A 243,793-nucleotide genomic window follows, 5' to 3' on the forward strand; every position below is an offset into this window, starting at 1 on the left:
AGCATCTTATAGTAGCAAAAAGTAAGGAAGTGCCAAAAAAAAAAAGAAAAAACCAGATTGATGAGGGCATGTCAAAGGATCACAGCAGACAACTGAAAGGGCTACCAAAAGCCAATGCTGGAGTAATTTGGGCAATAAAATTAAGTAGTATTGGGTTATAACCAAAAGCATAAAATAAATATCCATGTGTCTATACTGATATAAATAAATGATTGAGCACACAAATAAGTGGGGGAGAAGACAGAAGTCTCCTCTTTAGAAGAATTCTAAATGATTTATGTAGGCACTCTGCCTTCAAAAAGATAGAGCATAACTCCCCTCTTGTTAACTGTGGGTGGTGCATAATAACTTTCTTCCAAGAGTGCAGTAAGGAAGGGAAAAAAGGAATAACTTTACAGTGATGAAATCTGACCAATACTACCTTAGCCTGCTGATTAAGGACAACATCAATAATGATAAGTCATGTTCATAGTATGTACCCTTGCTACTATATGGTGAAGATGTGGTCTTCCTTCACAAAACCCATAACCCCACCCTAATGAGAAAAACAACAGACAAATTCCAGTAGAGGCACATCCTGTAAAATGCTCAAACAATACTCATCAAAATTGTCCAGGTCATCTAACATCAAAAAACTCTGAGAAAGTATCACAGCCTAAAGAAACAAGACAACTAAATATCACATGATATTCTATAGGAAATGCTGGAATAGAGAAAGGACATAAGGTAAAACTAAGAAAATCTAAATACAGTATGAATTTTACTTAATAATAATGTGTCAACATTGGTTCATTAATTATAACAAATGTATCATACTGATAAAATGTTAATAATAAGGAAAATGCGCCAGGTGTGGTGGCTCATGCCTGTAATCCCAGCACTTTGGGAGGCCAAGGCAGGCAGATCACAAGGTCAAGAGATGGAGGCCATCCTGGCCAACATGGTGAAAACCCATCTCTACTAAACATACAAAAAAAAAAAAAAAAAAAATTAGCTCGGCGTGGTGGCACATGCCTGTAGTCCCAGTTACTTGGGAGGCTAAGGCAGGAGACTAGCTTGAACCTCGGAGGTGGAGGTTGCAGTGAGCTGAGATGGCACCACTGCACTCCAGCCTGGCAACAGAGCGAGACTCTGTCTCAAAAATAAAATAAAATAAAATAAAATAAGGAAAATGGGTTTGGCTATATGGAAACTCTCTGTACTATCGTCTCAATTTTTCTGTATTTCTAAAACTGTTCTAAAAAATAAAGTCAGTTAAAAAAAGGTGCATAAATGGGGAAACGATTCACTATTCAATAAATGGTGCTAGGATAAATGGCTAGCCATATCCAGAAAATGGAAACTGGACCCCTTCCCTTACATCGTATAAAAATTAACTCAAGATGGATTAAAGACTTAAAAATAAAACCCACAACTATAAAAACCCTGGAAGACAACTTAGGCGATACCATTCAGGACATACCATGAGCAAAGATTTCATGATGAAGATGCCAGAAGCAACTGCACCACAAGCAAAAATTCACAAATTATATCTAATTAAAGAGCTTTTGCACAGCAAAATAAACTATCAACAGAGTAAACAGACAACCTACAGAATGGGAGATAATTTTTGCAAACTATACATCTAGTTTGTGATGGTCTAATATCCAGCATCTATAAGGAACTTAAACAAATTTATCAGAAAAAAACAAACAACCTCATTAGAAAGTGGGCAAAGCACATTAACAGACAGTTTTCTAAAGAAGACATACATGCAGCCAACAATCATATGAAAAAAAGCTCAATATCACTGATCATTAGAGAAATGCAAATCAAAACCACAATAAGATACCATCTTACATCAGTCAGAATGGCTATTAATAAAAAGCCAAAAAAATGCTGCTGAGGTTGTAGAGAAAAATTAATGCTTATACACTGTTGGTGGGAGTGCAAATTAGTTCAACCATTGTGGAAGACAGTGTGGCGATTCCTCAAAAATCTAAAGATAAAAATACCATTTGACCCAGCAATCCCATTACTGGGTATATACCCAAAGGAATCAGTCTATTATAAAGACACGTGCACACATATGTTCATTGAACCATTATTCACAATAGCAAAGACATGGAATCAAACTAAATGCCCATCAACAATAGACTGGATAAAGAAAATGTGGTATATATACACCAAGGAATACTATGCAGCCATAAAAAGAATGAGATCATGTCCTGTTTAGGGACATGGATGCAGCTGGAGGCTATCATCCTTAGCAAACTAACAGCAGGAACAGAAAACCAAATAGCATATGTTCTCACTTATAAAAAGGGAGCTAAATGATGGAACACATGGACACATAGAGGGGAACAACATACACTGGCTTCCATCAGGGAGTGGAGGGTGGGGGGAGGGAGAGGATCAGCAAAAATAACTAATGGGTACTAGGCTTAATACCTGAGTGATGAACTAATCGTACAACAAACCCCCATGACACAAGTTTACCTATACTGCAAACCTGCATATGCACCCCTGAACTTAAAATAAGTGTTTTTTTTAATGGTGCATAGATAGATGTGTGAGTAATAAGATTTAGTACTTATTTAGGTGAACACTCTCAAAATGTAGAGTAGAAACAAATCTAGTCTTCCCAGTCTTTTTAGTGCCTGCATGGCATCTTTGAAAGTTAATCCAATGGCCATGCAATCAATAAAGAAAATGGCTCTAGTTAATAATAGCCCATTCTGTAGACCCAATCCCATCCCAGTTCCTGAGCATGAAAGCAATTTAAAAAGGTGAGGGTACTTTGCCAAGAATGCCTTGCCTCATGGTGTACAGCAAGTGGATGAACAATGGACCTGGATCTCACACTGCAAATTTCTACTACTGAGCAAACCTATTTATTTATTATTGATTTCTCCAATAGGTGCATTTCCTACACAAATAATTATGACATCTTTGTGTTGCAGGAACAATTCTAGACACTGAGGATATAGCTGGGAACAAGACGGACAATGTCTCATGAATATATCATTCTGGGGGTGGGGCGGGAAGTAGGCAACAAGCAAATCAATTAATTTTCAGCCACTCCTACCAGTCACTGACCACCAACCCTTCACCGTCCATCAACTTTCAAACTTCTTTGATTTCTGATTCCTCTGTATCTGTAGGCAATTTTGTATGTTCTGTGATCCCATTTCTTGGATGTCATGTATGAGATCTTTCGCTGGCTCTGTAGGCAACTTGAGGAGATAGAATATCTTCTCAAAGCAAACTGAAGCAAGAAGGGGCTCTTGAATTCATAATTCAGCTTCCTTATTTTTAGAGATGAAGAAACTGAAGTCTGGTAGAGTTAAATCACTGACATAGCCAGGAAATAGGTCCCTAAAACCAACAGTCTCTGATTTAGAGTTCCTTCTCTATCTCTACAGCACCCACTATAATGTTGGAAAACCTATAAATTCATGACCTCACTCTAATATTCCATACAAATATCTATATAGATATTCCATATCTAAAGACCTCCAGGGAAATATACCAGCTTCTGCTCTACCCAGACATTCAAATATTTCTCAGTTCACACCCCAGAGAAATCTGACTCCTTTCTGCCTGTTAGGAAAGCGGAGATGAGTTAGAGAGTGAACAAAGGATAACAATAAGAAGGAGAATTTTCAGACTATGAAAGAAGCATCTTGAATATTTTCCCTTTGAAATACTGGGGCATTGTCTCCCTGGTAGAAGATATTTTCCCTGTGATCACCAGTAATTCAATTATTTCACCATGTTTTACAGCAGCAACCAAAGGTAACACCTAACGAGAAGAAACTCTGTGACACTCTTAGAAAAATATTACCTTGCCATGCCTTAATCAATTACAGCATTGATGGCTAGTATAGTTGGCAGGGCCCTGGCTCCTTTGACCTCCTGGCCTTGGTTAAAATCTGATGTTATTTTATCTGAGAGTCTAATTTGGGTGTGTCAGTAATTAACATGTATGAAGCTCAATCTACTATTAACCTCCAGTCTCACCTTCTGGATCCCAAATCTTCCTTATGAAAACCCCTACACCGTGACAAAATGCCAATGACTTTTTTTTTTGAATATTTAGATGTGTATCAGCTCCACATTAGAAAGAAAAAGGGAGGTTATGCTTCATAATCCCATTTTAGAGATGGAGATGCAGAAAAAATTGGTCAGTTAATAATTATTTGATGAGCATTTACAAACCATCATTATCTCTTTCCTACAAGAATGGATGTTGTGAAGAAAATGAATAATTAACTTAAGGTCTATTTAAATTACATTTAAATTAAAAGTGATATTTGAGAAGGTTCTGATATTATGAAGTGAAATTGAAGATCCTGTACAAATTTTATGTACAGTTGGCCCCCTTTCTCTGAGGTTCCTTTTTTTCTTTTTCTTTCTTTTTCTTTTATTATTATTATACTTTAAGTTCTAGGGTACATGTGCACAACATGCAGGTTTGTTACATATGTATATATGTGCCATGTTGGTGTGCTGCACCCATTAACTCGTCATTTAGCATTAGGTATATCTCCTAATGCTATCCCTCCCCCATCCCCCCACCCCACAACAGTCCCCGGTGTGTGATGTTCCCCTTCCTGTGTCCATGTGTTCTCATTGTTCAATTCCCATCTATGAGAACACACAGTGTTTGGTTTTTTGTCCTTGCGATAGTTTGCTGAGAATGATGGTTTCCAGCTTCATCCATGTCCCTACAAAGGACATGAACTCATCATTTTTTATGGCTGCACAGTATTCCATGGTGTATATGTGCCACTTTTCTTAATCTAGTCTATCATTGTTGGACATTTGGGTTGGTTCCAAGTCTTTTCTGTTGTGAATAGTGCCGCAATAAACATATGTGTGCATGTGTCTTTATAGCAGCATGATTTATATTCCTACGGGTATATACCCAGTAATGGGATGGCTGGGTCAAGTGGCATTTCTAGTTCTAGATCCCTGAGGAATCGCCACACAGACTTCCACAATGGATGAACTAGTTTCCAGTCCCACCAGCAGTGTAAAAGTGTTCCTATTTCTCCACATCCTCTCCAGCACCTGTTGTTTCCTGACTTTTTAATGACCGCCATTCTAACTGGTGTGAGATGGTATCTCATTGTGGCTTTGATTTGCATTTCTCTGATGGCCAGTGATGATGAGCATTTTTCCATGTGTCTTTTGGCTGCATAAATGTCTTCTTTTGAGAAGTGTCTGTTCATATCCTTTGCTCACTTTTTGATGGTGTTGTTTGTTTTTTTCTTGTAAATTTGTTGGAGTTCATTGTAGCTTCTGGTTATTAGCCCTTTGTCAGATGAGTAGGTTGCAAAAATTTTCTCCCATTCTGTAGGTTGCCTGTTCACTCTGATGGTGGTTTCTTCTGCTGTGCAGAAGCTCTTTAGTTTAATGAGATCCCATTTGTCAATTTTGGCTTTTGTTGCCATTGCTTTTGGTGTTTTAGACATGAAGTCCTTGCCCATGCCTATGTCCTGAATGGTATTGCCTAGGTTTTCTTCTAGGGTTTTTATGGTATTAGGTCTTATTTGTGGTTTCAACCAACAGGTGTGGAACCCTTGGATACAGAGAGCCAACTGTACTATGCCATGTTTTATAAGGGAGTTGAGCATCCCTGGCTTTTTATATCTGCAGAAGTCCTGGAATAACCCCCCTTCAAATAGAGAGAGACAATATACATGATTATCAACCATGTTAAAAGTAAAAGAAAAAAAAGACTGGAGGGAAATTACATAACACAATAGTGATTATCTCAGGATGTTAGATTTTTTTCTGCATTTTAAACTATTCTCCAATTGTCAAGTTTTCCACCATGAGAAAAAAATATCTTAAAAGGTATTTTTTAAAACTTTAAAAGATAGATAACTAAAATCTTAAGAGATTTTTTTTCTCCCTCGGTGCACTAGAAGAATCCAGTCTCAACCCTGCCTACCCTCCTTCATTCCACTGGTTAAGGGGACCCTTCATAAATCTGATAACACTTGAGATGATCTACATCTATTCTCTGTGTTCCACCCAGGGCCTTACATTGAAAATAAGGCTGTTGCCTTGCTTCCTGTTTGCTACCAGATTGCTGAGTGGCTTTGTTTAGCATAATTTCCCGAGGCACTTATTGCATGAGTGATATCCATGATGGAACCTATAAATTTATATGACAAATCAAGGAAATGTTTCCTCACAAAGCTTTAAGAGGCAATATTATTTAAATCCGTCTTTTCACATGAGATCATGTAATATATATTGCTGGAGTAATTAAGAATGAAGACATAAACTCATTTGATGTGTACTGTAAAGATGAAAACACTCAGAAATTATTGACTGTCCATAGTTTACCACCTCCAGCCATTTAGAGAAAATGCAATCAGTTTAGATGTAATGTGGCAGAGGTTTGAGTGAGAATAAAACTAAGTTTATGTCCCTTAACCCTATGTGAAATTCATTAACTAGCCGGCTCAGGAAGTTCTCTAATTTAAGAAAGCTACTTCATTTCTTAAATGAAGTGACTGTGTCTGACTTTTCTGCTTCTCTTTCAGTTTTCACAAATTTTCCCAACCCATTTTGTCTTCATCATCACTTTTTGTTTCAAGGACTAAGGGAGCTAGCTGTCAAGGCACTCATACTTTAGGCAGAGCTATGACGTATAGCACAATGCCTCACTAAGGGTAACTCACTTAGAAAGACATTCAGAAACCAAGATAGGGCCTCCATCTGGTTGTCAACTCAGAAACTCCCTTTCCTCTTGTGTATTTCCTTACTACATCCTGAGCTTTGGAACATTTTCTTCAGACTGTACTACTAAGTTTACTTTGATTCTAGGTTTCTGAGTGTTGTTACTTCGCCTTCAACTGACCTAGGGCTCCAAATATTTGGGTAATGAGAGTAAAATTTCTTGAGAGTCACACCTACCATGTTTTAAATTCCTCTTTGCACACATTGAAAGGGGACTGTTGCTTCTTTTAGAGTGATAATAACTATGGATTATTAAAAGGACCTACAGAGTGTCCAAAACCATTAATTTAAAATTTTAAAAAGACCAGGTCAGGAGAGTGTTACTTTTCATTATGAACCTCATAAAACTATTAAGTCTTGAAACTACATTGTTGAATTATTTGATTAAACAGAAGCCAAGATAAGACAGAAAGAGAAAGACAGAAGGAAAGAAAGAAAGTTAGGCATCTAAGTATTGTATTATAAATTTAAGGGTAATCACCGAAAGGCCTGACATACAAACGGTAAATCATAGTTTCCAAACCAGCAGAGAAAACCAAAATGAATAAACAGAATTCTGTCAATCTACAGGAGTCATGAGAAATAAAAAAAGAAAATTCTAAGAAAGACCGTAAGAAACTGAAAACCAAAGACAGCAGAAATATGGAAAAAATCAGTATATTGATTCAAGGAAATATCAAATTGAACAAACAAAATCCAATTGTTTTCTGCTTAGAGAGACAGAAGTAAAGGAAAATGATACAGAAAAGTTGAGAATGAAGAGCTGATAAAAGAAAAAGTTATATACAACATTAAAACTGGTATAGTGATAGTATTATCAAAATAAAATAGCATTTAAAGCAAGAGATTCTAATAATAATAAAATGGGGCATTGCATAGTGAAAGAGAAATAACCACCAAGAAGATATGGAAATCATATGCATCTAATATATGCATCTTAAAAATAGAAAACAAAACATGGCTTAAAGTTATAGGGTGTGAGATATTAACAAACTTCCTTTAGAAACTAATCAACAAAATAGCCAAAAACAAAACAAAAACAAAAATATGAAAGATACAATAACACAATCAATAAGCTTTATTATTAGTGACATAGTTCATACTTGAAGTGACTCTCTGTAGAAGGCCACTTTGATTTATAAATTCATAGACATATCTATCTTTCTATTCATCTGGAGATAGAAAGAAATTTTACCCAACAAATAGGAATATGCATTTTTAAGTACATTTGGAACATTTAACTTTTAAAAATATATTTATTTATATATATAAATATATATATGTACATAATTATGTTTATTCATTTTGGTTTCCTCTGCTGGTTTGGATGCTATGACTTAGAGTTTGCATAGCAGGCCTTTTGGTGATTACCCTTAAATTTATAATACAATACTTAGATACCTAACTTTATTTCTTTCCCTATCTTTAAATAAACATATATGTATATATACTTTATATGCATATAAATATATATTTGTATATATTTTTATATGCAGATAAATATGTATTTGTATATATTTAAAGGTATTGATATATTAATACATATATACATATTAAATATATGTTAAACACACACAAATATATATTAAGCATACATACATGCAACTAAAATGCACACCCTAAGTAAGCCATTGATTAAAGAAATTGCATTGTAATTATAGAATATTTAAAAAAAGACATAAACCTTATATATAAAAAATACTTATGGGATGTATAATACATATGTCCAGCAATAAAAAGAACATATAACTAGCTCCTACAAATCCAAAAGAAAAAGACAAACAAAACAATAGAAAAGGAAGCAAAATATTTGACTAGGCATTTCACAAAATAGAATAAATATCTAAATATTCAATAAACTTATGAAAGCATGAGTTCTACTTCATTAGTCATCAGAGAAATGCAAATTAAAACCACAAATAGATACCACCACACATCCAGAATGCCTAAAAGAAAAAAGGAAGTACTAACTGTTGGCAAGAATTGACTTGAACTTTTATAAATCGCCAGTGGGAAAGTTAAATGATGCAATGATTTTGGAAAACTCTATGACAGTATTGACTGAAGATGAACATTTGCATACTCTGTGACCAAGTAATTCTCCCAAGTCATATGCAACAGAAATGCACACATATGATCATTAAAAGACATGTACAAGAATATTCATGGCAACTATTTTTTTTTTTTTTTTTTTTTTTTTTTTTTTTTGAGACGGAGTCTCGTTCTGTCGCCCAGGCGGGAGTGCTGTGGCGCGATCTCCGCTCACTGCAAGCTCCGCCTTCTGGGTTCACGCCATTCTCCTGCCTCAGCCTCCCGAGTAGCTGGGACTACAGGCGCCCGCCACTGCGCCCGGCTAATTTTTTGTATTTTTAGTAGAGACGGGGTTTCACCGTGGTCTCGATCTCCTATTATACCAAAACTGGAAACTAACCAAACGCTTGTCAACAGGAGAATGGATTAACAATAGAATCCTAGATTGCAATAAGAATGAATAATTTACAACACCATGCAACAATATGAATGAGTCTCACAAAATGTTTAACAAGAGAAGCCAGATAGAAAAAGATACATGATCTATGATCCCATTTATCTAAAGTTAAAAGAATGAGCCAAATAAATTAATAATTTTAGAAGTCAATACAGTATACTTGGGTGGCTAGTGACTGGAAGGGTGTTGAAAGGGGGGCTGCAATCAGGGTACTTGCTACACAGGTATGTTCAATTACTGAAAATGCATAGAGCATTATATTTGTATACATTTGTCTTTATTTATATTACATATTTGTGAAAGTTTATTTTAAAATTATGGGGTGCAGCTAAATACTTAGAAACAAAAGTATAGCCTTTAAATGCGTGTATTAAAAAATAAGAAAAACAAAAGCAAGTAATTGAATCCCATCTCCCAAGAAGATATGTTCAAGTCCTAATTCCTGGTACCTGTGAATGTGACCTCATTTGGAATTAGAGCCTTTGCTGATGTAATCAAGTTAAGATGAGGTCGTACTGGAGTAGGGTGGGCCCTAAATCCAATATGATTGCTGTCCTTATAAGAAAATAAGAGACACAGACAGAAGCATAAGAAGAAGGCCATGTGAAAATAAAACTAGAAATTATAGTTATACTGCCAAAAGCCAGGGAACATCTAGGTCTACTAGAAGCTGGAAGAAGCAAGGAAGGATCCTTCTCTAAAAGTTTCAGAGGGAGTGTGGCCCTGCCAATTCCTTGATTTTGGACTTCTAGCTCCTAGAACCAGGAGAGAATGCATTTCTGTTTTTTAAGCAACCCAGTTTGTGGTTCTTTATTATGGCAACCCTAGAAAATTAATATGGTAATTAATTTACTAAGCAAAGCTACAAAAGGAACTAAAAGTAAATCCAAAGGAAATAGTTTAAAAATAATAAAACAATAAAGATAAAGTAAATAAATAATAGTTAATAATAAAGTTAATAAGTAATAAGAACTGTAATTAATGAAAGAATAACAGTCAAAAGTAATAGAAACAATAACAAGAATAAAAGGTGAACCTGTTGGGGAGAATGCTTAAATTAAAAACAAACGAAAAAACTCGGCCAGGCATAGTGGCTCATGCCTGTAATCCTAATACTGTGGGAGGATCACTTGAGCCCAGGAGGTCGAGACCAGCCTGGGCAAAATGGCAAGACCCTACCTCTCCAAAATTTAAAAATTATCTGGGCATGTGCCTGTAATCCCAGCTACTTGGGAGACTGAGGCGGGAGCATCCTGTGAGTCCAGGAATTCTAGGCGGCAGTGAGCTATATCAAGCCACTGCATTCCAGCCTGGACAACAAAGAGAGATCCAGTTTCTAAGTAAGTAAATAAATAAAGAAATAATAATAAGATTGAGTAAATGAAAGAGAAAGGCTACTTACAGTAATATTAGAAATAAAAAACTACCAAACAACAGATACAATAGATTTTTAAATTTTAAAACATGTTTTAACTTTTCATTTTATAAGAACTTCAGAATTAAAAAAAATTAAAAATTTTTGCAGGATTCTGGTATAACCCTCATCCAAATTTCCTTAACTGTTAAAATTTTGTCAAATGTTAACATAGTACAAAGATCAAAAACAAAACTTTCGTGCAATATCATTAACTAATCTATAGACTTAACCTGAATTTTACCAATTGTTTCACAATTGGCCTTTATCATGCTCAGGATCTAATCCAAGTTCACACATTGCATTTAGTTGCCATGTCTCCTTAGTTTCTTCCATTCTGAAACAGTTACACAGTCCTTTGTCTTTTATGACTGATACTTTAGAAGAGTACTGGCAAGTCACTTTGTAGAATATTTCTTAATTAGAGTTTACCTAATATTTCCTCATGATCAAATTCAAGTTATGCATTTTTGGCAACAATACTGCAGAAGTGATGTCATAAATTCAATATGCCTCATTACTGATGATGTTAACTATCATCATTTGGTTCAGATGGTTTCCCTACTATAAAATTATCTTTTTTCCTTTATAATTAATGAATATCTTGAGGAGGAAACACACTGAGATGATGCAAATATTCTGATTATCATCATAATTTCTCCCAATAATTTTAACATCTATTACTTCTCTCTGCAATAATTATTGCTGTGGTATTTGTCAAATGGCGATTTTCTGTTGCATCATTCATTTTTATCTATTAGTTTATTAATTGAAAGGCACTAGTTTAACAATTGAAGTATTCCTTCAGGAAAACCTGTCCGTTCTTCTCCACTTATTTATTTAATCAATCAATCATTTGTTGACATCTATATAGACTCATGGATATTTGTTTTATTCAGTGAATTATCATAAAATACTATCATTATTTAGTTGCCTTAATTACTCCAGATATGGCTATTGGGAACTCCTGGATGAGTTTCTGTGTATTTTAAACATGCTTCTATCAGCGTTTTAGCACTTTTTAACTTTCTGGTACCACAAGATGCTTTAAGTTTTGTTATACTTTGCTGACCTCAACTGGGTAATCAGCCATTTCTTCATGAAGCCCTGGATACTTTTATTGGAAGATGGATTTAGTAACAAGATCTTAAAATAAATAAATAAACATAACCCACTTTATGTCAATTTTTTAAACGTATGTGAAATAGATAATATTTTAGGAGGGAAAAAAATAATCAGAATAAACTCAAGAAGACTGTCAACTCCTGCAACTAGTCTCAGAAACCAGCAATAAGTAGGTAAAGCTATCCAGATAATTTTTTTCTTTACATTTATTTATTTATTTTTGGTAACAGCTTTATTAAAATATAATTCATATACCAAACATGTCCTGTACATATCCTGTATCACGTATAAGATTTTAAGTATTTCTCCCCATTTTGTGGGTTGTGTTTTTTCTTTCTTGACAGTGTCCTTTAAATCACAGTTTTGATTGAAGTTCATTTATCTGTTTTTTCTTTTGCTGCTTGTGCTATTGGTGTCATAACTAAGAAACCATTGCCCAATTCAAGCTGAGAAGATTTAGCCCTATAGTTTTTGAGTGTTTTAAAGTTTTAGTTTTTACATTTAGGTCTTTGATTCACTTTCTTTTTTTTTATTTTTTTAATTATATATATTTTTCATTATACTGTAAGTTCTAGGGTATATACGCACAACGTGCAGGTTTGTTACATATGTATACATGTGCCATGTTGGTGTGCTGTACCCATTAACTCGTCATTTACATTAGGTATATCTACTAATGCTATCCCTCCCCCTCTCCCTCCCCACCCCACAACAGGCCCCAGTGTGTGATGTCCCCTTCCTGTGTCCAAGTGTTCTCATTGTTCAATTCCCACCTATGAGTGAGAACATGCAGTGTTTGGTGTTTTGTCCTTGTGATAGTTTGCTAAGAATGATGGTTTCCAGCTTCATCCATGTCCCTACAAAGGACATGAACTCATCATTTTTTATGGCTGCATAGTACTCCATGGTATATATGTGCCACATTTTCTTAATCCAGTCTATCATTGTTGGACACTTGGGTTGGTTCCAAGTCTTTGCTATTGTGAGTAGTACCGCAATAAACTTACGTGTGCATGTGTCTTTATAGCAGCATGATTTATATTCCTTTGGGTATATACCCAGTAATGGGATGGCTGGGTCAAATGGTATTTCTAGTTCCAGATCCCTGAGGAATCGCCACACTGACTTCCACAATGGTTGAACTAGTTTCCAGTCCCACCAACAGTGGAAAAGTGTTCCTATTTCTCCACATCCTCTCCAGCACCTGTTGTTTCCTGACTTTTTAATGATCACCATTCTAACTGGTGTGAGATGGTATCTCATTGTGGTTTTGATTTGCATTTCTCTGATGGCCAGTGATGATGAACATTTTTTCATGTGTCTTTTGGCTGCATAAATGTCTTCTTGGTTCACTTTCATAAATTTTTGTATGTGATGTGAAGGGATCCAAATTCATCCTTTTGCATGTGGATATCCAGCTATCTCAGCAACATTTGTTTAGAAGACTATTTCCCCCTCCCCCAAACCCCCACCAGTGGAATGGTTTCATATCCCTTAGAAGAATCAATTGACTGTAAATGTGAAGATTTATTTCTGGACTCTCAATTTTATTCCATTGATCTATGTATCTATCCTTATGCAAATATCATAGGATATTGATTACTATGATTTTGTAGCAAGTTGTAAAATCAGGAAGTGTGAGTCCTACAACATTGGTCTTTTTCAAGATTATTTTGGCTATTCAGGGTCACTTTCACCTTCATATGAATTTTAGAATCAGAGTGTCCATTTCTGAAGAGAAAGCAGCTGGGGTTTTGATAGGGATTGCACTGAATCCGGAAACAATTTGGAAAGTATTGCCATCTTAACAATATTGTTTTCTGATCCATGAACATGAGATGTCTTTCCCTTTATTTATTTAGTTTCTGCAACGTTTTATGGTTTTCAAAATATAAGTTTTGCACTTGTTTCTCTTCAGTTTATTCCTAAGTATTTTATTCTTTGACACTATTATACATGGATTTTTTCCTTAATTTTATTTTTTGATTGTTTATTATAAATATGTAGAAACTGAATTTATTTTTGTACATTGATCTCATTTCCTATCACCTTGCTGAGCTCATGTATTAGTCCTAATAGTTTCTTAGTGGATTCCTTAAATGTGACATTATGTCATCTGTGAATAGATATAGTTTTACTTATTTCTTCACAATTTGAACACCCTTTGTTATGGATTGAACATTTGTGGGCCCCTTCCTGATGCCCTCATTTAACTTTAGTTACTTCCTTACTGCAAATACAGCCACAGTAAGAGTTAGGGCTTCAACATATTTTTGAGAAGTGTCTGTTCATATCCTTCACCCACTTTTTGATTTTTTTTTTAATTGTAAATTTGTTTGAGTTCTTTGTAGATTCTGGATATTAGCCCTTTGTCAGATGAGTAGATTGCAAAAATTTTCTCCCATTCTGTAGGTTGCCTGTTCACTCTGATGGTAGTTTCTTTTGCCATGCAGTAGCTCTTTAGTTTAATTAGATCCCATTTGTCTATTTTGGCTTTTGTTGCCATTGCTTTGAGTGTTGTAGTCACGAAGTCCTTGCCCATGCCTATGTCCTGAATGGTATTGCCTAGGTTTTCTTCTAGGGTTTTTATGGTTTTCGGTCTAACATGTAAGTCTTTAATCCATCTTGAATTAATTTTTGTAAAAGTTGTAAGGAACGGATCCAGTTTCAGTGTTCTACATATGGCTAGCCAGTTTTCCCAACACCATTTATTAAATAGGGAATCCTTTCCCCATTGCTTGTTTTTGTCAGGTTTGTCAAAGATCAGATGACTGTAGATGTGTGGTGTTATTTCTGTGGGCTCTGTTCTGTTCCATTGGTCTATATCTCTGTTTTGGTACCAGTACCATGCTGTTTTGGTTACTGTATCTTTGTAGTATAGTTTGAAGTCAGGTAGCATGATGCCTCCAGCTTTGTTCTTTTGGCTTAGGATTGTCTTGGCAATGCAGGCTCTTTTTTGGTTCCATATGAACTTTAGTTTTTTTCCAATTCTGTGAAGAAAGTCATTAGTAGCTTGATGGGGATGGCATTGAATCTGTAAATTACTGTGGGCAGTATGGCCATTTTCACGATATTGATTCTTCCTATCCATGAGCATGGAATATTCTTCCATTTGTTTGTGTCTTCCTTTATTTCCTTGAACAGTGTTTTGTAGTTCTCCTTGAAGAGATCCTTCACATCCCTTGTAAGTTGGATTCCTAGCTATTTTATTCTCTTTGTAGCAATTGTGAATGGAACTTCACTCATGATTTGGCTTTCTGTTTGTCTGTTAATGTTGTATAGGAATGCTTGTGATTTTTGCACATTGATTTTGTATCCTGAGACTTTGCTGAAGTTCCATATCACCTTAAGGAGATTTGGGGCTGAGATGATGGGATTTTCTAGATATACAATCATGTCATCTGCAAACAGGGACAATTTGACTTCTTCATTTCCTAATTGAATACCCTTTATTTCTTTCTCTTGCCTGACTGCCCTGGCCAGAACTTCCAACACTATGTTGAATAGGAGTGGTGAGAGAGGGCATCCCTGTCTTGTGCCAGTTTTCAAAGGGAATGCTTCCAGTTTTTGTCCATTCAGTATGATATTGGCTTGGGTTAGTCATAAATAGCTCTTATTATTTTGAGATATGTCTCATCAATACCTAGTTTATTGAGAATTTTTAGCATGAAGGGCAGTTGAATTTTGTCGAAGGCCTTTTCTGCATCTATTGAGATAATCATGTGGTTTTTGTCATTGGTTCTGTTTATGTGATGGATTACGTTTATTGATTTGCATATGTTGAACCAGCCTTGCATCACAGGGATGAAGCTGACTTGATCATGGTGGATAAGCTTTTTGATGTGCTGCTGGATTCGGTTTGCCAGTATTTTATTGAGGATTTTGGCATTGATGTTCATCAGGCATATTGGTCTAAAATTCTCTTTTTTTATTGTGTCTCTGCTAGGCTATGGTATCAAGATGATGTTGGCCTCATAAAATGAGTTAGGGAGGATTCCCTCTTTTTCTATTGATTGGAATAGTTTCAGAAGGTATGGTACCAGCTCCTCTTTGTACCTCTGGTAGAATTTGGCTGTGAATCCGTCTGGTCCTGGACTTTATTTGGTTGCTAGGCTCTTGATTGTTGCCTCAATTTCAGAGCCTGTTATTGGTCTATTCAGAGATTCAACTTCTTCCTGGTTTAGTCTTGGGAGGGTGTGTGTGTCCAGGAATTTATCCATTTCTTCTAGATTTTCTAGTTTATTTGAGTAGAGGTGTTTATAGTATTCTCTGATGGTAGTTTGTATTTCTGTGGGATCGGTGGTGATAACCCCTTTATCATTTTTTATTGCGTATATTTGATTTCTCTCTCTTTTCTTCTTTATTAGTCTTGCTAGTGGTCTATCAATTTTGTTGATCTTTTCAAAAACCAGCTCCTAGATTCATTGATTTTTTGAAGGGTTTTTTGTGTCTCTATCTCTGTTGGTTCTGCTCTTAGTTATATCTTGCCTTCTGCTAGCTTTTGAATGTGTTTGCTCTTGCTTCTCTAGTTCTTTTAATTGTGATGTTAGGGTGTCGATTTTAGATCTTTTCTCCTTCTCTTGTGGGCATTTAGTGCTATAAATTTCCCTCTACACACTGCTTTAAATGTGTCCCAGAGATTCTAGTACATTGTGTCTTTGTTCTCACTGGTTTCAAAGAACACCTTTATTTCTGCCTTCATTTCGTTATCTACCCAGTAGTCATTCAGGAGCAAGTTGTTCAGTTTCCATGTAGTTGTGCGGTTTTGAGTGAGTTTCTTAATCCTGAATTCTAATTTGATTGCACTGTGGTCTGATACACAGTTTGTTGTGATTTCTGTTCTTTTGCATTTGCTGAGGAGTGCTTTACTTCCAATTACGTGGTCAATTTTAGAATAAGTGCAATGCAGTGCTGAGAAGAATGTATATTCTGTTGATTTGGGGTGGAGAGTTCTGTAGATGTCTATTAGGTCTGCTTGTTGCAGAGCTGAGTCCAGGTCCTGGATATCCTTGTTAACCTTCTGTCTCATTGAGCTGTCTAATGTTGACAGTGGGGTGTTAAAGTCTCCCATTATTATTATGTGAGAGTCTAAGTCTCTTTGCAGGTATCTAAGGACTTGCTTTATGAATCTGGGTGCTCCTGTATTGGGTGCATATACATTTAAGACAGTTAGCTCTTCTTGTTGAATTGATCCCTTTACCATTATGTAATGGCCTTCGTTTTCTCTTTTGATCTTTGTTGGTTTAAAGTCTGTTTTATCAGAGACTAGGATTGCAACCCCTGCCTTTTTTTTTTTTTTTTTTTTTTTTTTTTTTTTGCTTTCCATTTGCTTGATAGATCTTCCTCCATCCCTTTATTTTGAGCCTATGTGCATCTTTGCACCTGAGATGGGTCTCCTGAATACCACACACTCATGGGTCTTGACTCTTTATCCAATTTGCCAGTCTGTGTCTTTTAATTGGAGCATTTAGCCCATTTACATTTAAGGTTCCTATTGTTATGTGTGAATTTGATCATGTCATTTTGATGTTTGTTGGTTATTTTGCCCATTAATTGATGTGGTTTCTTCATGGCATTGATGGTCTTTACAATTTGGCCTCTTATTGCAGTGGCTGGTAACAGTTGTTTCTTTCCATGTTTAGTGCTTCCTTCAGGAGCTCTTGTAAGGCAGCCCTGGTGGTGACAAAATCTGTCAGCATTTTATTTCTCTGACAGATTTTATTTCTCCTTCACTTATGTAGCTTAGTTTGGCTGGATATGAAATTCTGGGTTGAACATTCTTTTCTTTAAGAATGATAAATATTGGCCCCCAATCTCTTCTGGCTTGTAGGGTTTCTGTTGAGGGACCCACTGTTAATCTGACAGGCTTCCCTTTGTGGGTAACTCGACCTTTCTCTCTGGCTGCCCTTAACACTTTTTCCTTCATTTCAACCTTGGTGAATCTGATGATTATGTGTCTTGGGGTTGCTCTTCTTGAAGAGTATCTTTGTGGTGTTCTCTGTATTTCCTGAATTTGAATGTTGGACTGCCTTGCAATGTTGGGGATGTTCTCCTGGATAATATCCTGAAGAGTGTTTTCCAACTTGGTTCCATACTCCCCATCACTTTCAGGTACACCAATCAAATGTAGATTTGGTCTTTTCACATAGTCCCATATTTCTTGGAGGCTTTGTTTGTTTCTTTTTACTCTTTTTTCTCTAACCTTGTTTTCTCACTTTATTTCATTAATTTGATCTTCAATCACTGATACCCTTTCTTCCACTTGATTGCATCAGCTATTGAAGCTTGTGCATGTGTCACAAAGTTCTCGTGCCATGGTTTTCAGCTCCATCAGGTCATTTAAGGTCTTCTCTACTCTGTTTATTCCAGTTAGCCATTCATCTAATCTTTTTTCAAGGTTTTTAGCTTCCTTGCAGTGGGTTCGAACATCCTCCTTTAGCTTGGAGAAGTTTATTATTACCGACCTTCTGAAGCCTAGCTTCTCAAAGCCATTCTCTGTCCAGCTTTGTTCCATTGCTTGTGAGGAGCTGTGATCCTTTGGAGGAGAATAGGTGCTTTCGTGTTTAGAATTTTCAGCTTTTCTGCTCTGGTTTCTCCCCATCTTTGTGCTTTTATGTTGGTGACCTACAGATGGGGTTTGGTGTAGATGACCTTTTTGTTGATGTTGATGCTATTTGTTTCTGTTTGTTAGTTTTCTTTCTAACAGTCAGGTCCCTCAGCTGCAGGTGTGTTGGAGTTTGCTGGAGTTCCACTCCAGACCCTGTTTGCCTGGGTATAACCAGCGGAGGCTGCAGAACAGCAAATATTGCTGCCTGATCTTTCCTCTGGAAGCTTCATCCCAGAGGGGCAGCCGCCTATATAAGGTGTCTGTTGGCCCTCCCTGGGAGGTGTCTCCCTGTTAGGCTACATGGGGGTCAGGGACCCACTTGAGGAGGCAGTCTGCCCGTTCTCAGAGCTTAAACGCTGTGCTGGGAGAACCACTGCTCTCTTCAGAGCTGTCAGACAGGGATTCTTAAGTCTGCAGAAGTTGTCTGCTGCCTTTTGTTCAGCTATGCCCTGCCCACAGAGATGGAGTCTAGAGGCAGTAGGCCTTGCTGAGCTGTGGTGTGCTCCACCCAGTTCGAGCTTCCCAGCCACTTTTTTTACCTACTCAAGCCTCAGCAATGGCAGATGCCCCTCCCCCAGCCAGGCTGCTGTCTAGCAGGTCGATCTCAGACTGCTGTGCTAGCAGTAAGCAAGTCTCTGTGGATGTGGGAGTCCCCAAGCCAGGTATGGGAGAGAATCACCTTGTCTGACGCTTGCTAAGACCTTGGGAACAGCACAGTATTTGAGTGGGAGTGTCCCGTTTTTCCAGGTAGTCTGTCACAGCTTCCCTTGGCTAGGAAAGGGAATTCCCCTGAACCCTTGCACTTCCTGGGTGAGGTGATGCCCTGCCCTGCTTTGGCTCACACTCCGTGGGCTGCATCCACTGTCCAACCAGTCCCAATGAGATGAACCAGGTACCTCAGTTGGAAATGCAGAAATCACCTGTCTTCTGTGTCGATCCCGCTGGGAGCTGCAGACCAGAGCTGTTCCTATTCAGCAATCTTGGAATGCCCTCTATACTTTCTTATTTCTTTAACCATGGTTTCCTTTAGTTCTTTGACTATATTTAGCATGGCTACTTTGAGGTGTTTCTGTTAAATTTGACATCGGGTTCCTTTTACTGACAGTTTCTGTTCACTGCTTTTTTCCTAGTTTATGCATCATATTTTTCTATTTCTTTGCATGTCTCATAATATGTTTTGAAAATGGGACATTTTAGATATATATTTTTTTGCAATTCTGGGTACTGGTGCCCCACTTTTGGGGATTGTTTTTGTTGTTTGCTTGTTCATTTTGCTAGTGAATGACTCAACTATTTTAGTGAAGTCCATTCCTCACCATCACCCCTGTAGTGTACAGGCTCTGAAGTTGTTCCTCAGGGAGCACAGCTTTGAGTATGTCCACAGTCACCTGGGAATGACAATGGTTTGGGAAAGGTTCTTTTTTACTATCTTTCTCTGTGATCATATTCAGAAGTTAGGCTTCATGATCATACCCAGAACTAATGGCCAGATTATTGTTCTACTATTTTCAACAATGCCCTGGGGCATAAATTGTTCTAGGGCATAATTGAATCCACAATTAAATATGGGTCCCTTAGCATGGGTAGTTTTTGAGACCAGTGTTTGAAGTTTGAAATTGATCCAAAGAAAGTCTCCTTAACTGTCTCTTTCTTTAATTCTCTGGTAAAGTAACTGGCCTAGTATTTAGCTTGTTGTGTTCACCTCCCAACCTCTGTAGATTTTGAGAGCAACACATTTAGGCTTGAACTTCTCCCCAACTCCATTTCAAAGTCTGTTCCACTGGGGAGGCTTTGAAGCTCTTAAGTTCTGCCTCTCTCCCTGGGTAAAATCTCTGAGCCACTAACTCCAGAGTTAGGAGCAAGGTTAGTGGCCTGCTTCTCTCTGAATAACAGCTCTGCTTTCAGATCAGGACACTGAGTGAGGCCTGTAGCCTAGGGTCGTCTTGGCTTGACTTTGCTGGTGTGGAGCCTCCAACCTATGAATGAGTGGAGTCACAGTGATGGCGACCCGGTATTCTCAGCATACCATGCCTGACATAGAGCCTCCGCCCTGTGAGTCGGGGCTTGGTGGAATAAAGAAGCTCTCAAGCCTCTGCTGCACTCACCTGAAAGTTAGCTGCTGCAGCGTATAGCTGGGGAGGATAAGAAATGCCAGAGATCTGCTCCTCCCGGGAAAACCTACCTTTCAACTTGAAGCTCTGGGAATAGGGAGTCCTGTGTTCTTGAATGCACCTGGCTTTAGTGAAGTTTTGATCATGCTGAGCTGAAAGGGAAGGGAGGAACTGGGTCATGGTTCAAATGCCACAGATTCTCACTATTCTGACTGAATTTTACTAGGTATTCCTGAATAAATGTTTTTTATTTGCTATATGCACCTAGAAAAATTTTCAGACTTTAAAATGTTCCTTTTTTAAAAAATAAAGTCAGTTTATACTTGTTTTGCTGGGAAGCAGTTTCACAGAGCTCATAGTGTTTTCATTTCAGAGGTAAAATTCCCCTAATTCACTTTTATAATCCAGTAACACCATAATGCATGAGCAAGCAAAGTCCATCAGAGAAAGTAAATTATAAACCAATCTTAATTTAAACTCCCAATAAGATGCTAACAAAATGAATTGCACAGTTAGTTTTTTAAATAATAATCCTACTTGAACATAATGCATTATGCTAGAATTCAAGGATGGTCTAATATCAGATCTATTCATCTTAAAAGATAAAAGCAAGCCACAGAATAATACATGCTGTATGGTTCCATTTTTATACGTTTAGAAAGAAATAAAATTATATGTGTTTTCACAAATATGTTATGTATGTAATAAGTGTAGTACAAGTAGAAAAATAGACTATACATATAAAATTTCATCATAATGTTTACCTCTATGGAGGAAAGAAAGGAGAATGAAATAGTAGAAGTGGGTATAGGAGACTTCAACTTGATCCGACAAATGTTTGTTAAAATGTAAAAAACATTTTTCTCTATATTTATATTTATATGCTAAAATGATAGATAGATGATAGAGATAGATAGATAGACACAAAATACACCAAAAGTGAGTGTAAGCATTTCAACATATTCTTATATAATAGAATCTAGTTATAGTATTCAAATATGAGGCATACATGATGAAAAATTTAGGAAGGATTTTTCTACCCTTCATATAAAACAAACTAGAATTAAAATCTCTGTTCTGATTGTTCAGCCATACGATTTTGGGCAATATTTTCTGTTTCTGAACTTCAATTTCCACATATGCAAAAGAGGAATAAGAAAACCTATCTTCCAGACTTTTTTCTACATGTGTAGAAAATACTACTGATGAGTCCTACCCATTGGACAAAGTTAGAGCCCTAAATCAGATGTACACCACAGCGCCTGTTGGAACTGGATTATCACCTCTGACATTTCAAACACTTCCTGGGATCATTTTCCCCTTGAACTATTTGCCTCCTAAGTGAGAGGTGTTTTGAACCACATGGTCTTGAGTTAAATTCCCAGCTCTGCAGCTTATCAGCTAAGGAACCTTGTACAATTCATTAAAACTTATTTGTGTCTCAGTTTCCTCATCCATAAAATGGAGTTAATAATCCCTACTTCAATCAACAGATGAATAAAGAAAATGTGGTATGTACACTCAATGGAGTACTATTCAGCCACAAAAAAAGAATGAGATCCAGTCATTTGCAACAACATGGATAGAACTGGAGATTATTATGTTAAGTGAAATAAGCCAGGCACAGAAAGACAAACATTGCATGTTCTCACATATGTGTGGGATCTAAAAATCAAATCAATTGAACTCATGAGCATAGGAAGTAGATTGATGGTACTAGAGGCTGGGAAAGGTAGTGAGGGGTCTGGAGGGAAAGTAGGGATGGTTAACGGGTACAAAAAATTGGAAAGAATGAATAAGACCTGCTATTTAATAGCACAATAGAGCAACTATAGTCAATAACCACTTCATTGTATATTTTTAAGTAACTTAAAGAATATAATTAAATTGTTAAAAAAGAACCCTACCTTTATGAGTCATTCTGAGATTAGAGATAACATAGGCAAAATACTTAGCACATAGGAGGTACACAATACCTAAGAATCACTATTAATATTATCATGGTTATTGTTCCTATTACTATTAGTGGACAAGAGCATCTTCTTCATACATATCAAAAAATCACTACTGATGTATATGTTCTATTCAGCACTATATCATCTCCATTAAAAGACCATTTATAAAATGTGCCCACAACATTGGTTACCATCACATAGATACATACTGACTTTTCAAATAGACATGCAACATTAATCTCTCCTTAATGGATGTCTCCTTCTTCTAGCTTAGGTTCTACTCTAGATTGGTGAAGAATTTAATGTCCTATGGCCGGTGAATTCTAATAAACACATAGCTTTTACTAGGTCCAGCTGCCTAAACTCAGCTCCAAAAGAGGAACACTACCCAAGCCAGAGTTATTGATCTAAGAGAGATTTATTTCAGATTGTTTCACAAAACAGCAACAGGCCTTGGATCTAAACCTGTCTCAGTGTTGCTCCAATCACCCTCTGAATTATTGACAGGACTAATTAACCCAGCAATTGCTTAGTGATAATTGCAATCTTTTCTTAAGCAACACATCTGATCCTCAAACCTAGATTTGCTGAGAAACCTAAAGAGGTAGGAAAATAGTCACATCTAAGCCAAAAACTCCCATCTACAGCAAGCATCCTGTCAATTAAACTCCTCTATCCCTCAGAAAGGACACATGTCAATTTTAATAAGAATTAATCTTTTAATTTCAATTTTCCTTTTTGAATCTTGAGGCTAGAAATGTACCAGAAGCTGATGAATGAGTCACTCGGTAACCACTGCTTTTGGGTCATGGAAAGCTTTTAAACACCCCCAGAAATGCACAGATAAATCTTTTGATGAAATACTTCCAATTCTTTAGAGACATTTTTAGCAAACACAAATGTTTATCCCAAAGTGCTTTCAGTGCTGTCAGCACAAGTTTGGCATGTTTATAATGCAGTTTGCATCAAGCTCAAGTCCAAAATCTGGGCAGTTTTCAGAGAAGGCACCCAGAAACCGTATTGTCTGCATTATTCACAACACTGGAAGATCAATAGCTGCACTTCACCAACGAAGCTCCAAAGCCCAGCGAGGAGTCATTTTTGACACAGTGAATTTAGCGATAATGATGTGTTCCTTTGCGGAACCCAAAGGGCGGTATTCTCAGGTTAACAAAGACGATAATGAAGTAGCAGCCTTCAGGCCAGAGAATACCACCTGGGAACCATTCTTCTTGGGAAGGAGCTGCGTGGAAACACAATATTCAAGAGCAGAAAAATCACAGTGAAGTTACTGCATATACCAGGGTTGCAGTGAAGGAAAAGTGTTTATAACAGAGCATCAAGCCTCAGGAGGGGATCCACCAACCTCCTCCCCTTCTCATCTAGCAGCCCATCTGTAGCTTGCACACCCTGAAGTCCTGGGGGCTACTACAGTGCTGCCACAAAGAAAGCACAGCCTGCAGCATTCTTTTTTCCAAAGTGACGAGTTTATCAGACATGACCAGGTAGATGGTGTACAAGCAGGCACTAGTGTAACCACTGGGTGTGTATACAGGTGGGCTGGGAAACTCAAACAAGGCTAGTCACAAGTAGATTGTTGTGTCCAGACTACAAGTTAAAACCTCCTGAGGGCAGATGGTACCACTTTAGCCACCCTTGAAAGTGATTCTTCAAGTAAGAAATTTAGAAACAAAGGTGTTAGGTGAAAATAGCCTGGCCAAAATTATGGGTAAACCATTTAAGATTAGCTAACCCATTAACTTCAGCAAAGACATAACACTAGTATTAGCAATAATAGAAACAAACCACCATTTCTTGATTGTCTACCATGTGCTGAACATCATTCTAAGTATTTTATTTCATTGATCCTCCAATGGGACATGAAAGATGTATAATACTTACACCCACTTTCATGATAAGAACTCAAGTCCTGTGAACAATGGTTCTCAAAGTGAGGTCCCTGGACCAGCAACATTAACACCTGCAAACTTGTTAAAAACTTTAATTTTCAGGCCCAACACCAGACCTATTGAATCACAAACTCTGGTGCTGTGACCTAGCAATTTGTGCTTTAACAAGTCTTTTAGGCAATTCTAATGGATGCTAAAGTTTGAGAACAGCTGTGCTGAGACAAAGGTTCTCAGAATCTTGGATACACATTGAAATCTCCTAGATAGCGATTAAAACTACTAATAATTTGATCCTACTTCTAGATATTCTGATTTAATTAATCTGGGGTGCAACTAGGGTATCAGATCTTTAAAAGTATCCCAGGTGCAGCCCAGGATTGGAGCCACTGCCCTGGAAGCTAATTTTCCTAAGGTTCCCCGAGAATAATGGAAACAATGAAGCTAAGATTCAAAGGCAAGTCTGAGCCAATGTGCACTCTGCCCATGCACACTTGCTGCTCAAAATGTGTCCAGGACCAGCAGCATGTGCATCAGCCAGGAACCTGCTAAAAATGTGGAATCTCAGCTCATACCTCAGATGTATAGTAACGCAATCTACATGTTAACAAGATCCCTGGATGATAAGCATATGTAATAAAATTTGAGAGGCAGGACATTAGCATGGTAAATGCTAATTATACCATGTAGTCATCAGTGTTGATTTGTTTAACTATCCTTGTCAGTATGGCAGATAGTATTTTAAGATATTGACTAAGACTTTCCCCCCAACCCAATTCCTTTCCCCCACTTCTTTATACCCATGACTCTTCTGATTCCATTTATAACAGAAATAGCTGCTTGGTGGAGGCAGAAGGAGGCTTACACAGCCTGAAACAAAGAAGTAAACTGAACATTTTAACATATGTTTTAAATGTAAAGTAGAGGCAAAAAGAAAGAGAAACAAAAAGATAAAAAACAAATATCGAAAACCATCACTTTTCAACTACATAAGCTAGAAGACAAAATGTCTTTGAAATCCAGAACCAAGGCTGAAAGACCCCACTACAAAATTAATGCTATAAATGATAGATCGAGAAAGAATGCAAGATGAGGAAACAGCCATTCACCACCCCAAAGACGTTAAGAATATGTCAAGCAGGAGAATGAGAAATAAACTGGGTTATATCCATACAATAAAACACTCTATAGCAGTGAAAATGAATAATGGAGCCACAGATAGCTGCATGAATGAATTTCACAAGTATAATGTAGAGAGGAGAGAAAAGTAAATTGCAGAAGGATATATGGTTAAAATTTTTAAACGTACCAAATAATACTTTACATTGTTTAGGAGTATATACATTTACAGTTAAAGAATAACCCAAACATGTGAAAATGATAAGCACTAAATTCTGAATAATGGTCACCTCTGAAAAAAAGGGAATATAATTGGATCAGGACATACAAGGAGCTTTCAAGAACTACTAATATTCTATCACTTAAGCTGGAAGGTAGTTACATGAATCATTGTTATAGTACTTTTGCTATATGTTTGTATGCAAAAATATTTAGTTGCTTGCTTGTTTGTTTCATAAGAAGAGGGAAACAACTCTTTCTTCTCCCCGGGTTCTGGAATGGGGACAGAAACCCCCATGTTTAAGAGAAAACCACAACTACAGGCAGTCAAATTGTTGTGCTCCTAGAAGAGCCCTTTTCCACATTCTGAGAGCTTTATTAATTTCTGTCTATACAAAGTAAAATTAGGCCGATCAGATTGCACAGATGTGTATCAACACACAACCACCAGGGGTGTGAAATTTGCAAAAGTTGGTAGGGTGCTTGAAAGAGTAAATTCTTACTTCCGCCTTCGAGATGTTTTATGAGTTGCTACATGGTCTATTAGTGCCTCAGACTGGGAAATGAAACAGAAATGATGTCAAAATGACTCTACCACTGAACCAATAACAAAATGCTTTTAAGTGTTTATTCGGTGTCAAACACTGTTCTAATCTTATTGGATTAGAGCATGGATTAATGCTGTTAAGAACTCACAGTAATCCTATGAGATAGGCACTATTATTGCCCTAACTTATAGACATAGGAAGGCCATGTATTTGCTTAAAGTCACAAAGCTAACAAAAGTCATAGCCGAGATCCAAACCAGGTCACCTGTCTCCAGAGCTCACTCTTAACCACTTCACAACAGTGCCTTCCAGAAATTATCAACATAGAGATCTTGGCTCAATAAAAGAAAGATCTTGCTAATAATTAAAAACTATCTCAAATGATAGAAAATACATTACATGACTGAGAGCTCTATATATCTAGAAGAATTCAAACCTAGATTGAAAAGCAACCTCACTGGTTAGAAGGTCGTTTTAATTCCTTTAAACTAGAAGAGTGATCCCTGTATTAAGAGCATCACCTGTACCTTATTAGAGATGCAGACTCTAGGGCCCCACCCCAGATCTGGGGGAAGCAGAGCCTATAGTTTAACAACATTCTCCAGAGGAGAAGCATTATTCTGAATTATCAGATTGTAAATTCCTGTCCCCATCCTACATAAGCCTCCTAAATCCAAATTGTTGGATTTCAAGATATTTATACACATATATGTATATATATATGAAATGCTCAGACAGTGGATAAAACATTATTTCCAGGTGTGTCTGTAGGGTGTGTCTGGAAGAGATTGGCATTTGAGTCAGTAGCCTAAGTAAAGAAGATCCACCCACGCCCTATGTGGATGGGCACCATTCAATCCATTGAAAGCTAGGATAGAACAAAAAGAAGGGAGAATTCTATCTCTCTTTCTCTTTAAGCTGGAACATCCATCTTCACTTGCCCTTGGATATTGGAGCTCCTGGTTGTCAGGCCTTTGGACTCAGACTGAATTACACCACCAGCTTTCTTGGATCTCTAGCTTCTTGGCCTTCATAATTACGTGAGCCAATTGCCATAATAAAAATCTCTTCTTATAACTACCTATCTGTATATCTGGATGTGTAGATATAGTTACAGATATCCTGTTTGTTCTGTTTCTCTGGAGAACCCTGACTAATACAGAGCATATATATGCTTTCAAGTGCTTTGGATAAGCAGTCAGATTTGGAAGTCCATGGTTGGGTTGCCCCCTAAGAGGATCCCGCCATTCCTGAGACTGAGTGATTCTGGGTTGCCCCTTTTCATCTTCCATGGGGTCCCAGATCTGACCGGGTAAGAGAAAGATTTCCCCAGTCACCTACTGGTAACACTGCACACAGAAAAGGCCCTGACAAGGGCTGCATGTCCTACTGCTTGCAGGGTCCCTGGATCATAAAACCAAGACCTTTTCTTTATCAAACACCACAACTGACAAAGTAACACACATCCCTCAGATGCTCACTCTTCTGAGAAGAAAAGAAAATGAAGCCTTGATACAGTGAACTTGCTGTGACTTCTTCTGGATTTGGAAGCTGCCTCTTCTACCTGCTCCCTGAGCTGGAAAGATACCACCCACAAACCAAAGACACAAAGGGACCTGCTGTGTCACCTTCAGAACATTCCCCAACTTAGGCTGAAGATAAGGGACTGGTTGTCTTTAGCCAGACTAGAGGGTCAGTCCAGATATTTTGCTCCATGACAGATTAGACCCTTGAGCTAGAACCTCCACCCCACTTTCAAGAAACAAATAATTCCAAAATTCTCTGTTCTTCTATATTTTTTTCCTCCCTACCCAGTTCTTTCCCCTCTTTCATACATTCTCTGTGCATCTGTTCACATCCTTTTATTTCAAAGCAGTAAGTAAATGCAATGGTACTAAATGCAAGTAGAAATTAAAAACAACCAGTTAATCATAAAATTACTTGTTCATCTGGCTCCCCTGCTAGACTCTATGCTCCTTGAGGGCAAGGCCTGTGGCCACTCTGGTCATCATTGCAGTCCAGTACAGAGTCAGAACATACTAGTTAACAAGTAAATATTTTTGAGTGTGTAAATAATGAAATGAACAAGTTAATGAATGGATGAACAACTTAAGTGAAATTAGAAAGATAAATCCCATTGGAAGAAGAACCACATGATAGTTCAAAAGTCAGGAATCATGGGGATAAAACAGGTCCAGATTCTAAAACCAGACTGCCTGAGTTTGAATCTGGGCTCTTCCTCTTACCAACCATGTGTTCGGGGCAAGTTTCTTAAATTTGGGATAAAAATGGGATGATAATAGTATTTTCCTCAAAGGGCTGCTATGAGAATTAAATGAGATTTTATACATAAAGACTAAGAATGGTGCCGTATACATAGCATGTACTATATATGTGTTTACCGTGTCATTTTATTATCTCTACATCAATTTTGCTCTAATTTGTGAAGATAAAGAACACTGAGCCCATAGCAAACTCTTCCAAATCAGTATTGCCTTTGAGGAATCATAGCTAGAATGTCAACGGTCAAACTCAACCTAGACTTAAGGATAGGGCGGAAACTTGGCAAATGCATACAACTCTTGTGCTTTGGCAGTTGGAAAAAGAAGAAGAAATGTTAGAGGAGAAATGTAAGCTCATAATTATAACATAAAATAATATCTGTGAATGAAAAGGAAATTGGCTCACAGGCAATAACAAGATCAAGAACCAAGAAGTCCCATTTTGTTGTTGTTTTGCTTTCAGCTTTGTTAATGTTGTTTTAAAGCCCATTATGAGCTCCTCAAGATTCCAGAAATTCACCAAGTCCTGATCCAGGTCTTTTGAAATGGAGGAAAGGGGAACAAAGAATTCCAACCCTAAAATTCTACTATGGGCTACCTGGAGGGGGCAGAGCTCCCCTGCTTCTTTGCAGGCCTTCATCTCTACAGAAAAGGTCAGGCAAATGGGTCCCACATCATTCAATCCTAACTGCTCCTTCATAGACTTCAGTTTCTGCCTAATGTGCTTGTCTGGGTCTAATTTCATGATGAATGTGAAGAAAGAGTGAGTGAGAAAGAGGTGTTTATAAGGAAAACCTAACTAGAGAATAAGCCAGTTGTCAAGGGTCAGCTTTTACCTAGTTAAAATGAACTAGGGTCAGTTCTTTAACTGGACTCAGATAAATTAGCAAAAATACCTCCATAGACACAGTGTCTCCCATCAGGATATAATCTTATGCAATGAAAATAAAAGAGATTAATTTTATTGTCAAGGGAAATATCCTCAGATTCCAGCATGACGACTATATTTTCACCATGGGACACATTTTTTTTTCTATTAGCTGAAGCTCTTCCAATGCAATATTCTACTGTTGTCTTTGAAGGGAAATTAATATATTCTCACCAAGTTTCTGTTTATTTGGGACATAAGACGTGGGCAGAGAGGAAGGATTTTCATGCAGGTGTTCACCATAAGAAAATTTCACTCATTCCCTAATGGCCATTGCAAGCTCTTGTGGCCAACAGTGCCTTTAGTTAAACACATCACCCTTCTCAGAAAAAGAGTCTTGAAAGTCTTTCTAGCAGAGGCAGTGGTTGGTTGCCTTTCCACCATCTTAAGGGAACCATATGGAATCATGATTGTCTTCCTAAATTGTTCCTTTTCTTCTTCATTCAATGATATCGAGTGAGCTCCTACTGGGTATTTCAAATAATAGAATTTATCTGCAAATAAAAGTTGCATCTACTGAAGGCATAGAAGCTTTAGTGCCACTGTTGGATCTGGGCACCCTGCCAAGGCTATGTTTTAGTTATGTTGAGCTGTTTTCCTGGGTGAAGCCATCAGAAGTAGCTTCTGTCCCTGCTCCTGCCATAAGGGATTAGAACAAGGTCATCGCCAAAGGGAAGTGCATAAGGAAACTCAGCAGATTCTGATGCAGTTGAAAGGGAATTTGTCCAGTAGAAGCTCCCCATTACTGAGAGGAAGAAGACGACCCAAGATAATTCTCACTGGGGAAAGTGGGAATGTCAGGCAAACATAGAAAATGGCAGGGAATTCAGCTCATGTTCCTACCCTTAAAGAAGATGAAGACTCTTTTTTTTGAGTGGGGGGTGCTTCTATAGGCACCCATGAGAGAGGAGAGACACCCAAGAGAGGACAGGCTCCCATAAGAGAGGAGAGACAGAGTCTAGAGTGTTACTGTGGCTGTTGGGACAGATTCTAGTTCCACCCAGGGTCTTCACAGATCTTTCAATAAGTTTTAGTCACCCAAAGCAATTGAAAATGGTTTGGTTCTTACACCCTCAGCTACTTAGCTGAAACTGTTAGAGCTATCCAGGACTAAAGAATTCTCCTAACTTCAAACTCAAGAAAACCCCAGAAAAAGTGTGTGTCAGGCACTGAGGCCCAATGCTTTAGGTGCATTATTTCAAGAGGTTTCCCAGCATGACTTTGAGAAGAGTGGCAGTATGCATATTTTACAGGCGAGAAGCTTGAGGCCTTGAGAGATTCAGTATTTTGCCTAAGGTCATCCAAGCAGCAAGTGAAAACACAAACCCAGACTGTGGGACTCCAGAGTCCATGCTTTCAACATCGTGGGTTAATCCACCTCATCATGTGTGTGATTTTATTTAATCCCATAACAAAGCTGTGATGGGATTTATAACCTCTCCTTTAGATATAAAGAGAAGTTGATAAACTTGAGTCAGTGACATTGCTAGAATGGGGACCCCAGGTTTACCTCCCTTGGGAGCCCAAACATTTAACCACTCTGCTTAAAGAAGGAAGGAGGGAGCGGTTTTCCTGAGTGGAGTACAACCCAGTTCTTCAAGGACACATCTTTACCAAGAATACTGGTGGTGGAGGTTGGTTATTTGCATCTTTTATTTTAAGCAACACAGAGGAGGCTGTGGCACTGGGTTTTGCATTTCCTACCCATCATCACTGGATATTTTCCATGGGAGCCTACTGATCCCTGGCTTCTGGAATTATTTCATGCAAAACACGTCCAGCCAGAGGGTGGCTTAATTGTCAGAAGCTCAATCCCTCTGATATTTTAAGTTTCGTTTCTTTTTTTACTATTATTTTAACAGTTCGTCTCGGTTATTCCTCATTTAACACTGGTTCAGTTAATGGAAAAGAAAGCACTTAAGAGAAGGAATGACCTAGCTAGTGAGCTGGCCATTGTATCTGAAATAAAAATCAATTGCCCACTATGCAGATTGCAGAAGAAGCTGCAAATAAAATTACTGTAAATTTAATTAAAACATTCCAGCCAAGTCCATACATTTGGTATTGATTACCTGGCCTGCAATTTCAGGGAGTTAATTAACACAGCCTCCGCCTGGACAACAAGGGAAAGCCAGTGCGGGTGCTGGTTGTCCTAGCAACAGGTAGGCGGAAGCAGCTCACAGATTAAATTGAAAGGAGATACAGAATCTTATTGAATTAGACTTAAATGCAATGATTTAAAAATATGAAGAGGCAACTTAAAGTTCAAAACACACTTCATGAGCATGAGTCATTGTGTGTTTCTAATTGGGCCAGAATGGAGTGTTTCTACTGAAGAATGGGAAGATGGAGTGGGGAGGGTGAAGGTGGGGTTGCTTCAGATAATCCATTACCATGAGAGTGCTCCCTCAGCACTGCAGGCTCAGGGTACCGACTCCTGCAAGAACTCGTTTGGAAAAAGAAAATAGGCCTCATGAATAATCTCCTAGAACCATAAGTAGAATGAGTAAATTTATTTTCCCTTCCCTAGAGCAGAGGCAATGGGAAGGAAGTACATTCTGGTGAATTGGTTCCTAGAATCACCACCATAGAAACTGTGTCTATACCCTGTGTTAATACACATGCCCCAGGCCGCTGCCTGGGTGTGCACCCAAGGCTCTGTTTCTGGCTTCGTTTATGTTAGAGGTCTTGATTTTTTCAGCCAAAAGTAGATTTCTGAATTTTGTGCTTAGGTGTGGGATGATTGATGATGGTAGTCCCAAAGAAAAATTGGCCATGTACTCACAAAGAAGTGACATCATTTTTGCATATAAGGAACTGAACCCCACCTTCACCAGCACCACCACCCATAACACACACCACCTGTTCATGGATACTTGGAAATTCCTCATTGAGTGTGATATTCTAGCTTAGAGCTTTGCACCCTCTTAATTAGAATGGCAATCATTAAAAAGTCAGGAAACAACAGGTGCTGGAGAGGATGTGGAGAAATAGGAACACTTTTACACTGTTGGTGGGACTGTAAACTAGTTCAACCATTGTGGAAGTCAGTGTGGCGATTCCTCAGGGATCTAGAACTAGAAATACCATTTGACCCAGCCATCCCATTACTGGGTATATACCCAAATGACTATAAATCATGCTGCTATAAAGACACATGCACACGTATGTTTATTGTGGCATTATTCACAATAGCAAAGACTTGGAACCAACCCAAATGTCCAACAATGATAGACTGGATTAAGAAAATGTGGCACATATACACCATGGAATACTATGCAGCCATAAAAAATGATGAGTTCATGTCCTTTGTAGGGACATGGATGAAATTGGAAACCATCATTCTCAGTAAACTATTGCAAGAACAAAAAACCAAACACCGCATATTCTCACTCATAGGTGGGAATTGAACAATGAGATCACATGGACACAGGAAGGGGAATATCACACTCTGGGGACTGTGGTGGGGAGGTGGGAGGGGGGAGGGATAGCATTGGGAGATATACCTAATGCTAGATGATGAGTTAGTGGGTGCAGCGCACCAGCATGGCACATGTATACATATGTAACTAACCTGCACAATGTGCACATGTACCCTAAAACTTAAAGTATAATTAAAAAATAAATAAATAAATAAATAAAAGAGGGGCGACATGATAATAATGATGATGATGAAGAATAAAAATTCCTAATTACCTAGTGTCTACTACATGCCAAGAACTATGCTGCGTCGTTTCCTATATGTTATTTTATTTAATATTCACAATAGACTCTGAGAAACAGGGGGTTTCTCATGTTGAGGAAACTCAGATTCACAAAAGGAAGTTAACTCACCCCAAGTAGCCCCACTGGTGTATGGCAAAGCTAGGATTTATAGTCAGACCTGTCTTTCTCCAAAGTGCCCTTTCCACCATACAGCAACTTTCCAGGTTTTGCTATGAAACACCTCCTCTCCCTTATTTCTTATTAAAGTGGAATTTTACGTGGAACTCTGATTTATAAATTCTGTAAACTCAGAGAGGGCCCAGGGACAGAGCCTACCTACTCGGCTGCCCACACACATATCCCAGCCATACAGAGGGCCCTGAGATGCAGCAGCCTTTGGCTCATATACACAGGGGTGTGCTGGCACTGGCCAGCATCCTAAGTCCTTACTCAGCGGAGAGATCAGCCTCAATGGGCAAATCCACTGCCTGCCTCTCCATCCCTAGCACTACCGTTGCAGAATTCCAGATGGTGCTGTCATTGGTTTTTGTCTCACTAAGGATCACCAACAAACAAACACATAATCCAATGAAAAAGATGGAGGAATAGTACTCCAAAATGTGTTTTAGCTGACTTTAGAGAGGACATTTTAGGAGCTCAGTTACTTACCTAACACATTTGACTAAAGGTCCAGAGTTGACATTCACTGAGCTGATGAGCACAGCCCTGGAAGAGAAGCCCCGGACCCAATATTAGCCCTAGCTCTGCACATGGTCTGCGCATCTCTGGATGAATCACTTCCCTCTTTGGGCCCCAACTACTTCCTTTGTGAAAAAAAAAAAAAGAGAGAGAGAGAGAGAATTAAGCTGTATTATACATCGCAATGGCATACAATCTCCATCACAATGTTTGCATGTAACTTCTGTACTGATTGTTTTTTAACAAACTTATTTAAAAGGAAATTTGATATCCTTACTATAAATAAAGAACTAAAGTACTTTTCTAACATGTCTTCAAACAACTACATCATCAGTAAAATGAAAAATGGAGTATTTGTTTTTTAGCACCGAAACAAATTGCAAGTGCCACCAGTGGTTTGTGCCCCAGGCTTTGAGAAATGCTGGGAAAATTAGGAACTTTTAGTTCTAGGTTATTTTAAGAGCCTCTTCTAGCTCTGCCCTTCGGAGATCTACACTTCTGCTTCAGGATGGTAAGGGAGATGGGTTAGCAGTGTGCAAGGAAAAAGAAGAATATCCAAGACAGGTGAGGAGAGCAGATAGTCTACAGATAACCATGGTGGGGATGGCTGGATGCATAAAGTTTGCCAGTTGGAAACAGCCACTAAGATTGCATTAACACTTACTGACACACCACCACCTGCCCTTGGGATTTCTTCTACCCTAGAGAGCTGAAGGGCAAGCGAACACATAGATCATGAGATTAATCCCTACACACAGTCTCCCAGGGCAGTTCTAACATCTCTACAAATTCCATTCAAGATCCTCCTCTATGCTGACGCTCAATACAAACTTCTGCACAGAGCTGTTCTTCAATTCACAAACTGAATTTCACCCATTATCATATCTATGAGATAAGTGGATGCCTGATGCTCATTTTGCAGATGAAGAAACTGAGTCTTGTGGAAAGAAATGAGTCATATTGCACACAGTGACTTTTAAATCCAGCCCCTATTTCCCCAAGTCACAGCTGCCTCCAAATGCGTACTACTGTATGCATCTCAAAATGCTGATGGCAGAACTTGACTACTACCTTGCACAAACTTGGGAGAGCATGAGAATTTTCTGGGGTGCTTGTTGAAGACGTATGCGTCTGATGTCTGAGAACAGAGGGGCTGTGCATTTTTCCCAATCTCTGAAGCTCAATTTCTTTCACTGTAAAATAGAAACAATACTCAAATGACTGATTTGAGGATTGAATGAACTCTTAACTCTAAAGGAACTAATATAATCTCTGGCATGTCATGAATGTGCAAAAAATATTAACCTATTATAAGGATTAACCTACTAAATTTTTGCTCTCTGCTCCAACCTTACCTAATCCTCTCTGCAGTTTAGAAACAAAACAAAACAAAACAAAAAGGCAAAAAGGCTCTCATGCTAGAGACATAGGCCATATGTTTAGGCAGCTCCCTACACACAGGTGTTCATTTCCATCTTTCCTGATAAGACAGCGATTAGAATTGAGATCCTATGGAGTTGTATTTCAGAAGAAATACAAGGAGAGATGGGAGGAGTCCACAGACCCTCAGCTTTAATTCTCCAGCCCAAGGTCACTATTCAGCCACCACTTGGCCCTCCCTACCTGTGTATTGCATCAGCCTATAAAATGACATGAAGTTTCTTGGGCTGCAATTAGGAGAGTGCATACAGACCTGTATCTCGTTGTGGAACCTCATTAAAGGGAGTGATAAAGTGAAGGTCGGCTATCTTTATAAGGACAAGAAGGGAGGAACCAAATACCCAGAAGGCAGGGAGGTTAATGAGAAATAGAATGCACTTTCAGCACTAAGCGATAAAAAGAGGAAATCTTACTGGGGCAGAATAAGCAGAAGCCCCCCAAAATTTACCCAAAAAATTCTGAAAATGCACTTTTATAAAGATCTTAAGATCAGAGGCTTCCAAAGAAAATAAGACAAATGCAACAAAACTGAATATAATGTTAAGCCAAAACAGAGACCTTCTCTCTCATTATACAAATTTTTGCTGAACGTTTACTATGTTCCAAGACTGTAATAGAATGGGAGAACACATTATTGAATTACAAATAATCCCACATCCAGGTACCATTTATTTTCTACATCTCATTGTTTCATTTATCCAGCAGCTATTTACTGAGTGCCTGCAATCTCCTCAATGCTCCTGAGACTTGTGGAACTCAAGGGGATGTTGTTTTGATCACCCACTGTGTATCCCCCTTCTGGTAACAGAGTAGGTACCAGGGCCATGATCTTGGGTAGTGGGTTATTGCAGTGAATCCCCTCCTGTGCTCACAGGGATGGCCTGGGATGGACATGAGCACAGCATGGTCAGAGCCCTGCTCTGAGACTTTCTCTCTGGAGACCATGATCAAATTTCTCTTCATGCTGTGGTCAAGTAGACATGGGACTGTGACCTCATGGCTATCACAAGGCCAAATCCCCCGGCAGGTGGAGGAGAATAACTGCAGGGGGAGCAAAGGAAGTGACACAGGAAGAGAGGAGGAAGAGTATGTGTGTGTACATGTGTGTATGTATATGTGTACGTGCACATGTGAAAGTGTGCATGAGAGACAGAGACAGAGATGAGGCTACAGTAACGTCAGGGTGTTTGATTTGCAGGATCTGCGTACCTAAAGCCAACCTCACTCTTGCCCTTTCCTTATCTGGTTATAAAATCCAAGCATTGTCTGATTAGATTTGGCTTCCTAACATAGAAGGGAAAACAAAAAAGGAAAGAAAATAGGCCATAATTTCAACTTTCAAGGACCTTAAAACCTAAAGAGGCAAGTATAGCTATCTGAACCCCTAACTATAACAAGTATACATTTATAATATCCCACAAGATATAAAAAGCCATAGAACAGAAGGCTCTTTTTTCTAATAGTTATGTTCTGTGGCACTAAACAATATCTGCTATTCTCTCTTTCAAACTGCGTCACTTCAGTTCATAAATCAGTTCTTCGGAACAAGAAGATTAAGGCAGAAACCTATTATTCCAAGGCAAATATAATGGGCTATGACCACATTTCCCTGAGAGGGTTCCCTGAAATGTCAGCCCTGGGATATGTGGGGCTGAGTCTGCTCATGTCAAAATGGTGTAACCTGTGCCCGACAGAGATCCTCGTGTGTGGTGAGCACCAAATAAATATCTGGTAAATGAGCGAATGAAGTTGTCATGCAGAACTAGTCTGTTGTCAAATAAGTTAGGAAAATGTTACGTGTTTGTTCTTCCTACGGATCCACAGTGTAGATGAGCAAAAATAAAGGTTCTGAGAAGTTCTGCGGGAAGAAACATGTTTCCTTTTGTTTAGTGGACTGTTCCGCAGACCTTTTATCACTTACGAGCTCCTTCCATTGCAAGACACCAATTAGCTCACCCCACACCATGGATCTACTATGTGGACCACACCTGGGGAACACCGGATAACTGTCACTGGGAGACAACCCTTTCCCACAGCCCAGCCCAGACGCACCTAGAGCACGTTAATCAGGAAGCCTTGAGCCTCCCAGAAGCACCTTCTCCATATTCCCATCCCGTTTTCATTTCAACATGCTTCCAAAGCTCCTGCCAGGAGCAAGGGGTGCTGCTTCTTAACGTAGCTGGAAGACTACCCATGCGCCCCGCCACACACACACATCCACACCAGCACAAACACACATGCTGGGGGGCGATCTTAACCAGAGAGCATTTAAATACCAAGGCAAGGAGAAAATCCTTGAATTCAAACGTAACAGGCTGGCACAAATTAGGAAAGATTAATAGAGTCAGACGCACGCTCCTTGAGTCATTTTTAGATAATCAGTAGGTTCTCACTGGCATTATCCTAATCCCGCACCACAGTGGAAAGAAATTCACTGATGGCTCTTGTGGTCAACTCCACAGGAACCCAATAAGCTACATTAATGTGCAGAAAAGATCGGGGCCAGGGCAAAAGGAGCTGAGAGCTAATTCTAGGTATGAAATGCTGCCAGAAATCAGGAGCTCTGCTTCTTCAGGGAAGTCTGACATTCTCCATAAGAAAATTAAATAGTTACAATGATGAATTACATGCATTCGAGTTCGTCTTTGCAAAGCGGGCCCTAAGAGCTTTGCCCAGGAGTTGATTCTTGGAAGTTCTTAGCCCAAAATATAATAGGATCAGTGGCAAAATGGAGAGCCAAGATAGCTCTAACCTTTTCAGCAATCACTTTTTATTTTTTTTTTTATTTTTTTTTAGATGTGGAGACAGAAATTGGGATGCAGCCATTCCTTTAATGAAAAAAAACAGGCCCCTGGCGCGGTGGCTCACGCCTGTAATCCCAGCACTTTGGAAGGCGGAGGCGGGTGGATCACCTGAGGTCAGGAGTTCGAGACCAGCCTGGCCAACCTGGTGAAACCCCGTCTCTACTAAAAATACAAAAATTAGCTGGGCTTCATGGCAGGCGCCTGTAATACCAGCTACTCGGGAGGCTGAGGCAGGAGAATCACTTGAACCTGGGAGTCGGAGGCTGCAGTGAGCTGAGTTCGTGCCACTGCACTCCAGCCTGGATGACAGAGTGAGACTCTGTCTCAATAAATAAATAAATAAATAAATAAATAAATAAATAAATAAATAGAAAGAAAGAAAGAAAAAGAAAAAAAATAGGCAAGGAGGTGGAGGCGTGATCATGGTGGACTTCTTTAGACATTCATTTAACACTTTTGTTATAATCACTGTGCAAAACCTTTCCTGACTTTGATGGTCATATCAGAAGTTGATCTATCCTGCATGTTTTTCTTCATTCCTCTGGAAAGAAAGCCCACAACTTCATTTGAATAATTACTCATCTTGTACTTCATATGGTTCTCAGGGGACAGCCATTAACCAATCATACTACATGATTCCCTTTGTCCCAGTGATTGGGCCAGGGATAAACATGTGACCCAAGTCAGCCAACCAGAACACTTCTAACATTTGGCCTGTAAATTCTGGATGAAGAAATCATTTTGCCACTCAATGAACTGTACTTACTTTTTTCTAGAGTTGCTGGCAGCCGTCTTTTCTTTGTGAGGTAAGAGGGAACAAGGCTGAGGCAGGGAAAGTCGGAACTGACAGTTGCAGTGGCTGAAGCCTGTAGTCCCAGCTACTTGGGAGGCTGAGAGGGGAGGATCCTTTGAGGCCAGAAGTTCAAGACTAATCTGGGCAACATAGTGAGACCCATTTCTAAAAAGCAACAACAAAAAAACCCGCAAAACATAAAATAAAAAGAATCAGGACAAAGAGAATTAGAATTTGCGAAGCAGGAATAATGAGGGGGAGGGGAGATTTGATGACACTATCTGAACTCCGTGATGGCATACCAGGAGCTAGTTTGTGCTGGATTTTCTGTCACAACTAGAAGAATCCTGGCCTATATCATAGCCACATCCAAACTGTATTCGTTTATTATTCTATAACAAGTGCATTATCTTACAGTTTTGCAAGTCAGAAATCCACAATAATTCTCATCAGGCTAAAGTCAAGGTGTTGGCAGGGCTAGGTCCCTGCTGGAGGCTTTGAGGGGAGAATACGTTTTCTTGTCTTTTTCAAGTTCTAGAGGCCACCTGCATCCTTGACTCACATCATTCCAACCTTTTGCTTCTATTGTCACACCTAACTCTGATCCTCCTACTTCCCTTTTGTAAAAACTCTGTGATTACATTCAACCCATCTAAGTAATCTAGGGTAATTTCCCCATCTCAGATCTTTAACATAATCACATCTGCAAAGTCCCCTTTACCATAAAAAGTAACATATTCACAAGTTCCAGGGATTAGGGCCTGGGCATCATTGAGGGGCTATTTTTCAGCCTACCATAGTTGGTGTGCAACAAATATTCATAGAAGGAAAGTATGTGAAATGTTTACAGTTTTTCCAAAGCTCAAATGTTGTAAGCATCTTCAACATTAGGGAAGGCATAGGATTATGGCAGAGAACAGAAAAAGAATACAGCCACTAAATCCTCCCTGTGGGACTTGGGGTCTGTCTCCATAATCATTTTATCAGTCTAAACTCCTACTGGGTTAAGCGCTGCCTTTGTTCAATGCACATTATTCAAATGCAGTTCCCCACAGAAATATGAATTACTAGCACTGATAAGAAGAAGTTTTGGAACCCAAGGCCTTCCCAGAGTCCTCTTAAACCACACTTTTTCCTTGGATTTAGACACTACCCTTACCAGAGAGGGAGATTATCACAGATTCTACTTACAGGTGGGCAAGATCTATGCTATGGGAGGAGTCAAGTCTGCTAGCTGTTGAGATGCTTCGTGGGGCTCACAAGATTGCTCCTGAATGTCTGACACAAGCTGATACTGACTCATCTATCAAATGTCACAACTTGTTTAAAAACACATCATAATATGTGTCAATCAGTTCAACTCCCATTTCTTCCTCTTGCTGATCTCCAATCATCTTTAAGGTAAGAATACCATGATGGGATTCACCTGTTACTAGCAATAATAGTATTATCTAACATCTATTGATGTGTATTATGTACCATAGATAGTTATATACATTGTAGAGTAGCAGTTAGGATCATGCTAGCTGCTGTAACAAATAAATTCTTACATTTCAGGGGTTTAACATTTAAAAAGCTTATTTTATGCTCGCAAAATGCCTAGTCAGCAGGGAAAGGAAGGGAGTGCAGTTATGCTCCATGCAGCTAAACGGAGACACAGATTGCTTCCATCTTGTGGATCTCACATGCCCTGCAGTCTCAGAGACTTTGCCAATAGCTGGCAGGCAGGGAGAGATCATGGAGGTTCACCTATAGGAGGCTTTTATGGACCTAGCTCACATGATTTTCATTCATATTCCATTAGCTAGAACCATTAGCTAGAACCCAGAGACATGACCTCACCTGGCTGCAAGGGAGGCTGGGAGGTATAGAGTGACTTTGTGTCCAGGAATACGAAGGACAAGTTTCAGGGAACTCATAGCAATCTCCACCATTGCGTATTTCTCACATGATCTCAGCTAATCCTTCCAACAACTCTATGAGGTGGGTACTGCTGTCATTTCCATTGCACACTTGAGTGTCCAAGGAGTCAGCTACGCTTCAAGTTCACACAACCAGAGCAGTGCTCAGAATGCAAGTCTTTATGGCTCCCAATTTCATACTTGTATCCTATGGTTCTCAAACAGGAGTAATTTTGCCCACCCTACCCCCTACCACTGGAGGATATCTGACCATGTCTGTACACATTTATGTTTGTCACGACTGGAGAACCAGGACTGGCATTTAGTGGGAAGAAGCCAAGGACGATGCCACACATCTTACAATGCACAGAACAATCCCAACAACTAAAAATTACCTGGCCCAAAAATGTCAGCAGTGCCTGAAAAGCCTTAGCATGATACATTTCTTAACAGGTATAAGGATGTGGGGCTGGACCTCCAGGGGTTACTCACCTGGAAAAGCTCCTGAGACTGGCATGAAGCAGTCAAATCTAAGTAATACAGGGCTTCTTTCCTGCAATGCAAAAGGCAAATTGCCAAATTATTTAACTTATGATGGAAATTATTGCTCCAATAAAAATATATCCTTTGGAAATATGACTGCAAATAAGCAGAGGCATGAGCCAAAGCAAGAATCGGCTTCAACCGGAACAGCAAGGGGCAGCAGGGGATGGGCGCTAAAGAAAATCTGGCGTAGGATGGTTCTTTTTTCCTATCAACTGCTCTTGGCCATGTGCTGACATGAACACTTATCCAGCGTGGATTTGACAAAATGGTAAGTCTTGACCACAATTCTGAACTTGTTTTCACAGATGAAAATGAGATGCTTTCTGCAGTAAGAAAAGTGTTTTTCTGTGCCATCCCCCAAATCCCTTCCTCTGATTATGAAGGAAAGACAGAGGTTTGCTAAGGTCAAGAGCAATTTCAAATGGCTTTGGATTGGGGGAGCTGATTTAAACCTTGGCTCTGCCATTTTCTCGCTGTGTGATCTTGGGAAAATTACTCTTCGTGTCACTTTTCCCACCTGTGAAATGGGGATAATAATTGCACATACTTCACAAAGTAGTAAAGATTAACTGAGATAGCCATGTAAAGCAATTAGGTCAGAGCCTGGCACCTAGTTAGCCCTGGAATGCCAGCCCTCACTTCTCATCATCATCATCATCATCATCATCATTGGGAGCACTACAGGGAAGGCAGGATAATAATGTGCTGAGCGTTGGAGTCAGAATGTAGCCTAAAAAGATTTCACTGTGGCTGGCATGGGGGTGACAGAGCTTCAGCTTTGCTTCTTACTATTCCTATGAGCCTGACCACATCATCTAATAGGCTCTGAGCCTCAATTTATCCATCAGTGAAATGGAGATAAGGTCCTACTCAGGGCAAACATGAGGGAGTGGAAGTGTTGCCAAGTGATAGAGAGCACAGGCTCTGCAGCCGACTGCCAGGGTTCAAATACGCCAGTCACTGGCCCAATGACCTTGAGTGACTGATGCAACCTTCCCATGCCTCAAGTTCCTCCCCTGTCAAATGAGAATAATAATAGTTACTGTTAGGATATAAAAGACATAAGGGGAAGGATCCTTGTCTACTTAGTTTATGGCTAGAACATCAGCACTTAGGACTGGGTCTACTACATAGTGGGCATTCAACAATATTTGTTGAATAAATGAATGAAAGCTGGTCCCTGTGGAACAGGATTGCAGTGTGGCTTAAATGGAATTATATCTGTGAAGGGCATAGAAGGACCTGGCCCATGCTATGCATACAAGAAACATTGGCTATAATAACACTGTAAATAAGCATTGTCCAAATGAAGGGTCATGAAATCTAAACACACACAGTGACAGTCTTAGATTGGGTCACCAGACCCAGGAGCAGCCATGGGTGTGTAGTCAAGGCAGCCTGGCGTTCTTCCTTCTTGGCCTGCTCTCTACTCCATGGTTTGCTGCTCTCTGTCCAGCCAGGCATCATATGAACTTCATGTTCCCCCCACGTTGATATGTTTGGGTTTCTTCTCCAGCTAGGTGCATACAGCAGACCCCTCACTGAGCTTCCATGGTGGCCTATGAGTGACTCTCTCCTATGCAGCATATCTGTTCCTCCATGGGTCTGGGCAGCTTTGCCTTAGCAAAATGGTTTCCTCCAGGAGAAGTGTTTAGCATAGAGAATATCCATGAGAGGCCTTGTGTGCAATTTAAATCTTACCTATGGTAGACATTCCTAACTGGCCCTCCATGGTGGCCATGACGATGACCATTTAACTTCCATTTCACCCTCCTTCTAGTGGCTACAGATGCTGTAAAGCTAAATGCTGTTTTTCTTAGACCCCCCCAAGTTTCAAGATATCATTTAGGTTTGGCCAATGGGATGCACAAGACCTAGAAGATGGCAGTGAGAGAGAAGCCATGCTTCCACTGCTTCTGCTGGCTAGAGTTGACACAACAATATTTGATTTTTCTATGTCGGGCTAGTAGAGTTCCACAGAAGGGACTTAGCATTGTGGGTATCATGAGGCAGGATGGAGGGTGCCATTTTGCTGGTATGGATTCAGCACATGTGTCATGGCTCTGGAACCAATGTTTCTGATGGTGGCTTCTTGATTCCTGGATCACACGAAGAGAGTATGAACAGAAGCCAGCACTTTGTAGGACAGTGTGTCAATTCTCCAGTTTCCTGGGTAGAAAGAGAGGCCATTCCCTATGTGAGCTAAGTCTGTTTACTCTTTTCAAAGTCATTCCTGGAGCCTGATCTCAGCCTTTCCAACCGTCTTCTAAGCATTGAATATCATGTGATTGATTACTCTCAGCTTAAAATAGAAATTTTTGTGTTCTAACACCAAGCCATGACTGAAAGAAGGCTTTTATGCCATCAGCTCTGATTTTCAGTGACTCTCCCACCTGCTCCATCTCAGTCCTCCTAAGCCCTTCTGGGTGGAATATACAACCCATGCTTATGCCAGTGAGAGGACTGAGTCCTCCTCACATGGTCTTTGCATCAGGAGTGAGCATGTGGCCCTAGCCACCCAAATCAGAGTGAATTTTAGGAATTTTTCTGAGAATGCTTGGCATAGAGTCTCCAACACTTTTCTGCCAGAATTGAAACTAGTAAGATGTGACTTTGGGAACCAGAAGCAGGCATTTTGCTTCTATGAGAAGAAACCTGTCTGCGAGTGAGTCCTCCAAAGATAAAACTAAGTCGAGAAATGCAGACTAAAAAAATCACATCAGTGGCAGCATGCGCTCTTATATCCAGCTGCACCAAATGTAAAATTTACCCTTAGATGATTAAGGTATGTAAGCCAAGAGGGTTTCATTTATTTTTTTTCCCCATAAGCTAGTTTGGGAGATATTATCCATTATTTACAATTAAAAAGTCCTGATTGCCATACTATCCAACATAGTAGTTTATTTTTGTGGGCTTGTCTCTGCTTCTAGAAACCAAAGATTGATGCAAATGTTTCCTGGGAAATAGTCAGTTACGTGCAATAGAATGTGCAGAACCTGTGGCGAGAGGCTACCACTTTACTTTTCTCTCTACCCTTGGTCTTCCCCAGGCCTGCTTCCTCCTAATGTCTGTGGACATCCATCCTGAAGCCGATTCTCCAGAAACCACTAGCCCAGAAGGCTCTTGTCTCTGTAATTCACTCCACAAGCTTTGGCTTCTGAGAAAAAGGAGTTTGTTTGTTTGTCACTTATTGTAATTGATTTGTTTCTTCCTAACAGTGTACTGATTTCCTTAGCTTCAGACAGCAAATCTGGAGCTGAGAGCTCCAGGAAGTCATTATTAGCTGCACATCACTTGCCATGCTGGAAGCATGGATTTAGATGGCCCTAGAAATGAAAAGCGTTTGGGAAGAGTGAGGACCAGAGCTAAGGTAGTTTTGTGTGGAGAAGAGAAGTTTGAAAAGGTCTCAAAAGGGTCGAGAAGGAATGTACAAAAACACACAGACCTCCCTATCCTTGCCGTAATTCTGGACACGGGGTTCCATTGAAAAAACCATAGCCACCCAAACTTGGCCACCATAGAGCTTTTGTAGTGACCACTGTCCCTGTGCATAGTTTGGGGTCCAAAGTGTCTCAGATATGAGATGATTCTTCCTTGGTAAGGGAATGAATGACAGCAAAATTTTGGAAACTAAAATGTTAGGCCTTGGTGTGGCCTTTTATCTCCCTTAGACATACAGGCAATCGGTTCCACCTGCCGGCTGCCCTCTGCTACCTGCTCTTCAAGGGCAGGATTCTAAGTGTCAGGTCTTAACTATTCCTGCATCAGACCTATCTATCTCTGTTTCTAATGATGATCATTGAGGAAACCAATGTGGTGTATACATGCACTTCCCCACAGAAACCTTTATCAACACATTTTATATGTGGTCTTTCTCCTTCACATGCCACACTCCAAAGATCACCTGAGAGCAGGTTTTCAGGCCATATGCAAGGGAAATATTGAAGAGATTTGCAGCAAGTTCTCAAACTTCATCACCACTCTTCCATTGGCTTATACCACAGAGATGAACGTAGTGCCTCCTCTAAGATAGTGAAATTAAAAGTAGCATTTCTGAAACAATATCCAATGCAGGCTTTTATATATCTAACACTTGACAATCACCCTAAACTTTGGCTTATAAAGTCCTCCCCTTTGACATCTCCAGGAGCTTAGAAAGTCTGCAGGGTAAATGGTTCTCTTAGCGCCATTGTGCAGGTGAGGAGATGTCCTGGCAAGGCAATGTCCAGTGACTTCTCAAGGTCAAATAGCTATTATGACGTGGAGTCAGGACTTGAATTCAAATTGCTCAATATTTAAGCCAATGAGCATTTCTTCTCTGCAGTTCAAGGAGATGTCTAATTCCCTACAGGATACATTGGCATCTGCAAATTGTCCACAGGGGATCCACATAACTTGAACTAATGGCCTTAGCCTATGACTTTCTTGTTTTGAAGTACTTAAAAAAACAGCAATTTAGCATGTCAGAGGCTGTCAGGAGATTCAGTATTTTCTCTTCTTCTTATCATCCTTCACCAAGAATTAGGAAGAAGCAAAGCAGAAAACAAACATCTCAAGCTTGAGATCACCCACCATAGCTTCCTCTTGAGCAGAAACAGTAAGATGCTCTTACAGCATCTCTGGAAAACATTAGTGACCATTCTTTGCTTTAGTGACATGATAATTAGAATGAAGTTATGGTGGAATCAGAAGACACTGGAATCTAGATGCCATCCTCCTGAATTTGCAATTAGGGACATTTGTGAACGGTGATACAAGCTACCAGAACTAACCGCAATAAGAAGTCTTGAAGGTAAAGACAGAAAGGCTGTGATGAACAAATAAGGCCAAACAGAAAGGTATGAACAACACTGTGTGATTTCATCAGTTATAATACCCTTACTTTCACTGTGGCTTGCACTACCCAGGGAAGACTTCAGATAAGCTGGATTTAGTTAAAATGCACAGGGACATCTGATCAATGTGCTAAATGAACAGGCTCTGACACCACTTTTACTTTCCCTCTTCACTTGCTTTCAATATTAAGATTGAGGCATTGCCTGTTAGGTATTCTTCCTGCAAGATGGAGCGGAATAGTACAAAATGCATTTGCAAGCAGGCCAAATCATGATTGACAAAACGAAATTTGTTAATACAATGGTTTGAGGCACTTGACAGAAATTTTTGTCAACAGTGTAGATTAAGGGATTCAAAAATATGAAATTTGCAGATGAAATGGCTTTGATGTTTCTCATGAAAAGCATTTTATTGACAGACTGGATCAGAGTGAAAAAATGTGCATCTTCTCAATGCATGCATTTTAAGTCTTTGATAAAACACGTATTAGTCCTGCTGTTTTTGCTCATTTGTCGTATATTCCATTGGCTTTGCCTTTAGCCACAAAAAGGGATCAGGTGTGAGTAGAAACAGAATGGAAAACCCCCTAAAGAAAGTGTCAGATTGGTCCCCATGAATTGTGGCCATGTCATTTTTTCAAGTGCTTATTGACTAGGTCCCATACACTCTTTTTGATCTTATTCTATTAATTCTTCAAAGAATGAGATTCTTTCTCATTTAGAAAGATCTTCTGGTATCAGTCAGGACATTTTGGTTACAAGTAGCAGAAACCAAAAAAAAGGATTATAAGCCACTGGTTCTCAAAGTGTGGTTCCCAGACCAGTAGCACCAGCATCTCCTGGAAAATCATTTGAAATGCAAGTTCACAGGCAGCTCCCTCGACCAACATGGAGGTGGGGCACAGCAATAGGTATTTTAACAAATCCTTCAAGTGATTCAGTGCACACAAAGGAGACAAAAGATTGGCTCACTTAACTGAAAAGTTCATGGCTAGATATATGAGGCTGCAAATATGACTGTATCCAGGAACTCAAACAGTGTCATTAGGACCATCACATCAAGTTTGTTTTTTTCTTCTAGTGTGGTCTCACTCTTAGATAACTTATCTCTTCGTGACGGAAAGATATCAACAGCTCCATGCTTATGTCCCATCTTTTTTATTTACACCATGATATGGTTTGAATCTGTGTCCCCACCAAATCTCATGTCGAATTGTAATCCCCAGTGTTGGAGGTAGAGCCTGGAGGGAGGTGATAAGATCATGGAGGTGTCTCTGATGAATGGCTTAGCACCATCCTTTTGGTATTGTTCTTATGATGGTGAATGAGTTCTCACAAGATCTGGTTATTTAAAAAGCATGTAGCACCTCCCCCATCAGTGTTTCTCTCACTCCTGCCCCCACCATGTGAGACGCCTGCTTCCCCTTCTCTTCCACCGTGATTGTAACTTTCCTGAGGCCTCACCACAAGCCAAGCAGATGCCAGCACCATACTTCTTGTACAGCCTGTGGAACTGTGAGCCAGTTCAACCTTTTTTCTTTATAAATTACCCAGTCTCAGGTATTTCTTTATAGCAATACAAGAAATGACTAAGAAACCCCAGAATAAACACAGTGCTTTGCCCCAAGATCTTCCATAAACACCCCCAAATGGAGTCTCTCAACCTCCCTGATTGGTCCAGTCCAGGTTTTGTGCCCTTCCCTGAACTTATCACGCTGCCAGAGGTTGTCACACTCTGAGTGGCCAGTTATGGTTTACCTGTCAGAGGTGGCATGAACTCTAAAGCCATAAGGACAGAGGGTAAGAAGGACTGATTGCCCCTAAAAAGTCCAATGTGAATGCAAGAAGGCAGGGGAATGGATGCTAAAGAGATTTAGTCCTTGGTCTTCTAATAAATTCCAGATTAAGGTACAAGTAGCTTCCCTAAATACAAACACACACACACACACACACACACACACACTTACATTAGTGTTTCTCTGGATACTGAAAAAGAACCCTCACCTTTAATCTAACTCTTCCTCATGCTCTCTCTTGCTTCTTGGTTAATGCAAAGAGTGGAAGATCAATTCTTACTAAATGCAATCCAGAACTGATAGCAAAAGAACTGAAAGAGAGAATTCCTTAGCAAAGCCCATGTCCCTAAATAAAGAGGGTTCCTAAGGTTGATGATGGGGAGGAGCCTACAAAAGATTCCTTCAGGAGCATCAGGCACAGCTCTGCACAGATGGGGGGCAGGTGGCCATCTTTGACTCTGCTGCAATTCAGTGTGACAATCCCCCTCAGTAGAGCCTTTTATTTCCCTGTAGTTCACAGAGGAATTTATTTTGCAGAGGAATAAAGAACTCGTGTACATGATTTGGCTTTCATCTTCAAACCAAGACTAAAACTTTGAGCTGTCATAGTTGTGCCATCTCAGCAGCCCAAATTCAGTGTTTTACAAAAGAGAGAGAAGAAAGAAAACTTTATCCATTCCCTGAGCTGTCACCTCTACCCAGATCAAGGCAATGTTTTCCTATTTTAGAACAAATGAAAATGCTCCATGAGTAATCTCATTTTGACTGAGGAATTACTATCAAGAGCAAACGTCTTGTCAAATGCCTCTTATACGGCTATTTGCAATCTCACTTGTTCTTTTGTGCCCACCCTCTACATTTGGATCAGCCCAAACCCAGGAGACATGTTGAATTCTTCCCTGCATTTCCAGTGCTGGGCACAGAATCTGGCACAGGGTCTTTGCTGAATATATGTATGTTGCACTGAATTAGGTGGAAAGGGTGTCCTGTTTCCCATAATTTTTCTTTTCTACTATTAGATAGCTTCATTGCAGCATACGCTCCACTGTTTTATGGTTTCTATGAGACAATATTTGTTCCCTCATCATTAGACAGGCTATTTGACAAGATGGGCCACTTTAAGGGATATACCTTATGCCGCCTTTCGCTCTTCTACAATTCAGCTCCATAAGGATGACCTTCAGACATTTTTACACCCAATTCCCCCGCAGCACCACTAGAGGGCAGCAGAGAACACAATGATGGCAAGATGGCCATTTTGTCCAGTCTTTGTCTTCAGCTCTCCTAGTCCCTCAATTTTCCCAGCTTTCATCCTTTTGTTAACTTTGGCTTTATGGGTGCAAGTTTCAGTACAGAAAAGCCTGATTTGCTTTAGAGCAAAGAAAACCATACCTTTTTTCTTCCTGCCTTTTCATGTGGTTTCTTAGAGAAATAATTTCATCAACGAGCCAAAACACTCAAAGTTTACAAAATGCACCTGTTTTGTTTTGTTTTTAAATATGGCCTCTCCTTTAGAAAAGAAAAAAAGAAAATAAAATCTTATCTACTACATTAGGCGAGAGTTTCCCTTCTGAGCGCCTTTTCTATAAGATCTTTAACTGAGCTCTGCTATCAGTCTCTTCAGCCTCCATTCTTCTTGTGATCCAAAATCCAGCCTGGAAAAAAGCTCTCATTGGCAGGATAATTAAAGTAGATGAACAAGTCCTTCAGTCCCAGTTAATCCCAGTAAGCCTAATTCAGCTTCTATAGATGGAAGGATAAAAGTGTTCTCCCATCAGGGTCATTCATAGTTGGACTGCAGCCTACACCAAGAAATCACTCCCCAGATAATCACAAGGTCATGGCGACCAAGTTTATACATAAGTAAGATTGAATTTGGTCTAGGTTTGATCCAACTGCACAGATCAAGGAATCACTGCCAAAAAGAAAAGAAAAAAAAAAGATTACTTAGAGCTAAATTTCAGGACAAACCAACACCTTGACTCCTTGCTTTCATGCAAAATTTCTCTTCAAGTTCCAGGAACACACCCCCAATTTGGCATGCAAATCAAAAGAGCCTTTTAAAATAACAATTTAGCAATAACTATTAAGATGAAATTTTCTGTTTCTAGAATGTATGCTACATGAATATACATATGTATGTGCATGTATAGCAGACAATTGGAAACAAACTAAATCTCTATCAGTAGATTATTTCAATATATTTTGATATACCCACACTCTGATATACCACACAGCTAAAAAAAGAAAAAGATTGCGATGTATCTGTCTTCAGTGAAAGAGAAGGATGGCTGAAAATTATTAATAGCAATGTACTAAAAATGTTAAGTACATATTTTTCATTTAAAAAACTATATGTCTATGTATGTAAATGAATGCAAATACAGATTTGTATTTCAAAATCTGGAAGGATTTACATAAACCTGGTTTAGGGGAGCATCATAGATAAGAGAGGAGTAAAAAGGTAGAAATTTAATTATATTCTGGTATCACTTACACAATTTTGTTAAATCTAAAATGTTGCTTACATAACTGGGCTCACATTAGCCAATGTTATGTTTGGTCACTTGCGATTCTTTATTCACTGAAACTCTAGTTGTTTCAGGTACTACCTAGCATTTGGTCTCCATATCCCAAGGACAAAGCAAAAATTTTAAGTTTTCTCTCTTGAAAGATTTTTGGAAACTAATATAACCCTGCTAGCATGAACAGACACAGCGTATATGAAAATTGAAATCACATCATTTTCAAACTGAAAGTAAACAAATGCCCTCTTACCATTAGCTGTGCCCAGAGACATCCACAAAATTAGAGTCTCAAAGCTGGGAAGGGAGCTCAGAGTTTTTCCCAATGCCCCATCACTCACAAATAAAGAAAGGGAGGCTCAGTGAGGTCATGTGGCACCCCCAGTTTATAAAAAGTCCAGCCCAGTTCTCAGAGTTTATTGGCCACATCATGAAATGGTCACATCCTTTATCACTGAAAACCAGAAGAATATTTTTGAGAGTGAAAGGTGGCACTGTTCATGATCACTGTGGGACAACAGTTAGGACTGTAAGTTAGGACTGTCCTGGGGCAACTGAACACACAGGCACTGTGCCAACCTCCTTCAACCACACTGAATTCCAAAAGAGCCGATATATGGACTTTGCACCCCACCCTTCCCAATGTGAAACCCTTATGAGAGGCCTTCTCCTACAGCAGTCATCGAAAGTATGGTTGTTTCTCTTTATTCTATTTTATTTCATTTGTTTATTTATTTTATTTTATTATTATTTTTAAGATGGAGTCCCTCTCTGTTGCCCAGGCTGGAGAGCAGTGGCACCATCTTGGCTCACTGCAACCTCTGGCTCCCAGGTTTAAGTGATTCTCCTGCTTCAGCCTCCCAAGTAGCTGAGATTACAGGCACCAACCACCACACCTGGCTAATTTTTGTATTTTTAGGAGAGAGGGGGTTTCACCATGTTGGCCACGGGGGTCTTGAACTCCTAACCTCAACTGATCCACCTGCCTCAGCCTTCCAAAATGCTGGAATTACAGGCATAAGCCATCCTGCCTGTCCCCTCTTTATTCTAGTTAAATATTCATTAACAATCATCTTCCTGGATCCCCAGAAGAAAGAAACTATTTAACAAATAATTTTATTAGTCCTGGGAGGAATAAAACCAAAACAGGACTACTGTTTTTCTCCAATGTTCTCTCAGTTAATCTCAGAGTCCTTGCAAAATGACACAGGCATCTGGGTCTGGTATTCCCAGCTCCTTAATAGAGTTTACCAGATTTAGGGAAGTGAAAATGTGAAACACTCAGTTAAACTGGACTTTCAAATTCAAATGCAATTTTTGAGACATACTTACACTAAAAGAAATTATTGCAAGTTTATCTGAAAGTCCAGCTTAAGTGGATATCCAACATTTTGCCTGGCAACCTTGTCACTGAACTCACATCTACCTCGCTTTTCAGAAGGTCCAAAACTTGCCGATGATTGGCTGGGCTTTTAGACCTGCAGATTGATGCTGGAGGAGGGAACATACAGAATAACTATGTAAAGTGCTTCCTCATACCTGCCTCATTCAAAACCCCATCAGAGGTACCTTGGGCCAGTGATCAAATCAGGTTTCCCTTTGGGCTCCAGATGCTCTCTGCTCTGCCATGCCTTCCACAGTTTTTTTTGGAGCACACCAGCCACCTGTGACTTCACTCAGGCTCTTATTCCTCCCCCAGATGCTTTTCTTATCTCAGCCTGACAAACTTTGCTGCTCTCGGAAGTCAGGTGGAAGAAACTTCACCCTAACGCAGTGTCTGCCTTTCACTTCACACGACTGTTATTACCTGACATTGCCTGCTACTGTTGCTGTTTCCTGGCTTGTTGTCTGTCTTCTCTGTCTAGAATAGAAGCTCCATGAGATCAAGGGCTCTGTCGGCCTTGACCATCACCATGTATCCAGAAGACTGTCCAGGGCTTATAAATAGCTAGAGAATTAATGAAGGGCAAGCCACTTTTACTGGAAAGCCACCGCCTCTGGGAAGCTTCTCCTGACCACCCTCAGGAAAAATTAATGACTTCCTCCTTGGCAATCCCACTGCCCACTGCTCCCCTTCAACAAGGCATGCATTCAATAAATAGTCATTGAGCACTAATGATATACCAAGAGTTTGGCACATCACAGAACTTAGTTCCATATTCATCTATCTCCACTCTAATGGATGAAATTCTTGAGGGTAGGGAATTACTTACTCATCTATTTTTTTATTTTTATTTATTATTATTATTATTATAATACTTTAAGTTTTAGGGTACATGTGCACAACGTGCAGGTTTGTTACATATGCACACATGTGCCATGTTGGTGTGCTGCACCCATCAACTCATCATTTAGCATTAGGTATATCTCCCAATACTATCCCTCCCCCATTCCCCCACCCCACAACAGTCCCCGGTGTGTGATGTTCCCCTTCCTGTGTCCATGTGTTTTCATTGTTCAATTCCCACCTATGAGTGAGAACATGCGGTGTTTGTTTTTTGTCCTTGTGATAGTTTGCTGAGAATGATGGTTTCCAGCTTCATCCATGTCCCTACAAAGGACATGAACTCATCATTTTTTATGGCTGCATAGTATTGCATGGTGTATATGTGCCACATTTTCTTAATCCAGTCTATCATTGTTGAACATTTGGGTTGGTTCCAAGTCTTTGCTATTGTGAATAGTGCTGCAATAAACATACGTGTGCACGTGTCTTTATAGCAGCATGATTTATAATCCTTTGGGTATATACCCAGTAATGGGATGGCTGGGTCAAATGGTATTTCTAGTTCTAGATCCCTGAGGAATTGCCACACTGACTTCCACAATGGTTGAACTAGTTTACAGTCCCAACAACAGTGGAGAAGTGTTCCTATTTCTCCACATCCTCTCCAGCACCTGTTGTTTCCTGACTTTTTAACGATCGCCATTCTAAATGGTGTGAGATGGTATCTCATTGTGGTTTTGATTTGCATTTCTCTGATGGCCAGTGATGATGAGCATTTTTTCATGTGTCTTTTGGCTGCATAAATGTCTTCTTTTGAGAAGTGTCTGTTCATATCCTTTACCCACTTTTTGATGGGGTTCTTTGTATTTTTTTCTTGTAAATTTGTTTGAGTTCATTGTAGATTCTGGATACTAGCCCTTTGTCAGGTGAGTAGGTTGCAAAAATTTTCTCCCATTCTGTAGGTTGCCCGTTCACTCTGATGGTAGTTTCTTTTGCTGTGCAGAAGCTCTTTAGTTTAATGAGATCCCATTTGTCAGTTTTGGCTTTTGCTGCCATTGCTTTTGGTGTTTTAGACATGAGTCCTTGCCCATGCTTATGTCCTGAATGATATTGCCTAGGTTTTCTTCCAGGGTTTTTATGGTTTTAGGTCTAACATGTAAGTCTTTAATCCATCTCGAATTAATTTTTGTATAAGGTGTAAGGAAGAGATCAAGTTTCAGCTTTCTACATATGGCTAGCCAGTTTTCCCGACACCATTTATTAAATAGGGAATCCTTTCCCCATTTCTTGTTTTTGTCAGGTTTGTCAAAGATCAGATAGTTGTAGATATGCGGCATTATTTCTGAGGGCTCTGTTCTGTTCCATTGGTCTATATCTCTGTTTTGGTACAAGTACCATGCTGTTTTGGTTACTGTATCCTTGTAGTATAGTTTGCAGTCAGGTAGCATGATGCCTCCAGCTTTGTTCTTTTGGCTTAGGATTGTCTTGGCAATGCAGGCTTTTTTTTGGTTCCATATGAACTTTAAAGTAATTTTTTCCAATTCTGTGAAGAAAGTCATTGGTAGCTTGATGGGGATGGCATTGAATCTATAAATTACTATGGGCAGTATGGCCATCTTCACAATATTGATTCTTCCTACCCATGAGCATGGAATGTTCTTCCGTTTGTTTGTATCCTCTTTTATTTCATTGAGCAGTGGTTTGTAGTTCTCCTTGAAGAGGTCCTTCATATCCCTTGTAAGTTGGATTCCTACGTATTTTATTCTCTTTGAAACAATTGTGAATGGGAGTTCATTCATGATTTGGCTCTCTGTTTGTCTGTTATTGGTGTATAAGAATGCTTATGATTTTTGCACATTGATTTTGTATCCTGAGACTTTGCTGAAGTTGCTTATCAGCTTAAGGAGATTTTGGGCTGAGACGATGGGGTTTTCTAGATATACAATCATGTCATCTGCAAACAGGGACAATTTGACTTCCTCTTTTCCTAATTGAATGCCCTTTATTTCCTTTTCCTGCCTGATTGCCCTGGCCAGAACTTCCAACACTATGTTGAATAGGAGTGGTGAGAGAGGGCATCCCTGTCTTGTGCCAGTTTTCAAAAGGAATGCTTCCAGTTTTTGTCCATTCAATATGATATTGGCTGTGGGTTTGTCATAAATAGCTCTTATTATTTTGAGATATGTCCCATCAATACCTAATTTATTAAGAGTTTTTAGCATGAAGGTTGTTGAATTTTGTCAAAGGCCTTTTCTGCATCTATTGAGATAATCATGTAGTTTTTGTCTTTGGTTCTGTTTATATGCTGGATTACGTTTATTGATTTTCGTATGTTGAACCAGCCTTGCATCCCAGGGATGAAGCCCACTTGATCATGGTGGATAAGCTTTTTGATGTGTTGCTGTATTCGGTTTTCCAGTATTTTATTGAGGATTTTTGCATCAATGTTCATCAGGGATATTGGTCTCAAATTCTCTTTTTTTGTTGTGTCTCTGCCAGGCTTTGGTATCAGGATGATGCTGGCCTCATAAAATGAGTTAGGGAGGATTCCCTCTTTTTCTATTGATTGGAATAGTTTCAGAAGGAATGGTAACACCTCCTCCTTGTACCCCTGGTAGAATTCAGTTGTGAATCCATCTGGTCCTGGACTTTTTTTAGTTGGTAAGCTATTAATTATTGCCTCAATTTCAGAACCTGTTTTTGGTCTATTCAGAGATTCAACTTCTTCCTGGTTTAGTCTTGGGAGGGTGTATGTGTCGAGGAATTTATCCATTTCTTCTAGATTTTCTAGTTTATTTGTGTAGAGGTGTTTATAGTATTCTCTGATGGTAGTTTGTATTTCTGTGGGATAGGTGGTGATATCCCCTTTGTCATTTTTTATTGTGTCTATTTGATTCTTCTCTCTTTTCTTCTTTATTAGTCTTGCTTGCAGTCTATCAGTTTTGTTGATCCCCAACTATTAGGAGAGGATTAGAAGGTTCTTATTAAATGGATTTATTTTTAACACTAGATATTTGGATCCATGTAGTTAGAGAGTTTGTTTTCTTGATTATTAAAATTGAGACACCAGATTTTTTAATTGCTTTTAAAATTTATGTTTTTTAGGTTCAAAGATCTAGTTTGGTAAGTTTACAGATAAAAGAGTACTTTCTTTCTCTGCATATAGGTGGATCTTCCTGAGGACTGGTTGGCTCCTTATAAAGAGAGTCTGACGGTAGAGTGCCCTTTAACATGGGAATCCCGCCTCTAAAGGAGGAAAAAGGGCACAGAGGAGGTTCATTTCATCAGAGTTTATAATAATTTTTGGGTAGAAATAACATGATCAAATATTCAATGTAGACCTATGCAGTCATGAAAATCATTTGTTAGAATATTTAAGAATGTCAAAAAATACCCAAGATCTAATGTTAATTGAAAATAATAATAAAGTGGTATTCCCAATATGATCTTGTTTTGATAAGAAAAAAGAACACACACACATACACACACAGATGAGTGAATTATAAAACCAAAATATTACCATTAGTTAAATCTAGGTGTAGGATTACAGATGCCTTTAATTTTCTTTAGTTTTTAAATGTTTCAAAGCTCTTATAATAAAAATAATGAAAATGTATTATTTTCTACACCAAGAAAATGTATTATTTTCTACACCAAGTATTTTCCACACTCTTGGTGACTCCTAATGTCACCTGTGGACTCTGGATGACAAGGATGTATCAATGTAGGTCATAGATTTTAACGAACAGGCCACTCTGTTGTGGGGTGTGGGTGACAGGGGAGGCTGTCCATGTGTTCAGGGAAAGGTGTGTTGGGAACTCTTTGTACCTTTTGCTCAATTTTTCTGGAAACCTAAAACTGCTCTAAAAATACATTCTATGTTAGAAACTATATTACGTTGTTAATAAGCAAAATATAACTAACGTAAAGGAGAAAAATGCCTTGGGAATTGGAGAAGATCAAGTAAACTGAGAATGAGTTGCTGGAGGACATTAGAAATCCAAAGTGAGAAAAGTAGCCTAACTCCCAGAACTTTGAAATGCTGGGAGGATCTGATGGCTTGATCTCCCGCTGGGAAGAGTTTTCTCCTGTGTTCCTATAAGAGGGGAAGAACTTTGAGAAGGTTCAATTGTGCCTGTGCACACACATGACACATGCACACATAGAGCCATGTTATCTTCTTTACATACGCACACACACACACACACACCTCCTCACATTCACGAAAGCAACGCTGTCCCCAAACCTTCCTCCTCCAAATACCCTGTTAAAAAATCCAGTTCAGGGAATCCCGTGTCTCCCAGAAGCCTGATCAGGAAAATACCTTGGAGACTTTCAGGTTCCATTCTTATGAGTCCATAGCCCATCTCCCTATTAAGTGCTGAGAATTTTGAGGAAGGGAAGGAGTTGCTTTGATTGGGTCTGGAAATTATTTTATCACTGAGAATGAATTTACTCCCTTGAGAGTAACCAAGAAAGTTTCAGCTTCTGATGAAAACAAAGTCGCAATGATCAATTCTGGGAGCCCCAAAACAAACATTTATAAACAACCCTTAGCTTAAGGTCTTTTAAAAATGCCTTTTTCCCTCCCATTTTAATATATCTGTTATCTTTTTGTTTCAAATCATGAACATTGCAACCCTCCAGGTCAGTTTCCTGGTTGAAAGGATGAACAGCTTCCTGGCTCAGTCGTTCACACTCTCATCTGGAAACACGTAGAAATGTCATTAAAGGAACTTGGTTATGTAAGAAGGTACTGTGAGGCCTAGTTATTCTGGGAAGCAGAGAAGGCATATCTCATCAGTGCTCTCTGGAGGATGAAAGAAGATCATGCATATGAGCCATCCAGGGCAGGACAAAAGAAGTACATAGTAGATGCACCTGTGGAGCAGTAGTTGCAGGCAAGTTGTTACTGATTATGATATTGTCATCATAATTAAAGAATGTTGATGAAGTCAGGATGAAAAACTGGGGACATATGTGCTCAGTCATTAGCTAGCTGTGTATCTGCCATTTGTGGATTACAGTTTACTGTCTATAAAATCAGAGTGTTGAGAAAGAGGCAATCTATTCCCAAATACTGTACATCATATTTTTAAAAATACAGATTCCAGGACAATATCCCATTCTTTCTATTTTTTATTCTTTGTTTTGTTTATTGGTGTTTTCTGTGTTTTGTTTTATTTTGTTTTGGAGACTCATTCTATCACCCAGATTGGAGAGCTGCAATGTAATCATAGTTCACCGCAGCCTCGAACTCCTGAGCTCAAGAAATCCTCCTGCCTCAGCCTCCCAAGTAATTGGAACTACAGACATGCACCACCATGCCAGGCTAATTTTTTTTTTGTAGAGATGGAGTCTTGCTATGTTGCCCAAACTGGTCTCAAACTCCTGGCCTTAAGTGATCTTCCTGCCTCAGACTCTCTAAGTGCTGAGGTTACCACACCTGGCACCCACCCTTCTAAATAAGAACTGTGACGAGTAAGAATCTTAGTATCTGTATGTTTTTAAAGATCCTCAGGTGTTTTGACTTGGACACCAGTCAATAAAAAAGAGTTTAGGCCCTGTTGGATTATACGTATCTCTGGACTTCTAAAATCTCCTGATTCAAAAGAAATCAAAGTGATGCCAAAAGGACCGCTGTGTGCAGAGATGTGATCGTCCAAACCTTTATGGATTTTAACTGAGGAAATACTGAATATGGCCTGAGGTGATAGACAAGCTAGACATTGAGGATGCACCATTACAAAGCTTAGATCTAAGGTTCAGAGAAAATAAATCTGTAGCAGGATGGCTAAGCTAGAATGTTGCCCATTCTGTAATATTCACAACATATTTCAGTCTTTCCACTAGTGAAAAATACCTACTTGCATTGGAACTTTGTTTTGTGCATTAAAAAATATAGTCACCAGATTCTCAAAATTACCCAGCTATGTTAATGTCAAATACATGAGAGAAAGGGCTTGCCCGTAATTTACATAAAAATACAAAACTTCAGTCCATAATCAGTACCTCTGAACAAAGTTATTCACATCAGCCATTGTCATTCAAGATGATACTGCAATAAAGATTCAGAGAGAAATCTTTGAATGCTACCCTGAATTATTCTATTCAAGGAAGAATTTTGCGTGAATATAGAAGTTACCTCCATAACTAACTGCATGCTGAAAATTAACTTAATAGTACTGAACACAGATCTTCAAGAAAGACTTCATTGGTCACAAGGGTTATCTGCCATGCTGCCTATTAGGAGCGTGAAGGTGAAGGTCCTAGCCTATAAGGCCCTCATCTCTGTGATGCTTAATCACTGCACATTCCAGCTCACAGCCTTAAAAACCCTGGCGGCAGAGAACTTGGCATGCATCATGCAGTTTGTCCTCAGTGAGGAAACAGTTAACTCCTTCACAAGCTATTATACTATAGAGCAGACATGTTCTACTGAAAAGACAAGTACAAAAATACAGTTAAACAGGAGGAATAAGTTCTAGTATTCAGTAGTACAGTAGGGCAATTACAGTTAGCAACAATTTATTGTATATTTCCAAATAGCTAGAAGAAAAAAATTATATTTCCCAACACAAAGAAAAATGTTTGAGCTGATGAATATCCAAGTTATCCAGATTTGATCATAACACATTAAATATATGTATCAAAATATCTCATGTACCCAAAAATATGCGCAACTATTATCTATTAATTTAAAAAAGTAGTACAAAAATAAATACATACATTTTTAAAACTATTTAAATAATTGTATAGAGAACCAGCAAATGAAGATTGTTACAACTGACCACATCCCAAAGGAGAAGGTAGGCTAAATCCATTTTCATGATTTCAGAGTTTGGGATACCATCTTGAGTCATTGAGATTGCTCTTCTGACTGGGTCTCTTTATATGTAGGTGATACTGATTGACATTCTACTTCATCCATGCTGGTTGACTATTCCCAGACAAATGAACATGAAACGTTCAAGTGTGTTTACATTTGCATCCAGGGAAAGTCATCCTTGAAATAAAAGAAGAGCTGGACGATCGGATTATTTTTTTCAGTTTCTGTAATAGTTCATTGGGTGTATTTACTCATTAATGAATTAATTTAAAATGTTTCTTGATTACCGTCTTTTGCCAGGAATTATTCTGGGTCTCAGATTAAAAAAATAATAATAATAATGAAGAAAAGCCCTGCTCCTGTTGACCTTACATTCTAGTAGAGAAGAGAACTGGACAAGTAAACAAATAAGCTAATTTTACATAGTTGTAAGTGCTATGGAAGAAATGAGCAGGATGGTATTGTGGAGGATAATCAGAAGAAGAATACTTTAGATAGATGGTCAAAAAACTGCTCTCTAAAAACATTGCAAAATTTCAGTGATTCGGGCCAGCAGCTTTGTCATCTAATAAGCATCTAATTGTTGTGGCCAATTCTGGAAATTAATATTTCTCTCAAGGTCCAGTGTTGAAGATGCCCACAATCCACTGATCCTTATTTTTATATACAAACCAGATAACTCTCACCAAACAAATAAACAACATTGTTCAAATTTGGACTTTGGCAGATATGTGGTAAATATTCATTTGGAGACTAGCTGAAGACTAATCAACAACTATACTTACTGAGTCATCTAACCAGATACTGTATGGAAGATGAAATGCACACCAGAAAAATTAAATACTATAGATTCTGCCTTTGAGGAATTTTTCATATATTAGGAAGCATATCATCTATTGCTTGGAATATTTCTACAGCACATAGGCTATTCAGAATAGAGCTTTACATTTTACAATACAATGCTCACTACAATATTATGAAGTCAGTGGTACATCCTTATTTTACATAGAAGAAAAATGAGGTTTTAAGGGCTTATGCTACTTGTCTAAGGCCACTTAAGTACTGTAATAAGAAGCATAGTCTAGACATGAACTCAAATTTTCTAACCTAAGTTATGATGCTTCTTTCATTTTCCCACATTGTACTAAGTGGAGTACAAAGAAAGGAAGACTCATCTCTCAGATTTTCCTTAAGGTGTAAAGCATGATAGGAATGTAGAGTAGACCTATTATCCTAGAGTGAGTCATAGTTGGTTCTGAAAGCACTGAAACCTGTTATTGGATTGTTGTAAAGATTTCATTGCATTTATACCATCTTAGTCTCACAATCACCCAGTGAAGTTCTTCAAGAGTCCATTTGAACCTCTCTTCCAGAACATTCTAAGCCATTACAGCCTCCAATGATAAACGGTACCCAATTCTGGACTCAGATTGCTCTACTCCAACCTTACTTTGTTGATGGAATCTTGTTGTTCTCAGTAACCCCTGTTCATGGTACAGGTCCCCAACTAGATCCTACAGAACCTGTGGGCAGAGCTGTGCCTCCCATTTTGATTCACAGCCGGTAGTAAGCTAGAGTCTGCTCATAAGAAGGAGAAAAAAAATGGTCTTATAATCTCCATTTTACAGATCAGAAAACAGAGACCAAGATACATAATGTGGTTTCCTCAGTGACTCAACTAGTTAGAGCCAAAACCACATCTAGACACAACATCTCCAGAAGGCCGGTATATACTCACTTCCCAAAATGCTCAATTCCCATAAATCCCATCTCCCCTAAACCACCCCACAGGGATCCTTGGCATTGAGAATTACCGAAGATGTAACAAGCCCTAAACTGGGAATCAGGAGGGCCTGTGTTGCAGATCTGTCTCAGCAATTGAATAATCCAAGAAACTTATTTTGTTCAATCAACTATAGTTATTCAGTGTCAACCGTGTGCACTTATGAGCACACTCACATAAGCATTGTTTTAGGCCTTTTGGGAAAAACATATTCTAATTGTGCAACATGTTCTATGAATCTGGCACTGTGATAAGCATTATGTATGTGTGTGTGTGTGTGTGTGTGTGTGTGTGTATATATATATATATATAAAATTCATCTTTGTAAAAGTACATTTTGTAACCTACTTTAACATACAAATAAAGTGGCTTCCCCAGGGTCATACAGGTGGCAAGTGGAAAAGCCAAGAATGCTTCATTCCTTCAGTGAATATTTACCAGGCACTGGCCCAGCCCTGGGGATCCTGAAAGGAGTGGCCAGGCTATAATCCTTGTTTTCTTGGAGCTCATGTTTCAGGTAAAGAAACAGATAATAAATCTATAGACTAATAAATTAACACGACAATTGCCATTGGTTATACCTGTTATATGATCACATAAAATGGGATAGGCAGGGATACCTCTCTATGTGACTACTCAGACCTGAGATTGGATTGACCAGGAGACAGCCATGCCAAAATTTGTCAGAACTTTCCAGGAAAAGAGGACTACAGGTATAAAGGCCCTAAAAAGAGAACAAAGTTGGCATATTGAAGGGGCAGAAAAAAAGACACATCTGTCTGGGGAAGCGTGAATAAGAGGAGACCGAGAAGATGAGGTCAGAGAGGTTGGCTGCAATCAGGTTATGAAGAACATACTGGCATGGTAAGAAATTTGGATTTTATTCCCTATGATAGGAAATCACTGCAGGCATCATCTTTACGTATGATTGTTTTTAAAAATGGCTCTTGTTCTGTTTGTTTTTCCCTTTCAATAAGCAAGTTCTCTAAAACTAGAGGTAATATTCAAAAAGTAAAATAGAAGAAACAAGTTTCTAAGAGACCAAGATGCTACATTCTACAATTAGGCTAATTTGTTTTAGACTTGTCCTGGAATGAGGCATTTGTTAAAGGAAAATATGTCTTACCCTTACATACCTTTCAACCTACAATAACATGGTGCCTGAATCACTTCTAGGAACAGAAGTCTAGCATTACAGTTGAAACCCATACACACAATTAGAACTTCTAATATTTTTAGTACACTAATATTTCTTATTTTCTTTGTAGGCAGATCAAGAACCTGATAGGAAGGTTGTAAGCCAGGGGGTGATGTGACCCGAATTACATTTGAAGAGTTTCCCTGGTTGCGTCTGGTGAATGGTCTGTAGGGTCAACAGTGAGAACAGGATTGTTGCCCCTGAATCCTGGGCTCTCTGCCTCAGAAGGCAGATGTTCCTTCTTACCTTGAAGAGACCTCAGTTCAGGAAGGATAAGGGCTGACATGAATATCAGGTGGACAGTGACAGTGGGAGAGAGAGGATACCCAAGGCCCACCTGTTTTTCTATCTCTAGGTTAAAGAATTGGATTTAGTACCTTCCTGCTCTCCAATGCCTGTGTTTCATCCAAGACACCCGTGGGCACCAGGGCCCCACCCTGAGCACTGAAGTCAATCCCACCTTTCTTTGTGATATGTTCCATGTTTATGTCCCTTCACTCTTGCTCTGTAGTCATCTCATCCCCCTGCCGCCCTGGCCTGTTACGTAGTTCTCATGGCCCACTCTGTTCATCCCCTCTCCTCATGCTCATACATGCATGGAGAAGAATTTAGTCCTTCCTCCTTCCTAAGCATCTGTTCTCAGACACCAGGAAACCTTGACAAAACCCTACTTCAGAGTCTGGGTAGGCAGGACTTGGCCAGCTGAGCCTCCCACAGCCTCCTGAAGATGGGAGGCTGTGATATTCACTGATGGCCTGCATTCTAAGAAGGACCCTCTGACAATCTGAATGGATGCCCATAAGAGGTGGAGCAGTAAATGAGGTAAACTCCACAGAGCCACTTCCCTGCTTTGCCACACAAAGCCAAGTTTCCCAACCTTAGAGGAACCAGGGCAAAAAAAATAAATAAAAATAAAAGCAAAATCCCAAAAGACACCAAAGCAATAAACAAGTAAGCAAAACTTTCCTGTACAGACTCTCAAAAACCCTAGCAGAAGCCCTGCAATCTTCATATCAAATTATTTAACCTTCTTAGGGTCAGTAAGACTAAGTCACAGTGGTAAAACAGCTGGTAATTGCCTACTGGATTTATGCAGAAACTATGGGGACTTTTGAGCATTCCCCTCAACTTGACCCAGCCAGAGCTACTCAGCTACACAAATGACCCTGCTGCTGCTTCTCCAGTGTTACCTGAGTAGACTTTTCCATGTACAGAAGAGTAAACTGAGGTTAAGTCATTTACTCAAGAGGTCACACCCTAGCTGAACATGGTGTTGTATACCTGTAGTTTCAGCTACTTGGGAGTCTGAGACAGAAGGGTTGCTTGAACCCAGGAGCTCGAGGCTACAGTGAGCTATGATTGAGCTACTGCACTCCAGCCTGGGCAATAGAGTGAAACCCTGTCTCTTTAAAAAAAAAAAAAAGAAAGAAAGAAAAAAAGACATCTGCAAAGAGGTCACTCACATCCTGCTCAAATGTAGGTAGCCAGGGGCAACAGAAGGATCTGAGATTGGAATCAGATGGAACTGGATCCACAACTCCTCACTGCTACGTATGTCCTGTGACCTGAGACCGTAACCTTTAGTGAGGATCTTGGATGGGAGATGGGTTGGGATGGGTATAAAGAGAGGAGAGAAAGTACAGAGGGATAATTGTAAGCATTTAATGATATGACACATGTAGAAACCCTGGCACATAATAGGTACTCAATAAATACTAGTCTTCATCTTCCTTCAAAAAACAAGCCTAACCCGGGCATCTTAGCTTCTAACCCAAGTTCTTCTCTGTAAGATTCAGCACGGTGTGTCCTATAGAACTTGTCCAGATTAAAGACAATTTCTTCTATTTTCATTTATACCTATATAAGACAAAATGAGTTAGAGAAAGATAATAGAAATTGTCTGATACAACCCTTTTATTTTACAGATGAGGAAAACAGGCTGAGAAAGAGAAGAGCTTGCTCAATGTCACACAGGAAGTTGGTAGGACAAGAATCCAAGTCAGTGGAGATATATATATAAAATGTATATATCACATATATATGTTATATAACATATAACTTCATATAACTTTGATATATATGATGTATCTATGTTATATATAACATATATATAAAATACAAAGAATGGCCTAGGGACATGTGAAAAAACTATAAACAGCAACAATACAGTGATAATACCTACAATTTGTGTATCCTTTCCTATGTTCTTAACATGCATTAACCCATGAAATCTTCACAATAGGCTTGTGCACTACATTCTAATAGTGGCCCCTGTGTAATAGCTTTCTAAGGTTTTACAATGATGAAGTCAGAATTGGAACTAGGACTCTTGGACTCTAAAGCCCTGCTCTCATTCACCATGCTGGACAGCCTCCCTTCTTGATTTACTGAGCACCAGTAATTTGCCTAAAATGGAATCACCTCTAGAGCACATAAAGTTTGAGACAATTAACATTTTACTGGGGAGAAATGAAATATATACATGAAATAGTGATTTACAGCAATCAAAGACAACATACTCAAAGTGATGAGATGCTAAGTTATCCAGGTTTGAGAGAAGAAAAAAAAGAATATGGTTAGAGAAGTGAAGGAGGTCTTTCCAGAGAACATGTCACTTGAGCAGGCCTGGAGAACAGTTCTGCCCTGGGAGCCCATGCTGGTGTGCCCTGTTTGGGTGGTGTGGTGGTTTTAAAATTCTTTGATATTCCTCCCGTCAAGAGGCATAGTTGAGATTTCCCCTTCAATATGAGTAGGACTCAGTAACTCACTTTTAACGAATACAATATGGGAGAAGTAACAATGTTTGACTTTTCAGACTAGGTCATTGTATTACTCCATTCTCACACTGCTATAAAGAACTTCCTGAGACTGGGTAATTTATAAAGGAAACAGGTTTAATTAACTCATATTTCTGCATGGCTAAGGAGGCCTCAGGAAACATAATCATGGCAGAAGAGGAAGCAAACATGTCCTTATTCACATGATGGCAGGAAGGAGAAGTGCCTGGCAGAAAAGAAAAAGCCCCTTATAAAACCATGAGATCTCGTGAGAACTCACTCACTGTCATGAGAACTGCATGGAAGTAACTGCCTCCATGATTCAATTGCCTCCCACCAGGTCCCTCCCATGACACCTGGGGATTATGGGAACTATAATTCAAGATGAGATTTAGGTGGGGACACAGCCAAACCATACAAGTCTTAGAAGGACCTGTGGCTGCTTTCCTCTTTCTTAGATCAATTGCCCTCTGGAATGCCAGATGTCATGATATGGGCATACTCAACAGCCCTGTAGAGAGACCCACAAGGTAATAAACAGAAGCCTCCTGTCCATCACCTATAAGAAATTGAGATCTCTTGCTAACAGCTATCCTTTTTGAAGAGGATTCTCCATCTCCAGATTGACATCAAGTCTTTAGTTAACTGCAGCCCTGACTGACATCCTGCCTGTAACCTCATGAAAGACCCCAAGCCAGAACCACACATCTAAGCTGCTCCCAAAGTCTCTGACCCATAGAAATTGTGAGATAATAAACATTAGTTGCTTTCAGCTACTAAGTTTGGGGGTAATTAGTTACACAGTAATACATTATTAATCCAGATGACAACGTATATATATATTGAATGGCTGTGAAAAATAAAGAGGATGAAGAGAAGAAAGTCAATTACAGATTCCACATTTTCAAACTCTAGTTCAAACGTTCTGAAATCCCTATGAGGCAGGTTAAGCTGGAGTTAAGTGCAGGAAAACTGTTTCTCCAAGTTAATAGCCAGGGACCAATTTTCTGAAAACTCAGTTAGTAAATTTACCAAACAACTATCCAGGGTTACTATGTGTCATCAAGAATGGTGAATACTAACTAATCTTTCTCTCAAGGGGAGTCAAGTGGCTCCAAACTAGAAATATTCCTCTCCAATGTACCTAAGGACAGTGGAAAAAACCAAGGCTTCTCATGTGTGATCTGACTTTGTAATTACAATTTCAGGTAGCAATCATTAAGCACACACCCCACCCCTCAATTTACAGATAAGCATCTACCTACATGCACACACATCAGCCAGCAAAACAGGATTCATTACCAGTGCCGTGTCCTTCATCTGGGTCACCCATCACAGAAACATCCACCACACCATAATCTTAAAGAAATTATTACCATTTGTGGTTCTAAATAGGACCACATTATTTTCTACAAGTGTCAATTTTCCCCTGCAATATTACATTTTCCAACATTTAGTTTTTTAGCATTTTGCCATGACTATCTGTGTAGATTAGAAAGGTTCTTAACTGTTATCTGTAATAGATTTTGCCTGTAGCAAAATTCATGCAGGCATAATAGAAGAACAAAGTGTACTCTGATGAAATTGCAACCATAATTTCCAGATGCCTGACATTTATTGCTTATTGCTATTAGAATTCAAGTGCCTATTTGTTTTGTACTTTGCTTTTATTCTTGCATCACAACATATAATGGAAAAAAGATATTTTAAATGTTGGGTTAAGTATCACAGATCAACATGAGGAACCAACATAATCAACACTACTTAAACATACTCCTAGGCAATTAATTTTTAAAGAATCAAATTGGTGTACCACATCAAAATTTATAACGATACTGTAAAGGGTGTTACATTCTTTATTGTTTAATTAAAAGCAACATTTAGCACTCATGCAGCTAACCGTTAAGACATCACAACATAAAAGGTTTTGCTTATCATTATGGTGAGGGAGGTACAACTCACTCTTTACATTACACCTTTGATTACTAAATGTTAATTGTACTTTACTAGGCAGTATTAATTTATCAAATTATCAGAAAAAAACATGTAAAGGGCTGTAAGAAGCACAGCCCATCCTACAGTGACCAGTGCATCGATGATACTTGATAAATGGATAAACATTAGCATCTTAAAAGAAGAAAACAAATGGGTTTGATGTCTACTGTGTTGATGAAGTTGAATCTGGAAAATAACATAAAGCAAAACATGCATAGCTTCAGGGAAAGACACAAGAAAATGAATATATAGAACAGAAAGAAGAGACCCAGGAAATAAAAGCAAACGCAGAAAATTCTGCTGACAGATTCCAGCTTAAAAAAAGAACAGAAAAGAAAAGCATTTTCTAACCATGTGGGTTTAGACAGATACAGAGGCCTGAAGATTTGAGATGGGAGATGATGCCGTCAAAATCAAATTAGGATATTTGCCCAATACACAGGGCACTGCCCAAATGATAAAACTGTATTTAGGCTCTGAAGAAACAAAATGGCAGATGGAATGAGGGTATCTTGCCTCGACTGTCAAGTTCATGCACCAGCTAGACTGAATTAAAGAATGTCAAGGGAGCCTGGAAAGAATGTAGAGACCAACTAGGCTCTAACACAGGCCCTTTTTGTTAATTTCCCATCAGCAACTCCACATTAGGAAAAATGTTTTCTAATAAATTGCATACTCCAGAATGGCCAATATGATGCTATTGCAGCCATTACACAACTTCTATTGATCTTTTGTAATACTGAAAGTAGCTTTTGGACTCCAAGGCTGCTGTTCAGACCCCAACCCAATGTGTGCTATGATTGAAAACTGATGCCTTCCTAATACTGATGACAGTTAAGATTGACTCCAAAGATGGGAGTCACACCCAGGAAGCATCGAGACACTGGCTTGCTCTATAAAGGCAGCCCCACATATGAGTACTTTCTATAGAGGAAGGACCACAGCCTCATGAGCTACCAAAAAGTCTGCCTGGCCAGAGATCGTGCAAGTTTACATCCTCCTTGGAATTAGCTGAATGACCATGTAACAGGACACACACCTTCGAGCCTGGGTTCTGACATGACTTCTGGGTAACTGTTCTCAGAGGTTTATATGGCACTGGAGGATTCCAAAGAAACAAGGCACTACCACTCCCCTCAAGGAGCCTATAGAGAGCATGCCTGCGTGGCAAGACAGCAGAGTTACACAGAAGCCTGCAGATAGGTGAATACATCACAACTACTTTAATTTCTGTAGCTGACCTCATCTTCTTGATAGCACCTCATCCCTAGTCAAAAAAGGAAGGGAAGTGGAGAGACTCATGTCATCTATTGGTATTTCAGTTTCCTCTGATTCAAGTAGTGTCTTTGAGGTAATTGAGTCTCTTTCTGTAAACAGATTTTGGAAATGTCTTTGTGTACCGTGTGCGTGTGTGTGTGTGTGTGTGTGTGTGTGTGTGTGTGTGTATGCAGCAGATGGGAGTGCTGGATTCAATTCAATCAAACAATTCCATCAAAAAACATTTCTTGGACCTTTGATGAGTTTGAATACAGGCTTAGGATGGTGGATCTAACCACATAGGCAGCCTCTATTGATACAGGAAAAGAGGCACCCGGATAAAATAGCATTTTAGGAAAATGATTCTAGTAGGATTAATATGAAAGAGCAAAAATTCCAGTTCTGTAATCCAGGCATAGGTTACTACAGCAACGCCATGGTAGTGGTAGCAAGAGTGGACATGAGACATGGGTCTGAGAAACACTTATGTGGAGGTCAAGATGTAGGAAGGAAGAGGACGAAGAAGGGAGAAGGGGAAGGGAACAAGGTTGGCATTAGAAATGAACAGCCTGGTTGGGGTATTTCTTTGACATATTACATTTCAAGAGTCAACAGGACTTGCAAATAAATTTTTTTTCTAGGTATTGGATTTTTATGACACATATTGCAATTAAAACTATGAGAATCACTAATGCTAAACCACTCTATTTGATAGTTCCCTGAAACTTACAATATATCAAGGCAGGAGAATAAAGGATCAGAGAGAAGACTCTGTCCACCCATCCTAACTTCCATTTCTCAAATTACTGAATGACTGAACACAATAGGATGGTAACTTTTTTTTGGAAGGTAACTTTTTTTAGTGAAATGTCTTAGACATTAAAAAATAAAGATATGGAGAGCAATATAATCAATATTTACATAAACACAAGAGGATCATTTTTGAAACGTGCTTTGAAGAACAATTAATTCAAGGGGAACACTGCTAGAGACCGCTTAACATCAAATATGGCATTCTTCTTCATCAATCCCTCAAAAATTTTATGTAAAGAATTTTCTGTGACTGCTTTACTCCTTTTTTCTATGAAGTGAGTCACCAGATCCCAAAATTGCCTTAATTTCTTAGGAGAAATAATACATAAATGTGGTTTTAAGATCCAAAAGGCACACAATATTATAAAATTTTAAAGTACAAGTCTCCCTTCTTGCCCAACTCTTTGCATTTCAAAGATAAATATCATTAAAATTTTCTCATATGCCCTTCCAGATATAATGATCATAAAAATGTAAAACCATACTTATATTTTCATTTTTAAATTTACACAAATGAAATCATGAAGACCATTTTATAGCTTGGTTATTTTGTTCAATAACACATCCTAGGATTATTTTATGTTTGCACACACCACTCTAACACGTTGTTTTCAACAACTGGTTGAAAGTACCTTATTTATCTAGCTGGTCCCCCTTGATGAATGTGTAGGTTGTTACCAATGTTTCATTGTTACACTCAATGCTCAAATGAACAATGTCTTGCATGTGCCTTGGTATATGTTTATAAGAATATCCATAATGTAAATTCTTAAATATGGAGTATCTAGGTCAATGGAAACGTTCATTTTTAATTTTAGTCAATATTGCCAGATTACTCTTGAAAATGGCTTTAACAACTTACATTTTCACCGAAAGGTGTGAGAGTACCTTTATTAATCTGGCTGGTAAAACTAGATGTCATTGTCAATTTGACTTGTTTCTTTAATTACAGAGTATGACTGAATATCATTTTGTAGGGAGATCAGTTCTTTGTATTCTCTTTCAAATTAACTTACGAAGACCTGGGAACATGCCATTGGAAAGCCTTTTTATGAAGTGCCTTCCCTCGTTTCACATTGAGAGTTGTTACTTAAGAGGTTTCCCACGCTTGTGAAATTCCAAGAGTCACGTCTCTGGTTCAGTGAGCCCCATTAAGAGGCCACATTTCCAACAAACATGAACAGTGCTGAAGTTGTCTTATGAAAGCAACAAAATAGAACCAATGATATTTACATCACACTCAACTTAGGAAACACAACAGTTGGTGAAATCACCTGAAAAGAGATATTTAGTGTCTTGAGGGAGAGATCTGATTAAAGAGAAATGATGGATGGCTTAGCAGTAAAACTAATGTTAGGATACTGTCTACAGCATAACTGAGACAGAAAAGTTAATACCAAGAATATAATTTACCTGTGCTTCTAGATACTGCCAATTTTTTGAAAGTTCTTTTTATATTCATAAACAGGGGAATGACTGAATGGTAGTACTGAGATGACACCTTTAGCAGATGTAAAGATACAGATATAATGAATTCAGGTAATCTCACCTGTAATTAAAGGAATTCAATCCATTAATGTCTTCAACGCAGACTGCATATTAGAGTCATTTGGAGAGCCTTTAAAATCATTTTAATGCCTATGTCCTACCCCAAACCCAGTGAGTAAAGACTCAACCATTGGTATTATTTTTAAAAGTTTCCCTGGAGATTCTAATGTGCAGCCACATTTTAGAACCTCTTTATTCAGAGTATCTATGAACAAAAGTTATCTGAAAAGGAATTCGGTGGAAAGAGACTTTATTCCAGTGAACAGTTTGCAAACCAGGGAGACACAGCCTTGGGCATAATATAAAGATGCCATGCTTTCCAGAAAACAAAGAGGGTTTGAGTTTTGTACCAAAAGTTTCTGCCTAGGCTCCCAATCAGATCTGTTTATACAAATGAAGGGCTAAAACGATTTGATATAGTTTGGATGTTGTCCCCTCTAAATCTTATGTTGAATTGTAATAACCAGCACTGGAGGCAGGGCCTGGTGTAGGGAGGGGTTTCAGTCACGAGGCTGGATACCTCATGGCTTGATGCTGTCCTCAGGATAGTGACTTCTTGCAAAATCTGGTTATTTGAAAGTGTGCAGCACTTCCCAAAGCTTGCTCCTGCTCTGGCCATGTGAGATCCCTTCTCCTCCTTCCCCTTCCACCATGATTGCAAGCTTTCCGAGCCCTCCTCAGAAGCTGAGCAGATGCCAGCATCATGCTTCGTATAAAGCCTGCAGAATCATGAGTCAATTGAACCTCTTTTCTTTGTAAATTACCAAGTCTCAGGTATTTCTTTGTAGCAATGCAAGACCAGCCTAACACACAGGCTTATTTCTGATTGGTTGGTGCAGTTGAGTTCTGATGGTCAATACAGTGGATCCCTGATTGTTTGATACAGCTGAGCCCCCAATTCACCACCTGAGGTGAGCTCTGATTGGTTGGCTTCCAAACCTCAAACCAGAAGTCTCTGTTAAATGTTTCTTCCAAACTGCAGGTGGTGGTGCAGGGGGCTCTGACTGTGGTTTATCTTGGCACTGTCAACAGGAACTGGTTTGATTTGATTATAGAAAGAGACATCCTGTAATACTTTTACAACATCTTTCTGAGAATACAGTGTATAAGATTGCTCCCTCACCCAGCCATGACCACCTAGTTCTGTTTTAACTTTGAACAATTCAGTTAGCCATGGGGCATCCATTTTGTCTGTTGGCTTGGGTATCCTTTAACAAATCCTATAGGATCTAGCTGTATTCTCAAGAACTTCCTGAGGTCTGTAGCTAATTTAGAGACCTCTTTCTGGAGACCTCATGACTAAGCATTGCTATGACAATCTAAAAATCAGTATTTATCATGGTATCTACTAGGAAACCATGCATACAGAAGAGTTAGCCACATCAGACATATAGGATATGATGAAGGTAAAGTTCCTGTCGGTCCTTGAAGTAATTAACGTAAACAAGCAAACAAAACAGCTTACTCTACTGATGGGAATATAATCTGGAAGTCAATTTAGCAATTTAGCAACAGATAGGCAAATGTGCCTATAAACCCTGTTTCTAGAAATCATAGATAGGCAGAAAGATACAGCATGGACTACAATGTTGACTGCTGCATTGTTTATACCACAAGATTGGAAATAATCCATTCAATGGAACATCAAATAAGTTCAAATTCAGCTACACAATGGAACATTATACAGTAATTTAAAACAATATACTTAAAAGTATAATATGGTGAGCAAGTTAAGCATGTATTGACATAAAATAAATGGCATGAAGTTTTCAAAATATATTTTCAGTGGAAACGCAAGTTGTAAACTTGGATATGTAGCATGATCTCTTTTCTTTATAGATTGTGTAACAGTACATTTATCAAAGACTCCCTTCATCCAGGTATAGTTCTATCACTCATCCTTACAACCCCTGTGATGTTACTATTTTTAACCTCATTTTAAAGCTGAAACCATTGGGACACAGAGAGGTTACTAATGTTTCTGAAGTCATACAGCCAGTAAGTGTCAGGACAGGCCTTTCAAATCCACACAGTCTGGTCCAGAGCTCATGCTCTTAACTGTGACACTATACTGCTGATATTGCGTTTATGTGCCCAAAATTTCTAGAAGGATAAAGCGAAGTTTTATTTTCTACCTTTTGCTAATAAATATCTTATTTTCCCCATCATGCTCATATGTGACATAGTTTTTAAATGTTAATTTTTGTAACTTTTATTTTAAGTTCAGGGGTACAAGTGCAGGCTTGTTACATAGGTAAGCTTGTGTCCTGGGGGTTTACTCTACAGATTATGTCATCTCCCAGGTACTAAACCTAGTACCCATTAGTTGTTTTTCCTGATTTTCTCCCTCCTCCCACCCTCCACCCTCCAAAAGACCCCGGTGTGTGTTGTTCCCATGTCCATGTATTCTCATCACTTAGCTTCCCCTTATAAGTGAGAACATGCAGTATTTAGTTTTCTGTTCCTGTATTAGTTTGCTAAGGATAATGGCCTCCAGTTCTATCCATGTCCCTGCAAAAGATGTGATCATGTTAAAAGTTAATGTATTTTTAAAGAAATGGAAAATCCTTTGACAACACTAAATAAAAATTAAAATGAAAATAAAAGCTCTTTTTAAGTTGGAGGCTGAGCTTGGTGAGGTGTGTTTTTAAAAGACCATTAGTTCACTGAGTACCAAGAGCCTGAGAAACTGCTTGGGTGATTTGACTAATAAAGGCTGGTCTGTTATCAGACTGTATAGAGGTGGGAAGGCCAAACCGAGGAATTATGTCTGACAGAAGGGAAGAAATGACCATGGTGGCCTTCTCAGACTCTGTGGAAAAGGCCTCTACCCATCCAGTGAAAGTGTCTACCCAGACCAAGAGGTATTTTAGTTTCCTGACTCGAGGCCTGTGAGTAAAGTCAATTTGCCAGTCCTGGGTGGGGGCAAATCCCTGAGCTTGATGTGTAAGGAAGGCAGGGGGCCTGAACAATCCCTGAGGAGTAGTAGAATAGCAGATGGAACACTGAGAAGTGATTTCCTTAAGAATAGATTTCCACGATGGAAAGGAAATGAGAGGTTCTAAGAGGCGGGCTAGCAGCTTGTAACTTACATGGAAGAGGTTATGAAATGATGACAGGATAGAATGGGCCTGTGAGGCTGGAAGGAGATATTTTCCTTGGTCCAAGAACCATTTGCCTTGTGTGGGAAGAGATTGATAGGTGGGAATTTCAGTGGGGGAGTAGGTGGGAGTAGCCAGATAAGAAGGAGAAAAACTGCCATGAGGGATAGAAGTTGGAATGCTAGCTGCTTTTCTGGCTAACTTATCAGCATAAGCACTGTCCTAAGCGATGGGATCTGATGCCTTTTGATGGCCTTTGCAGTGAATGACTCCAGCTTCCTTTGGAAGTAAAGTGGCTTTGAGAAGTGTTTTTATTAAAGAGGTATTAATGATGGAGGACTTTTGCATAGTAAGGAAATCTCTTTCAGCCCATATAACAGCATGGTGGTGCAGGATATGGAAGGCATATTTAGAGTCAGTGTAAATATTGACACGTAGTCCTTTTGCAAGAGTGAGGGCTCGAGTTAAGGCAATGAGTTCGGCTAGCTGACAGGTAGTGGAGGGGGGCAGAAGGTATATGCAGAAGGTATATGTGAGGAAGAAAATAGATTTTGGAAGTTATGAGAACTGTAGAGAGTGAGTTGAGCATAGCTTGTGATTTTGAGGGCCTCTAAAAGTATTAAGGCAGCGGCAGCTGCTGCACACAGACATGAGGGCTAGACTAAAACAGTAAGGTCAAGTTGTTTGGACAGAAAGGCTATAGGGCGCAGTCCCGGCTCTTGTGTAGGAATTCTGACCGCACTAACCATGCCTAGGAAGGAAAGGAGTTGTTGTTTTGTAGAAGGGATTGGGGTTTGGATGATTAGCCAGACATGATCAGCTTACAGGGGGCAGAGAATGCCCTTAATAGAGAGCAGCTAAGCATCTTCCCAGTAGGAAAAGTTGAGGAGATGACTCGAGATTTCTGAAACTGCCACAGGTCTTAGACTGGTGGGTATTTTCCCTGCCTGTTGTAATACAAAACAGAAGATGCAAATGTACAGAATGAGAAAGACAACAACAGTGAGAAGGTGAACTTCTGCAAGGTAAGACTTCTCTCAGGTCAGGAAGAAATTCTGAGCAGAGCTGCTTGGGACAATGGGGCCAGTGACGAGCTATGGAAAATAAAGAAACCAGGTAAGTGGGAAGGTTAGGTAATCTTCGAAGGAAAGAAGGAGAGACAAGACACCACTTATGTAATACCTTAAGGAGAGGGTCTATGAAGGTGCTTCCTTTTGGCCCTACCCCGTCCTCTGTAAATTTTGATGAGCATCTTGGGCTGGGCAGAGGCCAAAGGTGAAAAGTCTGGAGCAGTCAACTTATTGACGAAGGAATGGAGTTAATCAGAGACAAGTGAAATTTCAGAGCAGTGGCTTGGAGCTCAACAGAAGCTAGACACCAAAGGTCTCCAGTGGTGCTGAACAGCCCAGTTATTCTCCTGAAAAGGTCATTGATAGGATTAGAACAAAGCATTCAAGGCTCTGCCCCCACACCTTTCCTACTGGCCCAGTGGCCGGATCTTCTGACTCCCTGAGGTCATTAGTGTCTGCCAGCCAATGATTCTATCTAGGTAGGAATTCTCCCGCTTCCACAAAACTTCAGTAGGTGGAACTGCTTGGAAAAGTAGGGCATTCATTCTGGGTTAGAGAAAACTTCTAGAATATATTTAAAGAAGTGCATCTGGCTATGTTCCTTTCAGGAACATACAGTCATCAAACTATGATAACAAGTTCAAACTATTGCCTAATAAAAATACTTTCGGAGTAAGTGACTGATTTATGACTGATATGTAAATTTGTGCTTCTAAAATACTTGAAGGTGCTAGAAAACAGAAATTAAAACAGATTCTATTCAGTATTTTAAGTACATTACCCCATTTTATTCCCACTTCAGCTTCTATTTTAAGAAAGACTCTTTCTTCATAGATTCCCCATCCTTATTACTGACAAGATAAGGTTAAATAAATAAAGTTTCTGTCTACATTTTGCTTATCTTAGCAGATGCACTCAACATTTTCACAAGTTCACACTTCGAATTATAGCACAAGACCACATTCAAGCCAAGAAATGATTGTCTTTCACAATCGTTCAACAACCAGAACTCTGAAATTAATGAGTTTAATAGTAGATTTCTCCTCCTCTGGACACTAGCCCCTTTCTGTCATTAGATACAACATATGATATCTGAGAAGCATATGGAAATTATGCACAGACATGCACCCAGATTGTAAAAACCTCATTGTAGAAATAGCTATTCCTACACTAAGTACTCATATAACTTTTTTGTTTCCTTATTATTGCAGTACATAATTCACTCCTCTGTAAGTTCAAATTGCATATTACAGCACATTAATGTTGGTCTTCCTTTATAGCAACCTATCATATGGTTAGCATTCTCATTTATAATCTAAATTACTTTTATTTCTCCAGCCATTTCACCTAACTACTTTGAATCAAACAGGAAAATGATCACATATCACAAGTTGCTGAAATATACAGCAGTAAGAGTGGGCTGGATTACATTACCCATTTGCATGGGCATACCCATCTCTGAGTAAGGCGGCCCTTCTGCATCAATAAGGCCAACAGGGATGTAGTGTCAGAGCTTCCTGACTTCAGCAACAGCCCCAACAGTGGCAGAATTGAGGATCAGCCATGCCTTTAATAAATACTCCAGACAAACATATTTTAAAAGGGCTGGAGAAAAGGAAGGAACCCTTTAACATTGTCTTCTTTATGCAAGGAAAAGATTGAAAATCTTGGCCTTAACAAGTCTGGCTGCTGCCTGTCTCTCTGGTCTTATCGTGGTTCCCTCTATTTTCCTCATCACACAGCAGCTCCACTGGCCTCCTTGCAGTCCTTTGAATGAACCATGCTCCCCTTCACCACAGGGCCTTTGCACATGCAGTTCTACTTCCTGACATATTCCTCCCTCATCTCCTGCCTTCCCTACCTAATTCCATCTCTTTTTCCAAAACTCTAATTCAGTCATCAGTTCCTCAGGGACCCCTTTCCTGGCCTTTCTCATCAAACCACTTTGTTTTAATATATAATCCTGGACAGGATAATTTATTAAAATATTGTTATTATATGTACTTTATTATATGTATATGTATTATATGCATTGTATATTTATTATGTGTTTCTTTCCTTCCCACATTTCAGGGCTGCAGCATGGCCTTTCTGTTCTTCCCTGTCTTGCCAACTTTTTCAGAGCAGAAAGCAAAAGCATTTTGCCTTAGCAAGCAGTTTAAGGTCATTGAAGAGATAATGCTAGGTATCCAGGGAGGAGAGTAAGGGAGGAGCAGACAGCAAGAAACTATCAGCAGTGGAGACTTTCTCTTTGCTCATATATAGTCCCCTGAAGAGATGGCAAGACCTCTAAAGAATCCTCTAGAGAATTGTACATATGAGGCCAAAATAGCATGGCTCTGGCCTTCAAGGACACTTCTGCATTGGACAAAAGAGACATGACCATGAGATCCTGGAATCTGGGGGCCACTATTGCACTGTCCAGGTGCCACTAGAGCACCCTGGGCCTTGAGTGACCTGGAAGGGAGAAGCAGCCCCAACGCAGATGGAGACGGAACTCCCTACCTGCACCTGGATGGGGGAGAATGAAGATGATTTAGAAGAAAAGATGTGATACTCTTTGCAAATCTGAGTTTACCTACTATACCCATCTTCCTGCTTAAAACTTTGACTCATCTATATTTTTCAAATTTCCAAGTGTACGATTTTTTCATTGATTTTTTTTCCTCCTCTTGTCTCTAACCTCCATAAGGGTAGGGATCATGTCTGTGTTTGCTCATCATCCTACCCCCACACTGGCACAGAGCCTAACACAGAATGGATATCCCTATATTACTTCCTTAGATGTACTTGCATGCAGTAAAATGCACAGATCCTAAGTGAACATTTTGGTGAATTTTGGCACAAGTGTATAATCATGTAAGCAACACCTCCATCAAGGAATAGAGCATCAATTCATCACCCTAGAAACTTCCCTGTGTGTCTCTATCCAATTTTATCCCTTTTCCTATCAGAGGCAAACACCGTTCTCATTTCTATCCTCAAAAATGAATCCTGCCTGCCCTTTAACTACATATAAATGTATTCGTACAGTATAAAATATTTTGCATCTTGATTGATTCATTCATTGTAATGTTTTTGAGATTTACTCCTGTTGTGTGAGTTAGCAATTTGTTCCTTTTTGCTGCATAATATTTCACTGCATGGATTTACCGCAATATGTTTATCTATTTTCTTTTTCTTTTCTTTTCTTTCTTTCTTTCTTTTTTTTTTTTTGTTTTTTTTTAAGGTAGCATCTCTCTCCAACCCAGGCTGGAGTGCACTGGTGCAAACCTCGCTCAATGCAGCCTCTACCTCCTAGGCTTAAGTGATACTCCCACCTCAGCCTCCCAATTAGCTGACACTACAGGCATGTACAACCATGCCTGGCTCATATTTGTATTTCTTTTTCTTTACAGATGGGGTCCTGCTGTGTTGTTCAGGCTGGTATCCATTTTCTTGTCAATGGAATTCAAATTGTTTTGGATTTTTAACTATTATGAATAAAGCTGCAATGAGCATCTCACACAAGTCATTTTGTAGAAATATGCTTCCATTTCTTTTGGGTAAGTAGGTAGAAGTTGAATTGCTGAATCATAGGAATCAACTTTGTAAGATGCCTGTTTCCCAAAGTGGTTGTATAATTTTATACTTCCACCAACAATACACAAGCAATCCAGTTGCTCTGCATCCACTAGCATTAGACGTTTTTTTAATTTTATATATTTTAGTGAGTATATAGTAGTTTCTTATTGCGGTTCTAATTTTCATTTCCCAGCAAACTTACAATGTTGAGTATCTATTTATGTACTTAGTCATCATTAATGTATTCTCTTTTGTGTATTATCTACGTCACTCACCCATTTTATATTGGGTTGTTTCTCTTTTGTTATTTACTTATAGAAGTGTTTTTGTATATTCCTCATATGAGTTCTTGTGGATATATATGGAGCACTTTGTATAAAGTATTGCGAATGTTTCCCCCATTCTGTGGCTTAACTTTTCCTTTCCATAATGGTGACTATAGAGGATCATAAATTTTAAATTTTGATGAAGTCAAGTTTATTCTTTTTCTTTTATGGTTTTGCATTTTGCATTCCATCTAAACATTTTTCACTATGCCCAGGTCATATATTTACCAAGTTTTTTACATCTAAGAGCTTTATAGTTTCAGCTTGTACATTTTGAATTGTAATCTATTCCCAGTTAATTTTTTTGTGTGGTATAAGGTAAGAGTTAAAGTTCACAGTTTTTCCCCATACAGGTAAACAGTTATCTGGCATCATTTGCAGAAGACATTTTCCTTTTCCCATTGAATTGTATTAGTATTTCCTTCAAAAATCAATTGACTATATGCATGCCTGCAGTCTTAGCTACTTGGGAGCCTGAGGCAGGAGGATGGTTTGAGCCCAGGCTGTAATGCACTATGATTGCACGTGTGAATAGCCACTGCACTCTAGCCTGGGCAACATAGGGAGACCCCATCTCTTACAAAAAATAAAAGCCTAAAAAATTTTTTTAAAATCAATTGATTGTGTAAGTGTGGATGTTTTATTAAACTTTCTTTTTTTGTTTCATTGATCTATATGTCTATCCTTACATCAGTACTACATTATCATGATTACTGGAGCTTTATAGTAAGTCTGAAAATCACGTTGTGTAAGTCTTCCAATTTGTTCTTTTTCAATATTGTTTTGGCTATTTTAGGTTCTTTACATTTCTATGTAAATTTTAGTAGGAGCTTCTCTGTTTCTACCCAAAATCTGATGAGATTTGTACTGAAAATACATTAACTCTAAAGAACGATTTCTGTAAAATTTGACATCTTTACAATAAGGAGTCTTCCAATACATTAGTATGATAAAATTCCATTTAATTAGGTCTGCTTTATCCTCAAAAGTGTTTTACAGATTGCAGCGGAGCGGTTTTTTTTTTTTTTTTTACATCTTTTGTTAAATTTATTTCTAGATAGTTGTTTATTTTTATGTTATTATGAGTGACATTTTATAATTTTTCTTTCTTTTTTTTTTTTTTGAGACGGAGTTCGGCTCTGCCACCCAGGCTGGAGTGCAATGGTGCGATCTCGGCTCACTGCAACCTCTGCCCCCGGGGTTCAAGTAATTCTCTGCCTCAGCCTCCTGAGTAGCTGGGATTACAGGTGCCCACCACCACATCTGGCTAATTTTTTGTATTTTTAGTAGAGACGGGGTTTCACCACCTTGGCCAGGCTGATAATTGAACTCCTGACCTCATGATCCACCCGCCTCAGCATCCCAAAGTGCTGGGATTACAGGCGTGAGCCACCGTGCCCTGCCTATAATTTTTCAATTGTTTGTTGCTAATATATAACTATACAACTATTTTTGTACATTGGCTTTTTATACTAAAACCTTGCTAAATTTACATATCAGATCTAGTTTTTTTTAGATTATTTTATACACAATCATGTCACTATGTATAGTAGCATTTTGTCATAAAACTCCAGTACAATATTTAAGAGAAATGGCTCAGAATTGAAATATTTGCCTGTTATCGATCTTAGGATCAATGTTTTCAATATTTCACCATTAAAAATTATGTTAACAAATGATGCAGTTTTCAATATTTCACCATTAAGAATGATAATCTCTTTTTCAGAGATCCCTATACAGTATTAGATAAGGAAATGCTTTACTATTTCTAATTTGCTCAGATATCATTTTTCTTCCTTTTTTCCTAACCATAAATGTGTATTGGATTTTGTCAAATGCTTTTTCTGCACATCTTAAGATCACTATATGATTTTTCTCTTTTACTTTGTAAATGCAGTGAATTACATTAGTTTTTGAATGTTAAAACAACATTGCATTCCTGGAATTAAACCCAGGTCATGATGTACTATGCTTTTTACATATTGCTATTCTAATTGCTAATATTATGTTAAGGATTTTTGAGCCTATTTAATGAGGTGTTATGACCTGTAGTTTTCTTTTCATGCAATATCCTTGTCAGGTCTTGGTATGCCGGCTTTATAAAATGAGTTAGAAAATCCCTTCTCCTCTATTTTCTAAATGTGTGTGTATAAAATTAGTATTTCTTCCTTAAAGATGTAATGGAATTCACCAGTGAAGTTGTTGGAGTTAGAAGTTTTCTTTGGGAAAAGACTTAATAGTGACTTCAATTTTAAACAAATATTTAAAGATATTCAGGTTATTTATTTCCTTTTAAATAAATTTTGATGAGTTGTATTTTGTAAGAAATTTTTCCATTTCATCTATGTTATAAAATTAGGTGACATGAAATATCTACGATTATAGCTTCTTTCCTTGTTAATGTCAGTTTTTGATTTTCTCTCTTGTTTCCTAATCAGCTTTGTTAGGCATTTATCAATTTTATTAATATTTATTAAAAATAATCAACATTTGGACTTTATCTATTGTTTTCTATTCTAATATTTATTTCCTTCTTTTGCTTACCTTGGGCTTACTTTGCTCTATTTTTCTTAGTTTCTTAAGGTAGAAGATTATATAATTTATTTTACGTCTTTCTTCTTTTCTTATATAAGCATTTAGAGCTACGATTTTCTTTTTTAACTTTTATTTTAAGTTCAGGGGTACATGTGCAGGTTAGTTATATAGGTAAACTTACGTCATGGGGGTTTGTTATACAGATTACTTTGTCACTCAGGTATTAAGCTTTGTAGCATTAGTTATTTTTTCTGATCCTCTCCCTCTTCCCAACCTCCACCCTCCCAGTGTGTGTTATCCCCCTCTATGGGTCTATGGATTCTCATCATTTAGCTCCCACTAATAAGTGACAACATGCGGAATTTGGTTTTCTGTTCCTGTGTTAGTTTGCTAAGGACAATGGCCTCCAGCTCCATCCATGTTCCTGCAAAGGACATGATCTCTTTTTTTATGGTTGCATACTATTCCATGGTGGTGTATATGTACCACAATTTCTTTATCCAGTCTACCATTGATGAGCATTTAGGTTGATTCCTTCTCTTTGCTATTGGGAATAATGCTGCAATGAACATACACATGCATGTGTCTTTATGATAGAATGATTTATATTCCTTTGGGTATATACCCAGTAATAGGATTGCTGGATCAAATGGTAGTTCTGTTTAGCTGTTTGAGGAATCGCCATACTGCTTTACACAATAGTTGAACTAATTTACACTCTCACCAACAGTGAATAAGTGTTCCTTTTTCTCCACAACATCTCTAGCATCTGTTATTTTTTGGCTTTTTAATGATAGCCATTCTGACTAGTATCAGATGGTATCTCATTGTGGTTTTGGTTTGCATTTATCTAATGATCAGTGATGTTGAGTTTTTTTCCATATGCTTGTTGGTCACATGTATGCCTTCTTTTGAAAAGTGTGTTCATGTCCTTTGCCCACTTTGTAATGGGGTTGTTTGGTCTTTTTCCTTGTAAATTTTTTTAAGTTCCTTATAGATGCTAGATATTAGACCTTTGCAGATGCATAATTTGCAAAATTTTTTCTCTTATTCGGTAATTTGCCTATTTACTCTGTGGATAGTTTCTTTCACGGTGCAGAAGCTCTTTAGTTTACTTAGATCCCATTTGTCAATTTTTGCTTTTGTTGCAAATGCTTTTGATGTCTTGGTCATGAAATCTGTGCCCATTTCCATGTCCCGAATGGTATTGCCTATGTTGTCTTCCATGGTTTTTATAGTTTGGGGTTTTACGTTTAAGTCTTTATAAATATATGATTTTCTCTCTGCACAACTTTAGCAGCACTCTACAAATTGTTGTATTTGTGTTTTCATTATAATTTAGTTCAATAGTTTTCTAATTTTCCTTATAAATTCTTCTTTGAATCATGTCTTATTTAGAAGTGTGTTGCTTATTTTCCAAGTATTTGAAACATTGTAGATATATTTCTTTTTTTTTTTTTTTTTTTTTTTGAGATGGAGTTTTGCTCTTGTCACCCAGGCTCGAGTGCAATGGCGTGATCTCGGCTCACTGTAACATCCACCTCCCGGGTTCAAGCGATTCTCCTGCCTCAGCCTCCCAAGTAGCTGGGATTACAGGCATGAGCCACCATGCCTGGCTAATTTAGTATTTTTAGTAGAGATGGGGTTTCCCCATGTTGGTCAGGCTGGTCTCAAACTCCTGACCTCAGGTCATCCGCCCACCTCCAAGTCCCAAAGTGCTGGGATTACAGGCGTGAGCCACCGCGCCCAGCAAAACACTGTAGATATATTTCTATTACTGATTCCTAGTTTAATTCTATCACAGTCAGAAAACATATTTTGTATGACTTCAATGTTTGAAATTTTGAGGAGCTTGTTTTACGGCTAAGCATATGGTCTATCCTAGTTAATCTTTTATGTTTCCTTGACAGGAATGTGTATTCAGTATCTGTTGATTATAAGAATTTTATAAACATCTATTAGGTCATGTTGGTTGATACTGTTGTTCAAATCATCTATAACCTTTCTGATATTTTTGGTCTACTATTCTATCAGTTACTGAGAAAGGAGTGTTGAGGTCCCCATCTCTGACTGTGAATCAATCTATTTCTACCTTTGCTGCTGTCAATTTGTATTGCATATAGTTTAATGCATTATTATTAGATGCATATACATTTAGGATTGTCGTGTCTTCTCAATAACTTGGCTCTATTATTATAAAATGCCCCTCTTGTGTCTGGCAATAGTTGCTGTTTTGAAGTCTACTTTGTTTGACATTAACATACATATACAGATTTTCTTATGAGTAGTATAGTAGCCAAAGGTCTGAGAACCAGGGATGGGAAATACAGGGGATAGAAGAGACCACTGGTGTAAGTCCCAGAGTCTGAAGGCCAGAGAACCAGGAGCTCCATCCAATGTCCCAAATCAGAAGAGAGAGGTCCCAGTTAAGAATGCAAAGAGAATTAACCCTTCCTCTATTTTCTTGTTCTATTTGGGCCCTCAACAAGTTGGGTGATGCCTACCACTCTGATGAGGGTGGATTCAGTCTGCTGATTCACATGCTAACCTCTTCCTGAAACACCTTTACAGACACACCCTAAAATAATGTTTTACCAGCTACCTGAGCATCACTTAGCCCAGTTAAGTTGACACACATAATTAACCATCAAAATTTGACTCTGTGTGTGTGTGTGTGTGTGTATTTTCTATAGCTGCTCAAGGGAATCACAAGACATATTTATTAAGTGAGTAAATGAGGTGGTACAGCATGCACCCACCTACAATCTACCCTACCAATCATTCACCAAACCTAGTAGAACTCCATGAGCCCTAGCACAAACAAAATTGCCAGTATGTCAGTGGAAGGGAAATTCTTCCAATTCAGGTTCACACTGTGATATTAAAAAATTTTTATCTCAATCTAATACAATCGCTTATTAGTCTTTTTGCACTTTTACTCCTTCATTAATTCAATTATCTTTCCATTTAACAAACATACATTTCCTTCTTAGGCTATATGTTAGAATTGACTTTGAACATTTAAAAAATTTAATACCTATAATTCCAACACTTTGGGAAATCAGGCAGGCAGAATGCTTGATCTCAGGAGTTCAAGACCAGCCTGGGCAACAAGGCAAAACCCCATCGCTACTAAAAATACAAAAATTAGCAAAGTGTGGTGGTGTGAACCTGTAGTCCCAGATACACAGGAGGCTGAGGTAAGAGAATCACTTGAACCTGGGTGGCCAAGGTTGCAGAGAGCCACTGCACTCCAGCCTGGGTGACAGAGTGAGCCCCTGTCTCATAAAAACAAAACAAATCAGAAAAACTACAGAGGCCTAGACCCTATCCAAGGCCTACTAAATCAAGATCTTCAGAGAACTTTTAACACACATAGTTAAGAACCACTAAATTTTTGAATGCCCACTAAATTCTGGACACTAGCTACCAGCATTAATCCTTTAATGCCCCCCACCTGCATACCACAGAACAGATTTCCTAACAGCAATGAACAGTATGCACAAGTTCCTTATCTCTCCTTCTGATTATGTGCAAGGTCAGAAAGGAAAAAAAAATTAGAAACTGAAGAAGCTCATTAGCTTTCTAATAGGTCTTTTTTTTTTTCTTTCATTTCCTTTTCTTTTTTGGAGCTTGGCCCCCTTGAGGCACATTAAAACACAAACTAACTCCCATGGGGAATAGGAGAAGAAGGAGTGATGGAACTGCAAAGGCAGACCCTAATAGCAGCCAAAGAAAATATTAGAAAACAAAACAAAAAAAGAAGAAGTAATAAAGAAAAGAAAAAGCCTTACCAATAAGGTACTAGAAAAGATTTCTTTAAAATGGAACATTACCTCTTCACATTTCTTTCTTGTGTGCTCCATGAATACAGCAGACTATAGCTTGTGCATTCTTGAAATGTCTGAATTATTTCTCAGCCATTGGCCCCCATCTCTACTCAGTATGTGTTTTGTTTGATCTACCATGACCAGCTAGAAGTCAGCTGATACTCACTGCCTCAAGTGGAATTTTGAGGCCCCACAAGACCATGAGGAAGATCTGTAACCACAATCATACTCTTCAGTCCAGAGAATTCTTTTCTTTTTTCCATAGAGGAGAGCGTGTTTCGGGGTTTACTATTTACTCTGAAAACTTGGTTTGATTACATCTCTCAAAAGCCCTGCAGGAAGAATGCACACGTGTTTCTTGGGTAAGGAAAGCCAAAACATTTTTCTACTCATTTTTGTTGCCCTGGAAGCTGTACAATCCAGGAGAAGGAAATAAATACAGAAAACTACATCAAGGAACAGTTCATGAAATGAATAAGTAGTATATGAAACCATGCTAGGGAAATGTATTAGTGCCCCTAATGATAGCTCAGACACTTGCTGCTCTCCAAATTGCTAGTATTATGTGTGCAGTGCAGAAAGCATTCATAACACATAATTTTACTCTGCTTTTGTTTCCATTCCATCCTTTGGATTGACAAGAATCTCATGATCAGATTTGCAAGGCCTCCTGGAAAATCAGGTAATGCTGTAGTTCATAAAAACAGATAAATAGCACCAGGTACATATCACCTGTTTACAAGTGCCCAGGGACCAGAATTCATAATGCTTACCAACACCTTTCTTATGCACTGTGGTCCTGAATGCCAGCCATAGGGAAACCAGGGATTTACACATGGGTTAGAAGGTTGATTGCCTTGAACTGAGTGTGCCTTGTAAGCTGTTCACACTAGCTTATAGAAAGGCCTGCTGGGAACAGACAAAATAAGCTGCCTCCACCCCAGGGTTTCAAATTGGAGGCCTGCAGGCTGATATGGCCTGGTCAGGGCTTCCAAAGCCCTCTGTGCACCTATGTATGAATTACAAAAGGACATCCCTTCCTCTGGGTAGGCCTACTCTGGGATCCTCAGCCAAAACACAACTTATGCAGTTGTACATGGTGGTTCTGATTGCCTCCTTCTCTGGTTTTGTCTGTTTTTTAAAAATCAGAGTACTACACACACACACACACACACACACACACACACACACACACTCACACTCCCCATGGATTTACATCTTCCCTTTCCTTGACAAATTGGAATTATGGAACACTGAACTCAAATTACCACCTGGCAGCTGTCAATGAAGACGAATAGCAGCTGCTCATTTGAGTTGGGCCACATGCTCTTCAGTTCACCTCAGTCAACGCCACTTCCTATTGTTTCCCACCTAGCTCACTTCACTCTGATTTAACCTGCTGGGCACTGAAGGCATCAGAGTTTGCAACCACCTTCAAGGTCTTCAAAGCCTCACTCCACATATTTAATCAGGGTTAGGTTTCTGTCTTGCCTCCCTAAAACAGTAAAAAGAGATTTAATAGGGCCAGCATTGCCTTTATAGAGAAGTATTAATGGTGAGATATGGAATAAGATTTCCCTGAGCTTAAAGGTCTCTCCTACCTAAATGACCTCCACCTGAAATCTGATTCTCACTCTCTCTTGCCATTCCTTTAAGGTTCAGCCTGAAGAGCACCTCCTCCAAGAAACCCTCTCAGAGGCCTCCACCTTCATGAATCAACCTAAACATTAATAGCAAAGGTTAATGCCCTGAATCCTGAGCCCGCATTCCCACATGGTGGCTGTCAGTGAATATGAATATCAGCTGCCTGCTTGATATGGGCCATGTGATCCAGACAGGCTTCGGAGAGTCCATGTACCCAGATGAAATGGAATGTGAAATATTGTGTGTATATATGCCTTTCTGCATTTGGATGCAGATAGTTGATGGTGTTCATCGGATCTCCAGATGGATTTGTGGACACAGACAACTTTAAGAACCACTAATTTTTGTCACAGGATATGTTGGAACTTACTTTTTCTATTTTATTATAGTTAATTGTTATATTTATTTATGTGTCAGGCAAGATCGTATTCTTCCCACAGTAACAAACAACTCCAACGTCTCAGGAGCTTATAACAATAAATGTTTAATTCTCACATAAAATTCACTATGATTCTAGATGATTCTCCTAGTCTGCTGTCTTCTATGCAATGAGTCAGCTCAAACTTTTATTACAACTCATGTTTCAATAATTGCCAAGACAAGGGAAGAGAGGGCTGGCTGAAGAATCTCACACCAAGCAATCAAATTCTTCTTCCTGAAAGCAACATGTCATCTTCTCCTGCATTTCACTGGGCAAAGCAAGTAACATGTTCTTATCCAATCTGGAGCGGGCAAGTAAGTTCAAACCTCCTATGTGCCCAAAAGAAGAGAACTAAAAACATCAGTGGACAGCATTATTGTCAAACACAATGTACCTGCTTCCTGGTTCAGCTCATTCATCCCTGACAAGAATATCGTGTTGACTTAAGTAACTAAGAAAAATGGTATTTTGGTATTTTAATGAGAAACTCTAAAGCTAAAGACAAAAAGAACTGTATATAATCTTTACCCTCTGGTTGGTAATTTGTTTCTCTCAGGGGCATGAGATTCTGTAGCTATATGTACACTATAATTGAACAAATATTTCAATAAATGATAGATAATGAGACCCAGATTGTTCAAGCTCAGAGAAAGAAATTGGCAAATAAGCAAGGAAGTGCTGAATTATCATCAGAGACATTAATATAAACTTATGTAAATTTAATGTATATACAGATAGATACAGAAATAACCATAGATGTGTGTATATAATGGTTAACATATAAACATATGGCCAGGCACAGTAACTCATGTCTGTAATCCCAGCACTTTGGGAGGCTGAGGTGGGTGGATCATCTGAGGTCAGGAGTTTGAGACTATCCTGGCCAACATGGTGAAACCCCATCTCTATTAAAAATACAAAAAGTTAGCCAGGTATGGTGGTGGGTGCCTGTCATGCCAGCTACTTGGGAGGCTGAGGCAGGAGACTAGCTTGAACCCAGGAGGCAGAGGTTGCAGTGAAAGATCGTGCCATTGCACTCCAGCCTGGGCAACAAGAGCAAAACTCTGTCTCAATATATATATATTATATAATATATAGTCCACTATATATTTAGTCCATTATATTATATATAGTCCACAGTCCACTGAGAGGGCCTAAAAGCAATGACAATGACATACTAGTTAACAATGAGCACACCATGTGTCCAGACCTTGGTTTCTAAATACCATTCTTCATTTGAAATAAACAGGGTTTCTCAGAAAAATGGTTAATTCTAGGGATGGGGCACGAAAGAATACAAGATGAGTTTGATTATCTTGTAATGCCAGAAAATAAGGAAGTGCTAAAAAAAAACAAAAAACAAACAAACAAAAAAAACAAAAAGAATGAAGGCATGTCAAAGAGACAAAAGAGCCAACTTGAAAGAGTTCTCAGTGGCCCATGCCAAAGCAATTTAAGCAATAAAGCAATGTAGTAGTGGATTATAACACAAAGTATAAAAATAAATATGTATAAGTCATACAGATATAAATAAATGTTTGAATAAAATACATGTGAGGAAGGGAAAAATCATTCTTACTGAAGATTTACAACTTAAATATGTAGATACTCCCCAACCAGGGGGTGGAGCTTGATTCCCCTACTTTTGATTGTGGGATTTAGTGACTGACTTCCAAAGAATAGACCACGAAAAGGGAAAAACAGTGGTGACAGCTAGCAGACACAGCCTTAAACAAGTGGTCAATATTAATACCAGCAGTGAAAAGCCATGCTTTTATACTCCACTATGTTATGATATGACATGACATAAAGTACAATGTAAGATATAATGTATAAGAAGAGACTTGGGTTTGAATCCCAGCTCACCACTTATTACCTGTAGGACTCTATATCTCTCTAGGCCTCAGTTTCCTCATTGGTACAATGGGAGAAATAATAGATCCCTTCCTATAGGCTTATTGTGGATAAATGCAATAAGTACAGCTCTTAGAACAGCATCTGGCACAAAGTAAGTGTTCAATACATACTAGATGTTATTATACTTCTTTATCCTTTTCAGTTCCTGGCACAGAGAAGACCCTGTATACATTTTTTAGTCGAGATGGAATGGTTATTATTATTTTAAACCAATCATTTCAGAGGTTAAGATTTACATTTGGCAGCTTCCATTGCAGGATTTCTGGGGCATCTCATCCATTATTAGGCAAATAGAAATAATCATTCTGTGTATTAGTCCATTCTCACACTGCTATAGAGACACTACTGGAGATTGGGTGATTTATAAACGAAAGAATTTTAACTGACTCACAGTTCCACAAGGCTTGGGAGGCCTCAGGAAACTTACAATTATAGCAAAAGGGGGAGAGGAAGAAAGGACCTTCTTCACATGACAGCAGGAGAGGGAAGAGCAAGCAAGAGTAGGGAAAACTGTCTTATAAAACCATCAGATCTCATGAGAACTCACCCATTATCTGGAGAACAGCATGGGGGAAACTGTTCCTATGATCCAATCACCTCCCACCTTTGAGACGTGGTGATTACAATTCAAAATGAGATTTGGGTGGGGGCAAAAAGCCTAACTATATCATTCTAGCATCTAAATGTGAAGGTCACCTTTTGGGATACAAGGAAAGGCATGATTACAGTGTGGTTAGAACACTAGCTCTGGATTTCAGATCTTAACTTGACCACCAGTAGCAGGGTGATCCATTTTTTAACCACTTGATCTTCCTCACCTGCAAAGTGGGTATAGTGCCAGTATATACCTCAATGATAATTCAAAAGTCTACATTCAGTAAACTCCCTGGCACATAGTAAGGGCTCAATAAATATGTGTCATCATTATACAAGATAATAAAGGAAGAAGTCTAGCTGCTAGTATGGACAGATTCCCTTTGATAAGAAAATGCATTCAAAAATCTTCTTCTCCCATCCTAGCTTGGAGGATTTCCTGGCTCCTTTATAGGCACTAGAGATAAAGGAAGAGACAGAAATTCCTTCTTCCTCAATCCTACTGTTTAGAAGTGGGTGGGGGCTGGGGCCTCAGGTCCTAGCCTTGGCATCTGGGCCCATTGCCTCTCAGAGCAACTTCTCCCCCATCCCGTGCCACTCACAGGCCAAAAGGGTTAGGGGAGGTGGGTCTGAGCAGATGACCTCTGGGACTCACAGGTCAAACACAGGCTGGGAAGGGGAGAGACCGAAGGAGCAGCAGCTGCTATTTGCTGGGCTGTGCTCCCTTGGAATTATTTGTTTAAGTTTCAATGAAATGATTTTAATGTAGTGGATCTATATTTTATGTTCAGTTTTTTCAAGAAAAGATTTTCAATCTGCAGTTTATTTCAGAAAAGCCCCAGTCCTCCCTTGAGGTTGTTGATAGTAACGTAAGTACTCAATTATTTGGTCTGATAGGAGAACAATTGTTCAGGGTCACAGACCTGACCAGGAAATCCCAACATCAACCACCAAGACCATTCCTTCTGCTTTGATAATTATTTTAAACAAATAATATAGTTCCATGATTCTAAATTCTAAATCTACCCCCAAATTTTCTCCTACTTATCCTCATCTCTAGTTCATTCCATAAAGGCGATGACTTTATTAGTTTCCAGATTTTATTTCTGAATCTTCCTAAAGTATTATTAATGTCTAATCATAAAAATATGTAAATATACACCCTGTTGTTGTTGTTTTCTGTAGTTCTTTTTAATAGGAAGTATTTCTCAGGCCCCCAGATAGCTGCTATATTTTTACTTCCATATGCTAAAATACGTACTGAATTTAGTGGCACTTTAAATGAACTAGTGTTTTATTAATAACAACATCTGCATTCATTTTAACAACTTCTCTTGTAGGTGTTTAAGAACACCTATACTTCACTGTATCATGCAGCATCTAAAAGGAATGAGGTAGCTCTATCTGTATCAGCGCTAAAAGATCTACTAAAAAGAAACAACTTTAGAAATAACCACTTACACTATAAAAGCAATGATATGAAAACCATCCCCAAAATACTCCAAATTCATTGGGCACCTACACACAAGCATACAACACTCTCTTGAGAGTTATATACCAAACCAAGAACAACGGGGAAGGGAACGAAATGGAAGGGAGTCAGGGATAAATAGTCCAAAGGGCCATTAGCTGAGAACACACAGCACTGGGACAGGCCATTAGGCAGCACTCATCCTTTATGGCTGGCGTCCACCCGATTGGCCATATCACATGTGGAACTGTTGTTAGGTATTTTGAATATTATCCGTGGTCATTAGCCTTATCTTTACTGTTCAAATATTCTTAGCAAATGAATTCATATATTTCTTTTAAAATTAAAAATTATATATAGAAAAGATTGTACATGCCAGACGTATGTATTTCATCCACCAAAAGACTTGAGAGTTCATGGCTTTGTAGTCCAGAGACTGCAATCTACTGATTCATTCCACAAATCCATAATTTTCCAAAAGCTCAACACCTCCATCTGGACTCAAAAGTACATCAGAACCCCACCTCCAACCTTGAAATGGCCTCTCCATGTGTGGAGGTAGATTAAGCCCCTATTGTTCAAATCCCAATCCAATCTTCATTCTCAGCCTAAGACACTTGGGCAATGAGAAATAGGGAAAGAGGGCCCCTCTTCGGTCATTCCCACCTAACAAGCTGCAAAAGCAAAAATTGTTCATCAGAAATCATCTCTGACAACTTATAGGGATCGGTAAACTTTTTCACAAGGGTCCAACTAGTAAATATCTTAGGTTTTGTGGGCCAGATGGTCCCTGTGAAAATCACTCAACTCTGCCATTGTAACACAATACTAAAAACAGGGAAATGAATGGGTGTGACTGTGTTCCAATAACACATTCTTTACAAAAACAGCCTCCAGCAGGACATGCTTCACAAACTCCTGAGGCTGACAAGTACTATTGCCAATACCTTGTCTCTCTCTAACTCATCACTGGCCTGAAGTAGCAAAACCCCAAAGCCAGATGGAGAGTCTCAATCCAAAATAACATCTTCTACATTAGGAGATCTGTACAGAGTAAAGGGCTGCAAAGCGCTTCCATCCCAGCATTGCCCAGTGACCTCAGAGATAAAGGACTCTCTGGGACTAGGTAATGTTCAACTTCCTGTACTCAAGGAATTTCAGGTCCTCAGTGTACACAAACTGACCCCAGACATCAACACAAGAGCTGGATATGGAAGAGAAGTTTCAATTTTGGTTCTCAAATCTGTATTTCTCTCTACATTGAATGCTTGTCTCCTTAATTTAAGTAGAAGCATAGAGAACTGAAATGTAGAAGTCAGTCACAAATCCTACCTGGGTTGGGCAGACTTTCCCTGATAAGACCCTATCTATTGTAAAGCTCCCACATCACACAAGAAATCTATCTTTATCTTAAGTAATAAGCATTATGCCAGTCAATCTTTCTGTGGCAGGTTGACACATCATTAAACCAAGGCATGAGGATTAAAAAAAAAGGCCCCATCAAACCATCACAACTCCCATTTCTTTTATATGTAACAATGCAATAAAGGTAACTCTTAAAATTGCAGATGTCCTGCATTCAGCCTGATCAGATGGGGTTATTCCAGGTTTTCTCCAAAATTGCAATGCCAATTGGGGTACCAGTTTCAAAGATAATACTAAGTAAGTAGCTCAAGGAACTGAAGAAAAAAAGAAACATAACAGAGAAAATCATTTTCAACTCCTACTAGAAACTGTTGAAAGCTTTTTTTGTACCCAATTAGAGATTAGAGAAGGTGGAGGAAGATCTAAACATCGTGATTAGCGTGTTATTTTTTTTTCTTCTTGCTCCCAATTAAAGAGGGGTTTCTTCTTTCACTAGAGATGCACAGTTATTAAATCATGATGTCTTTCTTTTAAAAACCAATTTATAGCAGAGGGCTCCTCCATACCACTGCCACTTCTGCAAGGTTGCTTATAATTGCTCCATGCAATGCTTTGACTAATTAAATCACAGGAGATTGTTTCTTAGTAACACACCTGGTCCACTCTTTGTTGTTGGCTTTCATTAAAGCACGGTGTCTCATGCTGCCTCATAGCATGAAAGGATATTAATCAGGTAAATGGCCATTAAAAGTCATATCAGTGTTTGCTGTGCAGTGATTGTTTTCTCAAATCTTGAACAAAGGAGGTTTCTTTGAAATCTCAGGGCTGGCCTCCAATCACAGGGAGAATAACCAGGTTGAAATGCTTTGTTTTTCAACCTTACCAAGAAGAAGAAAAAAGGAACAAAATGCAAGATGTGGCAAGAAGTTAAATTATATTTTTTGCACCACTGAGCTATTTGGGACAAAGAGGGACAAGGTGAACAAACTGCAATCAGTGTATGGCAAGTGGGGGACAACAGATAGGAAGTGTTTTCTAATGGCCCCCATTCCCTGGGAGAGCAAAGCTCGACTTTGGAGGCATTGCTGCTAATTAGGTTGCATTTCAGAGCTCTAGTTAGAAATAAAAATGCCCCGGGAATCGAATGCTACTTGCATATTAAATTGAAAAGGGAAAATGTTGCTAAATATCTCGTTTTGTCAAGAAAGTATCCTTTATGGTTTACTGATCAGGTACTGTATCTGGACATGGAATATGGTCACGCCAGTTTGATTTTTGAGTTACTTTGCTCCTCACCCACCCCCACCGCCCCAGAAAAGCCCCTACAAATTAACATGTATTTATATAGCCTAGCCCACATCTAGCAGAGCAAACATTCCATTCAGGAGAGGGAGAGAGGTGACTATAAGGCACCTGAATAAATGACCAGCTTGCCAAAGGCATCTGCGTATAATCCTGGATCCTGCAACCTTTTCTTGTTTTCTGCCATAAATGGCGATTTGTTCTGGATTGAGCATGTGGCCTAGTAGAAACTGGGGTAAAGCATTCTGCTTAAGAACCCAGGCTCTGGAATACACATTCTGGGGTTGGAATTCCATGTTTGCAACCTTATGGCTGTGTGACCGTCAGCAAATTACTTAAATCTTCTGTGCCTTGGCTTTATGTCTATAAAAGTCACAAAAATAACAGTAATAAGACTCCTACAGTTGTTATGAGAATTAAATGAAAGTATTATATATAGTCTGAGATACACACACCCACATATATTTATATATACACACATTATGTATATACACACGCACAAACACACACACACACACACACACACACATATATATATATATATATAGAGAGAGAGAGAGAGAGAGAGTCTGGTTCATAAAAAGTCCTCAATAAATGTTAGCTGTTAATAGCTGCCAAAGGCTTACACAGTATATGTATAATAATACATATATTTTATTCAAATCAGAATGTCAAATGGAGACTCAGTAACTAAATACTCCTGGCGGGTTGCCTTTTGTGATGCTGTATCATGAGAGAAGGGTGTGAGCTTGAATTGGTGCTAACTGAGTCAGTGGGGAAATGAAATCAAGGTGGCCTGTTTTGGGGCACTTCTATGGCTCTCCAGTGGGATCCCAGCAAGAGGCTTCTGCCTAAAGCCAAGCATACCTCACTGGGGCAGCCTTTGAGACGGTTGTCCACGCTGCCCACTGCACAAGAGCACCCAGAGAAGGAACGGGGGCTGAAATTGAGACCGCGGCCCACAGTCCACTCTGCATGCATTTGAGCCAGCTATGCCTGACAGGGTCTTCCAACAGAGAGAACCTCTGGGCATCTTCTTTTGGTGCAGCCTCAGTTGCCTGCACAGGGGCCTTCCTGACACTTCCCAAAGGACAGAACGGGCAACTGCAAATGACAGAAAGGCCAACACCACTTGGCTCAGGCAGGAAGGCCAAGAGCTTGCAAAACCAGGAATTGCTGGGGGTGGCTCCAACTCTGAACACAACACGGCACCTCCAGGGCCCTGGGCATTTCCAGGGTCCAGGGCCCTGGGCGTCTTCAGGCTGCCTTCTCTCTCCCAGCAGATCCTCGTTGCACAAGGCTGTCTAGTGCTCCATGGTGACCAGAAGAAGGGCAGCACCTCCAGCTCACTAAAGCACCTGTGCAGCTCTCAAGGCTCCAGAGAAACTTGCCCCTCATTGGTTGGGATCCAGTCACGTGCTATTCCTGACCCAATGACGCTGGGCGAGAGGAGCTGATATTCTGATTGGCCATGTTGGGGAGGGCGGCGGGGTGGTTCCAGGGTATTTCAGGCCCCATGGGTGGTGCCACAAGCATGTGACCTTCAGGGCTCAGAGTTGGAGACAGCAGGCGAGCTGGTTATGCAGGGGAAAGCGGAGGTGCTGTTACTAGAAGTAGCATGACTGGATGTTGGCTCAGTAAAATGGCAGACGTTCCGTAGAATGGAGAAAGGAGGAGGCCATGGAGCAGTGGGATGGGGCTTATAGGGAAAGCAACATGACAGGCGTTTTCTCCCTAGGTGTCTTTCTGAAGACTGTTGCTGACCGTTGAGCCGACATGGACAACCTGAAAGCCCCTGCTGTGGCACACAGGGCGTCAGAAACTGACCTAAATCTCGAAGGCTGTGGTTCTCACATTCGTTGCACATTAAAATTACCCGAGGAGCTTTTCAAACATCTCTGTGCCTGAATTCCACCCCCAGAGATTTATTTAACTGTTGGAGAGGGGATGGGAAGAGGTTAGGTGCGGATATTTTTTAAAAGCTTCCCCAAGTGATTCTGTTCAGCCATGACTGAGAACTACCATCCTAGGGCATCTGCCTGTATTCTTTAGCAAACTTGCTCACAGAAGGGGGAGAAATTACCAAACTCCTGAGAATCCTCATCCTGGTTAGACATACTAATTTTCCCCACTCCAGGGCAGATTCTAAGATTAGGGGAATTATGCTAGGGGCACTTGGGAAGAGAATGGGGGGTTGCTCTTTTGAATGATGAGAAAATAAGTAAATTAAAAGGCACCACGCTTTATCTTCTCACTGTTTTGTTTTCACACTGCTTCCTCTAATATGCTTTTACACTGCTTTCAACAGCCATGATGTCATCATATAAGCTTACAAAAGAAATTGCGGAAAAGGTGGAACTTTTGGGAAATGTGCTCAGAGGAGGAAATTATTCTCCTGCCCTTACTCTCTCTGTCCACCAGTTTCATTTCTGTCCCCTTTCTCCAGAGAAAGGGGGATTCCTTTTTTTTTTTTTCTGATTGGAAGGAGACCCCCATTCAATGTTTGTATGGGTTCTTTTACTAATTACAATAAAAGAGTTGCCATTCAAGAAGCCAAGTTTCTAATGAGGAAGTGAAAATAACCACCCTGCATATTAACTGCCGACCATCTCCACTTGCTGGATTAAATGTCAAGAAAAGATGCATTCACTGCTGGGTTTCTAATCTGCTTTGATTCACTAGTCTGCTTATGCATACTAGCTTTCCTGTTTTTTTTTAAGGTGTTATTTTCTTTACTGTTTAACAGGCTCAGGAAAGGCTTAAATTCATGAAGAGTGGGCCTGTAATAGGTTTGCAAGCAGAAAGTTAAGAATGCCTGGGATGTGTCTTGGGGTCATCACCAGTGTGGGTTACTATTATATTCACACACAGTAACCATCTGTTGATATTGAAGGCAGTACTAGAACACAGCCAAGTGGTACTAAAACACAGTCTCTACCCCCACCCCTACCCCAGTCTACCCAGTACAACAATTTTTATATGACTTACTAAGATTTAAAGGACCCCCTCAGATGCCACTCTTTTCCATTACTTTCACATGGTCAGATTTATTCTGAAATGTACTCATCATGAAAGTTTATTGCATTCTTTTTTTGTTCTTTACATCCTCTCTTGTATTTGTAAACCACATCCATTTTACAGAACACTTTTATGTTTGTTATCATATTTTAATCCTCACAGCCACCCTGGAATAATGAAGTATGTTAAGGACACAAATGCTGTTAATGATTCCACTCTTTAAGGTGATATCTTAATTAGTCAGTGAATGCACAGTTTCATGGCAGACTTTTCGAATGCTTTGGCATATGACTGCAAGTTAATGGCCTTCCCTGATGGGTGCTGCTATAGTTTGAATATGTCCCTCAAAGTTTATGTGTTGGAAACTTAATTGCCCTTTTAACAGTATTAAGAGGTGGGGCCTTCAAGAGGTGATTAGGCAATGAGAGCCCTACACTCACAGATGGATTAATGCCATTATCAGGAGAGTGGGTTAGTTATCATGGGAGTTCATAAAAGGATGAGTTTGGCCTGATTTTCTCTCTCTTTTTCATGTGCTGACTTCCACTTTCTGCCTTGTGCCATGGGAAGACCCTCACCAGATGACAGTGCCATGCTTTTGGACTTCCCAACCTCCAGAAATGTGAGTCAAACAAATTTCTATTTTTTATAAATTACCCAGTTTGGGGGTATTCAGTTATAAAAAGAGAAAATGAACTAAGACAGGTACATAACATTTTCATATAACCCAAAAGCACCAATTTTTATTATCCAGTATCGTGTGCTACAGCCACCCTCAGCTGTTCTTTGACCCTGCCATCCCATTAACTAAGGATCAAGTTCAAATGCACACAGTGACAAGGAGGGAAGAGTAGTTTCATAGCAAGGGATGTATAGGGACTATGGCAAACCAGAGAACACAAGCCACTTATTGCCATGAAAAAACAAGGTCCAGGTGTTGCCAGATCTTTCACTTTCTCAAGAGAAGCTTTTAATCAAGATCCCAATTTAATATCTCTATCTTTACATTGTAACTAATCTTTTTTTACTGTCTCTCTTTCTAACTGTATAGGCCACATCAGTCATTTTATTCCAGCTGGATTCAACCTGTACACTGTTATCTGTGTCTCCTGCTCATTCCTCATTTTTCTATTTTGATTAGTTCAGGATTGGCAATGACAACATCACTCACTCAAAACAGCCAAATCAGTATGTTATGGGAGAACCAAATGGTCAGTCATGTCAAATTATCTTTTCTCGTGCCTGAGTATCTCCTGCACCAAACAATTTTGATTACCATCTCTGTCTGTTTCTATTGTAACTTAAATATAATTCTGATACCATACATATCCCATTGAATGGTAATTGTCTATGTAGATATTTCTCTCCTATTAGATAGCTCCTTAAAAGCTAAAACTGTTTCTTTTTCATCTTTCTGTCCCCAGTTGCTAGTCCACAATGGACCTCAATTTTTATTTAATGAGCATAGAAAGCTTTGCACAGCTATTTGTAAAAGGAACAATTTTAGTGATTTGGAAAAGTGAATAAACCCTACTGTGATGTGTGTATACATACATATACATACACATACACATACACAGATACATACAGACACACGCACCACACCCCTAACAATATCGTCATCACACAACCGAATCCTGTGGTTGGCCCATTAGGAAAGATAAGGCCAAGGTTCTTTATAATCACCAATAATAATGAATGTAGTTCTGAGAACAGAAGTAGTAAGCAATGAACTTGAACTAGATGCTTCCCCAGATGCTTAAACATTTATACTGGGCTCTTGAAATACACTTCCTCCTCCTTCTTCCTCCAAGCTTCCATGACTGATCCCCATCCTATCACTTTGCCCTGAACCCCAGCCAGAGCAACATGGACACAGGCGTCCATGTTCCTATGTTGCTTCCTCTCCCTGTACACTCTGTCCCTCCCCCGTCCTATTCATCCTTCACAGAAGCTCAAACTCCATCTTCAGTAAAGTGTCCTGGTTGCTTCAGTTACAGAAGACCTCTTCCATTTCAAAACTTTTGTAGTGCTTATAATCTAGTCCTTCCACTTTGCTACTTTATTATATTTAGTCTTTCTTGTGTTAATGTGTAGTTGCATCCCTCATAAATCTTTATAATTATTATTATAAAGAATATTGTCTTTAAAATTGTTATTTTGAAGGATGAAATGGGAATGAGGAGACAGAGATCTACAGATTCACAGTAACAAAAGTTGTTATATTGTCTTCACTAATTTTGAGATTAATAGATCCTGTGCATAGCTATGAAATGTAAATATCACTGAATAAATCCAGTGTTGGAATACGTTTAACTTCTGCTCAAGCAATGGCCTTTGTCTTTTTATCATGCATATTCTTGATATCTTTTTCTCTCTCATTCATTCAGCAAAATTTATTGAGCTCCAATTGTGTGTCAGGCACTGATCTAGGTGCAAGGGATACAGCTGTAAACAAGAGACAAGATTTATGCTGTCACTCAGCTGACGTTACATTAGAACAAGCAAACAATTTCAAACAGCAATTACTACCATGAGGAAAACCAGGTTGACAGGCTAGAGAATACCTGGGCCTGTGAGTGAGGTAACAAGCTTGGTGTGTTGATGGAACAAAGGCAACACACAAAGCCACTCAAACTAAAAGATTTCGTCACAAGTACAAGTGTTTTATTTTTCCCCTTAAGTAGAAGTTGCTAGATTCTAGACTCTACTGGTTGCCTCACTTTATTTTTCAACATTTTAACTAAACTATAATATACCTATAGGAAAGTACACAATCATAAGTTTACAGCTCAATGAATTTTTTTCTCAGTGAAGACACCTGTGTATGTACTTAAATTAAGAAACTGTGTATCACTGGCCACGACTATCCTCAAAAATGCCCCTTGTCCTTCTTTTCAGTGACTAACTCCCCTTTTTATCACCACACATGAGGTTTACCTGGTTTTTAAATGTATATGAATGGAATTAAGGTGTTATTTGGTAGTCTCTTATTGAGTGTACTATAATTTATTTCTCTATTCTATTGTTAATGGGCATTTGAGTTATTTTTAGTTTTTGACTATTAAAAATACTGCTATTATGAAGGTCTTTGTACAAGGCTTTGGTATTTGTATGTATACATTTGCTTATATAGGGTGTTTGTATTTCCAGCGTTAGTAGATGCTGCTAAAGTGGTTGAACTAACTTTTACTTCTAAACCAGAAGTTAGTAAAATTCAGTCACTCCATATCTTCACCAACACTTGATGTTCTCTGTCTTCTGCAATTTAGCTTTTCTAGTAGAATCACAATAATATCCACTATGACTTTAATTTTCATTTCCTTTATTATTAATAAGATATTGCTTTTCATATGTTCATTGGTCATTTAGATATCCTCTTTCTGAAAAGACTGTCTTTCACCTATTTTTTATTGGGTTACTTTTTCCTTTCCATGTAATTTGTGGAATTTCTTTATATATCACAAATATTTATTAGATATATGTCTTGAAAATGAATTATCCCACTCTGCTTTTTTACTTCCTTAAATTTGGCTTTTGATCTACAAAAATTCTTAAGTTAATTCAATGTTTCATTTTTTTCTGTATACATGCATATATATATATATATATATATATATATGTTTTTCCCTTTGAGTTAGTGTTTTACAAAACCTTTGAAGAGATCATTAACTACCCAAATCTCATGAAGTGGTAGAGCTGTGGATACACAGTGACAGCAGGGAGGAATAGGTTTGGTGTCCAGATGATCCACTTGGATACCTGTTGGTCTTGCTTGACAGATGATATCTGTAAATACACAAGTACAGCAGCCATGGCTTGGGAAGGGCATAGTGAACAGGAGCTCGTACTGCTCAGAAATAAGGATCTGGATCACAGCATCAGGTAAGCCACCGAGGTCAGCAGAGGTGCTAGGTAACAGTGAGGAGAATCCAAAATGGCAGAGAAGAGGGAAATGGTGACTATTAGTTATAGCTCTGAGACCAGCTGCAAGTGGCAGGAGCTGAAGATCATACCATTAGCCTTCATCTGAATTTCCCTTGGGAAAAGAAGCCCATTGGAGTTCTGGCGTGGGGGTGGCTGTTCCCAGAAGCTCCATGAAGAGGTGAATTGGAGTGGTACACGAGGTGGACTGTAGTGCATGTGGTAATCTGCCTCGTTTGGTAAGTGGTGTATCCAGCAGGCCTTGCCTCAGGACCATAGACATATGATGTTTTATTGGACTTGCATCGTATATCCACCTAATACACCCAATTCTCTAATCCTTTTGTTCTTTCCTCCCACTGACTGGCATGGTGGTTCTTTACTGCCATTTCTGGTTTTCCTAGCATTTCTACTTCATTTGGTGTAGGCCATCACTATTTTCATCTGTGTAGAAGCCACTCTAACAGTGTATTTGTGCCATCTTCCAGAGTCCTTGCCAGGATGTTAAACTCTGCATTTGACAGAGTGTTTCCCAATCAATGAATTGTGTCTTACTGAATGTTCTATTCTCTCCCTAGATCAAGCACCTTCAGACTACAGTCCCATAAACATTTTCTAGTTTCTATTCATACATGTTACCTAGGTCTTACATCTCCTTTAAGTCTAGACCCTTTTCTCCCTTATCAGGCCCACTATATCCCTGCCCAGGTTATTTTGGACTTGACCCTTGTTATTTATAGTCTTATTGGCCATGATGAAAATGGGGGCATATCCTGAAGGAGTGGTTGGCATGTGTCTTGCAGGGGAGAGATGTCTGCAGTCTTCAAATAAGGGAATGTGGTAGGCCATTAAGGCAGTTGTGCACCATTTCTATATGTTCAGAGGCTCAGGGCGACCTTGATATGTAAGGTTTTAGTCTGCTTTAATTCTCCTCTTTCCTAATCAAAGACATAATAGATGTGCCTAGGTTTAGAGTTTAATTTCCAATGTCACTCATATGATGAAATTTTGGGCCTGGTCCTCAGCTATCTCTGCCCTTATGCTGTATGAAATGTAAGTGTCTTTATTTGCTATCAAGCAGGACCTCTGCATTTCCTCTTTATCTTTTCACTGGCAATTAATTACTGTCAGTCATTCATGATGTTTTTCCGCAGCATCAGTGGAGCTTAGTAATAGCTATCTGAGATGACTGTCCCTTTTTTATGGTTACCACATTGTTTCTCAAATGCCTGCTATTGCACCAGCTTGTGAATTCCCTTCTGCTAGTATGCTATCCTAGTTAACCAGCAGTAAAAACTCTAATAATTGCATTGCCACCTCATGCCAGGAACTATCTGTATTCTTACCACCAACGAGTCCTCCTTGCCACTTGGACAGCAGCAAGTGATCCAGCTCCAAAATCCCATCTCAGCATCTGCTTTCTCCAACTACTTCTAATACCAACTGTTGCAGATCTTATTCCCCAGAAAGCAGAATTTGAAATGGAGACTAGTGTACAGGAAGCTTTTGGAATCAACACTTATGGAAGGGATGTGAATAAAGTGGTACTGAACAGGAAAAGTTGGACTGTAATATAGTCTCAACAAAGTCCTCAGTCAACTGTATATGGAACTGTACAGCTACAACCCTCAAATTCAAGTGACAGAGCTGGGATTTTGCACGTGCACATCCATCAGTTATTGAATAAGGCTGCTCTGAAAAGGGAGTATGGCCTAGAGCAAGGTGACTCCCTTAACTGAGACAGCTGTAAAATGCTGGGAGTGCTGCCTGCAGAGAGCCCTCAGATTTTAACCCCTTTTAAAGTGTGGTGTAATTTACTATACCAACAGAACAAAGAAGATTAAGTTGGCACTTTTATTTTTACTTCAACCCAAATACTTATTTCTCTCCTCTTACTGCAATGAGCCTCTGATATGGTGACAAATACAAGTAATGATAGTCAACATTTTTGTTTCATTCCTAGTTTCAAGGAGGAAACCTTTTACATTTTACTAATAAATATCATATTTGCTATAGGCATTTTTATCCATACCTTTTATTAGGTATTAATTTCCCTTCTCTTTCTAGCTTTTAAGGAACAAATATTGAATTTAATTAAATGTATCTTATCTATTGAGATAATTATATAATATATTCAGATTATTATCTTTTATTCTATTCACATGGCAAATTATAGTAATTTTAAAAAGCTCAACTGGAGAGATGGGGGACAAGATGGGTGACTAGACAAACCAGGAAACACTGCTCCCATGGAAGGGACCAAAATATCAGGTAAACCAATGTAATTTGAGCAGGTCATCAGAGAGAAAACACCGAGAGTGGATGGAGAGGTGACACGGACTCAGAGGCTGAAACAGGGCGAAGCTTGGAACCCTGCATGGTGTACTCAAATTCCAGGGCAAGGTCCTAGCAAAAGGCTCCTGGGGAAGGGTTGAGTGAAGGGACTGAGGCGCAGGCCACTCTCACCACTAATCTCCGGGATCCTAGATACAGAGGTTCCTGTGACCCCCATAAACATTTGAGCTAGAAAGGGGATCTGCTGAGAGAGTAAGCAGAGACAGGCCTTCAGCCAGTGCAGAGTCCAGGGGCTTTTGTCTGTGGAGCAGCTCCGGTGGAGTGGAACCATAGGCACCCATCCCCCAGGGCTCCCCATCTCCCTCTGAGAAGCTCTAGCCCTAGCTGACTGCTGGGCCAGGAGAGAAGAGAACTAGCTTCTCCATGGGAATGGGGTGTGTGTGTTCTGCAGGCTGCTCACCAGCCCCTTGCTATGCTTCTGCCTGGCTGTCCGGCAGGAGCATGTGCCCAGTACAGTCTCTGCTTCCCAACCTGGGTGCTTTGCTCCACCTGAGTACTTTTCCAGTGACCTGGGAGAACTTTGGATCCCCCAGTACAGCCAGAACCCAACACTAAGCCATGGGCCAGTCAACACTAGAGAGTGCTAAGCTGAGATCTGTGCCAGAACTCAGACTGGGGAAGAGCCCCAACTCTCAGAGCACTGACAGGGGTGAGACATACAGGTTTGTGGGCTGTTGTGGGAGCAGGGTGTGCCTTTCTTTACAGGGCCAGTCCAGAAATGGTGTGGCCTATCTCACTGCTTCAGCCTCTACCCAATGAGTCCCATAGCCAAGAACACCTAACATAAGAAACATGGGTGTGGTGCCAGTGATTGGAGGGGCTCCCCCAAGGTCCAGGGGCAGACCTGGTGAGGAGGTCAATTCTCTCTTCCTTACCAGTGTAGAGCACATCTGCAAATATGAGGAAATACAAAAGAGACACATGGCTAAGAGCCTATCAAACAGCCATTACTCTTAAATGCCAACTACTGGATAGCAGTTCAGCCTACACCACCAAAAATATTCTGCTAACACCTGTGAACCCAAGAGTAAGAATCCAGCCACATGTAAAAACCCTGTACAGAGCCTTGGCCCTCTGAAAGCATATAGAAACTAAGCCAACTGAGTACACTTATCTTACACCACAATTGAAAGAACACCAACCTTCCCAGATAAGAAAGAATCAGTGCAAGAACTCTGGAAATTAGAAAGGCCAGAGTGTCCTCTTACCTCCAAATGAACCCACTGGCTCCCTGGCAATGGTTCTTAACCACACTGAACTGGTAGACATAGAATTCAGAATCTGGATGACAAGGAAGCTTATTGAGATTTAGAAGAAAGTTGAAACCCAACCCAAGGAATCCAAGAAATCCAGTAAAACAATACAAGAGGTGAATGATAAAATCACCATTTTAAAAAATAACCTAACCGAGCTTCTGGAACTGAAAAATTCACTACAATAATTTGATAATACAATCAGAAATATTAACAGAAGAATAGACCAAGCTGAGAAAAGAACCTCAGCACTCAAAGACCAGTTCTTCAAATCAACTCATCAGATAAAATTTTTTAAAAAACTGCAGAAATTAACAAAACCTCTGAGAAATATGGGATTATGTAAAGAGAAAAAAACCTATGGCTCATTTGCATTCCTTAGAAGAAAAGAAAGCACCTCGGAAAATATATTTGAAGATATAGTCCACAAAGATTTCCCTAATCTCACTAGAGAGGTTAACAGAAAAATTCAAGAAATACAGAGAACCTTGGCTAGATACTGTACAATATAACCATCTCCAAGACACATGGTCATCAGATTCACCAAGGTCAACACAAAAGAAAAAATTTTAAAGGCAGCTAAGAAGTTATATAAAAAGAAAATCCTTTTAGGCTAGCAGTGGACTTCTCATCAGAACCTTACAAGCCAGAAGAGATTAGACGCCTAATTTCAGTATCCTTAAAGAAAATAAATTCCACCAAGGAATTTCATATCCCACCAAATGAAGCTTCATAAACAAAGGAGAAATAAAATCCTTCTCAGACAAGCAAACACTGAGGGAATTCGTTACCACTAGACCACCCTTACAAGACATGGAATTGAAAGAACGACACTTGCTACCACAAAAACACACTTAAGCACATAGCCCACAGACATATAAGGCAACTACACAATCAAGTCTACATAACAACCAGCTAACAACACAATGACAGTATCAAAATATTACATATCAATATTAACCCTGAATGTAAATGGGCTAAATGCCCCACTTAAAATACATAGAGTGGCAAGCTGGATAAAAAGACAAGCCAACCATCTGCTGTCTTCCAAAGAACCGTCTCATATAACAAAACCCACACAAGCTCAAAGTAAAGGTGTGAAAAAGACTTACCATGCAAACAGAAAACAAAAAAGAGTTGGAGTTGCTATTCTTAGATCAGATAAACAGACTTTAAAGAAGGACATTGCCTAATGATAAACAGTACAATTCAATAAGAGTTAACTATTCTGAATATATATGCACCCAATATTGGAGCATCCAGATTCATAAAATAAGCTCTTAACCTACAAAAAGACTTAGACAGCCACAGAGTGACAGTGACAGACTTCAACACCTCACTGACAGAGTTAGACAGACCATCGAGGGGGAAAACTAATAAAGAAATTCTGGACTTAAACTCAACACTTGACAAATTGAACCTAATAGACATCTATGGAATATTCCACCTAACCACCATAGAATATACATTCTTCTCCTCTGTGTGCAGAATATATTCTAAGATCAACCACATGCTCGGTCATAAAGCAAGTCTCAATAAATTCAAAAAAATCAAATCATACTCAAGCACACTCTCTGATCATGATGCAACAAAAATAGAAATCAATACCAAGAGGATCTCTTAAAACTATTATTATTTATACCTATTATATTATGTGTAAACAATAATAGTTATATATTATATAATAATATATACAATAATAGAACTATATTGTAATAGTTATCCGGATAACTATATTGTAATAGTTATCCGGATAACTATATTGTAATAGTTATCCGGATAACTATATTGTAATAGTTATCCGGATAACTATATTGTAATAGTTATCCGGATAACTATATTGTAATAGTTATCCGGATAACTATATTGTAATAGTTATCCGGATAACTATATTGTAATAGTTATCCGGATAACTATATTGTAATAGTTATCCGGATAACTATATTGTAATAGTTATCCGGATAACTATATTGTTATAGTTATCCGGATAACTATATTGTTATAGGCAACTATATTGTTATAGTTATATATGTTATAGTTATATATAGTTATATACAATATAGTTATATGTGTATGTGATACATATATAACTATGTATGTATGTGATACATATATAACTATGTATGTATGTGATACATATATAACTATGTATGTATGTGATACATATATAACTATGTATGTATGTGATACATATATAACTATGTATGTATGTGATACATATATAACTATGTATGTATGTGATACATATATAACTATGTATGTATGTGATACATATATAACTATGTATGTATGTGATACATATATAACTATGTATGTATGTGATACATATATAACTATGTATGTATGTGATACATATATAACTATGTATGTATGTGATACATATATAACTATGTATGTATGTGATACATATATAACTATGTATGTATTATAGTTACATACAATATAGTTATATATGTATATATACATATAGTTATATATAATACATATATAACTATATATGTATTACAGTTACATACATTATAGTTATATATGTATAAAATACATATATAGTTATATATAATTGTTATAGTTATATACATTATAGTTATATATAGTTATATATGTATTATATATAGTTATATATGTATTATAGTTATATAAAATATAGTAATATATGTATATAACTATAGTGTTTTTTATATATAAATATATAAATATATAAATATATATATATATATATATATATACACACACACACAACTTAGATTCTTAGGATAAAACCAACTTAGTTTTTTATTCCTTTTACACATCTTTTGAAAAATTTTTTGCCAGAATTTTGGATTAAAATTGTTATGTCTATGTTTTTGAGATATTGGTCTATAAGTTTCCTTCATTGTACTGCTTTGTCAGATTTTGCTTTCAAGGTTATAGTGACTTTATTAAGTGAATCAAGAAATTTTCTGTCTGTTTGCATAAAACTGGTGTATATTCCCTAATTGTTTGGACCAATTCGATAGTAAATCCATTTGAGGCCAGGATTTCTTTGTGAGAAGGTTTTTATTGAGGATTCTTTTTTTTTTTTTTTTTTTACTAGATATAAGACCATTCAGATTTTCTCTCCCTTCCTAAGTCAGTTTTAATAAGTTATAATTTATTAATACCTCCATTTTATCTTAATTATCAAAAGTTTCTACTTAGATTCTCATCCTCCTTCTGCTACTTTCTACATGTTTTTCTCCTCTTTGCCTTGAACTACTTTTTAATTGGAGATTGCTTTGAGTGAAAAAGTGACTGAGACTATTGAACTTCTCTGCACTTTCATTCTCTTCAGCATCTTGACCCCTCAAGTCTTCCTACCAATGCCTTCAAAAAGATATCTTTTTAAGTTTTATTCAGCATTGCTAGTTTCTTTTAGCAGGAGGATCGGTCTACCCATCCATGTTAGTTCAAAATGGAAATGCTCTCCATATTGTTAAAATAAATATCTGACTGATAAATGTAAATTACATGCTGTAATTAATCTATCTCGTATCAAAATAATGTTACAAATTTTTTTTGTAGGAAAAACACTGATTATTCTTATATTGCATTCTATTTCTCCTCTATTATATAGCAATCTCCTTAGACACAGAGACCATGTATCTCTGCATAGAAAAATAAATTTGAATCCAGTTATTGAATACTTATTCATGCAATTCAAAAAACACTAGAATTATTACTTTCAGCATATTAGAGATTCTCAATTAATGTAGTCTATTATTATCATTATTATTATAAGTGTATTATTCTATTTCTCCAATGCAATTCTCAGTAAAACAATAAAGTTGTTACACTAATAAAATTTGCTGAGACTGACTTAGCTATTTATCTAATTCGGTAAACTTAGTTTAATGGACAAAGCAATCATCATGTAAAACTAAGGTCCTTAATTCTTCTCTTACCTGAAAAACAGACTATACTTATCACCACTTATGTTAATCTCCTTATTAAGATCAAGAATTATTAAGTTTTACACTAGACACATACATACAACAGTGTAACAGTCATCAAATACATATGCTAGCAAAGGAAAGTTTATGTAGACAAATGAAAAATAATCTGATAAATTCAAAATTTAACCAAATTTGTCCACCCTCTTTGTTTAAGTATTATAGATAAAGGTAAATTTTAACGGATGTAAACTCTTCCCATTTGTCTGAATATAAGCCAACTTCATTAAATGCTTTCTGAGTTTCTGTTTTGTTTTGAGAGCCCACAGGGTCAAGCAGTTAGTATTTGCCAAAATATCCCATGTCATTAAGACAGAAATTAAGTCATCTGGACCAAACTTTGTAGGAACAGCCATATTTTGAAAAAATTAAGATAAATTCTGGCTGCAGGTCGAAATGATAGTGATAGCAAAACTTTAACTGCTAGTTAGCCTGGTTAAACTCTGCTCTGAAATGTCTTTTGTTAACCTGATCTCTCTATTTAGAACTCCATTACCCTGTGTTTAAAACAAAGGCACCTCATTCAAAGCAGGCTATAATTGCAGTCTTTCAGCAAAACAGCATTTACCAAAACATGTCCTTTAGAATGTGGTACAATTTATCACCCCCACGGTGCATGACACATAATTACATTTGTCACCGCTTTAATTGGATGTTACATGTCAGTAATGACTCATCAGCCCCAGAAGTTATGAAAGATGAATTCTCACTACCATACTTTAGAATTTGCTCCAAAAATAAAACTAAAGAAGAGTTTATTTCTCACTCGGGGTAGAAGCTACATTTGGGAGAAAAACTAATCTGTGCTTTAGAAAAATAACTATGTATTTCATTTATTGACAGCAAGATGATTGCCTGCAATGTTTCTCATTACCCCTAGATCACAAATGAGTAAATCACTGTCAGACAAACCAAGGTTAAAACTGTGTGTGTATATTTTAACATGATGCAAAAAAAAAAAATTAAAAAACCTCCATCACTAGGAGAGAATTGTTAATTTAGAGAATTTTTCAGATTCTGTGATCTGATAAGCTCTGCAACCCAGTCATCGCTGAAATTAAATTAGGTTTCAGAAAATGAATATTTCATTTTTAAGATTCTGTTGCTTGGAGACCTGGGAAGACAAAGCTGGTTTAGCCCAAGACAGGAGAGATGTTATAAGGGGCAGCATTTTCTATGGGAAACTGCCAGAGAATGCCTAGGAAAAATCACACAACGGAGACAAACAATGATGATGGTACAAATGGATTCATTACAAATGCCACAATGCATGTTATTTCTTCTAAGCTGAAGAAGTCTCACTCTACCCTTCACCCGTGTTATTCAGACTTAAATTGGGAAAAATATCATCACACCGTAGACCCAATCTACCTACCTTTTGTTTTAACAGACTCAAGGGGGAAAAAAAGCAAAGCAAATGTAACCTCAGTGGCAAAGCAAAGGGTGCTTTCTCTACCAAGGATGTTCACTAAGTTATAGGGATATGTAAACCCAATTCTACATGTTGCTTAGGTCTATAGTCACCTGGCTACATGTATTTTAATCAGCATCATAAACATTGATTACACTCCTTTCACTATCAGTGAAGGTACATGGTTTTAAGAGATCTTCCACATTTTGGGTGTGGTGGAATGCTAATTGTTTCCCAGAATCTGTAATAGCAGAATCCCCTGAGCTTTACCTGGGTGCAAGATTACTCACCTGAAGATTACTTTTCCCAGCCTTGCTTGTAGGTAGGTGTGGCCATTGCACTGTGTTTGACCAATGAGATGCTGGCGGAAGCCAAGTTTGTAACTTGAGATTATATTTTTTACAAGGGGGCCCCTTCTTGTGAGCTGGAGTGGGAAGGTGATGGTGTGAGCCAGATTTAATCATGTGAAGCTATACGTAAGGCATGGCAGAGCAACACAAAGAAGTAACCTGGGTCCTTTAATCTCATGGAACAAAGTAAATTAATCAATCTGTACCTCCTGCCCAATTGTAAACTGTAAGGTGAGAGATAAATAAATGTTTATCCATTAGTCTGCACTGAGGGTATCTTTTTTATAGCAATATAGCCTGTACCCTAACTTTCAATTTTAATAGTCTCAAGAGATAGTTTTTCCTCCTATCATTTGTTTAAGTTTACCACCATTCTACCCACTCTGATTCTCATCTTCCTTTCTCAGTTCATTATAGTAGATACAAATTGGGGTTGCAACCTAACTTTTCAAGATCTTATCTGTGCCACCCCTTTTTTTTCGGTTACTGCTATCCCCTACCTAATCCCCACCCAGAATTTTAACGTGTGTTCCTAATGTGAAATGCATCTATCTATGTGACCCTGTCTCCATGATCACAGTGATTGCCTTAGAAATTGGCACATGCCACATGCAGGAACAGTCAGTTCTTTCCTAGGATCTTCCTCGGGAATGGGCACTTTCTCTCTTCTGAAATAGATTCCCTGACTTGTAAAGGACTTCTTACAGTGGGAAAGAATGAGGCTGATTTAAGGAAAGGAAGAAGACAAATCCCAGTGCTTGTCTCCAGTTATCCTAAGCCAGAGCCCTAAATTTCACAGGTCATTTAAGTCCCCCCAAAAATTATCTTGATATAGGCTAGTTTGAGCTGGCTTCTGTCATTAGCAAATAGAAGATTTCTGATTAATACTCTCTGGAAATTAATTTCATTATTGTGACACTGTCCTATTATACTTAAAACATCCAGGCTTTTGTGGTATTTTCCCCCAGAAGCATCAAGAAGCAAACAATCAATGATTTAGAAAACCCAATGTCATATAATATCTAGTTTTAGATATATTTCTTATATATGATTAAATTTCACTCTTTAAAGCATGGTTTTATTCTTCCAGGCTAAACATAAGTTGCTGCAATCCATAAATGTTACTCTAATTTTGTTCCTGCCATGCTACACCAAATGATCACTTCAAAGCAGCAGCTAGATCATAAGAGAAAAAAGTTTATTTCTGTTAGACTACTCAGCACATGACATGGAGGTTAACCACCTTGAGAAAGAAAAAAAAATCATAATGCTAAATCTAAAAGCACATGCCACACCATAAGAATGACTGCTCTTTTCAGTACATCTGAATGTTGGAAAACGAAAAGGTTGATCAGCTGTCTGTTCATAAAGTGAGGGCCATTTCACAGGCCAGGTTTGATTAAAGAATTAATCTCAGTGATCTAACTGAAACATTTTTTAAAAGAAATTGAAGGGGAAAGAGGCAGGCGCTTCTAACTTTAGAGTGGGGTACTCTGTGAATCTTACAGAGATGGATGTGACTGGCTGCATTAGTGGTGACTGGGTAGTTTCCATATTGCCAGTGCAGTATGATCATTTAAGATAAGGCACTCTCTTTGAATAACTGATGAACAGTAATTCTCCCTAGCAGACCGAGACTTAATTTTAATCAAATAAAAGTGCTTGCTGGAAAGGGTGTGAGAACCATTTCCGAGGTGTCAGAGCTCATGCGCAATACACATTTAAGGAAGAATTTCTTTCATGTTCTTTGACACCAAAGCTACTCCCAAGAATCAAAGTACAGAAAAATTCCTATGATGAATAGGGTCTGACAAGGGCCACCATATCAAAATTCTCTCTGCAGCTGCCAATCATCACTGACTGACAGAATAGACAGTCCCTGTTGCTAGAGCCTTAAAGACGAACTTATTTTTAATCTAATATCCAGTAGGAATATGTTCTAGCCTTCTACTATGATTTCGTGACTCATACTAATATTCTATTTTCAGCAAGGACTAAGAGACACCCCTAAGGAAGAAAAGTAGTAGTAGGTGAGTCATGGTTTTCCTTTTCCTGATAATTCTTAATTGTTCACAGCATAACTATTTTTCCTCGGATTATGTCTTTGTGGGTGTCTGCCAATTTACAAAGCTGGGTCAAGAAATGATTTACTTTTTTCTTCAATTAAGTAATGAGTAGTTATTGTGTAAATGAATGCATAGAATTGTTAGGCAGAATAGAAAGGAGAAAGTACTAGACATTCTTTTCTAAGAAGTTAATAATCCATTTGAGGGGAAGACAGAACTCGGAGTAGAAATCAATTTAAAACCTCAAAAGACAGCAGTCCACTTGAATGTACTTCTGCATAAGTGGAACAGACTGATATTTCTTAAATTTCAGTCGCATGCTTGATAATCTGATGCCATTTCTCTTGCTACTTTCATATGCCGCTGGAATTATTATTATTTACTCAGTGTTTTTATGTAAGTGAAATCATTTATTTTTTCCTTAAATAACCTCATAATCAAAGGAAACTTTAGATAACTACCATAAATGGAAACAGCCTTATTTGCCATGAATTAGAAAATATAAAAGCAAATATACTATTAGGCTGGTGCAAAAGTAATTGCGGTTTTTGCCATTGTTTTTAATGGCAAAAACCGCAATTACTTTTGCACCACTCTAATAAAAATAAAATAATGTTAAAGTTTCAGCTATGTTTGCCTGCTAAAGGGGCTGAGAACTACAATGCATCTGTAAAATCTCAAATCACTTTTCTTTCACCCAAAGTCATCATGGTACCACCAGTAATATGTGTCTCATACTTAGGGAGACATTACTTAAGAATAACAGTGAAAGGAATTCAGAAGAGGGAACAATCTGTGGGCCTGGTGATCTGCTAAGGCTTCATGGAAGATGCAAGATTTGAGTAGAGCTTGAATCCACAGTCATGGTTATCCAACTACTGGACCCAGGGGCAGAAATGATTTGGGCATTTAGAGAAAAGAGTTGAGACATGGGAGTAGTATACAAGTGATGCTAAGCTTGCTTTCTTAATCGACCATCATATCTGACCTAGGACTTCAAAAATGACGGCTGATTAACATTTACTAGTAGCTTACTCTGTTCCAAACACTAAGCTAGGCATTTTCGCATATTTCCTCTTTCGATCCTAATAATATAAGGAACCTGTTATTATCCTCATTTTATAGATAAGCAAACCAAGGCACAGACTAACTCAAGGTCACATAGCTTTAAAAGTAATTGAATTGGGGATTTCAATCCAGTTCCTTCTGTGTATCCAAAGCCCATATCTTCTACTTCATACTATGTTTACAGTGAAACTGTGAGGTGACAACCATTGGTCATTTCAGGCAGTTCTCATGAAAAGACTGTAGTGGAAGCTAAGAACGGAGAAGAGAGGAGGGAGCTTCTCCTTTGCTATGTCCCTAAATGACCTGAGTGATGGAAGCTAATAAACACCCAGGTAAACGTGAGCATTCCAGCATTTTCTTTGCTTCTGGAATGCCATAATTTGTCCTTCAGTAGTGAAAACAAGAGCTTCAAGTGAGTTCTCCCTACTCCGAAACTGGAAAATATCAGCTGTGCCTATCAGCAGCATCAGTGACCAAAAGTTGACCTTGCTTAGTTAATCAGTAGAGAAACTAATCAGTTGGAAAAATGCAAATTTGTTTTCTGCACAGAGTTGGAAACTCATTACCCTGAACCACTCCTTAAATTAAGTTCAGAGTAGTGACTCAAAATCTGGGTCAGATAAGGAACAATGTAAAGCTGTAATAAGCAGGCTTGAGAGCAGGAGCACTCTTTGAATCCCATCATTGAAGGCATTTGTGTTCATTTCTTCTTAGGCCCCTTAACTGTGTCTACAGAACAGAAAATGGCCAACTCAGTTTGGATTGGATTGTTTTTTCCTAGCTGTCCCATATTTATGTGGATGAAAATTTTCTTGTAATGCGTTTTAGTTTCAGTTTGAACAGTGCCCTCTGATCCTTTAGCCCAACTGTCAAACCTTAAGCTACTTTATCTTTCTAAACAAACGGTGGATTGCTATAACCTATTACCTGGGTCATCAGATTCCAGAGGTGAACATCTCATGGACTAACCCTGTCCCTTGCTACCTGGAACCCCTGGGTCACTGTGAGAAAGTAGAACTGTGTCTTTGTTTTTGAAATGCTAATTATGATTTAAAATCAGTGGCTGTCATTCAGCGCCCCAGTGGGACAAGCCAACAGTGGTACACCATTTCCTTTTCTCATTCCCCCCAAATGATAAAGCAACTTTAATAAAATTAGCCCTAGGCCGGGTGTGGTGGCTCATGCCTGTAATCCCAACACTTTGGGAGGCCTAGGAGGGCAGATCACTTCGAGGCTGGGAGTTTGAGACCAGCCTGGCTAACATGGTAAAACCCTGTCTCTACTAAAAATACAAAAATTATCTGGCTGTGGTGGCATACAGCTGTAGTCCCAGCTACTCGGGAAGCTGAGGCATGAGAATCGCTTGAACCCGGGCAGCAGAGGTTGCAGTGAGCCAAGATCAAGAAAATTAGCCCTGTCCCTCTGCACTTTTGCTAACTTCCCTTCCAGCATGCCTTGGAGAACATGTGATTGATTCCCAGGCACGTCAGTTCAGAAGGCATCTGCCAGAAAGTGGCACTGAGGAAGACATTTAATGCAATGCACAGTGTTTCTGTGCAGTAGGAGATTCTCTAAGTTAGTACTTCTGTTTTATAATGAAATCATCAGCAACAAGAAAGAGTTGTCTAGAACTTTGAAACAAAATGCCTTAGGATTCCAAATAAATGTTATTTTGACTAATGCATTCATTACTTTATGTACCTACTATGTTCCTGGCATCAGGCCAAGTTGCGGGAGGTTCAAAAGTTAATTGGCCAAAATACCTTGAAAAGCTCAAAATGGATCTCATAGGTGAGGCAGATGAATTGTGACAAGTGAGACAAGTGCAATGATAGAAGTGTCTACAGGTGCAACAGTGGTGCCATTTTCTCTTTCTCCCTCAAAAATCTTAAAGTTAGCAATAGGTAGAACTTTAACCTGGAGAAGATATGATAGGAAAAGCTGTGGATATCAATTGCTGTCATCAGATAGTCAAAGAGGTACCACAGAGAAGGTAAAATAGTATTTCTCTGCATTGCTCAAGAAAGCTTATCTGGTTAAATATCCACAAGAGGTATTTTAATTTGAAAGCGGTAGGAACTTTCTCCTAAGTAGGGTATTCCCGTAAGATGCTATCTTCTTTAAGAATTACCAAACTATCCTATTTTTATGCTACAAGTGGCCAGTCATACATTTTTCCACCTTGCTAGGCATGTTTCTTTGCCATCAGCTCACTTCTTTTGTGAGAACGTCTCTTATTTTTATGCCCTGTGCAGAGACAGGAGCACTTAGCCATGTTGTACCTCATGATCACACCCCACCCCATCCTAGCTAATTGATCCATGATCAGATCTATAACCCAGGGCCAGGCAATCATTGGCTCTTTTTCCTGAAAACTTGAATTAAGAGCCAAAGAGACTGTGGTCGTTCAGTCACATGTGTCCAGTTGGTAGACTCATGACTCGTGGCACTGTTGGGCTGTGTGCATAGAAATATAGCCAGCTCAAAGAGAGGCTGCCAAGAAAACAGGACTATGGCAGAACACAGATGCTAAGAGAGAGAAACAGGACCAAGTAGCTCCTGAAACTGTGAGTGGGATTTTCATTTCTTCTGATTTCTAGTTCCTATGGCATTGGCTGTGACTCTGAGTTTGCCCATCAAATCCTTAAAATAATCCTTCCTTCCTTGAGCCAGATTCAGTACATGTCTGTCCCATACAACCAATGATACCTACTCTAACATTACCAAATATAAACAAGTTTATATTTCTCCTTCAAGAATTAAACAGCATCTCTACACACTTCTGCCTGCAACCTTAAACAAAATTATCCTTTAATTAAACATCGTTCCTTGAACTTCATTTTTATAATCATTATTATATTATCATCCGTTTCTTTTGTTCTTACACATGAAGAATAGTTTGAGAGGATCCAAAAATGCTGAAGTCAGAATCATTTTCCTCCAGAATTGGGAATTACTACTCTATTATTACTACTATTTTTATATTATACATGATTATATTATACATTTTATATTATAGAAGTATATTATACATACATTTTTATATTATATATAATACAATGCCCGACTGATTCTCCTTCTTTAATAAATGCTACACCCTTTTTTCTGAAATTGTGTAGGTTTCTCTCTACATATCTTAATAATTCAAAAATAGCACTAGTATATGTCTCTGTGTGTTTCTTTTCCAAGTCACTGCCTGGCATTTAGTGTCCTCTTTTAACCTAAAGACTCAAGAATTTCTTCATTTGAGGGATTTATCCATTTGTTCTATTATCACTTTTTTTTTTAACTTTTCTCCCCATCTATGTTTGTTCTTTCTGTAACGCCCATTTGATATCCCATCTCATAGATTTATCCTGTGTATCTTCTCTTTCTTCCATAATTTTAATTTTGCTCCTTTTCGCTCTGTATTTTAAGAAAATGTCTATTGTTAAGTTATCAGTTTACTATTTCACTGTTTGGCTATTTAGTGTTTATAGTCTATTTTTGATTTGGATAAACATTTGTTTTCTATGAACTCTTTCTGTCCTTCAATTACCTCTTTTTTTTTTTTTTTTTGGAGACGGAGTCTCGCTCTGTAGCCCAGGCTGGAGTGCAGTGGAGTGATCTCGGCTCACTGCAAGCTCCACCTCCTGGGTTCACGCCATTCTCCTGCCTCAGCCTGCCGAGTAGCTGGGACTACAGGCGCCCACCACCACTCCTGGCTAATTTTTTTGGGTTTTTGTTTTTTGTTTTTTTGAGACAGAGTCTCACTGTATTGCCCAGGCTAGAGTGCAGTGGCGCAATCTCGGCCCACTGCAACCTCTGCCTCCCGGGTTCATGCCATTCTCCTGCCTCAGCCTCCCAAGTAGCTGGGACTACAGGCGCCCGCCACCACGCCCGGCTAATTTTTCGTATTTTTAGTAGAGACGGGGTTTCACTGTATCCGCCAGCATGGTCTGGATCTCCTGACCTCGTGATCCGCCTGCCTCAGCCTCCCAAAGTGTTGGGATTACAAGGCGTGAGCCACGGCGCCCAGCCTACCTCTTTTCTTTTTAAACACGTACTGCTCTTTTAAAAATTTTATGCACATTTATGAGATTAGTAGTTTAAATTTTTTTAATTTGATCAGATTCAAAAACAAGATTTGTATCTCCTTGGCAGAAATGGAAGACAAATGTAAAACATCTAATAAGGTGAAATTGAGAACTTGCAGCAGGGGCTAACACTGTGACTCCCACTGAGTATTTGGATCTAAATGTAACCCACGCAAGATGGCAGACCATGGTTAGAAAGCAAGGGACACCAGAAGGGAGCAATAGATTCACTTTGAAAAGGAAAAAATCAACAGGCAATACAAACAATTCCTGTCATCCTAGAATGTTAGAGTTCTCTTATTTTTTTGTTTTTTTGAGACGGAGTCTCGCGCTGTGGCCTAGGCTGGAGTGCAGTGGCACGATCTCGGCTCACTGCAAGCTCCGCCTCCTGGGTTCACGCCATTCTCCTGCCTCAGCCTCCGGAGTAGCTGGGACTACAGGCACCCGCCACCATGCCCGTCTAATTTTTGTGTGTGTGTGGATTTTTAGTAGAGACGGGGTTTCACTGTGTTAGCCAGGATGGTCTCTATCTCCTGACCTCGTGAGCCGCGCCCTCGGCCTCCCAAAGCGCTGGGATTACAGGCGTGAGCCACCGCGCCCAGCCTCTAAAGTTTTATTCAAAGAGGGGGCCAGAATAAATGTTTTTAGACATATAAAGATTTAGAGAATTTGACAAGAGATTTTCTTTCTTAAAGTATTATTAGCAGACATACTATATTAGAAGTTTAGGGCTCCAATTATAAACAGAAAGCTTCACATCCCAATACAGTATGTCTGATAATAATCACTTTATTGAGTGTGATCTCTGGACAATTACATTTACATATATTTAATAAAATCATATATCTATATGTGTATATGTACATGCATATGTATGTATATGTGCATATATGTGTGTATATATACATATATACACATGACTGTGTTGTTTATATAAAAAGCAATCTGAAGAAAATATGGCAAAATGTTCACATTGCTAGATTTGTCTGGTTGATGGTGTCAGATATGGTGCTATTTTTCTGTACATTTGAAACATTCTATGTTAAATATTTTTAAATAATTTCAAAATAGAAAGTCAATGAACATGCCTCGTACAGAAGCATACACTCCAGGCATCTGAGAATATCAGTAGGTGTTCCCTGGCGGGCTCATCAGATCATTGGTGTTGAAGCTGTTTTTTATGCTTATCATAGTAATGCTGCCTACAGTGAACTGTTTAAGAAAAAAACAAAGACAATTTTAAAATCAGCCATGCGTCTCTGAGAAATATTTTTCACTATTCGAGCTTAGGTTTACTTGAGTTGTAAGTCTTTTTACTGTGGGGAAGGGACCAGATTTGGCAGGAGGATTGTTGCAAAAGAATGGTGAGAGAAAAGCAAGTGCTGTCTCCCCTGGTGAAGGGGGACTATCTTTAACAGTCTCTTTCCTCGGATTCATAAATGGATTTCTGCCTCATCTTGCAGTAAATCTGAGACCAAAAGAATTCATAGGGCCTCCTAATGCACGTAATGCAGCATGACTGATGAAATGTGGCAGGCACAACCCAATATCTAGTTTTCTGAAAACCACACTGAAATGAACCATCCTGGCCAGAAAGTTAAAACAATACACAGACTTGAACAACCACCAAAGTTATTTTCCTTGATTCAGTCGTCTTCTCAGGCACTTTGCAATTTGGATTACAAAGCACTGTGTATTTTCTGATGGTGGGTGACAGCTACTGTTTATTCCCAGAAACTCAAATTAATGGTTTTGTTAAATCGACTTTCACCACTGCACACATAAGTCATCCCCTGGGGATCTGTCTAAAGGTCTAAGCCAGTTTCATGTACTTCAAAATGAGTGCTCTTAAGCAAACAGCAAGAAAATTGGTTACCTGAATCTTGAAAGTAAATTGAGGTGCTGCCTGCAAGGACACAGAAGGGTCAGAAGAAACAGGTATAAAATAAGAACCAACTTCATTGGCCCTTCCCTAGCACAACAATCATGTCAGTAGACTGGACCAGTGATTCCAACACAATGGGAAAGGTTGGGATTAAGAAGCGTTCTGTTCCCATTTAGTTCTTTTCCTGTGTCTCTCAGCCTCAGTTGTTCGATCTGTAACACTGGATTCCAGCTTCCTGTTTAATGATTCCATAGATGAGGATGAAATGCAATTACAAATGGGAAAATATCCGTAGATGACACAACACCATAAATGTATACAGTCACCATCTAGATAGTTGGGTGAATGTTTCACATTGGTGGCTTAGACTCAGTGAAAGCAGCATACTGAACTACAATGACTTCTCAGGGCCTAAGATTGTCATATAAAGTGGTTGTAATCATGTAAAGGCATTATGAGAAGGGCAAGAGAAAATAGCTGCAAAATCACATTGCAAAGTTAAAAAGATGGGGCAAATATCAGGTGTGGTAATCTTTTATGAGCGTTCTGACAGCATCCTTCTGTCATATGTTGATGAAAGAGACAAAGAAACACCAGTTCTTAGCAACAATGTCAAGGAAATGACTGTAGGGCTCTGCATGTGGGGCAGATTTGTCTCCATTATTTGGATATTTCAAGGAGAAATTGGGAGAGTTTTTTCTTATTTAATTTCATGTGAGTTGCCTGGAAAATTGCCACCATTCTCGATTTCATTTTTTTATTGGGCATTCTGAAATAAAATGATTAACCAGTGTAGGTAGGGACTACATGCTCATTTTTGGAGGGATTCTGAAGACAACTTATAAAGGATGCTATAAAGGTTAGGTAATGACACATGTCTTATTCAGGGTGAAAATGTTGGGTTTTCTTTAGTAATATAAATTCTCCAAATACTGGCCTGCCTAAAAGATTTAAAATTGATATCATCTACTCAAAGATCATAGGAAAGAACACAAATGGGTTAGACCAAAACCATAGACCTACTTTAAGTGCTCAAAAACCAAGAATGAAAAGTCAAGATTGACAAGGATTTGATTCAGGTTCCAATAAAGCCCTTGCCAGAGCAATGGAGCAATGGGAGTACAAGGTTAGGGATCTCTGGTCTGCAGGCAGGCACTTAACTCCCACATTTGTGTATTCTCCTGTAAAGTGGAGATAATGCTACAGTATTTGCACTTTGCTGTACAAGGCTATAGATGGGAATGTGGTTTCAAAAATATAAAGCCCTGTGGAAATGCAAGTTATCTTCGTTACACTGACAGACAATTCAAGAGTGTTTGGTTTCCACCACTCTGTGCTGGTCACCAAAATAATGCGGTAGTCATAACGCAAAAGCAATATTTAGCACTACCCTCCAAAAGAAACTCTGGACTGGCAATATTTTGCATGCTCTTACACAGAGTCCTCAACCAGGTGTGTCCACAGTTCTCGGGGAAGTCCATGGATTCACTTCAGTGGAGTCTCTGTTTCCTCTAAAGTTCTATCATATATGTGCGTTTATTTATATGTGTATGTGGTCAGTATGTGTGTGTGAATGTGAGTGTGCACACAGAGTTTCATCAAAGTACCAAAGGGATCCATGCCTCTCTTCATGAAAAGCATCACCTCCTTTTGGTAGTTACACATCCTCTACATAATCTGTATTTCATTGTAATTGTTCCCATTTTTATAAGGAAAAATAGCCTGCAATGTATTTAGACTGAACAGCCTATTCTCAGACAATGTATTCCCTAAACATAGTCATTTACTCAAAGGTTGTCATTTCTTTAAATTTCTGTTCTGTGTACTCCCTTTTCTGGCAGGCATTGAAATAGTGTATTTCAATGAAGGTTGAGGGTTGACTCTGAAGGCCAAGATGCAAACCTGGCAAGCAGAAGGCTTGTGGTTTTGATAAATCCCGAGCCATTGTTTGATAGGAAAAATGATCATAATGTGTTCAGTAGGAAAAATAGCAGGCCACAAATATTAAAGCTAAAGACTTTCATTGCAGCCTTGATGCAGACTGGCCAATGGACAGTATCTCACCCTCAACTGCCTTATTACCTAGTTGGTTGAGAGTTTCCTGATAATTCTCAGAACATAATAACCCTTCCAGTGATGGCAACAGACTCTCTCTTCCACAGCTGCTGCATCAATGGTAGTCATCTCTAAGTGGTGTGGAGGACTCTACCACATCACAAACAAATCTCAACCCAAATCTGTTGAAGTGCTTTGTTTGGTTCATGGATTCTCAATTCAATTCTAATGACATTTGTATGCTCCCAATATCACAACATTGATATCTAAATTTCCTTTGGTTCCTAAATACTAGGATTGCCATGTTTGCTGTAAGAAGGTATATGTTGCCTTCTATTTTCATTTGGTAAATAATACATTTTTGTTAAACAAGGCTGATTGCCATAGAAGCAGCTGAGCTCAAACAATAGATACAAAGCTTGAAATGTAGTGATACTAAAGATCTAACCATCAGCACAGTGAGAACTTCTTGTTCTTGATCATGATAATCAAAACCAACCTTGCCAAGGCTTCTTAAAGTAAAAAGGGCTGGATAAAATGCCATTGTCTGATTCTTTTGTTTTATAGGGTAATATGCAAAATCTTCAGCTTTTCCTAAGCAGTATATAAATGTCCTCAAAATTCTACCCTTTAGCATAATGGAATATTTTGATGCTTTTATAGTGTTTTGTTTTGTTTGTTCATTTTTGTTTTTTGCATTCAGTACTATTTACAACTTTTACTAAAAAAAAAAAGCTTTAAAAAAACTTCCATAAAACTTGCTCACCAACTTATGAGTAGGGTTACTTTAAAAAAGAAATCGGAGGCTGGTGGTTAATAATGTGCCTGCCTTAAAGCTTAACAAAATAACTTCCCATCGAGTATCTGTAAATTAATGACTAATCCAACTTTTAACACAAGTTCACTAGAAACAAATGTTTTACATATACATGGCAATCAATAAAGAAGACAAAAATATACGGATGTGTTTAATCATTTATTTCTTAAATTCCATCATGTGTGTTGGTGTTTGGCATGCAAATACCATGGTTTGTTGTGAAAATATAACATACGTGAATTGAATTCATGGCCAAAATAGCAAACAAATAGTTGTTTTCATGTTTTAATGTTTAACAATAGTATTCATATTTTTAAATATAAATATATGTCTATGTGAGTGGATATACATATGTGAACATTCAGACACAGACATTTTAATCTTGAATCTTTTGTTTTTATTTAAAAAAAATCAAAAAGTTAGTTAACATCTCAAGTTTCAATATCAGATTTTTACAGCCAGAATGCAAACAGCAAGGGGGTTAAAAAGCAGTTACTTCTTGTATGTGTTTGCCTCAAAAGCATCTTCTCTAGAGCTGACCCCATTGGCTAAAACCTTCTTCTTTTGTGCATTGTTCTTGATTTGGTGTGTCACCTGTCTCTTGTTTGTCTATAGATTAGCACAAAAATGTCATTGCAAACTAAGTGAATAGGGCACAGCCTCAGCACCTGCCACTTTTAAAACTCTTTAGAAGATTCCCTTGTTTATTTTGTAGGCACCCAGGGGGGCACTTAAATAACTGCATTGAAACAAACAATACTGGTGATGATTAAGGAGGCTTTTCACATGAAAATTCACTTCAGAAAAATGTTTTGCAGATGTACTGAAGAAAACTGTATCACTAAGAACCACTCAAAATACTTTGGTGGACCAAAACACCTTTATATTTCTTCTGGCAACCTGCCAAGTTCACTGCCGGCTTGAAAAGAATTCTATAGCTGGAGGCTAGAGCAGAAACTGCAATGATTTAAAAGAGAATTGGCTACAGTAAGAACGATAATGCCCTATATCGTTAAAATGCAACTGGCATCTCAGTCTCCCTACAGCTCTTTGAAAATGTGCTTACTCTTCAACTATTTACAAGGAAAAATGCGGAGACAATTGAAATCATAGGAAATAAAAATTATTTTAAACGGCTGAGAAGTATTTGCCAAATGATTTATCAGTAGTGCTTATAAAATAATGGCATGTTCTCAACTGTTAAATGAGTAAGAAATCCATGCAGAAATTCTGCTCATTATGAAACTCACCCACCAAACACAAACCATTTTCATGATGCCCTAAATTAATTAATGCCGACTGTAAACACAAAAACAGTTGGCTGAAAATTAAGATGTGAACACAAACGGACACCGTTCTGATATGATTGGTGTATCTTAGCATTTGACAGAAACAAAGAGACCTTTGGTTACTTTTCTGGGTGATTATGGAGAATGAATATGTGGTCTGGCAAGCTAAGGAAAATCACAGAGTCCATGGACCAAATTAAAAGGTATCTCTTCAGCGTTTGTACAAAAACCAACAGGAACATCTGTCCAGTAGTTTAGATTATAATAAGCCACAAAGACACACGTATAAATTCAGTATTCAACACATTATACAAAATCCATTATTATTTTTTCTTTATGTAAAAAATAAGTAGAATTCTTCTTTCAGTTGAATACAAATACCTCTCCATTTAAATTTGCTCTCGTGAATACACAAAAGTCAATGTGGGAGTCAAGAGTAATTTGCAAGGAAACTCAACATGGGAACTGTGGAGAGGAAGCAGTCGGTTTAGCAGACCAATCTTTCAATGCATGTCAAAACTTAAATAAGCCGTGCTGGCACCTGGCCTCAAGGGGCTTAAGGCACAAGGGCATAATGTAAATATATGGTATCAGCCAAGGTTATTGACTCCTCTCATAGAGGTATGTCTCAAGTGTAGTGGGAAGATTGACATGGAAACATTTTCTAAAAGCCTAAATGTGTACAATCAGATAAAAACTCATGGAGTGGGACTTTTGCAGCTCTAATCCAGACACCACATTTCAATCCCCAATAGCCATGCCCATCTTTACAGTCAAAAAAGAATAGTTCTCAGTTATACCTGCCACTAATTACTGACTTCTTTCTTTGCTGTGCAAACAAAAAATCACCGGTGACATATGACAAAGTCTTGACTAAAATAACCTATCACTGAGAATTTAATTCAATTATGTTTACTGTTTTATCCTCTCCTGATGGTTTCAAGTTCCATCAATATGCTAAATCTGTATTTACAGGCTGAACCTGCTTCCTGAGTTCCAGACGCCTAAATGTGATCTCCTTGATTTCTAGATGAGTCTCTCCTGCCTCCAACTCAACAGTCCTTGTAGAACTCATCATCTCCTTTAACCTTACATAAACCTGAGCACATCCTCCATTAACTAACCACGCAGTTACACGAGGCCAAGCATTGAGTGTCATTCCTGGCTTTCCCTTCTATACAGTTCCCGCAATTATATCCAATCAATCCACTGAATCTAGTCCTGTTGATTCTACCTTCTTAGTACCTTTCAAATATATCCTTGGCCTCCATCCCTATCCCAGTATCCTAGTGTTCAGGGCACCATTGCCTTTCATTAGATTGCCACAGGAGTCTCCTCACCTGATTCTCAACTGCTACCTTGTCTGCACATAAAACAGCTTTACAATAGCCAAAATGATCCTTCTAAATTTAAATTTTGATTTCTGCACTACCCTGCTTGAAACCTCACAAAGGCTGCCCACTGGCCATATGACAACACATAATCATAATCTAGTTTCTAAATATCACTTCAGATTGTTCTCCTCCCAGGACCCAGGGGACATTCCAAAATAATGCATTCTTTCAGGCTCTCAAAAGAACCACTTCCAGGCGAGTCCTTCTCTCACTTCATTGCTGACTAACTCCGCAGCTCCTTGGAATTTAGTATAGCTATTACCTCTTTCCAGAGCTGTTTGCTGGCACCCCAATGGCTGCCCTAGGTCCTATTTTCCTGTGCTTACTAAGATCTTAGCATACAAGCACATGTCGTTTCATTGCACTTCACCTTATTGAACCTTGTGGATATTGTTTTACTGTGTTGTCTATCAGTGCCATATTTTCAACAGCACATGCTCACACATGTCTCTATATCACATTTTGTTCATTACCACAACATTTCAAACCTTTTTATTATTATTATAACCATTGTGGTGATCTGTGATGAGTGATCTTTGATGTTACTATTATAATTGTTTTGGGGTGCCACAAACCTCACACATATAAAACAATGAACTTAATTGATAAATTTTATGTGTGTTCTGACTACTCTACTGACCAGCCATTTCCCCATCTCTCTCCCTCTCCTCGGGCTTCCCTATGCCCTGAGCCCATACATCAAGTCAATTTTGACTTTCAAGTTTTATTATTTTAGAAATACGTTTCATAAGGCTACAGCTGCCATACATAGATAGTGATTCCTCTATGGATCTGGGCAAAGTTAATTGAAAACTCCCTGGAAAGGATTCAACATTCCAGATGTCATTAACAACAGTTATGATTCATGGAAGGAGGTGAAAATATCAACATTAGCAGGTGTTTGCAAGCAGTTGATTCCAATCCTCATGGATGACTTTGAGGGTCTCAAGACTTCAGTGGAGAAAGTAACTGCAGATGTGGTGGCAATAGCAAGAGAAGTAGAACTAGAAGTGGAACCTAAAGATGGGAATGGATTGCTGTAATCTCATGATAAAACTTGGAAGAATGAGAAGTTTTATCATGAGATAAAATAGAAGCTACTATGAATGTTGTTGAAATGACAATAAAGGATTTATAATATTACATCATTAGTTAATAAAGAAGTAGCAGTGTTTGAGAGGATTGACTTGAATTTTAAAAGAAATTCTACTGTAGGTAAATGCTTTCAAACAACATTGCATGGTACAGAGAAATCTTTTGTGAAAGGAAGAGTCAATGGATATGGCAAACTTTATTATTGTCATATTTTTAAAACTTGCCACAGCTACCCCAATCTTCAGCAACCACCATCCTAAATAGTCAGTGATCAATATTGAAGCAAGACCTTTCCACCAGCAGAAAGATCATGATTCACTGAAGGCTCGGATGATAGTTAGCATTTTTGAACAATAAAGTATTTTAAAGTATTTATGTTTTTAGACATATACTATTGCACATGTCATAGACTACAGTATGGCGTAAACATAACTTATACTCACAGAGAAACCAAAAATATTTACGTGACTTATTTTATCACAATATTTGCTTCATTACAGTGGCTTGGAACCAGGACCCACAATATCTCCAAGGATGCCGGTATATCCCACTTCATTTCAATGACCCACTTACTGAGTTACATTCCATACTACATTATCAATGCCTCCAAGTCAGAGACTATGTCTTACTTTTGTTTGTATGTCTAGTTGCTAGAATAGTTCTGAGTGCACAGTAGGTGATGAGGTTTATTTTGATGTTGAACAAATATGTACAACCTGCAAAGATATTTTTACTCAGTGCTTTATCCATTCAGATTTTGCCCTCATGAATCAAAACTGTAGTTATAAATATAAATAAATGTATAAATGCATATATATGTGTGTGCATACAATCAGTTGGCCCTCCATATCTGTGGATTCCACATCCTCTGATTCAACAAACTGGATAAAAAGTATTTTTAAAAATCAATAAAAAATACAAGCTAATAAAAAATACAGTATAACATCTATTTACATAGCATTTGCATTGTATTAGGTATTCTAATTAATCCAGAGATGATTTAAATTATGGGGGAAAATTTATGTAGATTATGTTCAAATACTATGCCATTTTATATACACACACACATATACACACACACATATACACACACATACACATACATACAGATACACATACATATATATTTATAACTACCTATATATTTATTTATGTTTATGACTACAGTACATCATATTTACATAAAAAACTCTGGGCAGAATAATAACTATGGAAACAGAAATGGTAAGTATAATAAATAGGCCAAAACACAACAAAAGGCCCCAGGAATACAGAAGGAATCATCAATCACCACGTTTCACAAAGACGAGCAAATATAAAGAGTCTCAAAGTACTACTTAGACTAGGTAACTTGCAACTTAAAATTCCACCACTGAAGATTGCTGCTTCCAGATAGAACATGACTACTCCCAGGAATTATTTGTAAAATGTAAATACTCTTAGGAAACAGGCTCCATTAAGTCTCCAGATATCTTAACGCTAATTAGTTATGGAATCTCCTTCTGCTGTAATGGAGAATCCTGGGAGTCGGGGTTGAGTCTAGAGAAGACAACAGAAGCAGGCTTCGCCTCCTTCATCATTGTATCCAGAACTGTTTACATCAGGGCCCTGTGCTTGCTAGATGTTGGTATCCTGGGCTTGGTGGGTCACACCTATAATCTCAGCACTTTGGGAGGCTGAGTCAGGAAGATCAGTTGAGGCCAGGAGTTTGAGACCAGCCTGGGCAACATAGTGAGACCCTGTCTCTACAAAATTTTTTTAAAAAGCAAAAAGTAAAAATAAAAATTGAGAACCAACAAAAGATTGTTACTTTGTTTCAGCTTTATTGAGGCCTAACAGAAGTACACTAAATTGCATCTACTTAACATGCACCATGCGATGGGTTTATTTTTAATTTAATTTTAAGTCCCAGGATACATGTACAGGAAATGCAGGTTTGTCACAAAGGTAGACGTGTGCCATGGTTGTTTGCTGCATCTATCTACTCATCACCTAGGTATTAAGCCCTACATACGTTAGCTATTTATCCTGATGCTCTTCCTCACCGCAACCCCCAACAGGCCCCAGTGTGTGTTGTTACCCTCCCTGTGTCCATGAAATATGCATACACCTGTGAAAGCATCACCACAATCAAGACATTTTTACCCCCCCAAAAATTTCCTTGTGCCCCTTTATAATCCATCCTTCCCTCCGCCTTAGCCTGTGCAACTATTGATCTGATTTTTGTCACTCTAGATGAATTTGCACTTTCTCAAATTTTATGTAAATGGAATCACAGAGTATGTGCTCTTTTTGGCAAAGCTTCTTTCACCCATCATAAGAATTTTGAGATGTATCCATGTTGTTGTGTGTGGCAACAAACTTTTTACTTCACTAAAGTGATGATATCTTTTAAACCATTCTTTCTACTATCATAATCATTTTGTAAAAGAGAAGGCCTTTTAACCATCAAAAAAGAGAGGATGTGTCCTCCAAGTAAGAACAGTTGTTCTCCAGAATGAGAAATTGGCAATGTCATGCTGACAAAGAGGGGGAGTCCCTAGGTAAAATAGTATAAACCTCATCACCCAAGGCCAGTCCTTCTCCTGGCCATGAGAGGGGAAGCGCTGCCCCTCACAAAGCCTTATATGCCTCATTCAGGGAGGGAGAAAAGCAGTCCCTCTTGAGACCTGTTTCCATGGTAACCAGTGAGCAATTGACAATGTGGCTGCAGTTGGGCCTCCTTGAAGGGGAAAAATCTTCAACAGGAACCAGGCCACTGAGAGATGGAAGAAAGGACAGCTCATACCCAAACCTCACGAGGAGGCTACAGGAATCACTGGACAGTTCCTTTATTGGGAAAGCCCCCAGTGACTTTCCAATGAAATGGATAGAGAAGGGAAAAGAGACCCTTCGGAATCAGATGAGTCCATGAACTGGCAGCAGTCAGGGCAGTGATGACATCACAGAAGGAGGATGGGCCTTAGACAGACATCACTCTTTAGAATCCCTGCAACTTTGAGCAAGTTCGTGAATCTCACTAAGGCTCAGTTTCCTCCATAAAATTAATCAATATCAGGGCCTCTGCATTGGACAACTCCAGAGGGCACCATTGGGGTTATACCTTGTGTTTGCCTAACCTTCATTGCAGTGGGCAGGTGCATGCTTTCTACAATGTCCTAAGGTCTAAAGGGGTAGAGTTCTGTGTGTGGCATTTTAGGCCTGGAAAGGATGAGAGTCTACAAAACCAGAGAAATACTGCAGGTGAGTGAGGGGCTAAGATCCAGATGCCCCCTGCCACATTGATCCTCTCCAAGACAGGAGGCCCCAGATCCCCAGATCTGAAGCCCTTTTTAAGAGCAAGAGTATCAGCTGATGAATTTCATGCATTGCACACCGTGACTCCCAAGATGGTCTGTCAGATCTCCAGGTTCTGGAGGTTGGAGGTTCCGCTCAGTGACAGCCTGGCGGTACAGCATACCCAGGTTCAAATCCCAGATCTACCACTTAATAACTAGGTAATCTTGGATGGATTACTTAACCTTCTTAAGCCTCATTTACCTCGTGATAATTTATTTTATAGAGTTGCTGAAAGAATCAATGTGAAAATGTACATAAAGTGTTTAGCAAATACAGTAGTGCTCAATAAATGTCAGCTTTGTTGTAACTCTTCAGATTTTCCCTGGGCAAAGTAAAAGCTTTCTTGGAGCCTTTCTCTTAATCAGTCCTGCCTCAAACATCCCTTCTGCTGAAACAAGCTGTGATTAATCCACTGTAGACCCGACACTCCACTAAATGGGGCACAGTGCAGAGGTCCGTAATGAGGATCTTTTTAAAAGTAAAGCATATACATCAGTCTCAACACTTATAAACATCAGAATTACTTGGAAAGGAGGTTTACAAAAATGCAAATGACATTTTGGAAAGCCTAATTCAGTAGGTTAGTTTAGAGCTGTGATATTGTGATTTATAATAAATATATATTTGCTCTTGGTCTCTATTCCTGGCACAGAGCTCCTAAAGTCCTTGGAATGTCCTAAGTGGTGAGTTTATGCTAAAGAGGTAACTTTTGGAAAACCTCTAAGGATGGGGGGCTGGTTGCCAGGGGAGCCAACCATGTGATTAGAAGGTTGGAACTTTCACCACCCACCACCCTGACCTCCAGGGAAGGGAAAGTGGCTGGAAGTTGACTTAATTTGCAATGGGCAATGATTTCATCAATCACGTCTATGTAATGAAGCCTCCACAAGAAAAAAATCTTAACAGAAGACCTTCAGAGAGCTTCCAGGTTGCTGACCACATGGAGGTCATGCCCAGAGAGGGTGTGAAAGCTCCACACCCCTTTTCCATACCTTGCCCTACTTATCTCTTCCATCTGGCTGTTTCTAAGTTGCATCCTTTATATTAAAGCAATAATGTTGTAAATGAACTTTCTCTGAGTTCTGTGACCCATTCTAGCAAATGGTCAAACCCAGGAGGGAATGGTATGAACCTCTGGTTTACAGCCATTGGTAAGAAGCACACATGACAACCTGGACTTTCCATCAACATTTGAAGCGGGAGCAGTCTTGTGGGATCAAGCTCTTAACCTGTGGGGTCTGCTACTAACTCTGGTAAGTGTCAGAATTGAATTGAATCATAGAAAACCCAGTTGGTGTCCATAGCAAATTGGTGTGGACCCTACACGTTTGATCACAGAGGTATTCTGTGTTGAGTGTGCATATAGACAGAAGAAAAGTTTGTTCTTCCCTATTCAAAGGCAGAGTTATTTATCTGTGTTGTTTTGTTTTTAAAGATTCCCTGGGTGATCCTAGTGTGTAGCCAAGATTGAATATTATTGACCTAGAGCAGAGTTGGCAAACTTTTCATTTAAAGGGCCAGTTAGTAAATATTTTAGGCTTTGCAGACCACCTACATATTTTGCCACATATTCTTTGTTTGTTTAAAAATGTAAAAATAATTCTTAGATTGCAGGCTGTACAAAAATAGGCCATACCCAGATTTGGCCCACAGGTCACATTGCTTATTGATTCCTGGTCTAGAGACCATAGCCCTGGAGGTTCCATGATCTAATATATTTTTTGGTTTCATCTAGAATCCAATGAACACATGGACCCAACACTCCTTTGGCCAAGTTGATGATTCTCCACCATTTATTTGCCTGCCTCACTATACACTTCTAGCAAGCCACTGCAAGGCTGCATTGCAGCTAAGAGGAAGCCCTCCTTGAAGGCTGCACAGCAAGGAGTGTTGGCAGAGTAGCTGGGTTTCCACTGGGAGAGCACGAGTCAGCATCATGCTGGGCTCAAGCATGGATATGCACTGCTGCTGCCAGAGCATCATAATTTGCAAGCATTTATCGAGTACCCTTCATCTAATTTTCATCCTGCGGAAACTAGAAATTGCTACACTTGCACACAATAAACTTCTGGCAGTTAGCCTTCTAAACTGGGACACTACCATTTGGGAGGGAAAAGACCTTTCTGGTGGTTAAAGATGGGGCTTCCAGTTACTGCATTTGTTTTAATACAGTCTATTCCATAGAGCCATCGATGGAGACTCATTATATAACCTTTCGTGGAAAGCTTCTGACTTCTTTCTCAATGCACAGGTGGGATGTAAAGGGACATCCCCATCATAAGGCACTTGCCCCAGGCTAGGAACTTAATTCTCCCACTGTCGACATGTGGCTCTTTAGATTTCATGCTGTAAGTCTCCAGAGGTTTCTCAGGTCTTGCCCTGCAGAAGCAGAAGTCATGGGAAGGAGCTGTCGCGTAGTTCTTTTTTTTTGGAGCTTGGGTGCTGAAGATCAGTTCCTCCAACTTTTTGGTTTTTTAATGTTTCACTCCAACTGCAAATTTCACCCCATTTCTAGTGTACTCTCCTTGAGAGAAGTGGAGTTTCAGATGGGAGCAACTTCACTTGAAGCCCATATTAAATATGGGAAACACATTTTCTGCATCATAAGATGGGGACATTTTTATGATACCAGTACTCTTAGGAAGTGGACTGTTCAGAAAAATGATTTGGATTGAAGAGGGCACACATATAGGTGGAAGAGTTGGTTGTGAAACAAGGGGAAGAATTAACTGGTTTCTCCACTGAAGGAGGGAGGAAAAAAATAAAAGGAAAGAATATGGGTATATCCAGCAAGACAGACAAATGTATGCTCTCCAAGCACTCTCTCTCTCACCTATCCCAGTTCTTTCATGTTACAAAATTCACAAAATGGCTGTGTGTACATGAATTTTGGTGGAAACAGTGAAGAAACTGAGCTTCATGCTGACATTGACACAGAGTAGGACAGCTCTAAGGTAGCCTATGTGAATGAGCAATGGAGAAAGAGGGAAAAACATAAGGAGTTAACCCCAAAAAATTGGCCATGGGTGGTGGCTCATGCCTGTAATCCCAGCACTTTGGGAGGCCAAGGAGGGTGAATCACTTGAGGTCAGGACTTCAAAACCAGCCTGGCTAACATGGTAAAACTCCTGTCTCTACTAAAATACAAAGATTAGCTGGGCATGGTGATGGGTGCCTGTAATCCCAGCTACTAGGGAGGCTGGGGAAGGAGAATTGCTTGAACCCAAGAAGCGGAAGTTGCAGTGAGCCAAGATCGCGCCACTGCACTCCAGCTTGGATGACAGAGTGAGACTCCATCTCAAACAAACAAACAAACAAACAAAAAACCTCCCCCAAATTATGGAGAGGGCTCCAGACTTTCTCAAGATTGTGCAGTTAGCTGTTGTTTAAAGTTAACTAAATCCCGATCTGATGTTTATTCTCTTATTTTTAGCTATTGTTTAAAGTTAACTAAATCCCGATCTGATGTTTATTCTCTTATTTTTATTTTTAATTTAATAAGTGCTTCACGTGACTTTTGAGTTATAGCTGACTGCCCTAGCTCACATTTTAGTGCCAGAGTAAGTATCAAATGGTAGATTTATTTCTCTTTTTTATAAAAGAAAATCAATAACCAGTTTGCAATGCCTTTGGTAGAAATTCAATGACTAACATAAGGTTTTACTTTATCAAGAAGCTGGGATATTGTCAACAGCTATCCAAGTAACTGATTCAAAATCCAATTGTGAAAACATTTACTGGGCACTCTCTGCATGCAAAGCAGTGAGAAGGTGCTGGGAAGATTAAGAAAAATCAGGTGCAGTCTCCCTCCTTAGGAGAAATGGCACAAAATAGCATGGTCATGGAACCAGAGCAGTGATTCTGACATGCATTTCAGAGACAAACATGGTGGAGGCCATGTGACTTAATCAGCAGGATGGAACTAAAATAGGGCTGCCTAGGATTATACAAACTATGCTGTTGCTGCTGGAGATTCCCAAACTGTGGCCTACCAATGTCATGGCAGGTGGGGGATAAGTGGACGATGAATCCCTTCAGTGCACCATTCAAGGGCTTTCAGCCTGAAATAAGCTAATACTATGAGCAGAATGCCCAGGAAGGGTTTATGAAGGGTATACCATACTCCCAAGATCAAAATCACCTCTTGAGGAATCCCTCCCAAAGGACTCACAGTCATCTTCCAAAAGGCTTTTAGAAAAAACTAAAGGATATGTTTTTCCAAGAGCCTGATGTCTTAGTGGTCTGGAAGACATCCTGGGAATTGTCTGGAAAGGAGGCATTGGACCTCTAGCTGTGATGAGATATAGGAATAAGGAGTGGTGGGCTAAGTGTGCATCTAGTATGCAAAATAGAGAGAACAGTAAGTGTGATGAGAATAAGAAGGTAGTTGCCCAAAAGCAAATTTAATTCTCTCCTACTCCTACTGGAGAGAAGAACAAGGGATTTGGAGGAAACACAGCAATGCAGCATCCACAGGCACATAGTATATGCTCAATAAATATTTTTTTTCAAATAATATACAAATATAGAAATAAGGTCTACAAACATCACTTGAGAAGCACAGGATGTGATTCACTCTTCAGAGCCAAATTTTATTTGTGGTATCACTTTAAAAGGCAGCAGCAGTAGTGCTACTGAGACCATTTCCGCTGGGAGAGAAGTTCTGAGGACTCTGAAAACTTATAGGAAGAGGCAGGCAAGACCAGAGATAGTGATAAGTAAAGTGATTAACTGAGGAGCTGTGTGGGGGGAAAAGGATGTCTCAACTTAGCCAAGGTTCAGAGATAACAGAAGCTTTTCACCAAATGAAAGGTGACTGAGTGACCAACTGTCACTGACTTCAGGAATAACTTGCAGACAGAACAGGTAGACTCAGACAGCATTCTCAGGTGAAGACCTCAAGGGAATTCAGCTAGTTGAGGCAGCCCCAAAACCTGGTGGGAATCCAGCTCATTTCTGGGAAACCTGAACAAGAACGGATTCATAGATCTCAAAATTGTACAAAGAGAAATTTACCAATAAACACAGGAAAAAATAAAATTTCCTGGAAATATCAGCTACCAACAAATATATTTTCAGGTGTGCTTCAGGATTAAGGTTTATAAAAGTGTGTTAAGAAATGAAAATATTGTTTGTGTGGGTGGTGGTTGTGTTCCTGGGGCAAAAAAAAGAGAGAGAGAGAGAGAATTGCAACTCCAACTCTTCTTTTTATATATGAGAAAACTGAAACTTGGAATGATAAAGTGACTCACTCAAAGTCTCCACACCTACTTGGTAGCAAGTCTTTATTCATAGCTGCATATAATATATCACCACCTGACATATTATATATTCTTCTATTTGAATATTCTTTCCATTAAAATGGGACTTTATTTGCTCACAATAATATTCCCAGAAGCTAGAACAGTGCCCGGCACTAAGGAAATACTCAGTAAACATGTGCTGAATGAGACAATGATTTAAATCTTTAGACTCATATTCCAATGCCATTTAGATTACACCATCCTGTGAGTTTGTGTCCTTTGCAGGGACATGGATGAAGCTGGAAACCATCATTCTCAGCAAACTAACACAAGAACAGGAAACCAAACACCACATATTCTCACTCATAAGTGGGAGTTGAACAATGAGGACACATGGACACAAGGAAGGGAATATCACAACACGGGGCCTGTCAGGGGGTTGGGGGCTAGGAGAAGGACAGCATTAGGAGAAATACCTAATGTAGATAACGGGTTGATGGGTGCAGCAAACCACCATGGCACGTGTATACCTATGTAACAAACCTGCATGTTCTGCACATGTATCCCAGAACTTAAAGTATATTAAAAAAAAGATTACACCATCCTGTTCTCTAAGTATAGGGGAACTGGCAGCACTCAAATCAACACATATTTACCAGGTACACATTACATGCCTGGCACTGTACTTGTGGGAAGAAGAGATGTATTAGTGAGGACTCTTTCAGAGCAAAATGCAAAACTCAACTGAAACTAGCTTAAACCTAAAAAGGTGGAGGGGGAATTTGTTGGTTTATGTGACTGAAAAGTTCTAGAGTAATACTTTCAGAAATGGCTTGAACTAGAGCACAAACAGAGTTATCCAGGCTTTCTTTCTTACTCACGGCTCTGCTTTTCCATGCATTGGCTTCACTCTTGGTCATGATTTCTCCAGAAAATAACCTTGGTGCTTCAGGAAAGAAATTTCCTTTATCCTAACAATTCAAGCAAAACTCTAGGTAGGGCTCTTATTGGTCCAGCTTGGATCATGTACCCATTCACAAATGAGTTACACTGATGCAGTATTTTGCTTAACCAGAGTGGATCAAGCGTCCACCCATGGAACCAGAGATGAAGTCAGCCCCTTCTAAACTACATTGAACTGGACTAAGTGTGATCCTCTAAAAGAAAATTGCAATACCCCATCCAAAAGAAGAGATTTGCTGTAAAGGTTAAGATCATACACATCCTCCTGCACCCTGCAAAGAGGGTATGGGGGTCAAAGCATTTAAATGAGTCTCTAAGTCTCAGAAGGTTAAAACTTTCTTGGGGGAAAAACATAAATCAATAAGTAATATAAAATAGCACTTCATTAAGATAAAATATGAGCTCCTATTTATCATGGGCTTATTACACTGTATAAAACCATAGCAATAATTATAAAAGCTCAACATCCTTTTAATATACAATGTTGTGCTCTGTACATGGACACCTCTACACAACCTGTGATTGATATTTCTATATCTGATCCTTGTAAGCTATTAATATGGCACGGCCAGGTAGCCAACAGTTCAGGTTCGGTCTTACTGTTATCTTTTTAGAGCAGTGTTCATGCAATTGATGGCCATTTTATTGTTTTCTGCTTTTAAAAAATAAAAGTAAAGAAGAAGAAAAAGATAGTACATGAAATGATTATATAACTATATAATAATAATTATCTTAAATTTCATGAAGCTCAAGCATGGGCGTCACTAGGTGAGGGAAAATTAGCGAGCCTCCCTCCTCAGTTGAATGCTCTTTGGACCACAGTTGACTAGGAGTTCAAATATAAAGGAAGACAATTAAAGAATAGATACTGGACTCAGGAAATGTAATTTTGTCAGCTTTCATAATAAGTCTACCTATTGCACGTATTTCTCTCACATACCTTTCGGGACTCGGTTGTCTATGAATGTGGAGACCTGCCTATCTGTGCATCAGGGCATGAGAGCTATCTAGATCTGTGTTGATTAAACTTTTGTTATTCACAATGTTTGCTCTATTTTCCTAACTCCTCTCCTATCACTTAGCATTTCCCCTTAATTCCCCTTTTTACTTAAGTACATTTATTTTTAAAGGAAGATCTGTGTCACAAACATAAATGGAACGCTGGTATCTCTGTCATAAATCAAAAGCATCTGAAAAATAAAACAATCTTATTAAATTCCAGATAGATACTGCTGCCAAGCCTCTAAGCCCAAGGCCTGCTCTCTCTTTATTAAGAAAAAATGATTAGCAAGCATCAGAGAGTTAGTAAAGACATATTAGCACCAAACTTGAACTTTTTCCCTTGCCTTGAAGATAAGAATTGAAAGAGAATCGAAAGGCAGTGACTTCATCACGGTAAGACATTGTTTAATCCCTTGTTCATGTGCTACCTACAGAGATCCCAGACCACCACCCATGATCCCAGGCTGGAGGAAGCAGCAGGCTAGCGGAATTCAGGACCAATGAGCCAGGAAAGAGGTACTGGTGAAGACTTCCTGGAGGCAGTGACACTTGAGCTTGTCCTTACAGGGTTGGAATGGTTTTGACTCTCTTCTGTGGGAAATGCCACTTGGTAAGGATGCAGGCAGGAACGGGCATGCAGTTAGTTCTGCCTGAAGGACCAGTGGTGCCCAGTCCTGTCGGAGCGTCCTCAGAGCCAGGGTATTCATGCAGTGTAGTGGGGAGGAGCAGGGAGCCTCCATTCCGTTGGCTCTTCAATCTTTTATTTTAATCAGTTGCTTCTCACTCCAGTTAACGTTCCTCAGCACAGATCTTTGTCACTAATGGTATGATTCTCACCTAGGACCCAATGCAGAGCTCACATCCCACCCTCCTTCCCCCATGACAAAGCACTGGCAAACCCTGCCAAAGAAGAAGCTTGGCTGCAAAGCAGTCTGGAACTGGACCCGGGATAGATTCACCAGGAGCTCACCACCACAGGGAATGCTGCACTTTGACTGGACAGAATGCATCCTCCATGCCCACAGAGCATGTGCCCAGGATGAATCTCACTGTATCCCAGTTCCTCATGCTTGGCCCCAAACCTCTTTTTCACAGTAATAAAGAAAACACACTTTACAAAAAGGCAGTTCATCTATGAACATATTGGCTAGGATAACACATCTTAGAGCTAAATGTGTCACTGTAAATGGACTCATTTTATATCTCCACATACTGTAGATGTTTAAAAAAAGGTACATGCACAGAAACTATGGGAACTGAACTGGAGTATGAGCCAATTACCCTAGACTTTGCTGTAATCTGACTTTTGTGTAGCACATTTTCTTTAGCATTTTTCTTAATGGGGGATGGGGAGTGGAGGCAAAGGAGACAAACTGACAGCAGAGCATTTTATTTAGACAAAAGAAATATATTCAGCCTGTCTTAAATTATTTGTCATTATAATGACGTTTTCTAATTTAAAAGTATTTTGCTTAATAATATATAATTGAATATTATATGCAATTAATCATATCATCATAGCTCTTTAAAGATTTATCTCTCAATATCTAATTAATTACGAGGTCTTGTTTCTTCCATCTTCAAAATACACCTGGAATTTTTACTTATTCCTATCTCTACTGTCTTAAGCCTAGTCCAAGTCAATGTCCTCTCTTATTAGAAAACTGTGGAAACCTCCTCCTTGGTATCCTGCTTTGCATTCTTGTCCTTAAATAATCTATTCTTCAAATAGCAGTCAGAGGACTTTTCTAATCCTATTGTTCTCACTCTTAAATCTCTCAGAGCCTCCCCACCGAACTCAAGGTAGAGCCCAATTTCCTTCTAGAATCCTATAAGGCCCCTATCCAGCTTCATCTCTCACCACACACCCTTCCTTGCTCATACTCTGCTGATCTTGAGCTCTGGCCTGGAGACAAGCCTTCTTGTGTAGTGGTTAGAGATCCTGGCTCCCCACCTGATTAGCTATATGATGTTGGATGAGTTACTTAACCATTAGACTTGCCTCATTGCCAAGGCAGGGGCAACAATGATCCTTATCTCCTAAGCTCATTTTAGAAATATATGGGTTAAAATAACTTCAACAGGTTTGCACTAGCCAGAGGCTGGAGGGCATTTTAAGATTTTGTTCTCTCTGGGAAAAAGGGACCTTCTTTCCACATCTCCTTTGTACCTTGGATAGATTCACCAGGAGCTCATCATCACAGTGAATGCTGCACTTTGACCAGACAGAATGCATCCTGAGTGCCCACAGAGAATGTGCCTGTGATGAGTCTCACTGTCAGAACACACCAGTGCAAACCTTACTTACCCATCAGGTCCTATCTGTTATGGGCTTCATTGTGTTCCCCCCAAAGTTTGTACACTGAAGCCCTAAACCCCAGTAGTTTAGAATGAAACTGTATTTGAAAACAAGGTCTTTAAAAGGTGATTAAGTTAAAATGAAGCCACTGGTATGGTTCCTTACTCAATCTTACTGCTGTTCATCCAAGAAGAGGAAATTTGGACATACAAAGAGATGCCCAGGGATGCAGGCACGCACGTGCATGCGCGCGCGCGCGCACACACACACACACACACACACACACACACAGAAAAGCCCATGTGAGTACAGAGTGAGAAGACAGATATCTGCAAACCAAAGAGAGAGTCCTCAGGAAAAAGAAAAAAAAAAACCTGCTGACAGCTTGATCTTGGACTTCTAGCCCCTACAAATGTGAGAAAATAAATTTCTAAATTTCTGTTGTTTAAGGCACCCAGACTGTCATATTTTGTTATGGCAACCCTAGCAAACTAACATAGAGTTGCAGATTTTGAACTTACCAAGCCTCCACAATTGTATGAGCCAATTCCTTTAAATATCTATTATCTAGCTCGCTCGCTCTATCTATCTATCTATCTATCTATCTATCTATCTATCTATCTATCTATCTCATCTTATTGGTTCTGTTTCTCTAGCTAACCCTAACAAATATACTGTCCTAAGAGTAATTGCCTTAGGAGGGTGCCCTTGCCTGAACATGAAAATGGATTCTGCCATCGTGGATCCTTGGGATGTCTGCATGTTTCCTTCCAGCACCTGCAGGAACAAATGGTTACATTTATGATTATGTATTCACCATCCATCCATCCATCACACAGTGATGTCCTAGAGTAAATGGCCATGTCTATTGTTTACTGCCACACCCCAAGGACCTATCATGTTAAATTAGTGTTGGATGAATAGACATGGAAGATCCTGTGAAGTCTCAATTTCATATTATCTGTTTGCTCTTATAACTCACAAGAAAATTAAAAGACCACATCTTTTTGTAGAGCTGATTGATATATTCACCAATACGATTAAGGTATTCATCACCCGTCAGTCTCTTATTTTAAACCAATATTTTACTGGGTTTATGTATTCAGTGCGAGAAAAACTTTACTCCAAATCCCTTATTATTATGGCTCCTTGTACCTTAAAGTCATACAGGTGCACTCAATATAAACGTGAGTGGGCGAGGGATGGAGCAGCTGTGATTGACAACAGTGACAATAGACTGTGGAGCAAGAAGTGACAGAAGTTTGCTGACTGGATTCTATATTTAATATTTCCAAGCAAATTAATTCTGTCACCTTTGTGAGACTTAGCTATGCTTCAGGGCATGACATTTTAGCCATGGTTTTTTTCTTCAGTTTTTTTGCATCTTGGATTGCAAACTTCTGGCTCTTAAATAAAAATAATGCTACATTGTTTATTTGCAAAGTAACCACATGGGACAGGGGAAAATGCACCAGAGGGGTAACCAATAGAGTGATCCAACTGGCGCAAATTGTGTGCTTTTCTTAGATACCTTCCTTCTCATTACCTCTATCCTCAACTCTCTGTCTGCTACAATAAGGGGATGATTTAGATTTTTCTAAAGACTCCCTCCAACAATGGGAGCTTATGACTGAACACTTGACTCACCTGGCAGGTAAGAAGACCAGTGTCTTCCGTGCTGTGTCTCTCAGGATTTGTTTCAGAAGTATTCTCTACCCCGTTTTCTCTCTCTCTCTCTCTCTCTCTCTGTCTCTCTCTCTTTCTCTGTCTCTCTCTCTCTCTTTCTCTCTCCCTCTCTCTCTCTCTCTCACACACACACACACAAACACACACAATTATTAAGGTTTTATTATATTCCTGGTACTGTGATAGATGTTGGGGAAATATAAGAATAAATAAGAGTTGTCTGTCCTCCTGGAAATGAGAGGTAATGGGCACTGGCATTATTAGGTGATGAGTGCTCTGATAATAGAAGCTCTGGGTCCCCCTGAGTTTACATCATGAGCCCCTCACATAGCACTGTGTGGAGAGAAATCAGGGAAAGCTTCCTGGAGGGAGTGGAGCCTAAACTAACACTTCGAGGATGAGTGAGGTTCACCAGGTGAAGGTGTTGGAGTGTGTGTGTGTGAGTGTCCGCATGATGATCAGGTGTAAAGGACACATTCCAGGCAAAAGATTCCAGCCACACTGAGCTCTTCCCTGCTCCCTGATGCTTACCTTCTTGGTCACTTTAATCATTGGTTCCATCTGGAAACTCTGTCTGTCATCTCTAATGATTCATAGTCCACCCATCCTTCAAGGCCTGGGTAAAATACCGTCCCTTCCAGGAAGTCTTCTCTGATTACTGGAACATCCAGAGCCAGCCTACGTGGTCCTCCCATCACATCAGTGATGAGTCACAATAGGCAAGCCACGTGAAACAGGGCCCCACAGGATACAAACATATATTCAATAAAATAACAATAATCAAAAAAAGTCTGAAAATAATTTCTATTATTAGTACATACTCTTAGGAAAATGAAGAAAACCATACAGACTTCACAAGAATTGTTTTTAATAAATTCTATATTCTTATATTTCTCATATTTAATACCAAACAGTTTCTAACCAAAACATAACCCACTTAGCTCTTTTTTGCTCTCTCTGCTTCAGTGAGTCATTCTCTCTTTTTTTCAGAATAATCATGGAGGGGTGCTAATATGCATGCATTTCCCCTTCACATTTGCATGGAAATTTGTGCTATCAATATCTTACCTGACTCACCAGGCCAGTGATTCTTGTTTAAGGCAGAGAGGTTCCCAGTTGGAACTTTTTAAACTTCTACCAAGGAAGTTCTCAAAGAACATAAAAAGATTCTCTCTCAGTGAAGAAAAAACAATGCATTCTCTCTTCACCTCCAATTTTTTTTCTTTATGTACTTAATTCTTTAGCATTTGTTGAATATGAACTATGACAAAGTATAGGAAGAAGCCTTCCTACTCAAGTTCAGAGACCTTATGGTTTTGTGAAAATATAAAATTAAGTTTCAGAGGAGGTTACCTTAGGGAAGGCCTTCACTGGAGCTTTTTATTTTTTATTTTTTATTGTTTTATCTTTTCTTCTGAGACATGATCTCACTCCACCATCCAGGCTAAAGTGTAGTAGCATGATCATGGCTCACTTCATCCTCAACCTCCAGGGCTCAAGTGATCCTCCCACCTCAGCCTCCCAGGTAGCTGTGACTACAGGCACATGCCACCATGCCTGACTAATTTGTTTTTTGTTTTTTGTGTTTTTTTGTTTGTTTGTTTTAGAGATGATGTCCCACTACATTAGCCAGCCTGGTCTCAAACTCCTGGACTCGGTGCATCTTAATCTTAATCTTAAGAGTGTGCTACAGAATTGCTTAGAAAAAAAAAAGGAGTTAATGAGGCTGAAGTCTATATGAAGTTTAACTAGGTTTGCAGAAGGGGAAGTCTTTTTTTTTTTTCAGCATTGGTCTGTGTCTTTGGGTACTGCCAGACATATTGCAAATTCAGGCCACTGATCACAAGAAAAATCAGAAAAGAATTATTAATGCCTTAGAAAACCATTTTAAGACATTCCCACCTCAGTGAAACAGCCCAGCAAGAGCCTTGTGGTGGCAGGTCAACAGATCATCTTTGTACACAAAGCAGAGCGTTTTTCTGATGCAGAATCTCAGAACTCCCCAGAAGAGGCTAAACATCAGGCCTATGAATAAAGCTGCTACATAAACACAGGAAAAGCTACTGACGCATAGACCCATAGTTTAAGAAGGAGCTAAAGGTATTTCCTCGAAAATTAAGCAAGCAATAAATCTTCTTATTCACAAGAATGACCCATGTTCCCTCACCTTTGATAACAATGCAATTTTACTCATCCAGCAGCAAAAGAATTATCAAAACTTATGCTAGAAATATTATAAAGAGCTGGCCTGCCTGTTTCAAAATTCCTCCCAAGAGGAATCTACACAGCAATTCAGCATAAGCTATGAATGTTATTGGATTAATTAGAACACTTCAGAAAAATTTCAAGTGGGGAATTATAAAAATTCTGATGGAAATTATTCCCAGGAATGCTCTTAATATAGAAAAGTTACCGTATGAGGATTGAGATGGGGTGATAATTCATTAATGGCCTGAAAGTGTTCATGGTAAATTGGTACATAGCTATAAACACACATAATCTATTCATTATTTCATTCTCAATACCTATGTAGAGTCTAATATGAATTGACAGTGTTTCGGTGCAAGGAACATGGTGGTGAACAAGCAGATAAAATCCTATCTTATGGACATACATTATAGGAAGAGACAGGAAACGTTCTCCTCTATAATGTATGGTCAAGATGCTAATAAAAGGTATAGGGAAGAAATGAAGCAGTATGAGAGAAAGGGAGGAAAGAGAGTTAGGATAGGATGGTTATCTTAGGATACTTCAAAAGGCTTTCTAAGGAAGTTTCATTTTAACAGAGGCCTGAATAATTGAAAGAACACGTCATGAGAGGTCTGGAGAAAATATCCCATATAAATGAAAGGAATGGGAATGAGCTTAGAATTCTGGGGTAATATCACAGAAATAGATGGTTAAACAGGCACTGTGGAGGAAAATGACCCTTGGAAGGGGGAGAAGAAAGAATGTGAGATGTCAACAGGTTGGATGGATCATTCTTGTAGATACAGAATATTCCCCAATTAATAAACATGTGACTATGTGAGAGACCTATTGAGCTGTTTAAACTGTCAAAAAATGGGATGTGGAGTGGCTCGAACATTAATAGATGACTGTATCAAAGAGAAGTTGTGCTGACAGCATGCATCTCAAAGGAAATGGTATTTAGGGAAGAAGAAAGGGTCTAGAAAAAGCAATGAGAAAAAAAGAGAGAAAATGTTCTATCTCTAGGCTCTGGTCCAAGATTAAAAAATAAGAAAAGTCATCACTTGATAAGCAGACCAATGTGGAAAGCAGTTTGGAGATGTCTCAAAGAACTTAAAGCAGAACTACCATTCAACACAGCAATTCATTACTAGGTATGTATCCAAAAGAAAAGAAATCATTCTATCAAAGAGACACATGCACTTGTATGTTTATTGCAGCACTATTTGCAATAGTAAAGTGATGAAATCAGCCCAGGTGTCCATCAACGGTGGTCTGGATAAAGAAAATGTGGTACATATACACCATGGAATATTATGTAGCCACAAAAAATAATAAAATCATGTTGACTGCAGCAATGTAGATACAGCTGGAGGCCATTACCCTAAGTGAATTAATGCAGGAACAGAAAACCAGATACCACATGTCCCCACTTATAAGTGGGAGCTAAGCATTAGGTACACATGGACATAAAGATGAGAACAACATATGCTGGAAACTACTAGAGGGGAAGGGGGGAGGGGAGAAAGGGTTAAAAAACTACTGATTGGGTACTATGCTCACTACCTGGGTGAAAAGATCATTCATACCCAAAATATGCCCATGTAAGAAACCTGCACTTGTATCCCCAGAATCTAAAATAAAAGTTGAAATTATAAAAGAAAAAAGAAAGAAAGCACCACAAGCTGAGGTGGGAGAAAACTTTGAGAGGTGATGGATCGGTCTATGGCTTTAAAGGTGGTAATGGATTTGATATGGTTTGGCTGTGCCCCCACCCAAATCTCACCTTGAATTATAGCTCTCATAATCCCCACATGTCATGGAAGGGACCCTGTGGGAGGTAATTGAATCATGGGGGTGGGTTTTTCCTGTGCTGTTCTCATGATAGTGAATAAGTCTCATGAGATCTGATGATTTTATAAAAGGGCAGCTCCCCTGCACATGCTCTCTTGCCTGCCGCCATGAAGACTTGCCTTTGCTCCTCCTTTGCTTTTTGCCATGATTGTGAGGCCTCCCCAGCCGTGTGGAACTGTGAGTCCATTAAACCTCTTTTTCTTTGTAAATTACACAGTCTTGGGTATGTCTTTATTAGCAGCACGAGAACAGACTAATACAGGTTTCATAGGTGTATAATTATCCCCAAACTGGCTATGGTGTATACATTAAATATAGGGAGTTTTATATGTCAAATAAGAGTTCCACAGGCTACAAATGTGTCAGAATTCCATAACCTTACATCTATGATCAAGGAAAAGATTGGAGTTGATAATTATAAAGAGCCACCAGGATGATACACTCAAGAGATGAAGCATTCCAATGTCTTGCCTTTTCCTCCTTGACCCTTAGCACAGAATTTAATTGATATCCAGGTTTATTAGTTACTGTAATACAAATTTTAGAGGTGGACATGTTACCTAAATGGATATTGAGATTTCAGATTGCAGCTGCACTTTCAACTGATAGAAATGTTAGAAGCTGAAAGATAAAACTGACTTCTCACACCCAACAGTGCCTGTCAACTTGACCAAATGTCTTATACTGCAGTACCAAGGGCACATCACCCACATGCACTGACTTTTCTATTTTGGTGAACAGAAGGGGAAGCAGCACTATCAGATAAGATAACATGATGAATGTTCCTGGACTGCACATGTACTTTGTAAGTCCTGGATCTCTAAAAGTTCCTTGACTTAGCTGAAGACCCAGAAATTGGATGGAACTCGAGTTGAGTATGTGATGTGAAATGAATCAAGCTACCCCCTCCTTCAGTGCCTCAAACACATTGTTCAAACCAATCAGCTTAAATTGCAAAGCGAGTTGTCTCATCCAAGCTCACAAGGTTCATGCTTCTCCTTTAAATTTCAAAGACAGTTATTGACAGTGTGTGAAGAGCCCGGGTCCTTATCAACAATTGTTTCATTAAGAAATTTCATCCCTTGCAAAGGGGTGGACTGAACATCTGCTGCAGTTAGGAAAATATGGACAAAGAGTGGAACAAACAGAAGGAAAAGAAAATAGAAAGGTGCAAACCTAATCAGTACACCTGTGAAGTAATGAGGAAAGGGAGAGAAAGCATAATGAGGAGACTCTAGAAGTCACTCTACAAGGCAGACAGTGCCTTCTCACAATTCAAGTAATGATTCACTCCATGTTGGATATTTTTGTGCCTATATTGAATTATGCAGCTTAGTTCTGAGCACCACTAAAAAGGATTCATTCATTAGCAAAGAGCTTCATACACATGGATCCTGAACCAGATACGAGGCTTATTCAGCTTTCTCCTTGTGCTTATTGAAATCTATTACTTCACTATCCAAAAGAAATGATAAAATGACCAATGTAACTTCATAGTTAGTATGAGGATAGTTTTCTAGGTTCACTGTAATTAGTTTTTATACTGATATGTGCTGTGATATGCTCATTTCTGGTTCTCCTGAAACAATATAAATACATGTAGGATGTAATGCCTTTTTAGATGACATATCACCATTCCTTTTGCCCACTCATGTGTCCTCACCACCAAGAAAGGCTTTCTCAAGACTTTCTGGAAAGGACCGTATAAACAGAGACCATGGACATCTCAGCAGGAACCTGGGTAAAGAAAAGACCCCAGGAGTTTCCATGATGTAAATCATCATGGAAAATATCTTATGAATGCCTCATAAGACCTTTTGGCCTTGGTAGAACTCTTGGGAGCTGGGGGACATTTCATGATGGACCCTCACTCCATATTCAGTGATTGAGTTTCCTGTTCACTGGCAAATCATGTTCACTTATTGAAAAAAAAGAAATGTATCCTTTGAGTGTGTGTTCTGAGATCTATGCTTAATAAACATGTCAGATTCTTGTAAATCTGTAATGCACACACACACCCCTATATTTGTGTTCTATTTTAGAAGAATATACTGGAACCACACATACCAACCTATTAACAGAGGCTACATTAAAGAACTGAGAGAGAGTATGAGGCAAGAAGCAAAAAGGAGATTTTCATTTTGTTGCAATTTTTATTGTTTGAGGTAAAAGATTTTTGATAGGCAATCATTACTATTAAACTTTTTTAAAAGAGGAAAAAAACAAGAACACTTTGGATACTCATTTGCATTTATAATCCAATGGATTTTCCAACTAGCATGAATTTCTTGGCAGTTACTAGGTAGGTCGAGGTGTTAGACGACTCAGCACGTAAGTGTGGTCCAGACCACAGCCAACCATTTAAACAAGTAGGAAGTCATTCCCAACTCTAAAGAAACTGGGGCCTTTATTTCTTCCTTTCCTTTTCCCTTTTCTTCCTCCATTTCACTTCCCCCCCTCTTTTTTTTTCTTTTTTTGAGACAGAGTCTCACTCTGTCACCCAGGCTGGAGTGCAGTGGTGCGACCTCGGCTCACTGCAACCTTCACTTCCCTTTTATTCTTTCTTTCCTTAAACTAAATCAGTACAATTACGGTGGCCACTCCGGTTTCATAATCAATATTTTTGTTGAAAACATAAGTCACATTCAGAGAAACAACACAGTCATTCATTAAATATGGAGTGAGGGTCCTTCATGGGCAATGTGAAAGGCACTGGGGATACGGAGGTAAAGAGGGCTGACTCAGTCCCATGGTGTCCTTGCTCTGATGGAGACCATATTCTACTGCAAATCTAGGTTGAAAATTCTGAGTTGAGAATAGGAAACTTCTAGAATAAAGAAATGTGCTCATCATGACTTGCTCAATTTTGCCTACATGAACGAGTAAAGGAGGCACAGAGGATCCGCACCAGACACGTCAATCTGCTTGCTACTATAGGAAATTTTGCCTTTTATGCTCCAATCAATGCATACATGGCCTCTGTTCATGCCCTGGTCATGGGGCCAGCACTGGGTGGTTCCCACGAGGGGCTATCTATGGTTGGGGCAAGGCTGGCTGAAGGCCTAATATGCAGCTTGACTGAAAGAAAAGCATTCTGGGCATACAGATTCTCTCCATCAGAAATCCAAATCTAAAAAGGACTTTGCAGAAAGATAACAGGATAGAGGGAAGTAACCCTTGGGGTGGGGCTGAGTCCCACTAATAACAGAGCATTGCAGGGAAGAGCTTTAAGTCCTGTGGTAAAGAGCTCAGACTTTGGTGCTCGGTATTTTTTTCTTTTTTAATGCAATGTCCAAGTTGCCTTTGCCAGAAGACCCTGCAAGTTCTCTCTGTCCTGATGGAGTAAGAAGCACAAACTCAAAGTCAACCAAAAAGAAAATCAAATATACATATTGTATTCATATACATGTTATCTATTTATTGATGGACCCTCATTCCATATTCAGTGAGTGAATGTGTTGTTTCCTTGGATGTGACTTATGTTTTCAATTAAAATATCAGTTAGGCAACTGGAATGGCCACTATAATTGTACTGACTTATTTTAAAGAAGAAAAATTCTCATTTCCATGTATCAGAATTTAGGAAAAACATGTAATTATATCTTCTGAGGTAGATAACATCTGAAGGAAGAATAGTCCAAAAGAAGGAAAAATAGTCCAGTGATGCCAATTCACTGTTCTTCTTTAGAAACTGAAGAAAGCAATGTGTATGTAACATAATAAAGGACCCCAATTTAGTTTATATAGAACTTGAATTAATGAGAGCAGTTGTTACTTTTGTTTTATTTAAAAAGTACCTATCCAGCACTTTGGGAGGCTGAGGTGGGTGGATAGTGGATCATCCGAGGTCAAGAGTTCAAGACCAGCCTGGCCAACATGATGAAACCCTGTCTCTACTAAAAAAATAAAAAATTAGCCGGGTGTGGTGGTATGCGCCTATAATCCCAGCTACTCAGGAGGCTGAGGCAGGAGAATGGCTTGAATGGAGGAAGCTGAGGTTGTAGTGAACTAAGACCATGCCTCTCCACTCCAGCCTGGGAAACAAGAACGAAATTCCGTCTCAAAAAAAAAGAAAAGAAAAAGAAAAAAGTTACCTATCAGGTTCACCTCCTATGAGGTAGGGCTTAACAACTGTTAACATTCAGTCCTCAAAACTATACCATTCAATTGACACAGCTATTTTCTCCACTATACATATGAGAAAACAAAGGCACAGAAAGGTTACAGAATTTCCCCAGGGTCAAACAGCTAATAAGCACCAAAGTTGAGATTCAAACCTGGGTCTGAACCCATACTTTTAACCCTCACACTATGCAATGCCTTTGCTACATGTGGGACAATGTTGTATTCCTCCATATCTTCCAAGGTCAAATATAAATAATACCAACCAAAATCTGGGATCATTTTCTATGGAGGAAGGGAGGCACTGAGCAGGTTACCACAGGTTAGAGAATTTGTTCGTTCTTGTGTGAAATCTCCCATGGAATCAACACATTCTATTATTATCTGCCCAGGATGGAGCTGGATACACTTCTTACAGTAGACATGATGATATCCAAGATCCATCTCTTCTCTCAGAGTTTGGTTTTCTATTCATATTCCAAAGCTGGCATTAGCAGACTCAAGAAGGGGTCCGTTGTTCAGTTTTTAACAAGATTTCAAACTCCTACTTAAAGCGTTCAGCTTTAAATCATTTTTCTTTTATTCATTCTTCAGAGATTTCTGAGGGATTGCCAATACTTGACTCTGCTTTGACAAAGCTATCCTTGGATATCAGATTAGATAAGATGATGAATTGTACTTAAAACTCCACATAAGTTAAAAGCCCAGGAGTTTTTGCCAGAAACTTTCTCAAACACAGTTAAATCTCATAACTTGCAAAGAATGGAGGGAGTTGAGTTTGCCTATGCAATAATCCAATTCATTAATGCTGTGGCTGGGATTACTGAAACCAACAATAGGAAAATGTTCTACATTATTTCCCCCAAAGAAGCCTATACAGCTAGCAGAAATCCCCCAGGTTATGAGAGGAAAACATTTAATTCTAAATGGAAGTTAACATCGACATTATGACCAGGGATAAAATTTCTATACTTCATAGATTCTACAATGAGTATTTTCACCTTTTCACCTCCCGGAAATTGGAATGCATATCATAATCACTGTTGGCCAGGTGTCAGTCATGAGGGAGTTGTCACTGTCTGCATATGGGCATCGACATGTGCAGAATGGCTTGCAATGGCTTGCAAAAAAAAATTCTGAGACAATAGCAAATTCTCCTACAGTTCATCACCAAGGTGCTTAGTGGTAGCGAACTTGCAGACACTGACAACCCAGGTGAAACAGTATTCAAAAGTGCAGGTGTTTTAAGAATGTCCCAACAAATGAATTTCACTTTTATTTCTTTTTCTACAAAGATGTGTCTAAATAAGTTTTAACTAAATTTTAATAGGTAAAAAGTCAAGGTTTTAGGAATATCCCAACACATTTATTTCATTTATATTTCACCTTTCTAATAAAAGTGTGTCCAAATGTGTTTAAAATAAATGTTTTATGAGGCAAAAAGTAAAAGTTCTGAGTGATAAGAAAGCAGTGAGCCTATGTAATTGGCAGTCTTTTTCTTTAAGTGTCTTAATCCTACATAACATACTGGTTTCCCTTTAATCAGTGAGGTCTTAGATACAATGAAATATGATAATTATCAGGTAGTATAATACTATGTTTATGAACTCTGATTTTGATGGCAGATAAGCTGGGCACAACTTTTGAGCTCGACAACATATTCCTTCAGTTAGTTTTCTCAAATTACTCATCTCGAAGCCTCAGTTACTCATCTAGAAAATTCAGGTGCCTATTTCATAATAGTGATGACAATGAGAGAATGCATGTTGGACACTTAGCAGAGGGCCCACAAACTCTTAACATGTGAGTGGCTCTTGATTGTTCGCTGTCTTTGGCCAGAGACTCAAAAACATTTCTTTTTTTCCATCTTCCTTGTGAACATGAGGCTCTCAGAGAACTGTGGTCGATTTTCTTATCATTTCTGCAAAATCATTTTAGTGGACAGGGAGGAGAAAAATCCTCTAATAAAAAATCCTATCACTAAGTTGAGCATACATAAGCAGTACAACCCTCTCTCCTCACTCTGAAAGGTATATTTATAGCTGCAGAGGGCAGCTGAGGTCACCAGGAAGTGGATGGAAGAAGAGTCAGTTCATCATGGAGTGAACATTAACCAATTAGGAGCAAGGACCAGGAAGGAGTCAGACAGACAATTTCCCCCTCTCTTCTCCATGATGTGGTTCCTCCTTGCAGTCCTTCTAGAAAAGTCCAGAGTGCCAAGCAAATATACTGACTCTGGGGTCCTGCTGTGCTGCATCGTGGCTCATTGTGAACCAGTGGTCAATCCAGGGACTCATCTTTGTCAATGGTGCATCATTTCCTTTCCCTCCCCTTTGCCACTGGGGGCTTGCACTCCCAAATATAATATCAGCACTTCAATCCATATCCCTGCCTTCTAGACCCTTAGCACACCCCCATGACACACATGCTGGTGAGGATGTTGAGTTCATGTGAAGCCTTGGTAATTTTGGTTGGAAACATGTTTCTAGAATCAAGGCAATGTGGTTTGGTCAAATTCAGATGAGATTGTGGAGCCGCGTGTCCTAGATTCCAGCTTTGGCTCTAGACCTTATAAACCAACCCTGTGGCCTTTAATCTCTCTCATCAGTCTAATGGAAATCATATTACCTGCCTTCCTTATCTGGAAATGTCATCATCAGGATCAAGAGAGATAAGGTTTGAGAAAGTAATGTGTAAGCCATTAAGTAGTACACAGATGATCATTACTGCTGTCAAACAGGAATTTGGTGCAATGAACTCTGTTGCCCTTTTCTTTCAACACAAGTGTTAAACGTTTATAAAATTATGAATACTTTATGTACTGCATTGTATTAGTTTCTTAGGGCTTCGGTTACAAAGTACAGCACACTGGGTGGCTTGAAACAACAGGAATTTTTTATCTGATGGTTCTGTTGGCTACAAGTCCAAAATCAATGTAGTGGCAGGATCATACTTTCTCTAAAGACTAGAGTCTCCCCCTTTTCAGCTTTTAGTAACCCCAGGTGTTCCTTGGGTGTGGCAGTGTAACCAGTTCTGCCTCTGTTTTCACATGGTCATCTCCCTGAGCATCTCTGTGTCACCAAGTCTCAATCTAAGGACACTTCTCCTTGGATTTAGGGCCACCCTAATCCAGTATGACCTAATCGTAACTGGATTATAGCAGCAAAGGCCTCATTTCTAAATAAGGTCACATTCACAGGTAACTGGGTTTAGGTCTTCAACATATGGATCTATGAAGGTAACATCATGAAGAGAAGCTCAATTCTTTTTAACAAGCAAAATAATCTCGCTCTTAGAAATTTCTCATCATCCATGCTAAAACTGCCATGTTTTTAGTTCAAAATCTCCTGAGCCAAATATATCAAAACTTAGCTCTATAACAGTCATTTAAGTCTGTGCCATCCTTTAAAGACTTTTCAACATTCCAATAACCAAATCATCTTGGGTAAAAGGAAAAGAGGAAAAAACGGAGAAAGGAATTCACATTCTCTTTTACATTTACAGTCTGTTTCATCATCCAAGAGTGCAATAATCGTTTTATTTAATCATCACAAACAACCTATAAACATTGTTTTTGTTTGTTTTATAGATGAGCAAACTGAAGCTCAAATAGTAAAGGGTCATGCCTAAAGACTCAGTGTAAATGGGAGAACTTTGGACTCTAATGCTCATGTTTTGAATCAAAACACCAAGATGGCTCTTCTTATTTTCAATTTAATTCTCAAGTAAACGCTGTGTGTAAAAACTATCCCATCATTTTAGCAACTCAACATCAAAGATATAATCTGATCAATGAAGGATGATCCTCCAATCTCTTCACACTCTAGTGCCCAAGTTTTTTGGTTGAGGAATCTCTCACTTAGGAATCCTCCTATACACTGAATCTGAATGGCCCCAAGTGCTGGGTTATAGCTACCTTGCACCTCAGTCCTTGGTCATTCATTTATTCATCCATTTAGTGAATATTGTTGGACATCTATGTGCTATGTATAGGGTTCCAATAATGACTAAAACAAGCCCTTATGGAGCTTACAGTTTCTTGGTGGCTAAAGCATTGGCCCTGCAGGTCAAATCAGCATTTCACTTTCAATGCTAAGGATGGAAATGACTTTGGTCAAATCAACCTAAAACTGAAAAGCCAAGAAGGAAAAAACGATGTTTATATAGTTGATGTGAATCAGTTCAATCAATTCCTACAGGTCATAGACTTCTCCTTGTCTCAGAGCCCAGTAAATATTACTGGAGAGAGAGAGAGAGAGAGAGAGAGAGAGAGAGAATGAAGAAACTGCCAAAAAATGAACAAAAGAGGGAATGAAAGGAATGTCCATCTATGCAAGCAACTCTTGGTTGCAATATTACCTTTTTCCATATCACAGAGGATGTTTGAAGAAAAATATTACTTCTAAGTGCATAAGCACTGACCTGCTTTAATAATTCAGATCAGAGTACAGGTTCTAAGATCTTCCAGAATGTTGCATTAAAATCTAAGATACACAAGGCAGGAAAAGGTATAGTCAAATTCGAGGGCACAAAAGTCAGCCACCATGGGTGGGCTGGAAAGGGGTGAGGGGAGTTCTCCCTGCAAAGTGCCAGGGAGAAGGTTTTGCTGATGCCAGAGAACAATGGAGACAGGGAAGAAGTAGGGAGAGTCAGAGGCACCTCAGATTAGTTTGTTTTTCCTTCCTATAGATTTCTATGTGTTTGAAATCTTTGAGACCTTTTTTCCCCTTTGTCTTCTGAAACACATGAAAATGTTCAGTGTAATGCATTTGTCATCAAGGCAGATAAAGCACATCTGCAGTCAGCCAAGAATAATGTAGCAATGGCCCAATTGTGTCTGGGTCTGCATTTGACTAGCTGTATGCAGTTCTCCAACCTGGACAAGGTCAGAATGAGTTCCTATCACCAGGCTTTATCAAGTAGCCATGAGTCTGGACAAAAGCAAATCATGCGTGTTCACTGCATCATTGTTTGCAATGCTGAAGACTGGGAGTGGCCCAAATATTACTGGAAGGGGAATTGATACTTACACTATGGTGAATTCAAATAATGCAGCTCCATGCAAAGCGTTCAGGCAAAACAGCTAGATCCATATGGAGTAACATGGCTAAATTGTACACATTTAGTGACACATGTAACTGTAATATAATTATTTATGTGTGTTTTATTTATAAATTATATACATGTTCAATCATACTAGTATATTTTATACCTTCTAAAGTATATACTAGATGAAAATAAAAAAGAATGAGATGAAAAATAAAAATGAAAATATTTTTTTGTTGACCCCAGTGGATTATGTTGCAGACATAAAATTTGAAGACCATAGCTCTCATATATAGTGTTAACTGAAAGGGACACAGTATCTAGCATTTCCTCTAGCAGAGGCATTGGCAAACGTTTTCTATGAAGGGCCAAATAGTAAATATTTTCAGCTTTTGGGCCAGACAGTCTCTGTCACAACTGAAAATACTCAACTCTGCCCTGGTAGTGTGAAAGTGGCTGTGGCAATATGTAAAGAAATGCACATGGCTGAGTTCCAATAAAACTTTGTTTACAAAAAGGACTGCCTTTAGAATTTCACCTGTGGGTCATAGTTTTTTGACCACTGCTCTGGTAAAATATCATTTGTATAAAAGCCAAAAAACACACGCAACTTACTTGAAGTTTTCACAACTGTATAAATGTTTAACACTGAACTTGTATTGACAGAAAAGGGGAACAGAGTTCATTGCATCAAATTCCTGTTTGACAGCAGTAATGGTCATCTGTGTACTACTTAATGGCTTACACATTACTTTCTCAAACCTTATCTCTCTTGATCCTGATGATGACATTTCCAGATAAGGAAGGCAGGTAATATGATTTCCATTAGACTGATGAGAGAGATAAAAGGCCACAGGGTTGGTTTATAAGGTCTAGAGCCAAAGCTGGAATCTAGGACACGCGGCTCCACAATCTCATCTGAATTTGACCAAACCACATTGCCTTGATTCTAGAAACATGTTTCCAACCAAAATTACCAAGGCTTCACATGAACTCAACATCCTCACCAGCATGTGGGTCATGGGAGTGTGCTAAGCGTCTAGAATGCAGGGATATGGATTGAATTGTTGATATTTTATTTGGGAAGTGTAAGTCCCCAGTGGTGAAGGGGAGGGAAAGGAAATGATGCAAAGTATCTATGGAGATGGCCTCCTGGATTGACCACTGGTTCACAATGAGCCACGATGCAGCACAGCAGGACCCCAGAGTCAGTATATTTGCTTGGCACTCTGGACTTTTCCAGAAGAACTGTAAGGAGGGACCATATCATAGAGATGAGAGGGGAAAATTGTCTGTTTGGCTCTTTCCTGTCCTTTGCTTTCCATTGATTTCAATGGGATAAAACAACATAGAAATTTCAGTAATCTTATCCTATAAATTTTGGTAATCTCCATTAGTGCTGTGGTTCAATCTGAGAAGACTATCACCGGGGCTTCTGTTATGATCCCATGGGCAGTTTCTTCAATCACCTACAGGAGATAAAAGGGTGAGTGTTATAGGATGAAAATATCACCCTGCTTTGTATATGTGTGTATTTTTAAATGAAACCTGTAGAATTGAAAAATTCAGAAAGTTATAAAGGATGTTGTTATAATTATCAGTGTATCTAATGGATGATGTCAGAACTATTGAAGTATCTACCTTATTTGTGATAATATATATTTTAAGATAATAAAACATGACAGGTAAAGATGAAGTCTCTTATGTTTTCCTCCCTATGCTTTCTTTTGAGGCAGCTGTTCCCATGAGTCTGAATGTATATAGTCCATGTTTCATACTTTTCCTATTATGTGTTTATGTTTGTGTATAGATATCTACACACATATAGTAGGTGTATATATACAAGGGAATTTCAAAAATTTCAAAGAAACTGCATATTGTAAATAAATTATGCATGCATGGAGTTTGAAGTTTTTTAGCAACAAAAGAAACTCATGCTAACTTGTAATAACATGTCTGAACAGGATCTACTATGAGGCACTAAGAAGGATAAGACATCAATTTGAAAAGAGCCCCCATCAAAGCAACAGAATTCTGCAAAAATTGAGTCAAGAAGAAAATATTAAATTTATGGTGAAGCTGAAGTGGAAAAATGGGGAAATCACTGATCCTTTATAAAAAGTTTGTGAGGACAGTGCCCCCAAAGAAATCAGCAGTTTACAAATGGATAAGTCATTTTAAGAAGGGATGAGATGATGTTGCAGATGAAGCCCACAGCAGCAGACCATCCACACCAATTTGCAAGGAAAAAATTTATCTTGTTCATGCCCTAATTGAAGAGGACTGATTATTAACAGCAGAAACAACAGCCAACATCATAGGCAGCTCACCTAGTCCAACTTACACAATTCCAACTGAAAAATAAAAGTTGAGCAGTTTCCCTCAATGGGTAACAAAACATTTGCACCCAGGTCAGCCACAGACAGAAAGAGAACCTTCAATGGAAATTTTAAACAAGTGGGATTAAGATCCTGAAGCATTTCTCTGAAGAACTGTAGCAGGAGACAAAACATGGCTTTATCAGTACCATCCTGAAGACAAAGCACAATCACAGCAATGGCTACCAAGAGGTGGACATGGTCCATTCAAAGCCAAAGCAGACAAGTCAAGAACAAAGGTCATGGCAATCATTCTTTGGGATGCTTGAGGCATTTTGCTTGTTGACTTTCTGGAGGGCCAAAGAGCAGTAACATCTGCTTATTATGAGAGTGTGTAGGGAAAGTTGGCCAAAGCTTTAGCAGAAAGAAACCCAGGAAAGCTTCACCAGAGGGTCCTTCTCCACCATGATGATGTTCCTGCTCATTCCTCTCATCAGACAAGGGCAATTTTGCAAGAGTTTTCACAGAACATCTTTGGGCATCCACCTTACAGTCCTGATTTGGCAACTTCTGACTTCTTTTTGTTTCCTAATCTTAAAAAAAAACCCATAAAAGGCCCCCAATTTTTTCTCAGTTAATATTGTAAAGAAGACTGCACTGATGCGGTTAAATTCACAGGACCCTCAGTTCTTTAAGGATCGACTAAGTGGCCAGTATCATTACTTACGAAACTGTCTTGATTTTGATGCAGCTTATCTTGAGAAATAAAGTTTATATTTTATATTTTAATCCTTTAATTCCATTTTTTCACAAACTTTTCAAAGTCCTTTTGTATAATAGTGTGTAGAGTACATATATATATTGTATGGTAGAGTGTATATATATACAGTGTGCACATATATGTATTTATGTGTATGTATGTGTTTGTGTGTGTGCATATATAAAATACCTAAATAAGAGAAAAACTCAAATGCTTAACAACATGATACTATTCAAATAAATTAAAGCCAACCCACACTATGAAATATTACATAGAAATTTAAAAAATTATAGGCAGAACTATACATTCATGAAAATATGTGAGTTTTGTTATTAAATAAACCAAAGCAAGTTACTGACCAGTAAGTATTGTCTGATGCCATTTGTTTACCATGCTTCTTACATTCATAGAATGTATCTAGAAGGATTTAAAAGAAATTATTTATTAGTAGTTTGGGATTGGAAAGTAGACAAGTGGATAATTTTTTTTCCTTTCATCTTTTACCCCTTAAAAATAGCACATATTATTTTTCTAATTAGAAAATACCAATAAAAAGAAAGGGCTGCAGCAGTAATTCCCTCAGTAAAAGCAGCAAAAGAGACACTCCAGGCTTGAGGCAGGGGAAGGAGCCTTGTAGAATGACATCAAAGGGTGGTACAGTTCTGGGAATCAAGAGAAGTGAATTTGAGTCCTGCTTCTGCCACGAAATATCAGGTGTCCCTGGGCAAGGTAAGCTCACCTGGCAAGGAGGTTCATCCCTGATCAGTCACCTCCCTACACTGATTTCTCTCCCCACCACCCACCATGGCCTGTAGACCCTTGCTCATTCTAGGTTGCTTTGTCCCTTTGTGCTTGGACTCAAGCCTGTACTCCTGCCTGGATGCTTTCTGCCAATCATTAGCCTGACTAACCACAGATACCATCACCCCAAAGAAGCTGAGGACCACCCTCTTGCTTCCCAGGGCACCTGCTGCATTCTGCCACTGTGCAGGGGCATTGTCTGTGCACCACCTGCCTCTCCCCTTATGCCACCCTCATGCCCGAACTCTCAGCTCCTAGAAGGCAAGCATCTATGGCTGATTTACCTTTGTGCCTGGCCTAGGGTACACTTTAGCAAAGGTACTTTTTGGCTAAATATTTAAACGTTGTTCCAGTCACCTTCTCTATAAAATGAGGGAGGTGAATCATTAATTCAATTCAGCAGGTACTTACCAACACCTATACCCTCCCAGGCACCTTGTCTGACTCTGGGAAGTCCAGAAAGGTAGGTGTAGCCCTCTAGTAAGGAGGATGAGCTAAGGCCCCTAAAATCCAGTTTTCTGATTCTCATAACCAAAATTTAAAAGATATGCATTCAATTCTTGGCTTTGCCCTGACTTGTTGAATAATCCTGGGAATATCATTTTAGCTTCATGGGGAAGGTCCTAGTAGGAAACACATTGAATAAGGTAGCCTGAACTCACCAAGGCAAGGAGGAAGAGAGTACTGCTTTTCCTGATATACAATACACTGTTACAGGGTTTACTGCTCTCTAATCATGCAATCTACATAATTTATCCTTTTAAAATGAGCCATAATCCCCAAAGAGTGCTTCCCTATTGATATCAAACATAAGAGCGTATTTTTAAGGCCATGGCAACATCACTGCTATACATTAACCTACACAAAATCAATCCATTTCCAAGTTAAGCACAGCCCTAAAAAATCACTAATGGAGCTCAGTGCAGTCTGTTCATGCGATGTGCAGTCAGGAATCATGCATAATGTAATAGTGCAAATGCTAAAAGCAGCTCCCACAAACTAATTTAATCTTGGTTTAATGGACGTAGGGAACTGATCCTCAAAAGAGACTGCCAATGAGATTCTTGGGGGCCTCCCAGCAGCCTGAGAGTAAGCTCCAATATTAGCTTTTGGTTAGTACCCTCTTTCAACTAGCGTCTATTAAAGGCAATCCAATATGGTCATTGAAATTATGAATAACTTGTGTCGATTTTCATGGTGTATGTAATAGAGATGTCTTCCATGTGTTCGTGTAGATCTCTAAGATTGAAATCTTGTACTCTGTACCTTTTAGTCCATGTGCTTCCACCTCAGTCAAGAGAATCTTTTACACTTTGGAAGATCAGAAAGCTAAATGATATCCACAGCCCTCAGGCCATGCCGGAGAGACAGTGTCTGAACAAAGATCGAGGATGTGAAACTTGTATACAATCAAAGGGATTAGAATCACACTGCTGTAGCTTGTCTCCCAGGGACCTTCAAAGCTCCTATATATGCACCTTCCATGTCACATGATTAGAGTAGGAAGAGCATTTGCCCACACAAACATGAGCTTGTGTGAATGCACACACAAACACACACACACACAAAGACTCTTCACCACCCATGAGTCAGGTTTACATCAGATGTTCTAACATCAAATCTAGCTAAATGGATTGTAGAATATCCAAATTTAGGGACCTTGGAATACATTTAGTTCAAGCCACATATTTCAAATTAATGTGCTGATTGGCTTTGGACTTTTACATGAGAAAAGCACAGGAAAGGAAGCGTTGATGGGCAGACAGAATGTACAATGTACTGGTCAAAGTGTGGCAGCAGAGGGTGGGACCTGGAAATGGGAAGAAGTGATGAAGGAAGGTTTAGGGGATGATATCAAAATTTTGCAAGTCAAGGGAAAGTGGAGGAAATAAGAAATAGAAGTTAAATAATGTTATTTAGAGTTAGAGAGGCAACTAATAGAATGTAATTATATAAAGTTCAAACAGGAGGAGGAAATCAAGGGGACAGGTCAGCATGAACACGCTGAATCCTCATCTTCCATATTAAGGAGTTAATAGATATTGACTGAGTGATAAATCAAGCAATGGAGTTGTGAAAGTAGCTGCCAGAAGAACTAAAAACAAATGTTATGTAGATTTTGTCTCTATAGTGTAGAACTGGAGGTGATGAGGAGTTATTTTCTTATGTGTCTATGTCATTTAATTTGTTATAATGCATCAACTATAATTTGATTTTTAGAATTTAAGTGAGTGCTCCTGGGAAGCTGAGGTGAGAACAGGGAGGGACAGAACAAGACAATGTTGGTTTTCCTTAAAAGCAGCTGGACTATTTGTGAAAAACCATGAGCATGTATAGTATGATGCCTCATTTTCTTTTGTTTTTTCATTTAACTTTTATTTTAAGTTCAGAGGTACATGTGCAGGTTTGTGATACAGAAAAATGTATGTCACCGAGGTTTGCTGTACAGATTATTTTATCACCCAGATATTAAGCCGAGTATCCATTAGTTGTTTTTCCTGATCTTCCCCCTCCTCCTACCCTCCACCCTCCAGGAGGCCCCACTGCCTGTTGCTTCTCTCTGGGTGTTCATGTGTTCTCATCATTTAGCTCCCATTTATAAGTGAGAACATGTGGTTTTTGGTTTTCTGTTCCTGCATTAGTTTGCTAAGGATAACAGCCTCCAGCTCCATCCATGTCCCTGCAAAGAAGGACATGATCTTGTTTGGTTTTATGGCTGCATAGTATTCCATAGTGTTTATGTGCCACATTTTCTTTATCCAGTCTAGTATTGAAGAGCATTTAGGTTGATTCTATGTCTTTGCTATTGTGAATAATGCTGCAATGAACATACTCGTGCATGTGTCTTTATGTCAGAATGATTTGTATTCCTTTGGGGATATACCCAGTAATGAGATTGCTGAGTCGAATGGTTATTTCTTTTTTCAGGTCTTTGAGAAATCACTACACTGTCTTAACACAATGGTTGAACTAAATTACACTCCCACCAACAGTGCATAAGAATTCCTTTTTCTCTGCAACCTCACCAGAATCTGTTATTTTTTGACTTTTAAATAACAGCCATTCTGACTGGTGTGAAATGGTATCTCATTGTGGTTTGATTTGCATATCTCTAATGATGATGCCTTATTTTCTCTGTACAATTGAAAACAAATTGAAAATTTACACAATAAACTTTTAACTGTGAATATCTCTAGAATAATATTTTAACACACTTTCTATGATAATAAAAATGTTCTATTTCTGCACTGTTCAATATAGTAGCCACTAACCACAGGTGACTTGAGCAGTTAAAATGTGGCTAGTGCAACTAACTTATTTTTAATGTAATTCATTTTAATTAATTTAAATTGAAAAAGTGACATGTAGCTAGTAGATACCATATAGGGTAGCACAGCTAGAGAATCAGATGGAGGTGTACAAAAGTTTTTTATATCACTTTCTACATTTCTGTATTGTTTGAAATTCTTTCAATATGAACATAATACTTTTATAATTTAAAAATCCCAGACCTTTTTAATTTGAAACAAAAAATAAAAGGAAGAAAAATGAAGCAACCATAAAATAATGCATTGGAAAGTAAGAATTCTACGAAGTGTATTAAAATATTCTGAGAAAAGTAACCAAATAGATAAACAAATACATAGTCTTTGGGATGCCTTTGATCTCTGAACTTTTACATGATGCAAAATGCAAAGCAAATATCTTTGCATCATCTCCTTATACTGTAAGCACTTAGATTTCAGCTCTCTCTGCTCTGCTAAGCTAATTACTATTCTTTCTTCTCCTTTCAGTCTTTCAAAAACACAGTGACATCTCTTATCTGCAGCCCTTCCTCTCTCATTTTATGTCTTTGTAGGTATAGATCTAGATACATGGTTATATAATTTTTATTCCTTTACTCCCATGTGAGTAACAGAGTATAAATATACACGTATGTTCTATTTACCATGTTTGCTACAACCCAAGAGGAAGAAACTTACCAAGGTTTAGTGGCAATATGACCTAGATCTTCTAATCCCTACACCTGACCCCTTTCCATTTATCAAGCTGTTACACCATCTGGAATCTGATCATCTCTAATTATCAGACAAAACAATGACTCTGCTACTTTTTAGCTATCGAACTTCAATAAGTCACTTAATCAGCTTCCTCAACTATAAAATTAAAATAAACATTGAACTGATCTCATAGGGTTTGAAATGAGATATTGCACAGGAAGTGCTTAGCCCACACATGTCAAATAGGAAGCACTTAATAAATGGTAGCTATTGTTTTTTAAAATATAACAAAACTAAGAATTCTCTGCCTTGACTATACAAGGCAAGAGATTTCCAATCTTCTAATACTTAAAATATCAATCTATCCTTTCTCTTTTCTTTTGTGGCCTGCCAATCACTACAGACTTGTTATAAAATTATAGTTACTTTTAGAGAAATGGCAGCCAGTACTAAAAAGATGAAAAATTATGGTGGTAGGCAGTATTCCTCAATCCAATATGACTTATATAAGCAGGAAATGGGTCGTTTGATGGTGTAGCTCATCTCCTTACACAGAGTAGATACATCCAGGTTAAAAAAAATTGCATCCATCATACGTGAAGAGGCCATTAGAAGAGATCCTTGTCCAGGTCACAAAATGGTGACCATTCCCAAGACTATGTTTCTTTTTCCATTTTTTTTGCTTTTGAAATATTATAATAGCTTTCTTCTTATTAGAAAAGTAACACTTACTCATGGAAAATAATTCAGAAAATGAGGGTAAGAGTAAATATTATTCACAGTTCTACCACCTAAAATCACCAAGTATGAACATTGTTAAAATTTTGGTGAATGAAAATTCAGAAAAGATATGCATGTATGTGTAAATCTAAATCTAATTAAGTCCACATAAATATATACAACATAATAGGTATGCAAATATAATTAGACATGATGTAATTATAAATCATAATTCCAAGTTCTAAAAATATAAAATAGACAATAGATAACTTCATAAATACAAACATAAATGGGATAATACTGCCCATAATGTTTTAAGACATCCTTTTATTTGGCTATATATTCTGAATCTTTTCATGTCAGAAGGTTTAGATAGGTATTTTTTTATTTAATATAATACTCTCATATATATAGTCTCACTCTGTTGCCCAGGCTGGACAGCAGTGGTGGGTTCTCAGCTCACTGCAACCCCCAACTCTCAGGTTCAAGCGATTCTCCCACCTCAGTCTCTCGAGTAGCTGGAATTACAGGCACATCCCACCACGCCCAGCTAATTTTTGCATTATTAGTAGAGATAGGGTTTCACCATGTTGACCAGGCTGGTCTTGAACTCCTGACCTCAAGTGATCCACCCTCATTGACCTCCCAAAGTGCTGGGATTACAGGCATGAGCCACTGCATCGGCCGTATATATATATTTTTTACCAATCTCCTACTGATGGACATTTAGATTGTTTCCTGTTTTTGAGATGTTTTGTTTGGTTTTACCACTTTAAACTTTGTTTTGTGACTAATATCTCCATACAACTATCTTTATGAAATCATCCTAGATGTGAAATCATTGGGTGAAAGACAAGCACATTGTTAAGACTTTTAATATTGTGTGCCAGAATCCTCAGGAGTGTAGCCAGTTTCCTTCCCATTGGAAAGCAGTGAAAGTGCCATAGGCTTTATCACCTGCACTAGAGGTTATCAGCCTTCTTGTTCTAGCCAATGCGATAGGTGAAAAAATAATATATCTACCTTGCTTTTATTTTGATCTATTTTGCTTTGATTATTTTGCATGTTTGTGAGGATTAACATCTTTCCATATATAAACTGGTCATTTGTGTGTCTTTTCTTTTTGCCTACAGACTTACCCATTATTCTCCATATTTAGAGGTAGGGATTGGGGATGAAATGGGCCTAGTAGTCCCATAGACCATTATTTTTGGATAAACATACAAATTGACCCTTCCGCTGTCAAAGCTTGAAACTTTTATTTGTTTTATCTGAGTTTCTTCCTCAGGAAAGGACCTTCAGGCCTCTCAAAAAACTATCAAGTACTGAAGCTCACCAGATCAATGCACTAGATGCCTCCTTGCCCCGCCCTAGTTCTTGTTTTCTTAAACATTGTTACATTTTTCCCTGCTAAATATATATATTTTTCCCTTAGTTTTAGTCAGTCAGGGAGATGGATAGAAAACAATTGAAAATTTATACCATAAGCTTTTACCTGTGAATATCTCTCTCACAGTTTTAACTGGACTCCCATCTCATTGGCTGTGGCACCCAATTAAAGACTTCTTCCTTGGCAATATGTGTCATCTCAATGATTGGCTTTCTGTGTGGCAAGCAGCAGGACCTAGATTAACCACTGGTGTTTTGGCAGCAGGGACAATGAATGCCCTCCATAACTCTAGACCTACCTTTTTCAATATTCCCTTTTAATGCTAGCTAAAGGGCCTGCACATTCATGGAGTTTTTTCTAGAGCTCCTCAGCCATCAGTGATTTTCTCCTCTAACTTCTTAAAGGTCATTTTACAAAGTAAAAATGGAATAATATAGTCCATAATGTTTTGACATATCCTTTTCTTTAGCTATATATTGTAAATCTTTTTATGTCAAAGAGTTTATACATGTATCATTTTCATTTAATGCAATATTCCCATGTATATCTTATATACTTTTTTTTATCAATCCTTTATTGGTATCAGCTATTATCGTGGCTTTAACAACCCTTTGCATTGTTCTATAGTTATTTGTTTTATCATCTTTCTTTTCCAAAAAAAGTCCTTAGTTTCTACTCTCTTAGAAATACCAAACAAGAGAATAGAATAGTCAGAAGATTACATGCCATTTTAAATACATACTTATTGTGTATCTATTGGTAGTGAAGGAGGTATATATACTTATAAATATCAACACATTGATTGATGTATTTGCCTTAGCTCTGCTATATGCAGGAACAAATTAGCACCAAATGTCAGCAGCTAAACCCAACAAATATATATTTCCTTCTCATGGGAAGTCCAACATGGGACCAGTGGTCTTTCTCATTCAACTCTTCCATATGGAATACATCAATTCCAAAATTGTCTTTGCAGAAAAGGAGAAAGATGAAGGAAGTACACACACAGTTAGAGATCTTAGCTCAGAAATGACATGCATCTCTTCTATTCACAGTCCATTGGCCAGAATTGATCCCACTGGGATCTCATGGCCCCAACCCAATTGCAGAGGGGACTAGGAACTGAGGCAAGTGCACTGAGATTCAGTGAGCATTATTTGCCTCTGCATACTTGGCTTCAGTGTTTGGGGAATTTCCCAAGTATCAACTCATGTCTATCTATGATCTAGGTGGCTATCATTATCTCAGTCTTCCAGATGAAGAAAATAAGTTCAGAGAATTTAGGCAACTTGCCTAGGGTTACTCAGCCGGTAAGTGGTAGAGCTGGGATTTAAAGCTCATCTGTCTGAATCTGAATTCTGTAGTCTTAATGAGTAGATTATGAAAAATTGATTTATTAAATTGCATAAAGAGAAACTCTAATTAAAAAATAGTTATGGGGTTGTAAACCATGGAAATCTACCCATACATGGGTAAATGATCTCTTACTGACCAAAATGCAATGCTAAGCTCCTGTGCACACACTTAGTACATACTTACGGATTGAATGGTAAGGTCTAAACCAACTTGTGCATTTTTAAAAATAAGCCAAGATTCGATTCTATGAGGAAACCGTATTTATCTCCTGATAGCAACTAAAGTGAAAATGACTAAGAGCAATAAAAATCCATTTTGCTATTTAGTACAGTTTGTCAGACTAGAGAAATGGGATTGAATTTCAAAGCCACAGGCAAGCTGGCTGCAATCTGCAGCTACACAGTTGATGGGGTTTTTTTTCTTCTTTATTTACAACTCTTTTGATAAGCCTTCAGCAAGTTACATAGGTTGTTCTAGTTGTATCTCGTTTGACTGGATTAGAATACTTGATGACAGTTTGGATAAGTTTGAGGCAGATGGTTCTTGACATTTTTCATGGCATCAGTTACAAACCATGCAAGAAACTCTTTCATCCTTTGTTTATCCTTCACTTAGAAGCCACTATAGTAGATCGTTTAACTTTCATTTTTCACAGTGCTGATTAAGGCATACTACAAGGCAGATGTTATTCCGTACCATTTTTAACAATTTACATTTAGCACCAAAGCTGGCTTTGTACTTGTTCCAGTAGATCAATTCACTTTTTTAAAACTTCAAGGTCAATCTCTGTAACACTGTGACTCCCTTAACAATTTAATGTTTCATAAACTTCTCTTGGTTACAGAAGCCCTGCCACCATCCCATTTATAAGTGTTTGCTAGTCAACACACACACACACATACACACACACACACACACACACGACAATTCAATAGTTTCCTTCCTCAACAGAGTCAAACCATTATTTAAGAGGCAGTTCATTAAACAAAGAGAAGAGTCTCTAAAAAAGAGTCTGAATTTAACCTGTCAGAATATCTTAATTTTTGCTAAAACAGTTCTAGAACCAGAAGTGATTGACAGTCCTGAAGTATTCTTTGCTCCTCACAGCTGAGATGCAGAACAAAGAGTAAGAAACATTTCCCTTTTCTTTTTCATGTTTTAGTGATTTAGCAAATTATATCCTATTTAATTCAACCTAAGACAAATAAAAGTAGATAAAAGCATCTTTAGATACAATGCAATGTTGACAAATATGCTCATTAAACACAAATTGTGACAAAATTCAATTGCACCTTAGGAAAGCACAACCTTTCACTTTCTCTCTGGAATAACTTTAAAGTTCCATCCTCTTTACATACAAAAGATAACATCTTGCTCAGGAAAACAAGTGTGTGGAAAATCTGGAAAACAGTCTACATGAATTATGTTCATGTGTGTTCCCTACCTCATTAGAAAGTAAGGAGTTGAGACAGGATTATGGGACATGTAAGCCGGAGAGTTTTTTCTTTAAGAGGAAAAGAACAAAAAATAAACAGCAATAACAACAAATGAGTAAATGGAGGGATCCATGATCTCCTTCATTCTGCCATTTGCAGAACCAATCCACAAATAAGGAATCGTCCTTAAGGGCTAAATGGAACTTTGAAAGATCATCTGGTCAAGCCCCTTGGATAAAATACAGTAATTGGAAAACCAACCTCTCTCTTTTCCCCCTTTTACTTGCTGAGGGAAGAGGCAAGGAGGAGGTAGAGAGGAAATAATTTTACTTTTTAAAGTACCACTTCCAAACCAGTCTTTTTGTAACTCAGGGTAACCATCACGGGGTAGCCTGCTCTCTAACAAGCCCGTTTCTTAAATGTGGGCGAGCCTAAGGCAGAATCTGAAAGTTGCAATAAACAAAGAAAAACTGAGGCTGATTTGCATATTAATAGGCAAGGGAATCTGTCTAGATCAAGTGCACTTTCAAAAGTGGTTCTCTTTCTTATTGTGTTTTAACTAATGTGGGTCTCTGTCTAATAGTATTTGCCTTTTGTTGTGTGTGGTCATAGACTTTAACTTACTTGAACAATTCAATAATGTATTGAGAGGAGGGAGTACAGGAAATAAGGCAAGCAGGTGTTAAGGGGAGTTGTCTTAATATAGGTTTTATTATTAGTCAGGTATGGTAAGACCAACAGATCAGGAAATGATTGCCATTGAATAGATGGCTTATTATGCTTACAGATTTCAGGAAGAGGGGGCATGCCACAGAGGGAGGAGCCCACACAGAGAAACAGTGGGGTCAGCCAGAAGACAGAGAGAGAGAGGGGAAACTCTGACAAGTGCCATAATTGTGGTTTTCTGAGGAAGAAATGAGCAATGAGCAAGGCAAGGTAAACAGGCAGAGGATTGTATAGTTTGAATAATTTCAGTGGGCTCTAAGGCACAGGGGCTGTCCTAGTTGTCTGGTACCTGGTGCTGGGATGATTAGGGCAAGTGGATTGTGGCCTGGAATGTGAAAACCCCATCAGGGAGGTGGTTGAGGGCATGGACTCCGGATTTGTTGGTTTGCATTTGAAAAGCGTGCTCATGGATGAGCTGTTTACTATCTTTAGAAATTGGCTAACCTTGGGATGGCAGTCCCTTCAGCCCCAAATGTCAAAGCATCAATATGCGGAAAATTAAGGACATGGTTAATGCATGAGGGTAGCTTTTCTCCAACCGCTCTGCTGAGGATAAGCTAAGTACATGGAGCTGAGAGCCTCAGAGTTCTGGGTGGTGACCAGTGATGACAGAGAGGCGATGCATGGCTGAACCAGGAGCAGGAGGCTGGAGCACACAAGGTGTGGTAGTAACTGCCCAGAGGGTAAATCAGGAGTCATATTAGTTATCTATCACTGCAGGACAGTGCCCCTAAACTTAGTGGCTTAAAACAACAAACACGTATTTTCTCAGAGTTTCTTAGGCACTAGGATCTGGGCACAACTTAATTGGATGTCTTTGTCTCAGGGCCTTTCACAGGACTGCATCAAAGTGTGGCAGGCTGGGACTGCAGTCATCTTCAGGTTGGATGGGACAAGATGGACTTCCAAGCTCACTCACATGGATGTTGGCAAGCCAGAAGTCCTTGCTGGTTGTTGACCAAAGACATCAAATACATCGGTTTCTTGCTATATGGACCTCTCCATAGAGTATTCATAATATGGCACTTGTTCTCCCAGAGCAAGGACTCCAAGAGAGTGACAGGGAATGAAACAGGGTAGGAGAAGTTGGGCAAGATGGAAGCCAGAGTCTTTTTGTAACCTAATCTTAGAAGTGGCATCCCTTCACTTCCGCTGAATTCTATTCTTTGGAAGAGAGTCATTAGCTCCAGCTCACACAGAAAGGGAGATTACACAGGGTGTGATTACCAGGAAGTGGGGACTGTCAGCAGAGGTATTTTATAGGCTGCCTGCCACAGGAGTGGGCAGAAATTTTAAAAGCAAGCAAATGCTAAATGAAATGGCTCATGTTTGTAATCCCAGCACTTTGGGAGACTGAAATGGAAAGATCACTTGAGACCCAGAGTTCAGGACCAGCCGAAGCAACATAGCAAGATGTCTCTACAAAAAAAATAAATTATCCAGCCATGATGGTGTGTGCCTGTAGTCCCAACTACTCAGGAAGCCAAGGTGGGAAGATGGCTTGAGCCCAGGAGTTCAAGATTGCAGTGAGCTGTGATCACACCACTGCACTCCAGCCTGGGGACAGAGTGAGATCCTTTCCCAAACAAACAAACAAAAACACCAAACACAAAACACCTCCTTTTCAATTACATAGTAGTACAAAGTAGTACTTGTGGCTGTGCTTGGGTTACAACTGCACCCATTTTACTGGTGCATCTAGAGAAAGAAGTAGTAATTAATCCCTTAGCTACTGTCAGGAAAGATTAAATGTCAAGCCTACTAACTTCCAGGTTCACATAATCTCTTTAAAATACAAGGAAAGTGCAAATGCAATAAATGGAAGTTCATAGTCCGAAAATGTATAGCGTTCCTTGCAAAGGGCTAAATAACATTAACAGGCTGTGCAAACTCAATAATAACCTTAAATAGACAAATAAGAAAAAGTATTGCTACTATGGTTGTATTAGTCTTTCAGCTTGGCAAAGATTAATTAGATTGATATTGCCCAGTGTTAAGGAACATATGGAGAAAAGACACTCTCATACCCTGTTGAAGGGAGTATAATGGGTATGAAATTTTGGCAGGCAATTTGGCAATACCTATCAAAAGTGAAACTTGTGCAGACCCATTGATCCAGCAATTCTACTTCTGGGAATTCAACCCAAGGAAATAATCAGGCAAGCACAGAGAGAAGTATGTGCAAAGATAGTTGTTGCTATGTTGTTGAAAGTAAATAAATGAATGGGTAGATAGATTAGATAGATGGATGATGGTTGGCTAGGTCAAGTAAATTATTGATTAGATAAAATATAGGCACCCAATAAAATTGGCAAATTTTATCTGCATTTATTGACAAAGAGCCACCTCTATAACATATTTCTGGAAGAAAAGAGAACAGGAATATGAAAAAGAAAACAGTGATTTTATATATGACTGAAAAGTTTTATTATAAAATGTTAATTGTGATTATTTCCCAATAGAAAGATTTCTCATGATTTAACTTTTTGTCTGTATCTTCTCACACTTTCTATAATTTTTTTAGAACTAAATAATAGATCGTATTTTTTATTTAGGCCATTAAGGAATATGGCCTCTGCACTGAGTATGGCAGTTGATTTTATTTTTAACTTTTTTATGGAAAGGCTTGCACAGTAAATACCCATTCTCAGTTTATTAAACATCATGGAGACAATATTTGTAATGAACAAAGGGCTTAGGGCTTCAGTAGAAGAAGGGGTTTTTTTGTCTTTTTTTAAATTTTTTTTAATTTTTTTGGCCAGAGCAATAATAATGCTACTGTAAATGGGAGATCTAAGGACACTTTATGTAGCTCAGCCACAATTGAAAAGCTTTTTCCACTCAAAACACATGCTTGAATTAGTTAGAAGAGCATGCTTCCAAACAATAACCTGTTGCTTAAATGTTGTAATAATTGTCTTGAAAAACAGTTTATCAAACCTTGTGCACTTGATTTTTCAGCCCTCTGTCTATCTAGATGTTTCCTATCACAGAATCAGCTACAAAATGGGCTTCTTCTTTCACTCTGAACTCAAGCCAAGAAGACATCTGTGCCCTCAGCCCTTCCAATATATTCCATCTGCTTATTTCTCCACTTTGAGAGCAATATGGAATTCACAATGCTGGCTTTTGTATATACCCTTAAGTCATGTTATTTATTTATTTATTTATTTATTTATTTATTTATTTATTATGTGGCTTTTTGGCCAGGTGTGGTGGCTCACGCCTATAATCCCAGCACTTTGGGAGGTCGAGACAGGCAGATCACCTGAGGTCAGAAGTTAGAGACCAGCCTGGCCAACGTGGTGAAACCCCATCTCTACTAAAAATACAAAAATTAGCCAAGCATGGTGGCAGGTGCCTGTAATCCTAGCTACTTGGGAGGCTGAGGCAGGAGAATAGCTTGAACCCAGGAGGTGGAGGTTGCAATGAGCCAAGATCATGCCACTGCACTCCATCCTGGGTGACAGAATGAGACTCCATCTAAAAAAAAAAAAAAAAAAAAAAGAAGACTTTTCTAGGGTTACAAGTTTTATAAAATATCCTAGCACTTGAATATTCTCATTTGGAAAATAATGATTGAAAATTAGGTTGAATCTATTGCTTTAATGATTGAAAATTAGGTTGGATCTATTGCTTTAACTGGAACTGACATCAAAACTACCTTCTCTACAAAGATCTGTGAAATTAGTTTATCATCAAAAGGTACTCTGGTCAATCAATTTCCTGCTGCTAAGTTAAGACAGCATCATTGTCTGCCTTAACAGAGTAGAATGGTGCCTTTGGAATGGAGAACATTTGTTTGGCATTCATCTTGCCATACAGAGAAGACATAGGTCAATCTGTCCTTTTGACAAATTGAACCCAAAGAACAGATCTTAGAAATGATAAATATATCATATGTATTCCATAATGGAATAAAAAAAAGTCCCTACTCACTGATCCTCTGCCTACTTCATAAATAGAGAAAAATTCTTCATTATACAAAATGAGGAATTTAAGTTATTTTCCCTATTAAAGAACATCCTCTCATAGTTTTTCAAGTTATTATGTGACAATTTGATGTGGATTAATGTACGGCTGGCTCTTATCACCTAGATGAAAAGAGTATCAGTGCTAAGATGGGCATAGGAAACATTTCATTATTTAATTATTCTAAACAATCTTGTGCTGTAGTACACAAAAGATAACAGTTAACATACTGCGAAACATTTACTGATATAGAAGCCAAGACAAAGAAAAAAGATTCAATTTCAAAGGAGAAATACACTGTCCAAAGGAATAATTGCTGTCATGGGGTTTTCAAACAGAAGTTAAGAGATAAAAATTAATAAAGAAGCTTTGAAGAGCTTATGTAGGAACACGATTGTAGGGGCATAGTTTCTACTTCAACATTTCATTCTCCTTCTTCTTTATCCTAACAATCTTCGTTCCTGCTTTTCCTTTCCCATGTGGATTCCTAAAAGCAACCTGTGTCCATATCCCATGATAATCCTATTTTTGCCTTTGGAACAGACACTATTTCCGTCATCGGATACACCCTCAGAATCTCCCTAACAGTGCTTCTCATTGCGATGAAAATGTGCAAAAAGGCATGATAGTGAAACTGCACTTGGGAGCCCAGTGTCATTCTCCTACCCTTTGATACATTCCACATTTGGAGAAGACACACTGAGCCTGTTCAAATCACTCCGACCTTATTCTCTGAAGATCACTGAGGTTAGATGAAGTGAAAGAATAAAAGAGGCATCAATAGGTTCCAGCTGGCCTAGTTTTCTCTTCTTACTGACTGCTGGTCCAACTGCCCAACAATGATCCTAGTTTATCTCTAGACATGGAGGCAACAGACTTCCAGAAACTTCTTCACCATATCCCTTTTGTGGTCCCACTTTTGCAACTGGACACGCCTGGCTTCCCAGATTTTCCTACAAATTCTAAATTATTGCCCTGTGCCCATTATTTGAGAGAGCTGGTTAGTGATTTTTTTCTCTGATCCAACAACTCCCCTTTCCAGACCTTATTTGTCCAACTCCCCCAACATTTGTAAGATCTAATCCCACAATAAATCCTATAGCCCATAATAATTAGAGTGGGTTCTGCTCCCTGGTTGAACCCCAAGTGATTCAGCCATTGCTTGGTTCTGACCTTAATTTATCCAAAGGAAGAGATCAAAGGAGCAAAGAAGTGTGCAAATCCAAGTCATGTTCAGGGCTGCTGAGGGTACAGGGAGTAATAAGCCTGGAGAAGTGACAATTAGGGGAGATCTGAGATCTTCTAAGGCAGTCACAGTCAATTGGTTAATGCATGGCCATCCCCAATCTCCTTCCGTCTTACCGATATCCCTTCCCAGCTCACCTGGCAGTGGGAGACAGCCATTTCACTCAGTTTCGCCAACGAAAGATGAGGAAATGTCTACAGGGAGGCTTCAGGGAGGCTTTCACTTCCTCAAAAAGAGGAAGAGAGTGAAAGAAGAGCTTACAGATGCCATTTCTCTCTCTTTTCCTGCCTTGACTTCATCCATGATACTTGGAACAATAGCAGTCATCTTACAGCTACGCTGCAGAATGCAAGAAGAAAAAAGCCAACAACACTAAGAAGAGTAGAGCAAAGAGATGGAGCTCGGGTCCATGATGAAACAGTGAGCTACCAGGCCAAGCCCAGGGCTGTCTATCTTTGAGCTTCCTTCTAAATAAACAATAAACATCCTCATGATTTAAGCCAATGCTATTTTGATTTCCTGTTACTTGTAGCGAAATGTACTCTTTATAGCTACCTGTTCTCAAGCTCTTTAAGTAGTCATGAAACGAGAAAAAATGGACAGAAAAGAAAAAATTTTGAGTACCTAATATGTATTGAGCATAGGTTAGGCATGTTTACTCACATTTTCCTATTTAATCCTCACAATTACTCAGTGATGTAATGCTGTCTACATTTTAGAGAGGAGAGAATTGAGACAGAGAAATTAAAAATCTGTCTAAAGTCAATTAATTTGTGGAGCCATAATTTGAATCTTCTGATTCAAAGCCCAATTTAGTTTTAATCAGGCCATAGATAAGACATGTTCTTTACCCTTTGTAAGCATCCTTAGGATTATGAGGGAGAGGTTAGAAATGTAGGTTTCTGACTCATTGACATTATAGGATGGAACTCAATGAAGAAAGGATATCTAAGATGCAGAGATAACTAAAAGGCAGAATAATCTTTCCTAAAGATACGAGTTGTTCATCAAGGGAAATATTGATGTACAAGTGGGTGGTATGGTTATTTTGGGGGGCCGTTATAAACAAATTCTAGCATTAAGAGAGTGATCTAAATGATTTCTTTAGTTTCTTCTAACTCTAAGATTCTATGACTTTCTAGATATGGCAAGGTGTTTTCCACTTTGTGCTGGCCACCAAAAGTTTCTAAAATGGGAGTTGTTCTTTCCAGTACCTCCGTCTTAAAGATGCTATCTCTGAGGGACAGAGCAAAGATCTTTCCTAGTTACTGGTTTAGAAAATAAAAGCCTTTCCATGCCTCAAGGCCAGACCTTAGAGAAAAATCACATGACTGACAAGCAACTCATTAACCTGGGAAAAGAGCACCAGTTCAATTTACAGGCATGGAGAGGTGATTATAGACTGGGTATAGTCCATAGTTCATATATTAACAATAAAGAAAATAGTTTCTGGTCCACCAAAAGTATACTTTCTCTTTTCTACAAATAAAAAATGACCAAAGGCCCAAGGAAACACAAAAGGAAGAAAGTATTCCCCTTTGACACGACTTTAAATGATTTTAAAAGACATTTCGGCATAAGGATTTTACTCTGCCCAACCAGAACTGGATTTGTAGATAATGGTGGTCTTTCAGGGCAAAGACCTAGCAGAGAAGTGACTTGGAAAATAAGAAACGTTTTAGTATTTAGTCCTGAAGATAATTTTGGAAATTATCTCTGAATCTTTAGAGACCCTCTAGAGAGGGTATCAGTGAAATGTAAGTTGTCTTTGTGACAGTATAAGGGAGCTTCTTCTTCCTGCTGTAGGGTCTGTGGATGCTTGATTTAGCTTTTTGAGAGTCTGCTACATGACAGGCAACTACAAGCTTTTTTAACAAACCCTGAAATCAAAAATATCAGCATAAAATGATAAATACAGTGAACAATGTGATGAACAAGTATAGTATTTCAGAAACAGAAGGAACCATATGTATTGTTCACCCTGCCTAAAATCATCCCATTACTCTCTCACCCTGCAAAACATATCTCTCATTTTTCCATTCTGTGTCTTATAATTAATGCTATCTCCAATCACCCTACTTAATTTGAGTATTATTTCACTATTCTCTATCAGGAAACCATGCTTATTTTCTCTGTACTATTTATTACAATTTTCAGTTTTATATTCATTTGTTTGCTTGATTATATATTTCTGTCTCTTTTCTTTACAATATTATTATCAAGAAAGCAAGAATGATATCTGCATTACCTAAAGTTTCACATAGTATTTCGCATTGAGTAGGCACTCACAATATGATGGATGGATGGATAAGATGGATGATGACCAACTAAGAAAAAGTTTCATCGAGGTGATTTAATCATGATAGGTCTTGACAAATTGGTAACTGAACACGGTCAGGGCTGGGGAAATGTGTATTCTAGGTATAAGGGACAGCATGAAAAAAAATGGCACATACCTAGGAAGGTAAGTCAGTGGCCTTAGAGAAGCAATGACTCCTACATGAAGTGATAGATTCCCTCCCCAACCTCTTATCATTGTAGTCATTCAGGATGGACAGAAAATAAGAGTAAAGTAGAAAATGAAACATTCAATTTGTCATCAGTTCATGAGTTCATTTGTCAATTACAATTTTTTGAAATGTTTTAAAACTCACAACACATGAAAATACATTTTGACAGCAAAATGGCACAAATATTTTAGTATTGTACAAGGCAAAATATAAAACCTACTCTCCTCTCTTTCTTTATTTCAACCAACCCCATTCTTTCTTTTCTCTTCAGAGTTAAATACTTAACCATTGGGAAAGTATACACAGTATTTCCAAACCTCTCCCATGCATTTATACACATAGGCACACACATGCGTTCACACACACCTCCGTATGCATACATCCATGCATATAAACACACACATTCACACACATACATACATACATAATTATAAATCTCTAGCAGGCAGAAAGGAGCTCAATGTCCATAGCTAAGAATGTAAAAGCTCCCTCTGCATTCACCATGGAAGCACACCATGGAATTTGAGCTTTATCATTCTTAACTGTGAAAGTAGGGGCTCGGCCCTCAGCTTTCCTAGACATAGGTGGAAAATGTGATTTAAGAACAGATTTGACAGGAGATGCTCTGGAACTGTATTTGGCATATCTGTACACATGAGGGGCTTTTCTTCCATGTCTCCTAAAAGCTCTCTAATTTCTATTAATTTTAGGAACTGACTCTTCCTGAACCCCCAGTCCAATCCTCATTTAGTGCACTGGCCCCAGTCTGAAATTCTATAGCCTGCAGCCATTCTGTTAAAAAGAATTTCCTGAGTTCCTCTGCACTCAGTGCTACATGAGGCTGCTCCTCTCCACATTCCTTTACCAACTGTGAGCTCATCTTTCCCCCATGCCTTAGTGCCAACAAAGGGATTGCTAGTCTTGTAGGGGAAATAAGAGGGGACCCCTGAAGACAGGCCCCAAATGATAGGAGAGGCTCCCATGAGTTCTCTAAATACCATGCATGCTCCACTCTGCTACGTATCAGCTGCCCAGAACAGACACAATTTAAGGCCGCAGAAACAAACCCAAGCTATTCTAATAAAACAAATATTTAACAGTTCATTTAATCCAAGATATTGAAAAGACCTGCAAAGCCTCAGGGTTACCCTCTCCCCAGGGATGCTGCTGTGTTTGAGTAATACAGATGCTGCCCCATTCCCAACTCAGCAGCTGCTATGACAACACCAGCCTCTCTGCCCTTCTATTTGTTTTCTGGAATCATCATTGGATTCATTCCAAAGGAGGCTCAGGTGGGCTAATCAGGGAGAGTCATAAAAAAGTATGGCTGTGGAATAACTACTAGTGTCTAAAAAGATGCATAAACTTTACTCATCAGTCACTACTGAGTGCCTACTATGTGTTGGGCACTGTTCCAGGTACTAGGAATACAGCACTGAACAAAACAGACAAAACTCCATGGTTTGATGGAGGTGATGCCTTAGTGAATTTTTAAAAAAGACAACAAATAAGTAAGGCATAGTGTGTCATATGATAGTGAGTGCTGTGGGTAAAATTACTAGGGGGCACGGGGAGCTCTGGGTGGAAGAAATACAATTTTAAGTAAGGTAGACAGGGAAGGACTCACTAGATCTGGTAGAGCCATTTATTCAATTTTAAGGACTTTGGTCTTGAATTAAATCAATTTCAAAAGAAGAGTTCCAAGGCAAGTTTCAACTCTGGATTGAACATCTAAGAAAATATTCATCCACACCCCATCCCTTCCTTCTTTTGGGAACTGTCATCGGTCCCCATTGATGGCTCCCAAAGAAGCTGCCATGTTCTTACATGACAGTGGCTATGTTTGATCCACTCAATAGGAGGCACCTGACTAAGAACAAGTGGCTGAGTCTCCTCCCTGAGAACTTTGTAGACTTGAGAGTCAGAGAATATGCCAGACTGTCTCATGACACAAGCTCTCAGGAGCAAAGCTCAAGAGTCATGGGTGGTCATGTTTGCTACTTTGTGGAAATGATGGAGGGTGAGGTTAACAAACAGAAAGCAGCAAAACAAGAGCAGCATATTTCAAGTTCCTGGTGAATCCCCCCCACCCATTCCAACAGTTAGCTTATCTAATCCTTCCTTGGATACAGAAAGACATGGAATCAAGTAGCTAGAACCTGCTGAATACAGAGCCTAGGCCTCATGGGAGGAGTGCAAAGGACAAATCTATAGGACTATTGGAAATTATTGTAAGCCTACATGGTGTTGCAATTCCAAATCATAAGACACAAAAACATTAGCCTATCATCATCACACCTTTGCCCTGCTGATAAAATAACTGAATCCAACACTAACCATATTGGTCTCAATGTTTTATTGCCCTGAAGAGGGGATCCACAGATGCTCTAACAAAGGTAAATGTGGAGATTATGGTGGATTGGATGTAGATAGTGGATCCCCTACAGATCATCTTCTGACCTACAGATTATCTAAACAACCTGGGAGCTGTCTACAAAGACTGATGCCTGGCCACCATTTGCCCCGGATCCACTTAACTGGAATACCTTGGGCAAGAATTCAGGCACACGTATTTTTCAAATGCTCCCTAGGATTAGCGATAATACAGCAAGTATATGGAACCACTATTATGTACCATGTTAGTTCAGACCTTGGGCGCTCCACTATGCTCCACTATGTAGAGAAAATGTAGAAAGCAGCAACTATGGATGAATAGTCAATTCCAGTCCACTGGTCCATTGGCTGTTCCTTGAACATATTATCTCAGAACCTTTGCACTTGCTGTGTCCTTTGACTGGGACATCCTTCCACAAGACATGGCTTGGTCTCTGGCTTCTTTTTCATAATTCCTAGAATGTCACCTTCTCTTGAGGTCTTCCCTGGCTTCCCTATTTCAGATTTTAAACTCCCTCACCCCCATCATTTCCTCCTACTCCCCCCTACTTCTTTTTTCCTCATTAGCACTTGTCACCCTTGAATACGTTATATTTTGTATGTAAAATATTGTGTATTCTCTCTCTCTCTCTCTCTCTCTCTCTCTCTCTCTCCCCCCTCCATTAGAATGTAAGCTCCATGAGGCAGCAATATCTCCAGGATCTGAAATAGTCCTTGACACAGATGAGGTGGTCAAATATTTGTTGAGACAATGAGCGCCTTCTTGGCTGTGTTTCACAATAGTTAATGATCCTGTTCTCATAGGTGAATACTAAGAGTCATTTTGATCTTTACAGTTAGGAACCAGGTTTCCAACATGGTACCTTAGCACATGCTTTTACATGTGTACCCCAGCACATTCTTTCTTGCATCCAAACAGATTTCTACCTGCTTGAAGACCACCTGAAAAATGTTTTACATGGTACCCAGCACATGCTTTCTTGCATCCAAACAGATTTCTACCTGCTTGAAGACCACCTGAAAAATGTTGCTCAGGCTGAGAAGGGAAGGATGCTGGCTAAAGCAGAGCCTGAGGCCAGCTGGTTGGAATCTGGCAGGAAGATGAAGAGAAAGTGCACACCTGTGTCAGCGAGCTCTGGCTCGGGAACCAGACCCACATGAACGCAAAGCCTCTGTAAAGTCTGCTTCTTAGAGAGAAAAAGGGAAAGAGCTTCCTGTCAACTCACCAACAAGTTTCTGTTTCATTTCAGAGTCTCTCTAACAGGTTGAAAAGCACCAACGAAAATGTGTGCTGAAGGTGGAGAAGCAGGGCTTAAGGGAGGGGAGAGGTTGCATAGGTGTCTTTTATACGAAGTGCCCCACATCTGTATAGCAAACTTAGTATTATCCAAACGTTTTCCAGATACCAAGATGAAAACACAACCTCAAAGGCTTCTGCAAGAGAGGACTGGGAGTAAAGGTGATTTTCTGCCTTGGAAAAAGATAAAAAGCAATTATCTCTGCAAGTGCTCAGCGCCCCCCGCTCCCAATTTTTCTAATAATTTTAATAGACAAATAAAAACTATATATATTTATGGTATACAACATGATATTTTGATACATTGTGGAGTGACTGAATCAAATTAATTAACATACGTATTACCTCACATACTTATGTTTTTTGTGGTGAGAACATTTAAGATTTACTCTCCTAGGAATTTTTAAGTATACAATAGGTAGCTGTTAACTCTAGTCATCATGTTGTGCAATAGATCCCCTGAACTGATTCTTCTTATCTAACTGAAATTTCGTACCCATTGACAAACAGCCCCTGAATTTTCCCCCACTCCAGCCGGTCATCACCATGCCTAATGATAAAATAACTGAACCCAACACTAACCACATTGGTATCAGTGTTTCATTGCCCTGAAGAGGGGAATCCATAGATGCCCTAATCACGATAAATGTAGAGACTATGATGGATTGGATCTAGAATCGCTGTACAACTATCTGGGAAACACCTTTTATTCTCTACTTCTGAGCTTGATTTTTTTTTAGATTCCACAAATAGGTGGGATTGTGCAGTATAGCATTTGTCTTTCTATGACTAACTTATTTCACTTAGCATAATGTCCTCCAGGTTCATCCATGTTGTCACAAATGACAAGATTTCCTTCTTTTTAAAGGCTGAATACTATTCCATTGTGGGTATACACCACATTTTCTTTTTCCATTCATTTATTGCCAAATCAATTTTTTTTTCTAGTCTCCTCCTCTTCCCTTCCCCAACACACACAGGAATGTCCCACCTTTTCTTGAGTTTCCACTGAGGAACTAAAGACAGGAAGTAAATCCAGAATACAGGTGAGGCCTCAAGACTACTTCACATGTTTTCATCTTCCACAATGCCAGTGGGGTAAAGAGTCTTGAAGGAAATTTATTCTTTTTTTCTTTTTCTTTCTTTCTTTTTTTTTTTTGATATGGAGTCTCACTCTGTTGCCCCCGCTGGAGTACAGTGGTGCGACGTCTGCTCACTACAACCTCCATCTCCCAAGTTCAAGCGATTCTTCTGCCTCAACCTCCCGAGTAGCTGGAACTACAAGCGCATGCCACCACGCCTGGCTAATTTTTGTATTTTTAGTAGAGACGGGGTTTCACCGTTTTGTCCAGGCTGGTCTCAAACTCCTGACCTCATGATCTGCCCACCTCAGCCTCCCAAAGTGCTGGGATTACAGGCGTGAGCCACTGCGCCCGGCCAGGAAATTTACTCTTAACAGCAAAGTGGTGCATACCTACAAGGTCCATCTCCACGTAAGAAGAGTGATAAGACCCAAAGTGATTTCTTATTTCCTTTATCCAAGAGTGATCTGAATTACCATTAAACCATGCCACTAAGAGACCCAAGGAAAAGAACAGGAAATCCTGTCTCCTGCCCATTTTTTGCCCACCTCACCTGTGAATGGAGTGGATGCTTCAACATTAGAATCTAATTGTTGTTGCTCCTTTCCATGCCTTCACTTGAATTTTCCCAATCCCTGCCTTTCTCCTGACTGCTTTACTGAACTGTTTATTACCAGAAACTTCAATTTCTTCTCTTCTACCCCTTTTTCCTTCCCCCCATTGTATAATCTGCAGTGTCATCCAAGTAATCCTCTTAAAACTAAGTCCTGACTCTCTCAACTACCCAAATCTTCCATGACTCTCAGTTACCTCCTAACATTGAAAATCCTTACCTGGCATTTTATCCTTACTTTCTATTCCTTGTAGGTAGGGGGTCTATATAATTTATTGCTCAGATCAGGACACTTTCATCTGGGACAAATGCAAGCCAAGTGGGATTCTTGAACATCAGGCAAAAGTCAGAATGTCTTAGGAAAACTGGGATGTAGGAATCACTCTCTCTGTAGATACATCTTATCCCCAGGAAACTTAAATACTTATTTGCTAAACATGCCCAGAACTTGGCTGCCTCCATCTTTACACAGTATTTCCCATCTGCAAAGAGTATCCACCTCTGTATTTAGACTTTTTCCCATTCTGCAACCCTTCCAGGTCGTGCTAAGGACCTTTTGTCTCAAGATGTGTTTGTTGACAACTTTTCAGCTCTAGAGCGGAAAGTTCGAACTCCTTCCTTCTTCCCACTGAACACTATCTATAACCCTTTTATGGCATTTAACTATAATATATATACTATAATGTAAGGGCCTTGAGGGAGCTACCATGACCAATTCATAGGTACAGCTAATATGCGTAAAAAGAGAATAGATGTTCGAAACTAAGGCAGATACTTCAGAAAGAATCAATACATGGTGAGTAACTTTAAAAGTGGCCATTTGATTAGGAATCAGTAAGAGGACTGTAAAAGGCTGCAGAAATATAAAAGGGGTCTGTACTCAATTGCTTGAGTTCCATTTAGTTCTCACTTGTCTTAAAGAAGCTGAAGTAAAAATCATAGCCAATACACTGTAAGTATGGTTTAATGCAAGAAAGGTAATATGAAACCCCAATTAGGGAACTCATACCTAAAGGAAAGGGCTTGGCCCTAGAGAGGAAGAAAGATAAATGTAATTTACATATGCATGTGTGTTGTGGGTGTATTTAGGTAAAATAAAGACTTTAAGGCATCTAAGGTATCAAAAGATTTGTGATTCCCAGAATTAACTGACTTTTTCAAGTATCTGAAAAACCTAAAAGTCCCTGTTGCAGCTGACGAAAGGATCAAAAAAAAAAAATCATGTTTTTTTCGGTCATTTTCAAGAAAGCTGCCTTTATTTAGTGAGTCTTCCATGTAATCAGGTTCTTCATCCAGAATCCAAATAATTTCTCCAACATCAATTCCATCTGGCAACAAATGGTTAGAATTTGGGGGTGGAGGAAGACAAACAGGACAAGATAAAATCATTTTAGTACTAGTAATCCTTCTAAATTTGTATTGTAGTAGAAGCCTTACACAGAGATAAATTATTCTTGTTTTAACAATGTGTTTTTTTGTTCGTTTCTTTCTTTGGTCTTTTTTTTTTTTTAGGACAGAATCTTGCTCTGTTGTTCTGTCGCCCAGGCTGGAGTGCAGTGGTGCAATCTTGGCTCACTGCAGCCTCTGCCTCCTGGGTTCAAGTGATTCCCATATCTCTGCCTCGCTAGTAGCAGGGACTACATGCGCATGCCACCATGCCCAGCTAAGTTTTGTATTTTCAGTAGAGATGGAGTTTTGCCACACTGGCCAAGCTGCTCTTGAACTCCTGACCTCAGATCATCCACCTGCCTCAGCCTCCCAAAGTGTTGGGATTACAGGCATGAGCCACCACGCCTGGCCTAACTAACTATGTGTCTTTAAAAGCAAGAACCTACCCGTGGGATTGGCATATTACATACTTTTGTTCCTTTAATCTCAGAGAAACTATCATTCCCATTTACAGATAGATACTCAGGTTCAAGCAGTTTATGTGTTCTTCAGTACAGGGCTACTTCAAATAATATTTGAAATAAACAGTTATTATGATGGCTAAAACTGAGTGTCAACTTGATTGGATTGAAGGATGCAAAGTGTTGTCCCTGGGAGGGTCTGTGAGTGCCAAAGGAGATTAACATTTGAGTCAGTGGACTGGAAGAGGCAGACCCACCTTCAATCTGAGTGGGCACCATCTAATTAACTTCCAGCGTGACTAGGATAAAAGCAGGCAGAGGAATGTGGAAGGACTAGACTGGCTGAGTCTTCCAGCCTTCATCTTTCTCCCTTCCTGAATGCTTCCTGCCCTGGAACGTCAAATTCCAAGTTCTTCAGCTTTTGGACTCTTGGACCTTCCACCACAAACTGAAGGCTGCACTGTTGGCTTCCCTCCTTTTGAGGTTTCAGGACTCAGACTGGCTTCCTTGCTCCTCAGCTTGCAGATGGCCTATTGTGGGACTTCACCTTGTGATCATGTGAGTCAATTCTGCTTAATAAACTCCCCTTTATATACAAATCTATCCTATTGGGTCTGTCCCTCTAGAGAACCCTTACTAATACAGTTATGTTCAAGAGCTACCCTATAACTTATCAGCCTAAAGCAATTTTTAAAATATATTTACATATTCTGCAGGTCGATATCCAGACAGAGCACAGAGGGAATGGTTTGTTTCTGTTCCAAAATGTCTGGGGCCTCTGCTTGGAGTTCTTGATGTCTCAGGATGACGTGATGGCTGCAGACTGAAATCATCTTAGGGCATTTTTACTCCTTTCTGGAAATTCATAAAGGCTGCTGGCTGGATCCTCAGGTGGTGCCGTTGACCATGGTCTCCACTCCATGTGGCTTGGGCTTCCCCTACATATATTTGGCAGCCTCAGGTTAAATGGTAGCTCTAGGCTGGGCACAGTGGCTCATGCCTGCAATCCCAGCACTTTGGGAGGCTGAGACAGGAGGATCACCTGAGGTCAGGAGTTCAAGACCAACCTGGCCAACATGCAGAAACCCTATCTCTATTAAAAATACGAAAATTAGCCAGGCATGGTGGCATATGCCTGTAGTCCCAGCTTCTCGGGAGGCTGAGGCAGGAAAATCGCTTGAACCAGGGAGGTAGAGGTTACAGTGAGCCAAGATCGCGCCACTGCACTGCAGCCTGGGCAACAGAGATAGAGTCTGTCTCAAATAAATAAATAAATAATAGCTCTAGACTCCAAAAGTGGGCATCTCAGCAAACAAGACAGAAGCTCCATTACCTTTAGTTACCTAGACTACAAAGTCACACAATGTTACTTCTGCCACATTCTACTGAATCTAATTGACTCACAAACCTTCCCAGATTCAAAGGGAGGGAGGAAGAACTGGAAGGGACATAGATACTCTCTTTCACTGGAAGGAGTGTCAAAGATTCGGTTGCCATTATTTCAAACCACCACAAGATACAAATAAATAAAAGCTAAAGTGCCTCTTAGAGCAATTCTGCTTTAATGATGTATTGTTACTACTCACAATATTCTAAGTATTATCTTTATGAAGGAGGAAATTTCAATGTAAAAAAATAGGAAGAATGAAGTATTGAGGAGGGGCTTGTAAACTCAAAGTCATACACAGGCCATGCAGCTAATGTAAATGAATGAGAGGGGCCAAGTATGTTAGTAAGGAGCTTTCCTCATCAAAGAGAAATGGGAGATCTGGGTTTTATGTGAACTCACCTGGTTTTCTAAAATGCTTTGTGGATAGGAAGACTACGAATCACAAGCTACCAGTTTGCTATTTCTGTAATTGATAGAAAATACTCATTTATTTGATAAATATATATTGAAATGACTACTGTTTGCCTGGGAATTTTCTAGGCCCTCAAAGTTAATAACAGGCAAACTCCTGTTCTTTATAAAGAGTGAGTTTTCCCATATCATTAACAAAATCCCCTGGTTAGGAGAAAATGAGTTTACTCTTATCTTGCACATCGACTTTGTAGAAACAGAAATAACTGTCCATCTGTTCTGAAACTTTATAGAATCATTATTTGTTCCATTGGCCCAACAAATGGGCTGTCATCAGTAATTGCCCAGTGTACTGTGAATACTTTCACTGACATTGTGTCAAGTCTAACTCAGATTTCTGAAAGATTCTTTGATCAGTGTTCAAACACTTTACTGCTGTACTCACATACCTTGCACTTTAAAGTTAGAACATTTTTACAGTGAAATGCTCTCTATCTTTTGTAATAAATATGTGATGAATATGCCCTCCTCTACTCTGCTAAGTCATCCCAAGAAATATCTGAACCCCAAAGGGATCACACAAATTAGTAACCCTTCCTGTTATTATAGTTATCATTAAACAATAACCTTTAAGGCTTTTATTTCCAGCCAAGATGCAGTAACAGAGACCCTTACTTCCTCAACAGAGAAAATTCACACAAAATATGTAAAACAATGGTTTTCAAGACATTGGCCATTGGTCAACAAAGGACAGTGGTTCCTGGGAGGAAGAAACGAATGAGGGGAGTGCCAAAGTTATCCAAGCTTACTCCATTGAGAGAGTTTCCAGCCCAGAGCACAGGAAGGGAAGCCCAGGTAGAGCTGGGTAGAGTCACTGATTGAGGATAAAGACACGAGAGTCCAAAAAGAGCAAGACAGCTAGAGTTCATAGGACAGAGCACCAGAGAGGAAAGAGTCACATAGAGAGAGATTCAGTACATCTGCAGAGAATTCCCCTGGAGTATTCAGCATAGTACCTGGCAAATATCTGGCATCCAATCAAAACTTACCAGGCTTGCAAATAAATTGGAAAATAGATTCCATAAGAGGGAGAAAAATCAGTCCATTGAAGCCAACACAGAATTGACCCTAATGGAAGGTATATTAAAATTATTATAATTGTATTCTAGATATAAAACAAGAACTAGAAGAAAGATTATACATGCTAAGTAGAAACATGGAGGAGATAAAAAACATCCATATTGAATTTAGGGAAATAAAAACTACAATGTATAAGAGGAAAAATACACTGAATAAGATTAGACATTGCGAAGGAAAAGATTAGTAAATTTAAAGACATAAAAGCAGAAACTACCCAAAATGTAAAAGAGAAAGAAACAGGGAATAAGAGAAAGATGAACAGAGCATCAGTGAGCTGTGGGACAACTTCAAGCAGTGTAATGTATGTGTGATTGGAGTGCGTGAAGGATTACAGAGACAGAAAATAAATTTGAAGAAATAATGGCTGATTTTTCAGAATGCACGCATTCTTTTCAACTTCACACAGAACATTTACCAAGACAGATCATATTATGAGCCATAAAACAAATAAATAAATTTTAAAGGATTTAAGTCATACAAAATATGTTCCCAGACTCCAATACAGTTAAATAAAACATTAATAATACAATGATATGTAGAAAACCCCCAAACATTTGGAAACTAATTCATTTTTTAAAAATTCATGGATTTAAAAAAAAATCGAAAGGTGTATTACATAGTATTTTGAAACTAATGAAAATAAAAGCATTCATATTAGCATTTTCATGGAATACTACTAAAACATTACTTAGAAAGAAATTTATAGCCCCAAATGGCTATATTAGAGAAGAAAAAAGGTCTCAAATCAATGCCCTTACCTTTCACTCTATGAAACCAGAAAGAGAATTACAAATGAAACCTAAAGTAAAAGAAAAAAAAAGAAAGTAATAAAGATTAGAGCGGAAATCAATTTAATGTTTAAAAAGAGAAAAATTAATGAAACCAAAAGCTAGGTCTTTGGGAAGATCAATAAAATTGATAAATCTCTAGCCCAACTAATCAGGAAAAAAAGAAGACACAAATTGCCAGTAGCAGGTATAAAAAAGTCTACATATCATATCACTATTAAGTCTACAGACATTAAGAGAACTATAAGGGGATACTATAATGATATTATAAATAATTGTATGTTGATTCTTTTAACAGCTTACATGAAATAGACAAATTCCTTGAAAGACCTAAAATAACAAAGTTCACAAAGAAGAAATAGATATCCTGAATAGGCCTATATTTATAAATGAAATTAGGTTTATAGCTAAAAACCTTCAAACAAAAAAACACTCCAGGCCCAGATGACTTTACTGGAAAATTTTACTAAAACCTATAATGAAAAAATAATACCAATTCTACACAAATTCTTTGAGAAATTGTACGAAGACAGAATTATTCCCAACTTCTTTTATGAAGCTAACATTGCCCTGATACTAAATCCAGACAAAGATATTATGAGATGAGAGAACTACAGAGAAAAATTTCTCATGAATATAGATGTAAAAATTCTCTAAATTTTAGGAAATTGACTCAAATAACATATAAAAATGATAATACCTCATGACTATGTGAGATTTATTCCAAGAATGCAAGATTGGTTTACCACTTAAAAATCAGTCAATATAATTCATTATATTAATAACAAAAATATATAATCATCTTAAACATGCAAAAAACATTGACAAAATCACACATCCATATCCATTCCTGATAAAACCCTCAGCAAACTAGATATATAAAGGAACTTCCTCAACCTAATAAAGAGGTTCCATGGAAAACCCATAGCAAACCTGATACTTAAGACTGAAAGACTGACTGCTTTCTTTCTAATACTAGGTATAAGACAAAATGTCTACTCTTACCACTTCTATTCAACATTGTACTGCATAGTCAAGCTGTCAATAAGGCAAGGAAAAGAAATAAAAGGCATCCTATTTCTTTTCCTTGAGTAAAACTGTCTTTATCCACAGACGATATGAGAGTCCATAGAGAAAATATAATAAAATCCATCAAAAAGCTAAAAGAACAAATAAATGAATTCAGCAAGTTTGCAGGATATAAGACTATATGTAAAAAATCATTTTTATTTCTCTTTACTAACAACAATCAGAAATTAAAATTTAAAAGCAATATCATTTATGACAGCGTTGAAAAGATTAAATATTTGTAGATAAACCTGACAAAAGATGTGCAAGACTTATATATTAAAAACTACAAAACATTGTTTAGAGACATTAAAGACGACCTAAATAAATGGAGAAATATGTTCTATGTTCACTAATTGAAAGATTTGTATGTTAAGGTGTAAATCCTCCTAAATTGAATTATTTGATGTTGGCCAGATGAGAGAGTTACAAATTTTCCCTCTACAGTGAAGAATCACCAAGCCTTCAGTTTCCTTCAAAAATCCAACTTCTGGATCTTTCTGTAGCCCTCTGCTTCACGTTTCTGCATTATACAACAAAGCTCTGGCTTTTCTATTCCTTAAAACACTTATACAATATTAAAGATGAGACAAGGAGCCACAAAGATTCCAGTTTTGCTTCAAAGATACCTCTCAGGGCATCTGAACTCCATAAATCTACCTGGCATCAGCATGGCATGAGCTAATATCATAAGAAGAAGCCTGATGTGATTGCAGGAAAACACAAAACAAAGAACATACAAAGAAGAAAAGTTATCTTTGCCTTTTCTTGTGTAAATATGAATTCATCCTTAACAACTGCAAAATATGCACCAAAGAGTCAATACTACTTTCCTTATACATTCACAACATGCATGAGTACATTATGTGACTCAGAACAGAGTCCAGAGGTGGTCTGCATTCAAATTCTAGCTCCACCACAAATTTTCTGGGTTTAAATGGCTTAACTTCTCTGTCTCCATAAACTGGAGAGAATGCACAAATCTAAATCACAGAATTATTGGGAGGATTCAATGAGACTTTCAACATGAAGCACTTAACACAGTACCTGGAGCATAATTAAGTGTTCATTAAATAGTAACAATGTTTATAATTATTACATTTATTAATGATGACAATTATTATGATTAACATTTTTAGTGACACCTGAGATTTTGTCACCTTTTATATTGAATTCAATGTTTTTTAGGGTCTGGCATGTGAAATGTATGAGCTAGGAAATGTAAAAATAATGCATAATGCTTACATTTAAGAGTTTTCAATTTAAAGGGAAGAAGGAAAGGTGAAGGGGGCATTTATAGTCTTATTCTGTCTTCTACAAGCATTCTTCTTGGGGCTATAGCTGTTAGGAAAATCCCCTCTACTATTAACATTTATGAAGCCATGGATTTGTGTTGTAGAAGGCATATCTCACTGTTCTGCCCTTTCTGCATTTGCTTCACCTGTGTTTAAGGGGGAATAAAGCTGTGTCAAGGAGAAAAGGTCACCCACCCATATTGGTGTTTCCTCGGAGAAGTTGTCTGAGTAGACTGCAGAGGGACAGTGGTGCCCGGACCAGACACCATGGGGCTAGGGGCAGAGTCATCCTATACCTCTGAGCCCACCTGATTGGGAGCATTGTCCCAGGCTACCTCCATGCCAGGGGAGAAGTAGCCTGTCTAAGCCCCCAAAAGCTTTCTCATGGAGGGAGAAAAAAGGGAAGCTGTCAGCTTAAATAGCTGAACACAGAAGGTTTAATCAGTAGAGAGCCCCTCATTCAAGTAACATGAGACCTGGGAGAAAAAGGCAAGAGAAGAGCTGGAATCCAGTCAGGGTTTTTTTCCCCTTTCTTTCTTTTGCCAAAGCTCTTATTGGCTATGGGGGAAGGGAGGAAAAGAGAAGAGTTGCATGACACAAAAGAGACTGCTCAGAGCTGATGCCAATTTTGTACCTTAGAATTACTGAGTTGAGGGGTATTGGGGCCTCTCCCCAGATCTCAGTAGATGAGTGAAAATGCTTCTTTCAAAGCCATTTACTCAAGGAAAGCAAAGCATACCATTAGGAATCAATGCCAAGGTTTGGTGGGGGTTTTGCTGCATTTGGAAGGAGGGGTAAAAATTCATGATAAAAAGTAAAGATGTTAAAGAGGTAAAAACAAATAGTATAGTAGAGTGAAAAAAAAGAAATCCTGTCATTTGATAGCTGGTAGGGAGCTTTGCTTATGGGGTGCACTGTATATGTAAGTGGTTCATGTCTCTGGGCTTCTTTGGGTGGAAGGTTCTATAAGGTAACAATGAAATAAGAAGACAGCCAAACTTTTTTGCATAGAAAGTTAATGGGAATTTAGAACTGGACAGAGCAGCAAGGGATAAGGTGAGAACACCATGGTGGAAGGCAGAGCATACAGCGAAGAGTAATGATTGGGAAATTCTGGCATGTTTTTAAAAGATTTGATGTTGAATATGTACTTTTAAGTTGTTTGCAATTTCAAAATGTCAGCATCTCTGCCACTCAGGCTTAGAGCAAAATCTGCTCAACCCACCAAAGCCTGGTGGGAACAGCTTGGGGTAAGCAAGGTAAGCGGGCTATATTCCTAATCTGGGAGGCAGAGAAAGAGAACAGAAGCCAGATGTGAGAACTGAATATGTTTTAGAGTCCACTAATTCCACTAATTTGACAGAGAATTTTCACACACTCCCTCCCTCCCCCTGCTCTAGCTCCTTTTCCCCCACAACACAAACGTGAATCCCCAAGGAAGAAACACTGCCCTTTCCCTCTGCAGGTGGGATGGGAATTCGTGCCAAATTTTATATACATCCAAAGGGCAGAGTGACCTCAGCTTATCCTTGGGTTAAATTAATTAGCACACAAAGCAAAACTTGGTCACTGAGAACTTCCCAAAAGAGCATATGAGACAAGACTCTTCCAGCTGCAAATTGGCTTAAGCACAAAGAGCAACTTAGCCCCGGAAGCCCAAACCATGGAAAAGGGAGGAGTGAAAGCAGTTTCAAGACTGATAACATCCAAAGCTTCAAATATTGTAGGGGACCCCCCTCCATCTTCCATTTGTCCCTCTTTCAGTGGGTCTGTTTCATTCTTTCTACAGAAACTCATCCCTGTAGATTTTTAGGTTAGCTTCCAGAGGAAGGTAATTTGTCCAAACAAACAAAATATACCCAGAAAGTATGGAGAAAACATTACACAGTGTATGTTACATCAATCATACTTCTAGATGTTGATGCCAAAAAAGCTTTCTGATTTTCGTCTTTGATAGGTTGGCAGTACACCTTACTCCAGGAGTGGGTTTCTCACAAAAGGATAAGTTCTGCCCCCTTTTGTCACTCTTTCTTGTTCAGGCTTCTGCCATGGGACAACACAACCAGAAAGCCCTCACCAAGTGCAGGTCCTTCAAACTTTGACTTCCCAGCCTCCAGAACTGTGAGAAACAAATTTCAGTTCCTTATAAATTACTCAGTCCGTGGTATTCGGTTATAGTAGCACAATACACACTAACATATACCATGTACTTTTTCTTCAATGTACCCATCATATTTGTGATTTTATGTTTAGGTGATTCTTTGATTAATGTAAGCTCCATGACGGCAGGAATCATGTCTATTTTGCTACTGTTACTTCCCCAGCACCCAGCACATGGCCTGCCACAAAATACGTACTTCATAACTATTTTGAGTAAATGAACAAATGAATGAACTAATGAATAAGCACATGAAAGAATAAATTGATGGATGAATGGATGAGGAAGGAGGACTAGGGTAATAATCAAGAATAATGGGGGTTCCAAGATGGCTGAATAGGAACAGCTCCAGTGTACAGCTCCAAGTGTGAGTGACGCAGAAGATGGGTGATTTCTGCATTTCCAACTGAGGTACTGGGTTCATCTCACTGGGGCTTGTCAGACAGTGGGGGCAGGACACTGGGTGCAGCTCACTGAGCATGAGCCAAAGCAGGGCAAGGCATCACCTCACCCAGGAAGTGCAAGGGGTCAGGGAATTCCCTTTCCTAGCCAAGGGAAGACATAATGGATGGCACCTGGAAAATCGGGTCACTCCCATCCTAATACTATGCTTTTCCAACAGTCTTAGCAAACGGCACACCAGGAGATAATATCCTGCGCCTGGCTCAGAGGGTCCCATGTCCACGGAGCCTCGCTCATTGCTAGCACAGCAGTCTGAGATTGAACTGTAAGGCAGCAGCGAGGCTGGGGGAGGGGCGCCTGCCTTTGCTGAGGCTTGAGTAGGTAAACAAAGCGGCTAGGAAGCTAGAACTGGGTGGAGCCCACTGCAGCTCAAGAAGTTGTGCCTGCCTCTGTAGACTCCACCTCTTAGGGCAGGGCATAGCCAAACAAAAGGCAGCAGAAACCTCTGCAGACTTAAATGTCACTGTCTGACAGCTTTGAAGAGAGTAGTGGTTCTCCCAGCATGGAGTTTGAGATCTGAGAACGGACAGACTGCCTCCTCAAGTGGGTCCCTGACCCCCGAGTAGCCTAACTGGGAGGCACCCCCCAGCAGGGGCAGACTGACACCTCACACAGCTGGGTACCCCTCTGAGATGAAGCTTCCAGAGGAACAATCAGGCAGCAGCAACATTTGCTGTTCAGCAATATTCGCTGTTCTGCAGCCTCCGCTGCTGATACCCAGGCAAACAAGGCCTGGAGTGGCTCCAGCAAACTCCAACAGACCTGCAGCTGAGGGTCCTGGCTGTTAGAAGGAAAACTAACAAACAGAAAGGACATCCACACCAGAACTCCATCTGTATGTCACCATCATCAAAGACCAAAGGTAGATAAAGCCACAAAGATGGGGAAAAAACAGAGCAGAAAAGCCGAAAATTCTAAAAATCAGAGTGCCCCTCCCCCTCCAAAGGAATGCAGCTCCTCGCCAGCAATGAAACAAAGCTGGACAGAGAATGACTTTGACGAATTGAGAGAAGAAGGCTTCAGACGATCAAACTTCTCCTAGCTAAAGGAAGAAGTTCGAAACCATTGCAAAGAAGCTAAAAACCTTGAAAAAAGATTAGACGAATGGCTAACTAGAATAAACATTGTGGAGAAGTCCTTAAATGACCTGATGGAGCTGAAAACCATGGCACGAGAACTACATGACGAATGCACAAGCTTCAGTAGCTGATTCAATCAACTGGAAGAAAGGGTATCAGTGATTGAAGATAAAATGAATGAAATGAAGCGAGAAGAGAAGTTTAGAGAAAAAAGAGTAAAAAGAAATGAAAAAAATCTCCAAGAAATACGGGACTATGTGAAAAGACCAAATCTATGTCTGGTTGGTGTACCTGAAAGTGATGGGGAGAATGGAACCAAGTTGGAAAACACTCTGCAGGATATTATCCAGGAGAACTTCCCCAACCTAGCAAGGCAGGCCAACATTCAAATTCAGGAAATACAGGGAACGCCACAAAGATACTCCTCTAGAAGAGCAACTCTAAGACACATAATTGTCAGATTCACCAGAGTTGAAATGAAGGAAAAAATGTTAAGGGCAGCCAGAGAGAAAGGTCGGGTTACCCACAAAGGGAAGACCATCAGACTAACAGCAGCTCTCTTGGCAGAAATTCTACAAGCCAGAAGAGAGTGGGGGCCAATATTCAACATTATTAAAGAAAAGAATTTTCAACCCAGAATTGCATATCCAGGCAAACTAAGCTTCATAAGTGAAGGAGAAATAAAATCCATTACAGACAAGCAAAGGCTGACAGATTTTGTCACCACCAGACCTGCCCTACAAGAGCTCCTGAAGGAAGCACTAAACATGGAAAGGAAAAACCGGTACAAGCCACTGCACAAACATGCCAAATTGTAAAGACCATTGATGCTAGGAAGAAACTTCATCACTAACGAGCAAAATAACCAGCTAACATAATAATGACAGGATCAAATTGACACATAACAATATTAACCTTAAATGTAAATGGGCTAAATGCTCCAATTAAAAGACACAGACTGGCAAATTGGATAAAGAGTCAAGACCCATCAGTGTGCTGTATTCAGGAAACCCATCTCACGTGCAGAGACACACACAGGCTTAAAATAAATGGATGGAGGAAGATCTACCAAGCAAATGGAAAACAAAAAAAGCAGGGGTTGCAATTCTAGTCTCTGATAAAACAGACTTTAAACCAACAAAGATCAAAAGAGAAAAAGAAGGCCATTACATAATGGTAAGGGGATCAATTCAACAAGAAGAGCTAACTATCCTAAATATAATGCACCCAATACAGGAACACCCAGATTCATAAAGCAAGTCCTTAGAGACCTGCAGAGAGACTTAGACTCCCACACAATAATAATGGGAGACTTTAACACCCCACTGTCAACATTCGACAGATCAACGAGACAGAAAGTTAACAAGGATACCCAGGAATTGAACTCAGCTCTGCACCAAGCAGACCTAATAGACATCTACAGAACTCTCCACCCCAAGTCAACAGAATATACATTCTTCTCAGCACTACATTGAACTTATTCCAAAATTGACCACATAGTTGGAAGTAAAGCACTCCTCAGCAAATGTAAAAGAACAGAAATTATAACAAACTGTCTCTCAGACCACAGTGCAATCAAACTAGAACTCAGTATTAAGAAACTCACTCAAAACCGCTCAACTACATGGAAACTGAACAACCTGCTCCTGAATGACTACTGGGTACATAACAAAATGAAGGCAGAAATAAAGATGTTCTTTGAAACCAGTGAGAACAAAGTCACAACATACCAGAATCTCTGGGACACATTTAAAGCAGTGTGTCGAGGGAAATTTATAGCACTAAATGCCCACAAGAGAAAGCAGAAAAGATCTAAAATTGACACCGTAACATCACAATTAAAAGAACTAGAGAAGCAAGAGCAAACACATTCAAAAGCTAGCAGAAGGCAAGAGATAACTAAGATCAAAGCAGAACTGAAGGAGATAGAGACACAAAAAACCCTTCAAAAAATTAATAATCCAGGAGCTGGTGTTTTGAAAAGATCAATAAAATCGATAGACTGCTAGCAAGACTAATAAAGGAGAAAAGAGAGAAGAATCAAATAGATGCAATAAAAAATGATAAAGGGGATATCACCACCAATCCCACACAAATACAAACTACCATCAGAGAATACTATAAACACCTCTCTGCAAATAAACTAGAAAATCTAGAAGAAATGGATAAATTCCTCGACACATACACCCTCCCAAGACTAAACCAGGAAGAAGTTGAATCTCTGAATAGACCAATAACAGGATCTGAAATTGAGGTAATAATTAATAGCCTACCAACCAAAAAAAGTCCAGGACCAGACGGATTCACAGCCGAATTCTACCAGAAGTACAAGGAGGAGCTGGTACCATTCCTTCTGAAACTATTCCCATCAATAGAAAAAGAGGAAATCCTCCCTAACTCATTTTATGAGGCCAGCATCATCCTGATACCAAAGCCTGGCAGAGACACAACAACAACAAAAAGAATTTTAGACCAATAACCCTGATGAACATCAATGCAAAAATCCTCAATAAAATACTGGCAAACTGAATCCAGCAGCACATCAAAAAGCTTATCCACCATGATCAAGTGGGCTTCATCCCTGGAATGCAAGGCTGGTTCAAAATATGTAAATCAATAAACATAATCCAGCATATAAAGAGAACCAAAGACAAAAACCACATGATTATCTCAATAGATGCAGAAAAGGCCTTCAACAAAATTCAACAGCCCTCCATGCTAAAAACGCTCAAAAAATTAGGTATTGATGGGACGAATCTCAAAATAATAAGAGCTATTTATGACAATCCCATAGCCAATATCATACTGAATGGGCAAAAACTGGAAATATTCCCTTTGAAAACTGGCACAAGACAGGGATGCCCTGTCTCACCACAACTATTCAACATAGTGTTGGAAGTTCTGGCCAGGGCAATCAGGCAGGAGAAAGAAATAAAGGGTATTCAATTAGGAAAAGAGGAAGTCAAATTGTACCTGTTTGCAGATGACATGATTGTATATTTAGAATACCCCATTGTCTCAGCCCAAAATCTCCTTAAGCTGATAAGCAAATTCAGCAAAGTCTCAGGATACAAAATCAACGTGCAAAAACCACAAGCATTCTTATACACCAATAACAGACAAACAGAGAGCCAAATCGTGAGTGATCTCCTATTCACAATTGCTTCAAAAAGAATAAAATACCTAGGAATCCAACTTACAAGGGAAGTGAAGGACCTCTTCAAGTAGAACTACAAACCACTCCTCAACGAAATGAAAAAGGACACAAACAAATGGAAGAACATTCCATGCTCATGGATGGGAAGAATCAATATCGTGAAAATGGCCATACTGCCCAAGGTAATTTATAGATTCAATGCCATCCCCATCATGCTACCAACGACTTTCTTCACAGAATTAGAAAAACTGCTTCAAAGTTCGTATGGAACCAAAAAAGAGCCCACATTGCCAAGTCAATCCTAAGCCAAAAGAACAAAGCTGGAGGCATCACACTACCTGACTTCAAACTATACTACAAGACTACAGTAACCAAAACAGCGTGGTACTGGTACCAAAACAGACATAAAGACCAGTGGAACAGAACAGAGCCCTCAGAAATAATACCACACATCTACAGCCATCTGGTCTTTGACAAAACTGACAAAAACAAGAAATGGGGAAAGGATTCCCTATTTACTAAATGGTGCTGGGAAAACTGGCTAGCCATATGTAGAAAGCTGAAACTGGATCCTTTCATTACACCTTAGACAAAATTAATTAAAGATGGATTAAAGACTTAAACAGTAGACCTAAAACCATAAAAACCCTAGAAGAAAACCTAGGCAACACCATTCAGGACATACACATGGGCAAGGACTTCAGTCTAAAACACCAAAAGCAATGGCAACAAAAGCCAAAATTGACAAATGGGATCTCATTAAATTAAAGAGTTTGTGCACAGCAAAAGAAACTACCATCAGAGTGAACAGACCACCTACAGAATGGGAGAAAATTTTTGCAATCTACTCATCTGACAAAGGGCTAATATCCAGAATCTACAAAGAACTCAAACAAATTTACAAGAGAAAAACAACCCCATCAAAAAGTGGGTGAAGGATATAAAAGACACTTCTCAAAAGTAGACATTTATGCAGCCAACAGACACATGAAAAAATGCTCATCATCACTGGCCATCAGAGAAATGCAAATCAAAACCACAATGAGATACCATCTCACACCAGTTAGAATGGCGATCATTAAAAAGTCAGGAAACCACAGGTGCTGCAGAGGATGTGGAGAAATAGGAACACTTTTACACTGTTGGTGGAACTGTAAACTAGTTCAACCATGGTGGAAGACAGTGTGGCAATTCCTCAAGGATCTAGAACTAGAAATACCATTTGACCCAGCCATCCCATTACTGGGTATATACCCAAAGGATTATAAATCATGCTGCTATAAAGACAAGTATGTTTATTGTGGCATTATTCACAATAGCAAAGACTTGGAACCAACCCAAATGTCCATCAATGATAGACTGGATTAAGAAAATGTGGCACATACACACCATAGAATACTATGCAGCCATAAAAAATGATGAGTTCATGTCCTTTGTAGGGACATGGATGAAGCTAGAAACCATCATTCTCAGCAAACTATAACAAGGACAAAAAACCAAACACCGCATGTTCTCACTCATAGGTGGGAATTGAACAGTGAAAACACTTGGACACAGGAAGGGGAACATCACACTCCAGGGCCTGTCGTGGGGTTGGGGGAGGGAGGAGGGATAGCATTAGTAGATATACCTAATGTAAATGACGAGTTAATGGGTGCAGCACACCAACATGGCACATGTATACATGTGTAACAAACCTGCAAGTTGTGCACATGTACCCTAAAGTATAATAAAAAAAAAGAATAATGGCTTTCAGGCATTGTATATTTTCTTTTAAATTAAAGGGGAGGGAACATTTATATTGCTCTGCATATGTGACTGACATTAAGCTACATATTGTGGATTTGATTTAAAATCAGATCATCCTGATTCTAATGCCCATGGCCTATTAACTCTACTCTGTGGCCTTCTACAAACCAGATGATAAGTTGGAAACCAAGGAAACTAAGAAATGCAGAAGAATCAATTATTTCTTAAAGATATTTATAATCTATAGGGCCAATGAACATCAGTTTATATAACAGACACTTAGGTATCACTTGCTGTGTGCCAGGCATGGTTCTAATGCTTTACAAATATTAACTCGTTGCAGTGAGCTGTGTTCTAGTGACTGCACTCCAGCCTGGGTGACGAAGCAAGACGGTGTCTCAAACAAACAAACAAAACAAAACAAATATATATATATATAAAATATATATATAATATACGATATATATAATATATAAGATACATTATACACAGTATATATAATATATAAGATACATTATACACGGTATATATAATATATAAGATACATTATACACGGTATATATAATATATAAGATACATTATACATGGTATATATAATATATAAGATACATTATACACGGTATATGTAATATATAAGATATATTATACACGGTATATGCAATATATAAGATATATACGGTATATGCAATATATAAGATATATTATATATGGTATATGTTATATTATAGATGGTATATGTAATATATAAGATATATATGGTATATGTAATATATGATATATTATAGATGGTATATGTAATATATAAGATATATTATAGACGTATATGTAATATATAAGATATATTATAGATGGTATATGAAATATATAAGATATATTATAGACATATATGTAATATATAAGATATATTATAGATGGTATATGTAATATATAAGATATATTATGGACGGTATATGTAATATAAAAGATATATTATGGACGGTATATGTAATATATAAGATATATTATGGATGTATATGTAATATATAAGATATATTATGGACGGTATATGTAAGATATAAGATATATTATAGATGGTATATGTAAGATATAAGATATATTATAGACGGTATATGTAAGATATAAGATATATTATAGACGGTATATGTAAGATATAAGATATATTATAGACGGTATATGTAAGATATAAGATATATTATAGACGGTATATGTAAGATATAAGATATATTATAGACGGTATATGTAAGATATAAGATATATTATAGACAGTATATGTAAGATATAAGATATATTATAGACGGTATATGTAAGATATAAGATATATATGGTATATGTAAGATATAAGATATAATATATATGGTATATATGATATATATAATATATATTTTTTATATATAAAATATATATCTATATTTTCATATAGTACGACCCTATGAAATGGCTTTTTTTGTTTTTTTTGAGATGGAGTCTCTGTCTGTCACCTAGGCTCCCAGGCTGGAGTGCAGTGGCATAATCACAGCTCACTGTGACCTCTGCCTCCTGGGCTCAAGCAATCCTCCTTCCTCAGCCTTGTGAGTAGCATGCCACTACACCCAACTAATTTTTGTATTTTTGGCAGACAGGTCTTCACCACATCACCGAGGCCAGTCTTGAAACCCTGAGCTCAAGCCATCCGTCCACCTTGGCTTCCCAAAGTGCTAGGAATACAGACGTGAGCTACCCTCACTGGGCCCTATGAAATAGCTTCTATTCAAAGATGTCTCTTGGAGACAAAGAGATCAGGTAACTTGCCAAAAGCTATACACATAGACAGTTGTAAAATCAAGATTTGAACCCATGTATGTGGCTCCAGAGCCCATGTGCTTAATTACCACTCTATGTAATTAAAAAAATCACTAGAGCTTAACTAAAGCCTCAAAAGATTTTTTTTCTCTTTCACAAATTCACAAATAAGGAACAGAGTTCAAGTTTTGTTCAAAACGGAGTAGGCACATTCCACTCTGTCTCTCCCACTCAACAAAACTAAAAACCCTGAACAAAATGCTCAGAGCAGCTAGTACTCTGAAAATTAAATGGCAGCAGGCGGGTTAAGGCAGAAAACCAGACTCTGAGTACCACTAGGTTAGTGATGAGTTCCCCGTATTTCCTCCCTGTAGTACCTCCTGACCCAGAGTCGAAGGCATCGTGAGATCCAGAACTTCATATGAAGAGCAAATGGGAAGGATTCCAAAAAAATCTCTATTTCTGGTCCAAGGAGTGGAAAAGAGGAGGTCCTTTGGATAAGAAATAGTGAGGAAAATGCCATTTGTTTTCTATTTGTTTTTTTTAAAAAATTTTATTTCAGCCCAGCCACCAGGGCAGTTAGACAGTGGTGGTGGTAGTGGTGGCAACAGAAGCTGGACAAGTGCCTGAAACTCAGTTGGAAGGGAGCACTTCTTTCAGACTAGAGAGGCTGATACCAAGGGTGTAAGGCTAATTGGCCCTGCTCTTTTTCTCTATATATTATCCTGCACCTAGCCCCAGAAGCAGACATATTGTGGGAAGAGAATGGCAGAGAGAAGAAATTAAGTCACAGCTTTTAAGTCCAAAAACCAGGAAAGAGGATTCCTGTGGCCCAGTTAGTATTTGGGAGATCACAGAAAGTAGACTTCAGAGAATAGTACCAAAACATTTTGTATAAACTCCTGTGCTTACCCTGAGCTATGCATACCTGAATCTGATCTCACACAACATACCAAAGACTTTAAGAACTGAACTGAATGGTAGACCACTGTTCCATCCTCAAACTAGCACCGCATGGCATTCGCATGGGGTGGGTAAAAATGGCACTGCAAAGGCTTTGAAAACTGGACTAACAAACATTGAAACAAGAGCTCAGAGGAGGCACGTAGAAACGTGTAGCCTGAACAAAACCTAGTTGGATGCCTGCTAAAACAAACAAATAAATAAATAGCATCCTTCATATAATTTAATAAAAGCAAGAGTGACTAAGATAACATTCAAAAAGTCCAGGGTACAAAGAACCAAAACAATATCAACATTTGGGAAGAAAAAAGACAAAGCACACCAACCTGAAGACAGGACAGATGCTGGGATTTCCAGACTTGGACATGAAAGCATCTCTTTTAAACATGCCCCCAAAGGTAATGGTGAATCGTGTTGCCCAGGCTGGTCTGAGGTGAATCATCTTCTAAAAATGAAAAAGATAGAAAATTTCAGTAGATAAAATATAGAAAAGATTTCTAAAAGCAAATAGAAATATTAGAGCTAATAAACCACAATAACTGGAATCAAAAGATTTAGTTGATGGGCTTAATAACCAATGAAGATGACAGAAGAAAGAGTTGGTGAACTTACAGATAGATCAATAGAAATATTAAATCTCAATAGCAGTGAGAAATGAGATTGGGGGAAGAACAGGTAAACAGATTTACAGAGATCTATAGAATAATGTCAAAAGGTCTAGTATTCATGTCATCGGAATCCCACAACGAGTTGATAAAGAATGTGGCAAAGAAAAAAAAATTATAAAGGCTCACTCCTCAAATTTGGTTAAAAAGATAAAAGAATAGATTCAAGAAGCTCAGCAAACACCAAACGGTGTGAAATTTAAGAAATCCACACTCAGATACATCAAAATCAACATGCCAAAAATTAATGACAAAGAAAACATTTTGAAAGCAGCCAGAGAGAAACAGGGCATTGCATAAAGAAGAAAAATGATTTGAATGGCTGCAGACTTCTCAGGGAAGCTGGAAGACAGTGGAACAACACATTTAAAGTGCTAAAAACCGAGAATTGTCAACCCAGAATTTGATATTCAGTGATATTTTTAGAAATAAACATGAAGTGATGACATTCTGAGGCGAAGGAAAACTAAGAGAGTTCATCTCCAGAAGACCAGCTCTTTAAGAAATACTAAAGGAAGTTCTTCAGACTGAAAGAAACTGATCCCAGAGGGAAACATAAAAGACCAGGAATGGGGAAAGAACAACAGAAATGGTAAACATATGGGTACATGGAATAGATATTTTTCCTCTTAAGTTCTTAAAAATAGATATGAAAGTTGAAAGCAAAAATTATAAAGTTTATGACATTTTCAGTGTATATAGATGTAGCACATATGAAAACTAAAAAATAAATGGAATAACATGTTCTTTATGATGCTAAGGTTTATACATCCTACTTGAAGTGGGAAAATATTAATTCTGAGTAATCTATAAAAAGTGAAGTGTTCCGTTTACCTATGTAACGAACCTGCACGTTCTGCACATGTATCTTGTTTTTTTTTAAGAAGAAATAAAGAAAAAAAGTGCAGTGTTTACATTTTAACCTCTCAAATAACCACTAAGAGATTATACAAAGAGATTATAAAAAGCTTAATAGGTAAATTAAAAATGGCATATGAAAGATATTTCAATAATCCAAAAAAGGCAAGAAAGGAAAACAGAGAAACAAAAATAGAAGAAATAAACAGAACATTTTAGTGCTTGTGTTAGAAAATAAGAAAAGTCTCAAGTCAATAGTCTATGCCTCCACCATATGAAATTCAAAAAAGAAGAACAAAATAAAATCAAAGCAAAAAATAACAAAGATAAAAATGGAAATTAATGAAACTGAAACAAGAAACTAATAGAAAAAAAAGTTGAAGTTCTTTAAAATTGATAAATCTCTAATAATATTGGCAAAGAAAAAAGAAGACATAAATTCCCAAAGTCAGGAACGAAAGATGGATTATCACAACAGAACCACAGACATTAAAAGAATATTAGATAAATACCACAAATAACTCTATGCACATAAATTTGACAATTTAAATGAAATGGGCAATTTATTTTGAAGCCCCATACTACCTTAACTCACTCAAGAAGAAATAGATAACTTGACTAGTATTCTGTCTATTAAAAATTAAATTCCTCATTCACAATTTTCTTAGAAAGAAAAATACAGGTCCAGATTCCTGATAAATTCAGCCAAGGATTTGAAGAAAAATATTTCCAATACTAAACAATCTTTACCAGAAAAAAAAAGGAAGCTCTCAGACTCATTTATGAGGCTAGAATTACTCTCATACTAAAGCCAGACAAAGTCGGCTAAAGAAAACTACAGACAAATATACATCATGAACATAGCAAAAATTCTTAACAAAATGTTAGCAAATCAAATTTAGTAACATAAAAAAAGAATAATACAACATGATCAAATAGGGTTAATCCCAGGAATGTAAGCCTGGTTCAACATATAAAAATAATTTTTAAAAATCCATCATATAATAGACTAAAGAAGAAAAAACACCTAGATATATAAATTTGTGTGAAAAAAGCAGAAAAACCAGCATTTATTTAACATGAAAACTCTCATCAAACTGGGGACTAGAAAAAAACTTTATTAATTGATAATGGGCACCCCAAAAAAAAGAAAAAAGAAAAAAACACTGCTGACCACATAAAAAAGAAAATACTGAAAGCTATTTTTCCCCAAGATCAGGAAGAAGCCAAGGATGCCCACTCTCACCACTCCTATTTACCATTATAGTGGGAATCCTACTCAATGCAATAAGTTAAGCAAAATACATAAAAGGCACACAAATTGGAGAGAAAGAAATTAAACCGTCCCCATTCACAGACATGTTTGTCTATGAAAAATAAAGAGTAGTGAATCCAGAAAAAAAGGTTCTTTGAGAGTTCAGTAAGGATAAAAGGTTAATCTACAAAAATATATCAAATTTCTATGTATTATCAATGAAAAATTAGAACCTGAAATTTGAAAAGTAATGCCATTTAAAATAGTTTCAAAATATGAAATATTTAGGTCTCTATCTAACAAAGTGTATACAGACTCCATATACTGAGAATTACAAAATTCTTGTGAAATAAATCAAAGTTCTAGGTAAATGCAGAGACAGATTATATCCATGGATTAGAACACTCAATACAGTTAAGATATAAATTGTCACCAAACTGATCTATAGATTTGATTCCATTCCAACCAAAACCCTGTCAGGATTTTTTGGCAGATACACATATGCTAATTATAAAATTTATACAGAAAGGCAAAACAATTAAAATAGAATATTACTTAAAAATAAATAAAATGAGAGGATTTACACTATTCAATTTTAACACTGCTAAAAATCTAGAGTAATCAAAACAGTGTGGTATGGGGTAAAGGGATATGCTTATAGGAAAATGGTAAAGAATACAGAGCCTATAAGTAAACTCAGACAAATATGGCCAATTGATTTTAAACAAAGATAGAAAGGCAATTCAGCAGAGGAAAGATACTTTCTAACAAATACTGTTGGAACAACTGAATATCCAACCAAAAATTAATGTCAACCTAAACCTCACACCTTATACAAAAACGTAACTAAATATGGGTCTAGATTCAAATGAAAAATACATAACTATAAAACTCTTAGAAGAACATAGAGAATCTTTATAGTTGAGGTATTGGTAGAGTTCTTAGACATGATACCAAAAAGCATAATTTGTAAAATAAAATCTTGATATATTAGATTTCTTCAAAACTATGAACTTTTCCTCTGCAAAAGACACTGTTGAGTGACATCATAGAGATGGGGTCGGGAGCATGAAGAATCAGTTCCTTCACTGAGCAACAAGTAAGATGACATAAGATTACAGAATCAGCTTTTTCACAATTCTGGGATCTAATTTAAAAATTTAGAGGTCACCAGTGATTCACATCTGTAATCTCAGCACTTTGGGAGGCCAAGGCAGGAGGATTGCTTAAGCCCAGGAGTTTGAATCTAGCCTGGGCAGCATAATGCGACCCTGTCTGTATTTTAAAAATTAAAAATTAGCCCATCATGATGGTGGATGCCTGCAGTCCCAGTTACTCAGGAGGCTGAGGTGGGGGGATGGCTTGAGCCCAGGAGGTCAAGGCTGCAGGGAGCCATGATTGTGTCACTGCACTCCAGCCTGGGCAACAGAGTGAGAACCTGTCTCAAAAATAAATAAATAAATAAATACATACATACATACATACATACATACATGCATACATACATACATACATACATACATACATAAAATTGGAGCAACTAGGGGAGGGTTTCATGGGGAAAAAAAGTAAACTTAGATTGGAAAGCATTATGGCATTTTGCTTACCAAAACTCATAACTCATAAACTTTCATGTAAGAAACTCAGAAAATTACAAATAGAAGGGAGCTCCCTTAACATGACAAAAGGCATTCATGAAAAACCCATGGTTATCATACTTAATTGTGAAAAACCAAAAGCTTTCCTTACAAGATCAAGAACAGGCAAGAATGTCTAGTCTTACCACTTTGATTCAACATTGCACTGGAAGTTTCAGTCAGGACAACTAGGCAAAGAACAAATGAACAACGTCCAGATTGACAAGGATGAAGTAATAGTCTCTATTTGCTGATGACATACCACGCCAAAAAAAAATCATTAGCACTAATACATGAGTTCAGCAGTTTGCAAAATATCAGATAAATTTACAAAAATTAAGTGTATTCCTATACACCAGCAATGAATTGAAAATAAAATTAGGGAAACTATTTCATTTATAATAGCATTACAATGAATAAAATTATTAGGAATAAATTTCATGAAAGAAGTGCAACACTCATACCTCTAAAACTATAAAGTGTTGTTGAAAGGAATTAAAGATCTAAATAAATGGAAAGACATCCTATAATCATAGATTGGAGACTTAATATTATGGTCAACACTCCCTAAATTGATCTACAAATTCAGTGCAATCCCTACCAAAATCTCAGATGGCTCATTTGCATAAATGGACAAGTTGATTCTAAAATTCATATGAAAATGAAAGGGAGTCAAGAGCCAAAACAATATTGAAAAGGAAGAACAAAGATGTAGGACTCACACTTCCAGAATCAAAAATTTACTATAAAGCTAGTGTAATTATGATTTTGTGAGACTTCTATAAGGATAGGCTACAGATCAATGAAATAGATGAGAGTCCAGAAATAAACCCATAAACTTATGGGCAATGATTTTCGACAAAGGTGCCAAGATAATCCAGTAAGTAGAATATAGTCTTTTCAACAAAAGGTGCTGGAACAACTGCCTGACCACATGCAAAGGAATAAAATTGAATCCTTTCCTCATATCACATACAAAAACTAGCTCAAAATGGATTTTAGACCTAAATGCAAGAGCAAAAACTATAAAACACTTAGAAGAAAATATAAGGACAAATTTTTGTGACATTGGATTAGGCAATGATTTCTTAAATATGACACCAAAAGCATAAGCAACAAAAGAAAAAAAGTAAATTGGACATCATCAAAATTAAAAACTTTATTGTTAAAGGACATCATCAAGACACTGAAAAACACCTGCAGAATGGAGGAAAATTTTTGCAAATCTTATATCTGATAAGAGATTAGCCTCTAGTATACATAAAAAACCCTTACAACTCAACAATATAAAGACAAGTAACCCAATTTAAAAATTGGCAAAGAATTTAAGTAGACATTTCATCAAAGGAGATATGCAAATAACCAATAAGCACATGAAAAAAATATTCAACATCATTAGTCATTAGGAAAGTACAAATCAAAGCCACCATGAAACACCACTTCATGCCCACTAGTATTGTTATAATCAAAAAGATAAACAACAAGTTTCAGCAAGGATGTGGAGAAATTGGAAGCCTTATACATTTTTCATGGGAATGTAAAATGGTGCATCCACTGTAAGAAGGCCCACAGTTATCATACTTAATGGTGAAAGACCGAAAGCTTTCCTTGCAAGATCAGGAACAGGCAAGGATGTCTAGTCTTACCACTTGTCACTTCCATTTTATCAATTCCTCATGATGGTCAACATAGAGTTTTCATATGACTTAGAAATTCTACTACTAAAGAATTCCATCCAAAAGAATTGAAAAAATATATCCATACAAAGCCTTGTACATGAGTGGTCATAGCAGCATTATTCATAATAGCCAAAAAGTGGAAACATCCCAAACACCCATCAACTGATGAATGAATATACAAGGTATGTTATATTCATATAATGGAATGTTACCCAGCTAGAAAAGGAAATGAAATATCCGTATGTGCTGTGACATGAATGAACATTAAAATTTTAATGCTAAGTGAAAGAAGCCAGTCACAGAAGACCACATACGTGTGATTCTATTTATATGGAATATCAGAATAGGCAAATAGGCATAGAAATTGTATCAGTGGTTTCCAGGGGATGCTGGGAAGGGGAGAATGGGGAATAACCAGTAATGAGTATAGAGTTTCTTTTTGGTGTGATGAATGTGCTCTGAAATTAGTGGTGATAGTTGCACAACTTTATGCATAAGCTAAAAAAATTCCACTAAGTTGTACACTTCAAAATGGTGAGTTTTATGGTATATGAATTATTTCTCCATTTTCAAAAATGGGCAGAAGCTATGAGATACCACTATATACCTAGAAGAATGGCTAAAAATAAGATGTAACTGGCAACGCCAAGTACTGGTAAGGATGTGGAGCAAATGGAACTCTCATGCATTACTGGTGGGAATGCAACATGGTATTGCCACTCTGGGAAACATTCTGATGGTTTCTTATAAAGTTAAATACAGACTTATATGACCCAGCCCTTCTACTTTAAGTATTTACCATCCCCCACCCTGCCACACACACACACCAAGAAATGAAAGCATATGTCCCCGTAAAGGCTGGCCATGTAAATGCTCATAGACAATTTATTTGTAATCACTAAAAGCTAAAACAATGCAAATGTTGTTTAATTGTCAAACATAAACTTTGGTACATCCATATGATGGCATACCACTCAGTCACAGAAAAGGAATGCTTTATTGATAAATGCAGCAATATGGATGGATTACGATGACATTAATGAAGAGTGAAAAAAAGTCTCAAAACATTAGATTTATTTTTCCATTTACATGACATTCTGAAAAAGACAAAGTGTAGGGATGGAGAACAGATCAGCAGTTGCCAAAGGTGGATAAAAGATTTGACTGCAGGCCGGGCGCGGTGGCTCACGCCTGTAATCCTAGCACTTTGGGAGGCCGAGACGGGCGGATCACGAGGTCAGGAGATTGAGACCATCTTGGCTAACACGGTGAAACCCCGTTTCTACTAAAAATACAAAAAATTAGCCGGGCGTGTTGGCGGGCGCCTGTAGTCCCAGCTACTTGGGAGGCTGAGGCAGGAGAATGGCATGAACCTGGGAGGCGGAGCTTGCAGTGAGCCGAGATCGCGCCACTGCACTCCAACCTGGGAGACACAGCGAGACTCCGTCTCAAAAAAAAAAAAAAAAAAAAAAAGATTTGACTGCAAAAGAGTATCACAACGGAGCTCTTGGGGCATGATGGAATCCTGGCTGTGGGAGTGGTTATGAGAATCCATGCACATGTTAAAATTCATCGACCTGTATATGCTACACACACACAGAGAGAGCTTACAAACACAAAAGAGAAGAAATAAAATAAAGGGTACAGAATAAATAATCCGAGACTTCACAAGATGCCAACATATATCCCTTCTTAAGATTTGTAATCTAGATGAAGAGACAAAATTAACAAATTCTAGAGAGCTATCACTAAAAAATACTAATTCCTATCATTTGTCAAGCATTCACCCTCTGTCAAGCTCTTTACTGATACTTCTGTCATCTAATCCTCTCAACATTATTATGAGGTAGATAAATAGTGTCAAAGCCAAGAGTGATCCAACATCCAGCCTACCAAGCATGTAAAGACAGAAGAATGGTTTCTATCTCTTTATAGTCTCTGTCAGAAACTGGAGTTCCAGGAACACAGTGGCATGTCATTTGTCACAACTGGTTTGTTGCTTATGAAGATGTAAGGGTGTTTTTTAATGTGTATTCCTCATCATGACAACAAAACCGTCTCAGCAAGAACTTAAGTGATGATTCATATGTGCTCATCATTTCTTGCTGCCACGTGGTACCTGACACCAAATGGCTCCTGCTCTAAATAGAAATTATTGGCAACTTCTCCCCATGAGGAATGAGAGGTAATTGTCTAGTCTGAAAAATTAGATTGGTGCAATCAGAAAGGTAGTTAAGGCACAGCCAGGACTGCAGAAACTTCCCTATAGAAGAAAAATATTGTCAACATGGTAAAAGCCAGAGATTATAATGTTACTAAACCATGAATATAAACTTTGTGCAGCATCTACAGTCAGTGCTAACTTTCAGCATCATTTAAAAGCAACTGTTTTCTAGAAAATAGAATTTTCAGGTAGAGTAAGAGATCCAGTCCTAACTCAAACTCTGATTTTAAGATGTCATGCCCCTGCTCCAGAACTTCCACCAATGACCCTTTGTTTACCAAGTGAAGAGCCAACAAACCTATCTGGGTTTCGAAACCCTCCCCATTCTGCCTTCCCTTGACCACGTGGTGGAAAACTCAGCTGCCGTCTTCCCCAAGTTTTACTTTTTCCAATCTCAACCCCTGGGGCCTGATGGTCTTCTCAGTTTTCCCGGTTATTCCCCACATTTCCTGGGGAAGAACTATGATTGGCTACCCTTTGGTCAGATAACCATGCTTAGACCAATCAATTGTGACCAGTGAGGCTAACACAGCAGTACAATGCTGTGGGAGCAGAGCAGAAAAAGCAAAGCAGTGGTTCCAATCCAAAAAACACCTGTCTTGACCAGCCCTACGACTCTCCCTCCTCTGAATGCTTTGTTAGGATAGCTGACATATACTGAATACTTACTATATACTAAGCACTTGAGACCATTTTCATTTAATACTCAGTGAGATAACTGTTATTATGTCCGTTTTAAATTGAGAAAATGGAGGCATGTAGAGGTTATATAACTTTCCCCAAATCACAGAGATAACAGGTAATAGAACCAGGGCCTGTGCTGTGACCAAGGTGACTTGTTGCTAATTTTTAGAGTATATACTACTGAATCAACTCTGGGCACTAACATACCTTTTAAGGGAATTTATCATTTCACATTTATTCTTATGTTTCCAGCTAGATTGTGGAGGGAAGCTAGGTTTTTTCTCTTTCCCTATACCCCACACCTTAGCCCCAGATATGCCCTGCAATCAAGACCCGAGAGTGCAAGGTCCCCAGGTGAGATATGATAAGCGCCTGCCAAGGAAGGAACAGATGGGTCTGCTAAATGGTGAAATCAAGTCCCTGCCACATGAACGGCAATAAGCATCCCACATAAAATAATTATTTCTGGTTTGCTTGGCAGGTTGGATGAAGTCCGAGGGAAGGTTAATTTATCTTTCACAGCTTTGAGCCTTCAAGCTGTGGTTTCCCGAGTGAAAAGGATCTCTTTTCAATGATTCTTTGCAAGATCCATTTAGTCATGACAGAACTACCTCCTCCTCAATGAGTCACAAAGTTTATTTGGGGTCCCTTTGCTGGCTAAGAACCACGATGTAGGGATGGGCTATTTAAGTCATATGGAGATGTACATGTATAGCGAAGGTCTGTAGTAGAGTAGGTAGGATACTAAAATAGCTTCAAGTTTTAGATGCCAATTAGCTCTACCATGTAAAAGCTGTATAAGGATTGTCTCATCTGTGGAATGGGTATAAACATATATGGCTAATCAGTTTAGGAATACGATGAATATTAAATGAGATAAAGATTATTAAATAAAACTTGGAATGATTAAGGGTGCTTAGAAACTTCAAGAAACAGAATCCAGACATAAATGGAGCCTTTTGATCTATGCTGAAATGGCAAAGCTCCCGGTTTTCCCTGCCTATTAATGCTTCTGACTTTCTTTCTCACCTCTGTTTTCTGAGGCCCTCCCTTCCTCCTCTTAGGTCCTAACTGTTAAGGCTTTGCATTGCAGGATCAGAAGAACCAGTATTTTTATGTGTCTTTCAATAACCAATTGCTTACTTCCATTGAATGGTAAAGGTCTAATGTTGATAAGAATTCAGTGCCATCATTATGAATATCTGATCCAACTCAATTCAGTCTCTTTTTCACAGAAATTTAGTTTGCTCAGGCAATCCATGGTGGCCAAAGACAGTTCAAGGATTTCATCTCCAAAATGCCTGATATAATGCCCCAAAGAGACACACACTCAGTCCTCATTCAGTCTTGCTTACTCTGCCTGGGACAGAAACTATTCCCTACTTGTAGCGAAGCAGGTAATTTCACACGCTGGGAAGAGAAACATGTAATGGTAAATGTTTTGAGATTTGTCAGTGATGAAAGACATCCAAAAGTCTTTCTAAAACATAAACAGTCATAATTGCAAAAATAAAAAAGAAAAAATATTTTAGTTGATTTTAGTTGGAAAATAGTTTTAGCACTTACATTGTAAGATGACGTGTGTTGTTTCAGTAGCCTTACCCCCTTCTGTGAATAACACTTTCTGTGCATAACCTTCACCCATCTGTGCATCCCCACAGCAAATCCACATAGTTTGCTAGATATAGAATTCATGGTCAACGGTTCATTTATTTCAACACTTGAACAATATTGCATCACTTAATTCTAGCTTCCATTGTTTCAAATGAGAAGTTTACTGTTATTTGAATTGGTGTGCCCCTATAAATAATGCCTTGTCTCTGTGGTTGCTTTAAAGATTTTTTCTTTGTCTTTACTTTTCAGAAGCTTAATTATGATATGTGTTGGTGTGGACCTGTTTGTACTTATTCTGTTTGGGGTTATCCCAGCTTCTTGAATGTGTAGTTTTATGATTTTTACCAAATTTAGACAGTTTTAAGCCATTATTTTTCCTCAAATACTTCTTCAGTACTACTCTCTTTCCTCTCCTTCTGGTACTCCAATGATATAAATGTCCACTTTTTTATTATTACTCCACAGGCCCTGAGACTTTGTTCATTTTTATTTCATTCTATTTTCTTTCTGTTGTTTAGACTGGGTAAACTTTATTGATCTATCCTTAAGTTTACAGAGTCTATCCCTTATCATTTCTCTGCAATACCATTGAGCCCATCTAGTGAGCCTTTCATTACCGTATTTTTCAGTCCTATAATTTCCATTTTGCCCTTTTTATAACTTCTAATTTCTTTGCTGAGATTTTCTACTTGTTTATTTGTTTCAAGAGAATTCATAATTGCCTGCTAAAGCATTTTAAGATGGCTGCTCAAAAATCCTTATCAGATAATTCCAGCACCTAATTCATCTTGATATTAATATCTATTGATTGTCTTTTCTCCTTCAAGTTGTGTTTTTCCTGTTTCTTGGTGTGATGAGTAATTTGTATTATGTCTTGGACATTTTTGATATTATATTATGAGGCTCTAGATTCTATTTACTCTTCTATTTTAAGGAAGACCTCTCATGGCAGTGTAGTGCAAGGGCTAGGTGAACGTGTTCAGCTTTCCCCTGGGTTCCTTCCTTCAACACCACCCCAAAAATGAAGAAATGATTAATACTACCTCACTGAAGACAGATGGGGTAAAAGTTCAGTTTTGTCCTCAACCCACTGACATGTCCCTGGCAAAAATAAGGCTCCAATTCAAATCAACTTACTGCTTTTAAGTTGAAGTGTAAGCTCAGATCCCTGTTGGGCCCCACTGACACAGAGGGGAAGGAGACAGATGGTTGAAGTGCCACTTTGTTGTTACAGCATAAGAATGGAAGTTCTGCTTCTTGCTGGTTACTGGGGAACTGTGAGGAGTGAAATGTCAATTAGCTCCATGGTCTACCACTCCATTCCATCATATTGATGACAATTGGGGGTGAAGACCCATAAAAGGGGAGCAGAAACCAGAGTGCTGACTGGCCCTGCCTCACACTGCCTCATTCAGTCTTCTTGTTGCAGGTGGGTGTGGGGATTCAGCTCTCCACTGAGCCTTGTGGACATTGGGAGTTGGGAGAAGTGGAGGTGGGATGCTGACTAGCTCCAATACATGCTACCTTATTCAGTCTCATTGACGCTGGGTGTGGGTAGAGATTCAGCTTACCACTGGACCAGGTCAAACACTGTAATTTGACCCCCAGTGGTTTATTTAAGGAGGGACCTAAATTAGTCCAAGAGAACTCATTATTGGGATTTTGTGGGAACAATTGGGAAATATAGGGTTGTTAAGAAGTCCTCCCTCTTTCTGCTGCACTTGAACCTATGAAGACATCACCTGGTGACTGAGGAGACTATAGACTCATTTGGTTGCTTTATGTAGCAAACATAGAGGTTAGGAACATAGATTTGATTTCAAAGTCTAGCTCAATTATGAGACTGTGGGCACAATATACTACTGAATGAAATGGAGATAGTGAGGGTACATCTCTTACAGTATTATTTCAAGTATTTGATAAAGTAATATATGTACAGAAGTTCCACCAATGCTTGGCATGTCTTGAATTCTCACCAAATGGAGGTCATGATGAATAATTGACAATGTTGTTAATAGCAGGCCCATGTCTTCCACTTTCTTTTGTCTCTCGTAGGACTGAGTTCATGGTAAGTGCTTAATAAATATACCAGCATGAACCAATGTATCAGAAATGACCAGTTTAAACCTGGCCAACTCAATTTCATGTCCCACTGCAATACTTGTTTTAATGTAAAGATTAGAGCTAGGTGAAAAATTGCATTCTCATAATCTGCTGTCACACAACATAAAATCACTCTGTCTTCCACATTGGTCTCTCCAGAGATTCCTGTATCAAAAGAAATTTCCCATGGTACTGGCATGTATTTCTGATCTTTTAGATATCATGGAATTTCTTTTTCTACTACACTAACACCCTATTAATCTATTTTGCAGAGTGTGACATCTTACCTGGTCCCATTCCTATTTATCCTATCATGCTTTTGTTAACCTAGAGTAGTACTTCTCAACTAGAGGATACTTGGCAATGACTGAAAACACTTTTGATTGCCACAACCAGTCGGGGAGGGTAGGAGTTGACACTACTGGGATCTAGTAGTAGGGGCCAAGGATGCAGCTAAACATCCTACAATGCACAAGATGCTTCACCTCCCCCAACAAGGAAGTATTTGGTCTAAAATGCCAATAGTGTTGAAGTTGTGAATCCTTCCATAGGGGCTAAAATCAAGATTATATTTTCAAGATATTCTTGAAGCTAAAGTTCTACTTGTAGTCAATTGAAAAGCAGAAGTGAGATCCATGAGACCACAGTTGTAAAGTCCTCCTACAAACTCATCACAGAGATGTTTAGTTCTGCCAAAACCATAATTCTATTTCTAGTATTTGGTCCTTAGTTTCTGAGTGTTCAGTGTTAGATAACACCATCAAGGTTTCTATTGAAAATATCCCGCCTTATGTTATTCTTTTTTTACTCGGGTTCTTTGCTCCCAGCTGTGTGCCTTTAATCTTGTTTCTCTGGCCCTCCTAGAAATTCTTAATAACCTATAATAAATCCTTTACTTCTTAAATTAGTTAGAGTGTATTGCCTGCAATTAAGGACATTAAGTGATACAATAAATTATTATAGACAATCAATCTTCAAGAAATCGGGAATAAGAGATTGATTATAGGAACATGTTGAGTTTGAAGCCAATACAAATCCAGTTAGCATTAGAAGATGAAACTCTTGTAAGGTTTTGGAGGACTAAGTGTCAGCTGCTATGGACTACTACAAGGCACAAGGAATGAAAAGACATGAAGTGGGTTGGTGTGGTGGAATAAAGATGATCACAAGTTATTTGTCACTCACCCATCTATTCCCTCATTCCCTTGAAACTGGTCTATCCCTGTTACTTGACCCAATGAATAGAAATATAACAAGATTAATTATTTGTAACTTCAAAGGTTAAGCCTTAAGAAATCTATAATACCTACCTTTACTTCTTGGAGCACTCCTTTTTGGGATCTAGCCACCATGCTATCAGGAATCTCAAGCAACCGTGTTGAGACGCTACAGGAAGTAGAACAGAGATATCCTTAGCTGACAATCTCACCTGAACCCTTAACCAACACCCACTATCAATTCCCAGGCATTTTTGTCATTTATCTTAAATATTTCAGCCTCTGTTGACCCTCAGATGATTGTAGCACCAGTGGTCACCACTAAGCCCAGTCAATACACAAAATTGTGAGAGAAGAACTGGTTACTGTTTTAAACCACTAAGTTTTGGAGCAGTTTGTTACACAGCACTATATAACCAAAATAGCTGACTACTTTTAATTGCACTGGCAATCTCAAAAAATAAAACGACAAGTTCAGTTTTAAGTTTGCTATTCAAGGCACAGTCAGAAAATCAGAAGGTTTCTATGACTAACCTAAAATAATGTGGGTACAAAAATAAGATGCTAATTCTAATCCTGTGGGTTGCTCAAAATTTCACATAGATTGAATAAACAGCCTCACTGGATGACTTGAATACAGGCTAGATAAATGTTTGAGAAAAAATAGGATGTTGAGAACAAGAATCATGACATTTGGGGAAGATCTGAATAATTCTGAGAACCTCCAACCTTCCAAATCTGACCATTTATTGTAAACAGAAGTAGCCCCTCTTTCCCTGTCTGATGAAGCTGGCCCTGCCTCCTAGAATAACCAATACAGATATATTATAAGATATTTACTCCCACAAGAATATCAATTGTAATTTTGCATCATATAAGATATTTACTCTCCCAAGAATATCAATTAGAATTTTGCTTCAATGTACTACCTCTCATAGGATCCAGACTAAAACTAGAGTGAGATCTCAACATGCCCTGAGGCATCAGTTGTAGAATAAAAACCAGGGGAAAAAAAAGAGATGCACTAAAAGAACTGAAAGCTTATGCTAAATTAGGTCAGAAAAAAACCTGGAAAATATATGTGATAAGATCATACATCACAGAGGGAATAACATAATTCTGAATAAGGCTGAGTTTCATGCTATTAGTTTATTTACCAGAGATTCTAAAGTCAATGGGCTCACTCAAGCAGATGAGAGTGGTTCCAAATAGCTGATAGAAATCTTGACTCAGTGGTGGCCTATTATAAATAAAGTTGATAGTCATGTAATTCGTTAGTATAATGTAGAAGGAAGACTCCAAAGATAGAGATAAAGGCATGTTTGAGCAAATTTATTATACTTCGTTCACTCACCCACTTTTGAGAGGGTTCAAAAACATTCTGTTTAGCAAATCATTGAGAAACGCACTGATGAAAGGAGTGGCAGGACTCTTAAGAAACACTTCAGTGACTGCACTCTGTAAGCTAAATGTGAGAATTCAAGATGCTGCCATTAAAATGGACTTTCTGATTCAGAACAAGCGGAAGCAAAATGGGCATGACTACAATAATAGTCACTGTCTTCATCTATTTTGTGTTACTGTAACAGAATACACGAGACTGGGTTACTTATAAACAATAGAAGTTTATTTGGCTGGTGATTCTGGAGGCTGGAAAGTCCAAGAGCATGGTGCTGGCATCTGGTCAGGGTTTTAATGTTGCATCATCCCACAGTGGAAGGCAGAGGGTAAGAGAGTGCAAGAGCAAGAGAGCAAGGGGGGGCCAATCTTACTTTTACAAGTCCATTCTCATGATAACTAACCTACGCCCAATCATGACATTAATTCATTCATGAGGGCAGAGTCCTCATGTCCTAATCGCCACTTATCAAGTTTCACCTCCCAACACTGTAGCTTTGGGGATTGAGTGTCCGACACATGAACTTTTGGGGACACATTTAAATCATGGCAGGCACCATGACTGAGGAGATGATCAGAATGGTTGGATCCATTGAACTCTAGCAATGACCAATTGATCATGGGGTTCTTAAGATAGTTCATTAAGATCCAACTTGATCTGTATCATTGAAAAATTGCACATCTGGTATTAGAAGCTCAACTTGAATTAGCATGACAGAAGATAAAGGTTATGACCCAATTCTGTGGCCTAATTCTGTTTACAGACCCGGAATCCTTTGAATAAAAGAGAAACCCAGTACACTTGATGAAGAAGACTACAATTATATCCACAGTTATGTATTGCAAGTATTACCTCTATTGTTCCCCAAAGGAAACTTTGGCTTCAAACATTATACTATGCAGTGGAAAAAGGAAGATACACAGACCCTTGCAGTGCATTGGACTGAGTTATTGCGAATTATTGTGAATTCCTGAGGACTAATTGTGGACCAAAGGTTGGACTGAAACTGATAAATAGAGTTTATGCCTGAGCCTTCTAACAGTGGGTTCATTGGATACATTAACCCAATTTAGTTATTCTCCCAGTTCCTGAGTTCATAGTAGGAATAATATTCTCAGAATGCCTGCGGAATGAGAGGTTTATCGGAGAAGGACCAAAGGGAAGTTCCTACAGCTCTCTTCCATGTAATAATAGGTAGCCAAAAATAGTTCCAATTCCTACTAGAGTGCCAAGATTAAGGCCATCAACAAAATCTTAGAAGATCTACCTTATCATTGTACCATGTACTTTGCCTATTTAATCTGTGTGGAAGATAGATGGATCTGGAATAATTACAGTGGATTATTCTAAACTTAGTAAGTTTTTTACTTCAATTATAGCTACTGTTCCAGATGTAATCTGTATTAGTCAAAGTTCTCCAGAAAACAAAATATATAGGATATATTGTTAATATTGCATTATAGTAGTTAAGTTACTGGATGTGAATAAGTGTAAACATAAATCAAAGACTTTATCTCCTCTTTTGGGGAAGGAGTTCATGTGTTTTCTGTTGCATGCAGGATAGTTGTATCGTGTTATGTGGAATTATGACCTTATTATTGCCTATTTGGAGACTAAGTATGATTTAAGGGATGCATATGAGTGCCAAGTTAACAAGAAGTGGACTTCTAAGAGTTAACTTTATATTTCAACTTGACTGGATCATGGAATGCTCAGATATCTGGTTAAACATTATTTCTGGGTGTGTCTGAGGGGATATTTTCACATAACATTAGATTTGAATTGATAGACTGAGTAGCAGTTTGCCCTCCTAAATACAGGTGGGCATCATCCAATCTGTTGAAAGCCTAAGCAGAACAAAAAGGCAAATGAAGGGATAATTTGCTCTGGCTCTTGACTCTGGCTCTGTCACCCTAGTGCTTGAGTTGGGGCTTGAATCTTCTCCTGCCCTTGGCACTCATGGTTCTCAGGTCTTCAGACTCAAACTAGAATCTATACCATTGGCTTTCCATCTCTCAGGGCTTCTAGCTACAGCATCAGCCTTCCTGGGTCACCAGCTTGCAGAGAATAGATTGTGGGATTTATCAGCCTCCATAATCACTGAGGGTAAATGTGAACAAATATATGTGAATACACACACACATGCACACACACAAACACACACACACGCACTTCTATTGGATCTGTTTCTCCAAAGAACCCTGACAAATACTGATATTGGTACTGAGAAGTGGAGTGGTGCTACAGCAAATACCCAAAAATGTGGAGGCAGTTTTGGAACTTGGTATAGGGTAGAGGCTGGAAGAGTTTTGAGATGCATGCAAGAAAAAGCCAATATTGCTGTGAAAGGACTTTTAAAGGTAATTCTGGTGAGGGCTCAGAGAGAAAAGAGTAGAGATGTAGAGAAAGCTTCCATCTTCTTAGATAATACATAAATAATCATATACAGAATGTGGATAGAAATATGAACAGTTAAGGCCATACTTTTGGGATCTTGATAAAAATGAGAAGCACGTTATTGGACAATGGAGAAAAGGAGATCCTTGTTATAAAGTGGCAAAGAGTTTGGGTGAATTGTGTATGTGTTCTAATGTTTTGTGGAAAGCAGAAAGAGATAAAATTCGAAATTTAGCTGAGATTTCTTAGCAAAGTGTTGAAAGAGCAGTCTGACTCCTCCTGACTGTTTATTACAAAATGTGAGAAGAGAGAAATTTCTTGAAGACAGAATTGTTAAACAAAAAGAAACCAGAACTTAAAAATTTGGAAAATTCTCAGCTTGTTCATATAACAAAAAGTAAGAAAGTGTGTTCAGAAAAGAACACCAAGCAGGTGGCTGATTGAACTTTCCATAGGGAGATTAGCATGGGTATGAACCACTAACCTAATCAGCCACCTCAACAGGGGCCAGGAATAGAGATGGGGTCATACCAGCAAAGACACTGTTCATTTGAACTAAAGGGGACAGAAAAAACAGGATGAAATAAAAAAAAAAAAGCTGTCAAAATTCTTAAATTCTACAAGACCAGACCACAGGGATGTTTGGCTGCAAATATTATTCAAGACAAGGGAAGAATAACCTTGAAGGCAATTCAGAGATCATCGAGGCTGCTGCTCTCACCACAGGCCCAAAGTGTACATGCCTTTAGAGAGTACAGATGCCTCCATCTCAATTTCAAAGGCCAAGACCAACACCCAAGACCAACATCACCTGCATCCCAACAGGTCACACAGAGATGTCCAGAAGCTGTAGAGGTGGGACCACTTGGAACCATGGAGCAGAGCCACAGGCGTGTGAATTCCCACCCAGCAGAGCTGTGGAGGTGGGACTGCTGCCCAGTGGGCCCAGAGGACAGAGTATTTAACCAAAAAAGATTATTCTCACTCCTCAAGATATAATGGAATTTATCTTGCTGAGTTTTAGACCCCCAGCCCATCATCACCCCTTCTTTCTTTCCTATTTTTCCTTTTCAAAATGGGAATGTCTATCTTATGCCTGTTCTACCATTGTATTTGGAAGCACATAACTTGTTTGGTTTTACAGGTTCCCAGCTAGGCAAGAATTTTGCCTCAAAATGAATCATACCTCAAGTCTCACCCATAACAGATTTAAATAATATTTAGGGAGAATTTGTACATAAGGCTTTAGAGTCATGGGGGCTGTTAAGATAGGATGAATGTATTTTGCATGGGAGAAGGACATGAATTTTGGGAGGGTGAAATGTTATGGCCTACATCTTTGTGCCACCTCCCAAATTCATATGTTGAAATTCTAATTCCCAAAAGGATACTATTCGAAGGTGAAGCCTTTGGGAGGTAATTAGGTTTAGATAGAATCATGAGAGTGGAGCACCCATGAGAAGATTAATGTCCTTATAAGAGGAGAAAGAAATAAGAGCATTTTTTCTTGACCATGTGAGCTGATTGTGCATCATGAGATATGGAGTGAGAAGGCAGCTATCCACAAGCCAGAAAGCAGGCCCTCACCAGACACTGGGTCTGTCAGCACCTTCATCTTGGACTTCCCAGCCTCCAGAACTATGGGAAATAAAGTGTTTGTTGTATAAGTCACCCACTGTATGATATTTTTGTTACAGCAGCCTGAACTCACTAAGACAGAGTCTTTTTAGTGGAATAAATCAATACAGCCCCTGGCACCTATTGTGTAGATATCGATCTGTCTAATGCATTTTGCTCTATCTCAATTAGCAGAAAATACCAGAAGCAATTACTAAGTAACTCGTAAAACTGACAATTTATAAGAAGATTCCGAGCAAGAGAAGGCTGTCCAGCTAGTCCAGCTCAGCCAGTTAAACTTTATGATTCTGCAGATCCAGTGATGTTTGATTTGTGGTGGCTTCAGATGCTATATAAGGCTTGAGTCAAGACATGTTAGGAGAATGGTAGTTGCAACCCTTAGAGGTTGGTAGCAAAGACAGTCTCTTTTCAGAAAGTTGATGCTCTCCTTTTAGGAAGTTCTTTCTCAAAGCTCCTGAATGTCAAGAAGCCATGCAAACTGAGCTGTCTTCATGAAGTAGGAGTTGTCAGCTCCACCAAGCTATAGTGTCAAGAAGACTGTGCTGCATTCTATCATCCAGGAAATGTGGTACCTATGGAATTGGACTTGAGGAGATCTTTAAGGCATACATTATTCACAGGAGCCTCACACTCTCAGTATATTCACTCCTGCCCATTGCAGCCTCAAGACTCTTGAGAAATCCCTATAATCATTTGGCTAAGAAGGAAAATCGAGTCTAATCTTTGGTGCAAGTGAGAAATGGATTGCTGTGGCTTGTATCCCCACTAAAGGATGGCCTTGAAGGACAATGGAGAAAGGAAAGTTTTCCTGTAGACAGAATTTTAAGTAGTCAATCTCATGATGTGAAGTCCAGGCTTTCAAAAAGAATGAGATTACAGGATCAATAAGAAGTCAGTTTTAATGAAGAAAGGGCATCTCTAAATGGATCCAGAATATGAAAGTACTTGTGTCCCATACGAAAGCTCAGCAAAGAGCCCCATTGTGTAGGAGGTTCTCAATAGTCATGTGGTAAATCAAACCCCTGTAGATATCTGTCAGCCTCTTTCCAGACACTCTTGTGAATGGGTTGATGGATAATGTAGCCATGGTGGCAAAGACAGAGGTGATGCACAGGTTCAAGAGCACAAAGTTAGTTTCAGGGATCGCCATTACGGAGTGTAACCGGGTCCTAAACACTACATAACTGCCTGAGGACCAGCCTGCTGCCTGGTGGCAATTGATTACCTTAGACCCCTTCCTTTGGGAAGGGACAGATATTTGTCCTCTGGACTAGATACTTATTCTCTATATAAGTTTTGTGTTTTGTTCATAATGTCTCCCACAATCCCAAAAGGCATGCAATCACTCAATGCTTTGTTCATGATCATAGTAGTACACACAATGCTGCCTCCTCATTTTATAGCAAAAGTAATAAAGTATTATCTAATGTTCATGGCTTTTACTTGTCTTTCTCAGTACCTTACCTCCTAGAAGTAGTTGGTCTTGCAGAATGATGGAGTGGCCCATGGAATTATAGGCTGTTAGAGACGACAATCTCTTGGGAGACTGAATAATTGTCCTAGGTAATATGTGTTCTGAACAAACGACAGACCAATGTATGACGTCATTTCTCTCATAGCCACACTACAAAGCAGCAGGAAACAGTGGGTGGGAGGATGTGTGGCTCCTCTCACTATCACAACTCACAATCTAAAAAAGTATTTCCTTTATATTTACACAATTCTGGACTTTGCTGGCTTATGGGTCTTGATACCTAAGGATGAAACGCTTTCTTCCACAAAGGTAATGGTTGGTCCATTGAATAGAAATGAGACTTCCTGCTGGCCACTTCATGGTCTTCAAAATAAGTGTTGACTAAGATAATCTTTTCTTATTACAAAGGAAATGCCACATAATGGGAATTAGGGAAAATAAAATGGAACCCAAATGTTTCTAGCGCTGACATTTGTAGAGATAAGTATTAATGGAAAATGGTAGAAACACTAAATTGATCATACTTCCAAGGTTCAAACCCCTAGAAATGAATGAACCTCCCAGAAGACCCCAAGAAGCTGGATGCTGATAGAGGCAAAGGAATATGAAATGGGACATGGAGGAAGGAAGTTTTAAATGCCAACCAAACCTGATGACCCATCTCAGAAACAAACGCTGAAGAAGCTATCCACATTTTTCACTTGCCCTGGTATCTAGATATTTATTTATATTAACTATTTTTATTTTTCCCTACTGTTTCATATGGGATATGTACTCGGTGATTACATTTACAAATTACACTTTAGCTTTCCAGTATCAAGACAGAATTAAGACTAGAAAGTCTATTACATAATTTGGAAATCGGTGCGATGACTGATAAGAATTTGAGTCTTTCTTTTTTAGAAGTAAGGGTGAGGTTTTTTTGTTCATTAAAGAGGCAGGTTTAATTATATTAAGCAAGAGCATATTATTAATGCTATTCTTATTTTCTGGAAGCTTAAGGGGAATAGGAAGAGTAGGTATGGCGTTGAGTAAAAAACATAATGGAATGAGACAGAAAATGCAGAATAGCTCACTTGTTGCTACTCCAAACACCTTCTTGCATTCCTTCTTCACAACAGAAGCCACAAAGCTAAAGATGACATTTCCTTAGCTCTCTTGCAGCTATGGTTCTGCAAGTAGCCTTACTTCATCAAGTAGATGCATCATTATGAAATTAGAAGGCTGAAACAATATCGCACGTGTCTGAGGACACTTGGCTTTTCTGGCATGGTGTAAGCAAATCTTCCTTCTGTGGTAGTTGTATCAGTGTTTCTCATGTTCACTCCCTAGCTTCATGGGTGCTGAGCTTAAACCAGTAGCAGAGGCAAGGGATCAGCTGGAATAGCCATTTGGTAGGGTAGATAGATTATTTCTCCCTGTGTATGGTATCTATGCCAGGTTTCCTAGCTCTCTCAGACCCAGACCTTAAATAAACTACCTCATACCATGTACTGTATCAGAATGGATCTGTTGTATGCAACTAAATCTCAAATATTCAAACAGAAACTATTAACTAACAATAACTTTCTCTAGAAAGGCTCACTTCCTCTTCTTTGCACTCAGTGCCTGCTGTATGCTCTCATAGTTCATCATTTTTCTCACTGTAATATTTTTTATTATTGCTCAACTCTCTCTTACCTCACCCTCTAGAATGGACATATTCTGATGACAGTCCCCTGTAATTTATCCATATTCTGATAAAAGTATATTGTGTTGCCTTTGGGGAACTCCACTCTCCCAATCTCAGCCCAGGTGGTTAGGGCATGTGACCCAAACATGGCCAATCAGCATACTCTATGACCTTGGTTCAGGAGTAAATTGTGATGTAGGGTCAGACCAAGGAGAGTATGCTTGGGACTTCATGTTAGAACTACTGCAAACATGGCATTCTTGCACTGGGCTCCCTTGGGTGACAGAACATAAGTCTGGAATATCTTGACAGATTAGTATCATTTGAGAAGAAATTGAAAATTAAACCAACAGAAAGCAGAACTTGGTGGTGGAGAAAGAACCATTAATTCTGATGACATTATTTGACCATATTTTGGAAAAAAAGTACAAACAAAATGTAAACATCATCTGAAATCCTACCACTCAGAGATAATCTAAGTTAACATGTTTATGACCAGGCTTTCATGTATCTCTAGGTAAAAACATACACATAGTTTTTCCTAAATGCAATCATATTATGTATTATTTTTATTACAAATGTTTTTCATTTTTTTCTATAATTTAATTTTATTTACATCTTGCTATTCCCTCTTTTTCTCTCCCCACTTTCATTTCTCCACCCCACCTTCCAGCAACAAATGCTAAGGGCCCAGTGTTTTTATTTCTATATATTTCTTCCTGACCAAACAAATATAAGTAACGATTAATATACTTATTAGAATTATATTGTTATTGCTGTTTTTCTTGTTATAACAATGGCATTATATTGTATACCTACTTTGCATGTAGCTTTTCTGCTATAACAATACATTATGGAAATATTTCAGGTTAAATGATACAAATTTAATTCATTACAGGTGCTCCTCAACTTACAATGAGGTTATGCCCTGATAAACCCATTATAAGTTGAAAATATTATAAGTCCAAAATGTACTTAATGCACCTAACCTACTAAACATCATAGCCTATCCTGTCCTACTTTAAACATGCCTAGAAGACTTACATTAATTGATAATTGGGCAAAATCATCTAACACAAAGCCTATTTTATAATAAGGCATTGAACTACTCATGTAGTTAATTGAATACTGCACTAAAAGTGAAAAACAGAATGGTTGTAAAAGTACTTGAGATAGAGTTTCTACTGAAGGTGTATTTCTTTTGCACCACTGTGAAGTTGAAAACTCTTAAGTACAACCATCGTAAGTCAGGGACTGTCTATTTTTTAATGATTGCAAAATATTACCCACTGTGGATGTACCATGTTTCATTCAGCCCTTCCTCTATCACTTGATATTTAGTTTGTTTCATTTCATTTGTTTCATTCTTTTCTCTCTCTTCCACTGAAAAACATGCTAGAATAAAGATATCATTATATCCTGGTGTCTTTTTTTAATCAGCCAAATTCCCAGAAGTGGGATTGCAGGGTCAGAAGATCTGTATGTTTCACTTTAAAGGCATATTGCCAGATTGCTTTCCAAAGGGCTAAAATAATTTCCATCTCCATCAGAAATGTGTGATGCCTCTTTCTCTTTGGCATATCACCAGGTCTGAGTGATAATGCACTTAAAATATTTGCATTGTATCTTTAATTAGAAATGTTCCTGATTAGTATTGAGGTTAAGCATCTTTTCATATGCTTATTGACCATTTCAATTTGCCCTTCTCTAAATAAGCTATTCATATACTTTTCTATTGAACTGTCTTTCTTTATTATTAATGTGATGATACACAGGATGCAATCAAAATCACAAGATATTATTTTAGGAAAATATGCAACATACATATGTATGTGTATATTTGTGTGTATGTGTGTAGGACAGATAAATGGCTAATACTTATACTAAGAGGGTCTTTGTGATTCTAAACTTTTGCCCTTAGACAATAGAACATGGCATGGAGAAGAATAAAAAAGCTGGTCGATTTGCTCAGAAATCTATAACTGTCGCAACAGCATATTTGAGAATTTGGAACCCCAATGAAAAGCCCAGTGAAGAAGAGAAAGTTCATTCCAAAAATGAGAACAGAATAGGAAATGTGAACTGAAAATGATGAAGAGAAAAGAAGAGGCTGCAGCTTTAAATAATAATGAGCCAAGGCAGGGCTATTCAGGCTCAAAGTCAAGGGCAGGGGTGAATATCAGTCTGATAAAGGTCACCCCCCACCCTTTTATTCTGTGCCTCCTATGCTGTTCACCACTTTTAACCACAGTGGGGGCATCTCATCAACTACACCATGCAGAGGCCCAGGTCTTCACTTGCTTGTTATTCCACAGCAGATCTAAAAGGTAGAGCACCTTTGTGATCTGTACACTTGGCAAGAAGACCAGAGTCACAAAAGTGTTTGCAGTAACTCTCAGAGCCTGCTCCATTCCCTCTATAGCTGCCAAGATTTGCTCATTGCCAGTCTGTCTTCCATTGTTCAAGTTACCATGACAATATACCATTCTTCAATATAAAGATAACCTTACTGATCCCCCCTTCTTCACATGGCAGTTTAAATCGGTTTCCTGCATGTAAAATGGGTTGTTGAGGCATAATCACAGATATTAGATATGGAAGAAACTTAGAAACCAGCCAGGTTAATACATAGCATGTGCACTCACACACTCTTCCTGTCCACATCCATGGCAGATATCACCAATTGACCGCAGAACCCTCTTCTTTAGAGCCTGAATATAGCTCCAAATTTCTCTTTCATTTGGTGTTCTTTAAAAATGGATCCAACTTCATATATGAGATGAATACGATTTGCCTTCCCTGACCAACTTTATCTAGAGATGGTAAAGGTGAGGATTGAGGGGAAAATGTCTAGTAGCACAAAAGAAGTAACCAGTAGAACCAGGGAGAATGGCATAGGGAGATGTTTGGAAAAGGAAAGAAATTCAACTTACTCAATGTGTTTGTGCCATGTTTATTGAGGTGTTGTGCTTGCAGTTTTGAACATGTTATCTCAAGACAGAAAATAGTTCTACTTTGAGCGTGCTTCATTAGTTACTCTCTTGATCAGTGTCCTTTACAGATATACAAGACAAAGTGCCAAGATCATGGCTCCAGCTGTGGCCAGGGGCCGAGTGATGCTAACTAGGACATGAATGCAGTGTGATGAAAGCCACGACCTCATTCCCCTTATCTTTGTGCTCTCATCATCCACTTCCACTTCAGCATTATGACTTTGAGCCTATGCCAGAAAGAATGGCACTCTTAAAGGAAGCTGCTATGCCTCATCTGGTGATGAGCTCAGCCATGTACAGACTTAATATGTATGAGAGCCAGTTAGCTTGGCCTAGAAAAACTTGCTCTAGAACCACATGTTGTATTAATGGAAAGTACTGTACTTTCCACTTTGGCCAATAACTACCCTTTATCACAAAGGGCCAAATAAGAAAATGAGCAGCTCAGTATAACCCATCTTGTCTGCCAGACACTATCTAATCCCCTCCTTGACACAAAACATTACCATCATCGCCACTGCTGATACGTGGCAAGATTATGGCATAGATATAAAATTGCCATTGGTGATGACATTAAAGTTATCTAACTAATAAGCACTTTGTTCCTCTACTGTTTCATAGAATTTAATCACCATTTGCCATATGCTCTGCAATATCAGAGAGAGATATTTGGGGAAGAAATTCAACAGCTTATAAGTAATAAATATGCATGGACTTTGAGATCAGACAGACATGGGTGTACATCCTGACTCTGCCACTTAATTATGTGACTTTAGATAAGTAACTTAACTTCTCTGAGTCTCAAGTGCTTCAACTATAAAATAAAACGTGGGTAACAATGAGATAATGAAAGGAAGATATGAGGCATAATTCTTGGCATATAGTAAACTTTTCATGAATGCTTAATATTATTAAATATTTTCATATTAAGAGTAAAAAGTAATGAATGGTAATAATTTCTACTATTGTTACTAGTAATAGTAATAGATATTTGCTTGTCTCCCTCAGCCCCCATAATTACTTACCTTCACCACCCTTGCAACCCATTCTTAGCAAACTTTCCCAAATGAGCTTTAATTCATTCCATTTCTCAGAGAAAAGCCATCCTTCCTCCAGCTAGCCATAAGAAGTCCTCTGGAGAGTCAAGTTCAATGTCTGCTTCTGGGAAGCTCTCTCTCAGCACCTAGGAGATGCCCTTTGTTCCTGATCTTCGGTACCATGCCCTCTGGTACTTCTTTCAGTCCACATATGCTTATTACATGCCTGTGTTGTGATAAGCATTACAATCACGCTCTCTGCTATCAAGTGAGATTGCATTTGGGCCTTTGATTTGCTGGTCTCTATTTGCTGTGTTTTCCTGCCTCCCCCACAAATTCACGTGGTTGGATCTTCTCAGTTTTGCAGACGTCAGGTTAAGTGTTGCCTCTGCAGAGCAGCCTTCCTTTATCCTGCTCTTCCAGTAGCATTCCCCACCTCTCCACCAGTTACTCTTCAATCTTCTTACTTTCTTTCTTTTTTTTTTTATATAACTTTTTAGTTATTTACTTTTTAGAGACAGGGTCTGGCTCTGTTGCTCAGGCTGGAGCGCAGCGGCACAATCATAGCCCACTGCAGCCTTGAACTTCTTGGTTCGAGTGATCCTCCTACCTCAGCAACTCAAAGTGCTGGCATTACAGGCATGAGGCACCGCGCCCAGCTCAATCTGCTTTTCTCATTTGTTTTCATTTTTCCATATTTCTTTCCTATTGGAAGGTAAACTTCATTAGAATAAGAATCTTGTGGACCGGGTGCCATGGCTCAAGCCTGTAATCCCAGCACTTTGGGAGGCCAAGGCGGGTGGATCATGAGGTCAGGAGTTCGAGACCAGCCCGGTCAATATGGTGAAACCCCGTCTCTACTAAAAATACAAAAATTAGCTGGGCATGGTGGCACGTGCCTGTAGTCCCAGCCACTTGGGAGGCTGAGGCAGAATAATTGCTTGAACCCAGGAGGCGGAGGTTGCAGTGAGCCAAGATCACATCACTGCACTCCAGCCTGGGCCACAGAGCGAGACTCCATCTCAAAAAAAAAAACAAACAAACAAAAAAAAAAACCAGAATCTTGTCTATCTTGTTCATTGCTGTACCTGTACCCCCAGCATGTAGAACATTACCTAACATATGTAATGAGCTCAATAAATAGCTGCTGGGTAAATAAATAATTTTTGCTTTTTCCTCAAATATTATTAGAAGCTTCAGGACAATACCATCTAGAACAGGTATTACTTTTACAGTCAGTTTACTGTGCTTGAGACAGTATTACTCAACAGTTGAATAAAATAGCTGGCAATAACTAAATTCAATGGGAAGTATTGTTAAGATATGAATCCTTGGCATATTATCACTAGATTATAAGCTCCTTGGGGGTAAAAGTCAACTCTTTTTCATTGCTGTGCTTCCTGTAGTGCCCAGCAAGCATCATTAAATGCACTTTTATAATAAGAGCTTAGCTATGTCAAATGGAATTGAACAGAATAGCACAAGCGTCTGCAGAAATGTTCAAACACCCGCAAGAGGCAACAATAAAACTGCAAACTCACACCCGCTTCCTCTGCAGCATTGGCTCGGATCTTAGAAAAGCACTATCTATAATTAGGATTTTATTCTTTTTATATCCACAGTATAAGAAAGGAGCTCTTACTTTCTGGGTGGCTGGAAAAACAGAAAATAAACCACCATGTGAAACAAAAATGAAGATGCTCGAATTATTTCCGTTTTATTACCAGATCCCTGATTAAATGTGCCTGTCTGCATTTCCTTATTCTTCAGTAGACTCTATTTCTAATCTAAGCCTTGTCATACCTGACCAAATATATCTTTTTCCACTGGAAATTTAGGCTGATGACAAAGATAAGATAGGTTAGTGTCTAGGAAGCATCTTGCAGTTGCTGGGGCTAATGACCTTCTCATTAACTCATAACTCATAATAAGGAGGAAGGTGGTGGCTTCTATTTATTAAGTGCATATTATGTGGCTGGTGCCAATAATATGTTAAGTAAGCCACGTGTATTAACCATGTAGTATTTTACATATATTAAAAAAGAAAACGCCAAACCTGATACTGGTGAAATCTGAATACTGCCTAATAGTTTGGTTGGTATTATTGTACCAATGTCAGTTTCTGGTATTGATAATGTACTAATTTATCTAATATGTTACATGTTAGGAAGCTGGCAGAAAGGTGCAAGAAAACTCTCTACTCTTCTTATAACTTTCTATGGATCTAGAATTATTTCAAAATAAAAAGTTTTTTTTAAATAAAGAAAAAGCAAATCCTGGGATGGACACAAGGAGGTTAAACAGCTTGCCCAGATCACAAAGCTCAAATGTGAAGGGATGGGTCCATTTGAACCCAGGTTCACCTGGTTGGAGCCCATGGGTTAACTACCATTCACTACTTACAGGCCATGCTCTGAATTTCTCCCCCTTATTTCTCTCAAATAACACAAGCTCCTTATCTCCATGTTGTTCCTCACCTTGGCTACCAGGAAGCTCAGAGCTAAGTGATACTAAATTACATCACCTATTGACTATTATTGGAATATCAGTTTCATTCCTCTTGGGTCAGTTTCCTTCTAACATCCACCCACCTTGAACTTTCTTAGATTCATTTTTATCTTTTTTTTTTTTTTTTGCTTTTGGTAAGTCGCAACTCCTTTGAAAAATGATTCCAGATTACAAATAAAGTTAAGGCTCTTTCTCCACAAGCTGTAACAATACTCTTACCTTCAAGTTTGTTTCTGAACCTAGAGATCAATTCATACCACTCAGCCGGTATCCCACAGTACTGATCCTAACACTAGAAATGTAACCAAGGCAAAAGACTAGGTATAAACCGATGGCCTTATGATTGCAAAAGGTGACAGGCCTTTCCTATCTTTATTTTATTTTCTCAAAATTAAATACTTGGCAGGGTTTTCCTTGAGCTAATTAGCATCTCTTCTTAACATTTTAAGTAACTGCTCATTTAGAGCAGTGAATGATTGCTCTGAGATTAGAGTGTAGGGAAAATCTTTCTGTTGGGAATAATCTACTTATGCGGCTGTTTGTTTGAAGCAGAGATAAACAGAGATTTTTTTTTCCTTCTCAACATGCCAGGCGTAAGAGAACAGGGTGATTAATGAAACTCTGCTTTTCACCAATAAATTTCTGACTTCAGATACAAGCTCACAGTTGCTGAGTTTTTTGAGTTAATAAATTTTTTTAACCCACAGGAAAACGAAAATTGCACCATGTAGATTCTAGAACCCATTTAAATCTGTTACATTGTGAACTATTTTTGGTTCTTAAAATGGTTTAGGTAATTTTTCATTGGCTCTACTGGGAATGCCACTTTGTGCTCTGTTATTTATAATCTGCAGAAATTAATTATGCTGCTAATTAACAGCTTGCAAACAAATTATTGCTCAAGGAGGTATTTATTCAGTTATGAAAGCACAACTTCAGGGTTCTATGTAGATCCTTTCTGACAGCTCTTTTATTTCTTGCTTTTGTTTCTGGATTTTTCTGCTTCTAAGATTCAATGAAGTTCTACTTGGAGGGGTGGGGATTAGTCAGGATCTCAGCAGCCAGGAAGTGTGTCAACTACTCTACCAGGAGGAGGAGAAAGGCAAAACAGTTGCACAGCCTGCCTAGTGTGTACCCTGGGGTTGATAAAGAAATTCCTTATGTGAGTGGTGTTTCCTCTAACAACCACTACAAGGCTTTACACCTCCACTTTTGCATTTCCCAGGCTCTCAGGAGAGCTCTGGAGACAATACTGGCATCAGATAAGGGGAAGGTAGAAATGTAAGCATGTGCCACATAGATGACTACACCCCATGCACATGCTTATGGCAGGCAGTAACTGATCAGATTCAGCTCCAGACTCTGAATCCTTCTTGACGCAGCGTTCCAGGTAGGCATTACCTGCAGTAGGAGGAAAGCACCAGTGAAAGTGGGTGGCTTGATATTTCTAACTCATGCAAACAACTCTCCTTCCATAACTAGGCTGTGGGATTGACCAGTGGGACGGGGAAAGTTGTAGATTAAAAAGCTCTTTCTCTCTTGGCAAGATCTCAAAGGGCCAATCAGGACACTGCCCGAGTCTAACTGACCCCACCCTGCCCAAAGAGACACAAAATTATTGGGTCCTGGCAAGAACATAAAGAGCTGGTATTAGTCTGTTCTCGCATTGCTATAAACAAAATCTGAGGCTGGGTAGTTTATAAAAAAATAAGTTTAATTGGATCATGGTTCTGCAGGCTGTACAGAAAGCATGATGCTGGCATCTGCTCAGCTTCTGGGGAGGCCTCAGGAAGCTTACAATCATGGCAGAGACAAAGAGGGAGCCAGCCCTTCACATAGCCAAAGCAGCAAGGAGGGGAAGAGGAGGTACTACACACTTTTAAACAACTGGATCTCACAAGAACTCACTATCACCGATGACCGCACCAAGGAGGATGTTGTTAAACCATTAGAAACCACCTGCCCCCATGATCCCATTACCTCCCATGAGGCCCCATCTCCAACATTGAGGATTACAATTCAACATGAGATTTGGGTGGGACACAGATCTAAACCACATCTGAGCTAGTCCCAGCGGACGGGCAAGTGGAACAGGCCATGACCCTGCAAGGGGCAAGGAGGCCACAAGAAAAAGTAAAAAGAACTCTGGGCAGGGGTTAGTCTATCTGGTTCTGAGTCCTTGCATGCCATTCTGTGGCTGTGAGACCCTGAGTAAGTTACTTCCCTGTCTGGCCCTTAGTCTTTCTCCCTCTGCCAAAAGAGGGAAGTGGGCTCAGGGTCCCTGGGATCCTTCCAGCTCTGCTGTCCAATGTTCCAATGCTGCTGCCGATGTTGGACGCACCTGGAGCCACCCAAGGCCAGGTCTCTTCCAATCAGTAAAATGAAGATGCTAATGAAGATTGTTCTGGCACCTAGGTAAGGGAGCACAGAGCTGGGCTTATGAATCAAACTGAAGAATGTTGAGGATGATAGGAGAAAAGCAGGTGCAAGTGTGAAGGTCATCATGTTGTCTTTGATGGTTGGCACACATGTAGCAGCATTTACCCCCAAATTCAAAGGAACCAAATGCACCTTGTCGTACTGGAGACACTTAGTCTCTGAAACTCCCTTCACTTCAGCATCCCTCCAAGCACATCTTGCTCTCTCTAACTAACCAGCCCACCTTTCTTCCAATCTAGAACTCAAGGCCTCACCTGTTCTAAGCAAATGGATTGGCTGCCTTTCAGCATCTGTCTTAAAGCCAAGAAACAAGGACCCACATTCACTTTATCAGAAAAACCCAGAACCCTGGTCACTTGTAGCTGCAGTTAGATGCTTCCATGCTGCTAGGACCAGAATTCCGCCACAAGCCAGACCAGACGTCCCTGCAGCGTAAGCCATCCTCTCGCATCTCACAGAACTCAAGGCGGCCAGTCCCTGAGACAGCGCCCTCTTCCTGCTTTCAGACCTTAACTCTCCATGTTCAAGGAAACCAGATTTACTCTGGAAGAGTATTCTCTCCAGCTTACAGGTGACAAATTGTCAAGAGTCAAAAACTGAGTGACATTTTCTGAATTCCAACAAACAGATTTAACAATGTCCATGAATACAGCACATTTTTATCATAAAATTTTCCCCTGTACCTTATCTTCCTTGAAGTTTGCAACCAGCCTATGAGCTGAGAATGTTATAATCCCCATTTCAAAGATGACCTTCAAAAAGGTGAAGCAACAGGCCTCAAGTTCCAAAGCTGGGAGGTCACAAAGCTGGGTCTTGACTCCATGACTTATGAGAGTCAATCCTGTTCTGACCCCACATCATGGGCCCCTCTGATGCGTCATTACTCAGTAACTGGCACCGGGAAACTGAGGAGTGAATTTCAGGCCAATGAAGCATCCACGAAACTTCCTTTTTCAGATCCCCCTCCAAGCAGTACCCCTGCTGTCTGCAGGGTCTTCCAGCCTTCCAGGAAGCCAAATGCAGCAAAGCAATGAACATGGACTGGATTTGAACTCTGGCCCTTACCTGATTAACTGCCTGATGTCAGACAAGTTCCTTAAATGCTTTGAGCCACAGTTTTCTTTTCTGGAAAATGGCAATGATAAACTCTTACCATGCACAGAGAAAAATGTACAAAGACGTTGGTCACAGTCTTGTTTATTATAGTAAAAACAGGAAACAATGTAATTATACATCAGTAGGAGACTGAACAAATAGACTGATGTTTAGTCATAAGACGGAATACTCTGCCACATTTAAAATGAACAAACTAGATAGTAGAGAGAGAGAGAGAGAGAGAGAGAGAGAGATGATAGATACAATTAGGTGGATAAATCTAAAAAACCAGGAGTGAATACAGCAAAATGAAAACAATAGGAGGTATATAATATAATATATGGCATATATCCCTTATTTTAATGTTTATGCATCTATCTACTAAAAGAATAAAAATATGATTATGAATGATATTCAACAACCTACTGATATTGTTTCCTCTGTGGAGGGAAAAAGGTAAAGGCACATGAGTGAAAATGTTAATGTTTCTCATATAAGCACTACACGATTGCCTTTAGGTCCAGTTCATGTTTCTAGTAAAGTTTCAGTAATTTGGGGTTTTTCACGCTGAATCCTATTTTAGATGTACCTTGTAAGATCAATATTTAAAGGAACCTTTGATAATTTCAGCCTTAGCAAAGGATCCTTCTGTTATGTAATTAGTCAGCCCCTAATTCTGTCTATAGCTTAGACTAATACTTCAAAACTGTTTTCCAAAAGATACTCATTCATTCAACGTATATTTAGTGAAGGCAAACTATGCCAGTCACTGGGCTAGGAGAGGCATACAGAAATAAATAAAGTAAATATGGATCCTGCACTCTGAGAGCTTACAGTTGGGGAAAAAAATTAACAAGTAAACAAATCGTGCAAAATTCTGTGAAAGAAGTGAATACGGTGTTATAATTTTATATATTAAATACGTATATATGATTTTAGGTGGATAAATCCCAAAAACTAAGAGTGAATAAGGCAAAATGCAAACAATAAGAAGTGTATAATACACCATGTGGTAAAAATCTTGTACTTTAACATGGCAGAGTCTCAGTTACCTATTGTGTATAATAAACGACCTCAAAATTCAATGTCTTAAAATAGCAACTTTACTATGTCTCACAATTCTGTAGGTTGACTGGATGGTTCTGCTTTCTGAGTTGTTGGTTGGGGTGTGGAGATGGCTGGAAGGTCCAAAGTGGCCTCACCCATAAGCTGGGCAGTTAGTGCTGGCTGCCAGCTGGGAACTCAACTGGGTCTACCAGCCAGGGCCCCAGTTCTTGCCCACAAACGGCATCCTATGAGGCTGCCTGAGCTTCACCAGCATGGTGGTTGAGTTCAAGAAGGAGTGTTCCAAGTAGAAAAAATGGAAGCTTTGTACCTCCTAAGGTCCAGCCCCAAAATGACACTGGGTCACTTTTGCCACATTCTATTTATTAAAATAAGTCATGGGCCCATCCCAGATTCAAAGGTACAGAAATTCGGCTCTACCTGTTCATGGAAAGACATGCAAAGACTTGACGGCAACATTTAGTCCACCACCCAGAGGTAAGGATTGCTTGTACTTAAGGAACACTGGGTACCATATCTTTTTCTTAGATATTAACTATGTTTACAAAATGAAGTTTCTAAGAAGTCCTAAAGTAAAGATCATTACTTTACTTACCTTTATAAAAATGTTTCATTTATTTCAACCTGTATATATTTTTTACTTTTCTAACCCAGTATTTTCCAAAGTTAGTTGGCCAAGGTGCTCTTTTTATTCACAGAATGCCTAGAACTAGCATTTTTGCACTCAGTATGAGAAATGACTGTTTTAAATGAAATAGATTTTTGTAGCTTAGAGTTGCTTAAAGCAGGGTCCAAATGACAGGTATCTTGTGTTCCTTGGAGTAAAAGTTCTTCTGCATAAATCAGAAAAATTAATAAACACTGCAACACAGTCTGCATGACAAAGCCCAGACCTGAGACAGGGAGGGGCCTTCAGCAAAGAGGGAAGGAACGGGATCTGGGTTTTGTCACCTGCTCAGGCCTCCCCGGACTTTCAGCATTTCTCTGTTAATGCCTCTGGCCTAGAAATGACAAGCTCTAGAATTTAATTTGCATCTGGAATAAAAATCTATGAGTAAAATGCCATCAACCTGTAATACTACAACCACCTGGACAATTATTAGAGATGAACTGCTGTGAGTCACATGGAAGACCACTGTACTCCTCTTGAATGCAATCCAGCATGCAGCAGACAGGCTGTGATGTTCAGCAGACAGGCTGTGATGTTCAGCAGCCTCGGCGGCCGTGTTACAATTGAATTACAAGGGGGAAAACAGCTCTGTGCTGATTTCATAATTATCATGATCTACTATTATGATCCATCACCAACGGAGCAGTCAGCGAAGCCGCAATAAATCATCGTTATTTATATTGCAACAAATCACGTGGAAGTATCATCGAGAATCATAATTCACACTCGCTTCAGATCGTAATTAGCTATATATGACTGTCTAGGTATGTCGTGAAAGTAACACAAGAAAAACAAATTATAACCAGTGCTGTCTTGAAGACTTGGTTTCTCTAAACAAGTTTTTAAGCTTTGCAAGGAGGAAAGCCAAGTTTTGCTATTTCTTTCCCCCAATATCTTTTCTGGGTTTTAGGGGATCACATCAGAAGTGGGCTGAGTTCTAGGATCCACCTTTAAAATGAACGCTGGCCAACACTATAAGCTCTTAGACTTGACATTATTCTTGTGAAAAACAGCTAGAGAGATTGGGAATATTTATCCTCGTGGAAATATGAGTTGCAAGAATGAAATATTTGGAGGATTGTCCCATAACTGTGCTGCCTCAAGAGGAGTCAAGCTCTGTCTCCACCGGTGGGCAAGTAGGGACTAGACAGGATTATGGCTCCAGATAAAAGCTGGTTAGATAAAACATTTTCATATATTTTTTAGCCACCAAATTCTCAGAATCAGTAACAGTGCTGTGCTGGCCATATTGGAAACTGATTGAAAAGGAAATACCAATAATACTGAGCTTGTCTTCACTTAAAATATTACAACAAAATTGTGATATTTTGTTCATCTTTTTGCATTAATTTTAATGTTTAAAAATATTTCGGTAAAGTGTTACTTATCTAAATTACTGGTTTTGAGGTGCTCCCTTAGATTTTGCAACCTAGATGAGTGCCACAGGTATTCATGCTAGTCTTACCCTGTTGAATTTTCTCAACAATTCCATAAAGTAGATACGATTATGATCCCTACTGTAGAGATGAGAAATCTGAGGCCCTGGCAGGTTAAGTGACTTGCCTAAGCCATGCTCTGGACAGCCCTGAAACTTGCTAGAGTAAGAACAACTCACAGACTTCTTTTGTCTCCTTTACTCCTACACTATATTGCTGAATAATGAAGCTGAATTAGAGTGATTTTCAGTCAGAAGGAAGAGACCTAGAGTAACAATGGACCATAAATTAGAGGAGGAGATTGGCCTTACGTGCAGCACACTTCATTATTCACCATAGAGCAGGAACGCTTAACAAAGAAAGGGTCTACTACCTTTACAGGGTCCAACAACGAACAACTCCCCCAGTGTTATCTAAAAAGGTGTGTGTGGTGTGTGTGTGTGTGTGTGCACGCACACGTGTGTGTGTGCGTGCGCGCGCGTGTGTGTGTGTGTGTGTGTGTGTGTGTTGGCCAGAGGGGGTCTATAGGTGTCATCAAATTCTCAAAGTGATCCTTGACTTCCGCAAGTTTAGAATCACAGCTCTAAGAATTTGGATAACTTTCACTATGAAGTCTTACATTAAATGATCTGGAAACAATCTTCAAATTGTTATCTATCACAACCAAGGTGTCTCCAGGAGAGCAACATGCAGTTATTGGAACCAAATATTGTTCCTCTCTACAAGCTTGGTTGGGCATAAGTTATTAACAGTCCCCTAATAAAATAACTTTAGAGATCACCTAGTCTTAAAACCCAATCTTAAATTCATTTTATTTATATGTCAATAAAATGAGGCTCAGATAAATGGTATGACCTGTCCCCTGTCCCAGCTGAGTCATCACAGGGCTGAGTTAAATCTAAAGCTAGGCCCCTGAGCACCCTTCTCCATTCAAGCATCTGGCTTCCACTGGAAGAACACACCTAGGACCCAGTTAACTCAGGTGTGACTGACCAACAATACTGACATGCTCTAAGGTCTGAGCCACTGGTGCACATAAGCTAGTGCTTTATGTACGTTAGCCCCAACTCACCTGGGACTCAAACCCTAAGCCTCCACTTCTTTGTATCTTCTTTCAAATATAGACAATTGTGAAGCTTTTGTGAAGACCATCTGCACTAAACCAGAGACTCCCTTTAGTTTGGGATTTGGAACCAACTACCCTGTAATTGGCACTACTCCCCAGAATCTTATGACCGCCCTCTCAGAGGGCCCAATTTCTAAAGAATTTCTCCCTGAAGCCAACATGTATGGTGGTGATTATTCTTTAAAAATAAAGAGAATCTGGCTTCAGAGAGTGCATGTGAAGCCTGGTCTCAGAAATGGTAAATGATCTCATTTGGAAATAAAAGGGCTTGATAGCATGGTTTTCCAATAATTAAATTAAGGAATGCAAAAAGAAACAGAGCTGAAGATGGCAGGACTGGACAGATAAGCTTTAATGGGGTCTCAGGCCTCAAGAAAGAAAAATGATTTAACAAGGTAGAAAAAAGGTATCAGACAAAAATCACTAATAAACATTATCAACAATTTGAAAGTGGTGAAGTTCCCACCTGTCATGTGTTCAAGCTCATTGTGAGCCAAAAACTTCTGGGCACACTGTGGGACACACAGAGAGAGAAGAAATAGCCACTGTTGGCCAGGTGCATGGACTCATGCCTGTAATCCAAGCACTTTGGGAGGCCAAGGTGGGTGGATCACCTGAGGTCAGGAGTTCAACACTAGACTGGCCAATGTGGTGAAACCCTGTCTTTACTAAAAATGCACTGTTGGCTGGGCATGGTGGCGGGCACCTGTAATCCCAGCTACTAGGCAGGCTGAGTTGAGGCAGGAGAATTGCTTGAATCCAGGAGGCAGAGGTTGCAGTGATCTGAGATGATGCCATTGCACTTCAGCATGGGCAACAGGAGCGAAACTCAGTCTCAAAAAAAGAAATAGTCACTGTCCTTGGGGAGTTTACAATCTAGTTGTGTTGTTAAGCGTAAAGCATAGCAATCAATCAGTGAATAATGTGGCATACTGCATAAACATGGTGCCATTATCTTGGAGAAGAGAGCTACCAGTATGAGTTGAAATAGCAATGGGAGGTAAGGCCTCCAATTAAGTAAGCCCTAACTACAATCTGCTAGGAAGGTATTTACCACCTCCCGTCCTGTGCGTGCACCTCTGCACTCTATTACAGTCCGAAGCTGTCTTCCAGTGTCAGGTTAATTCAAGATGAACTTGTTGTATCAGTTGGTGCAAAAGCAATTGCAAAACTGAAGTTTTTATATATCCAAAGGCCAGAAAAGGGACAAATGTGTTATAAGGCTACAGGTATTCTGCTGGGTAGGACTGCATGTAGATTAAAACACAGCATTAGGGCTTTTTTTGAGAATTGTCTATTCATGTCCTTTGCTCACTTATTAACGGGATTATTTGTCTTTCTTTTTAATTTTTTTATTTTGTAGACATGGGAGACCCCTATGTTACTTAGGCTGGTCTCTAACTCCTGGGCTCAAGTGATCCTCCCACCTTGGCCTGCCAAAGTGCTGGGATTACAGGCACGAGCCACTGTGCCCAGCCTGTTTGTTTTAATTGTTGAGTTATTTGAGTTTCTTGTATAGTCTGGAAATTAGTTTCTGGTCAGATAAACAGTTTGCAAATATTTTCTCCCATTCAATAGGCTGAAATGATAAATATTCAAAGTGCTAGATACCTCAGATACCCTGACTTGATCATTACATGTTATGCATGTAACAAAGTATCACATTTACCCTAGAAATGCATGAAATATCATGTATCAATTTTTTTTTTTTTTTTTTTTTGAGACGGAGTTTCGCTCTGTCGCCCAGGCTGGAGTGCAGTGGCGGGATCTCGGCTCACTGCAAGCTCCGCCTCCCGGGTTCACGCCATTCTCCTGCCTCAGCCTCCCAAGTAGCTGGGACTACAGGCGCCCGCCACTACGCCCGGCTAATTTTTTGTATTTTTAGTAGAGACGGGGTTTCACCGTTTTAGCCGGGATGATCTCGATCTCCTGACCTCGTGATCCGCCCGCCTCGGCCTCCCAAAGTGCTGGGATTACAGGCGTGAGCCACCGCGCCCGGCCCATGTATCAATTTTTAATGCATACAAAAATATTAGGCAGTCAGAGGTATTTTGAATTTCTTTCTCAGATCTTTGAGATGATAAAGGAAAATAGAAAGTTGGCTGTATACCTGGAATAGAGCATTGCACCAACATATTTCTTTTTTTTGTTTTGTTTTTTTTTTTTTTTGAGACAGGGTCTTTTTCCCATTGCCCAAGCTGGAGGGCAGTGGCATGATCATGGTTCACTGAAGCCTTGACTTCCTGGGCTCAGGCGATCCCCCCACCTCAGCCTCCTGAGTAGCTGGAACTACAGGCCTACACCACCACATCCAGCTATCTTTTTGTTTTTATATTTTTAGTAGAAACAGGGTCTCACCAGCTGGGCGCGGTGGCTCATGCCTGTAATCCCAGCACTTTGGGAGGCTGAGGCAGGCGGATCATGAGGTCAGGAGATCGAGACCATCCTGGCTAACACAGTGAAACCCCATCTCTACTAAAAATACAAAAAAATTATCTGGGTGTGGTGGCGGGCGCCTGTAGTCCCAGCTACTCGGGAGGCTGAGGCAGGAGAATGGTTTGAATGCAAGAGGCAGAGCTTGCAGTGAGCCGAGATCGCGCCACTGCACTCCAGCCTGGGCAACAAAGTAAGACTCCATCTCAATAAATAAATACATAAATAAATAAAATAAAATTTAAAAAAAGATATGGGGTCTCACCATGTTGCCCACGCTGGTCTTGAACTACAGGGCTCAAGTGATCCTCCCTTCTCAGCTTCCCAAAGTGCAAGGATTACAGGCATCAGCCACCACACCCAGCCCCAACATATTTCTTGAAAGCACTCCCTCACACTCACACTTAGGAGTAGAAATGTATAAACAGGAGGCTGGGAGAGCCATGGACACCAGAGGAGGGTTGGGGCTACCACAGCTGGAGGAAAGCCAGTAAACCAGGAAGGAGGAGACATTGGAAGAAATGGAGAATTCTAGAGGAGAGAAAGAGTTAAAAAGACAGAGACACTGAAAAGGGAAGAGAGGTATAGAGGGGAACTCAACAGGGCACGTGCTGGCCTCAGGTCTTGGTAGTGAGGCCACTGTGACTTCACAGAGCACAAACCAGAGCATGGATTGATTGGAGCACCACCACAGGCAGTTTCATCACCCTCTGCTGTCCCCTCTACCATGCCATCTTGCCCCTGTATGATGTAAATTTTTATCACTAAAAATATCAACAAGTGAAGAGATTTCTGAACCTCTGTTTTTGTGTCTATGAGGTATGTGCAGCAAAAGTGATGAAAACACAATTGCTGAAGTTTTTTTATTGAGTTGGGTGAGTGCTTTCCATGAAATAACTCATTGAATCCTCCTAGGGATCAACAAACAGAAGGTGCAAATCACTGCCTCTTTCTCCATCAATGATGAGAAATTGAGATCTCTTTAGTGGGAAATTTTGGGGAAAAGCGTTCACTCTTATAAGACCCTCATGTAGAAATAAAAAAACAGTAAGATGATGGCCTTGTTTTCCTTCCTTCCTCATCTCTCTCCAAAGCATCCCCACCAATAAAGAAAAGCTTTAGAATCCCTATGGCCAAATAAAGAGCCTGGTACCAACTTAAACTACAATTCAATCCCCCTGCTCCACCCTGAGCCAATGTAAGCATTCCTCTGGTCTGTGAAACAAACAAATCAACAAATACTCCCTTGATCGAGACATACATACTTTGTAAAAATGTCCTTGACATAAACTCAAGTTTTCCTTTGCACGTGCACACACACACACACACACACACACACGCTCCCCTTATTGAATAAGAGTATCCTCCAACCCTTGGAAATTTACTGTATAGCTCATCTTTTCTAATACCTGATCCTTCCCAGAGTGGTCCTTATAGTTATCTTGCAGATAGTGCCAAGGCCTTACCAGCCCACTCCAAAGTAGTGTCCCAGTCACCCCATCTCGCTTCCACATCTCGATACTCTCACCCAACACTGGGCACTGCACAGTCAAAAATGAGTACAGTTCATGTTCCTGACCATTGATCTGCCATCAATTTTTTCCAAGCCTGAGGCATGCGATTATCTGCAAAGCTGACTTACAAGATAAAATCCCCAGGCCTCTCCCCTTCCCCTCCTCCTCCAACAAGCAGACATTGATTTTACACAGAATGTGCATGGCTTTGATGCTGTTATTGCAATCAACATGAAAAATACCACCACAGTGCTTATCCGGACGTCTCAGTTGTTTTGCCTCATAGCACAAGTGATTGTTTAAAGAGGCTTGACACTGTTGGAGTCTTTTGTTTTATGGATTTTGCAAAGCATTGCTCTTTGTCTTTTGGGCTAGCAGAAGAGAGAGCTCTTTTTTCAAGGCAATGGGCAGTGCTTTTAGAAAATAGGATCCAAGGTGTGGACTGCTTCAGGGGTATCTTTAGCTCTCACACTTATGTGCAATTTTTCCTAAGGAAAGGCTGCACCTACCTGGTCTGTACCTTTAACTTCCTTCTTCTGGCCAGATTACCCTCTGAACGTTGACCCCCATCTGTTCACCATGATATTCTGCCATCCTTATTCCATCCTGATCCTAAGCAACTAAACAGGCTGTCTTTGCCCCCCTCTCAGTTTTATCTCTCTACCTCTCTCTTTCTCTACCTCACAGCTGACCAATTATCTGACTCATCTGATCCCCAGCAAAAATAAACAAAGAAACTTGGCACAAGCACCATTCACTTGCTACCCCCCCCAAGCAGGCAAAAAGCCAGAGGCTGAAACTCCCCCTTCTCTTCCCTGCTTGTAGCAACACAGGCACTTGTACCATTCTGTTCACCCACCTCTCCCATCAGAATGGGACCCCCGGAAGGCAGAAACTGTTAGACATGTTTTCTGCACTTTTCTTGGCTTGTTGCCCAATTAGTGCTGACTTTGAATTACAGGGAGAAATAGGGTGAAGGTAAGGATTTAACTGGAAAATTGTGAGGTCATATATCTGAGAACGATTGCTAAATTCTCAAGAAGGTTATTTCAACATAGGCACTATTGACACATAGGACCAGATACCTTTTTGTTGTGGGAGGATGTTCTGTGCATTATAGGACATTTTATCAACATCTAAAAATGTCTTCAGATATTACCAAATATCCCATGGGGGGCAAAATCACCCTGGTAAGAGCCACTGCCCTAGTGTATCATGGGCTTATGAAACTGACAATGCTAACACCATGTTCATGAAAAGACGTTAGCGTTAGGAGAAAATGAGCTGTAGGGTTTCCAACATAGGATCATTTCACATCATGCCTTTCCTTACTTCTAGTCACCACATGACTCCCTACCAAACCACATAATGATTTTGACCCACCCACCCTTCTGAGAATCAGCATGAAACCATGCATTCCTATTGACCCATGGAACATCAAAACTTCCGGCTTTAAATTTCATCCCTGAATTTATTAGTCAGTGTTTGGGTCCAACTTAGGGTTCACAGCTTCTTAGAGTAGATATAGAGAGCAAAGCTGGAAATTCCTGGATAATAGCCTTAGAGAAACAGATCTAGGCTTAGAATCAAGGCAAGTGGTTATGGGGCCCAGATCTTCCCCTGGGTGCCATGGGGCATCTCCTCTTCCCTCCATGGGCTAGGCTTCTTTAGCTTTCATTCCACGGAAAAGGGCAGAAAAAGAAGAGAATGCATCAGACCAAGAGTTTGCTAAAGGTTATCTCAGGAGCCACATTAGGAGATGAGAGAAAACATGAGATGAAAGATTCCAGGCTGCCCCTTGAATCAAAGCCAATCAGAGTAATTTTCCTCTTAACTATTCTACATACTGGGCTTCTGGGTTAAATGTCCTTCCCACCCAAAAGAGTGTTTTAAGATTAAACATGCCCGTGTATGTGCGTGTATGTGTGTGTATAGATACATATGTTATTGTTATTAAAGACTTAAAACCACTAGACTTGATAACCTCAATGAACCCATCTAGTTCCAATATTCTAGAAAAACTCTCAACATAGAAATAATTTTATGTACAAAAATGCTTCAATGGCCACTAAAAGTCAGACTTGGGGAGTGCAGGAATTTGACCCATTCCTCCTTCACTTTACCCGTGGCCACAAAATCCCTAGGTGGCCCCATGGAAAAGGACCAAAAATAAGGTGCATTTTGGAAAGCCTGAATTTAAAGAATAAGGGGGAGGGCAGTGAGGGTACAGAGGGAAGGTTGAGGGTTTACCACATTTTTTTCCTCCACCATACTCCTCTCCCCCAGCCCCTTTGCCTATTTGCTCAGAGCTTGCAGCCTCCATCTAGCAGTGCAGGCAACATTTCAGCTTCCCCTAGCCCCTCCAAGCCTCTGAAGAGGACTGGAGCCCTCGAACTTATTTCTGAAGCCGGAGCTCTTGATAGCAGGCCAGCCGGGCAGCCCTGACTGCACAGACTTCTCCCTGAACCCCGTGGTCCTCCTGTTTTATTAATACTGCACATAACGAGCAGATGCAGCCTGAGTGGCAGCTACAAAGACACTCATCTCCTAAAATGTGATATTTGATCACAGGAGGATTTTGCGGTGGGATAGCTTATAATCCTAAATTTAAATGCTTCCCGAATTTCAGAGGTTCCAGTATTAAAATCCTTTTAGGATTTTTCAAAGTGTGTAATCTGTTTAGAATTTTTTAAGAACTCTCTGGCCCATTCTTTCTCCAAAAATAGGCCTGTTACATTTTTAACTTCTTTAAAAAAAAAAGAGAGAAATAAAGAAATGTCTTTTTAAAAAATTATTTTGTTGTTTATTTGACTTAAGGGGCAACCGTTTCTAAGACATCCAATGAGATATTCTTACTAAAATGAAGTGAAACTTCTTTCAGTGACTGCAAATAAAACTAGAAGAAACATTTATTTTAAAAGGGATTAAGGAGAGAGAGAAATAAGAAATTATGCTAAGGGAAAACAAAAAAATAGAAGTACACCAGAAACAAATACAGAACTCTCTTCTTCCTTCCTCTAAAACTCCCCATAACACCACGGAAAAGAGCAGGCTGGTGGCTTATTATAATTAAAGTGATATAGATTAAAGTGTGCAGAATAAGTGTTCCCTTGAGTCCAAGAGGTGCTGAATGAATGAAAGGGAGGAGGAAGTGGGGGGAGCAGAGAACGAAGATGAAGGGAGAGAGAACCAAGGAGACTAGGCAGCTATTGCCCATGCTCAGCTATCTA

The 243,793-nt window shown here is 38.8% G+C and overlaps 4 long non-coding RNA genes across 8 annotated transcripts, besides 2 other annotated features; 3 read left to right on the forward strand and 1 right to left on the reverse strand.

Annotated features, from left to right (window-relative positions):
• Positions 1-97,128: 97,128 nt before the first annotated feature.
• LOC105371261 (uncharacterized) lies at positions 97,129-126,889 on the forward strand. 2 transcript variants are annotated; one of them, XR_933564.1, is made up of 4 exons: positions 97,129-97,692; positions 100,853-100,955; positions 112,320-112,361; positions 126,577-126,889. It is a non-coding gene; the product is annotated as an uncharacterized LOC105371261 (long non-coding RNA). The 2 variants fall into 2 exon arrangements; XR_007065213.1 differs by lacking the exon at positions 100,853-100,955.
• Positions 116,013-137,748, forward strand: CASC22 (cancer susceptibility 22). Its single transcript, NR_135281.1, has 3 exons — positions 116,013-116,032; positions 137,058-137,139; positions 137,465-137,748. It is a non-coding gene; the product is annotated as a cancer susceptibility 22 (long non-coding RNA).
• Positions 122,702-123,569: an enhancer, noted in NCBI's record as "OCT4-NANOG hESC enhancer chr16:52299165-52300032 (GRCh37/hg19 assembly coordinates)". NCBI's record gives its function as "activates a minimal SCP1, AML or CMV promoter by ChIP-STARR-seq in primed H9 embryonic stem cells {active_cell/tissue: H9 hESC(primed)}" and the evidence as "EXISTENCE:reporter gene assay evidence [ECO:0000049][PMID:30033119]".
• On the forward strand, positions 129,041-131,600 carry LOC107983961 (uncharacterized). 2 transcript variants are annotated; one of them, XR_007065214.1, is made up of 3 exons: positions 129,041-129,319; positions 130,514-130,668; positions 131,151-131,600. It is a non-coding gene; the product is annotated as an uncharacterized LOC107983961 (long non-coding RNA). The 2 variants fall into 2 exon arrangements; XR_007065215.1 differs by having other exon boundaries at positions 130,561-130,668.
• Positions 137,749-154,455: 16,707 nt separating the features above from the next.
• Positions 154,456-241,189, reverse strand: LOC107984901 (uncharacterized). 3 transcript variants are annotated; one of them, XR_001752185.2, is made up of 6 exons: positions 241,073-241,189; positions 213,761-213,836; positions 211,485-211,622; positions 200,058-200,176; positions 157,258-157,315; positions 154,456-155,289 (listed from the first exon to the last, which is right to left on the reverse strand). It is a non-coding gene; the product is annotated as an uncharacterized LOC107984901 (long non-coding RNA). The 3 variants fall into 3 exon arrangements; XR_001752184.1 differs by lacking the exon at positions 241,073-241,189 and adding an exon at positions 226,266-226,468; XR_001752186.1 differs by lacking the exons at positions 211,485-211,622; positions 241,073-241,189 and adding an exon at positions 226,266-226,468.
• Positions 155,060-156,259: an enhancer, noted in NCBI's record as "MED14-independent group 3 enhancer chr16:52331523-52332722 (GRCh37/hg19 assembly coordinates)". NCBI's record gives its function as "activates an origin of replication core promoter dependent on BRD2, BRD4, P300/CBP and CDK7 cofactors, and independent of MED14, by STARR-seq in HCT116 cells {active_cell/tissue: HCT116}" and the evidence as "EXISTENCE:reporter gene assay evidence [ECO:0000049][PMID:35650434]".
• Positions 241,190-243,793: the final 2,604 nt, after the last annotated feature.

The sequence above is a fragment of the Homo sapiens genome, chromosome 16 (genome assembly GCF_000001405.40).
Source record: "Homo sapiens chromosome 16, GRCh38.p14 Primary Assembly".
Taxonomy (NCBI): Eukaryota; Metazoa; Chordata; class Mammalia; order Primates; family Hominidae; genus Homo; species Homo sapiens.